General features: G+C 42.0%; 8 protein-coding genes, 2 long non-coding RNA genes and 2 other non-coding genes across 18 annotated transcripts in view; 7 read left to right on the top strand and 5 right to left on the bottom strand.

Moving 5' to 3' along the window:
* Window positions 1–11,847, top strand: part of FAM76A (family with sequence similarity 76 member A) — a 23,839-nt gene extending 11,992 nt beyond the window's left edge. Inside the window, exons 6-9 of the mRNA XM_037149573.2 lie at window positions 6,116–6,202; window positions 7,713–7,848; window positions 10,440–10,541; window positions 11,247–11,847. Coding sequence (XP_037005468.1) covers window positions 6,116–6,202; window positions 7,713–7,848; window positions 10,440–10,541; window positions 11,247–11,333 — 412 coding nt within the window. The 3' untranslated portion in view covers window positions 11,334–11,847. The remainder of the gene's footprint in view (window positions 1–6,115; window positions 6,203–7,712; window positions 7,849–10,439; window positions 10,542–11,246) is intronic.
* Window positions 6,396–18,462, bottom strand: LOC128626656 (uncharacterized). Its single transcript, XR_008390667.1, has 2 exons — window positions 18,353–18,462; window positions 6,396–6,614 (listed from the first exon to the last, which is right to left on the bottom strand). It is a non-coding gene; the product is annotated as an uncharacterized LOC128626656 (long non-coding RNA).
* Window positions 18,463–18,649: 187 nt separating this feature from the next.
* Window positions 18,650–55,679, top strand: STX12 (syntaxin 12). The gene is made up of 9 exons (XM_037149378.2): window positions 18,650–18,772; window positions 33,508–33,577; window positions 35,335–35,434; window positions 39,532–39,669; window positions 45,424–45,467; window positions 46,885–46,990; window positions 49,996–50,068; window positions 51,370–51,452; window positions 53,009–55,679. The coding sequence occupies exons 1-9, from the start codon at window positions 18,655–18,657 to the stop codon at window positions 53,102–53,104; spliced, it is 828 nt and encodes a 275-aa protein (XP_037005273.2). The 5' UTR covers window positions 18,650–18,654; the 3' UTR covers window positions 53,105–55,679.
* Window positions 55,680–60,284: 4,605 nt separating this feature from the next.
* On the top strand, window positions 60,285–76,871 carry PPP1R8 (protein phosphatase 1 regulatory subunit 8). 2 transcript variants are annotated; one of them, XM_037149332.2, is made up of 8 exons: window positions 60,300–60,393; window positions 60,833–60,918; window positions 62,236–62,296; window positions 66,516–66,669; window positions 67,965–68,185; window positions 69,676–69,820; window positions 72,897–72,961; window positions 75,431–76,871. In XM_037149332.2, exons 5-8 carry the CDS (start codon window positions 68,120–68,122, stop codon window positions 75,782–75,784), a joined length of 630 nt encoding a protein of 209 aa, XP_037005227.1. In that variant the 5' UTR covers window positions 60,300–60,393; window positions 60,833–60,918; window positions 62,236–62,296; window positions 66,516–66,669; window positions 67,965–68,119; the 3' UTR covers window positions 75,785–76,871. The 2 variants fall into 2 exon arrangements, with proteins under 2 accessions (XP_037005228.1, XP_037005227.1); XM_037149333.2 differs by lacking the exon at window positions 60,833–60,918 and having other exon boundaries at window positions 60,285–60,393.
* LOC119052570 (small Cajal body-specific RNA 1) lies at window positions 64,138–64,297 on the top strand. Its single transcript, XR_005083162.2, has one exon. It is a non-coding gene; the product is annotated as a small Cajal body-specific RNA 1 (non-coding RNA).
* Window positions 76,872–106,285: 29,414 nt separating the features above from the next.
* Window positions 106,286–122,224, top strand: THEMIS2 (thymocyte selection associated family member 2). Its single transcript, XM_037149331.2, has 6 exons — window positions 106,286–106,439; window positions 109,417–109,557; window positions 111,941–112,351; window positions 117,591–118,657; window positions 121,063–121,216; window positions 121,613–122,224. Exons 1-6 carry the CDS (start codon window positions 106,346–106,348, stop codon window positions 121,666–121,668), a joined length of 1,923 nt encoding a protein of 640 aa, XP_037005226.2. The 5' UTR covers window positions 106,286–106,345; the 3' UTR covers window positions 121,669–122,224.
* Window positions 122,225–125,389: 3,165 nt separating this feature from the next.
* RPA2 (replication protein A2) lies at window positions 125,390–141,207 on the bottom strand. The gene is made up of 9 exons (XM_037149631.2): window positions 141,057–141,207; window positions 140,690–140,796; window positions 137,015–137,116; window positions 136,811–136,924; window positions 133,068–133,142; window positions 132,201–132,317; window positions 127,746–127,853; window positions 127,467–127,561; window positions 125,390–126,099 (listed from the first exon to the last, which is right to left on the bottom strand). Exons 1-9 carry the CDS (start codon window positions 141,067–141,069, stop codon window positions 126,015–126,017), a joined length of 816 nt encoding a protein of 271 aa, XP_037005526.1. The 5' UTR covers window positions 141,070–141,207; the 3' UTR covers window positions 125,390–126,014.
* Window positions 126,169–126,291, bottom strand: LOC119052520 (small nucleolar RNA SNORA26). The gene has a single exon (XR_005083121.1). It is a non-coding gene; the product is annotated as a small nucleolar RNA SNORA26 (small nucleolar RNA).
* A 13,839-nt stretch (window positions 141,208–155,046) lies between the features above and the next one.
* On the top strand, window positions 155,047–177,316 carry SMPDL3B (sphingomyelin phosphodiesterase acid like 3B). The gene is given in 9 exon segments (XM_037149733.2): window positions 155,047–155,340; window positions 165,618–165,831; window positions 169,200–169,297; window positions 171,210–171,353; window positions 172,352–172,524; window positions 173,860–174,040; window positions 174,122–174,255; window positions 176,717–177,077; window positions 177,080–177,316. Coding segments are annotated over 9 exon segments (1,491 nt in total). The 5' UTR covers window positions 155,047–155,279; the 3' UTR covers window positions 177,205–177,316.
* A 545-nt stretch (window positions 177,317–177,861) lies between these two features.
* On the top strand, window positions 177,862–186,396 carry XKR8 (XK related 8). Of its 3 annotated transcripts, XM_037149684.2 has the most exons (5): window positions 178,186–178,273; window positions 178,454–178,482; window positions 179,124–179,256; window positions 180,084–180,280; window positions 182,432–186,396. In XM_037149684.2, the coding sequence occupies exons 3-5, from the start codon at window positions 179,165–179,167 to the stop codon at window positions 183,139–183,141; spliced, it is 999 nt and encodes a 332-aa protein (XP_037005579.2). In that variant the 5' UTR covers window positions 178,186–178,273; window positions 178,454–178,482; window positions 179,124–179,164; the 3' UTR covers window positions 183,142–186,396. The 3 variants fall into 3 exon arrangements, with proteins under 3 accessions (XP_037005577.2, XP_037005579.2, XP_037005578.2); XM_037149683.2 differs by lacking the exon at window positions 178,454–178,482 and having other exon boundaries at window positions 178,193–178,273; XM_037149682.2 differs by lacking the exons at window positions 178,454–178,482; window positions 179,124–179,256 and having other exon boundaries at window positions 177,862–178,273.
* A 244-nt stretch (window positions 186,397–186,640) lies between these two features.
* On the bottom strand, window positions 186,641–276,986 carry EYA3 (EYA transcriptional coactivator and phosphatase 3). 4 transcript variants are annotated; one of them, XM_053660208.1, is made up of 20 exons: window positions 276,869–276,986; window positions 249,779–249,844; window positions 245,766–245,901; window positions 244,606–244,706; window positions 237,996–238,039; window positions 235,622–235,701; window positions 234,087–234,153; window positions 230,724–230,860; window positions 224,132–224,269; window positions 219,265–219,350; window positions 216,588–216,771; window positions 212,466–212,605; window positions 208,413–208,496; window positions 206,880–206,969; window positions 204,529–204,587; window positions 202,500–202,660; window positions 200,931–201,045; window positions 200,207–200,328; window positions 196,983–197,083; window positions 186,641–190,263 (listed from the first exon to the last, which is right to left on the bottom strand). In XM_053660208.1, the coding sequence occupies exons 4-20, from the start codon at window positions 244,636–244,638 to the stop codon at window positions 190,183–190,185; spliced, it is 1,722 nt and encodes a 573-aa protein (XP_053516183.1). In that variant the 5' UTR covers window positions 244,639–244,706; window positions 245,766–245,901; window positions 249,779–249,844; window positions 276,869–276,986; the 3' UTR covers window positions 186,641–190,182. The 4 variants fall into 4 exon arrangements, with proteins under 4 accessions (XP_053516183.1, XP_037005122.1, XP_037005121.1 ...); XM_037149227.2 differs by lacking the exon at window positions 249,779–249,844; XM_037149226.2 differs by lacking the exons at window positions 245,766–245,901; window positions 249,779–249,844.
* Window positions 276,987–280,045: 3,059 nt separating this feature from the next.
* On the bottom strand, window positions 280,046–288,120 carry LOC128626668 (uncharacterized). The gene is made up of 3 exons (XR_008390695.1): window positions 287,823–288,120; window positions 283,824–283,936; window positions 280,046–281,876 (listed from the first exon to the last, which is right to left on the bottom strand). It is a non-coding gene; the product is annotated as an uncharacterized LOC128626668 (long non-coding RNA).
* Between the last annotated feature and the right edge of the window lie 238 nt (window positions 288,121–288,358).

The raw sequence follows: 288,358 nt of genomic DNA, 5'->3' as shown, positions 1-288,358 counted from the left end.
CTCTTATGTTACTGGAGCTTATGGTTGGGAGCTGGGAAATGGGAGAAAAAGGGATCCTGTAGATCTGGTAAGGAGCATGAAGTTGATCATGGGGTTAATAAAAAAAAATTAACCCTCATTATTGTGGAGAATACACTGGAGGAAAAAGAGCCTGGGGGCTAGTTAAGAAGCCTTCTTTTGTAAAGTCCAGATAAGAAATGTTAATACAAGAGCCTCACTGAGGCAATGGCACTGAAGATCAAAGAGGCAGATTCAGGAAGATGCTTCAGAGGGAGAAGGAACAGACAGATGGACAGGAGCTGGGTGAGTGAAGGATTATTCTCAGGTGTCTTACTTGGACACCTATAGCTAGACCCTTAACTTATAGAGAATATAGGAAGGGAAGAAGAGATTAGTTTTGAAAAGTTGAGTTTGAAGCATTAAAAAGAATTATTAAGTGGGAGTCGAGTCTAGAACTCAGAAAAGAAGTTTAGATATGAGCCATTGGTTATACTTAAGTGGGAATAGAGATTACTTAAAAATGTAGATTCCTGGGGCCCTACCTCAGAGTTTAACTTAGTAGGATCTAGGATAGAGTCTAGAAATCTGTATTGTTTTGTAAATATCCCAGATGATTCTGATGTAGTTGATCAGAGGAATACTGTTGCCAGCCACTGTGATGGATGGCTGTTGGTGTAACTCAGGCTGAGAACAGAACTCTGGAGGTATTCAAGAAGGATGGAATGAATACTTGTGAACCATATATGGGATAAATTAATATCCTAAATATATAAAGAATTCATACAGTTCAATAGCAGGAAAAAAAGTAAATACAGTTAAAAAAGGGCAAAGGATCCATTTTAGACATTTAAAAAATATATATTTTATTGATTATGCTATTACAGAGCTTCTATACTTCCCATACTCTTCTTGCCTTCCTCCTGTCTATTTTCTACCTACCATCTATGCTACTTATTCTCTGTACCTTTTCTCCTTCTCTCCTGCTCCCACTCCCCTGTTGCTAACCCTCCCTGTGATCTCCATTTTTGTGGTTCTGTTCCTGTTGTAGTTGTTTGCTAAGTTAGTTTTTGTTTTTATTTTAGGTGTGGTTGTTAAAAATTGTGAATTTGCTGTCATTTTACTATACATGTTTTTTACCTTCTTTTTCTTAGATAAGCCCCTTTAACATTTTATATAATAAGGGTTTGATGATGATGAACTCCTTGAACTTGACCTTATCTGAGAAGCACTTTATCTGCCCTTCCATTCTAAATGAAAGCTTTGCTGGATAGAGCAGTCTTGGATGTAGGTTCTTGCCTTTCATGGCTTGGAGTACTTCTTTCCAGCCCCTTCTTGCCTGTAAGGTCTCTTTTGAGAAATCAGCTGACAGTCTGATGGGAACTCCTTTGTAGGTTACTGTCCTTATCTCTTGCAGTTTCTAGGATTCTCTCCTTCATTTTAATATTGGGTAATGTACTTATGATGTGCCTTGGTGTGTTCTTCCTTAGGTCCAACTTCTTTGGGACTCTCTGAGTTTCCTGGAAGTCTATTTCCTTTGCCAGATTGGGCAAGTTTTCCTTTATTATTTGTTCAAATAAGTTTTCCAGTTGTTGCTCTTCCTCTTCCCCTTCTATAATTTGGATGTTGGAACGTTTAAAGATGTCCTGGAGGTTCCTAAGCCTTTCCTCATTTTTTTTAATTGTTTCCTCATTCTTTTCTGTTTGGTCGTTTTTTTCTTCCTTCTGGTGTACTTGATTGATTTGAGTCCCAGTTTCCTTCCCATCACTATGCATTTCCCTGTGCATTTCCCTTCATTTCACTTAGTGTAGCCTTCATTTTTCCTCTAATTTGTGACTAAAATCAACCAGTTCTGTGAGCATCCTGATCACCAGTGTTTTGAACTGTGCATCCGATAGGTTGGCTATCTCTTGGTTGCTTAGAAGTATTGGCTCTGGGGGTTTGAGTTTTTCTTGAGCCATAATGTTTTGGTCTGTTCGCGCTTGTTAAGTGTGAGGAGCGGAGCCTTAGGTGTTCACCAGGGCAGGGCCACCCAGTTGCTGGGTTGTGATGCTTTATGTGGCAGCGGGGTCAGAGAGGGAACACCAGCATTTGTTCTGCTCTCTCTCGGATTTCAGTCCCTTACACCACTTCCCCCAAGCAAACTGGGCCCTCTGGTGCTAGTTCCCAGCTGGGTGGGCTTGTGTGCGTTCTAGGACCCTGTGGGTTTCTCCAACGAACTTTCCTGTGAGGGTGGGAGTCTCTCCCTGCGCCTCAACCCCACAGGTGTTTTCAGTCGGTGTTTTGAGGCTTTATTTCTCTGCACTGGGGCCCTGGGTTGCATGATCTGTCTCACTCCCCAGTTTCGCCTGGTTTATCTGCTCGGGAATGTGGGACCACCTGGTTAGCCAGCTGCCTTGCCTTGCGCACCCTGCCCTGCTTCACAGTCACCACCTCTCTGGGGCTGCCTGTTGCCACCCTGCACCTGGGGTCTGCCCGTGGCCAACTGGCATGCCCAGGGTGCCACTGCTTTTTTTTTTTGCTGCGGCCCCTCTCTGCCCAGCCACTCAGCTCTGCCCCTCCTACTGGTCTGGATGAATGTGTCTATTTTAATCCCATACAGTTCCATTTTCTGTCAGTTCTGGTTGTTATTTTGTTTCTAAATTGTTGTTGTCCTCATTTTGGTTGTGCGAGGAGACACAGTGTGTCTACCTATGCCTCTATCTTGGCCAGAAGTCTAACATTTTTCTAAAGAAGACATACAAATGGCCAGTAGATACTTGAAAAGGTGCTGAATATCACTAATTTGTCAGGGAAGTGCAAATCAAAACCACACCTCCTCATACCTGTTAGGATGGTTATTATCAAAAATACAAGAGATAACAAATGTTGGCCTGGTTGAAGAGAAGAGGGAACTCTTATACACTGTTAGTGGGAATGTAAATCAGTACAGCCATTGTGGAAGAAAGTATGGTGGTTCCAAAAAAAATTAAAAATATGCCCACCATATGATCCACCAAGCACTTCTGTGCTTCTGTGTGTATATCCGAAGGAGTGAAGTCAGTATCTCAAAGAGATACTTCCACATTCATTGTAGCATTATGCACAATAGCCAAGACGTGCAAACAACTTAAATGTTCTTTGACAGATGAATGGATAAAGAAAATGTGGTATAGCACTATGGAATATTGTCCAGCCACAAAAGGAAGGATATTCCGCCATTTGTGGTAGCGTGGATGATCCTGGAGGGCATTGTGCTATGGGAAAAAAGGGAAAGACAAATACTGTGTGGTTTCACTTTTATGTGGAATCTTTTTTAAAAAACCAGTTTTATTGAAACAGAAGAGAATGATGTTTGCTAGGGCCTGGAGCAGGTCAAAAGTACCAACTTGTAGCTGTAAGAAGAGTTAAGTTCTGAGTATCTAATGTACAGAAGAGTGACTATAATTAATATGATTTTGTGTATTCGAAGGTTGTGGAGCGTAGGCCTTAAGCATTTTCTCCATTAAAAAAAAAGTTAACTAAAAAAAAAAAGCTAACTAGTGAAATTACAGATGTGTTGATTATCTTGATTTTGGTAATCATTCCATAATGTATATGTATTTCAAAACATCACATTGTACACTTTACATATATATGTTTATATTTGTCGACTATTTCTCAATAAAGTTAAAACAAAGTTGGGGGATAAAAGGATGGCATGGTCAGTGGTATCAAATATTGAAAAGACGTCAAGTAAGAAAGGGTCTGAAGCATCCTTTGAGCTTAGCAATTGGACATCCATTAAGGTGAATGGGCTGCAGACCGATTTTAGAGGATGAACTTATTAGGGCTAACACTGACTTTTAGCATTGTCGTGGGACCCAGATACCAGTAGATTCACAGAGACACAGTGAAGGAAAACCAGGCTAGGAGTTCAAATATGTCAACCTGGTGTCTAGTCCCAGCTTTACTCTTAACTAGTTGTATATCTCTGGGTAGGTCAATTAATATTAATGAGCCTCAGTTTCTGCAAAGTAGAAATAGTCTCTTGTATATGCCTCATAGGTTTAAAAGTGCATGTGAAACATTGAATGTGAAAGTACTTTTTAAACTGTAAGATACATTATACTTTTTAAAAAATATATTTTATTGATTACGCCATTACAGTTGTTCTATTTCCCCCCTTCATTCCCCTCCACCCTGCACACCCCCTCCCCCACCCCCCTTTAGTTTATGACCACGTCTCAAGTTCTTTAGATTCTTTATTTCCCATACTATTCTTGCCCTCCCCCTATCTATTTTCTATCTACTGTCTATGCTACTTATTTTCTGAACCTTCTCCCCCCTTCTCCTTCTCCCACTCCCCTGTAGCTAACCCTCCATGTGATCTTCATTTCTATGGTTTGCTCCTGATCTGTCCTCTTAGTTTGCTTTTGTTTTAGGTGTGGTTCTTAATAACTGTGAGTTTGCTGTCCTTTCACTGTTTATTTTTTTTTATCTTCTTTTTCTTAGATAAGTCCCTTTAACATTTCATATAATAAGGGCTTGGTGATGATGAACTCCTTGAATTTGATCTTATCTGAGAAGCACTTTATCTGTCCTTCCATTCTAAATGAAAGCTTTGCTGGATAGATCAATATTGGATGTAGGTCTTTGAATTTCATGACTTGGAATACTTCTTTCCAGCCCCTTCTTGCCTGTAAGGTCTCTTTTGAGGAATCCACTGACAGTCTGATGGGAACTCCTTTGTAGGTGACTGTCCCCTTATCTCTTGCTGCTTCTAGGATTCTCTCTTTCATTTTAATCTTGGCTAATGTAATGATGATGTGCCTTGGTGTGTTCCTTCTTGGATCCAAGTTCTTTGGGACTCTCTGAGCTTCCTGGATTTCCTGGAAGTCTATTTCCTTTGCCAGATTGGGGAAGTTCTCCTTTATTATTTGTTCAAATAAGTTTTCCACTCATGGCTATTCCTCTTCCCCTTCTGGTACCCCTATAATTCGGGATGTTGGAGCATTTAAAGATGTCCTGGAGGTTCCTAAGCCTCTTTTCCTTTTTTTGAATTCTTGTTTCTTCTTCCTTTTCTGTTTGGTCATTTTTTTCTTCCTTCTGGTCCACTCCCTTGATTTGAGTCCTAGTTTCCTTTCTGTTACTATTGGTTTCCTGTGCATTTCCATTCATTTCAATTAGTTTAGCCTTCATATGTACCTCTAATTTGTGACTAAAATCAATCAGTTCTGCGAGCATCCTGATCACCAGTGTTTTGAACTGTGCACCTGAAAGTCTGGCTATTTCTTCATCGCTTAGAGTTATGGGCTCTGGGGGTTTGAGTTCTTCTTGAGCCACAATGTTTTGGTCTGTTCGCGCCTGTGAAGTATGAGGAGCGGAGCCTTAGGTGTTCACTAGGGCGGGGCTGCCCAGTTGCTGGGTTGTGATGCTGTATGTGGGGGTGGGGTCAGAGAAGGACTATAGGGGTCTCCTCTGCTGCTTCCCACTGCTGGGGCCTGTGCAGTCCGTCTCACTGCTCGCTCCTTGGCCGGTTTATCTGCGCGCAAATGTGTGACCGTCATCAGTCCTCAGTGGGTCTGCCTGCTGTTACCCCACACCTGGGATCCACCCATGGCTGCTTGTGCGCTGGGTCATGTGCTCGGGTCCATTCAGTGGATCTTTCCTGCCTGACCCTGTTCTGCTGCTGGCTTCGCCCCTCTTACTGGTCTGGCTGAGTCTGGCTGAAAGGTTTGTTGTTGTCACACTTCTGTATAGTTCAATTTTCTGTAGTTTGGCTGCGTTTTTGTTGCTAAAACTTTGTTGTTTTTAAACTTGGTTGTACGAGAAGGCACAGGGTTTCCACCTACGCCTCCATCTTGGTGGAAGTCCTCTACGTTATACTGCTTATTGAAGTTTTGGTGACTGTTTCATAGTGTTAAAAAGTCAGGTGTAGTATGTAATTAAGTCTGAGAATTTGGGAGGCCTATGGAAACCAGCCACCCTTGCATCCAGAACCTACAAAATCAACACCTTGGTGGATTTTAATAATCGAGAATAAATAGCTCTTGCATAGAATAACTATAATATTTTATCGGTTCTATTTGGCACTTTTATTGTGATGTTTTATTAATCTTTGATTTCTAATGTGTGTCCCTATTTTTGCCATTAAAAGCCAGAAAACGCTTTCTACATCTTCAATTCAAAATGAAATCCCAAAGAAAAAATCCAAGTTTGAGTCAATCACAACCAATGGAGACAGGTGAGCCAACTGGAGTGTGTATGCACGCTTCCGTTTGAAATGCGTACACAGTTCCTGAAACAGGAATACGTGGCACCGTGTGCCTTAGTGATAGTGTGTGGTTGTCAGTCCCAGAGTCACTATGCTTGCCACTTGGTATCTTAGAAACTGGCAGTACTGATATTTGTTTATAAATTTAATCTTGTCATTAAAAGACAGGGACATATAACTGGATTTATTAGCAGTCAAATTCTGCAATCCACGAATAACCGCACCAAAGTAATTCTAAGAAGTCAACAGTAGGATGCTTTCCATTATGACCTGTGCGTGTAGCCTTCTCCCGGCAGGCCACGAGTCAGGCTCGAGAGGCTGAGCAGAGACAAGATGGAGTTGGGCCGTGTTCTGTCTGAGGGATGATCTGCGCTTCCTTGGCCTGCAGAAAGACAGCACAATGCAGATGCTAGATCAGGAGTCAATGAGATGCATTTAAATTTTTTGTTTCCTTTTAAGCCTGTCTAAATGTGTTTTTTTTATTCCTTTTCATCTCTCCTCAGTGGTGCTTCCTCTTATGAGTTGCATTGTCTTAACACCCAAATTGTCCCATCCGTGTTGGTACAGCAGATTGCTTCCTAGCAGAGTTGTGGGCCCAACCATTTTTTCCTTCCCCAGCATCCTGAAGTGATGCCACCTGACACACAGTTCCCTAAAATCCTTGGAATCATTTCCATTCTGAAGATCCCTTCCGATCAGTTCTCCCTTCTAGCTAGTGGTAGTTTGGGGAGCAGACTGGCATATAGGCTTAAATAAACAAGCACATAGGCTTGTTTATATGCAAGTTATCCTTGTAAAAACTAGCTTCATTGATTTTAAACTTCTTGAATTGAACCTTCTAACATGCTTAACTTAGATGATCAGGTCACATGGGGGAAGGAACCATAAAGCCCATCTTTATGGTCAGCCTTACTGTTCTCTGAACAACTAACTAATCTGGTCAACCTGAGGAAAGTAGGTATGGCACAGATTGTCCCATCAGCTCTGCCAGGTCCATGACCCTGCGAAAACCACTTCAAAGAGTGAACCATTCTGAATGCCCTGCTTTATAAAGGTCTAAGCCAACACCCACAGCCTTTAGAGTCATCATTTCTGTCTGGTGCTCACTTCTGACCCTGGCTGTGTTTGAAGACCTGGAAAAAGTTCATTTGTATCCTTTCATTTAACCAACCAGTTCTTTCTTTTATTTTTTAAAAGATTTTATTTATTTATTTATTTTTAGGGGAAGGGAAGGACAGAGAGAAGGACAGAAACATCGATGTGTGGTTGCCTCTGGCATGTCTCCATACTGGGGACATGGCCTGCAACCCAGGCATGTGCCCTGACAGGAATTGAACCAGTGACCCTTTGGTTTGCAGGCCAGCACTCAATCCACTAAGCCATGCTAGCGAGGGTTCAAATAGACTCTTATAAAAATTAAGGGAAAAAAGTTTATCCATCCAAGTTCTGATTTTTTTTTTGTCTCCATTTTTTCACTCAGCTTTTCCCCAGATCTGGCTCTGGATTCACCAGGCACTGATCACTTTGTCATTATTGCTCAACTGAAGGAAGAAGTGGCCACTCTGAAGAAGATGCTGCATCAAAAGGATCAAATGATTTTAGAGAAAGAGAAGAAGGTATGGCTTGGTTAATGCCTCTCAGGTCAAAATGATGCCAGGGTAAGCTATGTGGAGTAGGGCATGGTGCTAACTCTATTTAACCGATATTTGTTGGGTACTTATCATTGATACTTGAGAGAGATCCAGTGGCAAGGCTGGGGTATTCTGGGGATAGGCTTGCTGTCTGCTAAGAGGATGTATGGCATGGTATTACCGTAATGAATCCACCTCAGCCCAGTGGGTTTAGAAAGTTGATTTTCTCCGCTTTGGAGGGACCTTACCCTTCTCAGGGAGAATTTGTGTTAACCAAGCTTACAGAGATGTTGTATAAAACTCCAGTGTTCCCTCTTAATTCACAGTGGGGCGCATAACTGAGTACTATTTTTCTCAGCATGAGCTTCCTTAGAAGGTTGTAATCAGAAAGTGTAGATTGAGCATGGTGTTAGGGTAGAAGGAGGTAGTTATGTAATTGGAATTTTTAATGCTCTCAGGCTAAGAGAACCTGATGCCTCTATCATGTCTGTGGGACAGTAAAACTCAAAATATGTGGGCCAGGTCTCCCTTCTCCCCGGACAGTGTTCAGGTAGGCCTTCCGTTGTGGCTTTTGCGTCACTTTGCTTCTATTGCTATCAGTTGCCCTCCTGAGTGATTCACTCTTTAAACATGTTAATATCTTCAGTAAAATCTTACTGTTCTCAGTATTCCTCCCTCTTTAAGGTGACTTTTTATATCCTTGTTCTGATTCATGTCTGGCATTTCCTTTTTTCTTTTTTAAAGATTTTACTTATTTATTTTTAGAGAGAGGGGAAGGGAAGAAGAAAAAGAGGGAGAGAAACATTGATGTGTGAGAGAGAGAGCAATAGGTTGCCTCCCGCACGCCCACTACTGGGGACCAGGCCCGCAACCCACGCATCTGCCCTGACCAGGAATCGAACTGGTAGCCTTTCAGTTCACAGGCTGGCGCTCAATCCATTGAGCCACACCAGCCAGAGCTCATGTCTAGTATTTCTTATTTTCACATTCTTAGAGAGTATCTCATTTTTGCCTTAATACATATATTAATGATGATAATAATAATAATAGCTAATTTCTGATGGATGCTTACTATGGGCCTAACTCTATTCTGAGTGCTTCATGTGTATTAGCTCATCCTCATAATAGTTCCTTCGAGATAGGAATTATTATCATTACTTTATAGATAAAGAGTGCATCCAATTTTTTTTCTCTTAGGATTCCAATCCTAGCTGTTTTTCCCCTGGGCCTGTATGTTGCCATGTACCAAGTTTAGAGTGCTATTATTCATTCCAGTGGCTAACAAAGACATTTATGACATAAAACCTTCAGGTGCAGTCTTGCGATCTAATTTCCACCTCATTTTATAGAAGAGGAAGTAGACCTAAAGAAGTAAATAACATGTCCAATTCACACAATGGCAGAACAAAGGAATAAACTCAAATCTGTCCCACTGTACCATTCTTTCTACTGTTCTCTGCTTTCTTCTTCCAGTAAGGTGGCGATTCATGGAAAGAGACCAATAGTCTGATGGAGTGGGGGTGCGGCTTGGTGGAGGGAGGCAAAGGGGGGAAAATTGGGACAATTGTAATAGCATAAAAAATATAATTTAAATAAAGAGACCAGTATTCTTTACTACATGACTATCATATGAAAGTGGACCCAAGTATATTTTCTTCATAGACTAGATCAGAATGGCACATAAAAGGATTTTTGCAAAATAGAGACAAAACAAACACTTGTTTCTACTGCATTCCAAAGTTAAGGTTTTAAAAGGAGCAAACACAAATAGTAGATTTTTCCCTATAACTTTCAGGATCAAAGTCACACTTCTAGGCTCTTTCCTGTCCTGCCTGTCTCTGGTGTCATCTGCTGCCATTCCCCATGCTCATTGGTCATTAGAACAAGCTCTTGGTTATCTCACACCTGCCTGTGCCTTTGCTGTTCACTTTGCTTAGGTGCCCTTGTCCTTCCTTCATGTTTCAGTTGCTGCCTGTGCCTCAAAACTCAGCTCACACATTTCTAAAGTGTTTCTTCTTTTGCTCCTTGAATGGCATAGTTAACAGGAGAAGGCCTGGGGTTTGAGTTCTAGCTCTGCCACTTGCTAACATGTATGATCTTGGCCATGTTACTTAACCCTTTCTAAGCCTTGGCTTTTCCATGTATAAAATGGGAAGAATAATATTATCCCCCACAGGAGTACCATAATATTGAATGAAGTAATTGATCAGTTTGCTTGGAACAGGGTGAAAATTCAGTAAATGGAAGCAGCTCTTATTCTCATGGCCCCTCTGAAACCATCAGTCAAAGTGCATTATAATCACTGATTTATTTGGAGGTGGGTATTTAGAGGCATACATAAAATCTTTAAAACCTGCTAGTGGCTAAGTGGGAGAAATACTGCTTCAGGATCCTGTGTACCTTTCAGGAAATCTTTAGAAGAAATAGGATATGGAATTCCCTGGCTTTGATTTAGGTATGGATCTTCAGGAGAGCGCTGGACCTAATTCATTTGGGGGACCACTTAGCTCTCCGGTACCAAAACATTTTTCATTGTACAGAAATTTCTTCAGGTTACTCTGCTTTTTCCCCCTCAGATCACAGAGCTGAAGGCTGATTTTCAGTACCAGGAATCTCAGATGAGAGCCAAAATGAACCAAATGGAGAAAACCCACAAAGAAGTCACAGAACAATTGCAGGTGATGACTGCTTACTGTATGTGATAACTGGTGCATTTAGCTGATTATATTTTAAGTGGTTGTTTTATCTCAAAGTGTTGACAAATCACTTTAATATCCCCTTTATATGTCTTTTATTGTTTCACTCTTAGATGTGTTCTGATCTTTTCCCTTCAAAAACAGCAGAATTAATAAAAGGGTTCTTTGATTTTTGGATAAACCAGATGTGATTCCAGTTGTGTGAATCACAAATTCTGTTTATCCACCACATTAGGGGACTCCATGGTTTTTGATGGATAAAGCATCATTTTGTAGCAGTGGATCCCAGGAGACTGAAGTATACTGATTAACCTCCAGCAAATACTACCTTCTCTCCCCTGAATCTAGATGGCTTTCTTTTGTTTTCTCTAAAATTGTTTCGTCTCTACCCTGGTGGGACAGCCCAGTTGGTTAGAATGCCATGCCATTATGCCAAGGTTGCGGGGTTCAATCTCTGGTCAGGGCACATACAAGAATCAACCAATGAGTGCATAAATAAGTGGAACAACACATCAGTCTCTCTCTTTCTCTCTCTAAAAAAATAAAATAAAATAAAATTTAAAAAACTTTAAAAACAAAATAAAATAAAATTTGTTCATCTCTTCCTGATCCTCTACATCTGCCCTAGCATCTGCATGAAAAACATACTCTATCCTGTTGAAACATCCTTACGCTGATTTTTTTTAGGCCAAAAACAGAGAGCTCCTGAAGCAAGCAGCTGCCTTGTCCAAGAGCAAGAAGTCGGAGAAATCAGGAGCTATAACCTCTCCATGAGAGACCACAAGGAGCAGTAACAGTAGTAACAGCAAATGGATTTCTGGGTTAGGGTTGGAGCCTTGGGAACTGCAAACTTTCTTAAGAAATCTCTATTTTATTACTGTTATCCTTCGTGTGATTGCAGTGGGCTGGATGGAAACACCTGGTTTGTGCTGTGTTGTGACTGCATGCTTGAATGTTTGCAATTTCCAGCTCTTTTTATCTTACCCTTTCACGCTCCCAGTCTCTCTCTCTTCCCTCTTTCCCTACCTTCTCTCAGAACTATTAGCTCTCTCTTTCTCTGTCTCTTGGAACCACTCTTTCCTCCTTCTTTTTTGTGGTGGTTACTGCTCAGTGTTATGTGCAGAATGATGTTTTGTCCATCGTTGCATCCTGCCACACCCATGAGCAAATAGTTTGGCATTAATTTCATATCACTGCCACCCTCTGAACTTTGGAAAACTGCCACCTTAAGACTTGGTACAATGGACGAGGCTTTCTCTCTCCAATAAACCTTTTGCTTCAGGGTATACTCTTGGGTTTTTTTCCAGGTATATTATGTATGAACTTTGTACTATGTATAGCCAGAGTTTTATTTATTTTTTAAAAAAGAAACTTTCTTGATAAAGGAATAATGGTAGTCTAGCTTGTTCTTCTTGTAAAAGTGATGCCTCTTTAAAAAAAAAGTTCTACTCTAGCTTTTAGTAACAGAATCAAATCCTTTATTTCTTGTTACCTTGGAGTCTTAACAACTGATTGTTAAGGTGAAATTATTCAATGCATAAAAGTGTGGAGTTAAGTGCCTTTTGGAGGATGTCTTGGAAGAGCATTTGAGAAGATTCTTAGGGAGGTAGCAGTGGTTTGAACAGCCTGTCTTTATAAGTAAAGGCAGGAAGAAAGGTTGTCCAGGTTGTACTGGACACTTCCCTCTCGCACCCCTTTCTGATTGTTTCATGTGACAGCTTTTAAAGTCTCACACTGCCATGTCTTTAAAAAAAAACAAAACACCAAAACCCTTACTTGCTTTTGTCAGTTGTCATACTTGGCCATTGTGAGAGAACATTTTTTTTTTACATGAGCAGAGTCAAAATGGGATAATATTTGAACTACAAAGCATTTTCCAGGTCAGTACAAGCTACTCAAGTGTGGACTCGGAGTCTGACTGAAATGGTATCGCTGTACCTTCTCCCCGCTCCTCCTCCCCGACCCCAGCCTGTACACTCCCTTGGAACAGAAATGTATTGAAAACGGGTGCTTCTCAGAAGCAGCTTGGCTGTACCCATAATTGTTTATGTCCTGTTTTTCCTTCTTGACCTGATAAGCAGGCACGTGGATTTACTTTCCTAGGAGAGGGGCTAAGTCTTCATTTCTAGTCATGCTCTCAGGTCCTCTATGTGATGTTTGTGAAAGAAATTAGAGATGTTTAGTGCGCCATGAAACAGTAAAATCAGCTACCTTGGAGTCGGTCATTCATGCAAGGGGGTGCTTGAGTTAGAGGCAATTATGAGGGCAGATTACCTTTGTACCTCATCTCCCCAAACTGCAGCAGTAAGTTTAATTGCTAGGCATTTCCTAGAAGCAAACGCAGTGGTGACAGCGTTCTCACAAGTGGAACCATGCACGGAATGGAGCAGAGCCGTGGAAGTGGGCGGCTTCCTTCTGATAAGAGAAGCAACAGGCCGTGTTGTTTCTGAATCACTCTCGCAGGGGATGTCATTTTTCCTTTCAGGCAAGGGAGAAGGTAGTGCTAAATAGTTTTATAACTTTTTGAATGAGAAACTTTTAGGTAAAGACAAACTGTCAGATACTATTTTTCAGATGCCTATATGTTGACTGTGGGGAAAAGATAGTGAAAAAAGTCATTTTTTTGTTTTTTAAAGACTTTTGAGAAATTCTGTTACATGAAGTGACTATAAAAACATATTTAGTTTTATACTAAATCTTTTTTTAAGGTTTTGGCACTTAATATAAAGCAAATTCACACATTTTCTAACTTTCCACAAGTTCTCAAAAGGGAAAGAAGAAACCTCAGTCTTGCAATTTTGGTTTTTAAAAATCATGACAACGTTTTACCATAAAATTGAGTAGCTAACTTTTGGTAACACCTTTTGTTTATTTGTATGTTTGTAATAACAGACATTTTAAAACATAGGAATGTTTTGGTTTGTACAGACTTTGACAAATGTGTGTTAATAAAACTTCATATTGACTCAAGTATAATTTGAGGTGTTTTTTTCTCATTTACTTCCTGTTAGTTCACCAATAAATCCTATTATCCCCTTCAACTTAGAAAACAGTCAGTTTGTCTTGCTGGAGGACTTCAGAAATTAAAACCCTAACTCTGCTAATAGTTAGGGATTTTCATGTCCATCAGAGAATAAGCTCATTCTTTCTTCTGTGATTTTATTTATCCATTGTAAGTACTTGCTTCATTATAAGCACTATGCTAGGCAATGAAGATACAGCAGTGAGGAAAAGCAACAAAGTTACTGCCCTCATGGGGCTTCCATTTCACAGAATATTGGAAACCACCATTGTTTCTTGGTTTTATAGTCATCATGATTGTTTAAAAACATATATATATATGTATATATATATGTGTGTGTATATATATATATATATATATATAGGATGAAAATTTTTTTTTGGATGAATTATTTTTAAATTATTTTTACTTATTTTTAGGGAGAGGGGAAGGGAGGGAGAAAGAAAGGGAGAGAAACATCAATGTGTGAGGGAACCATCAATCATTTGCCTTCGCACGTCCCCAACTGGGGACCTGGCCTGCAGCCCAGGCATGTGCCCTGACCAGGAATCAAACCAGTGACCTTTCAGTTTGCAGGCTGGTGCTCAGTCCAGTGAGCCACACCAGCCAGCGCAGGATGAATTTTAATAAAGTACAAGTGAGAGGTTTTTGAGATGCCATATGAAGAAGGTGAAGAATGTATTAGTTTTAAACCTTGGTGCTAATAGTTTAATAACAGGTATTATCACTGTCACATCCTGATCATACTATTTTATAGACTCAGTGACAACTTATTTTCTCTAAATAATTGAAGATAGTTTTATTTTGTAGGGTTCTATGGTCTGAATGTTTGTGTTCTCCAAAAAATTCATATGTTGAAATCCTAATCCCCAAACATGGTAGTATTAGAAGGTGAGCCTGTGGGAGGTGCTTAGGCTCTGCCCTCATGAATGAAACTAGTGCTGTGGGAAGGACCCTCCACAGAGAACTTCCTACGCACCTCCCACCACATGAGGACACAGCTGGAAGGTGCTTGCTGTGAACTAGAAAGAGGGCCCTTATAAGACAATAAATACATGCTGGCACCTTGGTCTTAGACTTTCCAGCCTCCAGAACTGGGAGAAATTTCTGTTGTTTATAAGCCCCCCAGTTTGTGATATTTTGTTATAGCAGCCAAACAGAGTTAAGACAGGGGCTAGATTTATGACCACCATTATTGTGTGAATTATCTTTATGCATTTATTCAGTCTTACACATTTAGTAATAAAAAATACCAAACCACTTATATGTGCAACATTGTAAACCTAAAAAACATCATGTTAGTCCCGGCTGGTGTGGCTCAGTGGATTGAACGCCAGCCTGCAAACCGAAAGGTTACTGGATCTATTCCCAGTTAGGGCATGTATCTGGGTTGTGGGCCAGGTCCCCAGTTAGCACATGAGAGGCAACCACACATTGATGTTTCTCTGACTCCCTTTCTCCCTCCATTATCCTCTGTCTAAAATAAATTTAAAAATCTTTTAAAAACATGTTAATTGAAACAAGCCAAACACTGAAGAATACATAAAATATGATTTCATCACTATGAAGTCCAAAAATTGGCAAAACTAATGTGTAGTGATAGAAATCAGATAATGATTTCTGTGGATAAGTGGAATTGATTAGAAAGGTGCATAGCTCAAGGAAACTTTCTGGGGTGATGACAAAAATGTTCTATATCTTGGTTTGGGTGGTGGTAACATGGATATATATATATATATATAAAGTGTCAAAATTTGTTGAACAGTATCTGTGTATTCTATTGTATGTCAGTTATAACAGTTAATATAGAAAAGCACTTAATCCTAAAAATGCTACTATGAACATTTCTATACTTGGTTTCTGGAACACATATGTGTGCATATCTTTTGAGTATATAGTTAGGAGTGGAATTGCTGGGTCATAGAATGTGTATGAAACACAGCTCTGATACTTAATAGCTGTATGACTTTGGGCAAGTACCCAGAAACTCTAGAGAACATGGATTTCCTTATCTGTTACCAAGGAGTTAATCTTATTTTGATGGGTGCCAACTGGGAAAACTGTTTTTGTCAGTTAACAAGAGGACAAAAGCAGAGAAACCTTTCTCTCTAAAATCACAGATTTTAGAAAAGTTGCTAATTGAAATATCACTAAGAATGGAATATTCTGCTCTTGCTTGGAGGATCTGAGTTATTTTGACAGAGAGCAGCAGCCTCCATTTCCAAACCAGGTGCAAAGCTTCAGATAAGGGGTTTCCAGATACAACATTTCACATTTATCTTCACCTGTAGTTTCCAAGGAAACAGGACCTCCAGTCCTTTTATCATCTCAGGCCTGATGAGAATCCCTTTACAAATAGCCTGGGTGTGCTTTGAGGCTATATCAAAACACCATTTCCTTGAAATTTTACCTACACTCCATCTTTTCCCCAATCCTTGAATAAGTATCTCTATCTGTGCTTGGTGTGATGCTCCACGAGTCCTCTGGTGTGCAGTCTGCCTCAGCCTTCAGGTAATAAAGCTAAGTTTGTCGGACCACAGGTGGGCTTTACCACATGGGCTTTATGTTGGGGATTACAGATAAATGTTTGTAAAATTTGTTCACATTGGCTGGATAGGCATTTAAGAAATGGTAGTGATTTTTTTTATTATTCATGTATAAATTTGAGAAATGTTCATTTGACATCTAGTATTTGCAAGGCACAAACATTGTTATGAAGGAATAGGACAAGATAGCACAGGATAACAGATGGATAACCACTATTTACTTTAAATGAAAAAACCACCACTGTATCTTCAGTTGCTAGGAGAAAAATACCTTTGCTGAGCTTCACTTTACAGAGACAAATGTAAATGAAAACATTCTCAAGACTATTTTACAGTTAAAAAGAACAATTTACATGATTTGCTAGGACATAAAACCATGGATTCTAAGAAATGGTAGGGTTTTAACCAGAGTGAGAGCCCCCAAATGTTACCTGTTCCTTTCTATAGAGAAAGAAATGCTCTTATAAATGCTCCAGCAAAAAAAAAAGAGATAGCCCTAGCTGGTGTAGCTCGTGGATTGAGTGCAGGCCTGTGAATCAAAGGATTGCTGTTCGATTCCCAGTCAGGGCAAATGCCTGGGTTGCAGGCCAGTTCCCAGCAGGGGACGGATGAGAGGCAACCATACATTGATATTTCTCTCCCTCTCTCCCCATGTAAAGATAAATAAAATATTAAAAACCAGAAAAAATAGAGATAGATTAACTTACAAAAACTAAGGCTGAATGCAAGCTCATTCACTCACTGGGGGTCCGTCGTCCTCCCACCCATATAGGCACACAGCTTCCTCTTTGTCATTCCCCAGAGATCGGCAAGGCAGGCTAGACTGGGTTGGGGTGGAGAACACAGGAAGCAAACACTGCCAATTCCCCTTCACTTCTCCCTATGTTGATCTCCCAAACCAAAATCCTACCCTTGTCTTTCCATTTACCATAAGCTCACAAAATGCAGTCTTCTTTGGGAACATCGAGGACATACACTCCAAATGACTTAAAATGATTTAAAATCATCTGAGGGTATAGTTCTCTAAGAAATCTTGGTTTGGGATATAAATGAAGATGCCATTTGCCAGGGATTTTAGATGAAGAATGAATTTGGGAATATGTGAATGCATTTTAGGAAAGTAGCAAGATGACAATGAAGTTAGTTTAGCATTTGGGTTTTGTAGTCAAACCTCATGAAAGCAAATTGTGTTCTTCATTTTCTCAGTTGTAAAGGAAAAATAATAATGCTTACTTTGTTCAGTTACTTTACGTCATTTAAAAAATCGATAGCCATGCTGTGAAAGACAAATACTATGTGATCTCACCTTTAACAGGAATCAAATCAACAAAACAAACAAGCAAAATATAACCAAACACACTGAAATTGAGAACAGGCCGACAGTGACCAGAGGGGCGAGGGGAACGAATTTCAGGGGAAAAGGGGAAGGGGAACAAGTATCAAGGACACATGGACAATAATAAGGGGGAGGGGTGGAAACGGGGAGGAAGGTGGGGAGGGCTGGGATGGGGGTAAAAGGCAGAAAACTGTACTTGAACGACATTAAAATAAAAAGTTAAAAATTAAAAAAAAAAATCGCCCTGGCTGGTGTAGCTCAGTGGATTGAGTGCGGGCCTGCGAACCAGACAATCGTGGTTCGATTCCCAGTCAGGGCACATGCCTGGGTTGCAGGCCGGTTCCCTGCAGGCCAGTTCCCAGCAGGGGACGCACGAAGGGCAACCATATATTGATGTTTCTCTCCCTCTCTCCTTCCCTTCCCCTCCAAAGATAAATAAATAAAATCTTAAAAAAATCAATTGTTTACTATCCATCCTAAAGGTAAAAAGTTACAACATGGTCCCTTGCTGTGAAAGAGCCTGTGGACAACTGAACTGCAGTGACAATTCACACATAGTACATGCTTGATACATTTTATTATTATTATTATTATTATTATTATTATTATTATCGTATGGTTTTGATTAGAAAAGGGGTGGGAGGAGAAATGAAAGTGGTTTGTAAACCATAAAAGTACTCCACAAACACTAACAAAGCCAGAAGGTGGAAGTAGAGAGAGAGGAATTTCAGGAGTCTGGGTAAAGCTATGAGTTATAACATAGTCGAATACTCCCATATTTTAACCTGAATTCTCAGAATAGAACGTGTTAGGGCTGAGATCATCTAGCTAATCGAAAATTCCTGCCTTCTGTCACCGTGCCCTGGCGAGAAACAGTACCGCCAGTCACCTCAACTCGTCCAGTCCCAGCTCCAACAGTGTGACGCCACCATTCCGACACGCATTCTCCCAGCCCACTGCATCCAATCTCTCAGCTACAGGTCCCGGCACTAGTTCAAGCTGTGCAGGCGCACTGTATAGTAGGGCGGGGCGAACGCGTGCGCGCTGCGAGGGGGCGGGGCCAGTGCGCACGCAGCCTCAGTCCCTTCCCCGCCCTTTCTCTTCCAGGTTTCCCAGTCAGTCTGTGGTCCGGTTTGGTGGCTGCTTCCGGTGGGACCGCAGAACCGGGCGAGTCGGTTTCAGCTCCTCGTTATGTCCTACGGACCCTTAGACATGTACCGGAACCCGGGGCCCTCGGGGCCCCAGCTTCGGGACTTCAGCAGCATCATCCAGACATGCAGCGGCAATATACAGCGTATCAGCCAAGCCAGTAAGCCGGGGAACAGAGCTGGGGTGCGAGGGGCGACCCAGGAACAGGCCTGGGTGAAGCTTCCGAGACGCGGAGCCCGTCTCGGGCGCGGCCAAGGCCTCACCTGAAGACGTGTCGGGCTTTCCACTCTGGGGGCTGCGAGCTGTAATCTCCGAGTCTTGTCAGGCCCAGGCTCCCCGAGGGTCCCGTACCCCAGCTAGAAGGAAGCTTGAGTCTCTCCTTAAGAGTTATGCTCTTATGATGTTGGGGCCAAAACATCAGTTCTGACAGCCCCAGGGAGGGAAAGTGTGTGTGTGTGTCACCTGGAGATCCGTGAGTTGATTTGGTGCAGTGGTCAGCCGAGTATTTTCCTGTCATCGCCTCCCCCACGCTACCGCCCCCCCACCTCTTTCCTGTTTGGCCAGTTTGCATCGGTAGTTGTTTACTGATGTAGACATTATTAGGTTTACGTTCTGCTCAGCTCTGGCTCCTTGGAAATCAGCAGCTTTCAATTAAGGGAAGTGGAGAGGGCGTATGTTTGGGTGACTTAAAAACAGTTCTTCCTTTAATGAATTTGGAAATCAGATACAATGACTTGTATTTGAGGGGTGAGATCATTTCCGTTTTACCAAAGAGAATTCACCATAAACATTTCAATTCACATTATTCTGTCTTTTGTAGCAAAAGATTTGTACATATTTTTGTATTTCAAGCCGATGAAACTTTTGTTTTCCTTCACTGTTTACCGACTCTTGAACAAATCTGATACACGGAGAAACTCAGGGACTTGAGTAAGTTAGACTACCATGGCCCGGTGGTGGATTTCAGAAGGTCATTGTCTTAAAACTTCACCCCTATAAGTAATGTCTGAGTGAGACTAGCCGAATGAGTCAAATATAGGCTATTTCTTGTGCCTGGGAATCAGCTCAGCCTTATAAACAGGAGAGCAGCAGCAACTTTACTTTGAAAAATGGTGATCATCATCCTTGTTTATTATTGTGTGCTTTGTAAGCTTGGCAGTACTGTTAATAGGCGGAACTAGTTGGCCCTGAACACAGTTATTTTCAGTATTTTTAAAGAACAGAGTATCATTTTGCTTTTAAATTTAAGTACACCAAGTAGAATTTGAGAAGTGGGAAGTTTCTGATGGGAAGGGATCAAGAATGGGTGATTCAATAGTGGAAAGAAGAGTATGTGGTCTGTTTAATCCAGAAATTAAAAAAAAATTAATATGACCCCTGGCTAGGAAATGTAGCAGTACTTTATGTTCCGTTTTCTCTCTGTGAGGGAGCTGTAATACAAGTTAGATTTTAAAAAAAGTCTGGTTCAAAGCCAAAAGTTTTCTTTTGAGGCTAAATTTAATTTTAAGATCTATTCGTGAAATCGTTCTACATAATATTTGAGTATCAGTTAATGTGGTAAGTACTGTGGGAACTGGCATGGATTCCTTCAAAAGGGTTTCTGTGGAGGACATAATCGATATAGAAAGTCCAAAGGGATCAGTGCTATAAAAGAGATATAAATAACATTATTTAAGTATTCAGCAGAAAGTGAGATCATTTTCAGTAGGGAAGGGTCAAGGAAGGCATTATGGCATTTGAACTAGGTCTGGAAAGATGGTGAAAAGAGTTTGAACTTTGATGATAAATAACAGAAGGGCATTCCAGGAAGGGGTACAATGAACAAGGCATTGTAGTGGGAAAGCATAGGGTATATATAGAAAAGTAGAGTGATTTAATTTGGCCAGAGTGGTGGACTCCACAAAGTAGTGGAAAGTAGAGTTGGAAAGGTAAGTTGGTGCCCAAATAGGAAGAGCTCTAAGTGCTAAACTGGGGGGCGGGGGAAAGTTGGATTTAATTCTTTAGGAATATGTAGATGTTGTGGGTTGTAGATGTAGATGTTTAGGAATATGAGTATCTTGAACTGAAAAGGAGACACTGCAGTCAGAAACACCGGTTAGATACTGAAAATAAAAAGGAAGGAAATGATAGGAGAGGCTTCTTTGGTGATAAAATTGATAAGATTCAAGATTGGGAATTGGGCTCAAGGGACATTGGAGTCAGCCATTAATTACATTAATAACTAACATTTGGGTACATACTGTGTGCCAGGCAGTATGAAAAATCTTTAAAAAAATACAAACTTTATTATATTTTTCCATTACTATTTAGTTCCCTTATACCCCCTCCCCCTGAAAAATTCTTTACATGCATTATCTTAATTTTATAACAACCCTGTAATTACCAATATTATTTTAATTTTATAGATTAGGGAACATGCTGAGAAAGATAAATGATTACCCAGCTAACATAGCAATACCCGAATCTGAAACCAGGTCTTTTTTTTAATGATCATCAATTAGCCATTTTTAAATTTTTAATTAATATTACAGTTTTACAGCAGTTAACACTTCAAGTCACAAGTGACTTTTTAACTCTGCACAGGAAGCTATGGGGCTTACCTGAGGCTGTTGAACTTCTTTTTGTGATGTGCCTGTCTCTCTGCTAGACTGTTTGTGTCTTTGAAGCATGGGACGTGACTTCATTCATCTTTAAATTTCTAGTACTTTTCTCACTCCCAGGCATATGATAGATTCATTCATATACTGTTCAACAAATATTCTTTGAGCACCTGCTCCATGCTGGGGATGGAGTGATGAACAAGAAAGACAAAATCCCTTCACTGATAGTGTGTGTGTGTGTGTGTGTGCGCACACAAGTGCACATATATACACATATATAAATAATATTGAATAGTAAGTGCTATGAAGGAAAAGCAGCACAAGGGAATAGAGAATGAGGAGAGAAAGAGGGTGGGTGTGCCATTTGAGATAAGTTGGTCAAGAGGGCCTCTCTGAGGAGGTAACATTTGAGTAGACATCTGAATGAAGTGAGGGTGAGAGCCCTGTGAGTACTGGGGGAAGGCATACTAGGCAGAGGGAATAGCAAGAGCAAAGATCTTTGAGTGTCAAATAGCCAGGAGGCTGGCTTGATTGCAGTTAGAGAAGAGAGTATAAGGTCAGGGAGGTAGCCAGGGATCATATCATGTAGGGTCTTGATGCTTGATAAATTGTATGTAGTAGATTTGAATGAATGAGGTTTTCTACCATCTTGGAACTCTTGCTGCATTTTCCTTGTACTATGTGGTACCTACCACATCTTATTGACCCTGATAACCCTATTGAGTTGTTATCAGTTATGTGTTTGGTACAGAGGGAAACTGCTTGATTCTGTCTGTTGTGGAATGAAAGGTCTGAGCAGGTATTTGCTGAGGCAAATATAGGAAAAACCTAATAGCCTCCAAGTTATTTCTGAAGAAATTGAAGAACAGAATTTCTGTTTTTTGTTTTAATTTCAATTTTTGAGGATATGTTTATGAAGGCTGGGGACAGTGAAACAAAGAAAACCCTAGGTAATATGAATTAGAGTTCTTCCTTTGGGATTGTTTGGTGAGAAATTGGGAATTAGAAATTGGTATGGTGACATTTTGTCTACCCAGTTAGTACTGTCAGGCTAGTGCCTGTCCCCCAAACCTCTCTAAGCCATAGCTGTCATGTCTAAGTGTACATTCTGAACATGAGCCGAGATGTATACCCACATCCATTCAACCCTGCAAGAACCTGTACCCAGTGAAAATATGAGAAAATAGCTATTTTTTTCTTACCTGTTTAGTGACAGACATGGGTGTGCAGTAGCTGAGCATATCAGCCTGAAATATGGCAGGTCACTGAGTGGGTTGTTACAGGTACAGCTAAGGTTCACTGCTTGGTACAAAGAGTTGTTATCAGTTATGTGTTTGGTACAGAGGGAAACTGCTTGATTCTGTCTGTTGTGGAATGAAAGGTCTGAGCAGGTATTTGCTGAGGCAAATATAGGAAAAAACCTAATAGCCTCCAAGTTATTTCTGAAGAAATTGAAGAACAGAATTTCTGTTTTTTGTTTTAATTTTGATTTTTGAAGATATGTTTATGAAGGCTGGGGACAGTGAAACAAAGAAAACCCTAGGATAGAAGAAGCTACAGGAGAGAGCCTAGGAGGCTTTGATGCTTTGGCTCCCTACAGATAGATGTTCTAGGAAAGAAGGAGCCCAGGTCGGGCTGCTGTCCGTTCACTGGAAGGTCAGAGAAAAGGGGGATTCAGACGGTTAGCCAGGACAAGCTGTTGCTGCACTTTGCTCCCCTGGTTGCAAGTCTTGTGGGGGTTCTTAGAGTTTAGGAAAAAGAAAATTCACTCAAAAAGGAGATTCAAGTGGGCATGTCCCAAGGAGGTCATACAAAAACAGCATTTCTGTTAGTTAATTAATTAATGCTGCTAATTAATTGGTATTATTTTGTTTACTAAACAAATTAAAAGCAGTTGAACTTTTAAAACTGATTATCAAGAAATTCTGAGCCCTGGCTGGTGTAGCTCAGTGGGTTGAGTGCGGACCTGCGAACCAAAGGATCGCAGTTCGATTCCCAGTCAGGGCACATGCCTGGGTTGCAGGCCAGTTCCCAGCAGGGGATGCCCAAGAGGCAACTGTATATTGATATTTCTCTCCCTCCCTTCCCCTCTAAAGATAAATAAATAAAATGTTTTAAAAAGTCTATCTTTAAAAAAAATTTTGTATGTTTTTCTCTCGAAGTTATTTTCATAGTTTCCCTTTGCTTTTTATTTCATTGCCACCCTCATTAAGTTTTCATGATCTCAGCATCTGTATTCCAACAGCATACTCCCAGTGCCTCTGTTCCCATTCTGGTTCATCCTGATAATGCCATCAGCAGTATGTCTGAAATCCTGTTTTATTATCTACTCACCTCCTGAAGAGCCGACAGTGGTTCTCTGTTGTTTGCTATATCATATCGTAACATTCTACCTTGCTTTTATCCTCTCTGTCATCTTAACCCAAATTAACCATATTTTCTACTTCTCTCACTCCATGCTGTAGTCAGACTTGCTTTCTAACATCCCTAAACATTGGTGTTTGCTTGTTCGGTTCCTCCTTTCTGTAATATCTTTCCCTACCTCACTAGCTATCCAAATTATACAGTTCTTTGAGTTATACTTAAATCCTGCCACCTATGACTAAGCCTTTCTTTGCTTTTTAAAAAAGATTTTATTTATTTATTTATTTATTTTTAGAGGGAGGTGAGAGGAGGGAGAAAGAGAGGGAGAGAAACATCAATGTCTGGCTGTTTCTTTTGTGCCCTTTACTGGGGACCTGGCTCACGACCCAAACATGTGCCCTGACTGGGAATCAAACTGGCGACCCTTTGGTTCACAGGCCGACACTCAGTCCGCTGAGCCACACCAACCAGGGCCTTCCTTTGCTTTTGACAGTGAAGTCAGAAAGCATGGGCTTTAGGGGTCAGTAGATCTGTTACTGAGTCTCTGTTCCTCTGTGCACTGTTAATCTTCAACAGGTTATTTTCCCTTTTTCTCTGTTACCCCTTCTGTCAAATGGACAGTATTGTCAAAATGGGTTGTTTGAAAGTGCCTAGTATAGTGCCTGGCACATAGTAGCCACTCAGTAAATGGTAGTATTATTGGTTGAGTTCCCTGTCCTACTACAGTGTAGTAGTTAGGTGAGCAGGCTCAAGAGTCAGGCTACCTGAGTTTGAATCCTAGATCTGCTTCTTACTAGCTGGGTAACCTATTGCTTTACCCCCCTATTTCTCAATATTCTCAGCTATTAAATGGAGTTAATATTTATTTCTTAGGGTTGTGAGAATTAAATGAGGTGATTTATGTAGTGTGTTCAAAACAGTGCCTGCAACATAGTGTTTAGGAAATATTAACTATCATTTTTTTAAAATTACAGGCAATTTCTTTTCGTAGTTTAACACTTATATTCTGTATTCTCTAATTAATTTATGTTTTTTGACCTTGTCATTCCAACTAGAGACATCGCTGTTAGTTTTGTGAGAATAGAGAGACCATGCATTGTGTGTTTCTCTGTAGTTAGCTACACCCTGGCGCAGCAATGGATATGTAGTTGGCATTCAATATGTATTTAATTGATTTTATCATTGCTAAGTACATTTTACTTGGTCTCGCATTTGATAATGATAGCTATCCTTAATTGAGTCCTTTCTGCGCCACTGTCCTAAATTTAGATTCATATTATCTCTCATCCTCACAACCACCACATGAGACTTCTCTTGTTACTTTCATTTTTAAGGTGAGGAAACTGAGGCACAGAGGAATGGAGCATTTTGTTCAAGATCAAAAAGTTAAGAAGTAGTAGAACCAGGAATAACAACACATAGGCAGTTGTGATTCAGAATCTGTACTTAAAAAAAAAAGAGATTTTATTTATATATTTTTAGAGAGAGGGAAAAGGAGGGAGAAAGAGGAGGAAACGTGTGGTTGCCTCTCACATGCTTTCTACTGGGGACCTGGCCTGCAACCCAGGCACGAGCCCTGACTGGGAATCAAACTGGCGACCCTTTGGTTCAAAGACCAGCACTCAATCCACTGAGCCACACCATCCAGGGCCAGAATCTGTACTCTTAACCATTACATACTGTCATATGTTAGGTATAAACCTTTGATATTTAGTACATATGTTCAGTTTAGTTTGGAGCTTTACTGTTATAATACAGTGCTGAATTTGTATAAGTCAGGTCATTTTCATTGAAGCTATGTGAAAACAGTGTAAACCTAATTTTCAGAATAAGACACAAAATGATATTGTCATAATCACCTCAGGCTAACATTTTCTTTAATGTAAATAATGTGGGGTTTTTTGTTGTTGAATTTACTTTAAAAAAAAATACTGAATTAGAGTATTAGATGTCAAATGAAGAGAATTTTTTTTCCACCTGTGATGGCACTTGCTTCCACTATGACTAGACTTTGATTTGGATTAAGGTTCATTTGGAGATTCAGATTCTGCTTAAAGCTCAGCTAAAAGAACATAAAGAGTGTTCAATTTAGAGTAGTTCCCAGGTGGACATTAGCTGTGATGTAAAATAAATTGATTTGCTTTGTAGTCTTTTAAAAGTTTTAGCCAGGACATGCTTTTAAAAATGAAAAGTCACCCTGGCTGGTGTGGCGTAGTGGATTGAGCGCTGGCCTATAGACTGAGAGGTCTGTTCAGTTCCCGGTCAGGGCACATGACTGGGTTGTGGGACAGGTCCCTGGCCAGGGGGGGGGGGGATGCAGGAGGCAACTGATTGATGTTTCTCTCCCTCTCTAAAAATAAATAACTTAAGAAAATTATAGGAGAAATTGAAGCCCTGTTTGAAAAATAATAAAATTGGCCATCTTCTCAGATTGCCAGCCATCTGAATAAAGCTCCCGTAAAGATTAAAAAAAATTATTTGCATAGAACATTTGGCCTGGTCATCTGGGTTCCAGGATTGTGTAGCATTTCTTTTTTTTTTTTTTAATTTTATTGTTGTTAAGTACACTTGTCTGCCTTTTCCCTCCACCTCTCCCTCCCACCCCTCGTGTAGCGTTTCATAGAAGATACCTAATTATTTTCATCCAGAATGTTGTAAAAAACTTACTAGAATGCCTAGGAAAAAGTTTTCTCAGTAAACAAGTTGAACAGAAAACTCTATTTTAGACTCAATTCATTTTGATACAAATCTTTCCCAATAGTATCACTTTACTTTTTGACATTTTATTTTATTTTATTTTATTTTATTTTATTTTATTTTTAAGATTTTATTTATTTATCTTAAGAGGGGAAGGGAAGGAGAGAGGGAGAGAAACATCAATGTATGGTTGCCTTTCGTGCGTCCCCTGCTGGGAACTGGCCTGCAGGGAACCTGCCTGCAACCCTGGCACGTGCCCTGACTGGGAATCGAACCACGATTGTCTGGTTCGCAGGCCCGCGCTCAATCCACTGAGCTACACCAGCCAGGGCACTTTTTGACATTTTAAATCCATTCAAGTGAAAATTAAGTATATATGTACTCTATTTTTTATGTGTGCTTTAGGTTTATTAAGGGATACAATTCTTAGATGTAAAATAACTGGGTCATTGAGACACTATTTTTAATAAATCCCTGATGTTGGTAGTTATGGAGGGTAGTGTGCAAAAAATTCTGCTGCTTTGGGTTCCAATAAACTACTATTCTTATAATTTGAAATTTGAACTATTTAATACCTGGTCTTGATGGAAACTTTTAGGAAAGTATCTTGGAGGCCTAGATCGATTCTGGTGCTTAGATCGATTCTGGTACTTAGCTAGCAAACAATCCTGTGATGTCTTTCTACCCCACACCTCCCCGACTCTGTGCTCTCCTTGCTACACATACCACAAATTCAGTTAATCTCAATGAAAGAAGTAAAAAACAATCCAGATGAAAAAAAAGTTCTCAAATGAGAATATAGAAATAACAGCTGATTTTTCATGGATTTTCCCCATATTCTATAAAATCCCCATTGCTCTCTAGGATATTTAGTAAGTTTTGAGAGATGATTATTAACTTGATACTTTGATATATCTCCATAGTTTCTAAGGAGAATGTTCTATTTCATAAAGATAGTCAGTAAAATGAAATGTGTCCTTGAACTTTTGTAAGCTCTACCTTTTTGTGTCATGTAGTCAACCAGTGATTTTCTAGAGGGGTGTGTGTGTGCATGTGTGTGGTTATGCAAATACAAAAATGAGTAGAATGTGGTCCCTGCCCTCCAGAGGCGTATAGGCAGCCCAGTCCCATCTGTACACAGGCGGAGCCTCTCAGAGCCAAACTGTGGCTTGGTAAAACATTCCTTGGTTACACAGCATCATTCTGAGACTAGAGTGTCTTTGTTATTAGTGAAATTTATCATTCAGCAGCGGTGGGAGTACTTAGAGTTCATTTAGTCCTCACAGAGTTGTAAAGATTTAATAAGAAAAATCTACCCACACAAATAGGAAGTACTATGACAAATAGTAAGTATTCAGTATATGGTAGTTAAACCTGAATATTATATACAGTTCTTACATAGAGACCCAGCAACATGAAATGACTTGAGCTGTGCCACACACCTAGGTAGTGGTCAGGTCTGGTTTAGAGTTCTGATCTCATTGCCAGCTCGTGTTCATTCACATCTTCTTGAAAGCAAGTGTCATGATGTAAAAGGGAGGCTAACTCAGTTAATCAATAATTACTTATATACCCACTGAGTGCCTGGTGCACTGCTGGACTCTGGTGTGAACCCAGGAATATTGTCTAAAGTGGGAGAAAGTTGGGGAGGGAGCAAGTTAGAGCAAGGACTTCAGCCTATCTAGAGCAGAGAGCTATTAAGTTAAGGAGGCATCAGATAGGCAAGGTGGGGCTAAGAGGAATACTGGAGGTGGAGGCCTGCCCTCTGTCACTACAGTCCATTTCCTTCAAGCGTCAGCCTTTTGAGAGAACATAACGTGGCACAAAGAATATAATTGAAATTAGCCCTGGGTTTGAATTCTGCTTGGTATGACATTCTGCTCAAAACCCGTCAGTGGCTTCTGATTTCACTAAAATCTAAAGTCGCTGCACTAGTGTATAAGGACCTATACAGTCCGGCTCCCTTCTGCCTCTTTGGCTACTTCTGTTATCATGCTCTACTCTAGTCACACTGGCTTCTGCTCTGTTCCTCCACCACGCTAAGTGCTTTTGCCTTGGGGATTTTGTACTTAATTCTCTCTTTGCCAGAAGGCTTTCCCCCCAGATAGTTACATGGCTGGATCTTTCATTGCCTCTAAGATGCCTTTGCTCCATGTCACCTTGTCATAATTCTTCTCTGACCACCCTATAAAAAGTAGTACCCACTCCCCACCCCTTATCATTCCAACCCTTACCTGTGTTTATTTCTTTTTTTAAAGAGATTTTATTTATTTATTTTTAGAGGGGAAGGGAGGAAGAGAAGCATCACTGTGTGATTGTCTCTCATGCACCCCCCACCGAAGACCTGACCCACAACCCAGGCATGCGCCCTGACTGGGAATTGAACCGGTGACCCCTTGCTTCACAGGCCAGCACTCAACCACTGAGCCACACCAACCAGGGCTCTTTATTTCTTTATAGTACTTATCACTACCTGTTATATGCTATTATTTATCTCTTTTCCTTAAAATATAAGCTTATTGACAGCAAATGTCTCCTAGAGCATAGATAGAACAGGGTAGAGTAGGTACTCTGAATGAATAAATTCTGTAGCTCTTGTGAACCCCAAGAAGTAATTTGTGTGCTGAGGTGGACTCCTCATGGTCAAATTTTATTAAGAATTGCCTAATGGCCATTTGCTAACAGGAGCTCCTCATGTACTCTATACCCAGAAGAACCTCAGACTGAACTCTCAGCACTACGCCCTCCCACCCCCATCCTGCTTGTTTATGCTGTCTGAGTCAACCACTGCAGGGGAACCCTGGTTTCAGTCTTTCTCCAAGGGACTGGGACCTGCCTGTTCAGTCAAAATTATGCAAATAATAACCTCATTTGCATCCATACCAACCAATCATAATTGCATGATCAGAACTGTACAATTTGGGCCCTGACTGGTGTGGGTCAGTGGCTTGAGTACCAGCTTGTGAACCAAAGGGTCGCTTGTTGATTCCCAGTCAGGGGTTGCAGGCCAGGTCTCCCTCCCACCCCCAATTGGGAAAAGGAAGAGGCATTCCATCACTGTTTCTTTCACACATCAATGTTTTTCTCCCTCCTCTTCTTCCTTCCTTCCCCTCTTTCTAAAAATAAATAAAATCTTTTTTTTTAAGTGACTGTTGATTCAAATAAGATCATACTTATCAAGTGTAAAGGAAAAACACTCCTGTGTTTCCTCTACTCTCAATAATTTACTTCTCATATAGATATGTGGGTTTTCCACACTCCAAGTAATAATCAGCTTCTCCAGACACCAGTTGGGTATCCTGCAGTTTCACTTGATTCCAACACTGACTATTGGAGTTAGCATCAGATTCCATGGGTTTAGTAAGGGCTCATTCCCCCAAGACTTTACCCCATACCAATTGCAAATCAGAAATTGAGGTTCCCATAACCACCTCCTCAGGTTTCATTAACTTGCTGGAGAGGCTCACATAGCTCAGGAAAACATTTACTTACTAGGTTACCAGTTTATTATCAGAGGATATAATTCAGGAACAGCCAGATGGAAGAGATGCCAAGGACAGGTATGTAAGAAGGGGCTCTGAGCTACCTTGCCACCTCTGAGCTCAAGACGACGTCTCCACTAAAGGGAAGTTCATCAAATCTAGTTTAAGAGTTTTTGTAGAGCTTAATCTGCACCCTTCCCCCCACTGTTCCTCCTGTTTGAGGTCTGTGTGTCTGGCTGCAAGTTCCAACTTTCTAATCGATTGGTCACTCTGGTAACCAGCCACACCCAATCTAAGGTGGCCTATAGGCCCCACCCAAGTCACCTTGTTAGCATAAACTTGGTGTGTTCCACAGGGCCTCTCTTATCACTCTGGAAAATAAGAGACACTCTTGTCACTCTGGAAAACCCAAGGATCTTAGGTGGTTTGTGTCAGGAAATGGTGACAATGACCAAATAGGCCTTTTATTATACCATATCAAGTATATAGCCCAATGGCACATAGTAAATGCTCAGTAAATTCTAATGCCTGCCCTCTTTCATAAACAATTTGTATGGCCAGTCAGTTGATAGCTTTAGAGGTATCCTGATTCCCACTTGACTTAGATAATAAGGAAAATCCACATGTTAGTAGTGAAAAATGATTTACACCTTATATAATGCTGTACTAGCAGAATGCAGTAATTATAGTGGTTGCATCTTCCTGTAATCAGGTGAATCCTGTATCTCCATTATAAAGTTGGAGTCACATTTTTGCTAGAAAAGTGTGGTCTGATATAAGATAAAATCATTTTTGAAGTTCTATAAACCTGTATATTTTTGACTATAAATTTGAGGTTGAAACATCTAGATACAGTGATTATTTTGGCTAAGGAGAAATAACTGATGCCTACTGCTAGGGGTAGGCTGTTCAGTGTCCATTTAGGAGCAGAGTCACACAACGGTCATTTAGAAGATGTTGCCTAATCATTAGATGTTGTTTCTCATCACACTTAGAAGCTGTCCATGAAAGAAAGTTCATTCTAAGAAAAAGTCTTATAAGAAGTTTTTTGATAAAAAATGATATCAGTTGGTGGGAATAAAAATCTCAGTGGATTGGGCAAATGGTCAAGAGAATGGCAGTTTTAGAGCATATTTCACACTTCAGAATCACAGGAGGAGACTTCAGGGGGGTTATGTGACATCCACTGGTGGTAGATTAGAGATGTGGGAGAAAGCAAAGCAGGGATATCTCTGAGATTGGATGAAAAGTAAAGGGGGAGACACATACTTCTTTACAGGATAGTTATCATTACAACACAGAGATGTGTTGTTTCTGGACAAGATAACAAGAAGGGGTTCTGTGGTCTCACAATCTGGTGCAATGGCTATGTCCTGAGGGGTCTGGAAAAGATTACTTTGACATTCCAAAGGAATGTTATTGTAGGTGGATAAAGACAATAGGAAACTTCTGGTCAAGATGGTGGGGTAAGTAAATGTGGTACTTGTATCCTCTCACAACCACATCAGAATTGCAACTGAACTACACACATCAACCCTTATTCAGAACAGCTGATCCTCCACAGTGGTCACTGGTCATAGCCAGTCCTTACAGTCAGTAGGCCTGGGGGTAAATCCTTACCTCAACCAAGCAGCAGGGTGTGCACAGCCTATATGCAGGTATGCACTTAGAGTGCCCAGCTTGGGTGATCGGGAGGCTGTGCCGCTAGACCTTACAGAACACCTACTGCATTGGGCCACTCTGCCAAGCCCAGGACAGGAAGCAGCTCTACCTCATACATAGAGGAAAAAACAACAACACAGGGAGGCTGCCTGCCGCAACGAGGAGACCAAGAAACGTGTCCCAAGTGAAAGAACAGAACAAAACTCCAGAAAAAGAACTAAACCAAATGGAGATGAACAATCTACTTGATGCAGAGTTCAAAGTATAGTTATAAGATATTCAACAAACTTAATGAGAACTTCAACATCTTAAAAAAAGACATGTAAACTATAAAAATGAACCAGTCAGAACTGAAGGATACATTAATTGAAATGAAGAATAATTTAAAGGAATTGATAGTACAGTAGAATAGATGAAACCAAGAATCAGATTAGTGATTTGGAATGTAAAGAAGCAAAAAACACCTAGTCAGAACAGCAAAAAGAAAAAAGAGCCCTCCAAATGAGGATGGTATAAGCAGCTTCTGGGGCAACGTCAAGGGTACCAATATTTGCATCATGGCAGGTGGTGGTAGAAGGAGAAGAGAGAGAGGGAGAAATTGAAAATCTATTTGAAAAAATAATGACAGAAAACTTCCATAACTTGGTGAAGGAAATAGACATACAAGTCCAGGAAATGCAGAGAATCCCAAGCAAGATGAACCTAAAAAAGTCCACACCAAGACACATCATAATTAAAATGCAAAAGGTTAAAGACAAAGAGAACCTTAAAAGCAGAAAGAGAAAGCAGTTAGTTACCGACAGGGGAGATCCCTTACGATTCTCAGCTGGTATTTCAACAGAAACGTTGCAGGTCAGAAGGGATTGGCAAGAAATTATTCAAAGTGATGAAAAGCAAAATGATGATAGCTCTACCCAGCAAAGCTATCATTTAGAATCAAAAGACTTAAAGAGCTTCCCAGAGAAGAAAAAGGAGTTCATCACCACCAAACCAATATTATATGAAATAGTAAAGGTTCTTGAAGAAGCGGGGTGGTGGGGGGACACAAGGAGAAAAGGTAAAAAACGTGAACAATAAAATGGCAATATATACACATCTAGCAAAAATTGAATCTAAAAAACAAAATAAGGAAATAAGCAGAACAGAAACAGTCTCATAGATACAGAATTTTAAAAATAATTTTTAAAAGATTTTATTTTTTAGAGAGGGGAAGGGAGAAGGAAAGAGAGGGAGAGAAACATCGATGCGTGAGAGATACATAGATAGATGGCCTCTCACGCCCCCATCCGCAGACTTTGTCCACAATGTAGGCATGTACCCTGACTGGGAATTGAACCAGTTACCCTTTGGTTCTTAGGCTGGTGCTCAGCCCACTTAGCTACACCAACTGGGACATTGGTAACTTTTTATTAATAATAAATATACATGTTTTTCCAAAAATGTTTGCTGTAAAACATTATGTACTAGTGGATTGTAGTTTTTATTGTGATATTTGGTATTAAGGCCACTTTATTTTTATTTTAAAATTTGTTATTAATTTATATTTTTATTTTCACCCAAGGACATTTATTCATTACTTTTAGAGAGAGAGGGAAGGAGGAGGGAGAGAGAAAGCAAGAAAAAAACAACATCAGTGTGAGAGAGAAACAGTGTGGTTGTCTTTCATATGTGCCCTGACTAGGGATTGAACCTGAAACCCAGATATATGTTCTGACCAGGAATCAAATCTGCAACCTTTCAGTGTACAGGATGATGCTCCAACCAACTGAGCCACACTGGCCAGGGCCTATATTTAGTATTGAGGCCCTTTTAAATGTGATTAAATTTTTATTCAGTGCCTTGGGAAATCTGAAAAAATTTGGAAGTTCTTTGGGGGTGATGAATAAAACCACCATCTTCTACTTTAAAGACATACTCTACAGGACAAAGGTGAACTGCAGAATTTAAGGGAATGTATATGCCAAGGTTTTGATCATAGCATGCATTGTTATTTGCATGTACTTATTCAGGATGTAGAAAAAAACTGCTGATCTTAGGGTGCTCATGATGAATCTGTTTTTCTTTAACCTTTTTTTCCTTCCTCTCCTCAGCTGCCCAGATCAAGAATTTGATGAGCCAACTGGGAACTAAACAGGACTCCACCAAACTACAGGAAAATCTGTGAGTAGATTCCTGGCAAGGCTGGGTTTTGTGAGGGCCCTTCGAGGACTCAGTGCCATTGCTGCATGGACGCTTAGGTGCCAGGCCTGTGAAGCCAGGATGAGAGGTAGTGGGACATGAAGTGATAGGTGGATCTAGCAGGGGGGCAACAAAGTATATTAATGGGCTGTGGTCTTCGCTGCGTCTTAAAGTCCTTGATCCCTGCAGGTTCTTTCTTTCCTTGGGCCGTTTAGCAGAGCAGTTTAGGGAAATAGAGAAGGGAACCCCTAACTTTCTTAAACTGTATTTTGCCTAAAGTGACCTTTCTTGTTGGCAGAGGATTCCCAACAATCTGCAGAGGTCATCTTATCTAGTGGGATTTCCAACTGTACACATTATTAGAAAAAATTTATTCAGATGACCCCAGAGGAGCCTGAGAATAATAGACTGGTACTTCTTATCACATCCTTCTTGAGTACATTTCTCCTGTTAAAAGTTCTACTATTCATCTGTAAAATATATGGAACAATATTTTTGTTTCCTGTTTTAGATGTTGTGAAGCGAAGGAATGACTTATTACTTTGAGCTTTTTCCAGGGAGATGTGAAATACCTTTGGATATGTTAGTCCTCTCCGGGATGTGCAGGCCCCTGATTGACTCCCTCCTATTTTGGACTCCCTTGTTTTTTATCTCAGAGTCTCCTTTGCAGTGGGGAAAAAAAAAGAATAATTAATAGTGTGGTTTCTCTGTCCTCCCTTAACATCTTTGTAGAAATGGCCAGATAACAGAGGACACCGTGACTGACAGGAGCTCTTTTGTATTTCCACTACTTTTCAGGTCCACCTGGTATATTACATATTCTTTCCTCTTTAATGTCCTTTCCCCTCTACTCTTTATTTTATTTTATTTTTTAACTGTTTTTATTTTTATTTATTTTTTTAAGTGGTTTTTTTTTAAAATTTATTTCTTTAGAGGGGAAGGGAAGGAGAGAGGGAGAGAAACATCAATGTATGGTTGCCTTTCGTGCGTCCCCTGCTGGGAACTGGCCTGCAGGGAACCAGCCTGCAACCCAGACATGTGCCCTGACTGGGAATCGAACCGCGCTCAATCCACTGAGCTACACCAGCCAGGGCTTTCCCCTGTACTCTTTATATGTGTTTATACACTGTAGGACTTTTTTGTTTTTAGAGGGAAGAACCAGAAAGTAAAGTATAAAGAACCAGTAGGGACTTAAGGGTAAAGGTGAAAAAGCACCAGCTTTAAGCAAGAACTTGGGGACAGCTCTTTGGAGGTTGTTCTCTAGGGTAGGAGCTGTGCTTCAAGAGCACATTTTATCCAACCACCAGTGCCAAGGTTCTGTCTGTAGGTGGTGGGCTGTGACCGTAGCCTGGCAGAGCCCCTGGGCAACTCAGCATGAGAGTTTTGTGAGAGAGTTCGGTGTGTTAAAACTCTTAGATTTAGCTGTGGGGGCAGTCGCTCTTCTTATATTTCTATGAGAACTGCTGATATGCTTTTCTCTTCTTCCCAAAGAGTTAAAATACCTGATCAGCAGGTCTCACTGAGGCAGGTTCTTTCTACTCAGTAATGTGAAGAAGGCTTGAAGTGGGTTTGACTGGGTAGTAGTTCTGGAATTTTTTTGTGAACCGGGCATCTAGGAATCTATTTCTTCAGGTGTCCTTTCATTCCCTGCTTTGTGAGACACTCCAGAACAAGCCAATACTAATTATAACAGCTCTCAAGATGTGATAACATCCTGAAACATGTCTTTTGTCTCTTAGGCAGCAGTTACAGCACTCCACAAATCAGCTTGCCAAGGAAACAAATGAATTACTGAAGGAATTAGGGACCTTGCCCCTTCCCTTATCTACTTCGGAACAGGTAGGTATTGCTTTGTTTTTTAATAGGAAAGGACACTGTTTTAATGGGAAGATAGTGTGTAAAACACAAATAACTTCGCCTTTGGTACAGATAGACTTCTAAACCTCAACTTATCACTTATTCCCATTATCACTAAAATGGGAAAATGCAGCCACTGTGACAAGAGGAAGAATGCATGCACCAGATCTTGCAATGTACCTGGCACTTAGTAGGTACTCTGTATGTGGTAGCTACTGCTATTATTAGTAATAACGTATTAATATATTAATAAAATAGGTTTAACTGAAGGAGAATCTCAGTGTTTGAGCTTAGGTTTTGATTAGCAGCTTTACATTTTCAGGCTTGATGCTAGTTTGTTTTGTATCCAGTATCTATACTTCTGTTGTATGTCTTTTATATTTTGTAGTTACCTTCATGCCCCATCATGAGGCATTCATAGGTCTCAGCTTGAAGAACTGCTCAGAAAAAAAGATTTCTCTTTTTAAGTCATTTATTCAGTGGCCATTGAAATCCTTTAAAAATACACACTGGATTCAGTGGTGTTTTGGATTCATTGGTTTCCTTGGAATGCCATGCCTTTGTTCATACATTCCTAATGTCAGCTGTGCTTCCTGATGTGCTTCCTCCTTTGTGGCTTAATTCTTTTACCTGTCATTTGTGGTCTATCCCAAATCCTTTCTCTTTTAGGGAAAAAAGAAACCATCCTCTACCTAAACCTGTTGTGAGTCCATTTTGCTTTTAGCTTCTGTACCATTGATGGGGGACACTTAGCTTATATTGCTTTTTATTATTGAACTGTTTAAATGATGATGTCCCATCTCTGATGGCTCTAAAGATGAAGCCTACAACTTCCCTATCTAGGGGTTATCTGTGAGTTGTGGCTACTGGAGCATAAAATAGTATTAGTGTGTTGTGATCATCATCATTTTGACATATAATAGAAATGGAGTGTGTTATCGTTACATGAAACTTGTTTCATATATATTTATGTATATGGTACTGCATCAAGATGTTGCATTCTTACTGTGTGTCTCCATCAAAACAGTTTGAAGATCACTAGTTTAACCTATCCATGGTAAGCCATTTAATGAAGTATATATATTCTGTCTTTAGAGTTTGGGCGCTCCTTGCACAAAGGAAAAGATCCAAGACTAGATGCTTTCCCATCCTGCTACAAAGTAGTTAAGATAAAAAGTAATCTACATGTAATCACCCTTTGGTTATCCATCTGTGTGCTGTTTGTTTTAGTTGTAACTCATGCTGATATTTCAGTTATGGAGAGATTCCTCCTTGCCATCCAATATCTCTGAACTGTTCCAAAATTACCCCTCGCCTCCTCCCAGCTGTGCACTTAGGGAATACACACTTGCAGATAGTAGTAGTTGGAAAACAGGAGTCTAAGCATCTGATGCAAACAGAGTATTGAAAGTACTTAAGAGTTAAATAGTATCCTAAGCAAAATATAAATAGAAAGTTAAATGTGGTATAAAAAAAAGGATCTAATGTATTCCAAAATCAAACAGAAGTTATTTTCGGATTATGCATGCAGTTGTTCCCTTCCATTATCTTGGATCATTAAAAATATGAAATAGGTCTGCAAATACACTATCTCTGGTGAAATATAATTCCCTTCCTCCTATTGTGCTGAATTCTCTTTTCCTTTTCACATCTTTCTTCATCTAATTCACCTTAGCTGCATTAGCCATCTTTTGCTACTGTCCTATACATCAAACCATACATTCTATTTTCAGTATTTTTTTCATATGTATGTACTATCATCAGCAATCTTTTAGCTGCTAAGTCTGGGTCTTTTTGGTTCTTACTCCCTTTTCTTCTTTGATTCATTTGGTCCTCTTGTCCATCCTGTCTCCGCTGAAACTTTCTTTTTTCCGTGATTCCCTTCCATTTTGTGCCCCCACTCTGGTGATCTTTCTGGCCTCTTTTCTGTTACCCCAGGCTGAGTCTCACTCTCCTTCTCTGAGTCTGCAGCTCTGCCATTGATCCTGCAATTTTCTCACTCTATGCTTTCTCCCTCAGGAGTCCTATCTACTTTTATAAGCTTCCTGTCATCTTTATGAACATGACCCTCAGGTCTTTTTCCAGCTCCAGCCTCTAAGCCTCTACTGCCAGTTCCTGTTCTGAGCTCTCCTTTTAAATGTACTGCCTTCATCTGAAATTTAATGTGTTGTCTTATACCGAATTCCTCTTGTTTCACTCAAACCCCTTAACTAAGCTGACTGGCAATACATGTTGTCATAGAAAATTTGAGCCTTTCGACCTAATATCCACTCACCGAAGTTTGTCCTGAGGAAAAACAACAATAAAAAAACAACAACTATGTACTCTGGAGCCAAATTTCCTGGGTTTAAATTCTGCCTGTTCTACTTACTGTGTGACCCTGGGCAAATTATTTGACCAGTCTCTGGTCTCGGTTTTCTGATTTGTAAAATAGGGACTAAATAGTACCTAACTAATATAGGTTCTAGCATGGACTAAATGAATTATTATATTAAGTACTTACATCAGTACAAACACATGGTAAGCAGTGTGTAAATATTAGCTCTTATAGCAGGGCTCATTTTAGCTTTTACAATAGTTAAAAAGTGGGAACAATATAGAAGGAATATTTGCATAAAATTGACTATATCAGCTTGATGAAGTATCATGTAACAACGACCAAAATTGTGAAGAGTATGGTAACATGGAAAATGTTTATAATATACTTAAAAGATAGTATTCTTGGACAGTGAGATTGAGGAATGATGTTTTCCACTCTGACTGTTACAATGTTTATGAAAAAGTAAAAATCCCAGAAAAAGGAAAAAAAGTTTTTTATTTCTAAATTTGCTTTCACTGTTACTCTCGCCTTCTCAGGTGTGAAATCTGAGTCATTCTTGACTTTGCCCCCTTCCCCTATAACCACTCACTAAGTCATAACACTTCTTAAATTCATTCCTTTGTGTTCCCATCACTGACAGATACCACATCCTTCTATCCTTAAACCTAGACTATTGCAGTATTTTTTTACTCTTTCCTTATTCCATTTTCTACACCATCACAGACTCATTTGTCTAAGCTGTCATTTTGTACCCATCATGTTTCCTATTCTTTGTTCTTTAGAAGTTAAGTCTCAAACTCATTAGCTTGGCACTTTAAAACCTGCTGTAGTCAACCCCTTCCCTGCCTTTCCACACCATCTTTTAGCTATTCTTGTGGGGAAAAAACCCCTTTGGTTCCAGCCAAACTATTCTCTTTTTAGATCCTCTTCACCTTTCTACCGCCATGCCTTCACTCACACTGTTCTCCTGCCTGGATTTGCCCAGCCCTCTCTGCTTGTCCATTCCTTACTCTTTCTTCCAGTGCCCACCTCCTCTTGGGGCCTTTTTGACCCCTTGGGTTCTTACTGATTATACCTGCGTCTAAACTCCTACAGTACTGATTAGATAAGCAGTCGTTTATAATAATGACTTGTTATTTGTATGTCTGTATCCTTTATCTACAAATACATGGTGGAAGCTCTTTGAGGTGAGGGGTGAGTTTTTACTTCTCTGACCTCAGCACAGAGCAAGTGATGTCAGTATGTGCTTTTTTTGAGACATGGAATTAGTAAGCTTAACTTAAGGTAGCTTGTAACTATACAAGCTAGTTTTCAGGATCTCAAAGATTTAAAATATCACCATAGGAAAATGACTCTACGGTTTTCAGAGAAGCTGTGAACTCAGCATAGATAAATATAGTTTTAACATTTTAATTAAAAAACAATTTCTGTTTGGGTCCAGTTTGAGCCCACAGGTATTTGTTCTGCTTTTGATTTTTGCCAGGGAACCAAAATTCTGAATTACAGTTCCCTCTGAAATTACCTTACATTAAATGTCACCCAGTTCCCAGGTTTGTCAGAATGAAAATTCTGATGTGGCCTATAATATTAACCAGGAATTTGAGTTAGCGAAGAACAAAATGATTAATTTAAGGAAGAGCCTATTTCATAGTAATTTTGCTAGTAGGGAATCTTTAGGGGGTATAATATTGCTTTTAATGGGTATTAGAACCAAATGATTTGGACTTTGCAATTTCAAATTTTTGTTTAATTTTCTTAGCGCCAGCAGAGACTTCAGAAGGAACGCCTCATGAATGACTTCTCTGCAGCCTTAAACAATTTCCAGGCTGTGCAGAGAAGGGTGTCGGAAAAGGAAAAGGAGAGCATCGCCCGAGCAAGAGCTGGATCGCGACTCTCTGTAAGTTTATTCCCCAAAGAAGGCCTTTGCAAATTTCAGGATGTTCTTTCCTAAATCTTTTTTTTCTCTGACCATTGGTCTTTATTTACTATCTCCCCAAATAATAAATATAGGCATTACTTGCTGCGAAAATGTCAGATTGATATAACCTGTGTAAAAGAAATAATGTTTTACATGGTCAAAGACTAGAAAGGAAAGTGCACAAAGGTTTTGAAAAATCACAGGTAGAGTTATATGTGACTTCTTTTTATTATACTGGCCTTTCATTAAAAACTTAGAAAAGAAGAAAGAATTAATTAATTCTAAGAATTATATTTCTTAGAATATAGTAGGGTAGGTTATTTGGACTAGCCTTCTCTTTGAAAGGCATTAACAAACACTAGATTGTAATAACCCAACTTCTCAAAAGCTCCTATGAGCCACGAAAATCTTAAGGTCAAAATCTAAGGGGAGGTAAGAATCTATGGAGGTAAGCAGAGCACTGAAATTGTTTTTGCCTTGAGTACATTTACTAAGGACAAACTTGAACTTCAGTGTTGATGTTCTCATGGCATGAGGGTGAATATGCAAGGTGGAGAATCTAAAGGAAGATGCTCCTCAAATTAAACGGGGCCCTAAAAAACCATATTCCCCAGTGAATTGCAGAAAGATTGCATTAGCACTGAGCTGAGCAGGTAGAGGACAGCGGGAGGGAGGAGAAATCCAGACTGTAAGCTGTACCATAAAGTAACCTTTAGGCAAATTGACTGGACAAATTCATACCACTTGAATGGTGCAAAAGCCTTAAGCTTCAAGTAGTCCAGAACTGGTAGAGTACCTAGGTGTCAGGAAAAAGCAAATAGAAATCCTCTCTGGTTAGACACCTTTATCCCAACCCTGAAACAATGCCCTCAAGCATTTCTGATGTGTGAGCAAGCAGCATAGTATTAAAATAACCAAGTACACAAGGAAACAACCCTGAACAAGGACTAGTAGAAACCACAGTGTGGTGAAATAGACTTATGAAGACTTCCTTTTTTAAAAAACTATTGATTTGAGACAGATTGATAGACATCAATTTGTGGTTCCACTTACTTATCCATTCATTGGTTGCTCGTTGTATGTGCACTGACCAGAGATTGAAATGGAAACTTTGGGATATTGGAACAGTGCTCTAACCAGCTGAGCTACCCAGTCAGGGCTTACTAAGATCTCTTATTAGAATTTTAAAACAACTGTACTGTGTTTAAAGAAATAACAGAAAGATTTGAAAACATCTGTAAGAAGCAGGTAACTATACAAAGCTTTGGGAAAATGACAAAAGATTTCCTAGAATTGAAAAATATAATATGGAAGTTTAAACTTCATGGATGGGTGGTTTACATAAAAAATGGATTAGAAGGTATTATCCACCATGTGGGACAGGGGGTTAAGAAGGTAAATAGGGAAGAAAGATTGTGAGAAATAAAGAACGAAGTGAGAGGATCTAACAGTTTTAATTGGAGCCACAGAGGAAGAGTAGAACAAACATAGAACAGAGATATTTGAAGAGAAAATGGGTGGTAATATTTCCCAACTAATGAGAGACTAATCTGTAGTTTCAAGAAGCCGATGAATCCCAGGAGGGATAAATAAAAATTCTCATCTAGTACATAAAAGAGAAACTTCAGAACATCAAAGACAAAGAGAAAAATCATAAAAACAACCAGGGAAAAACAATAGAATACTCTAAAGATGCAATAGTTAAGTCGACAGTTGACTCTTCATCAGCAACAGTGGAAGCCAGTGGAGTGCCCCCTTTAATGTTCTGTAGGACAATACTGGCTACATAGAATTCTAAACCCATTGAAAGTAGATATCCAGAATGAGGGCCAAAGACATCTTCAGGCAAAGGAGAGTTTGCTGTCAGCAACTCTCTTTTGGAATTGCAGATTGAAACCCAAATGAAATACTATTTCATGTCCAAAAGAAGGGCAAAATTTGTAAATTCTGTGAACACCAAACATTTTTGTTATGGATACAGTGCAACAGGAACTTTTCTGCCTGGCTAGTGGTAGTATGAATTAAACAACCACTGGAAACCATTTTGGCTGTAACTTCAGAACACACATACACTTTATGACTTAGTAGTTCTACCCTAGAAAAAACTGTGTATGCTGGTATCAGGATATATGTACAGGAATGTTCATGGCAGCATTATTTGTAGTAGTCAAAAATTGGAAACATCCAAATGTCCATCAACTGTAGAATAGATAAATACATTGTGATATATTCATATACTGTAATATCATTCAGCAAAGAAAATAAACAAACCACAGTTACATTTTAGCATCAGGGACGGATATGGCACAGTCTGGTGTGATCCAATCAAAGCATGAAAAGAATACAAACCAGACAATATAATCCTGTTCATGTATTGTTCAAAATCAGGTAATACAATATTAGATAAAGATGCATATCATTATATATGTAAAATATAAGAAAATGATTATCACAAAGTCAGGATAACGGTTACTTTAAAGGAGAGGGAAGGTGTTGTAATTGGAGAAGGGAACTCAAGTCAGCTTTAGGACATTATTAGTGTTTTATTTCTTGACCTGGGAATAAACTAAAAATTAAAAACATAATCCACTTCCGGCCAAGATGGAGGCATAGGTGGAAACACTGTACCTCCTTGCACAACCAAATTTAAGGACAACAAAGATTTAGAAACAAAAACACAACCAGAACAGACAGAAAATTGAGCTGTACAGAAGTCCAACAACAACGAACCATTTATCCAGACTGGTAAGGGGGGGCCGAGTCCATGGCTGGAGGAGTGGGGTCCCCGAAGGAGAAGGCAGTGGTTAGTAGACCTGGGTGCAGAGAGAAAATGAGCAGACCCAGTGAGACGCGCAACCCAGGGCCCCAGCACAGGGAAATAAACCCTAAAAGCACTGATTGGAAAAACTTTTGAGGTGGTGGGAGAGGTTCCCAGCCTCACAGGAGAGTTTATTGGAGAAGTCCACAGGGTCCTAGAACATACACAAGCCCACCCACATGGGAACCAGAAGGGCCCAATTTGCTTGTGGGAAGTGGCAGAGGGGACCAAAATCTGACAGACAGTGGAACAAGTGCCATTGCTCCCTCTCTGACCCCGCCCCCACATACAGCATCACAACCCTCCCTAGGTTGACCAGGATTGACCTGCCCTGGGGAACATCTAAGGCTCCACCCCTCATATGTAACAGGGGTGACCAGAGCCAATACTTCTAAGCAACCAAGATATAGCCAACCTATCAGATGCACAGTTCAAAACACTGGTGATCACGATGCTCACAGAACTGGTTGATTTTGGTCGCAAATTAGATGAAAAAATGAAGGCTACACTAAGTGAAACAAAAGGAAATGCACAGGGAACCAATAGTGGTGAAAAGAAAACTGGGACTAAAATTAATCTAGTGGACCAGAAGGAAGAAAAAAATGCCAAACAGAAAAGAATGAAGAAACAAGAATTCAAAAAAAATGAGGAGAGGCTTAGGAACTCCCAGGAAATTTTTAAACGTTCCAACATCTGAATTATAGGGGTACCAGAAAGGGAAGAGGAACAGCCACAGTGGAAAACTTATTTAAACAAATAATAAAGGAGAACTTCCCCAATCTGGCAAAGGAAATAGACTTCCAGGAAATCCAGGAAGCTCAGAGAGTCCCAAAGAAGTTGTACCCAAGGAGGAACACACCAAGGTACATTATAGTTCCATCACCCAAGATTAAAATGAAGAAGAGAATTCTAGAAGCAGCAAGAGATAAGGGGACAGTCACCTACGAAGGAGTTCCCATCAGACTGTCAGCTGATTTCTCAAAAGAGACCTTGCAGGCAAAAAAGGGCTGGAAAAAAGTATTCCAAGTCATGAAAGGCAAGGACCTACATCCAAGATTGCTCTATCCAGCAAAACTTTCACTTAGAATAGAAGGGCAGATAAAGTGCTTCTCAGATAAGACCAAATTCAAGGAGTTCATCATCACCAAGCCCTTATTATATGAAATGTTAAAGGGACTTACCTAAGAAAAAGAAGATAAAAAAGATGAACAGTGAAAGAACAGCAAACTCTGTTATTAACAACCACACCTTAAACAAAAGCAAACTAAGAAGACAGCTAGATCAGGAGCAGAACCATAGAAATGAAGATCACATGGAGGGTTAGCAACAGGGGAGTGGGAGAAGGAGAAGGGGGGAGAAGGTACAGAAAATAAGTAGCATAGATAAGAGGTAGAAAATAGATAGGGGGGAGAGCAAGAATAGTTTGGGAAATATAGAATCTAAAGAACTTGAGACACGTGGTCATAAACTAAAGGGGGGAATGGTGGGTGAGGGGGTGTGCAGGGTGAAGGGGAATGAAGGGGGAAATAGAACAACTGTAATGGTATAATTAATAAAATATATTAAAAAATAAAACAAGTAAAACAAAAACAAACTAAGCAGACAGCTAGATCAGGAGAGTAGCCACAGAAATGGAGATCACATGGAGGGTTAGCAACAGGGGAGTGGGAGGAGAAAGGGGGAGAAGGTACAGAGAATAAGCAGCATAGACGATGAGGAGAAAATAGGGGGAAGGCAAGAGTAGTGTGGGAAATGTAGAAGCTAAAGAACTTATGACACATGGACATAAACTAAAGGGGGCGGATGTGAGGGGAAGGGGTGTGCAGGGTGGAGGGGAATGAAGGGGGCAAAATGGGACAACTTAAATGGCATAATCAATAAAATATTTCAAAAACAATCCCACAGTGTTCCTGTGCATGAGTAGAATTTTGAAAATTAAAAATTTTAACATCCTTTTAATTATTGATATATTACAACAGGAAAGCTTTTTTAAAACTGGGAATAGATTTCTCTTTTAACATTTTTCTCTTAGTTTCTTAATTACAAAATTGAACACATGCATTAGATTGATTTTTGAAGTGAGTTTGCTACTTAAGTACCTAATATGCTGTAAGTGTCCATTTTCTTTTCCTATTTTAAAGATGTTATTTACTTATTTTTTAGAGAGAAGGGAAGGAAGAGAGGGAGAGAAACCTCAATGTGTGGTTGCCTCTCATGTGCCCCTCCACCAGGGGCCTGGCTCACAACCCAGGCATGTGCCCTGACTGGAAATCAAACCAGCAGCCCTTTGGTTTGCAGATCACCACTCAATCCACTGAACCACACCATTTTTTAAAATCTTTATATGTTCTAAATATTTGTTTCAAGTTTTCAACTTCCCCATAGTCTACCTCACTCCAAATTTTAAAATAGGTTATTATTTATTATTACTTTTCTCTTTAGGGATTTCTTTAATCCTCTTCTGAAGACATGCTTATTGATTTTAGAGAGAGGGGAAAGGAAAGAAACATCGATTGATTGCCTTTTCGTATGTACCCCAACCTGGGACTGAACCCACTACCTAGGCATGTGCCCTGACTGGGAATTGAACCCAGAACTTTCAGTTTGTGGGACAACACTCAACCAACTGAGCCACACCAGCCAGGGTCATTATCATATTGAATCCTTTCTTTTGCCCATATTCTCTCCATCTTGTCTAGTGTAGTTTCTGTTCTGAGCCCAAACTGGAAGGCAGATTTGCTTTCTCACCCATTTCTTAGTCGAGACAGATTGCCAGAGTCCTGTGCCTTCCCTTATAGATCCGGTTGGAGCCAAAGGATATAGCTTCTTTACAGTCTAGCTAAAGGAAACTATTGTTTTGTGTGTTTCTGACATGTTTCTGGATATCAGCAGCAATAATGCCCTCTGCTTTCTAGGCGGAAGAGAGGCAAAGAGAGGAGCAGCTCGTCTCTTTTGACAGGTAATTATCAGACAACCTGCTGGCTAGTTGAGATAGGATTCTATTCTATTCCTATTCTATTCTATTCTATTCTATTCTATTCTATTCTATTCTATTCTATTCTGATCTATTCCATTCTATTCTAATCTATTCTAATCTATTCCTTTTAATTTTAAAAATCCATGAGAAAAAAAGGTGGAAAAAATAAGGGGAGACCTGGTGTGGGTAATTTATATTCCACCAAATAAAACAAAAACATCAAAACTGTGGGTTTTTCTGAGGTCTTTGAATTATGTAAGGAATACTTTCAAGGTGAATAAAAATTCCAGGAATCCCCTGATGCCTGTATTGGGGAGAGAGCTTGGCTCATTTAGGAATAAGTATCAAACCACAAATCTACAGTTTAGGAGTTCTAAAGCATTTTATCTCTAATTGATATTTATAATTTTATCTTTAATTTTTCAAAGTTATTGGGTCTCTGTTTACTCATCTCTAAAATGGAGACAATTCATTTTTCTAGGAGAAAGCAGTTTGTATCTGAAAAATGTCTCCATTAACTTCTTCAAATTGTATCAGCTATAGTAGGTCCTCAACACCATTTTGTTCAATGTCATTTCCTTATAACCTTGATTAGATGCCACAGGAACATAATTCTTGTTTATATCAACTAGCCTATATGTTTTGTTTTGCTTAAAGTCACAGAATCTTTTATGAACACTTCAAAGGGGTGCTCTATTAATTCAGCTTTCTATCTCTAGCACATGAAGGAAATTTTTTAAATAATGTCAAGATGACATGATTTATGCATACTGTTGGAAAAAAATGCTTAATGCTGGATTTTCAAAGTGTTTCATGTTTAGCATAATGTATCCCATGCCTGTCTCCTAAATAGGGTACCCGAAGACATAACATTTCACCAACTGTTTACTGTGGTTTTCTTTTAAGAGGTATTTAACCCAAAGCATAATCTTAAGATTTCTGGGAACCAGGAGATGTCTTTCTGTGGGACTGCCAGGTCGTTGAGCCTGCTCTTCTCCTATTTAGTGCCCCAGATAGCATGGCTTGCACTCTGAGAGTGCCCCGGAAGAGAACAGGCCAGGATGTGCTTCACTGGCCTCAAATCCCTGCCTGCTTTCCTGGTCTGACAAGCCCTAGCAAGACTGCAGAGTGTACCCCCAAATGGAAACAGCATGGAGTCCCATTCCTCATAATTCTGCCTCATCTCAGTCTTGCCCCTGAAAGCTGGGATTTTGTTTTCTTGGTGTTATCAGCCCCTTGAGGGTCTCTGGATATGAAGAATGCAGCCCCAAGGGACTTTGTGTTGATTGATACTGGAGGGTTTGTCCTTGGGTAGCCTCTTCTGGCAGTAGAGATGTTGTAGGTGTCTCATGCACACCTTTGAGAAGAGGAGTCAACTAGAGTGCTTGTTGCCCTGTAGCCACGAGGAATGGAACCAGATGCAGAGCCAGGAGGATGAAGTGGCCATCACCGAACAGGATCTGGAACTTATTAAAGAGAGGGAAACGGCGATTCGGCAGCTGGAGGTGAGAGGTCATGTTTTTTGTTTGACTCATGTATCTGCACTGTATAATCCACTTGAGTTTTTCTCTCAGTGATTATGAGAAAACATGAAATGAGTCACTGCGTGATCTGGATATTATGTTTCAGCGTAATCAGTGGTGAATTTGAACTACTCTTATAGTGGTAATTGGCCATGGTTTCGAAGAATACCCAATTCCTTTTCTCAATCACCATGTCTTCTATGTGTCCATGAGAATATGCATGGAGAACAGAGCAAGGCAAACAGGTACTGTCTTACTCATTAAGACTTTGCCCCCAAACCTCAATGCCAATCCCTAGGTTAGGTGGGGCTCTATAGGGAGCCCTTTGCTTAGTTTGAGTAGCTCAGAATAAAGGGAAGCCAAAAGTTTTGTTCCATTTTTCATGCATCCCAAAGTCTAATTCTAAATTATGGATAGCATTTCAGTGGGTTGGAGAAATTGGAACAGTTTTTAGGTGGGGGTTGAAAGAGAGATATTAGGGCCTTTCTTACCTGAGTTTCCAACTTTAATTTTGCACAGTGACCAGTAAAACATCCTTACACCAGCAGACTGCTGTCCCTGATGGGGCAGTAGGGAAAAGAAGGTTGAAGAGGAGAAACTTTGAGCTCCTCCTTGACCTTCACCTGTGGCTCTGAACCCTGACAGCACATTAGAATCACTTGGGCAATTTTTTTAATGCCTTAGCTCTCATCCTCCACATACCAATTATTAGTTTGGACTATGTGAACCTCCTGTCTTTTATAGATTAAAAATGGGCAAATCACAAGAGGCCCTGAGCATGGATTTTTTTTTCTTCTAATTTTCCAGATGATAATATGCAGTCAGGGTTGAGACCCACTGTGCCCTGGATCCCATCAGTATCTGGTCTTAAATGAGACTGTTCATCCTCAAGTTTGATTATTTAATTTCCTCCAAAGATATCGTATCTTTCTTGTTTCCACCTGCTGGTATTAATCATCAACTTGGCTCTCTAACATCAGAAATACTATTACAGTAGGGAGTGAGACATAATGAGCTAAGGTAAGCACTGTAACTTAGTGGGTGTCAGGGATGTAAGGAGCACTTCATATTTAACAGAATTAATTCCAAATTCTTTAACCAGGCTCAATTTTCATGTTCAGTTATTTCCTATGTCTGACATGCCAACCCTGTTCTAATGGAAAAACAACACAGTCTCGTGTGTCTCCCGCACTGTCCCACTACACTACTGACACTTCTGGCCACCAAAGGTGTGGGTTTTTTTTCCACATCAAGCAATGTTGCCACACCAGCTGGTTATCCTACAACTTAACTCAATTCTGGCCCTATCTCCGGGGATTTAGCGCCAGCTCCCACAGGTTCAGTTCACTCCCACACTTCACATGCCAGGGGCAAGTCCAAATTGTCACCTGTGCTTCTGACTGACAGGCTCTAACTTGGAGGGTCCCAAAACACCCTCCTTGGTTTTGATTAATTTGCTAGAGTGGCACACAGAACTCAGGAAAACAGCTTCCTTGCTAGGTTACTGGTTTATCATAGAAGAACGCAACTCCGAATGGACAAACAGAAGAGACACTAGGGCAGAGTGTGCGGGAAAGGAGGCAGGGCGCCCATGCCCTCTCCAGGTGTGCCGCTCTCCCAGGACCTCCGTGTGTTCAGCAGCCTGGGACTCTCAGAGCCCAATGTACAGGATTTATACGGAGGCTTTATTTCGTGGGCTTGGTTGATTAAGTTATTGGCCGCTGAAGATTGAGTCAACCTCCAGAACCCCTCCCCTCCTCTCCCCTCCCCATACTGAGGCTGAAAGTCCCAACCACCTAATCACAGGATTGTTTCCCCTGGTAACTTATCCCCTATCCTTAGGCTATCCAGAAGTCAAGTCTTTTTTTTTTTTTTTTTTTTTTTTTTATTTATTTTTAAAGAGAGGAAAAGAGAAGGAGAAAGAGAGGGAGAAACATTGGTGGGCAAAAGAAATATTGATTGGTTGCCTCTCCCACGCCCCCAACTAGGGACCTGGCCCACAACCCAGGCATGTGCCCTGATCGGGAACTGAACCTTGACCTTTTGGTTTGCTGGATGATGCCCAGCCCACTGAGTCATACCAGACAGGTCCTCAAAGTCAAGTCTTTAGAATAGACTCTGGTGTTGTTGAATGGGGCTTGTTATGAATAAATGACAGAAGATACCTTTCTCTTTGATCACTTAGGGAATTCCAAAGGTTTAAGGAGCTCTGTAAAGGGAATGGGCTGAAGACCAAATACATATCTATGTTACAGCCAAGCTGGGCATATTTGCTCTAATAATACAGTTACCTTTCTTTTTGTATGGCTTCTCTTTAGTGATAAGGCACAACTCAAGTCCTACTTCTTCTGCTAAGTCTGCTCTACATAATGTTCTATATACCATTTATTAGTCATTTCCTTTATAAAGCCCTTCTTATTTATGTTGTTGTGTGCTAATCCCCTCAAGTCCCAGCCAGCTATTAAGCTCTTTTGTATCCACAGCAACTAGGAGACTGTCCCAAGTATGACAAATGTCTTTAAAGTTAAGGAAAAAAAGAGCTTGGGCTTTAGAAATAGAATCCTAGCTGTGATGCTTTGTTACATAACCTCTTTGAGCCCCATTATCCTCAAAGATACTTACTTCATAGAGTTACTGAATGATTAATTTAAATATAAAGGAGGCATAGTAACATAATTAAAACATCATGAACTTTTAATTCTCAGTCTGGCCAGTTGCTAGCTGTGAGACCTTAGTATATAAGTCATTAAACCTCTCTGAGCCCCAATTTTCTCTTCTATAGTATGGAGATAATGCATGTCTCATTGGGTTGTCATGTGGACCAATTAAGTAATAGTTAATAGTAGCTAATACTTGTATACGATTTATAAGCCTTAAAAACACATGTGTTATGTTAATAGCTTTAGGTATGTTAGTAACTTTAGGTAAGCAGAGGAGCTGAATCTCTGACATGGTGCTTAATGTTAGTTGTTTTCTGTGTTCCTTAGGCTGACATTTTGGATGTCAATCAGATATTTAAAGATTTAGCTATGATGATCCATGATCAAGGTGACCTGATTGGTATGTATTATTAATACCTTTAACTCAAGGTGAGTCAGTAGTATTTGTGTGCAAAGAAGTCAGTAAAATGTGGCTTAGGAAAGCCATTTACAAATTAAGTTCAGTTTCTTAGCATTTTTCTTATGTCGTCAAATGTAGAAGTTAAAGTGAGGCCTCAATGGGTATTCAGCTCCATTCACTTGCCATAGCCTTGTGGTAAGTCTTTTACTGTTGAGGGAAATAGCCGTGAGCTTCCCAGCTTTATTTCTAGAAACTTTCGTAATTTTGGGATTAATAAGTCCCTTTTTAAGCTTTCTATTAGGAAATAATTTCAAGTTCATAAAAAGTTGCAAAAATAAAAATGCTACAAGGAACTCCTTTGTGATCTTTACCCAGACTTAACCTCTTGTTAAGAGGTTAACATTGTTAACATTATATCTCATTTGCTTTTTATTTGCTCTCACTCTTTCTCTCTATATAATGTGTTAAACAAAAAAAATTAATTTCCATGGCTGAAAGCCTTTTGAAAAGAAAAGGGTTTATTAGGCCACTGCTAGCAAAAAAAGACCAGCCTTGGGGCATGGAGTCTAAACCACCAGCCGCATGGCTAGATAGGAAAGACAACACATTTGTCATCCTGGAGTTCTGCCAGCGTTTCTGTATCTGATAGTGGGGAGAAAGACGGCAGCCCTTCTGAAAGGATGACATTAGCTGTAGACAAAGGGGATGGGAGAAGGTGAAGCAAGGTCAGTTCTGGGGTAGGTGCGGTACAGTCTGCAAATAAGAAGTGTCCACACTTGTGAACTAGCTGTGGGCAGCTGGTTGGAATGTTTGTATGTAAATAAGAAGCAGAGGCTTCTGGGGCTCTATGGCACCTGGCTATTCTCTCTTTTAGATCATTATAGAAATAGCCATCTGGAAATTAAAACTAAATTCCAACAGATATACATAAATGTGAGCAGTCTTTTGTCAGAGCTGGTCCGTGGCTATTAACAGGTTAACTGTCTCTTTCTCTTACTCTGTGGCTACTTATAGTTTTAATTTAGAAAACCTTAGAATTTTTTGTCTTGTCAAATGTATATACATAATTTTTTCTGAACCATTTGTGGGTAAGTTGCATACTTCATAACCGTTCCCTCTACACACTTCAGTGTTTATTCCCAAAGAATAGAGGTATTTCTTACGGGATTAGTAACGTTTGATCTCGTGGCTGGACAGTTGGAGTGGTGGTGGTGAAACCAGGACCCATCATAAGTTTGTTCAGTTTGCAGTCTTGAAACACCAGAGCTTGGTAAAACGTCCACTGCCCTCCTTTTTTGCAGATAGCATAGAAGCCAATGTGGAAAGCTCAGAGGTGCATGTGGAAAGAGCCACTGACCAGTTACAGCGAGCTGCTTACTATCAGGTAAAAGAAGGTACCAGAGAAAGTCACTCTGTGCCACAAACTTTATGGGCTATCAGAATATACTAGTGATTTTCAACCTTTTTTTCTTCTTGGCATACATAAACTAATCACTAAAATTTTGCGGCACACCAAAAAATATATTTGTTGCTGACCTGTCAAAAATACAAGTATAATTTCTATTCATTCACACTGGATGGCTGTTGTCATTTTGGTTCTCATGTTTTTTAATTTGACAAACTAAGGGGAAAGAGGTCAGTGCCTCTGACTAAATAGTCAGGTGTTGCATGTTTTACAAATTGTAGCACACTGGTTGGAAATCACTGGGATGAACTAACACCTTGAGAACAGTTGCAGCCCTTTGCTTAGGCTTCCGTCAGAAGCAAGAAGACATAATTGCAGTCCCAGTTCCATTTTTAGTATATCCTTCTGCAGAGAGATCAACAAAAAGATATCAAACCTTGAATAAACTTATATAAAAGCCTGTTAGCTACAGAACTAACCCCATAAGCTAGCAGGATACCTAAATGTGGTCGAAGGCTAATTTTATATCCTAAACAGTTGAACTTTGTTTCAGTTAAGATAACAATTGATACAAAGTAGGACTTTGCAGATACTTTCTGTTGACTTTGCCATAGAGGGTGGATGTAGGATCAGCTCTGAGGGCTATTTACCTGTGAGTAAGTAGGGGTTATCATTTTGGGGTTTTTTCATCTGCGAATAAACAGGGGTTGACTGTTTTACTTTCTGTAAAGTGACATTCTTTTATATACTAGTTGAAACTGGTTTTATGACTCATCTGGGTCTTTATCTGTGTACAAATACTGTGAATGAGGTTCATCTCATTTCTCAGTGTGGCATTGCATGGCTTTTTAGAAATAAATGGCATTTCAGTCATTTTTCATGTTCCTAGGATAGTCGTATTACCTTGGAATATTCTTAAATTTGTATTTAACAACAGTGTTTCCTTTTAAAAACTGAACGATGACTTTAGTATCCAACAGCAAAGGAATAATTAAGTAAATCATCTACATCTACTCAGTGTTATATGGGAATTAAAAGAGGTGTTTATGAAGGGTTTATAATAAAATTTTTATGTTAAAACGTTAAGTGAGAAAAACATCAAACATCATACAGTATGATCCCAATTATATGAAATAACAATTTGTATAGGTAAAAGGTCAGGAGGATATATAATCAAAATGTCAGCAGCTTTATCTGTGGGGGATTATCTTCTTTCTGCCTGTCTGTATTTTTTATAACAAACATAAAATTTTATAAAAGGTATAAAACCTTTATTAATATACACATGCACAAATAAGTTATTTTATTGCAAATAATGCCTAGCTAAATTGTATTTGGGAGCCTGGAATTAAAACTTGCACTACTGCCTAGCTCTGGTAACTGTTAAGATTTTGGGCAGGTCTCTGCATATTTATTTATTCATGGGTAGAGTTAATTTTGAATTACCAGGAGGCAGATTTATGAAGCACTCTTGGAATAAAAAAATCTTACTTACTTGTTTCATGAGTATCTTCTGCACACATTTCTCTTCTCAGAAAAAATCTCGCAAGAAGATCTGTATCCTGGTGCTTGTCCTGTCAGTGATTGTTGCTGTCTTCGCACTTATTATGTGGCTAGTTTATGGAAAGTGATTGCTTCGGAGCTTTCTCCTGCTGAACTGTTTTCAAGGGCAAGTGCTTGCTGGAGTCTGCCAGAACAAACTGATCACAAGAAGAAAGCATATATCAGAACGTCCTGTAATTATTTAGGTAGAAACAACTAACCAGTCCTTGGAATTAGTGACCTCTAGAGGCAGTATTTATCAGTTTATGTATACATTGTATTCATTTCTCAGATTACGAATTAATTTGTATTTTGCTTTCTCTTCTATTCTGATTGCCCTTTATCCCAAATCCCAAATGTTTACTGAAAATTTCATTCTAGATATTCTTGTTTTAACAGGTGACACTACAGTCTTGTAAATTTTCTTTTTATGTGTATACAAGATTTACCTTTTTATTAGCAACTGAGATATAATTACTTTCTGGCACCCAGCATATTGGAATTCGTCAGAAAAGTAAAATAAGCCAGCAGTTTTTATTATTTAACATTTTGAGTTGAATTTTTAAGAAGCCTGTTCTCTGTCTGCTTTGAAAGATTTTGGCAGTGTATTTAACTAGAAAGTAAAAACTTGCACATGTGGTCCAGATTAAATGAGAAGTATCTAGTTGTGCTTACCAGGTGTGGAGGTGCATGCTAGTCTGGGGTTCCAGTTTGCTGCATTGTCCGCTGGTGTCGGCCACAGCAGCCCACCCACACACACACTAAACCATCATGTTCACTGTCTGAAGAGACTAATTTAATTAACATTACCGAACTCCAAGGTGGCCCTCTCCCACCTGCCTGTATAGAAAGGGATAATTAGACAAAGCATGCTTTTGGAAAGCCACTAGGAGTTGTTTAGAATGATTTAATCCTTTTGGTGGTGTCGTTCAGTTGTGGTTCTGCATTTCTGGTGAATGATGAATGTTGCAGCCCAAACACCACCCTGCCCTGTAAGGGCTACTGGGTGCTTGATGGCAGGAAGATTTTAAAAGCTAAACTGAAGTTGGTTTAAAATTTAGTGCTGTGAACCTGGCGATAAGGCAAAGAAAAGGTTCGTTTTTGTAAATAATACTGGTTTGGAATAGTGATGTTAGACTTAATTTATAAACAAGGAATTAATCTCATAGTTTTAGACAAAAAAAAGTTTCAGTAAAAGATCGTTGTCTTGTAATATACATATTTGTTCACTTCCCTTTTTCACATGTCTAGAACAGTTAAAGGGAATGTGATTTCTTTAAGCTCTCACATAAATGTGAATTGGGCCAACAATTTTAGTTTGTCCTTAAGTGAATTAGAGAGGATTTGACTACCCTGGATATATTTATATTAATTTCTTCCATTCTTTTTAATGTTCCTTAACCTTCTTTTACTAAACTAATGTGAACAGTAGGGAAACAAGGGCCCAAATGCATAAGGTTTTTTTGCACTCTTGCACCATTCTACCCACTTAATACAAATAAACATTTAAAAAACTTTCGTGGTAAGTTTTTATGAGTTAACTTCCTAATGTGGTAGTTATTAGGTAATGTGTTGTCCTTTAGAAAAATTGAGACCTGCAAGAAGACTGGAGATCAGGGGAGGATTGGTGTGGGGATGGATTAGGTGCTGCTGCGGTCCCTTTCTTGAAAAACAGGATGGAGAACTGGGGAGTCACAGTGGCCCAGGCAGCAACTTCAGAGCTGATTTCTTGGTTCTGTGATTAATGCCTCTTCAGGTTCAAATTATAGTTGGACTTGGATACATCATTTGTAACATTCCAGGCAATAAAAAGTCTTGATTGTGAAAAACTATTTGTGTTTGGGTGAAATGAAGCCACTACACTTCTGTTCTATAATACTGTGTAATCCAGTGGTGGTGGTAATAGTGACCATAGGTAGCAAATATGACCTTGGCCTAGAATTTGAATGGCCTGGAATTTGTGGCAGTTGCAAAGGGCCAGATGATCCTAAAAACCTATTCATAGAATCTTTATCTGTGTTTTTTTTTCCGTCATTGTGGGCACCATGGTCCAGGACAATGTTTCTTGGCCATGGCTTCCCATTGAACACTAGAAAATTACTGATAACCCGGGTGCCCCTGACAAAAGATTCTAATTTAGTTAATTTGGAATATAGGTAGGCATGGGGGCTTTGAAAAGGTCCAGCTAATTCTCATGTACAGCCATGGTTAAGAACCACTGGAGTGGAGGTCAATGACTAGACTTGGGTACTGAAGGCCTAGAGAATCTTAGCTCTGCCATTAGCTCACTGTGCGTATTTGGAAAAGTCCTCTAACCCACAGGCCCCGAGTTTTATCAACAGCTCTCTTGTGGTTGTGAAATTCTCTGATTATAAGGACCACAGGAGTTTGGTCTGAACATGCAACTTCTGTTTGCTTCTGTATTCCTTTCCTTTTCCTCTTTTTTCTCTCTTTTATGGCATGTTCAAGAAGTACTGGACATATCTAGCATTCCCTCTTTAAGTCAATTAAAACTGTAGTACTGCATATGGTAAAGTAGAAATGCCAGGCTGGCTACTTTCTCTGGGAATGTTCCAGAACAAGAATTTGTTAGCTGCTAGACTGATGCTTCCAGGGTAGATTTGTCTTGTTTTGCTAAGGGGTGGTGATATGCTGCTTTACCATTGGGCAAAAATATCAAAATGAAATTATCATTCCGTCAGTGCAAAGTAAAACATGCTGAGCCTTCTCCTTGCCGTTTTGTTATTCTTCTGTTCAGAGGCTGTCCTCAGTCACGGGAATGAAGCTTTTGCTTCTGGTCACTAAATGTGGACCAGAACCCAGTTCAGTTTTCAGTCTGTCCTGTTTCCTAGTATCTCTAGATTTCAAAGGTTTTTTCAGTATTGCCTTCCAGTGCCATGAAACACAACTACTCTGAAATCTTCATTTAACCAGGAAATAGTTGGAAAGGTTTTTGAGTCCCAGCCTCTGATCCTACTTTTAAGGCGAGTGAATAGTTCATTTTAAATACTTATCCAAAATGAAATTTGATTGACAATGTAGCACTTAATCTTTAAAGATAAACTTGAAATAACAGAATTTTAATGTTGGACTATGATTAAGGACCAAGCTTTTACCAGTCCATAGAGACATGAGAAAAATGACATAATAGGCTTTTTAAAGTACTATCTTTGAGGCTAAGCTAATGACCTTTCAACTTTTTTAAAAAAATATTTTTTAAATTTATTTTTAGAGAGGGGAATGGAGGGAGAATGAGAGAGAGAGAGAGAGAAACATCAGTGTAAGGTTGCCTTTCCTGTGGCCCCTGCTGGGGACCCGGCTTGCAACCCAGGCATATGCCCTGACTGGGAATCAAACCTGAGACCCTTTGGTTTGCAACCCGCACTGAATGTACTGAGCTACGCCAGCCAGGGCACCTTTTGACTTTTTAAATATCCTTGTTTTAAAAACAAGATGAAGATGGTGATATTAGATGGCAGTTTTAATTTTTTTTATTTTTAAGGTTTTTTGAGGGTGTAGGGAGCATATGGTGAAGAAGGAAACTTTATTCAGTGCAACACAGCAGGGCTCTGAAAACAGTACTGCTGTGGAACAGCTCTGGGGCCAGCCCCTTCCCACCCAGCTCTGCTCTGCTCCGCTCCTCTCTCGCAAGACACTTGCATTCTGGTTCAGCCTGGAAAGCACAATCTTCAGTCTTTGGTGGAAAGGGAAAGTGCACTCCGGCGATCTTCATCTTTTAAATCTACTTAGTTGGCACAATAAAAATCAACATTCCTGTAATTTTTTTCCTGGTCCGTGACAACTCTAACATCTGAACCGCTCATTTAGACTTGCCCCATCACTTTACAGCTGAAGAAATTGAGGCCAGGAATGGCGGTCTACTACATGAATTGAAAGGCTTAAGGAATTGCTCTACATGTGAATGGTCATTTTAGGGTAATATCTGAGCTCTTGCTACCAGCAGTTTACTATGCTAAATGTTATATGTTTTATGCTTTTTTAAAAAAGATTTTATTTGTTTATTTTTAGAGAGAGGAAGGGAAGGAGAGAGGGAGAAAAACATCAATGTGTGTTTGCCTCTCACACACCCCACACCAGACTTGGCCTGCAACCCAGGCACATGCCCTGATTGGGAATTAAACTGGCAACGCTTTGGTTTGTAGGCTCACACCCAATCCATTGAGCTATCACCAGCTGGGGCAGATGTTTTATGTTTTGTATTTAATATTTCATACCTACAAAGTCATTTGGGACATATATTTTTCTTGTCCCCTTTTTATGGATTAGGAAAACGAGGCACAGGTAAGTGACCTGCCCATAGGCACACAGTTTAGGAATAATGGAGCCAAGATCGGATCTCAAGCACTCATACTTCAAAACCACACCTTTGAACACTAGACCCTGTCTCTACCCATCATTGATACAAAGTATCCTACTCACCACCTCTTCCATGAAGCTTCCTTTAAAAATCTGGAGTGGTGGCAGTTTCTACCCAATTTTTCACAAACATCTTTTTTTAGTACCTTGTGAACTTTTCATTAACCACCAAGATAAATGAAGCCTCCTGCTGGTACCATATATACACACAGTTGTTTTTTGTGTCTCCTTTTGATCATTTTGTGTTTAAGAAAGTTTTCTGGCCCTGACCTGTGTGGGAATTCAGTCTCCTGCTGGGGCACATACAGGAGGCAACCTATTGATGTTTCTCACATCTACTTGTCCCCTTTTCCCTCCCTTTCGCTCTCCCTAAAAACAAAATCTAAGAAAAAAGAGAAGGTTTTTTGGCATCAATATGCTCCTAATATCTTTGATTCTATTCTAAGGAAGTCTCAATGTCTAAGAAATTAATCTGTCTTTGTTCAAAATCCAAAAGCTACTAGCCAATCAGCCTTTCCATTTCAAAAGGTTAGGGGTCTAAGACCCTAGACTGATGCCCTCCAGTTTGCTCATCTAGACTGACATCATTGGTGCCCAAACAATGAGCCTTTTGCTTTATAAGGCCTAGGTAAGTGTAAGGTGCCCTCCCATCACAAGCCAGTGTAAAAATCAGCTGTGCTGAAAGCAGGAAACACGACCAAGGAGTAAAGAATTACAAGGGTAAGAATACAGCTTTAGGTTTCTTGGGTTGGATAGTCAGCAATAGAAGGGATTAAATAATGGACCACACAAGGAAGTTGAGAATTGAAAGCCAAAGTTGACATAGATGTTATCAGGTCACTCATAGCTAGAAATGGCTTTAATAGCACCTCATACCTAAAAGGGGCATAGAACCTCCAAGGCCTGTACAACCTCTATAAATAAAAGAAACTTGTCCTTTTACACTCAAAACACTTTTGAGACTATCCTCAAGAATCATGTCCCCATGCTCCAAAGGAGGGCTATAGTCTGTTTACTTGAAACCAGGTTTAGAATTTGTATTTCCCCATCAGCCTTTTTTTTTTTAATCACAAGCTGCAAAGGAGGATATTAACAGGTCATTTGATAAGTCATCTGATTGATTAATATCCTTGCTGGATTTTATTGTGCTTTTGAAGGCTAGAGGAAAAGTTGATTCTCCTACCTGCCTAGGAGTTGGTAATTTTAAAATCCAAGTTATTGTGTTGCAGTTAAATCTTGATCCCTGGAGATGTCATTAAGGGCAAAATCTTGAACAGGTTGATGTTCAGTTTAAAATCCAGAGGGCCAGTAGCGAGGAATCAAGAAATAACTCCTGATCCTGTGCAGTGACTCTGGGTGAACAATTTTCAATTAGTTTCTTTAAAAACAAACAAATGGCCCTGCCTGGTGTGGCTCAGGGGATTGAGTGCCAGCCTGAGAACCGAAGAGTTGCTAGTTCGATTCCCAGTCAGGGCACATGCCTGGGCTGTGGGCCAGGTCCCCAGTGGGTGGGGGGGGGGGTGGGAGAAATGATCACATATTCTCTGGATGGGAAGGAAGAAGTTCCTTTCCCCTCTCTAAAAATAAAATCTCAAAAATAAGACAGGTCAGGTAATCCATGAGTTCTACAAAAGTGAAAACTGGGCATCAGCATGTGATAATAAATATGATTGTATCAACATCTAATTGTGCAAGATAACTGTGATTCAAGAGCATGGCCTTTGCCATCATACAGATTTAGGTGCAAATCCCACTCACCCCTTGGTCTAGGATGAGGCTGGTCAATTCTATCTCTCTGAACCTCTGCTCAGCGATCATAATACCTGTCTCAAGAGTGTAGTGAAGATTAAATGAGATGATCCATATAAAATACATACTTGCCCAAAGAAGTAAGCACCCAACAGACAAAGCCATTATAACCAGAGGACCTGCTGATAGCCTCTCAACTAGCTGTTGACCCAGGGCAGGCCTGAATCGTGTTTCCTTTCATGATTTAATCACCGGTAACCAAAACTTAAAAATCCAAATCACCGGTAACCAAAACTTAAAAATCCAAAGGTACCACGGCTTGGTTACTACTGAGGATTTGGATGCCTACCTTCTGGACAAATTGTTCCTGGCTCCAGCTTGTCCAGAATTTATTTCATCAACAGACTGTATTTTTGCAGTGTATAAGGTGCACTTGTTTGCCCAAAATTTTGAGGGAAAAATAAGGATGCATATTATACATGGGTAGTACCTAAAATAGCTGCATATTCTTGTTTTGTAATTAGTTACATAAAATATGTTAAACAATGCTAAAATTTCTTTATAATGCAGCAAAACAAGTATCTAAATATAAATAACTAATTGAATTTTAAGATTAAAACAAAAGCTTTTTTCCTGAAAGTTTGGGCCCAAAACGTGGGTGCACGTCATACACGGGATCGCATTTACACGGCAAAATATCTGACCCCCTAAAGCGGATTCCCATATAATTTTCCGAAGCCCACGAGGCCCAGGTTTGGATTAGGAAGGGGAAGTGAATATGCAGCTCTGCAGAGAAGTGCCGGAAGAGAAACAGGAGTGATCAGTGAAATCTCTGAGCTCTGCGCTCAAGCTCCTCTAGAGTGCAAGCCTGTAACAAGGATGGAGTTGGAAGATTTAAGAGCTCAGAGCTATGGGGAGACCGACACCTCTCCTTAGAAGCACCTTTTCCTCAGACACCTCCCAGCTACGGAGACTCTTCGGAGACTCTTCCAGAGAAGACCAACTGGCTCAAACACTGAAAAACACCTCAAAATCACACACAATCCAGTCTCCACCGCCCCTAGAAGTACCCCGTACGTGCGTGCGTGCGTGTTCGCGTGCGTACGCACAGGATACTGGGATGCCGCCTCTCCCCTCTGAGTCTTCCAGTTTCCCGGCGTGCTTCGAGCCCGCCAAATGGGAGGGGGAGACGCAAGATGGCGGCAGCCGCGAACTCTGGCTCCAACCTCCCGCTGTTCGACTGCCCGACTTGGTGAGTGGCGGGGCGAGCAGGGGTGAAGTGGCCTGGCCTGGCTTGGCCAGAGCGGGCTGGGCGGCTCATTTCTCGCAGTGGGCCGAGCGGTTCAGACACCTTGGGACTGATGAGGCAGAACAGTTCGTCGGGCCGGGCGGCGTGTGGAGGAACCGGCAGCCCGGGCCCAGGCACTGAGAAACCCAGAGTTGGGGGGTTCTGAGGCGCTCGGTTACGCAGCCCCTCCGTCCACGAGCCGTTTGCCGGAGCGCGTCGGGGCCGTGGCCCTGAACTTACCTCAACTCCTGACTGCCTAGTGCTCTTGGGTAGCACCCCACCTGCCCTGCTGCTCTCTGTCCCGAACGCGCACGAGCTGGCTTCCCGGCCCTAGCGCGACCTCAGAGCCCCGCATCCCCTGCGGTGCGGCACGCCTGGCCCGGTACCTGTTTGTCTCCCGCAGACTGGGAGCGCCCTGAGGGCAGGACGGCTCCGACCTACCCCTGTATTCCCAGCGACCAGCGCGGAGCCGGGCACAAGTGGGCATCGGTAATTGTTGGAAGGAACCCTTTTCATCCTTTCTCAAGTTTGGGGGAATAATGGAATAATTTAATTTAGTCTTTGAGTAGAGTGCAAGATGAATAACTATGAATTGCCTGGCCAGAAGCCCCATCTGAGTTAGAGCTCTATCTCTGCTGCAACTCACCACAGTGTATATTGTTTATGTTAATCTTTTGCCTCCCGTTCTGTGGAGATTCTCAAGGGCAGGGGCTCTCTCATGCATCTTTATGTTCCCAGCTCTTAGGCCTCAGCCAGGCACCTAGTAGGAGTTCAGAAAGGATGTTTGGGATGTAACATTGCTTTTCCTGTTTCCCAGACAAAATGGGCCTTTGTCCAAGGCACTGTCCTTTCAGCAACTGCCATAGAGGAGTTAGCTCAGAATTGTGAGATGACTATGTTGCCTCTTCCATTAAATGAACAGATACACACTTTTTGGATGCAAATGTAAGGACGAACTTCAAAGGAGCAAACACAGGAAGCAAGTGAATGTGTGGCTGCTCTCTGGATATCTGCATTTTTCGCAACACCTAGTTACTTCAGTCTACAAATTTTGTGTCAATTTTGGTTCCCTGCTGCATCAATTTCAGAAGTTGGACCAGGATAGTAAACTTACAGTTAGAGTAGACAGGTGACCTACCATTTCCTCAGGTTGTTATGCACCAGGTACTTTGTTAGGTGCTTTGACCTGTGTGTCACCCTTGAATGCTGTGGTTATAGGAATTTAGAGGGAAAAGTTCCCTTAAAAAAGCCATTATAGCATGACCTGTTCAAGGGTAAGAACCATCTCTTGTATTTGTCGTCACCTGGTTTCATGGGCATGATATCGGGTTGCTTGGATTCCCTGATTATGCACCTCTGATTTGGTCTCAAGAGATCTGCTCATCCTGTGATGGGATTGATCTTGATCAGCTCAAAACACCAACAGATTTATTCAACCTTTATATGGTATTAGTGCTGGTGGCAAAGCTCAGATTCAGCTTCAAGTGATCAGACTACCCCAGCTATAGTACTTGGACTCTACGCTGCTTTCTTTCTGAGGTAGAAAGCCAGTGTTAAAATATAGGTTTCTTTGGTGCTGCTCTAAATACAGATCCACTAAAACCTGTTTTAGAGCAATTGAATCACTGGGGAAGTAAGTGTCAAACTTAGAAAGGAGCTGTAATAACAGTGAAGTAGATGACATTTCGGCTTGAAACATGAACTAATTATAGGCTGATAGGAGAGCTGCGGTGCTGAATGGGACAATAATTGTAAATGGCATTTATGAACTCATCCCGAAAATGCTTTTTCCCTCTTATTTTTCAGGGCAGGTAAACCCCCACCTGGATTACATCTGGATGTAGTCAAAGGAGACAAACTAATTGAGGTTTGGAAATACATGTCTTCCCTTTTTTCCTACCACACTAAAGATTTTTTGCCAGTGGCTTACTTTTCCACCCCCTCTCCTATGCTTTGTTTTCTAGCAGTGCTACTTTTGTTCATCCTGATTTTTTTCTATTAAAAGCACATGGTGATATAACACATTCATACCTCATATCTCTCACAGACACTCAGTTTTTTGTGACTTCTCTCACCTTCTAAATGAAAGATTTTTTAATAGATCTTGGGCCTATGGACCCTAATCATACTGGAGCCCTATAACTTAGTGAATTCCCTCTCTATAAGTACATGGAGTTGTATGGAAGGTACAAGATATGCAATTACTGGCCCTGGCTGGTGTGGCTCAGTGGGTTGAGCACCCACCTGGGAACTGAAAGGTCGCTGGTTTGATTCTCAGTACATGTTGGGGGTTTTGGGCCAGGTTCCCAGTAGGGGGCGCACTAGAAGCAACCACACATTAATGTTTCTCTACCTCTCTCCCTCTCTTCCCCTGTCTATACATAAATCAATCAATCAATCAATTAATTAATTAAAAATGTGAAATAACTGAAAAAAGTGAATGATATAGATTAAGTTTAACTTTTAAGTTGACTTTTGTGATATTCAGACTCAAGCCCTTGAATGAAGAGAATGGAATGCTGGTGAAATTTATTCATTTATTCAAAACATTGAGTGTTTACTCTGTTCCAGTTATTGTGCTCAGCATAGGGACCACAGCAGTGAATAAAATGTGGTTTCCTCCTTCAAAGAAATTATTTTGTGAGAAAGACGCATCGCAAAAAATTCCATGGTAATAATTGAAATAAGTAGTGTAAAGAAAAAGTTTAGCAGAATTCCAGATTTTTTTACAAGTCTCTGGAATGAACACCCCATAGAACTTAAAGAGAACATAAATTTTGATTAGCTAATAGGTCGTGTATAGTTTTGTTTTGTTTTTGTTTAATTCTTTGGCACCATTTATTTAACAAGAATGGAAATTAAGCCTTCTGTGACCGTGGAGGTGTGAGTCTCCATCTCTTAGACCACTTTTTTGTTTGCTTGCTCGAATAGAATTTAGGTTCCGGATCCCACTTCTGAGTGTATATAGTAAAAACATTGTTCCATGGTTGAAAAGCTATCTTTGAGATCTGAATGATGTTCCATAAATATATTGTTGTCACTTCAGAATATTGTAGAAATACCCTGGTATTTTGCAAAGTATTAAGGCATGAGTTGGGATGAAATTTTTTATTCATCATGCCCACAGCCAGTCACTTAAGCCCCTTTGTTGTGGGTTCTTCTGTCTTTTAATTTAATTTAATTTATTTATAATTTAATTTATCAGGGTGACATTGGTTAATGAAATAATATGTTTTGGGTTGTACAGTTCTATAATTCATCATCTGTATAGAGTTCTTCTGTTTTAAAAGTTACAAAACAACATTATTCAATGAAATAATTTTGCTAAAATATCTATAAAACCTTTTTTTAACTGTAGCCTGTTTCACAAATATAAAATACTGTTGCTAAATAGCGTGAAGCTTTGAAGACATAAGAATCCATTTCGTTACTAGAATTTAATAGTTTCAGTGTGCAACAGGAAGAAACAGAAAAGGAGGCCTAGCCTTAATATCATATTCCTTTGTGAAATAATTTATATTTTCAAAGTGCTATCAGTTGTCAAACATCCCTTTGATTACTGTTTCCATTAACTGATAGTGTTCTCTGTCTTTCATTGCTCTTAGGTGTGTTGAGTTGCCACACAATTGTCAAGTTACAATCCTTAGACATCACTGTGCTTTTCTGAGTGGAATAGATCTGAGATGTGCTTATTTTTAAGGATTTAGGCAGCACTTGATACTAACCAAATTATCTACATCCTAGCTTTGTGTCAAAGGCCTGTGATGTTTTATGATAGCTGGGTTTAAGAAGTGCAGTATTAAAAGTCATGAGTCTTTTAAGCTCAGTGTTAAAGATGCGTTCTGAGTTATAACTCAGTGGCATAACTCGATAAAGGTACTAGCCATAGTTAATCAAGAAGTTTTGGCTTTAGTGATTATTGAAAAAGACCAGTGCATTATTTCATTTACGTGGACAGAAGAAGCACAGTGTCCAGGAGTTAACAAATCTTAATTCTAAGACATACTGTTTTCCCGCTACATGTTCATGTTTTTATAATTGAGATGCCTTTAATCATGGATGTATTCATTTAATTTGACAGCCCTTTTGTGCTCTTTTCCCCCTCTAAACATCTAGATTTCTATTATGTCTTTGACACCTCAGAATCATAGCAATTTGGTCAGTGTTATATTAGAACCCAAGAGCTGGTGGTCTTATATACTGTTTCCTTGAGAGTAGCCAGTGGGGACTGTGGTTAGCAAATTTTAGCTTGTGAGGGCATAATCTGTGTGCATATAAACATGAATGAGAAATGCAGTGAGATTCAGCCTGCACAGATATTACCCAGAGAGAATATGATGTTGAAATTTCAGAGTTCTCTCAATTCTAAAGCAATGTCATATTTAACCCAAGTCTTAAAACTTGGTTCTAAGCAGACATTGGGATGATTGTCTTGTTGAGCTGTCAGGCTGTTAATTCCTGGTGCTGCCTAGCAGTATAGTTTGGACCTGGAACAAGCCTTGCCACCAGCAGATGGGCACTCTGCTGGACAGGGTGTCCCAGAGGTGACCCACTTACCTATACTAGCTTGAACTAATTGAGCCTTAAGGCAAAGCTTAAAAGAAATTGGGTAAGTGATTGTTTTTAAAAAATTAAGAGTGTGTCTATAGTATTTGTTCACTCATTAAAATGTTCCTTGCCATATGGTGCATTTTTTGATGCAGGTAGAGTGAAGAAAATATATAACATGATTAAAAGAGCTTAGACTCTGAAGTGGGGCAGTTTCCATCTGTATGAATTTCTAAAATATTTCAGCTTATAAATATCTAGCTGTGTGAACTTGAATGTGTTAATTTCTTTATAGTTCTATTTTTCCATTTATAAAAATAGGAATAAAAGTACCTACCTACCTCACAGAGTGGTTGTGAGGATGAAATGAGCATAAAACTCAGCACTGTGTGTGGCTCAAAGGTACTTGGCAGTTGTTACTGTTATCAGTGTGTACGGTATATTTCTGGTTTTGTGAGGAGAACACTCACTGAAAGTTCAGTGGCATAGCCAGGAATGAAACATAAGCCTCTTGATTCCTAGCCTGGTATTGTACTAACTTGACTATGCCTCGCTCCTCAGCTTTGTGCTATGTTATCTCAGAGATATTTAGGAGTATAATGTGAAATGTGAACTAGAACAGAATGAGACCTTCTAAGGTTTTCCTTTAAAGGAAAAACATCATATATCCAATAAGGGTTATTCTTTTAAATGGTCAAATGGTAGACTTAAAACTGGAGGAAGTCCTGACCAGTTGGTTACAACGTGGTCTCTATACGCCAAGATTGCAGGTCCAATTCCTGGTCAGGGCACACACAAAAATCAACCAATGTAGGAATTAAAACCAGTGAATGCATAAAGAAGTAGAACAACAAATTGATGCCTCTCTCTCCCTCTCCCCCCCCCTTTCTAAAATCAATCAGTTAAAAAAATTAAAACTGGAAGAAGTATGAGCAAAAATTTCTCTAGAGCTATCTACAACCAGGCTGTCAGGGTTTACTGATCCAGGATTAAAAGGAAAATAACAGTGTAGTGAGTTTTTCATAAAGCTAAATCAGCTCCAAGTATTCCAAAAGTACTTTGGGTCTATGACGACCAATTAGAATATAGGTAGATGTTTATACCCCCTTCCTTTCCTAACCAGTTGTTACTCTTCTTTTGGATGCATGTTTTCTGAAAAGCAGTCATTATTTTATAAATATGATCTGTATTCTTGTTTCCTGCTTGATCTAAAATTAAGATCCAATGAAATCTTAAGTTTCCAATGGACAAAAAACAACCCCTCTTGCAGGCTACTTTCATCTAATAATTAGGACTGGTTTTTTTATACAACACTAGACATTTGACCACTATATTTGGGAAGATTAATTGCATCTACCCCTCAAGATATAAGTAAATTATTGTGAGTTCTTTATCTTGAAGAATAACAGGAAATAATTTTTTTTTCACCTTGGCAAGGAATTTTATCTATTCATGATTCTCTGTTTATTTCATTGGAAGAGTGTTTGCTAAATCCTGTTGAAATGATTTGAGTAATATTTAATCTAATGTTTATTTAGAAACTGATTATTGATGAGAAGAAGTATTACTTATTTGGGAGAAACCCTGATTTATGTGACTTCACCATTGACCACCAGTCCTGCTCGCGGGTCCACGCTGCCTTGGTCTACCACAAGCATCTGAAGAGAGTTTTCCTAATAGATCTCAACAGTAGTAAGTAACCGACATCCCATCTATCCCCATCTCACACATTTCTCTTGGGCAATGTAAAAATGCTCTTTGGGTTCTTCAGTTTCAAAATCGAGTTTTATTACTGATCAAGGGAAAGTTTATGTTTGGTTTTTAAATCTGCTCTTTTCAACTCCTGTGATATCGCCTATTTTCCTAAAATAATTGGTGACTGGAGAGAAGGTTTCAGGGGAGGACTGTCCTGGAGAAGGCAGTGGGTATAGATAGAGAACAACAACAAAAATGCCCAGGAGCTAGGGACCATGGGAATCCAAGTCCATGGTCCAAGTGTTTATAGGACCATGATAAATTGTGGTCCAATTTTAGCAGAAGCCGTGATTAGCTCCGTTAATGTAATAGAATAGTGGTGCAGGACATTAAAAAAATGCTTTTGAACAGTTTAATTTTTTTGTAGTGGGTTATTTACTCCAGCTGCATTCTGCTTTGACTACTAATAATATCAGTTTTCATTTTATGAACATACTACAACTAATAAGATTTTCAACTTTGCCAAAGATAATCCCGGGAATGCAATTGAGACTTAACTACATGGTTCCCTGAAGTTTGTTCATTTTCCCGTATATAGATACAGTGTGAAATGTAAAGGATCCTGCTTCCTGGGCTGACCATGTCCTCCTCCCGCACTTCCCAACATGGAGCCCAGCCCAGTCTGCCTGTGTAATGGTTTTGGAGAGCCTTGTCTCACAAGTATTACTTGCAGATTTATCTCATCTTTTCTCTCCGTTTTATAACATGCAGAATGCAGACGTGGAAAAGTTTTCAGACTCTGCAGCAGGGTTTTGGCTTGCCTTGGCATTCATTATCACACTTGTTTCAGCCAACCTCATCTTGTCGTGGGGAAAACCCAAGGATAACTGTCATCAGGGCCTGTGTTCCTTAGGCTTGGGGCTGGAGAGGTCAGACCACAGCGATGCCTGTCTCCTACCATGGGGGGCGTGGTTATTGCTGGGTTGGAGCCATTCCTGCTGGGCCCAGAATGGAGCCAAGCCTGTCTGGCAGCAGAGAGCAAGTGGTGGTGTTTGTTATGTGGGGTGACAGCAGGTCTGAAGATGTGTAAGAATTCCACTGAGGAGATTCAAGACCCAGTGAAGGAGTTTTCCTTTTCATTGTGACCCAATACAAGGGATGCAGAGTGGACCCAGTGTCATTTTCATTTTAAAAAGCAGAATGGATATGCTGGGAGGAGCTGCTCTCCTTTCTACAACAAAAAAAGGTTGTTTTTTTTTTTTCTCTTACATTTTTGATTTGGTTATTCCCAGCACACGGCACTTTCTTGGGTCACATTCGATTGGAACCTCACAAGCCTCAGCAAATTCCCATCGATTCCACAGTCTCATTTGGTGCATCCACAAGGGCATACACTCTTCGAGAGAAGCCTCAGACATTGCCATCGGCGGTGAAAGGAGATGAGAAGATGGGTGGAGAGGATGATGAACTCAAGGGCTTACTGGGGCTTCCAGAGGAGGAAACCGAACTTGATGTAATTCCACGTCTTTGTCATTGTTTCGTCTTTTGGGACTCCGGTTTTGGCATTGTGAAAATGCCAATGACTTAGTGCCAGGAGATCTTGAGGTCGGTAATGGGCCTTTGTCACTTAGGTAGACTAGTGTGGTCAGCTGTGACACACATTGGAGAGCTGCATTGTGTGAATTTGGTTTTGTATGTCGGGGTGACGAGACTAGGTCTGTTGCCAGTAGACACTCCTGGTTTTCTTATGCACCTTCGCTGAACGTTAGAAGCCAAGGCTGGTAGTTAAATTTTTCCCAAAGTTGCACTGTCCACAGTGGTAGCTACTGGCTGCACATCAAGTACTTCGTAGTCACATATGACTAGTGACTTCCGTGTTGAATAGTACAGATAGACAACACTTTTATTATTCAGAAAGTTTGATTGGACAGCACTGATGTAGACTGAAGCTTTTTTGATACTGTCCAAATAACCCAGGAATCTTCTGAATAGAACTAGCCCGTTTTTGTTCTTATGGACCTGGCTGCCCCAAATGCTGTGATTTTTACAGTATTTTATTTTTAAAGTTTTCTAGAGGCTGACCCCAGTAGTTTGTGACGGGGCTGTCATCCTTTACATGTCTGTCCCTGCAGTGGTGTGACTGGTCTATTCAGGTAGAGCATGTGCGAGCGTGTCCTTAACTGCCCACTTGCACTTACTGTTCTAGTGCATTAAGGCAGTTTCCCAGCCCTTAGGGAGAAAAGCACTTACGGCAATATTACAATTTAGAAGTTATTTTGTTAAAAAGAAGTAGCCCCATAGCCAGAGGCCTTGAGGTAGTCACTCTTGCCCATTTTTCCACCAGGCTTCTTCCATGCTTTTCTGTCTTTTAAATTTAGTGTGTGAGGTCTGACTGGATCTTCATTCTTGAGACATTTTGAATATCACAAACTGCAGTGCAGATTGGAATAAGTCCAGAGGATTGGGAAGAGGCAGGCAGCAGTGCTGAGGCCAAGTTAATCGTTGAGATGGATGGATGGTTATGAATAGAAATGAGCCACACGCAGGAATGGGGAGTGACAACACATTAATGCCAAACATTAAGTGCACTGGCAGTGTCCCTATGAGTTCTAAAAGAAAGGAGCTGTCAATTGTCCTTTCTCATCTCTGTTTTGTTACTTTAAAAGAATTCTTAGAGTTCCTTCCAGTCATATTCCTTTAATTCTCAGTATAAAGATGTGATAGCCTTTCTTTAAAAGAAAAGAAAGCTCAAAACCTCAACTCAAAGATGTTCTCAGCTCAAGGCCTCCACTCCCTTTTGAATATCACTGCTCCACTAGTCAAAGAAGGTGTCTTGTTAATATTTAGCAATCTAGGGACAGTAATGAGTTTTTTCTGAATAGGGAAGAGACTCTTGTCTGCCTGGGGAAGTCAAAGTTAGCCCCTAATTCCTTTATGTAGGAATATGTTCTTCAAATCTTCTGTGTACTGACTCCTGTCTTTCCTGTGTGAACCTTGGCCTAGAACCTGACAGAGTTCAACACTGCCCACAACAAGCGGATCTCCACCCTCACCATTGAGGAGGGGAATCTGGATATTCAGAGACCAAAGAGGAAGAGGAAGAACTCACGGGTGACTTTCAGTGAGGATGATGAGATCATCAACCCAGGTGAGGTATCTTCCCAGTTTCTTCTGATGAAAAAAGTATGGTCTCAGAGAGTAGTGCACATAAGCCACAGGGAAGTTGCAGTGTTTCTCACAAGGTTTAGGATAATAGGTGCTACATTAAGGAGAGAGAGTTTTTGTAGTTCATTGGTGTAGTACTCTCAACACTCAAGCATTATCCACTTGCAATGTGAAAGAAATAGGTAAAGGCGGGGCCCAATGTAACTCGGTATACAGAGCAAAGCTGTAATTTTCCTCTGCTGATCAAGTGTGCCCAGGTCGTAGTGAAGTTTTAAGTTAAGCGTAGGTGTTTGCTCTATTTACCTCTAAGGAGGACATTATTTTCTTTTTGCGGTTCTGTGTGTGCTTGGTAACTCTTAAGATTGGAGAACCTTCTGCTGCTGCTATTAACCACATTGAAGACTTGCCTGTCTGTTGGAGTGTAATTTATAGAAAGTTTGTCTGAAAATGTCAGTAAGAACATCAGATTATGGGACAGCCACTATCTACCAGTTTGTTCTATTGTTTAGCATTTATTTATTGGCTCATGTTGTATCTTTTTTTAAAATTATTACTTTATTGTTCAATTACAGTTGTCTGCATTTTCTCCCCACCCCTCCCCCTGGGTTCATGTTATAGCTTAAGTACTCTGGTAGGTGAATGACATAAAACTGGGAGTTATAGTTTGTACAGTGAAGATGGAATTGGGATTCAGAAAACTGTGTTTGAACATAAATCTCAATGGATAGAAATAGTGATCCCAGACTAACAAGTCACTGTTAACACCCAAAATGAAATGCAGTGAGAATCACTTTCAAGCCCTGCATTTAGTTTCAAAATATCAATTATTTAAATGGAGGAGGAGACTGATAGGTATGGAGAGCAGTCCCTTAGTCCCCTGGATGCTGGAATGTAGGGAAGGGACCACGCATGAGGGAGGGGGTGTGGCCCTTGTGGTTAGACCTTGAAGCAGTGGGCAAAACCAGAGCCAGTGAGTAGTGTTTGGTTCAGTGTAAAAAAAGCACAAGGAGCCTGGCTGGGTGGTTCAGTTGGTTGGGGTATCGTCCCGTCCCTGAAAGGGTTGTGGGTTTGATCAGGGTGCATACAAGGAGGCAGCTGCTTGATGTTCCTCTCTGTCTCCCTCCCTCCCTCCCTCTCTCTCCCCCTCTTCCTTTCTCTCTAAAATTAATAAAGATATCCTTAGGATAAAAACAACAATAACAATACTGAGTCCTTATATTTAGAAGAGTTAAAAGGATTCCTGTGAAAGAGATTGGGGCATGCATTCTAGGGACCAATTTACTTTCCCCAGATGGTGTGTGAAGTGGAATGGTTCACTGCTAAAAGTCGTGAGTGCCTGAGGGAAATGTTTAGGCGGGGGTGGGATGACCGATCTCAGAAACTTATTCTGGGCCCAGAACCTGTGGAGTACGAGTTTCTAGAGGTGGGACCTGAAAGTTTCTAGTTTAAAACAAGCTCTTGTACAAACAAATAGCTGATAACTTGTGAATTACTGGACTAGACGATAAGCATCTGATCTGCTTTGTTTTTCTCCTGGGGAAGTATTGCCCAGAGCTTTATTAAGGCCATGTACTCGGGCAGAGTATAGTGTAGTGGCAGAGCATAGTGTAGTGGTTAAAGAGTGTGGACTCTGAAATCGGAGGGCCTGGGTTGGAAGTCCCCCTCTCTACTTAGTACCTGTATGACCTTGGTCAGGTAACTTAAAAAACTACTGTCCTCACAGGATTGGTGAGATTAAATGCATGCCATGTGAAAATACTTCAGATCGGTGCTCAGCATTCAGTAAGCTCTTGATAATTGTAGCCATTATCCCCACCATCACCTGTCAGAATGTTGGCCTTCTAGCCATGCAAGCTTTCCTATACCCTGAAGTCGACTTAGCAGGGAATTTTTTGGTAGATGTCCAGGAACAGGGGTCTCCGGGAACGGTTGTACCTCTGTCTAGGAGTAGAATGGCTGGAGAGTGAGGAGAGGATGCGAGGCTTGGCCACCATTCAGCCAGCACAGAACTGGGTCCCCCAGAGGGGATTAGCCCCTCCCTTCTGTAGGCCTGGTGCGCTCATGGGGTGCACCCCCAGTAGCTACCCCTGTCAGGCTCCCGTTGCTCATGTGCCTCATTCAGCTTTCCTTGCTGAAGGGATGATTGGAACAGGGGTCCTATGGGGATGAGAAAAGATAAGGGTACCTTTTCTAGAGACCTCATGTCCTTCCTCAATCTGGTTGTCTTTTCCTCATTTTTCATGCGGAAGCCATTCATTGAACAAAAGTTGGTTGTTCAATGAATATACCAGGATATATTCTTTAGCAGCATCCTAACATGTGAAAAGCCAGGCTTAAATCAACCAGGTATTAATTATTCCAATTAAGTAAGTAGTCTTTATTTTCCAAAGGAATTTATAGGAGTGGGTTTTTTTTAAGATTTTATTTATTTGCCGTTTGGTGTGGCTCAGTGGGTTGAGTGCTAGCCTGTGAACCAAAAGGTTGCTTGTTCAATTCCCAGTCAGGGCACATGCCTGGATTGCAGACCAGGTCCCCAGTTGGGGTATGTGAGAGGAAACCACACATTGATGTTTCTCTCCCTCTCTTTCTCTGTCTCTTCCTCTCTGTAAAAATAAACAATTTTTAAAAATTTATTTATTTATTTTTAGAGAGAGGCGAGGGAAAGGGAAGGAGACAGAGAGGGAGAGAAGCATCCATGTGTGAGGGGAACAGTTGCTTCTCACATGTCTCCAACTGGGAACCTGACTTATAACCCAGGCATGTGCCCTGCATAGGTATCAAACTGGTGGCCTTTTGGTTCTCAGGCTGGAGCTCAGTCCACTGAGCCTCACCAGTCAGGGCCTGAGTTGTTTTCTTGTCAATTAAATGTTTACTGTAGTGGTGTTTACCTCATAGGCTTGTGAGGATTTAACCAGTGCTCAGCATTGGTGCTAATACTCAAAGTATTAGCTGGATTTTACTGTTTTAATATGAGTAGTTGTGTTGCTTTGTTTGTAGTGAGCGCTATACCCTCAATCCTCCCAGTAGAGTATTAACCTCTCCCTCACGTCTTTTTGCAGAGGATGTGGATCCCTCAGTCGGACGCTTCCGGAACATGGTACAGACTGCAGTGGTCCCAGTGAAGGTAGGAAGCATATTGTAACAGTATTTGAAATGCCATTTCATATGGTCTGGCTTAAAAATTCACTCTTTAAAAAAAATCACTCTTAACCTGGCTGGTGTGGCTCAGTGAATTGAGTGCCAGCATGTGAACCTAAAGGTCACCGGTTCGATTCCCAGGCAGGGCACATGCCTGGGTTGCTGGGCCAGATCCCCCATAGGGGGTGTGTGAGAAGCAACCACACATTGACGGTTCTTTCCCTCTCCTTCTCCCTCTTTTCCCCTGCCTCTAAAAATAAACAAATAGTCTTTTTTTTAAGATTTTTAAAAATTATTATTATTTATTTATCTTTAGAGGGGAAGGGAAGGAGAGAGGGAGAGAAATATCAATGTATGGTTGCCTCTCGTGAGTCCCCTGCTGGGAAATAGCCCGCAACTCAGGCATGTGCCCTGACTGGGAATCAAACCTTGATCCTTTGGTTCGCAGGCCCGCACTCAATCCACTGAGCTACACCAGCCAGGAACAAATAAAATGTTTTAAAAAAAATTTACTCTTTCATGTGAATGAAAGGTAATTGTTAAATGTGTGCCTAATTTTAAAACACATTCTTTACTCTCCCATTTTTTACCCCTTGGAAATACTTTTACTCTATCTATGTCCAGGGGACCCTGGAGAGCCATAGAAATGCTGCAGGTGACCAGCCAGGTCAATGCTACATATAAATTATGGTGCGACAGGAGTCTAAATTTACCTCACAGCATGCCTCAGAGAGACTCACCTTTCTTTAGTCTTTCCCTTCTGGCTCAGTTTAAGTTCTTAGGTAAGGAAGAAGCATTGTTGCATTTCTGCATGGCACCTTCAGCTTTTGCTGTGCCTTTATTCTGTGCATAGGAATGGCACATACAGGAAAGCCAGCCCAGACCTGGATTAGGTTTGAAAACCAGGAATGTTGAAGAACCAGGAGGGGTTAGTTACAAAGGTGTTCTCATTACTCAACAAATGGAGGAACTACCTGACAGCTAGGAACAAGTAGCCCTTTAAGTACTGAGATCCCTGTCAATAGGGGTATTCAAATAAAAGCAGTTGGAAGATGCTGGTCAGAGATGATATAGAGATTTATTTTTAACAAGTCTTTAGAATAGCCCTGACAGGTGTGGCTCAGTTGGTTGGGTGTTGGCCTACAAAGCCAAAAGTCACCAGTTTGTTTCCCGGTCAGGGCACAGGCCTGGATTGCAGGTGTGGTCCCCAGTTAGGGCTCAAGAGGCAACTGATTGATGTTTGTCTCCCTCCTTTCTTCTCTTTTTAAAAATAAATAAATAAAATCTTAGAAATAAAAAGTCTTTAGAATATATTAGACTAAATTAGTATGTCAAATTCCTGGTTAGTCTTTGTTTAATCCAAAACAAGTAGAGAAGTGAGGGGAGTCTAGTGTGAAAAACTATTTAAGATGAAATTTTCTATGCAGCTCTAGTGTATTTATGTCACATTTCCCCTTAAGCCCATTTCTGTCTTTTTGGAATGTTCTTTTGTCATTAAAGTATAAAACCAGCAGATATTTTCACTTTTATGTTAGCTTTATTTTGGTATAATCCACATACAGTGAAATGAACACATGTCAAGGGTACAGTTTGGATTTTGACACTTGTGAACACCTGGGTCACCACCATACTCAAGATTTGGAAGATTTCCATCACCCCAAGGTGTTTCTTTATGTCCCTTTGCTACCAGTCCTCTACCACTCCCAGGCCCAGGCAATGAGTCAGTTCTTTCATTCACTACAGATCTGTTTTGCTCTGAGATTAATGTTTAAAAATTGGGCACCCGACATGAAAATAAAGACTAACTTCTTATGCACCCCCCAGCAAAAAGAATTTAAATTCCTGCTTCCACCCATTATCACCTCTTTCCTAAAAGGACATTTTAACACTGAACACCCCCCCCCCCCCCGAAGCCTGGCTGGTGTAGCTCAGTGGATTGAGCGTGGGAGTGTGAACCAAAGGGCCGCTGGTTTGATTCCCAGTTCAGGGCACATGCCTGGCTTGCAGGCCAGGTCCCCAGTGGGGGCCACGTGAGAGGCAACCACACATTGATGTTTCTCTCCCTCTCTTTTTCCCTCCCTTCCCCTCTCTTTCAAAAGTAAATAAAATATTTAATAAAATAAAATCTTTAAAAACAGAGAGGGAGGGGTATGACAGCCCAAGGGTAAAGAATGGTCACTTCAGCTGGATGGATGTGTTTTACTTCAGAAAGCTCACACTCTGTCCTCACTTTTTCGGTGTGACTCAGGTCGTGAAGACTTTTTGTGGACCTGGCATGTTAGACGGCCTCTGTAAACCCTGAGGTTTCAGGACAGTGAAATAGATTGGGAAATAAAACAACAATAAGACAAAAGGGGGCCTCCTCCAATTTTTTTTAGGACTAGAATAGAAAAAAAGCTAATTAGTACCACTCTGTGTCTCACCTCTTGTCTCCTCTGTTCCTTGTGAACCACAGAAGAAGCGAGTGGAGGGAGCTGGCTCCTTGGGCCTGGAAGAATCGGGGAGCAGGCGCATACAGAACTTTGCATTCAGTGGAGGACTCTACGGAGGTCTGCCCCCCACGCACAGTGAAGCCGGCTCCCAGCCGCATGGCATCCATGGGACAGCACTCATCGGTGGTTTGCCCATGCCATACCCGAACCTTGCCCCTGACGTGGACTTGACTCCTGTTGTGCCATCAGCAGTGACCATGAATCCTGCACCAAACCCTGTCGTCTATAACCCCGAAGCCGTCAATGAACCCAAGAAGAAGAAATATGCAAAAGAAGCTTGGCCGGGCAAGAAGCCCACTCCTTCCTTACTGATTTGATATTTTTGGTCATGGAGAAGGGTGGGATTGGGTGGGAGTTGGGTGGAAGGGCGATGGGGGAGCTAATGAACTAGGGAGAAAAATTTTCCATGTGTGCAGTATCGTCTTTCGGAATGTCTCCTGGGGTCCTAACCATGTAATATCAAAACTTGGGGTGGGGTTGAAATAGCCCGTAAAGACTAGTCTTCAGAACACTTTCAGTATAGAGAAATGTTTTATACATCCTTTTAAATAGACTGCCCTGGCTCTCTCCCAGGCCTCTCGTTACCTCCTCCTTTCTTCCCTCTTTTAGGATCACTTTTATTTAAAGTCGTGTACCCTAGGGAGAGACTCCAGGCCGTCAGGTTGAGTTCAGAGATGGGGAGGTGACTGTCACATCATCAGCCTTGTGGGTACTGCAGCCTAATTTATATTTACTATCCTTGTAAGTCCCATGTAGCAAAAGGGTTGCCACGGGTCTGAGGTTGATCAAAAAGGGTTTAGTACTCTTCAGTTAAGCTAAAGTTTATACTCAAAATGTTTTCCTGGTCAGTGGTTTTGAGGTCCAGTAGTTAGGCTTTTCTCTTGTGTTCTTTCTATTGGAATGAGAACATTTTGCTTGTGGCTGAGGCCAGTGCCAGAGACCCAGGTTGATAGTTTTACACTTACTACTTGTTTGAACTTGACCTGTTTTCTTGTCAAACTGGAGTACCCTACTTGCAGAAGTTTCTCATTTGATTCCAGAGTACTGTCCTCTACTCTGTAAAGGCTTTCCTTTTCAAGTGTGTTAATGAAGGCAACTTATAAAAGATATGACCAGTTAGAAGAATTCCAATTAAAAAGATTTAACTTTGCAAGTAACTGATGTCTCTAAGAGGACGTTTTCAGAAGTTGGTTCAGAGGCTCTTCCCCCCCTTCACTGAGAGCTCTCGTTACCCAGAGCGCTAAGGCTAGTCCTGGCTGCAGACGGAGGAGACGGAGGCAGGAAACAGTGATGTGAGCTTTGTACAGAGATTTGTACATTTGTGTAATAGGCCTTTTCACGCTTTAAGTGTAGCTTTTTACCTGTAACCTTTATTACATTGTAAATTAAATGTAACTTTTGTCATTCCCGTGCAGTTGTGATTCAGTCACCATACTGATTCCCACCGACACTAGGGAGGTTTGTCCGAGGTACAGCTTTTGGGCTTGGGAGGTGGTGCTCTGTCCCCATTTTATTACCACACGTGAAAATGCCCCCTGATGAATGTGAGACTTCTAATTAGAGCTTCTAGCCCCAGAGTGAAGCCTCATGGAGCCCAGTGGGTGAAGAGATGCCCGCTGCATCTTCATTGGGAGACTGGACTTTGGGGCATTTGTCCTGGAGTGGGCGTGGTTTAAACCTGGTCACCTGCTCTGGTTACGGCTGCAGCTCCGGTAGCACAGAAGCAAAAGGAAGCTAAAGTCGTATACAGTTAGAAGGGGTTCCAGCTGGAGTTTGGATTAAATGGAAGTGTCTTGCCTGCTGGAGCATCACTGCAGCAAGTGTACTTGGTGTGTGGCTGGGATTATGCACGTAGGTGGCTTTGTGATGGAGGTGCCAGCTCGGCTCCAGATCCCCTGGGTGAACAGTGGACTTGCAGCCAGCGTGGCCTGATAATGGGAAGGTCCATGAAGTCACAAGCATGCAGGAAGTTGACTTCTCCATTAGCTCCTATAAAAGTGAGGGTCCTTATCTTAGGAGAGCATTTTCCCCTCATTGTCAGGACACATCACTTTCCCACCCTGCCAACCCAGCAGTGGCCCCCAACTCTTTGGAACTAGGGACCAGATTCATGGAAGACAGTTTTTCCCCTGATGCGGGTGGGATTGTGGGGAGACAGGCGGAGCTTGAGCAGTAACACGAGTGGCATCCACAGGAGGAGAGGCTGAGGACCCCTGATTTATATACAGCATGTCACTGAGTTCACAGCCCCAAGACAAGTACTGTTTTATCCCCATTCTACAGATGAGAATAGAGGCTCAGAAAATAAACTTCCCTGTGACCCCACTGTAGTGAAGTCGGGGTTGAAACTAGTCTGGATCCAGGGTACAGGCTCACAGCCTCCAGCACAGGTTGGAGTGAAGGGTGAGTGAACATGGCCTGCAGCTGAGGCACTGTTGTGCACAGTGAGCTGTAGCTTTAGTGAGTGCTGGGCATTTGTTTTGAAGTTAATTGTTTTCCAAACAATGTACTGGAAGATATGCGAAAGGATTTAGATTTAGTTTGGATACTAAAAGACATGCTTCCTAGTGAGAGCTCAGGCCCTGCATTATTTGGTTCCAGCGTTTGCGTTGCAGAGTGAACTTGGCATTGGTGTCTCAAAGAAAGCTCAACAGAGGTTATCCAGGCCTGTGAAGCTATGTATATATTCCTTCAAGGGCCCCGCTGACTTTAGTGGAAGCAGGAGTACCTGAACTTGGTAGTGACGTGAGAAGGTGTGTCAGATCCTGGCCGGCAGGATCCGTGTATGTTGTGGTTGCTCATGAACAAATACACACAGACAACAGAAGTCCTGTGGAGAAAAAGGGATGGCATGGCCACTCTCTGAGAGAGAGAGAAAGAGAGAGAGAGAGAGGGCTAGAGGGCCAGAGAGCTCAGTCCCTGCCTGGCCAGGCTTTTATTGCTTCTCTGGGCACATTGCATGGAGGGTAGTCCTCATTTACTATGCACAGGTTTGCTGCAGGGGACTGCCTTTTACAGATAACAAAGGAAAGAATGTTGCTAATTACTTCAAAGAGAAGGATGTTGCAAACCAAAGGGAAAAGTGGTTAATTTGGTCACACTCCATACTTGGGCGGTTTAGCACAGACTTTAGGAAGTTACAGTAAGCACTCTCTGCCTCAATTCAGGGTCAGGGAGTTTTAGCAAAAGCAAGTCTCATAGCAGTCTAGGTACAATGCAGGCCTGATTCCCCACAGGAAAACCTCTCTGTGGGTGTGGTCCTGTGTGCCACTCACTCCCCACTGGTTTTCCGTGTGGAGGCTGAGCTACAATTCCACGCCATGCGAATGGTTCCCTACAAGAAGGGATGTATGTGTAGAAAGAAACCTGGCTTGCCTGGTGCCATATTTCTGATTTCTCCCAATCATGTCTTCATGCCCCTCAAAGATGAGCACTGCAGGAGGGGGCTCAGTTGCCTCTTTCCCTTAATGCAGCTTTAGACATTGACCTTCCTATTCACCACAGGTGTTGACAAATGATTATCACTCACATGAGCATGGTGCTGCCGAGAGACAGCCTCTCCCCCAGGACACAGTCCACCCTGAATGGGAAGTGACTGTGAGCTTCCCCGAAGTCCTGTGCCCACTATGGGGCCATCGGCTAAGGAGGGAGAGGAATACACGTTCCCCTTCCCCAGGGGGGAGAGGGGGGTGAATCCCATGAAGAAGGACATAAACCAGCCCATTTCCCAGGTGTTCCTGGCTCAGCATCTGCTGTTGGGTGACAGTTGCTTAAAATAAGGTAACTATTCTCTGCAAACCGTAGAATTTTAGAGTCTGAAGGATTTATGAGATTCTGTTTGGACCCTTCATTTTGCTTGTGAGCAAACCGTGGCAGTGAGGACTGACTTCTCTCAGCAGGGCTGAACACGTAGGCAGTGCCCTGCTCCTGCCTACAGGGGGCCTGCCTCCTTCAAGGGAGCACATGCAGGCTGTCGATGCTGAGAGCTTTAGTGGAGGGACGGACAGGTGAGGACAGCACGACCGTGGGAGTCAGGAAGGCTTCTAGGGAGATGACAGTTGGGCCAAGCATTGCAGGACCAAAGAGGACGGGTGGATTAAAACCCCCAGCATATGATGCGGGTGATGAGCAGGTTCTGGAGTGCTCACCTGCTGATTTATTTTTTAACAGCCATTAAACAAGTTGGTTTAATTCCAGATGGAACAGAATTCTGGAAGGAGCAAAGACTACAGAATGCACCTCGACAGGATTCTGGGCTGGGTTTACTCTGAACTCACAGCTAAGGTTGAAATGGCAGTGAGAAGAACTAAAGAGATAAGCCACTGCATGACCATTATTTTTTTAAATATATTTTATTGATTATGCCATTACAGTTCTATTTCTCCCCTACATTCCCCTCCACCCTGCACACCCCTCCCTCCATTCCCCCCTTTAGTTTATGACCATGTGTCTCAAGTTCTTTAGATTCTATATTTCCCATACTATTCTTGCCCTCCCCCCTATCTATTTTCTACCTACCACCTATGCTATTTTCTGTACCTTCTCCCCCCTTCTTCTTCTCCCACTCCCCTGTTGCTAACCCTCCATGTGATCTTCATTTCTATGGTTTTGCTCCTGATCTAACTGTCCTCTTTGTTTTTGTTTTAGGTGTGGATCTTAGTAACTGTGAGTTTGCTGTCCTTTCACTGTTCATCTTTTTTATCTTCTTTTTCTTAGGTAAGTCCCTTTAACATTTCATATAATAAGGGCTTGGTGATGATGAACTCCTTGAATTTGGTCTTATCTGAGAAGCACTTTATCTGCCCTTCCATTCTAAGTGAAAGTTTTGCTGGATAGAGCAATCTTGGATGTAGGTCCTTGCCTTTCATGACTTGGAATACTTTTTTCCAGCCCTTTTTTGCCTGCAAGGTCTCTTTTGAGAAATCAGCTGACAGTCTGATGGGAACTCCTTCGTAGGTGACTGTCCCCTTATCTCTTGCTGCTTCTAGAATTCTCTCCTTCATTTTAATCTTGGCTAATGTAATGATGATGTGCCTTGGTGTGTTCCTTCTTGGGTCCAAGTTCTTTGGGACTCTGAGCTTCCTGGATTTCCTGGAAGTCTATTTCCTTTGCCAGATTGGTGAAGTTCTCCTTTATTATTTGTTCAAATAAATTTTCCACTCATGACTGTTACTCTTTCCCTTCTGGTACCCCTATAATTCGGATGTTGGAATGTTTAAAGATGTCCTGGAGGTTCCTAAGCCTCTCCTCATTTTTTTGAATTCTTGTTTCTTCATCCTTTTCTGTCTGGTCATTTTTTTCTTCCTTCTGGTCCACTCCTTTGATTTGAGTCCCAGTTTCCTTTCCATTACTATTGGTTTCCTGTGTATTTTTCTTCATGTCAATTAGTTTAGCCTTCATATGTTCCTCTAATTTGTGACTGAAATCAACCAGTTCTGTGAGCATCCTGATCACCAGTGTTTTGAACTGTGCATCTGAAAGTTTGGCTATTTCTTGGTTGCTTAGATTTATCGGCTCTGGGGCTCTGAGTTGTTCTTGAGCCATGTTTTGATCTGTTCATGCCTGTTACGTACGAGGGGGTGTTCACCAGGGCGGGGCCACCCAGGTCACTGGTTTGTAATGCTGTATGTGGGGGCGGGTCAGAGAGGGACAATGGCAGTCCCCTCTGCCACTTTCCGCCACTGGGGCCTGCATGGTCTGTCTCACCGCTTCACTTCTTTACTGGTTTATCTGCGCTCGACTGTGTGACTTTGGTCAGCCCTCAGTGAGTCCACCGCCTTGCGCCCTCAGTGAGCCTGCCCGCTACTCCACACCTGGGATCGGCCTACGGCTGCTGGTGCACCTGGGTTGCGTGCCCGGGTCAGTCCGGTGGATCTTTCCTGCCCGACCCCACTCTGCTGCTGGCTCTGCCCCTCTTACCAGTTTGGCTTAAGGGTTTGTTGTTGTCAGACTTCCATGTAGTTCAATTTTCTGTGGTTTGGCTGCGTTTTTGATGCTAAAACTTTGTTGTTTTTAAACTCGGTTGTGTGAGAAGGTGCAGTGCTTCCATCTACGCCTCCATCTTGGCGGAAGTTCCCATTATTATTTTGTTTTTTACAAAAGTTTATTCTTAAATATACAACAGGCTCCAAGACAACACTTCAGTTCAGCTATCTGTGGCAAGAGATGTTGCAACAGGGAATCCAGATGTTGCAACGGGAATGGAATGAAGGGTCACCACTGCCCCAGACAGGAGAACAGCTCACTTTTTGCCAGATTTCTTAATTCCACCCATGGCCAGGGGGCCCTTCCCCAGGGCCTTCGCTTTAGTTCCTCAAGTTTATTCTCTTCTTTTTGCTTCTGCCTGAATGCCTTATGGTCTTTGTCCATCTCCTTGACCTGCTTCTTGGGCTGCTTTAGGGGCTTCTTCTTGCCACCTTTGTCGCCAGACATGTCTCTGCCACCTTGCCAAAACCCTGCCACCAGAAGCTCTCACCTACTGATTTTGGATGGCATCTGTTTCGGAATAAAATCATTGCCTGTTCTGCTAGGGAATTGGACTTGGACCGTCCACCTCTGAACAGAGGCAAAGGTGCAGTTCCAGAGTCAGCCAGCAGGGGGGCCCCTGCCACCACCCTTGGAATCTCTGTGTTGCCGGGTGTGAGCCCTGGAGTGGGTCTGTGAGGGGCAGACGAGGAGCACTGAAAAGAATATAGCGAGTTTTCTGTCCGGACATCTGTTTTACATGTGTTATCTCCCTAATTCTCCCAACAGCCCTGATAGGAGGTTGGTAGTGTCCCATTTTACAGGTGGGGAACCTGAGGCCCAGAGGAGTGCCAGGACTAAGGTCACATAGCTGGCAAGTGGTAAGCAGAGAGTCGTGTCCCCCCCCCACCCTCCCCCCCTCCACCCTGCGCACTGGTGGTTCGGACTATGCACAGCACAGGGGAGTTCCTGACTTGAGTCGATGTGTTGCCTGTGCCGTGGGCCTGTGAACATTCTGGATTTTGGTCTCTTTCTGATTTTTCTCCCTCTCTATTTCCTACTTCTCCTGTCACTATCTCTGGCCCCCTTTAGGAGGTCTGTGGAGCCTTAAGTGCTATCCCCACACCTAGGCCAGGTTGGGTGATGCTATTGCTTCATGGCCTGGGGGCGAGTTTACTATGGGAAAGTGCAGACAGACGTGGAAGGAGGCTCTGAGACGGGAACTTCTGGTGGCCAAGTCTCCCGGCAGGCCTGCCTCCACCCCCTGACCACCCTGCCCAGCCAAGCTGCCACCTGGGCACTGGTGCCTGTCTCCCTCGCCTGTGGTCATGCCCCCTCCTACTGACGCTGTCCAGACCGCCCTCTGCTGCTGTGAACCACCCCGAGCAGCAGTCAAACTCACTCTTACTGCTCTCACCTTAAAAGGAAACACAGCAAAAACTCTCTCTTGATTCAATTCCACTTCCCCACCAGCGACCTCAGCTTCCCCCCAGCCTTTTCTCTGCTCTGCTTTGCAAAACATCTCCTGAGACGAATGGCCTCATCTTGCTGTTTCCAGTTCCTCTCCTCCCCTTGCTCTTGAAACCACCCCAGTCCAGCAACAATCCATGGAAATGCCTGCTATTGACCCCAGTATATCGTTTTCACTGCTCTGATCAGGATGCTCCAGGGGCCCCTCGTTCACTCCAGAGGAAGAGCAGTTCTTCCACTGCAACGCTCCCCCTTTCCTCTCTCCCCTCCTACCTTTCTCCCTCTTGCTCACTGACCTGCAGCCACCCAGAGTCTGGTTGGTCCTTCAACCCTCAAGGCACACTCCCACCCTGCCCCTGAAGCTGGACTCCACCTCCCCCACCCTGTGTCAGCACAGCTCCCTCACTCACTGACTTCCAGTGAGAAAGAGAAAAGCAAGCCCTGGCCCCCAGGAGCTACTCTGGCACTTCAGGCTGGGCCTTGGTGTTCCCTGGCTGACTGTAAGCAATTTCTCCGAACATGACATCGCACAAGGACACTCTGTGACCCTGGTGGCTCAAAACAAGCAGGACCACTCCAGAATCATGTCTGAGCATAGAAGACACATGAAATTTGTCAAAACCACCAAAAGCACTAGTCTTCCCTGTAGTGGGCTGACTTATGGGCCCCAAAGATGCGTCTGCCTGAAACCTCAGAATGTGACCTTATTTGGAATATGAGTCTGCAAATATCCCCCAAGGATATTGAATAAGATCACCTTGGATTAGAGTGGGCCCTAAATCCAATTGTGAATGTCCTTAAAAGGGACAGAAAAGGAGAAAACACGGACACAGAGAAGACATGTGAAGACAGGGTAGAGTGATGCGTCTACAAGCCAAGGAATGTCAAGGAGTGCCAGCAGCCACCACAAGCTGGAGAGAGAGAAGGAACAGACTCTTTCTCAGAAGGAACCAACCTGTCAATGCCTTGATATCAAACTTCCAGCCCCCAAAACTGAGAGAAGGAATAGATTTCTGTTGTGAGAAGCCATCAAGTTTGTGGTGATTTGTTACAGCAAAGTGAGGATATTAATGCAGCTCTCCCCATATTGGCTAGTGTGAGAGCTGTTGATTCTTACTAATGGTAGCTGCAGCCTTGGTCTGGTCTTCTCTTCACAAACAACAGTTTGTGAAGATCCCCAGCCATAGAACTGCCCCTGCTTCTAGACAACATCCAATCCAGAGCAAAGCCCTGCTGCTTTAAACCCTCCCAAATCATGGAACCCAAGCCCAAACCCTATGAGTGCTTTCAGACACCCTCTTATTGAGTCACCGGGTTTGTTAGCTGCCCTGTGTTTCCGGTGGTCTTTGGCAGGAGGGCATTGACAAAGTCCCCACCCAAAGCCAGCATCTCCAGGTACAACCACAGCTTGCCCCACCTTCTTCATCCCTCACCCACCTGGAGGTGGAGATAGCAGCCTGGCCCTGGGCTCAGGCCCATTATTCTGGGAAAGCTCAGAACTGGCTGAAGTGGGTGGTCACCAGAGGAAGTCCAGTGACCACAGTACATCAGCACGACACAGCGGGACTAGGGGGAAAGGCTAGCACACTCCCTCCTTGTCCCAGTGGTCCCAACCACTGGGCCTCCAAAGACCTGCCCCAGCTGGGCACCTTAATCCAGACCCTTGGGCTCCATCCCTCACTTGCTATTCAGCCTCCTAAATGCTCCTCCCTTGTGCCCAGCATCCCAGGCGGGGCTTCCCTCCTCTCTCCTCTGGGCACTCCCTTGACCTCATAAGCGCTCCTCCCTTCCTGCCAAGTCCTTTTCCGAGCCTCCTCCAATGGAGCCTTGCTAAAAACTCATTTCACACCACATCCATCAGGGACTCATCCCCAAAACCTTTGAGTCAAAGGCCAACTCCTTACTGGGGCCTCCCAGGGACAGTTCTCACTCCTTGCTGGGCCTCCAAGGGGGCTCCCACTTGGAACTTCCTTCTGTTCCTCAATATGCTTTCTCCCTGCTGCCCTCCTGTCATCTCCAGCTCACTCTCAGTTAGCTCGTCACTTTCTCTGGCAGCCACACCTGGTGCCCAGGCTGCAGAAGGAAGGTCTGCTTGAGTAACTTTCACCCACCGGTTCTCCTGACCTGGGTGCCAGGAGAGCAGACTGTCGTGTTAGCCACAGTGGGCCAGAAATATGGATGACATTGAGCTGAAATGCATCACGTAGACTTTTCACTCTTTGCCCCCACAACGCCTGTTCCCCAGCCTTTTATCCTGACCCACCGGGTGCTGGGTGATGGGGTTGTTATCCTTTTTCCAAGTCAGGAGATGGAGGCTGTGCCTCAAACCCAGTGACACCACTGAGATGAAGTCATGGTCCTACAAGGCTCCCAGGCTGTTAGGGGAAGTAGGGCAGTGAGGAGAGAGCGGGGAGTTCTTGTGGGCTAGGCCAAGAGAGTCCTCCGAGAAAGGGAACTTGCCCTAGGGGCTTCCTGCTCTGTACAGCCCAGAGGGGTGGTTTGAACCAGGACCCTGGTTCAGTCTCTTCCCGGCTGCTGGGTTTTGGGTGCCCCACGTAACCTTTCAGGTGGCAATTTTCCCACCCGTAAAATGGAAAGAACAAGATAACCTACAACTTAGAGTACTACAAGCTTAATGGAATGTAAAGCACTTAGTGCAGTGCCTGGTGAGCCAAGTTTACTGCCTCAAACTCCCAGGCCTTCTCCACGTATGAAAATTCAACTTCCCATCTCCTCTCCGTGTATGAAAATTCAGCTTGTGCAATGCCCAGACCAGCAGAGGGAACAGAGGACATCAGGGCAGATGTGCTGTCTGCTGGCTGTGTGACAGGGCCTTTGGGATGGAGGAGGGAACTTTGACTTTGTATTCGATTCCTTTTCATTGCAGCTGGGGAAACTGAGGCTAGGAGGTGGTAGCGGCTGTTGTTGCTCAGAGCCAGGTCCTGCACCTCTCACATTGAACGCAAGTTTCGCAGTGCCTCAGGAAGCCAGGCCAGGGGACCTGGGTGGTGGGGGCGCAGGCCCTAGACTCAGACAATGACTTGACTCAAGATCGCAACAAAGAGGATGTGACTTAGACAAGCCAAAAACCCAGGGCTACAGATTCCCCATCCATGGAGGCCTATCATGGCAGGTGTGGGGCTGGGTGGGCAGGGGGCAGATGCCACATCCCAGAATTCTCCCATCATTATTCAACAAATGCCAGGCTCTGTGGAAATAAGCAAAAAAGAGACGTGGACCAGCCCTCATGGAGCATGTCACTCACTGGGGATGAGTTGTTAAGAATAAAGAATCAGCCAGGCGGTGAAAGACAAATACCATATGATCTCAGCTTTAACAGGAACCTAAACAACAAAACAAACAAGCAAGCAAAATATAACCAAAGACACTGAAATAGAGAACAGGCTGACAGGGACCAGAGGGGAGAGGGAAGGGAGTTTCAGGGAAAAAGGGGAAGAGGGTTTACTAGAACAAATAGAAAGGACACATGGACAAGAACTAAGGGGGTGGAAATGGGAGGGAGGGAGGGAGCATGGTGGGGGTGGGCTGGGATGGGAGTAAAAGACAGAAAACTGTACTTGAACAACAATTAAATAAATTTTTAAAAATAATAAAGAATCACAAACAGACGTAGTATTGTAAGTGTGAGGAGGGCTATGGAGAAGGGGTTCATGGTACATGTGTGCAAAGACATAGGAACCATACTTTGTCTGGGAAGGGGCGTCAGGAGGTCTTCTGGAGAATGTGATGTGTAAGCGGAGACTCAGAGTTAAAAAGATTTCTGGTGGTCCTGGCTGGTGTGGCTCCATGGACTAAGCACTGGCCTGTGGACCAAAAGGTCACTGGTTCAATTCCTGGTCAGCACACATGCCTGGGTTGCCGGTCCCCAGTTTGGGGCATGAGAGAGGCAACCTAATTCAAGTTTCTCTCCCTTTCTTTCTCCTTCCCTTGCTCCTCTCTCTAAAAAATAAATAAACAAAATGTTGTTTTAAAAGAAAATAAACAGGAACTAGTATAAATGACACATGGACAACAACTAAGGGGGGTGGAAATGGGAGGGAGGTGGGGAGCACTGGGGGTATGGGCTGGAAAGGGAGTAAACTGTACTTGAACAACAATTAAATTTTAAAAATAAAATAAATAAAAAATTACTGATATAAAAATTGGCCTCTGTTCCTGGTTCCTGGCACAGAACTTCTAAAATAGGCTAGTACTGGAGAGACTTCCACCAAGATGGAGGCATAGGTGGATATCCGTGCCTTCTCACACAACCAAGTTTAGAGACAACTAAATATTAGCAACAGAAAACACAGCCAGAACACAGAAAATTGAACTTTTCGGAAGTCTGTTAACAACAAATTCTTCAGTCTGACCGGTAAGGGGCGAAACCAGCAGCTGGTGGAGCGGGGTAGCACAGGAAAACTTGGTCAGACGGACTCAGGCGCGTGGAATCCAGGCACAGGGCTGGACCTAGTGAGCGACCCGGGGAAACAGCAAGGGAGCAGGGCTGTGGGTTGACTGTTGTCGCACATTTGTGCTCGGATAGACAAGCGAGTGGGCGATTGGACCGGGACCCAGCAGGTTCCCACGGCAAGCGGCAGGGAGGGCACCGCCATTTCCCTGCTCTGACCCCACCTCCACATACAGCGTCATAACCCAGCGACTCTGAGTGGCCCGGCCCTGGTGAACCACCTAAGGCTCTGTTCCTACCCAGCAGTGCAAAACAGCAGAGGGTGCCGCCATTTCCCCGCTCTGACCACGCCCCCACATACAGCATCACAACCCAGCAACCTGGGAGTCCAAGGCTCCATTCCTCACACTTAAAGGGAGCGAACAGACCAAAAATGGCTCAAGAAGATCTCAAAGCCCCAGAGCCTATAAATCTAAGCGATGAAGAAATAGCAAAACTCTCAGACGCACAGTTTAAAACACTGGTCATCAGGATCCTCACAGAACTGGTTGATTATAGCCACAAATTACACAAATATATGAAGGCGAAACTAATTGAAATGAAAGGAATTGCACAGGAAACCAATAGCAATGAAAAGGAAACTGGGACTCAAATTAATGGAGTGGACCAGAAGAAAGCAAATAATGGCCAAACAGAAAAGAGTCAAGAAGCAAGAATTCAAAGAAATGAGGAGAGTCTTAGGAACCTCCAGGACATCTTTAAATGCTCCAACATCCGAATTATAGGGGTACCAGAAGGGAAAGAGGAATAGCCACGAGTGGAAAATTTATTTGAACAAATAATTAAGGAGACTTCCCCAATCTGGCAAAGGAAATAGACTTCCAGGAAATCCAGGAAGCTCAGAGAGTCCCAATGAACTTGGACCCAAGAAGGAACACACCAAGGAACATCATCATTATATTAGCGAAAATTAAAATGAAGGAGAGAATCCTAGAAGCAGCAAGAGCTAAGGGGACAGTCACCTACAAAGGAGTCCCCATCAGACTGTCAGCAGATTTCTCAAAAGAGACCTTACAGGAAAGAAGGTGCTGGAAAGAAGTATTCCAAGTCATGAAATCCAAAGACCTACGTCCAAGATTGCTCTATCCAGCAAAACTTTCATTTAGAATGGAAGAATAGATAAAGTGCTTCTCAGATAAGATCAAATTCAAGGAGTTCATCATCACCAAGCCCTTATTATATGAAATGTTAAAGGGACTTATCTAAGAAAAAGAAGTTAAAGAAACATGAACAGTGAAAGGACAACAAACTCACAGTTATTAACAACCACACCTAAAACAAAAGCAAATTAAAAGGACAGCTAGATCAGGAGTGGAACCATAGAAATGAAGATCTCAAGGAGGGTTAGCAACAGGGGAGTGGGAGGAGGGGAAGGGGGGAGAAGGTACAGAAAATAAGTAGCATAGACAGTAGATAGAAAATAGATGGGGAGGCAAGAATAGTATGGGAAATATAGAATCTAAAGAACTTGAGACACATGGTCATAAACTAAAGGGGGGTAATGGTGGGGACAGGGGGGTAGGGTGGAGGGGAATGAAAGGCGGAATAGAACAACTGTAACAGCATAATCAATAAAAAAAATTTTAATTAAAATAAAATAAAATAGGCTAATACTTTTCTAAGTGATAAGAGCACTAGGAGGGAAGAAAAGGCACTAGAAACATCTTTTGTTTTATTGAGGTGACTCTGGGTAGGCTCCTGGATGGTGGCTCATGAAGCCATGATCAGAAGTTTGGGGACTTCTGGCCAAGATGGAGGTGTAGGTGGAAACACTGTGTCTCCTCGCACAACCAAGTTTAAAGACAACAAAGATTTAGTAACAAAAATGCAACCAAAACAGACAGAAAATTGAACTGTACCATAGTCCAACAGCAACGAACCATTCAGCCAGACCAGTAAGAGGGGCGCAGTCAGTGGCTGGTGGAGCGGGTTCAGGGCAGGGAAAGGTGGCTAGACCGACCCAGGCACACAGGCGACAGTTGGCGGATCCCAGGCATGGGGTGGCAATGGGCAGAACCAGTGAGGGCGCAAGGCGGCTGGCTGACCGCGGTCACACATTCACGCACAGATAAACCAGGCAAAGGAGCGAGCAGTGAGACAGACTGCACAAAACAGGGCCCCAGTGATGGGAATTGAAGCCTAAAAGCACCAATTGGAAAAGCTTTTGGGGGTCGAGGTGCTGGGAGAGGCTCCCAGGCTCACAGAGAGTTTGTTGGAGAGACGCATAGGGTCCTGGAGGATGTACAAGCCCGGGAACTAGCACCAGAAGGGCCCAGTTTGCTTGTGGGAAGCAGCAGAGGGGACCGAAATCTGAGAGAGAGCAGAACAAATGCCATTGCCCCTCTCCGACCCTGCCCCCACATACAGTGTCACAACCCAGCAACCTGGGTTGCCCCACCCTGGTGAACACTTAAGGCTCCGCCCCTCATACATAACAGGCACAAACAGAACAAAACATTATGGCTCAAGAAGAACAGCTCAAAGCCCCAGAGCCAATAACTCTAAGCAACCAAGAAATAGCCAACCTATCAGATGCACAGTTCAAAACACTGGTGATCAGGATGCTCACAGAACTGGTTGATTTCAGTCACAAATTAGAGGTACATATGAAGGCTAAACTAATTGAAATGAAGGGAAATACATAGGAAAGCAATAGTGATGGAAAGGAAACTGAGACTCAAATCAAAGGAGTGGATCAGAAGGAAGAAAAAAATGACCAAACAGAAAAGAATGAAGAAACAACAATTCAAAAAAAAAAAATGAGGAGAGACTTAGGAACCTTCAGGACATCTTTAAACATTCCAACATCTGAATTATAGGGGTACCAGAAGGGGAAGAGGAACAGCAACAAGTGGAAAACTTATTTGAACAAATAATAAAGGAGAAATTCCCCAATCGGGCAAAGGTAATAGACTTCCAGGAAATCCAGGAAGCTCAGAGAGCCCCAAAGAACTTGGACCCAAGAAGGAACACATCAAGGCACATCATCATTATATTAGCCAAGATTAAAATCAAGGAGAGAATCATAGAAGTAGCAAGAGCTAAGGGGACAGTCACCTACAAAGGAGTTCCCATCAGACTGTCAGCTGATTTTTCAAAAGAGATCTTACAGGCAAGAGGGGCTGGAAAGAAGTATTCCAAGTCATGAAATCCAAAGACCTACATCTAAGATTGATCTATCCAGCAAAGCTTTCATTTAGAATGGAAGGACAGATAAAGTGCTTCTCAGGTAAGGTCAAGTTCAAGGAGTTCATCATTGCCAAGCCCTTATTATATGAAATGTTAAAGGGACTTATCTAAGAAAAAAAGATAAAAAAGATGAACAGTGAAAGGACAGCAAACTCACATTTATTAACAACCACACCTAAAACAAAAGGAAACTAAGCAGACAGCTGGAACAGGAGCAGAACCATAGAAATGGAGATCACATGGAAAGTTAGCAACAAGGGAGTGGGAGGAGGAGAAGGGGGAAGAAGGTACAGAGAATAAGTAGCATAGACAGTGGGGAGAAAATAGGGGGAGGGCAAGAGTAGTGTGGGAAATATAGAATCTTAAGAACTTGTGACACATGGACATAAACTAAAGGGGGGGGAATGGTGGGGGTGTGCAGGGTGGAGGGGGGGAAATGGGACAACTGTAATGGCATAATCAATAAAATATATTTTTAAAAAGTTTGAAATTTTCAGCTCCTCCTGCCCCCTGCACTCCCACTTCATGAGAGGAGAAAGGGAAATTGAGTTCATTGCTCATGGCTGAGGGACTTCTGGTCAAGACAGCGGCATAGGTAAACATAGCTCACCTCCTCGCACAACCACATCAAAATTACACCTAAATTATAGAGCAACCATCAGAAATCGAGTTTAATGGAAGTCTCATAACGACACAACTACAGAATTAAAGAAACCACATCCATCTAGACTGGTAGGAGGAGCGGAGACACAGAACAGGCTGGTCTCACATCCATATGTGCTGGATAAAAATTCTGGAGGGATATCTTGGGAGCAAGGAGTGCTAGCTTCATACCAGGTCCCCCAGACCAGGATTCTAGTGAGGGGAAGATAAGTCCCCATAACTTCTGGCTGAAAAAACCAGCTGGGACTCAGTTGGTGCAAGAAACTGCTGGTATCTCAAGCAGTTCCTCTTAAGAACCCACATATGGACTCATCTACTCAGAATAACTCCCTCTGAGCTCTAGCACTAGGGCAGAAGTTTGAAAGGCACCAGCGGCATACAGGGAGGAAGTGAAGGGTGTGTCATCAAGGCGAGAGCTGGGGGACAGCTTTCTTCCAGATAGGCCATTATCCCTTTTCTGAACCCTCCTCCCCCAACTGAGCCACAGAGCTGGCAGACTGGAGCCACATCTGAGACTCCAGCAACCTGGCTAACACTTTTTGCCCTGCCCTGGAGATAACTGAAATTACGTCTCACCCAACTTATGGGCCCACCCAAACTATTAATGGATACTTTTCCACGTGAATAATTGATCTTGGCTCATGCTTTACAACTTGCTAAATTCTCTCAAACAAGCAACAGGCAACCTCAGTGGGCAGTCCCCAGCCCCCTATACCTCTTGCTAAGTGGCCCCAGGTGTGGTACTGGCAGCAGCCAGCTGAGATTCACAGGTTGGCTTCACCTGTGAATTTCCAAGCTCAGCACAAGTAGCAACCATCTCAGACTGCTTTATAGCCCAGGCAGGGTGGCTCCAGGCAAAATACAAGTTGGGGCTGACCTTGGCCTGCACCACCTGGGAAACTGTAGAGCCTGCACACCCCATGGACAGCTACAGACCACATCAGAGCACATCAGCCTGCCCTTGCACAGCTGATTCTCCATGGAAGTCAGAGGTTGGTGGTCAGTAGTTACAGCCAGTTCTTGCAGCTGACTGGCCTGGGTAAATCCCTCCCATTACCTGTCAACAACAATCAAGGCTGAAATTCAAGAGGGTATACCAGCCCACACAAGAACAGCACCCCAAGTACCTAGCTTGGATGATAGGGGAGGCTGTGCCACTGGACCCTACAGGACACCTACTATATTAGACCACACTACCAAGACACAGAGTCAAAGCAGCTCTACCTAATACATGTAGAGGAGAGGCAGCTAAAATGGAAGGAGACAAAGAAACACAGCCTAAATTAAAAAAAAAAAGATTAAAACTCCAGAAAAAGAAGTAAACAAAATGGAAATAAACAATATGTCAGATGCAGAGTTCAAAACACTGGTTATAAGGATGCTCGAGGAAGTTAGTGAGGACTTCAACAGCATAAAAAAGATCCAGTCAAAAATTAAGAATTCAGCCCAAGCTGGTGTCGGTCAGTGGACTGAGTGCAGGCCTGCAAACCAAAGGGTCATTGGTTCAATTCCCACTGTAGGTCCCACTCAGGCACATGCCTTAGTTACGTGCCAGGTCCCCATTAGGGGACGTGTGAGAGGTAACCATACATTGATGTTTCTCTCCCTCTCTTTCTCCCTCCCTTTCCCTCTCTCTAAAAATAAATAAATAAAATCTTTTAAAAGCCCTGAAGGATTCACAAATTGAAATAAAGAAAAATTTACAAGGAAACAACAGTAGAGTGGATGAAACCAAGAATCAAATCAATGATTTGGAACATAAGGAAGCAAAAACAACCATGTAGAACAAGAAGAAACAAAAGTGAAAAAAAAATGAGGACAGTGTAAGCAGCCTATGAGACAGTTTCAAGTAGTACAACACTAGCAACATAGGGATGCCAGAAGGAGAAGAGAAAGAGCAAGAAATTGAAAATCTATTTGAAAAAAATAATAAAAGAAAACTTTCCTAATTTGGTGAAGGAAATAGACATGCAAGTCCAGGAAGCACAGAGTCCCAAAAGATGGATGCAAAGAGGTTCACTCCATGACACATCATAATTAAAATGCCAAAGTTTAAAGAGAGAATCTTAAAAATAGCAAGACAAAAGCAGTTACCATACGGGGGGTTCCCATAAGACTGCCAGCTGGTTTCTCAAAAGAAACTTTACAGGCAGGAAAGGATTGGTAAGAAACATTCAAATTCATGAAAAGCAGGGACCTACAGCCAAGATTGCTCTACTCAACAAAGATATGATTTAGAATCAGAGGGCAGATAAAGAACTTCCCAGAGAAGAAAAAACTAAAGGAGTTCATCATTACCAAATCATTATTATATGAAATGTTAAAAGGACTTATTTAAGAAAAAGAAGATCAAAACTATGAACAGTAAAGTGGCAACAAATATATATCTATCAACAATTGAATCTAACAAACTAAGCAAATAACAAGAACAGAGACAGAATCATACATAAGGAGAGGATTTGGATGGTTGCCACATGGGAGGGAGGTGTGACAAAAAGGGGGAAGAGGTGAGGGGATTGAGAAGTACCAAATAGGTACTTCTGCCAAGATGGAGGCGTAGGTGGAAGCACTGCACCTTCTCACACAACCAACTTTAAAAACAACAAATTTTTAGCAACAAAAACACAGCCAAACCACAGAAAATTGAACTACATGGAAGTCTGACAACAATGAACCCTTCAGTCAAACTGGTAAGAGGGAAAAGCCAGCAGCAGAGTGGGGTTGGGCAGGAAAGATCCACCAGAATGATCCGGGTGCGCAACCCAGGCAAGCTGGCAGCCATGGGCGGATCCCAGGTGTGTAGTAGCAAGTGGACCCACTGAGGGCGCAAGGTGTTGGACCCACTGAGGACTGATCGTGGTCACACATTCGCGCACAGATAAACCAGTGAAGGAGCGAGTAGTGAGACAGACTGCACAGGCCCCAGTGGCAGGAAGCGGCAGAGGGAACTGCCATTGTCCCTGTCTGACCCCGCCCCCACATACAGCGTCACAAACCAGTAACATGGGTGGCTCCGCCCTGGTGAACAACTAAGGCTCCACTCCTCATATGTAACAGGCGCCAAGAGACCAAAACATGGCTCAAGAACAACTCAGAGCCCCAAAGTTGATAAATCTAAGCGATGAAGAAATAGCCAAACTTTCAGATGCACAGTTCAAAACACTGGTGATCAGGATACTCACAGAACTGGTTGATTTCAGTCACAAATTAGAGGAACATATGAAGGCTAAACTAATTGAAATGAAGGGAAACACACAGGAAACCAATAGTAATGGAAAGGAAACTGGGACTCAAATCAAGGGAGTGGACCAGAAGGAACAAAAAAGTGACCAGACAGAAAAGGATGAAGAAACAAGAATTCAAAAAAATGAGGAGAGGCTTAGGAACCTCCAGGACTTCTTTAAACGTTCCAACATCTGAATTATAGGGGTACTGGAAGGGGAAGAGGAACAGCTACAAGTGGAAAATTTATTTGAACAAATAATAAAGGAGAACTTCACCAATCTGGCAAAGGAAATAGACTTCCAGGAAATCCAGGAAGCTCAGAGAGTCCCAAAGAACTTGGACCCAAGAAGGAACACACCAAGGCACATCATCATTACATTACCCAAGATCAAAATGAAAGAGAGAATCCTAGAAGCAGCAAGAGATAAGGGGACAGTCACCTACAAAGGAGTCCCCATCAGACTGTCAGCAGATTTCTCAAAAGAGACCTTACAGGCAAGAAGGGGCTGGAAAGAAGTATTCCAAGTCATGAAATCCAAAGACCTACATCCAAGATTGATCTATCCAGCAAAGCTTTCATTTAGAATGGAAGGATAGATAAAGTGCTTCTCAGATAAGATCAAATTCAAGGAGTTCATCATCACCAAGCCCTTATTATATGAAATGTTAAAGGGACTTATCTAAGAAAAAGAAGTTAAAGAAACATGAACAGTGAAAGGACAACAAACTCACAGTTATTAACAACCACACCTAAAACAAAAGCAAACTAAAAGGACAGCTAGATCAGGAGTGGAACCATAGAAATGAAGATCACATGGAGGATTAGCAACAGGGGAGTGGGAGAAGGAGAAGGGGGGAGAAGGTACAGAAAATAAGTAGCATAGACAGTAGATAGAAAATAGATAGGGGGAGGGCAAGAATAGTAGGGGAAATATAGAATCTAAAGAACTTGAGACACGTGGTCATAAACTAAAGGGGGAGAATGGTGGGGGAGGGGTAGTGCAGGGTGGAGGGGAATGAAGGGGGGAATAGAACAACTGTAATGGCATAATTAATAAAATATATTTTAAACAAAGAAGTACAAATAGATAGTTACAGAATAGCCACGGGATGTAAATTATATTATAGGAAATGGAGTAGCCAAAGAACTTATATGCATGACCCATAGACATGAGCAGTGGTGGGAAGATTGCCTGAGGGAGTGTGGTGTGTTGGGTGGAGAGGGGCCAAGGGGGAAAATTAAAATGACTGTAATAGCATAATCAATAATATATAATTTTTAGCCCTGGTTGGTGTAGCTTGGTGGATTGGGCACGGGCCTGTGAACCAAACAACTGCGATTCAATTCTCAGTCAGGGCACATGCCTGGGTTGCAGGCCAGTTCCCAGCAGGGGATGCACAAGAGGGGACCATACATTGATATTTCTCTCCCTCTCTCCTTTCCTTCCCCTCTAAAGATAAATAAATAATTATATATATATATAATTTTTAAAAAGAGTAAAAAAATTGGTTATGCCCACGTGAGGAAACCTCCATAAAATCCCAACAGTACAGGGTTCGGAGACCTTCCAGGTAGGTTAACGTATTCCTGTACTGGGAGGGTGATGTGTCCGACTCCACGGGGACAAAAGCTCCCATACTTGAAACCCTCCTAGACCTCACCCTGGGCATCTCTCCATCTAGGTGTTCATCTGTATCCTTTATCATATCCCTTCATAAACTGATATTGGTAGTATTTTCCTGAGTTATGTGAGCCTCTCTAGCAAATTAATTGAACCAAAGGAGGGGGTCATTGGAACCTGCAAAGTATAGCTTGTTGGTCAGAAGCACAGGTAATAACTGGCATCTGAAGCGTGTGTATGGCATCTGAAGCATGTGTATGTGAGGCAGTCTTGTGAGACTGAGCTCTTAATCTGTGGAATCTGATGCTGTCTACAGGTAGATAGTATCAGAATTGAGCTGAGCTTTAGGACACCCACCTGGTGTTGCAGGGAATTACTTGGTGTGAGGGGAAATTCTCTGGGAGAGTGGGGTTTTCCCTTAGATGGTTACCCAGGCAAGAGAGTGGTGTGCATTCCAGGCAGAGGGACTGCCATGTGCAAAGGTCCTGTGGCGAGAAATGCAATACAATATGAAAAATACTTACCTTCTAAGAGGTGGAATAGAGTATCCTCTTTCCCATTTTTCTTTAAAAATGACCCTCCCCCAAACACGCATACCCTGAGAGGAAGAAACAGGAACTCTGCATCTTCAAGAAGAGATTTCTGACCTCAGACTATAATATTATTGAAAAGCATCAAGTGCTCTAAATCCCAGTATGGTTAAATAATGGAATTATTGAATAATTTAATCTTCTCTCTAGTTCTACACTAGAACTTGGCCTTCTCTGGCCTGTTCTTTCTTATAGGGTTAACTAATAAAATTCCAATGCCTGGCCCTGAGAATGAAAATCTTCCTAATTAACAATGGCTATGAAAACAAACCTCAAAAGATGAAAAGGAGCTGTCCTTTCTCCCCTGAAGCTGCAGAAACAAAAACGCTTGCTATGCTCCATCATGAACATGAATTTAAGAATCAGTCCTGGCTGGGTCAGTTGGCTAGAATGTCATCTTGATACACCAAGAGTGAGGGTTCGATCCCCGGTCAGGGCACAAAGAATCAACCAGTGAATGCATGAATAAGTGGAACAACAAATTGATGTCTCTCCCACCTTTCCTCTCTCTCTTAAAAAAAAATCAATGAAAAAAAAAAGAGAATCAGATGTGATGGGGTTAAAGTGAGAACTTTCATGAGAGCATCTGTCTTGTTTTCCTGTCCAGCATGGGGATTTGTGGGACTAGTCATTAAGAACATGTTAGGTCACCCTGGCTTGTGTGGCTCAGTGGAATGACGCCAGACTGTGAACCGAGAAATCACTGGTTTGTATCTGGTCATGGCACATGCCTGGGTTGTGGGCCAGGTTCCTGGTTGGGAGTGTATGAAAGGCAAACAACTGATGTTGTTTCTCCCCCTCTCTTTCTAAAAAAAAAAAAAAAAACTTAAAAAAAACATATTAGTTCTGTCAATAGAAATTCGTCCTCAAAAGGGTTGTTTGTGCAAGAGAGTCTTCTCGTGTTGTTAAAGTAGATTTTATTGATTATGCTATTACAGTTGTCCCATTTTTTCCTCCCTTTTATCCCCCTCTGCTCTGCACCCCCCCACCAGCATTTCCCCCATTTAGTTCATGTCCATGGGTCGTATGTATAAATTCTTTGGCTTCTCCATTTCCTATTCTTAACCCCCCCTGTCTATTTTATACCTACTATTTATGCTTCTTATTTCCTGTACCTTTTCCCCCATTCTCCCCCGTCCTCCTCCCCACTGATAACCCTCCATGTGATCTCCATTTCTGTGATTCTGTTCCTGTTCTAGTTGTTTTTAGGTTCAGTTGTTGATAGTTGTGTTTTTTGTGATTTTGCTGTTCATAGTTTTGATCTTCTTTTTTCTTAGAAAAATCCCTTTAGCATGTCATATAATAAGGGCTTGGTGCTGATGAACTCCTTTAACTTGATCTTATCTGGGAAGCACTTTAACTGACCTTCCATTTTAAATGGTAACTTTTCTGGATAGAATCATCTTGGATGTAGGTCTTTGCCTTTCATGACATTGAATACTTCTTTCCAGCTCCTTCTTGCTTGTAAAGTCTCTTTTCAGCTGAGAGTCTTATGGGAACTCCTTTGTAGATAAGTCTCTTCTTTTCTCTTGATGCTTTTAAGATTCTCTCTCCTTATTTTTAATCTTGGGTAATTTAATTATGATGTGTATTGGTGTGTGCTTCCTTGGGTCCAACTTTTCTGGACACTCTGAGCTTCATGGAAGTCTATTTCTTTTGCCAGACTGAAGAAGTTCTCCTTCATTATTTATTCAAATAAGTTTTCAATTTCTTGCTCTTCCTCTTCTCCTTCTGGCACCCCTATGATTCAGATGTTGGAAATTTTAAAGTCGTCCTGGAGGTTCCTAAGCCTCTCCTCATTTAAAAAAATATATTTTATTGATTATGCCATTACAGTTGCTCTGTTTCCCCCCTTCATTCCCCTCCACCCTGCACACTTCTCCCCCACCATTCCCCCCCTTTAGTTTATGACCACATGTCTCAAGTTCTTTAGATTCTATATTCCCCCTACTATTCTTGCCCTCCCCCCTATCTATTTTCTACCTACCATCTATGCTACTTATTTTCTGTACCTTCTCCCCCCTTCTCCTTCTCCCACTCCCCTGTTGCTAACCCTCCATGTGATCTTCATTTCTATGGTTCCACTCCTGATCTAGCTGTCCTCTTAGTTTGCTTTTTTTTTAAGGTGTGGTTGTTAATAACTGTGAGTTTGCTGTCCTTTCACTGTTCATCTTTTTTATCTTCTTTTTCTTAGATAAGTCCCTTTAACATTTCCTATAATAAGGGCTTGGTGATGATGAACTCCTTGAATTTGATCTTATCTGAGAAGCACTTTATCTGCCCTTCCATTCTAAATGAAAGCTTTGCTGGATAGATCAATCTTAGATGTAGGTCTTTGGATTTCATGACTTGGAATATTTCTTTCCAGCCCCTTCTTGCCTGTAAGGTCTCTTTTGAAAAATCTGCTGACAGTCTGATGGGGACTCCTTTGTAGGTGACTGTCCCCTTAGCTCTTGCTGCTTCTAGGATTCTCTCCTTCATTTTAATCTTGGCTAATGTAATGATGATGTGCCTTGATGTGTTCCTTCTTGGGTCCAAGTTCTTTGGGACTCTCTGAGATTCCTGGATTTCCTGGAAATCCTATTTCCTTTGCCAGATTGGTGAAGTTCTCCTTAATTATTTGTTCAAATAAATTTTCCACTTATAGCTGTTCCTCTTTCCCTTCTGGTACCCCTATAATTTGGATGTTGGAACGTTTAAAGAAGTCCTGGAGGTTCCTAAGCCTCTCCTCATTTTTTTGAATTCTTGTTTCTTCATCCTTTTCTGTTTGGTCATTTTTTTCTTCCTTCTGGTCCACTCCCTTGATTTGAGTCCCAGTTTCCTTTCCATCACTATTGGTTTCCTGCGTATTTCCCTTCATTTCAATTATTTTAGCCTTCATATGTTCCTCTAATTTGTGACTGAGATCAACCAGTTCTGTGAGCATCCTGATCACCAGTGTTTTGAACTGTGCATCTGAGAGTTTGGCTATTTCTTCATCGCTTAGAGTTATTGGCTCTGGGGCTTTGAGCTGTTCTTCTTGAACCATAATGTTTTGCTCTGTTCACACTTGTTAGGTATGAAGAGCAAAGCCTTAGGTGTTCACCAGGGCAGGTCAACCCAGGTCACTAGGTTGTGACACTGTATGTGAGGGTGGGGTCAGAGAGGGGCCACCCAGGCCGCTGGTTTGTGATGCTGCCTGTGGGGGCAGGGTCAGAGAGGGACAATAGCTGTCCCCTCTCTGCTGGGGCCTGAGCGATCTCTCTCAATCTCACTGCACACTCCTTCTCCAGTTATCTGTGCACAAATATGTGACCGCAGTCAGCCCTCAGTGGGTCTGCCCGCTGCTACTCCACACCTGGGATCCGCCCACTGCCCGCCCACCTGGGTCGCTCTCTGGTTGGTCCGGTGTATCTTTCTAGCCCAACCCCACTCTGCTGCTGGCTCAGCCCCTTTTACCGGTTTGACTGAAGGGTTTGTTGTTGTCAGACTTTCGTATAGTTCAATTTTCTGTGGTTTGACTGTGTTTTTATTGCTAAAACTTTGTTGTTTTTAAACTTGGTTGTGCGAAAAGACACAGTGCTTCCACCTACGCCTCCATCTTGGCGGAAGTCTCTGTTCCTCATTTTTTTGAATTCTCGTTTCTTCATTCTGTTCCAGTTGAATGTTTTTTTCTTCCATCTGCTCCAAATTGTTGATTTGAGTCCTGGCTTCCTTCCCTTCACTGTTGATTCTCTGTATATTTTTCTTTATTTCACTTTGCACAGCCCTCACTTTTTCCTCCATTTTGTGACCATACTCAACTATTTGTGTGAGCATCCTGATTAGTAGTGTTTTAAACTCTGCATTTGATAGATTGACTATCTCTTTGTGGCTTAATTCTTTTTCTGGAGCTTTAATCTGTTCTTTCACTTGGGCCATATTTCTTTGTCTTGGTGCACCTGTTACATTGTAAGGGATTTAAAATTTTTTTTTAAGAATTTTATTTATTTGTTTATTTTTAGAGAGAGAGGAAGGGAGGGAGAAGGAGAGGGAGATAAACATCAGGGTGTGGTTGCCTCTCAGGCACCCCTAAGTAGGGACCTGGGTCGCAACCTAGGCATGTGCCTTGACTGGGAATTGAACCAGCAACCTTTCAGTTTGCAGGCTGTTACTCAGTCTAGTGAGCCACATCAGCCAGGGCAACGTTTTTAAATATTTTATTTATTCATTTTTAGAGAGAGGGGAAGAGAAGGAGAGAGAGGGAGAGAACCATCAACGTGTGGTTGCCTCTCGTGCATTCCCTGCTGGGAACTGGCCTGCAACCCAGGCATGTGCCCTGACTGGGAATCGAACCACGGGTGTTTGGTTCTCAGACCTACCCTCAATCCACTGAGCAAACCAGCCAGGGCTCAATTCTTGTTGAATAGATATGTAGAAGTGGGATTGCTGGATCATATGGTAACTCCATTTTTCATATTTTCAGAAACAGATAACTTTTCACTAAACGTCTTCTGAAAAGGCCTAACTACTTCCCCAAACCCAGAAATTACAGAGTTTTTTGTAGTGTTGGAGCTCAAAGCCCCACCCTTACTCCCAGAACTGGTCCCACTTAGAAAGTGCAGGGGCAAACATCTCTGTGGGCTCAAAACCACTTCTTCAGGCCCATGGTCAAAAGTTTCACTTTCTTTCTGTGTCCCAGCTCTCCTCCTCCCTTAGCTTTGCTCTCGGGACCTGCCCTGTTCCCAGGCCTGAGCAGCTCCTGGCCAGCCCTCCGCAGCCCAGCAGCCTTGCCTATGATAGTGACCCCTCTCTGCCTTCCCAGAGCCCTGGGTCCAGACTGTGGGAGCTCCTCCAGGTAACCCCGCGTGCTCCCGAAGCTCCTCATGCACCGCCCTCCTCTCCCTCCCCTCTTCATTCTCTTCTTCCTCTTTTCCTCTTCTCTGCTTTCTTTTCCTTCCAGTTCCTCATTCCTCCCACCTCTCGTCACCTCCTGCCTCTCCTTATCTTCCTCCGCACACAAGGGTCCTCTGTCTGCCCCCCTCTCCTCAAGGTCAAGAATGCCAGAGAGCGGCGCACTGACTTTCCCATCTCACCAGAGCACAAGTCAGTCCTTCGACATTTTACAACCAGACGTGCTCAACTTCTTGAAGCTATTGAATATCTTTTTCCTTTCAGGGAAAATCTTTGAGGTGAGGGTGCCACCCCCTCCACCCCCCTACCCCAACTGTCTCCTCACGGTCTCAGGGATCCTTGGCAGGGATCTGTTCTGTTTAGAAACGAGAAATCTAGGAAACAGAAAGGACAACAGATCGCCTCTCAAGCGCCCATGGTTCCCAGGGGGGGAGGGTTTCTGGTCTCATCCTGTGAGTTTTCTGCACAGGTCTGTGCTGGAGGCTCTGGCACCAGGTGGGCTCTCGCTCCCCCAGGGAGAGGGCAACTCTGGAGAGGGGGAGGGAGCACAGCTTCGGGGCCCACGGGCAGGTGCGCACCCACTCCAGTGCGGCACCCTCTCACCCGAGTACCCTTGCACAATAGACTGCTGTGGGGCGTGTGAGGAGGCACATTTCTCAGGGCCACCTCAGAGCAGCCATCAGGGGAGACTGCGTGCAGGCCACGGGGAGGGACGTGCATGGGGGGACCACAAACAGAGGGCTTCAAGCCGCGGCCCATCTCACTCACCCCTGGAGCGGGGGCACTCTCCACATCTCTCCCACATCTTGGTCTTGACTTTTCTGACCACTGGTGTGTTTTTCACTGCATTGGACCAACGTGCCAAATTGGTGGACATGTAAGTGAACAGCAAGTCGCTGTAACAACCACCGTCCAGTGTTGTTTCAATGTTATGCCTCTTCCCCTCCTAGAAAAGGGGAGGTAACTACTGCAGGGCCACCCCACCCCCTGGTATGTTGTTGGAAAGTACCAGGCTACGTGATACTACGTATAAGAGTGTGTGGTGCCGACGCACTGCACCTGTCCCTGGTCACCATGAGTCATTCTGCTACTCTGACTAGTGGTGGCTGCCCACAGGAGGCCCCGAACCACTCACCTTCAGATTCCAAAAACTCTAATAGAGACTGGTGGGCGAAACGAGGACGCCAACTCTGGCTTGCTGCAGGCATCCTCTCGGGTCTCCTCTCCACCCTCCTCTTCCCACCTCTGTGTGAGCCGGAGCTTCCCTCCCCATACCTGGCTCAACTCTTAGGAAGCCATGGAGACCAGGCCAGGGCTCCCGGTCTGCGGAAGTGGAAAGGGCTTGGGCAATGGTAAATTCAAATTCCAGTTCCTTCATTTGCATGTTGTGCAACAGCGAGGAAGACGGTTTCCCACTCAGAATCTTATTTTCCTAAAGCAGAAAGCAGAGTAAAAGCACATGACATCTTAAATTTCAGACAAATGTCAGAGGCACAGGAGGCCCTTGGCAGTAATGATGAAACGACGTGAGGTCGAGCATCACCGTCATTGCCCATCGTACAGAGAGGAGCTGAGGCTCAGGGAAGTTAAGGGACTTGCCCAAGATCACACAGCTAAGAAGTGGAGGAGCCAGGATTTGAGCCCAGCTCTGTCTCCAAAGCCTGTCTTTTTATTCTTCATCCTCTGCCACAATTCTAGGCAAAGCTGGACTGAGCAGAAATCTGCCAGTTACATGGTCTGCTGAAATCTTGTACATGGAGAAGAGAGGGAGAATTGCCACTTTCTCCAGCCTGCAGGAAAAGCCCAGCAGAGCTGGGTTAAAATCCTAGCATCTGCATTGCTCAGTGCATGATCTCAGGCAAGTTCCTTCACTTTTCTGAGCCTCAGTTTCCACATCTGTAAAGTGGGAATAATAATATTTGTTTTGCCTGCTTGTAGGGAGAATTAAGTGAGCAAATGGTTGTGTGAGGTCTGTGTGGAGTACACGCTCAGAGAATCACATCTGTTGATGTTTCTGGAGACATGTAGAGACGCCCCCCTGTCCCAGCTCCTGCACTTAGCAGACCCTCCTCCTGGGCCTGGGGCCTCCAAAGCCTCTGTGTTCCGCTCATCTCAGCTCTTCCCTTATCTTACCAGGTTCATCGGAGGCTCAGGAGCCTTTCAGTACCAATCAAATACACCCTTAGAGGCTGTAAAACCATCCCACCACTTGACCCAGAACTTTCACTTCAGGAACTTATCCCCGGAAAATATTTTTCACCTGTTTATTCAGTGAGTCTCAATGCTAATTGATTGAGCATCTACTATGTGCCAGGCTCTGTGTGATACACTGGGGAGCAAAGCAGTCTGGCACCCAATCTCTGCCCCCCAGAAGCCAACTCTCTAATTGCTGAGGAGAGTTAGCCAATCATTAAGACAGCAAATGCATACATAAATATAGAACTGCAAATTGCAATGGCAAGGAAATGGTTTTGCTGTATCCCCCACCGTAGGCTTTTGCCTCCTAGTTCCAGTAGGTCTGCTTCTGTGCCCAGAAACCTGGCGGAAGTTCTCATGAGATACAGGCCCAGTGAGAGAAAGGAAGTTCCAATTTTCTGTGTTATTGCCCAAGAGTTTCTCCTCAAAGATGAGGGCCGGGCCCTGGGGTGCACAGTCGTGTCTCTGACTGTTTAAGAGAAGAAAAAGACAACAAAAATAAGAGGCTGCCCAGTGGCAAGAAGCCCTCTCAGTGACCCAATCGTGGTTCCTGAACATCATTCTCCACTGAAAGGAACAAGGACTTCTGGGAGAAATGTAGGGCTGGGGCAGGAAAAAAGACAAGATGAGCCTGGAGCCTCCTGTAGCACCTGACGGTAAGGACAGGCTCCTTAAAGGAAGGAAGGAAGGGCCCCCAGAAGGGGGACCCAGGAGCCAGCCGGGAGGGATTCCCAAAGCTGCAACAATTTGAGCAACAAATTAAATAATGTAGGATTAGATTGTAAGAGTATAAAAGAAATATAGATGAGTTCATGCTAGCATGAATTAATAGTTGAATAAATAAATAGGTGGGGAAAAGAGGAAATCCTTCTGACAAAGGAATTCCAGGTAATTTATTTGGTTGCTCTCCCCCCCAGAAGGTGCGGCTTAGCTCCCCCTCCCCCCTGTGATGGATGGTCTAGTGCCTTGTTTCCAAACAACAGGGTACACGGAGAGGGGGCACTAGCGACTCTCCAGTGGAGAAGCCTGGAAACCCCACCTTAACCAAGCGATCAAGGTTCATACCACAGTGAGAAGCCATGTGGTGTGCCGTGCGTGACCCTGGGAGCGTGTGGTGAGAGGGGCACACCCCCGAATCCAAGACTCCAGGGTGGTCATGAGGAAAACATCAGAAAAAACACACACAAAAAGATTAAGTGACATTCTTTTGCAAAACACCCGACCAGTGCTCCTCAACACTGTCAAGGTCCTGAGAAGAACACGGAAAAGTTGAGAGTGTGTTACAGATGACAAAGCGCCAGCTGGGATCCTGGGTAAGGTTCTGGAAAAGGAAAAGGTCATCAGCGGAAAAACAGATAAAAGCCAAGTAATGTCTCCAGTTTAGCTAACAGTCATTCAGCAAAGCTGGCCTCTTAGTTTCGACAAATGTGCTATGGTAGTGTGAGACCGTGACACTGGGGGGATTTGAAACCGGCTGAGGGTTGGATGGGAAATGTCTACTATTTTTGCAACTTTACTGTCAATCAAAAATTGGAAGAAAAAAAAACCCACAGGCAGAAGAGAGTGGAAAGAAATACAACAAAATTTAAGGAGTAAATAAATATATTTGGGTGGTAGAGAAAGAATGTCCTCTTTTTATTTGTCAAATATCTTTAGGGTTTATTCCTTTTCTTTTAAACATTCGTTATTTTAATTAGAAGTCTTCTATTACTTTTTAAAAATATTTTATTTATTTTTAGAGAAAGGGGAATGGAGAGACAAAGCGGGAAAGAAACATCAGGGTGTGGTTGCCTTTGGAGCGCCCCCTACTGGGGACCTGGTCTGCAACTCAGGCACTTGCCCTGACTGGGAATGGAACCAGAGACCCTTTGGTCCGCAGGCCAGCACTCAATGTACTGAGCCACACTAGCCAGGGGACTATACCATCTCTTTTAATCCTCACAACCAGCTAAGTGAGATAAGATAGGGAAAATAAAACTCGGAAAAACAAAGTGATTTGCCTTAAGTTATATTACAAGTAAGATGAGGAGCTTAGATTTGAACCTCTGTGGATCTGACTGACTCCTGAGGGACAGGGAAATATAAAAGCTTTATCTCTTCTTGTGGGGTCAGGACAAGAGGGTGGACTCTTTCTTAAGTAGATTCATCTTTAGCCCAAGAAGACCTTTCCACTAGAATGGTCCGGGGAATAGGAGCGTCCTGAGGTAACGAGTTCCCAGTCAGTGGCGGATTCGGGACCGCGACCCTCTATCCTCCTGCTCAGCCAAAGGGCCGGGCCGCGCGTCTCCCGTGAGACCAGAGCGGCAGCGGGCAGGCCGCGTTTCCTTGTAACCGGGAGGAGCGGGCGCAGGGGCCCCTGCACCACCGGGTCCATCACGGAGACTGCAGGCGCGGGGGCTGCTTTCATTCACGCAGAGCCTTCCGCCTCCAGACCCAAATCGTGCGGCCAAGGCGACAGGCAGGTACTGCCGCCCATTCTAGAGACGCGGAAACTGGGGCGGGAGAGGGAAACCGCCTCCCCGCCAGGCGGCGAGCGGCTCCTCCCCTCGGGGCGGGGCTCCGGCGGGAGCGCGGCCGCCCGGCCACTGCGTCCACGGCCGGCGAGCCTCGCGGACCATGGAGCCCGTGCCGCTGCAGGACTTTGTTTGCGCCCTGGATCCCGCCTCTCTCCCGCGAGTGCTGCGGGTCTGCTCGGGCGTCTACTTCCAGGGTGAGTGGGCGGCGGCGACCGCCGGACCCGCAGCGCCCCGGCGGCCAGGGCCTCCCCGGCGTGTGGGCAGGGGCGCTGCGGCGCGTGGGAAGCCCGGGAAAGTGCGCCCCAGCTCGGAATCCCCGCGCTGCCCCTGCTGTGCGAATCGGGGCTGCGCGCAACCTGGGACGTAATGGGCTCCGACTCCCAGGGGCGCGGAACCCGGCGGCGGCGGGGTCCGACCGCTGTGCGCGTCGATTGAGGCGCGGCTGTGCGCGGCTCCCGCGGTTGGGCGCGGAGGACTTGCAGCTGTTGCTTGATTCTTAAGTGCCGGGGCAGCCCTCTGCTCTGTGTAGCCTCCTGCTCCCCTCCACACCCATCTACGCCAGCTTCCTTCGGTCCCTCCATCGCACCTTTGTGCTCTGCTGGGCAGTGGACAGTACCTGATCTGATCAGCTCTTCAGTTCTCAGCTTAGTGGCCCCTCATCCTGGAAGCCTTCCCGGCTCTCTGCTCCGTACGTGCCCGCGCACATCTGCTCCCCTGGCCACAGCCTGCCTCGCACAGCAGGGGCTCGGTCACTAGTTACTACCCGAAGGAGCAAGAGACCAGGGATTGACCGGCAGTGGCAGGGAGAGGACAGAATAGCTGCTCAGCAGATGGGAAACGCAGGCTGCTGATGGTGAGGGATGGACTGAGGGAGACAGAACAGGGAAGGAGGAGGAGAGAGGGAACCAAGACGCTGGGTGGCTCTGGGAAGCTCCTTCCTTAGAGAGCAAATTAATGCGTGGCTGCCCTGGCCATCTAGTCCCCTCTCTCTGTTCCCTCACACTGCCACATCAGCTTCCAGAATTCCGAGGCCCCAAGTGTGTCCTAGATCGAGGTTGAGGCATATGGAGGGACATAGAAGGGACAGGACAAGCCACCACACACTGGGTCTGGCCAGGTCCATTTGGGAATCTGATGGATCTGGGTTCGAATTCTACTTTACCTCTGGGGGCTTCCGACAGGCACCTGTGCTCCGTTTGCTCTCTTCCCAACACCCGCTGCTTGCTGTGTGTCTTAATATCTGAGTTTCATCATTCTGCCTGAGCCGGCTGGTGGGAAGTGACGGAAGTTAGGGTAAGAGAAGGACCGTAGGGTGTGCAGTGTGCAGATGCGAGTGTGCAGGCAGGGGTGAGTGTAGAGGGCACAGACCGTGACACCGATGGCACAGGTGCCTGGTCTGGACACCTGGAAGGGGTTAGGAGTTGCAGCTCGGGAGGCAGGCACCTTGGACTCAAGTCTCAATTAGGTCTCTTATTACCTCTGGCCTTGGGCCACCCATTCAACCTCGCCCAGGCTCAGTTTCCTCATTTGGGAAAGCAAAATGTCTGTCCCTTTGAGGGCAGTCATGGGTCATAAATGCAATGACCCATATGCAATACTGACCACAGCATCTTTGCTGGTCTCACCAGCCCCGGGCCCCACCCCCAAAACTGTAGTCAGAATGTTTTATGAACCTGTGTATGTTTTCTGGGTGATAAGGGGAGGGGTTTTCACCACTTTCTCAGGGCTATTGAGAAGGGTTGTGGCAAGTGATACTCGAACCTTACGAGTGTCCACGCTACAGTCTTTCCTGTAAGCCAGACTCCAGCTTTTGTCACAGACTGGAGGGGCCAGGCCACCAATACTCCCACCAGCTGTGCAGGCAATACCAGCACACTGGAAAGCAACATAGTGACTACGCTATTCACTCAGCTTTTGTTAAGGCAGATTCAATCCAAATGCATACTAACCTAGTAACAGTAATAATCACCCAGAAGCAACCAGCAATAACATCACGCAAGAGCATTGGGAGATAATGAATGAGAGTCCCAAGAGTCCCTATCAAGTCTGGTCTGGGAGACAGCCGGTCAGTGCCTTACAAGGCAGAGTCTACGGCGGCCTCAGAGCCAGCCAGGGTAAGGTTGCTGGGAGCAATGGAGCTTCTGTCAGCCGTCTCAGCTGCCCGTTCACAGGCCTTTGCTTTCATACTCTTGTCTGACGCAGTGTTGCATCAGCCTCGTGTTAACTCACTCGTGTTGTTTTGTGCCACCTCCACAGGCGTGTTGATTATATCACTCCACCGTGCTGCTCTGGGAGGGTGGTGTTACCCTTCAGATAAGCGTGGGCTGTCGACCACATTGCAGGGCGCATGCCTGAGGGATTGCAACACCCCTACCCGTCATTGCTCCACTGCGCACATGCGAAACATGGCCCCCCCCTCGCCGTCTTAGTGGACAGGACTGACGCTGTCTCAGTTCAGTCCTCCTTGCCACAGGGCCCTGCTGGGGACGCCCTGGGTTGGGCTAGGGTGGGGTGGGTCAGGTGGCCTTGAGGCTCGGCCACCTGTGCTTTCCCGATGGTGGTCAGCAGGACACGGAGCCTGCACACTTGTGTGTGAGAGAGATCTCTACCAAGCACTTCCCTGTTTCCGACACTGCTTCGAGGGCCCAGAACCCGGCCTGCGGGCACAAGCTGTCAGTGGCCCTCCATTCTAGCCTGCGCATCCTTTAAAAACAATGCATCTAAAGAAGAAAGCACTGGGGCGGCTGTTAGGCTTTGTGTGAGCTGCGGTAGCCACTGACCCTCCCTGGGCCTGATTAAATAATAGCGATAGGGGGATGGGAGCCAGGCACCCACTCATGACTTGAACACATATGGAGAGGCCGGGCCTATGCTGGCCGCAGTGGTGCTGAGGTGGGTCAGCCCTGCCCCATGAGCTGAGTTCAGGAGGCACGGGGCTGTGAAGAGGGCCAGAGAGTGTACCACGGAAGGGTACATCCAGCACTAGAAGAAGCCAAAGGTGGCATTTATGCTGACAAAACACAGCTGAGCCAGCAGCTGTCAGGTAGGGAAAGACTGGGGAAGGAGTTCCTGGTGGCAGAAACACGTGTGCACAGGTGTGGCCGAGCAGGGCACGGGCCACCCGGTGCTTGGCCTTTGCCAAATGGGGAAACTGTATCCGTGTCTCTGCAGGCTCCATCTACGAGATCTCCGGGAATGAGTGCTGCCTGTCCACAGGGGACCTGATGAAGGTCACCCAGCTCCGCCTCCAGAAAGTTGTCTGTGAGAACCCAGGGACAGGTCAGACCATAGAGCTGGACCCCAACTTCAAGGGTAAGGTTGGCACCCCTGTCTCCCCAAGCGTCCTGGCGCCCTCCAGGCACCCCTGCGGACGCACTCGTGGGCTTGCCAACTCTTGCATGCACTCCTGCCCCTCCGGGTTAGCATGTGTGACTCTCACGTCCACTCGGCCTCCAGGCTCAGGATGTCCTCAGGGTGGCCTGACGATGCCCTGATCTTGGCGTGGCCGGGCCCCCTCCCTGTCTGTCTCTCTGATCACATTTTGCTGGGATGTTCTTTGTTCCAGGTCTTTGTCTACGTGCCCGTCTCTGTGTTCGCTCGTACCTTCACTTACCAAACATTCGCTGACACCCACTGTATGGCCGGCCCTGTGCTGGGGGGTTCGGGATGAACCCGGGCAGCTCTCTCCGGTGGGGAGCTCCCACAGTGGCAATGAGAGGAGGGCAACAGTAGAAGTCGGCACAAGTTAAGAGGGGGTTCTGGCAGGAGCAGCCTGCCTGGGAGGGGGGTGGTCTGTGCGGGCTTCCTGGAGGAGGTGGCACCTGAGTTGGAGGAAGGATCCCTCCCTAGTGGGAGCAGCTAGAGGGAGTAGTGTGTGCACAGTGGGGCTACAAAACCCCACGTCACTCAGTCATGGCAGGTGTGTGGTGAGGTGGACTGTGGGCAGATGCTGAAGCCGAAGCCTAGGTGGGGATCCTGCTCTGTCACTAACTGTGGCTTTGGCCACTTCCTGTGACATCTCTGGGGCTCAGCTTCCTCCTCTGTGATGGAGTTACTCAGGCTTGATGTGAGGTCAGAACGGTCGCCATACGTGGAGCACGCAGTGAGGCGCAGAGCGGGCGCCGTGTGAGGGCCGCTCTCAGCGAGAGCCACTGCGCCCACCCAGACAGGATGGGTGTGGCTGTGGGCACCAGGCGAGGCCCGGCGGGGGGGTGCCCTGTGTGGGGCTCAGACCATGTCGGTCTCAGCAGTGAATGTGCAAGTGAAGTGTGTTATTTTGTTTTTATTTTGAAAAGGTTTCAAATTTACAGAAGACTTGCTAGAACTACTGTACAACCTTATCCGGATTCACTAACTGTTAAACATTTGTTTCCTCTTTCTTCACACATACATACACCTACATATGAATGTGTGTTACTATATATGTATGCGTATATGTATATATTTGTCCTGAACTACTTGAGAGTAAATTACAGATGTGAGGCCCTTTACATCTAAATATTATTCCTAATATTTAGTGTGTCTCCTAAAAACAAGGACATTTGCCCACAGAATTGTAGTTTAATGATCAATTTCAGGAAATTTAGTATCGATGTAATACTAGTGTCTGACCGTGCAAACTTCATCAGGTGCCCTAATGATGTCTTTTTTTTTTTTTTGGTATAGTTTAAAAAAATGATTTATCAATTTTAGAGAGTGGAAGGGGCACAAAGAGAGAGAGATTGATTTGTCATTCCACTTATTTCCGCTCTCCTTGGTTGATCCTTGTATGTGCCCCGCCTGGGGGTCGAACCACAACCTTGGCCTATGGGAGCGGTGCTCCAGCCAGCTGAGCTACACGGCTGCCGACGTCTTTTCTAGCAGTTTTTTCCCTCGATCCAGGATCGAGCCCCAGATTCTGGCCACTGTCCTCTTCCTTTAGTCTCCCTCAAGCTAGGAGGGTTCCTCAGCCCGTCCTTGTCCTCGGACCCACGTTTGTGAGGCGTCCAGACGAGTGCTTTTGCAGAGTATCCCTCAGTCCGGGTTTGTGTGATGTTTCCTGGATTGGAAGTGTGATGCATGTTTGGGGCAGGAGAGTCTCTGAAGTGAAGTTATGTCCAGATGTGAGGTTAGTTTAGACAAGAGAAGAATGGATGGGGTCCGGGAAGGGCAGGGGGAGGAGAGCAGCCAGAAATGGCAGACGCTTAAGGGGTGGGGGTGGTCAGAGCTCATGCAGCCAGTGGCTCCTGGGCTTCCGGTTTGGGAGAGAGGGACAGTGGTGCTACCCCCAGGTGGGGTGACCGCTGTTGGGTGTGTGGCACTGGAGTAGCGATGAGGCATCTGGAGGCAAAGTTGGAGAGATCAGAGGCAGGGGGAACCCAGAGGTAGGAAAATACGGCTGCTGTTGGTGGCTCTGGTGGGGAGCACGTCCCTGTTCTGTCCTCTCTCCCTGGTGACAGTCCCTCCGTGTCTGTGCCCTTGCGTGAGAAGAAACTGTCTCCACTTCTGCTCCTTGCTGTCCATTCACACACAGTCCCTGGCTGCCTCCCACCTCTCAGCCCTGTGGCCCAGGGGTCCAGATGCTGACCTGTCCTTGGTGCCTTATCCTTGGGGGAATCTGGAAGGGTTCTCGTCAGCCAGCCCGGGGCCTGGTACATTTGGCCATGGACCCAGCCAAAGCCTGCTCCACCCTGACCCCCTCTGCTGTTCCCCACAGGCCACTTCAGCCCCCTCACTGGCCCTCAGAGCTATGGAACCCTGGAGGAACTTGTCTCTGCTCTGATCCGGAGCTCCAAGCAGCTGCCCATCTGGTTCATGTCCATCTACAGAATTAACACACAGACCAGGGTGGTGCCTGAGGAGCAGCCCCTCATGCTTGAGTCTGTGGAAATGCACCTCGGGACCTGCTCTGCCCGCTGTGTGCTAAGCGTGGGGACCCAGGTGGTGGTCCTGCACCTGCCCCTGTCCACAAAGGGGCCCTTCTGGGAACTGGAGACGGGTGCCCCTCGGACCCTGCTGCAGGCCCTGCAGGACCCAGCCCTGAAGGGCCTCCTCCTCACCTGCCCCTCCCTCCCCTGGCGCTCCTTGATCCTGAGGCCGCACTATGAGATCCAAGCCATCATGCAAAGTGAGTTGTTGGGACAGGTGGGTGGGGGTCGGTGGAGAAGGGAGAGAGGGCCCCTGGGCAGCTGCTCTGACGGAAGATCCCCGCCACAGTCTAGGGATTCCAGGTGGCTTACACAGTTTATACAGAGTAACAGAATAAAGATTCTGAAAGAGTGGGAAATTAGGTGTAACTGGAGATAGGCAAATAACCTAACTTGAGAGCAAGTAGTCCCAGATACTTTATAAAATTGGGCAAAGTGGGTTGTGAGCTTACTGGCAGCTAGGACACAGAGTTGCCACGTGAAACCGTGACCATTTGCTCAGGAGGAGCAACCTCTTCTCCCGCCTCTGGGGGGAGCAGGTGCTTCTGCAGGTCCTTGTGTGAGGACGGCAGAGGGCACGGACTGTATCCCCAGCTGTTTCACAGGGTACTTCCTGGGCCGGGCTGGGGGCAACATGCCGATGATGCAGAGGCAGAGGGCCTGTCTGGTCGGAGGCCAGAGTTCGAGCCCCCTGGCAGTTACTGAGACCAGTCGTTCAGGATGGCTGGCAGATGGCAGAGCCAAGTGGGGATTCTTTGCCCTGTTTTTGAAAAAGTTTTTAAAATTACTTTATTGTACAAAAATTCAAACCTGTATGAAAGCAAGGAGGAGGATAACAGACCCCCAGGACTCCATTACCCAGCGTCACAGTTGCTGGCTGTCCGGTTTCATCTCCTCAACTCCACCCTCCCCACCCTGCACCTGTTTCAAAGCAGACCGACCCCAGGTATTGCAGCATTTCTCCGTCAATACTCCAATATGTGTTTCTTTTTTTTTTTAAACTGTCTCTATTTTAAAATGCGACTGTTTTTTTTTTAAAGACACTGAAGTGTTTAAGAACACTGCCTGGCAGTCCAACACCCTTTGTACTGTCAGGCAGTCCTTCGCCTGTTCACAACCTGGCAGTGCTTCTGCCGGGATCACTTTCCCAGCGGGCATCACTCATCACATGTCGGCAAACAAGGACTGATGTTTGGCCGCAGCATTTATCAGTTAATATCTGACCACTCTTCATGGCAGACCCCCTGGCTGTGGACCACAAGCCTGTCCACCGGCCTGTTTTCAGCATTTCTCCAGCCCCACTTAGTCTGGTGGATGGTCCCAGCCAGCACTTCCAGAAGCTTGAGCTGCTCTTTTGCTTTGGGGACCATTAGCTCTTTGGGGTTCACGTAGATGTTCATGTCTTTGTACTTCTGTTGGACGAATCCTGTTTTCTGATTGGACCCATACTTTGGAATGGAGACTGGTCCACCTTTCTTGCTCTTTTTTTTTTTTATTATAGTGCTTGTGTAAAAGTCTTATTTTTAAAATATTGGTGAACCACCTGAGTTTGGCTTCATGCTTCTTTTCATCGTTGTAGTCATCCTCTTCAGTAATAGTCCTGTTCTCATTGAACCTGACATGGTCCATGACAGACGACTCAGGAAGGAAGAGGCCGCCGCCTTCATCCTCGCTCAGTTCCAAACGCAATAGCTCTCTATTTTTCTGCACACTGTCCAGCCACTGGGGCACAAGGTCACGATCTCGATGCGGCTTCTTCTTCATGCCCTTAGTTGTAGGACTTCTGCCCAGCTAATTTGAGGCGGTTCTGAATGATGGTTGTTCTGCAGTTGAGTTGTCATTTTGATGTGGTTGTGGGAGGATGTGAGTACTGCGTTTACCTACCCCGCCATCTTGACTGGAAGCTCGCTTTTATTTTTTATTTTTATTTTAAAAAAATTATCTGCCACCCTTTGGCTCATAGTCCTGCGCTCAATCCAAGCCATACCAGCCAGGGCTGACTTTTTTTAAACAGACACAATACCACCATCACACCAAATTCATGAACTATCAATCACTCCTATGGCCAGCATACTCTGGCAACACCTACCCGGTGTTTGAATTTTCTCCACTATCTCATAATTTTTTTTAATTTTATCCACTCAAGATCCCCATAAGGTCCACAACATTGCCATTGATTGATATGTCTCTTAAGTCCCTTTTAATCTATAGGTTCCCCCTTTTTAAATTTTCCTTGTAATTTCTGTCGAAGAGAGTAGGCTTTTTGTCCTGTGAGCTTCTTCACATTTTGGATTTTTGTCATCAGCATCCTTTGTGGAGTGTAAACTCCATCCCCTGCTCCCTGACTTTTCTGTTGGGTGGGCCCTGAGACACCCCCAGGTCTGCCAATTCCATACGGGGGTTCACGGGACTGGGCACACGGTTGTACTCACAGCTCTGATGGGTCACAGCGAAAGGACCCAAAGCACAGTCAGCAAAGGGAAAAAGTACATGCGGAGAAGCCCAGAGGAAACCAGGACTCACACAGGGAGTTAATTCCTCCAGCACTGAAGGGCTGCAAAACGTGTGAGGTGTTGTCTGTGAGGGAAGCTCACTGGAGTCTCAGTGCCCAGTTTTTACTGGGGACTGGTCACAGAGGCCCTTGCTGCCCGACCCCTACAAAGATTCCAGACCCCAGAGGGAAAGCAGGTGCTCAGCTTAAATCCATGGTTTGCACAGTTTAGGCAGTGACTCACTTTTTAAAAAATCCCCACCCAAGGATATGTTTGTTAATTTTAGGGAGAGAGGAAGTGGGGGAGAGAGATAGAGACAGAGAGAGAAACACGGATCGGTTGCCTCCTGTACATGCCCCGACCAGGAGTTGAACCTGCAACCTTTTGGTGCACCAGGTGAGGCTCCAACCAACTGAGCCACTTGGCTAGGGCCCATTTTTAACATTTTTAAAAATTTATTGATTTTAGAGAGAGGAAAAGGGGCAGAGAGGGGAGGACAGGGAAAGAAACATCAATTTGTTGTTCCACTTATTTATGCATTCATTGGTTGATTCTTGTATGTGACCTGACCAGGGATAGAACCTGCAACCTTGGTGTACTGGGATAATGCTCTAGCCAAATGAGCTACCCAGTGAGGGCACAGTGATCCATTCTTAACAGGGAATGGTGGGGACCCCTCCCCAAATCCACGATTCCTGCATGCCAGCCAAGGACTGACATTGTAGGCAGGTCTTTCTAGGGACAGCAGTCTCAGGCATACTGTGTTAGTTCCAGATTTGTACACACCTGGAAACAGGCACTTGGCTCCAGAGGCTTAACAGATGAAAGGGGCACAGTTTTTTATAGCTGTGTGAGGTATGGGGCAAGGAATCCCCACTTGACTCTGTGTCTGCCACCTACCTGACTAACTCGAGTATCAGCCTTGCCATGGGGTGTAGATCAAATAACACAGTGGATGGGCCAATGTGATGTGAGTGGCTGCCGCTGACCACTCCCTAGATCCATGATTTTGTTAGAAATTGCAATGGTGATATTTTAAGCTGGTCATTCCTTTATGGAGAAACTGCATAGAGAAAACTCCTCACTTACTCTGTTACACTCTGTACAGGACATAGAGGGCATTGTGTTTGTGTATGCAGAGGTCCCTGGACACCATTCTTCACCTCTGTTCAGGCTTGGTAACCAGCTGGTCAGACCTGACTAGGTTCTACCTGAGTCACCAACCCTGCCACCAGCCTGTGCTGAGGACTAAGAAATAACATTATTTTTTAAATAGATCTTATTTATTTTTAGACAGGGGAAGGAAAAAAGGGAGAAAGAAAGGAAGAGAAACATCAATGTGTGGTTGCCTCTTGAGCACCACCTACTGGGGATCTGGCCCCCAACCCAGGCATGTGCTCTGACTGGGAATCAAACCAGTAACTCTCTGGTTCCCAGGCCGGCACTCAATCCACTGAGCTATACCAGCCAGGGCCTTTTTTTTTTTTTTAAACTAGTTTTTAAAATACTGAGTTTGCTCCTTAGCATCCTTTAGTGGGTGGTTTAGGGTCTTTAAAAAAAAATCATTATGAATTCACAATTCCAATCCACTGAACTTGTTATTCTTATTTGAATAAATTATCTCAGCTTTGGCCAATGGGAGCCTTTTCAGATTGGCTCCTTAAGTTTTGACATACTTTCGTGGCCTTGAATAGGTTTTCTTGCTTTCTGGTAGAAGATGTTTGAGGCTCATCTTGAACATTTCTTCCCAGATATGGAGGTTAGCTCTTTCCCAGCAAGCCCTGGGCAGTAAGAGACCACAGTTTGGGGAGCCACGGGTTTTCATGGTGGGTGGATAATGAGGCAGCTCAGTTAATCCATGAGTATTTTGAAGAAAAAAAAAACAAACAGTATAATGAACCCCCACATCTCCCAGATTCAACCAATGATCAGTTCACCTGGCACAAGCAAAAACCCCAGCGGTGTGACCTGAGGGAAGTCACCTCCACCCCACTAAGCCTCAGTGTTCTAACCTGCAAAATGGAGATGTTGTGTCCTGCTCCATCTTCCGTGTGGTATGGGTCAACCTCAAGACATGCCAGTTTTCCTCATATACAAAATCACCCTTTGAGTTTATACACCAGGTACTAATCCAGAGAGGAAACAAGGTTATTTAGTCATTGTTTATCTTGACTTGATTTTCTCTCTTTATTTAAATCCAGGAAGGACTTAGAAAGGCAGCTTAAAAAATTACATTCAATTAAAATTTAAAAAGTGGTTCAACTGACTGGATGTTCTATATTAAGGAATGACCAGATAATCACTATTATTTCAGTGTAGTAATGATACTGTGGTTAGGTGGTTAAATTTTTAATCACCCACAGATCATGTGATATGATGGCTCTGATTTGAAATAATCTAGTGGAGGGAAATAGATGGAAGTAGAGATTAAAGATGAGCCTTGAGACCCCTGGCTGGTGTAGCTCAGTGGATTGAGTGCGGGCCTGCAAACCAGACAATTGTGGTTCGATTCCCAGTCAGGGCACATACCAGGGTTGCAGGCCGGTTCCTTGCAGGCCAGTTCCCAGCAGACCAGGGGACGCATGAAAGGCAACCATACATTGATGTTTCTCTCCCTCTCTCCTTCCCTTCCCCTCTAAAGATAAATAAATAAAATCTTAAAAAAAAAAGAAAGATGGGCCTTGAGTTCAGTGTTGTAGGTGGGTACATGGGAGTCACTACACTTGTCTTTTTACTTTTATAAATGTTTAAAACTTTCTAAAATAACTTTAAAAAGAAAGAGGTTGAAGGCAAGAGTTGGCCAAGGGATCTGGGACGGTAGGACAGTGCTGGCAGCAAAGACAAAGGGAGAGAGGTCAGCCGGCCCAGATCTCTTTGCTGGGGCTGGAGAGTGCGCTGCTGAGGTGGCGTGTGGCCACACCACTAAGCTGACCTCTGCCCTCCACAGTGCGCAGGACCATCGTCAGCATCCCTTCTACCCTGGAGGTCGACGTGGAGGATGTCACCACCTCCTCTGAACATATCCATTTCATCCAACCGCTGCTGCTGAGCGAGGTCCTGGCACGGGGAGGCCCCTTCCCCCTGAATGCACAGATCCTGGAAGTCCCGGAGGGGCCGCCCATCTTCCTCAGCCCGTGGGTGGGTTCCTTGCGGAAAGGCCAGGGGCTCTGCATCCATGGCCTGGCTTCACCACCCTGGCGGGTCCTGGCCTCAACCAAGGGCCGGAAGGTGCCCAGATACTTCATGGTCTCTGGAGCCTACCATGGGAAACTGCGGCGACGGCCAAGAGAGTTCTCCACAGCCTATGACCTCCTGGGTGCTCTGCAGCCCGGCCGGCCACTGCGGGTGGTGGCCATGAAGGACTGTGAGGGTGATGAGGAGGAGATCCCTGGGTTTGCCTCCCTGGCTATGGGAGACAGGCTGGAGGTGCTGGGGTCTGGTCAGGCCCATGGGTCTCACGGCAGGGACATGGACGTCTTGATGTGTCACCGGCTCAGTGACCAGGCTGGGGAGGAGGAGTGTGAAGAGGAGGCAGAGGATCAAGAACAGATTGTGCTGCCCCTCTACTTCTCTGGCAGCTTTGTGGAGGAGATGAGTGATGCCCGGCGATACAACCTGGCAGATCTGACTGCCCAGTTCTCACTGCCCTGTGAAGTCAAGGTGGTGACCAAGGACAGCAGCCACCCTGCTGACCCTCTGCCCCTCTTCCCTGGCCTGCGGCTCGAGGAGAAGATCATGGAACCCTTCTTGGTGGTCAGCCTGGACTCAGAGCCTGGGATGTACTTCGAGATTCCTCCCCAGTGGCTGGACCTGACTATTGTGGAGGAGGAGAGGCAGCCAGGCCAGGCAGCTGGGTCTCTCCCCGTAGCCACAGTGGAGGAGCTGACAGATGCTTTCTATTATCACCTTCGGAAGTTACCGGCCTCAAAGAGCCAAGGTCCCCCACCCAGGCCCCCGAAGCGTCAGAACCTCAGTGAGCAGAAGAAACAGAGCGGCCTGGAGGGAAGCATGAAGGTACCAGTATAACCAATGTTGGTGGGACGGGTTCACTTGTTAGGGTCCCTACAAAGTCCGGCCATTCTCCTTTGTCTAGCATCGCGTTTCTCTTATGATTGTATGGAACTTGCAGTTTGAAAATGCATACTTTGCACCTATTATTCTTATTCCATCCAGACAGCCATATTGGTGTGATAATCTGTATTTTACAGCTGAGAAAACGAGGACTCAGCGGCCCTGAGATGCACCAGTCACACTTAATTACCAGGAAGGCTGAAGTGGAGCATAAGCATTCTGATTCCAAGTTCATTGTGCTTTGCCTTTCTTTGCTACCCTTGATGTTACTCCCTAGTTCAAGATTAATTATTTTTGACCTAAACTATCTGGCAGCCTCTTCAACCCCTCCCTGCAGCTCTCAGAATGGTCTTCCAAATCCTCTCCTGGTCACCAATGGGTTTTGGCCTCATTTTCCGTAACTCCCAGTGGCTCTCCACTGCCAGAGGTAGTGCAGACCCCTTCACACAGCATCTGGGGTCTTTTATCAGCTGACTCCAGTGTCACCTTCCCAGGCCCGTCTTCGCCCACCAACTCTGAGGTTCGCAGTCCAGACTCAGAGAAGCTCCTGAAGCCCCTCACTGTGCTTAGGACTTCTGCCTCAGAGCAAAAGTAGTTACACACACCATCCCTTTCTTTCAGGCTCATGGGCAAGACTCAGCTTAGATTTCCTCCTAGGCAGGGTCCTCCCTCTCGTGTGTTCACACTTCATGTTGGACACAGCTGGGGGTGGGGTGGGGGACATGTAGTTTTCAGTTGGATTTACCCAAGTCTCTCTGGCTACAGTGAGAGTCCTATGGGGGCAGAGACCTCACCCACTCCAAAGGGGGCAGAGAAAGTGCCAGTGAGTGCTGAACTGAACCAAAATGGATCCCAGTAAGGGGGAAAGAACCAGGTAGACATAAAGGCTCAATCGCTGTCGCAGTTTACTCACTCCGTGGCCTGGACTCTGAGCATCTGCTTTCGTACCACAGTGGACCTGAGAGAACAGCATTCAGTGCTATTTCATTAGCTGCTGACTGTTGGGCACTTACTCTGTGGCAGGCACCTTGTATGCATTGCCTTACTTAGTTCCCACACTGTCTCTCTCCAGCCAGCACTGTTACCATCTCTTTGTACCATGGAGAGAATGAACACAGGCAGGTAAGGCAGTTTACCTGAGATCACGCGGCTCACAAATGGTGAGCTGGGGTTTGAAGTCAGGTGTGACCACGTGGCTTGAGCAGCTGACTACCACGCTCTACCTGTAGTTTGTATTGTGTGAGCAGTGGGACAACAGTGGAAGTTCAAAAGATTAATTCTGCATCTCAGGCCCAGAGTGGGTCATATCTGCAAAGGAAGGACAATTGTTTGCCGAGAGGACAAAGAATAGATGGAGACACCTATCAGTGCTGGAAAGAATACAGGACAGAGAATTCAGAGACCTCAGTCCCAGCCTTGTTTCCTGATGGAAGTGACTTTGGGCCCAGTCCCTGCTTCTTGTCCTTGATCCAGCAGCTTGTCCTCTCTGGGTATCAGTATTGGCTTGCTGACCAGGGAGCTGTACTGTTTGCTCTCTAAAGCATGGTGTGGTAGAAAGAACACTGGCTTCATTTATTTTCTTTTAGTTTTTATTTTTTGATTTTTAGAAATGAAGTGGGGGCAGGGAGAGAGAGAAAAAGAGACACAGACACACAGAGATGGAAACATCAATTTGTTGTTCTACTTATTTAGGAATTCTTTGGTTGATTCTTGTGTGTGCCCCAACTGGGGATCAACCTGCAACCTTGGTGTATTGGGATAACCCTCTAACCAACTGAACTACCTGGCCAGGGCAAAAAGCACTGGCTTTAGAGGTGACAGATGTGTTCTGGGCTAGAGCCTCGGCCCAGCTAGGGAGTCCCTGTGTAGGGTTTGACATGTCATACTCTCTGAGTCCTGTATAAATTTGGGACTGAACCAGCGACTCAGGATCACCCAAGGATTGAATGAGCACATAGGCACATAGCATCCAGCACAAGGCAGGAGCTCGGGACAAGCCCCCTTCCCCCTGCTACTCCTCTCGGCCCTAGCGCCCTGCCTTGAGGTGTCACTATGGCCCTTCCCCTTCAGCAGCAGATGCGAAGGACACTGACCAGAGGCCTATGTGGAGAAACTCGGGACACTGTCTCTAGCTGCCAACCACATTCTCTCTTACCCTGGCCCTTTCCTCCCCTGCCAAAGACCGTGTCATGTGCTTGTGGCAAAAACCGCAGGATCCTGAGAAGCCCTACCTTGAAAAGGAAGTAGTGAAGGGAGCAGAGGAAATGACATTTGAAGGAAGTTAGAGTTCACAGATTCTACTGCTATTTCTTGGGACCCTGCTGACTTCTGTTTTTTCCCCTACTTAGTCTTCTCCTGTCTCAGAACTGCAGCAATACCCTCTGCTGCCCAAATTCAAGATGACGACCCTGGCAAAGCCCACAGAAGTTGGATCAAATACCTACAGCAAGATTCCTGCCCGCCAAGGCCTCATGCCCACTAAGTGCAGCACACTGGATCCAGGTGAGTCCTGTCAGCCGTTCACCCTTATCCTTGCCCCTCCCGTCCCCTCTCCACTCCTTGGATACTGCTGGCGGAACATTCAGCAGGGCCCTGCCCCTGGGCAGACCTTTCTGCAACCCAGGCTGGATGGTCAAGCCTATACGGGGTGGACTTAGGCTGAAGGGTCCCTACTATTCCTCTCCTGGGGGCCCTGGAGTCCAGGCAAGGAAAATAAGCTCCTCTTTCAACATGCTCCCTGCTCATCCCAAGAGATACAGTTTCCCAGCTAGCAAAGACCTTAAACATTCAGACCAACCCCTTCCCTGACCAGACATGGAAGCGTGCCCTGAAATGAGAAAGTAGGGGAAGCAGTCTGCGTAAGGCCACAGACCCTCACTGCCTTGGACTTCTTTGCAGTTGGTGACAAACATGACTATGAAGAAGTAGTTGAGTGCTTTCGGAAAACCCTGTAGATGCTGGAGGAACCATGCATCCTAACTGCCTCTTCTCAGGGGGTCCAGGACACCAGCCTTGTCACCAGGCCTGTGACAAGCCTTTAGAAGACCTTGGACAGTTCCACAGAAACCAGACTGCGGACAGGGAATGGCTTTGTGGGACTGTCTAAAACAGGAAGGACACTGCACCGCCTTCTCTCAGGTTCCTGCCACTGGGGCTTGTTTGGGCCGAGCCCCTACACTGGACGTCCTGGGACTCAGAGCTTTGGTATCCAGAAGAGCCAATTGGTTGCTACTCAACCTTGCGATCCCAACACCAGCTATCCTACTGGTTGGCACAAAAGGAATCAAAGTCACCAACCTTGGTGATGGTGGCACAGTGACTCCTGCCTCTTGGTAACGAGGGACTCAATCCTGATCACCCTGAACTGACTCTTTTTTGTTTGCCACCCCCACCCTCCACCCCTGCGCTAAGGCTTTAATCTCCTGAGAGACCAGGACTCACTCTCTCATCTCTGCAGAACCTAGCACGGCAGCTGTAGGTGAATACCCAAGATTACTTCACTCAAAAACTGTAAACTAAAAATGATACTCGAGCTTCTGAAAAAATGCAAAATCACTTATTCTGTGTGCCAGACCCTTTACCATCCTATTTATATCCTCAACTTTCTGAGGCAGACAATAGCCTGATTTTAAAAAACAGGAAACAAGCTTGAGTGATCAAGTTTCAGGAGGCAGACTAGTCCCAAACCTGCGCTAGGCTCCCTGCCCACCACCTGTCAGCTGTGACTATGAGCAAGTTATTTTAACCTAAGATCTAGTTTCTTCACGTGTAAAATGAAACTAAGTCATCTGCCTCACAAGACTGTTTTAAGAACTGTAAAGTACTTAACACAATGCCTGCCTGGTACAGAATAAACATGTATCATCATTACTGACCAAGATCAGACCTCTGCTCCTAGTGTCTGCAATGTCTCCCAGTCGTGGTACTGTCTTGGTTTGACTCAGCTTCCAGGGCTGTTTTAGGCCTGTTCGGTGAGGGAAGTGAGACCATAGGACTCATTTCCTGAATTGGTGGGGCTATGGTTTCCTGAAACTGACCACCATGGTCAGCAGAGGACAGGAGGCCGATAAAAATTTGATCTGAGTCTCCAGCTGAGCTGAGAGCCGAAAGAGGGTAAAATTTCCAACCCCCAGACTCTAGGGGTCCCCTAGAATCTGTCATCTTTTTGCCTCCCATCCCTCTGGCCTGTCTGTACCCACTGGATTTCCCAGGCTTCCTGGTCCCCATATCACTGTATGGAGTTTTCCAGGTAAAATATTTAGCTCCCCATCCTCATCTTCCTCGAAATTCTCATGCCCTCCTCCAGGGAGGCAAACTGAACTGCACAGGAGGATCCCAAGGAAGAGACTATTCTGGAACAACCAGTAAGCAACAAAGTGAGAAAGTTCTTCCCTGGCACAGAGCCCAAGGGGCCAAGCCCACATGCAAAACATCAATGGTTTTCACTTCACGTTTAATTTTGGCATCAAACTGAGGAAGATCACCAAAAGTATGCAGAGAAGAGGGCTGGTAGTTCCTACAAAGGGACTAATGAGTGGCCAAATGAGAAAGGATGAAATTTCACAAGGAAAACTGGACTTAGGAGGAAAATGTGTGAAAATCTCAACTGCGCGTGTGCACTCTGAGCAATGAGGGTAGGCAGAGTGGACCAAAGGCAGATGTTAAATGCAGGGTGCTTTTGTCTTTACCTCTGGAATAAGCCACTGGGCATGGGAGGTGTTCTGATGGGGACTGAGATTCCCTCTGAGCAGTGGTCCTCAAAGTGAGCACAAGCCTGGGAGTACTTGAGATGGTCTACTGGAACACATGAGTTATTAGTACATCCCTTCATATCTTTAATATTCTTTTTTGCTTATATTTTGAATGTTTTATAATATATAACATACTAATACAGTAAATAAGTGAATATAAATTAAAGGCATATGCTCAAAAAATTTATTAATGAGTCTTGAATTTCTCTCACCTGCATTTTAAAAAACAAATCAACTGAACCACATCAGACACTACCTCTTACTGGCCTTTCTTTAGTTAAACCCAATAAAGCACTACTACTCCTCAAAGAGCCCAACTGCCCACACACACCTAGAGAAAGGCTCCAGAGAGCAGGCTGGACTCACTGCTTGGCTGTGATGTTGGGGGTGTTTCTAAGAAGTTGGGACCCACAGGAACTTGTTTCATGCTGTCCCAGCAACGTGCTAGCAGAACACTATGTATACATCCCAGGTGACCACAAACGCCTACAGTGCAGATGCCTCCTGCAGGAGCTTCATCAAGGCTGGAGTTTCAGTCTGCTGAGGAATGGGCTGCCTCACAGGCCTCCGCAGTGCTCAGAAACCACACAACTTCTGTAAGACCGTGTAAATGCCAAGGTGGCAGGGAATTCAGCGCCACTGAGCAGTTACCCTGTGCTCCTGGGAATGCTGAACTAGCAAGTCCTGTGACTCCAATCTCTTATTTTGCTTTAAATTCCTTATGCCTGACCAATGGGCTGACATAATAGGTACTCAACAAACACCTGACTTAGCAAGGAAGTAGTTTTTAACTACACAAATTAAAAAATCAAAGGAATCAAGACTTCTGCCCAGAACCACTGCTACTGCCTTGCCCACTGGAGAGCACTAGCCTGACAGCTAGAAAGAAGTCCACCAACCATTAAAGTGTCCTATCATGCATTCCAAATTCCAATGTATATGGTTTTTGTAACCTATTTTTAGCTCACCGCTTTTTATTGGAAACAATCAAGAAGCAAACATAGGCCTGGTTGGCTGGTGTAGCTCAGTGGATTGAGCCGGGTGATGCATGAAAGGCAACCATACATTGATGTTTCTCTCCCTCTCTCCTTCCCTTCTCCTTTAAAGATAAATAAAATCTAAAAACAACAACAACAAACCCACCAAACAGTGCCTGACTTTTAACATCTGCACTACTCCCAAGGTGGGAACTACTCTGCATGTATAGAAGGTAACAACCACTTTATTGTTCGAGATTAGAAACCAGGGCCGTGGAGCCTTCTCTGCACAGCTGCTAAGATCTCATTTAGAAATACAGTTAAAGCAATCATAGAACTTTTATTTGCATATTACACCTCATTAACTTACCTCAGAATTAAGTTCTTTCATACAAGAAGTAGCTTGCTTTCTGGAGTTGTCAGAAACATCTTTGAACTAGTTTTTTCTTCCTCAAGAAAAGGAGCTGATTAAGTTGTCCAAAAAATAGCTGAGGCTTTTAGTTTCACCTTGAGGTGACATGGCAGGTATCTGATTCAGTCACATGATTATATATTGCCAGTCAAAATGAAGGCCTGCCTTACAACCCTCATTAAAGGTAACACTAGATGCTTTACAAACTTTATTTCATTCAATTTTCATAACAAACCTATAAGGAAATGATGTTGTCTTTTTTTTTTAAATTAATGATGAGAGAGAGAATGATTTGACCAGGGGTCGAACGCAACCTTGGCTTACTGGAACAAGGCTCTAACCAACTGAGCTCTCTGGCCGGGCACCCCTGATGTCTTCCATAAATGGAGGCTCTCAGAGCGGACATTATCCTGCTCAAGATCCTGAGAAGGAGAGCCAATACATCAAACCCAAGTCCAGCCATGCTATACTGTCTCAGGTAAGGTAGTAATTACACTAATTTAACAAGAAAAATAAGGACATCTTCACAAGTTACTACAATAACATAACTATTTTATTAACCACACGGATGTACTCACTTTATACAAAACACAGTAACATTTCTTCCTCTCCTTTGACACATGAGGCCACCACTCCAGAACCTCATGTTTACAAAAATGCTTTTGGCATCAGCCATGACAAGTTGAGGGAAAGTGCAATTCTGAAAGTAACACCACATAACCAAAACGGGGAACGAAACCAGCAGAGGTTAGCACATTTCTTGGGTGGCTCTCTGCTGACAGGCCCTAGTTGTTGTACTCATCTTCTCTCAACAGAAAATATTTTAGGAATAGAAACTCCTGAGAATTATGTAAGTAATACTGCCCAACTCTCTTGGTAGCATCCTTCTTCCACTTCCATCTCTCCTGATGTTACTATAACTAGTTAATTTGTAACTTCTTTAAGAAATACCACTCTGGATCACCCCGTCAGCTGGCCATCTCCCTCTGAACGTCAAAAAAACAGAAGAGAATAAGTTTCATAAGGAGGTCAACTGAGACCTTTTACAGATGAAACTTACTTTCTAGAAGTCAACTGGTCAAACGTAGGCACAGCTGGACAAAACAGATCATGAAAATAGGTCCAGCTGGAAAACATGTTGGGTGCTCAATTAGGTCCAGTTATTCTGCGTCTGTGGATTTAAAATGATCGTCATCCACAGTAGAATAGATGTGTCCCTCGTTGCTTAGAAAATCCACAGCTTGCCTGGAAAGAAAGTGGGGGAAGAGGCTCATTTTCTTTTTTTTAAAAAAATTCTTATATTAAAATTTTTTTAGCTGCGACACCAGATAAGGCTCTCAAGAGGAGTTTTACCATCTTTTCTCTGGGTTTTATGGAGACTGACTTTACTCTTCTGTGTTAGCCTCTGAAGGCACTGGGTTGACCTTAAAAGGGCATAGGAAAGAGCAAAGGCCCATTTTCAAACTATACAGGAGAAAGGCAATTGCCTTTCTGATACTGCCAAAAATGTAAACCAATCAATCCCCACCCCCACTTTCTATCTTAGTTAAGAATTCACAGCCATTTGCTCACAAAAAGCTCTTGCAGGGAGAGATGCTGGTTAAAAAAAATCAGAAAACTTAAGTAATCCATGGAGACAATGGTCCCTGGGAGAAGGCTGCCTTGGATCCCTCTCCCAAACTGTGTAAAGGCAAAAAAATAGGGCCTCACTCCAGTACCAGTGTAAGCAAATCAAAACAAGGATCTAAAGCTATAGTCCAGCTTGCACATAAAAATCCCCTAGAATAAAGAGCTATTTTTAAAAGTTGTTCCTCTCCACGCACCCACTGAAACTCTACCACCCTCTCTGGGAAGTAAAGTTGCAGGAAGTAAAGGGAAGGTCATCCCAGAAATGGTAAGAGACCTTCAAACCCTTCAAGGCTCTCAGGGCCAGTGTCAGTAACATATTTAGTAACAGTAACAATTTCTAGAACACCTACTATGCGACAGCCATTCTGTATCTCATCATCATAGTAACTGAGACAGAAACTATTATCCTCATTTTATAGGACAGGAAGTAGAATTAGACCTGAGCATTTCTTTTCTATCTAGGCCTAGATTATAACCAATTTATGATAACTATAACAAGCACCATTAACACTCAGTTTGGTCTATTAGTTCACTGGAATCAGGAAGCTGCTTATCTGACATGTTGTCAGGACAGGAACAGTGGGGAAGCCATCTAATGGCTTCAGGTCCAGGAAGCCTGATGCACACATCTCCACGGTGGGGATGGTACCTCAAATGGGACCGTACTTCTGAGGACTAGGAGCTAAGGACCTTGCTCCTCCAGATTAAATCAACAAGAGGTATTAGGTCAATTTTTGCTGAAAATTACATCCCAGCACATAGTGGGATTCAGTATTTGCTGAATGAACAAATGAATAAGTGATGTGACAGCACCATCTTTGTGAGTTCTTCTACTTTTCCATGACTGAATAACTAATAACTTCCTTCTGTCACTAGGCTGCAACCAACACATATTTTAAACTCACCTCTCATTACCAGGAAACTCTGATGAGGTGAAATGGGTATACTTCTGGAGCACTAGCTCATAGAAACCAAATACTCACTTGATTGAGGCTATAGTCATGTGCTGAAGCTGGTTCTTGAGATCATGAAAGTTCAATCCTTCAGGTCTTGGGCAAGCCTTAATCAAATTCAGCACCTGAACATTCAAATCAGAAAGATTTTAGCAACTACTTTGAATGAGCTCCCTTATTAGACCTCAGTGTCTATAGGAAGGAAACAAGTTGGGTTCTTAGACAACCTTAGAACCATTAAGAAAGTAACAAAATTTAGGATTGTCTATGTTTTGCATTTCTGGAGTCACGTGGGTATGTATCATTTACCTGGTTTTGGGCCACAGTGAGACCATTTGCTGGTGTGAAGCTACTCCCACCAAAGTTCCCTGCTTCAGCCATTCCTGGATTGCTGATGGGTGCTCTCCCTGCTGAGGGCTAAATTAAAAAGTCCACAACATTAGAAAATTCATCAATTTAACCACAGTCCTTGCTATTTTAAAGAACTTTTAATGAGGAGCTTACAAAAAAACAATTTATGCAGAGTTTTCCCAATACCAAGTAATTACATTAGAAGAAAGAGCTACTATCTGGTATTTCAAAGGAAGGTGAAGTAATCCTTTGAAGCACACATCATACCAAACAGAAAAAAAAGTACCTCCTCACCCCTTCTATTCTCTGTGATGTGAGGGGAACCAGAGGAAAACTAGCACTGAAAAGAAAGTTATGCAGGTCTGCTATGATATTCTTGGTGATGAATCACTCAAGTATTCACTGAGTGGCAACTGGGCATGAAGCGTTACAAGGAAAAAATAGTTTCCACAATCTCTTTCTACAACAACCAAATTAAAAAAAATAGACTATAATCACTGTTTTCATTTCCCTTCTCCTTAGTCACTCACCCCTCAAACCATTACTATTTAGGGTTCTCAATACACCTTTGAAACAGTTCTCACCAAAGACTTTTCAACCAACAACAGCCAACAGTCTTTTTTTTAACACTTGACCTCTCAGAAGCAGAAACTGCAGCGCATACTCCTATTGTAATGTACCCCTCTTTAGGCTTCGTTTTTATTTCTAGAAAGATTTTCTTTATTTTTATAGAGAGGGGAAGGGGAGAGAATGAAAGGGAGAGAAACACTGATGTGAGAGAAACATCAGTTGCCTTTTGTTTGCAACCTGTGTGGGTACCAAAATCACAACCCAAGCACGTGCCCTATCTGGGAATCAAACCAGCAACCTTTAGCTTTGTAGGATGACGCCCAACCAACTGGGTCACACCACATTCTTTTTGTTTTCCACTTACCTCTCAAACTATACCTTCACCATACCCCTCATCAGCCTTGTCTACCACCTGTCTCCCAAAAGGCTGATGGTCCTCCCAGGATTTCATTGCAGACCTCCTCCTAGGCCACAAATTCTTCTTCCCAGCCATCTGTTGGATATCTCCACCTAGATATCTCATACTTCAAAATAAAATTCATTACCTTCCTCCCTAAAACTGTTTGCCCTGCTATATCTCATCTCATTAGTAAACCCAAATCTAATCACACAGATCGGCATCGTCCATTCACTTACCTTCCACAATCTGTCACCACAGCCTTTTAATACCATTTTCAGTGTTGCTCAAGTCAGTCCTCAACACCCCTGGTCTCCTGGTTGGTATATCAGCTGCTAGTCTCTCCTACCCCAATCAACCCTCTTTACCAAGTAGTAACTTCAAGTCATGCCACTCCTCTGCCTAAAAGCTTCCAGATGGCGCCCCCTGCCTGTGAAAAATATATAAAGCTTCTACATATTCAAGACCTACCACAACTAGACATCAAAATCTGTATTTTATTCTTGATAACTCCGTTTCAACACACTTTATTCCCCAGCTGCACTTGAACCTCTTTCCATCCACGAACATCCTTCTAACCCGAACATGCCATTTCCCAGCTGGAATGCTCCTCATGCCGTCTGCCTGCTAAACACGTCCTTGACATTCCCTAAGCCAAGTTCAGTCAGGGTCTTCCTCCTTAACTCACACGGCATTTGGCCCAGTCTTTCTCATGGAAGCCATCACACTGTTTCCATGCCGCTTTCCCCCACAAGCCCCTTCATGTTTTCACAGTGCCTAGTGAGCAGTTTGTGCTCAGTCATTGGTTAATCTACTGAACTGCATAAGTCAAGGACAACAGATCCAATGTCAAGTACTTATAACAGTACACAGGGGCACTGTGGCAGCTCCTCAGGAGAAAACCCATCCAGTCAGGAGTGTCACTCACCCAACAAATGTTTATCAGAAGTCTACTAAGGAAATGTCTATTAGATGACATTTGGGGAAAACAAAACAGAACAGAACAAAACAAAACACCAAGAGCCAGTCATGGTCCTTTGTTTTCAAGCTAGGTACCACCACACGGCCTGCTGGTGAAACAGGAATTAACTTACATTGTATGATCCAGGAGCACTGAACTGAACGCAATTTCCTACCTGGTCGTCTCTGCTGAAAGGACTTCATGTTCTGCTCCAAGTGGCCCCACCTCGTGCATCTTTTAAGATTTAGTTTAGGCAAAACCTCCTCTGGGGAATCTTTCTTAATGCCAAGTCAGGATAGGAAACCCTTCTCAGGTTCCAAGGTACCTTGCACTTGCCCCTTACCACTGCTTAAATGCTCTGAACCCCTAATGCTCAATGCAAACTCTTTGAGGGAAAGGACTGTTTACTCCTCAGTGTAACTGCTATACTCCCAGTTTCCAGTCCCTAACCACCAATTCTTGCTTTTGCCCTACGCTGTATGTTATGAAGTATAGGAATAAAATGGACACCCGAAACTTTCTACCCAATCTCAATCTCAAACCAACTTTCCCCCTCTCCTCTACTGAAGCCTCTCTTTTGAAGATCCATGTTTCCAAATTTGACAATAGACCTCTCTCATCATCTTATTTGACTTCTAGGTAGAGTTCTGCAATCATCTGTACTCCCTCCTTCTTAAAATAGTCTTTTCAGAATATTCTACAGAATAACATTTCCTGGTTTTCCTCCTCCCAAACTGGCAACTTCTTTAACTTTCCCTGGCTCCTATTCTGCTTCCTGACTTTTAAAGGTTAGTGTCCCACAGCTTAGGTCTCTGACCCCTTTACTCCCTGGCTGTGTTACTTCATACAAGGCTTTAAATATCACCTGTACAACAGTGATTCCCAAAGTTCTATCTCTATCCCTAACCTTTTCTTTGAGTCCCAACCTTATAAAACATTCAACCATCCATTCTGTTCTTCACTTACATATTTAATTGGCACCTCATACTGGGTTAAATCCAAAACAGAATTCTGGATTTTACCCTCCAAACTTGAAAGCTTCACCTAGGTTTGGGCAAGCTCAAGCCCAAACCTAGGAGTCATTTCTGAACCCTCCCTTTTCCTTACATCCTATATCCAATCCTCAAATAGATCCTGTCAGGTCCACCTTTAAATAACATCAAAATCTGACTACTAATTCCAACTGCTATTACCATTCTCCCAAACTACTTCTGTTGCTATTCTTGGTGCCTCATAGTCTACTTTCCGTACAGCAGCCTGAGTGAGATTTTAAATAGGTAAATCAGACCACCTCACTCCCTAGACAGATCCTTCTAAAGGCTTGGCATCAGTGAGAATAAAGTAATCCTCACCATGACCTACAAAGCCCTACATGATCTCCATCCTGCTTCCTAGCCTCCATCCAACTGTTTTCCCTCTCATTTGCTTCCCTCCAGATGTTTTGGCCTTCTTGGTGGTCTCAGAAATGCCAAGCATATTCCGGCTTCATGGATTCTAACCTTCCATTCCTTCTGCCTAGAATGTTCTTCTTCCATCTGAATTGTGCTTCCATCTGAATTCTTTTTCCTGCCATCACTCTCTTCTATCCTGCTTAATTTTAATTCAGCACACCTATAATTATCTAAAATTATGTCTTTTTCTTATTTATTTCCCATTTCTCTCAAGAACATCCTTAATGGCTCATCAGTCTCTCCTAGTGTAATCAATCTTCCATCTTGCCATTGGAACCAGAGGCATGGAAACAGGAAACAGACTGACAGCGACCAGAGGGGAGGAGGGAAGGGGATAAGGAGGGAGAGAAGGGGAAGGGTCTAGTCAAGGAATAGGCATAAATGACCTATGGACATGGACAATAGGGTGGTGACTGACTGCAGAAGTGGGGGGTGGGTGGGGCAGGGGAAAGCAAAGGGAGGACAACTGGGACAACTGTAACAGAACAGCAATTAAAAAAAGAGACAAAGAATCATCTAAGGACATTCTAACACTGGAATCAACAACTCCCTTATGTGGTCCCACATGGACTTGCCAAACTAAATTCATACAAAAGAAAATGTCAACAAATTTCAGTACAAAGCAAGAAATATAATTTCAGGGACAAAATAATGGTGTATACATTTTAACTAGACAGCCAATAGGCTGGAAGGAAAGCAGCAAAACGCTGTCCTAGTTGAGCTTTTCCTTTGACTGTGGACCGACAATCCTGGCACTAAGAGCCGAGTCTATAATTACGTGTCTACAATTGAAGGTTGTCTTAGGTCCCAGCCATCCATGCCAGTGGGGTCAGAGGAAGTTGTATTTTGAGAGGAACATGACTGCTTCACTGCTTCAATAAAATAACATGGCAAATCTCATGGAGAAAATGTTTTAAGGATTGAATAATACCTTTATTCTGGCTCAACCTTCAAAACATCAAGTTCATCAAAGCCAGAGCACAAAAGCTGACTATGCTCTTAGGGGAAGGAGAACTATGAGTGAGGCTGCTCACCTGGCTGTTAGCTCTGGCCAGCATCATATGTGCGTTCACCACTTCCAGGATGTGTGCGGTGAACTCATTCATATCATCCAGGGGCATGATCCTAAAGGCCACCAGGCTTTTTTTGTTCTATTGAAAAGTGAATAAAGGATAAACACATTCAAGAGAATTTCAGGTCAAAACATTAATCGCTCCTTTCTTGATTATAATATCTTGCTAATATGAATAAAATGTTACATACTTAAAAATTTTAACTCAAGGTTAATCCGAATATAGTCAATAAAATATAATAAAAAAACACACACCAAATCAGAGATGCTCGCTGACTTGATCAAGGTTACACTACCAAGCGAAGCCTAGTATCCTAACTCTAAATCCAGTGTCTGCCCACCCACACCTAATGGAGGTCACAGGTGGCAGCTGTAGGTGGGGATGCTGCTCTTTCTCTACCATTCTGTCAGTTTTATATTAAGGTAAAAACCCATTATTTCCTTTTTAAGAAGAGAACAATAAAATAGCTTCATTATAGCTTCCATTAAACATGGTACTTTAGTTTTTGTTTTTAAAATTTTTTTATTTATTTTTAGAGAGAGGGGAAGGGAGGGAGAAGGAGAGGGAGAGAAATATCAATGTGTGAGATATACTTCAATCAGCTGCCTCTCACACAACCCTAACTGAGCACCTGGCCTGCAACCCAGGCCCATGTCCTGACTGGGAATCGAATACGTGCCCTTTTGGTTTGCAAGACAGTGCCAATCCACTGAGCCACATTAGCAAGGGTGGAACCTTAATTAAGTTTTAAGTACCCTAAACACAGGCATGAATCCAGAAATTGTTCCATGCAAATACATTTTAACAGTCATTTCCCCCTGACTTTACCTGGAAAGATCTCAGATGACCAGCCACTTTCACGTATGTTTCCGGAGGAACCACAGTGTTTTCACCACTGGCATCCTAACATATAAAACACAAACATAACACTAAGGTTTTAGTGATGGTGGTCAAAGCCTCTTTAAAATCTCTAAATTATGTACAGAAACAGAAAGTTATGAAGTGAGAGAGAGACAGTATCCTAACATGGCACTACCTACCTAGTTTGCTCTACCTTTCAGAGTTTACTTTTTTGTAAAATCAGAAATTAGAATAAAAATCTCTAATGTCATTTCCAGTTCCAAAGCTCTGTGTTATGCACATCATAGAAAAGCAAACGGTGACTGCACTCTCACTCAGTGCTCTTAGGCACATGCCTCTCTGGCAGACAGTGGACATACTTAATGGCATAGCAGTTCTACTTTTAGGAATTAAAGCAATTAAGAACATGCATTAGTATTTAGCTTTAGAAATATTCATCATAGCACAGATTACAATACAAAAAATTTAAAACACCTTAAGTATACAAAAACACAGAATTCTATTAAACATCTGGGAAGACCAGTTGTGACATGTAGGAAAAAAGGCGATTTCCCATTTAGGGGAAAACACACACCAAAAAATGTTAATAATGGTTAACTGGGAAAATTGGAGTTTTCTAGAATATGTACACATTACTTATAAGAAAAATATATAAACCAAGTTTTAAGAGATTTTCCTGATTATAAAATACATAACTATAAAAAAATTAGACAATAAAATACGTCTTTAAAAATAAAACACTCCAATTCCCACCACATGAAGATCAACTATTTTTTTGCATTTCATTCTACCTATTATTTTACATAGCTGAATCTATTACCAGATAAAATACCCAAATTAACATTGAAGAGAGTAAAAAATTTTAATTCTCTAAAGCCAAAAAAATACAAGTAGAAAGAGGAAATTCTCCTTGATGAGACTGTATTTTAAAAAACTATCCAACAAAAACTTAAAGATTTATAAAACCCACTGTCAGAAAGGGTGTGGAGAGCTAACTGGGTACTTTTACACACTAGTGAAATAGATAAATTGGTACCTTTATGAAGGGGGGAAACCTGTAAAAATATAAAGTTAAGATTTTTTAAAAGGAAAACTATGTAAATGTATGTTTCTTTCAGAAAATCTAGTTTTAAGAATTCATCTTAAAGAGATCACCTCATAATTGTGAAAAGATGTACACAACAGAATTCTTTGGGGCACTGTCTATAATAGCAAATGATTGGAAACAAGTTAAATGTTCCCTGATTGGGTCTGCTGTTAAATAAGAGATGGAATAGGCAGTTGCCAAAAATGATGATGTAAATGTGTATTTATTCACATTAAGAAATCAGTCCACAACACAGTTTTGAATGAAAAGAGCAGATTACAGAGCAGTTGCATATCATACCCTTTATATGAAACTGTAGGGATACATCTAATATGCAAAGAGAAATATCTGAGGTATTTACCAAAATGTTATGACAGTAGTCATCTCTAAGATGTGGGCTTTTGGGGGCCTTTAATGTTTCATAAGCAAGCATGGTACATTTTGTGTGAGCCTGCAGTACTATGAATCCTTAGTATCTCCTGCCCCACTTGATGGCAGGGACTGTTTTTTTTTTCAATCTTTGTAAACCTGGAACCAAGCAGTTTGGTTTAGAATCTATATTCCTATAATAACTAGTGAATAAATCATCCTGTATTTTCCTGAGAAGCAAAAAATAAATAACTACCAAGTTATTTCTCCACAGATGACTTGTGGATTTTGAAGTGAAAATAGAATACAAAGTGTTTATTATCCAAATTTTCTACAAGGTATTTTAAAAACAATATAAAAAGCCAAGAGGACTTCTGCCTGATTAAAAAATAAAAAGGATAGCCCTAGCTGGGATAGCTCAGTGGACTGAGCATGGGCCTGTGAAGCAAAGGGTCGCCGGTTCGATTCCCAGTCATGGTACATGCCTGGGCTGCAGGCCAGGTCCCCAGTAGGGGACACATGAAAGGCAACCACACATTGATGTTTCTCTCCCACTCTTTCTCCTTCTCTCCCCCTCTCTCTAAAAATAAATAAATAAGTAAATAATAAAAAATTAAGAGGATAAACATGTGTTTTCTTTCCCTCTATTTTTTCCATACATGTTACTGCAAAAATGTAGTCATTTTATACACACTATCTTGTAATCCGCTCTTTTCCTGTTAACAATTTATGGTAAACACTTTTTTGTGATAATACATACATTTCTACATCACTTGGAATATTTTATAAACATAACATGGTTTAATTATTACCTATTGCTAGCATTTTGAGATTGACTTTAAGTTTTTATTATAAACAATGCTATAATTAACACTGTTAGAACTGAATCACTGCTCATGTATTTATTTCCTTAATGTATTGGGTTGGCCAAGAAGTTCGTTCATTTGATGGTTTCCCCTATGGGGACAACACATAAGTGCATTTGGTAGCACTTAGATGTCTTTAACTTCATACAAAACAATTTTGTTAGAATGTATTGTGATGGCTGTCATATCAGCATGCATTAAAAAAACTTACCAAAATTGGTGAATTTTTGTGTAGCCATTTTAATACTGAGGATGAAAGAAATTTTGTGACATTTTTGGCATATTATACTTTATTATTTCAAGAAAGGTAAAAATGCAACTAAAACACACACACACACGCGAAAACCCAAACCAAAACTCAAAGGTTTGTGCAGTATATGGAGAAGGTGCTAAGACTGATCAAACATGTCAAAGTAGTTCGCAAGTTTTGTGCTGGAGATTTCCCACTGGACAATTCCTCATAGTCAGGTAGACCAGTTGGAAGTTGATAGTGATCAAATTGAGACATTAACTGAAAACAATCAATGTTATACCATACCACACAGAAGACAGCTGACATACTCAAAATACCCAAATCAATAAAGTTATTGGTAAAAATGAAAAAATGTGTCTTTTAATTAAATGGACTTTTTGGCCAACTCAATAATCTAGTAGTGGAGAGAGAGGTCAACATTTTTATGATGATTGATTCTGATTATTAGCTGACTTTTGAGTAAAGTTGTATCAATTTATACTCATCATCAGAGTAGGATGGTAGCCACTTGCCCATAAAAAACAGTGACTTACTAAGTGCTAGAGGCACTATGCTAGGGATACTATGCTAGCTACTGCTCTCATCAGAAGTAGGCAATGCCATTCTATTTTTTCTTTGCCGACTTAATAAGTTAAAAATAGTATCTTAACATTTATTAAAACTGCTTTTGTTGTTGTTGCAACTGTATTTCATCTACAATGAATTATCTGTGCATCTTCTTTGCCTGTTTCTCTAAAATTCAGTTGGTTTTTCTGCCATGTAAGAATTTTTATTAAATAAAAAATTTAAGTGTTTGTAGTATGTTGCAGAACATTTTTCCATTCATTTAAACTTTTACTTAGGGCCCCCTATGCAACTTTGTTTTAGGTGTTGGGGATACAGTGACAATAAAACTCCTTGTTTTCAGAGTTTACATTCTAGTACCTCCCGTCACTTTAACTTTGTTTATAGTATTTTGCAAAGTTTATAAGGTTTTAAACTTTTATGAAATCAAATATATTGACCTTGCCTTTGATGTCTTACTCATGTATTATTTTTATAAGAACCTTTAAAAAGTAAGACTAAAAATAGTCCAACCTGGGACTATATCTCGAAAGTCCCAAAGTAACCCCAACCTGATTAAAAAACCACTTACATCCGTGTCAACCCACTGGCGAACATCCATAGGTGCAGCTGTCATGTCGTCTATTTTGTAAACAATGTTGGTTGGAGCCTTCTCTGCATGTCTGATTATCCCGATGATGACAACCTAGATCAGAAGAAAAAAAGTTTGGTTTTCAAAACCAAAGTAACAATTATATATTTTTAAATGAAGTAATTTTTATTTCATTCTTCATACCTGTGAAATCTCAACATTCCCAATTCTGAACACTTCATCGACCAGAGTGGCAGAAAGCAGCTGAGATATGGTACAGGGCACAACGTGCTGGGCTCGGGCTCTCTGAAAGAAAAAGTATGCATAAATTCATTTGAAATAGTAACTACCGCTCATTTAACACCTGCTTACGTGCCAAGAACTTTGCATACATTATAACATTCAATCTTCAAAACAAACCTCATTATCCTTGCTTCGCAGAAATGGAAACTAAGGTCATATAGCTAACAAATGCCAGGTTTAACTCCAAAGCTCCTGATGAATGGGTAAGTTTGTGCTGTACTGAAGATTCACCAAAATGAGTGGAGCAGAGTGGAGACAGCATAAGAAATGACCTAATTCCTGAATAAACCTTTAACAGGAAACCCCAGCTTTAGGCTGAAGACAAGCTGAAGCTAGCTATTTGCCCTGATGAGGTAAGATGGTTATTTGGAAAGGGTTTGAGAAAGGGCCAGTGGAGACAGAACTTTGGACTTGCTCTAAAATTTCTTAATATAAAAAGTTAGAGGTATGACTTCCTTTATGACAGATATTCTGACAATCAGATGGAAATCTTGGGGAAAATGGGATAAGAGCTTGGCCACAGTAGACATCTTCCAAGATCAGACGAGACCAGGTGCGTTCACGGTGGTATGACTGTAGACCCACACTAGATATCTTAAAGGGACAGGATGTGATAAGACAGAAGAGTGTCTAGAGTGTCTAGTAAGGACACTCAAGTCACACCCTGAAGCAGGCTAACAGCAGTGTTAACTTTCTTGCCTATGACTGGCCAGGGGTTGTCTGGGTGACATAAAGATGAGTACAGTTTGCCCTTAACACACTCCAAACCTAGGAGAGGTAAACACATAAGTAACAGACTTGATCTTGATACACTACAGAATGAATTGTGCTACATGAGATATGAGAAAAATTTATTGGCAATTTGGAGAAGAGGGAGGATTTTAGGCTGAACTTTGAAGTGAAAAAAATTTGACAGTGAAAATATAGTGGCTAAGGAGTAGTAAATATTCACAGGCTGAGGACAAATATGCACTCCCACACAGTAGACTCAGGTTCCACTGAATTAGTAGCTGCAACTTTGCCTCAAAGGTCCAAGATACCAGCAACGTTTTACTTTGCTGAAGCATAATTTTGAAAGGTAAGTATTGGCAGGATGGTAGAAAATAAAATAAGCCCAGCCAACCAACAGAACACATGCCACAAAAGGCAGCACTTGAGTGTTAAGATTATGGAATGGTGTGTTTTTGGTTACATCTCTCAACTCATCTGTATTTCAGTTTCCTCATCTATAAAACTAGGATAAAATCACTATGAAAATAAAATATATGGTCAAGTACTTAGAATACCACCTGGTACATCACAATACTCCATAAATATCAGCAACTGTTCCTCACTCTTTACGTTCGTGATAGCTTTTAATAAGGATGCGAAGGAATCAACTAAGTTTTTCAATTTTACTTTAAGGTATTTTATAGGTGAAGTTATATAGTGTGTTAGTGTGCACTGATTTAAAATTTGCTGATGTCCCAGATTTGGCTCTCACAATGTGTATTTTGTTTTCATCCACACAACTTACATTTTTATTGCATCTGCAGTATAAGAAAACTAAGAACCATCATGGTAACAGAAACAAGAACATGGGCTTCAGAGCCAGATGGTGCTATTGACCTGTGTTCAAACCCCAGCTCCATGGCCCTGGATATTCCACCAACTCTTCTATAAAATTAAGATATTTACTTTTCAAGTTGTAAATGAAACATACAATGTATATAAAAGTGATAATACCAATCTCTAATAGGTTTTCAACAAATGTGATTACTTTGCAGGTAAAAAAGTTATGTATGGTTAATTACTAGATGTTAGAAATACCTTCAAATTCATCGTGAATCAGTTATAGCTTGTTTTTTAACAAGCATCTATTATGTTCCAGGAACCAACTGCAAAGCATTCCCAGTTCATTCCAAAGAGATTTACAGAGTATGATAGCACAAGTGTGTTTGATTCTGAAAAAAATTATTTTCTGGCTGACTATCAGCCACAAGCTACTCGGAAATGAAGTACTGTACGAAATCATCATTTTTATAGGTAAAACATTGAAAATTTCACATGGGTCAATCAAATATAAGTTTATAGTCAACAGAAAACATTTAAATAGGGCACTGATGTAATTTACTGTGAAAAAGGCACTAGCTTTTAAACATAAAAAGAGAGATTTGAGCATCCAGATTATAACTATCATTATTCTCTGAAAAGTTGTCTTAATACAGAACCCAACCTCTAGATCCAAAGATAAAATTCTAACAACTAGAAGGAAGAAAAATAGCTCAACTTAGGGAAAAAAGACGAAAACCAACTATCTAACTTGTTTTCACTTTCATAGCCTCAAAGACGACAGAATTAAAAAACTGGAGTCCCTCTAGTCTTCCTGGGAAAAGAAAACTACAACAGAGAAAAAAAAACTGCTTAGCGAAATTTGAATTTGCTCAGCATCAGGTGTGCTCAGTCTGCTTCCATTTATTTACTGCATAAGCTTAGGGAGCCTCTTCATCTCCCTAAGCCTCTGCTACACAGTGCAGTTAAGCAATAAATACCTTACAGGATTATATGAAATCTCACACAAAAAATATAAAGCACTGTCCAGATGCATGAGAATTACCAATGAATTCTTTCCCACCAACACCCAGCCCTGAATTAACTGTTTAGGTGTAAAAGCTTATTAACCTGTGCACAAATTCAGACCTGCTAATACTGAATCTTAATACCACATCTGAATGACATCTAAAGAAGCCAAATTAACTGGGTATTTAAAGGATGAAATCCACAGCAGTTAAGTGCAATCTCTCTTCTGAAAGAGTAAACAACCAGCACCTGAACAGCTGTTTTCACAGCACTTTCTTACACTTTAGCTTATTTATTAATTCCCTGCGGTATGAGTAGTACTAGTGCCATTATCAGACGAAGTAAAACCAAGGGCCACTAAAACTACAGGTTCAAGTCGCTTCACTGGACTCACACTGCCAGTTAAAAGTATATTCTGGACACACTGTATTCTGGCTCCAATGCTCAGGTTCATTTAAGTAATATCCAGGGCCATTTATTGAAAGTGATTATGGTGCAGGCACTTCACATACTTCATAATATATTAAGTCTCACAACCACCTTGTAAGGCATGTATTATCAATCCCATTTAGTAGGTGCAAAAGACTCCCATGAAGGAAGAGAAACGTGTTCAATGATACTACGCTCTGCAAGTGGCGTTTAGAGAACAGATCTGCTTGACTTGAAAGACCCTGTTCTTCCCAACTCATTATATCGTATCACCTGTTTAATTTTAAAACGACTTTGAATACATTAAGAACGTAAAACGGGCTATTAATTCACGTTCAGTTTTCCCACAAGACGAGAAAATTCGTAAATTTCAAAATAAAGCCAAAGAAACAGCGGATGCAAAGTTAGAGGAGGTTCCTCTCTTCAGACTTACAGCACTTAATGTTGTAAGATTTAGTAAGATTGTAATTGGTCTTTACCGAATCAGTGCCTATTTACACCCTTTCTCCACCACATAAATTTTCTCACATGGATGAATTTCGAGGTTCAAGACAGATAAAATAAAAACGAAACACTCTTTCAACCTACTGATTTCCTTTCAGCCTGAGAAGGTGTCGGCGATCCAAAGCCGCCCGGAGACTGGGTGTAGCCACCGGCTCCCCCGAACGTGGAGCTGCCATAGCTTTCATATCCACCTGGTTTTAAATAACAACCGTATTAGTATCAGAGCGGCTTCCCAAGCTTCCGAAAATTCCACAGGCGTCCTCCGTCGTCACTGCCCCCACCCAGAGACACTCCTAGGATCTACCTCATCTTCTCCGCCACCTGCCCCCCGCCCCCAAACGCTCCATTTCCACTCCCGCCGCTCCCCAGTCCCGCCGCTGCACGCCTCTCCGATCCCCTCCCTCTTCGCTCAATTCCAGCGAACGTCACCCTCCGCCCCACTTGTCATTACTATTCCACATCATGGTCACGATGCTCTCAGGAAAGACGCGCTGGGAGTTCGAGGCGGTAGTGTTCGCTCAGCACTTAAGAACCTTGTTGCTGTCGCAGAGATCTGTGTACTTTTCGCTGGCGCCACAAACTCCTTCCCGCGGACGGCGGAGCCAATCAGTGTCCAGACCGCTTCTGGCTTCACCCAATCAATGCTCGCGAGTCCTACGCCTTTTCCGGTCTTTGCCGGCCAGGCACTTGAAGACTCTCGCGCTACCCCCAGTAGAGCCGGAAGCCTCCGCGGCCATCTTTCTAAGGGCAAAACACACTGCGCACGCGGAAACAAGGCACTTGGAGATGCTGTTTTTGTCTCGATTAAATAACCAATCCAATAATACTTCCTCATCTCAGGACCACAGAATCCCACCGCCGACAATGAGCGGCCTTTTACGTCACTTCCTTCGGCGTTTCTCTGTTCCCGCCAAATTTTCACTAATCATACGACACTTTGATCTAAAACGCCAGAGAATTCCCGCTTCTGAAGCTCCGCCCCGCAGTCGCCAGGGATACGCGCATTGAGTCGGTTTGCAGTACTAGATTCGCCGCAGGTCTCGCGTAATTGCTTAACCTTTAACATAAAAAGCCAAGTTCGGCTTTAGTACTATCACCCCTTGGTCCTGATTCTCCCCAGTGAAGCTGTAAGAAATCTGCACTTTTCCCCATGATGGCCTTCCTAAAAATCTGAGGATTACGCTCTCCCCGTTTATCTTAACCCCAGTCAAATCTAGCTCCGCATCTTCGGTTGCTTTAGCTACTCATAACGTGGTGTGTTCCTTCTACAGAGAGTGGAGCGCGTCTATCGGTTCTTTGCTCTAAACACTATTAGATTATTTAGACCCCCCCCCTCCCATTTACTTACTACAAATCTTTACTGTTTTCTCTTTTGTTCTAAACGCCATGTTGGCTACTGGGAGTCAATGGTAAAGAAGGTGGACACGTTTCCTGAGCTTCTGGGTCATTTTCTTTTCTTTTATTAAAACAGCAGGTGCTGTTTTAATAAAACAGCACGTTAATGTTAAGCATTAACATTTATTAACTAAATCCTGTGAAGTTGTTAAGGTACTGTTATTGTCCCTATTTTGCAGATGAGAAAACTGAGTCACAGAGAGGCTAAATTTTGGGAGTTTGCATTCAACCCAGAAAGTCTGATTCCATTAACCAGTGTAGTTACTATACCTTCTTGAACATCCTAGACAAACTCAAATGAATACTGGGTTTAGGCAGGAAAACTGTAAATGTAGGGGTTTGGATAACAGAGGGAAAATTTATTACACTTTTTTTTTTCTCTACAGTAAGGAGAACAATCACACAAGCATAATAGTAAATAGCAATTGACACAGAGAATATGCAGCCAGTATTGCCAGATCATTCTGTGTTTTAGCAGATGTCATAAATTTGGATTTTTGTGTAAAAAAAATTCTGAATTTTAACTTAAAAAATACAAATCAAACAATTTCAAAATACTATGTAGGCCAAAGAAAGATATCTGTGGGCCAGCTGTTACTTTGTACGTTCTGTGAGCCTCCAAATCATTGCTGAGGAATACCCGAGTACGGCCAAGGAAAAAAGTCGGAGGCATACCAAGATAACATTATTATATTAAGCCCAAGGTGACAGAAACTTACATAGTCTGCCAAGTAAGAGCAAATTTACGATATATAGGATAAAATGTTTGAAATCAAGATTATTCTGGGAAATTTAAGATGTGAGCTCACTTGGGTTACCGTATTTCCTTGTTTCCTATCCTTCAGCCATGCTGCCCTTTCAAGTACTTAAAAATGCAGAGAAAGTAAAATAGTAGTGGCCAGGGGCTGGAGAGAGGGAGGCATGGGGAGTTATTGTTTAATGGGCACAGAGCTTCCTCATGGGAAGAAAAAGTTCTGGAGACAGTGGTGATAATTGCACAACACTGTGAATGTAGTTACTGTCACTGAACTGTACACTTCAAAATGGTGAAAATGGTCCTGACCGGCACAGCTCAGCTGGTTAAGCATCGTTGTGCAAAGCTAAGTCCGGTTCTGGTGGGCATTTGCCTGGGTCACCACAGGCCCTGTCTGTAGTTGGGACGTGTGTGAGAGGCACCCAATTGATGTTTTGCACCCTCTCTTACTCCCTCCCTCTCCCTCTCTCTAAGAGTAGATAAATAATGACTCACACCCCAGCTTGTGGGGTCCAAGGCATTATGGATGAGACACAACAAATTCACACCGTCTACCAAGTCCTGTGGAGGAAAAGGGTCGGTGCAGCTTCTCTCTCAAGAGGAGAAAAGCTTCGGCCCTTGCCTTGACAAGCTTTTATTGCTTTTCTGGGCACATTCCATGATGGTCTTTATTTACTATGCACAGATTCACTTTAGGCGTTTACCTTTTACAGAAAACAAAGGAGAGGGTGCTGCTAATCACATCACAGAAGAAGGATATTTGCAAATGCAAAGGGAAAAGTGGTTGAACTGGTTACACTCATCCTTGGGAGGTTTAGCATAGATTTTAGGAAATTACTTTAAAGATATGCAGTAAATATATTCTGCCTCAATCCAGGGTGAGGGAGTTTTACCAAAAGCAAGCCTCATCCCAGCCTAGGTACAATGCAGGCCTGATTCCCCACAGGAAAACCGATCCATGGGCATGGGTCCTGTGTATCTCTGAGTGGGAACTGGGCCCGTGCCACGCAGAACATTCTCCTATAAAATAAAATTTTTTATAGTGAAAATGGTAAATGTTATGTTATTTGTATTTTATCATGATTTAAAATTTTTTAAATCCACTTTGGCATTTATTGAGTACATACTACATGCTACATACATATATTATCACTGCTAAATGCTTAATATGCATCATCTCCGAAAGTTTTTGATGGTCACTTTAATCTGCAAGGTCATTTTGCTTCAACTTTATGAACATGCATATTTTAATCAGAATTGTCCCAACATTTATGAAGTTTCATTTATACTCAATTCTCTGATCAATTTTTTCTACAATGAGATTTAGCTATTTGTAATTTTTCCCATTTTTAATTTTTCTGAAATCATTTTTTAAATGTGGATCAGTATTTTTTCTGGGAAAAATATACAATGAGGGTTTAATCCATCATCCAAATTTGATCCACAACAATTTTTACTGATATTTTTACATCTATCGCTATAGTTTTATGGGTGCTCATTATTTCTATTAAGTACAATTTGATTCAGAGGACTTTTTGCAGTTTTCAATGTTGTTTAAGAATTTTACTGGATGGAGTAGCCATTCAGTTTTATATTGTACTGATTTTTTTTACCAGTAATAATCATTATGAATTGGATAATATTGATATAATTATTTTAATACCAGAAAGGTTTTTATATGTGGCAAAACATTCACAACTATTTGTTTGATAATTAATTAAGCTCTTATACCAAGTAGAAGTTGAAACCAATCTTTTGGGAATTTAAACATTGTTTGTAAAATTAAATATTCTTTTTAAAATTTTATTTATTTTTATTGATTATGCCATTACAGTTGTTCTATTTCCCCCTGCATTCCCCTCCACCCTACCCCCCTTCCCCACCATTACCCTCCTTTAGTTTATGACCATGTGTCTCAAGTTCTTTAGATTCTATATTTCCCATACTATTCTTGCCCCCCCATCTATTTTCTATCTACTGTCTATGCTACTTATTTTCTGTACTTTCTCCCCCCTTCTCCTCCTCCCACTCCCCTGTTGCTAACCCTCCTTGAGATCTTCATTTCTATGTTTCCACTCCTGATGTAGCTATCCTTTTAGTTTGCTTTTATTTTAGGTGTGGTTGTTAATAACTGTGAGTTTGTTGTCCTTTCACTGTTCATGTTTCTTAAACTTCTTTTTCTTAGGTAAGTCCCTTTAACATTTCATATAATAAGGGCTTAGCAATGATGAACTCCTTGAATTTGATCTTATCTGAGAAGCACTTTATCTGTCCTTCCATTCTAAATGAAAGTTTTGCTGGATAGAACAATCTTGGATGTAGGTCTTTGGATTTCATGACTTGGAATACTTCTTTACAGCCCCTTCTTGCCTGTAAGCTCTCTTGAGAAATCCGCTGACAGTCTGATGGGGACTCCTTTGTAGGTGACTGTCTCCTTAGCTCTTGCTGCTTCTAGGATTCTCTCCTTCATTTTAATCTTGGCTAATGTAATGATGATGTGCCTTGGTGTGTTCCTTCTTGGATCCAACTTCTTTGGGACTCTCTGAGCTTCCTGGATTTTCTGGAAGTCAAGTTCCTTTGCCAGATTGAGGAAATTCTCCTTTATTACTTGTTCAAAAAAGTTTTCCACTTGTGGCTGTTCCTTTCCCCCTTCTGGTACCCCTATAATTCGAATTTTGGAGCGTTTAAAGATGTCCTGGAGGTTCCTAAGACTCTTCTCATTTATTTGAATTCTTGCTTCTTGACTCTTTTCTGTTTGGCCATTATTTGCTTTCTTCTGGTCCACTCCAGTAATTTGAGTCCCAGTTTCCTTTTCATCGCTATTGGTTTCCTGTGCAATTCCATTAATTTCAATTAGTTTTGCCTTCATATGTTTCTCTAATTCGTGGCTATAATCAAACAGTTCTGCGAGCATCCTGATCACCAGTGTTTTAAACTGTGCGTCTGAGAGTTTTGCTATTTCTTCATCGCTTAGATTTATAGGCTCCGGGGCTTTGAGATCTTCTTGAGCCATTTTTGGTCTGTTCGTGCCGGTTAAGTATGAGGAGCGGAGCCTTGGACTCCCAGGTCGCTGGGTTGTGATGCTGTATGTGGAGGCGGGGTCAGAGCAGGGAAATGGCAGCGCCCTCTGCTGCCACTTGCCGCTGGGGCCTGCTGGGTCCTGCCTAATCGCCCACTCCCTCACTTGTCTATCTGTGCACGAATGCACGACCACAGTCAACCCGCAGCCCTGCTCCCTCGCTGTTTCCCCACGGTCGTTTGCTGGGTCGCTCACTAGGTCCAACCCTGCGCCTGGGTTCCACGTGCCTGAGTCTGTCTGACCGAGTTTTCCTGTGCAACCCCGCTCCGCCAGCTGCTGGTTTCGCCCCTCTTACCGATCAGGCTGAAGAATTTGTTGTTATCAGACTTCCGAAAAGTTCAATTTTCTGTGTTCTGGCTTTGTTTTCTGTTGCTAATATTTAGTTGTCTCTAAACTTGGTTGTGTGAGAAAGCACGGCGTCTCCACCTATCCTCCATCTTGGCGGAAGTCCTTCGTAAAATTAAATATTCTTAACATTTTAAACTGGAACTAAAGTTTTGTTATGCCAATTCTTATGAATACTTCAACTATCTTAACAAGCAAACAGAACACAAAATAGATAGTTAATTGTGAAGCTAATGACTTTTAAGCGTCAGAGCACCTCACTTGCACAACATCTTCTAAAGCCCCTTCTTTTGTCTAGATACATATTTACTTTCATTCCTTACTTTGAATTTTTTTCTTTAAATAGAGCCACACAAATTATATAATCTTCAAGTCCCACAGAATCGAGCGTCCTACCCCTGCCTCCTTGGAGCATTGTTTTATTTTATTTTTTTATTGTTCTTAGGGTTCTGTAATATGACTTTGAGTCCTTCCTGGGCTTTCAAAAATCCAATCACACTGAAAAGAAAAAGGGATGTCATATCAGTCTACTTGACATTGAATCTGGGTCTTCAACAGATTTTTGGTCAGAACTCAAGACTTGCTTGTGTGGTCCGAAGGGATTTTCATCAGCCCACAGATGACCAGGCTGAGCTTCCTTTTTGTGATGTTTACAAGACTTTTAGAATCATATCTGTCTCATAGGTCTTAATTTTTGCAACCTAACATCTTTCCTCAAAGTCATGGGCTTTCAGTCTCACTTGTCAGCATTATATAACCTAATGTCCACTACATTGATGGGGACTTTTGCAAGTTTGAAAATTTATTTATTTCTATTAACACATTATTTTGTTATATTCATAGGGCCACATGAAGGCTTCACTTCCCAGAAGAGGAGGAATAGTCTGTGGAGTTAGCAAGACTCTAGGATGGTTGGCTAGTTAGTTCAAGGAGTGCACTGCTGTCCTCACCTTCTACTCAGTTTTTGTGTGAGAGAAGCCCCGCCCATCCACCCTTCCTGTTCTGCCCGTGGTTCCGTCAGCTGGGACTCTCTGACTTCTCATGGGTCTGTGAGTTGCTTCCATACCCAGGTGGAAACAAGTGTGTATGCACCCTTTGTAAACAGACATCTAATCAATAAAAGAAGCAAAGTACCTGAAGCTAATATGAAATAATATTGAATGTAAATGCTAATTGGAAAAAAATATATATAAAAAAGAAGCAAAGTACTTGTACATATTAATATTACTTATTAAAATAAAAAAGTTAAACATACTCTGTAACAGTCACTATTTTGGGGTGTTTCAACTACCTTTCTGTGCTCCTTTTCTATTTGGATTGTCATCACAATTTCATGGCCTTTCACAGATTCTATTTGTTCCACTAACTATAACAATGACAATAATATAATCATTGTTATGCTATTTTGATGCTGCATTCGTCACTTCTTGCCCAGGGAAAGGTTGGTTCCTTTGTCCTATCAATACTGCTGATGTTCTTTAAAGCCTTCTGGCTTTGGCCACCTGAGGATGCTTTCCTCCCATCCGGTGTGGTTCCTTCCTTTTCCCAAGATGTGAACTCGGTGCCCTTCCTTTGTGCGGAGAGCGGTCGATGGGCAGGGGGATGCTGCTCTGGGAGGCCACTTAGTAATCGCTCAGCAAAGAAAACACTTATTTTTTAAGGTTAGGAGTTTATATTTATTTTCCCAATTATGATGGCATGTTACTGTACATTTGTTACACTGACAAATACACTGTGGATAGTTTTTTAATATCCACAGGAGTAAAGGGCATAAGCTTGGCAAAGACGTAGGATTCTGGGTGTGCCTCTGGGTCAGGAGCGAACGATCGAAAGGTCCTGCTTTATTCACGTAATCTTCACTTAATTCATTTACACCCAAATGAGGTACACACTACTCTCATCCCCATTTTACCAATGAGGAAACTGGGCTTCCAGCCCTTAACCACGACACCTTGTCCTTCACCGTGTCTCCTTTTTGCCCACCCTTCCCCCCTGTCAGCACATCTTCACCTCCAAACACTCAGCACTTTGATGCTGTCGTCCCGTCATACTAACAGAGGTGAAAGGCCTTATACCCACTTTTCTAAACAATATTTGCAATTTTAAAGCGTGTCCCAGAAAGAAGAGAAAGTGTGCCCAGGAGGGCAGACGGTAAGAGAGGGACCCACAAGGGGTGACAGTGCCCAATCTGAGTGTCAGGTGAAGAACTTTGGACTTTTCCCCATAGCCATGGGGAGCCACTGAAGGTTTGGGAGCAGGGCAGTTACTTGGTCACTTCTGAGTTTGGGGATGATCTTGCTGGCAGAGTGAGGGAGTTCAGACAGGCCAGGGACCACCCAAGACTGGAGACTGGGTGGTCTGTTGGGAGGCTGGAGACGTAGTGAAGGTAGCAATGGTGTGGGCCTGAACCAAGGCAGAGGGAGCGGGAAAGGAGGGGGAGGTAAAGCAGAGGTCGCAGCAAAGGGGAAGGTTGAAGGTGTCTTCATTCATTTTTTTATTTATCCAGTCAGTCTTCTTTACTCTACCAAACATTTATTCCAAAAATATATTTAATGCCTATTAATTGCTAGGAGCTACACTAACCCTGAACCTACTCTAGCTTTGACTATGGGTGACAAGAAGAAAGAGGAGTGCCTGAATTTGAGAGCAGAAGCAGGCTTCTTCGGTTAATATTCGGCCATGATGAGTTTGCTGTTTAGGGCCAATTCAGAATTTCTCTCTGGGGTCTTTAAGGATCAACCATTAAAAACAGCTTCGCCCCAGCTGAAGTGGTTCAGTGGAGTGAGTGCCGACCTGCAAAACAAAAAGTCCCAGTCAGGGACTAGTTTGATTCCCAGTCAGGGCACATGCATGGGTTGCAGGCCCTGTTCCCCATAGGGGGCACGTGAGAGGCAAACACACATTGATGTTTCTCTCCCACTCTTCCTCCTTCCCTTCCCCTCTCTCTAAAAATAAATAAATAAAATCTTTAAAAAATAGAATAAAATAAGACAGCCCAGCTTTGAGAAGGCACACACATTATGTGGTATAATTTAAGGCCTCTCAGGTTTCATCACTGACATTTATTTTTTTGGATTGGTCACTGCTGCTGCAAACCAGGAGGGACTGGTTTGCAAATTCAAGCAATTATTCTGTGATCTTTTCACTCCTTTGCTCCAGAGCCTTTAGTGGTTCCCTGTGACCTATAGGAAAAAGTTCGAGATCCTTAGAATGGCTTCCAAACTGTGCACTAGCGTGGTTATGATTTTATATTTATCTGTGTGAGTCTTATTAAAGCTTATTTCTCTCACCAAACTATAAACTATTTTTGTTTATAATTGTATCTCTGGCACCTAGCACATAGAGGCTGCTTAATAAAAATCTGTTGAATGAACCAATAAATGAGTGAAAGCAAAAGGCCAATGTATCTTTACTTGAGAGTGACTGGACTAGATGTCGACATTCATGGGGTCTACTGTGGTCCCATTCTTGACTTTCTTGGACTAAGCCCTTTGTGGACTTGAACCCCAGGCCAACCTCAGCAGCAGCCTGGCTTCCCAGAGGCTCTGAGACTAGGAATGGACAAAGATCACAGCACTTAGGGGCTGCCCCCGACTCTCCCCAGGGCTTTGCGGCCAGGGTGTTTGTTTCATGTGGCTGCTGAGGTGACAGGCTGGAAGGGCTGAAGCAAAATCATGACGAATGCTCACTTCTCATAGCTTTCAGACAATGTGCTTTTCTCTCAGAGCAACAGGGATTTCCTGGCGATTACAGTTACCACGAGTCAAATAAGTGCAATCTGAAGGAGGGACTGGTTTGCACGTAAGGAGGCAAGCCACAACGATTTGGAGTTCTCTGTCTCACTTACGTCTTCCAGAAAACCCAGCACGGATGGGTTCAGTGGGTCAGGCTGGGCCCAGGAAGAAGCCACTGTCATGTAGGTAGCAAAATCCTGGCAGAGGGCTGAGTAGGGGCTGAAATGCCGCCTGGCTCCACTCTGAGCCCTGGCTGTGTCTGTCTGGGATGTGGAGGCACCTTTTCTAACTCACACAAAGGCCTAGAGAGGAGAGAGGCCGAGAGAGGAGCCTTTTTCTACTTGCACAGACATACCTCATGGGTCAACAGTGGCGATGGTGATGGGAGGGCCTTCTGGGGACACCGACCCAAAAGCCGGTGTATTTAAAAGAAATCTTTGCATTCAGACAAAAGCTGAGTGGCACTCCGTCAAAGGGTTTACAAGGTAAACTCCCTCAAGGGGTTTACCAGGAGCACCTAAGCCCCCTCGAAGCTCCTCCCCTTGTTCCAATTTCTAGCCTAATTGTTGCCAACTCCGTCTTCAGCCCTCAGGGAGTCACCTGCCTAGACTTCTTGCCTGTCCTCCTTCCCACCAGTCTCCTGGGTTACCTTCCAAGCCTACCTCTAGGTGCTGTACATATCTTGGAGTGGTTATGAATTAGGCCATAGGCTCAGGTGCCAGAACAGTCACACTGCCTTATTTTCGTTAAATCAGCAGCAGCTGGTCTCTGAGCCCTTTTGCTCTGAGCTGGCAGAACATCAGTCGTGGTGATTCTGACGCCCTCCCTGTCCTTGGGGTGACTCATCGCCCTGAACATGGACAGGGCTTTAGTCTTCGGTTGTCTGCGGGCCCTGCTGGTAGACTCCTCGAGGAAGCAGGTGCAGTTCCAAGGGGCTGGAGGTTCTGCTGCCGCTCAGACCCCCGGGGTGTGGCCATGTAGTGAGCTTCTCTCCTGCCGAATCTAAGCTCCATGAGAGCAGAGTTGTGGTTTGTTTGTTTTTTAAAGATTTTATTTATTTATTTTTAGAGAGATGGGGAAGAGAGGGAGTGAAACATTAATGTGTGGTTGCCTCTAGCACACCCCATACTGGGGATATGACCTGCAACCCAGGCATGTGCCCTGCCTGGGAGTCAAACTGGCGATGGTTTGGTTCACAGGCCTGTGCTCAATCCACTCAGCTACATCGGTCAGGGCCTGAGAGTTGTTTTAGTTCATCACTGTGTCCCCAGAGCCCAGAAGCTAATAGACATTTAATACTTATTGAGCACAAGTACATGTTCGAGGACTTCACGTCTGAACTGCAGATATGTTCCCTCCTGGAGACAGCCTGGATACGTCTGGAACCCCGTAAACCTCTGTCTGCCATCCTGGCTGGGCCAGTCTCCCCGCTCTTCCAGGTGCTTCCCTACCCCCACCCCACCACCATCTGCTCTAGGAGGTCAGGGTGAGGCAGGTTAGTAAGAAGCTAGAAAAAGTCCTGGGCAAGTGGAATGGGGAAACTGAGAGAAGACAAAAGAACAGGCCAAACAGTGAGTAACTCACAGCCAGCTGGTGAATGGTAAGAACTTATTCTCCCTAACCAAGGACACTTGAGAGTGAACGGTTTATACCCCTCCTCCTTAACCAAAGAATGCATAGCTTAAACCTCCCCAGTCTGGGAAATAGAGAACAGAGACACAATGTCATTTGTGCCACCTAAACCCAAGGACAGATAGTGTCAGGGGAACAAATAACAAAAACCCCATTAAAAGCCAGATAGACTCAAGAAGAATAATCCTGGCACCCTCTGCCAGACCAGCCTGATCCCAGGCTGTACCCAGAATTCCTTCCCATCCGAAATACCACCATCTGGGAAATGAAGGCAGCCACAGCGTGATCACCCAGGCATCCTTCAGGAAGAAAACCAGAGAGCCAGAGCCCCTGAGAGTCCTTCTTTTATTTCACATCATCTGGTCCATAATTCCATGTGGTTTAGAGGTATTCAGCTTCTCAGCCAATCCCATCCTAGATGGTTGCCTCTGGCAAACTCCTCCGCACCAGAGTTGCCCTCCTGTGGCCCCCCTTCAACCCCTCTCCAGGGATCCGATCAGATCTCTCTCTATCCAGCTGACAGCAGCCCCACTTTGGCTCACTCCTGTTACTTCGTCCACCCCCAGTCTTTCCCTTGTTTCACTGTCCCCAGCCTTAATGAATGTATTCTCAAAATCACTTGGACTCATACTGTGAAATCTTTCCTACACGAAGTCAAGAACCCACACACTACAGGCAGGCCTACTCCAGGCTGTCCAGTAACAAAAGGACAAAAGCCTGGAGGTGGCTTCTTCAAAGAGTTATAAACAAATAAAAAATAAAAAACAAAAATCCTTACCTGGCGTTGCTCAGTGGGTTGGGCTTTGTCCCGCAAACCGAAAGTGAAAGGCTAAATAAAGCCAGCGCTGTTAGCCATCCTGGCACCGTTTGCCAAGTAGGCCTATGACCTTATTAAATACGGCTGCCATTTTACTCTTCTGAGCTTCTGTCCCCAAGACTGGAAATTACTGGAAAGCCAGAACAGTCCGTGACTAAGCGACCCTACAGCCACCGGCAGAAGATAACATTTGCAGTTTATGCAAAACCAACAGCAACCTCCTGTGTTGCAAGGCCCCTAAAAGCCCAGGGCCACATAACAGTGACTTCCTCCCACCCTTTTATAATCCAATTACAGTCCAGTAAAAACTCAAAGCCTCTACATGTTGCTGCTGGTGCCCCTTTCCACTCTTGAAAAGTGAATAAAAACTTTGCTGTCTACCTTTTCTTCTCTTTGTGAGTTCTTTCACAATCCGTGTTGTTGACTACCCCAGCAGAATGGTAGACTGCTTCGTTCCTGGTCGGGACACGTGCCTGGGTTACAGACCAGGTCCCTGGTTGTGAAGGTGTGAGGGGCGACCAACTCCTGTATCTCTAGCACATCCATGTTTCCCTCCCTCTCTTTCTCTCTCCCTTCCCCTCTCTCTAAAAATAAATAAAAATAAAAAATCTTAAAAAGAACCTGTTGCCGATCTCCTGGCCACATCCTACTTGAGGGAAGGAATCTTTGCTACCTGCTTAGAGCAGGGTTTAAAAAATACAGAGAACACAAATGAACACTTCAGCCAATTCCCCAGGCACAGTCTGTTTGATTCCTCCCCAGTCCCAGTTACTAATTCCCTAGAGTAGACCCTAGACAAGGACTTCTCTGCCTGAGCTTCCTTTCTGGTATCCCCCAAACCCATCTCCCACAGCTTCAGTGCAGTCTTCCTAAGGTGGTTTGTGTCTCTCCCCGGGTTAAGATGCTTCCATGGCTCCCCAGAGGTCTCAGCTCAACAACTGAGCATGGCCTGGCTTCTGCCTGCTTCCCTGGCTCAGGACCCCATGCCCCGATACCACACAACAAAGCTCCTTGGGACGTTTCAGCATCTCTGTCTTACCAAAGCTGCCTCTTCTGCTTGGGACACCCACCTCCCCATATTCCCCTTCTTCTAGGTAACTCCAACTGTACATTAAGGCAAACCATGCAAGTACATGCCTGATGATATAAAATAACAGGAAGGACACAAGAGCACCTGAGAAGTCTTTCTTGAAAAAAAAAATCAAACCTAGATGTCATCAAACCTTTAGCTCTAACTACCAATTTATAGGAAATATGGGGGATGGAGGAACATGTTAAATGACACCACCAAAAAGCAATCAGCCAAATCCTCCAGAATGCGGGAAATTCCACAGGACAAATGACCTGGTTCCTTTGGCAAAGAGCAAAGAGAAAAGGGGGTGGGGGATAGGTCTACAAATTACAAGAGACTTAAGAGACACACCAGCAGAACGTAGTTCTAGTTTGGACCTAGTTTGGATCTTGATTGGAATAAAGCAGCTTTAAAAATATTATGAGATCATCAGAAAAATGTAAATACTGACCACATATTTACCAGTGATAGTTAGGAATTACTATTATTTCTTTAAATGCGATCAGGGTGTTATCATTGTATTGGGAAAAAGAGTCTTTACCGTTTAGAGATATATACTGAAGTGTTTACTGGCAAAATAATATGATCTCTGGAATTTGCTTTAAAAGAATCCAGTGGGGTTGGGTGTAGATAAAGTCAGGTTGGCTGTAAACTCATACTTGCTGTAGCTGAAAGATGGGTGCTCTGGGGTTTTTTACACTATTCCCTACTTCTATTTATTCCTGACACCTTTTTTTTAAAGATTTTATTTATTTATTTTCAGAGAGAGGGAAAGAGAGGGAGAAAGAGAGGGAGAGAAACATCAGTGTGTGGCTGCTTATCATGCACCCACCCCCCCTACTGGGGACCTGGCCCACAATCCAGGCATGTGCCCTGACTGGGAATTGAACCTGTGACCTGAAAGGTCACAGGCCAGTGCTCAATTCACAGAGCCACACCAGCCAGGGCCTATTTTTGATATTTTCTTTTTTTATTTAAATCATTTATTATTTTTCAATTAGAGTTCACATACAATGTTATATTAGTTACAGGTGTACATCCCAGTGATTAGATGTCATATAATTTACTAAGTGATCATCTCGATAAATCTAGTACCTCCCTATCTCGAGGGCAGAGGCTGCCCTGGGTCCCCCCATCTCCCTGGGACATGGTTCTCGGCACGAATGAATGAATGTCTCTTAGTCTTGGTTCATCTGTGGTTGAGCAGCTGTAGCCCCCACGAGCAGTTAAGTTCCTTTTATGGCAAAGATCTGTCACATTATACAGGCTTGTTCTGCGGGAGAGGCACCATAAAAACTCCAGGCGTTAACAACATTTGCCTCTCAGTGATGGGTTGGGTGAGTTTCCTGGGGAATCCAGTTGCTGGCTGGGCTGACACAGTCCGAGGAACCAGTGGGACACGTGCTAGTTTCTTTTTAAAAATATTTTATTTATTTTTAGAGAGAGGGGAAACACGATATGTGAGAGAAACACATACCACCAGTTGCCTCCCTCACGAGCTCCCAACTGGGGACCTGGCCCGCAGCCCTGGTATGTGCCCTGACTGTCAATCAACCCGGAAGCGCTTTGTTTCACTCCTCAGGGACAATGCCCAACCCACTGAGTCACACCAGTCAGGGAGAGGTGCTGTTTTCTAACTCAGAGTCCAAAGGCCCAGCTCACACCCTGCTGGACAACAGAAGAAAAGCCAGAGGCACCAGACGCCTTAGATGCCTGCGGACACCAGACAACCAGACTGAAAGCTCTCCTGAGGGAACTGGCCACCCAGCCCAAGTGGGGAAGCCCGCGGGGAGAACACAGCTCCTGGAGAACCTCACGTCTCCCAGAAGGCAAGTGAGCCCCTGGGATGAGGCTACTCAAGCTGCTGATTTTCCTGGCCCACTGGGGAGTGGCCAGAGCTGAACCAGGTAGGTGCTGAAAATGCCTTTGATGTCTTTGTTTTGTACCCTGAACTCAGGATCAAGGTTGCTGGAGGCTGCTCACAGAAAGCTGGTGGTGCTGCTAAAACAACAAGGCAGGGAGCAGCGCACTGAGGCCAGGCGGGAGGGTCAGTAGGCAGTACGGGTGCTGTCTGATCCTGAAGATTGTAAGCGGAGGTGACAGCTGGTCAGGGGAGGAACAATGACTCAGCTAGGGGTGTTGAGACATAAAAGCCAGCCAGTTGGTAGAGGGAGAAGGTGGCAGGAAGATTCGTGAATTCATTCAGCAAATATTGGTTGAGGGCTTTCAATGGGAAACCGAAAAAGCCGGTGTTCATGCTGCCTGTCACCCGCCAGACCCAATAAGCAGAGACAGGGACAGAATCTTTATGGGTGCTTTGTTCAGATGGCCAGCGACCTGCAAAGACGGTGGGTTTGTGCCCTAACAGGCCGTCTTCAATTCCATTTTAAAATCTCCCTTTTTAAAAGGAGAACAGAGTGTAGGTAACAATGAGTTTGGAATTCAGGGAAAAGTTCACTGGACTTAAAACCTGCAGCATTCGCACCCTGGGCCGTTGTCTTTTGCTGTGTCCTGGGCAGTGGGCGTCCCACCCTGGAGCTCAACCGCTCAGACACCACCTGGATGGCTGGCCGTCCTCCTGAGGCACAAAGGTGGAACTGCTTGTGGTCTCCTGGGGTCAGGGTGGGTCACACACTCAGTTCCCGGAACAAAGCTTTTACATGCGTTGATTACCAAGCTTATTAGCTACTACCTAAACTGAAATGGTCCAGCTTTCGAGTCCCCCATCATATGCACCACAAGCTATGCCAGAACCGGAAAGAAAACCAACAAAGCCCCTCCGGAAGCATTCCTTCATCTGGGAAGAAACAAACCAAAAGGCACAGGCACACAGTATTCCAGGAGACAGCAGTCTTACGGAAAACAATAAAGAAGAATAAAGGGAGGGGGAGAAGTGGCCAGGGAAGAGCTGTCTAGTAAAGTGACAGTTGAGCAAAGACCTGAGGCAGGGAGGGAAAGAGCGATGTGGACGTCTGGAGAAGAACGTAGTGGAGGATGGAGTGGGTTGGGGGGGGGGGGCGGGGGGTCAGGGACCCGGGGGGGGCGCGGCTGGCACCAGCTCGTGTAAAACTTGTAGACAATTTGAGTCAGAGAGAAATGGGACATCATCAGAAGGTTTTAGGCAGAGCTGTGATGTGATCTGATGAGCATATATTTAAAAGGAACCTCAGGCTGTTGTACTGAGAAGAGGCAGGGGGACTAACCCTTGTTGGTTTGCCTGAGACTTTCCTTATTTTGTTTTATTTTAAGATTTTATTTATTTATTTTTAGAGAGAGGGGGAGGGAGAGAGAAAGAGAGAAACATCGATCAGTTGCCTCTCACACGCCCCCAACCAGGGGACCTGGCCCGAAACCTAGGTGTGTGTCCTGACTGAGAATCAAACTGGTGACCTGTCAGTTCACAGGCTGGTGCTCAATCCACTGACCCACACCAGCCAGGGCACTTTCCTAATTTTAGCACTTCAGGTTTGGCATGTTGGATGCTCCTGAAGTCCTGGGCAAACTGAGACAGTTGGTCACCCTAGTAAAGGAGAAGCAGCCAAAGCAGGAGGAGACTGTTACCATCATGTGATGAGAGGACGGTGGCTCTGCCTGGGGTGGTAGGAGGTGGCGGGAGGTGTCCGATTCTGTTTTTTGTTAGTTTTTTTTCTTTTTTTGGTTCTGAACAAGATTTGTTGACAGGGGCTGGGAGTGAGAGAGGAGAGTTCCAGGGTGGTCCCAAAATTTAGTCTCAGCAACTGAAGGACGGGGTTGTCATTTGCTGAGATTCAGGAGGAGGAGAGCAGTTTGATTTGGGTACGTCCAGAACGAGATGCCTGTTGGAGGGTTAGGTTTCCGTGCGGTTAGAGGGGAGTCAGTAGGAGGGCTGCACCTGTAGTTTTCTTTAGGATTCTAGATTGCCCTGCTCTGGAGTTCTTTGAATGGAATCTTAGGGATGATTCAGCACCCTTTCCGCAAGTGCAGAAATTGAGGCCGACAGGGAAAGGGCTGGCTCGGGGTTCTGTTTCTTGCTTGTCCCTTTGGAGCTCAGTCCTGGTCAGTCCTCCGGTCACCCACTTTCTCAGACCCTTCCCAGGAGCAGCTGGGAGCCCTGGCAAAGCTCTCCGCCAATGTGGCCAGGCATCTCAGTGAGGAGGAGATGGGAGGTGGGCGCAGGAGACCAGAGCGAAATGCCTGGGAAGGACTCAGGTCCAAAAGCTGTGACTTAGAGGTGGAACCACCTCTGAGACAAGCCCTGATAGGATGTGTCCTCCTTTCACTGGGAGGCAGACACCCAGCTCCCCGCCAGTCTGACTGGAAGCTTCGGAATGATTGAACGACTCTTCTACTCCCTCACTCGTTCCCTCACTCTTTCACTTTTAAGATTTTATTTATTTTTGGAGAGAGGGGAAGGCAGGGCGAAAGAGCAGGAGAGAAATATCGATGTGTGAGATAAACATAGGTCGGTTGACTCTCACTCCCACCCCAACGGGGAACCTCGCCTGCGCCCCAGGCATGTGCCCTGACCGGGGATCAAACCGGCGACCTTTCGGTTTGCAGGAGGATGCCCAGCCAACTGAGCCACACCTGTCAGGGCACTCTCTCTCACTTTCCAATAAGTTTTCTTAGAAATCCAAATGCTGATGGGCAATCCCCCCAGCCCAGGATCTTAGTGATTAAAAAGAATTTCTCCTCCCTCCAAATGCACTAAGACGCCATTGCAGCATTTTCATAACACTCACAGAAAGTGCTAACGACAATAACAGACTAGCTAAATAGATTAGGGTAAAGTCTTCCGGTGGAAAAGACTCAAGACAACACAGCAGGGTTGAAAACAGTAAGTAACATTCATTCAATACTTACTACGTGCCTCACACTGCCGAAATTTTTACATAATAGCTCACAACAGCCTCATGAAGTAGGGATTATCAAGGAAACTGAGCCTCAGAGACAAGTTAAGCGACTAGCCAAGGTTACCCATCTAGTTAGTGTCTGAGTCTGGACCTGAACTGGGGCTGCACAGTTCCGGTCTGTTTTAAATAATGTGATGTCAGAGCAAACACACACTCAGGAAAATAGCCTCGAAGAGCTAACACTTGTTTACTGAGCAGTCATGATAGGCCACACTTGTGTTAGGTGCTTGGTATATGCTCTCTTTCTCAAGCCTGTTTGAAACATGAAATTAAAAGCTCATTTGATTTTTGTAGTCCCTGTGAAGTGGTTTCCATTACCAGGACATGCATCTTGAAAATGAGACTTGGGGCGACACAACAGTTGCCCAAGATTCCAACGCTTGGAAGTGGCAGGACCAAGACCGTACTACGGACCTTAAACAAACAGCCAGATATTTCTCCAGCAGCCTGGTTTTATTCAGGACGTGTGGTCTAATGGCAAACTACAGCACGTCTAGAGAACCAAGGCTGGGAACAGTTCTTTTACAGGGGAAAGGAGCATTTCCCAGGGGCTGCTGTAAACACGGAGTCCATTAAAGGAAACTGGTAGTAGAAGGGTAGTGGCTTTTCATTGGCTGAGTGGTTGCCAGGCAAGAAAAAGATCCTCCTTCTTCGGGCTGGAGTGGTGGAGTAGAAAAACATCTTCCTGTTGGAGATGGAAAGTAAGGAGGTAACTGGCTGAGTGTCAGGCCCTCCCAACTCCAGTTTACATGAGGTTTGTGTTTACCAGTCTTCACAGCACTCAGTTGCAGCATGTCCTTGACGTATTCTCTTGGGGTGATTTTAAAAAAGACTTTATTTATTTACTTTTAGAGAGAAGGGGAGGGAGAGAGAAAGGGGGAGAGAAACATGAATGTGTGAGAGAAACGTCCATTGGTTGCCTCCACACCCCCCCACCAGGGGACCTGGCTCTCAACCCAAGCATGTGCCCTGACTGGGAATCGAACTGGCAACCTTTGAGTTTGCAGGCCAGTGCTCAACCCACTGAGCCACACAAGCCAGGGCATGATGATGGATGTCATAGGAACTGTTTTATTCCCTCCAAACTTTCTGGTATACATTTATAATTTAAAAACAAAATTAAATTTAAAAAGCATTCCACAGCACCTCTAAGTTTTTACAGAATCTGAGGCTCTTTCAGAAGTGCCAGAGAACCCTGAGACACCCAATCAGATGGCAGTCAGCCTTGCTTTGCAAAAAACTGTAGGGTTTCTACTTCCATCTCCCTTAGCCAGGAGCTCGGGTGGGGCACCAACTTGCGGCTCTTTTTCTCCTCCCACACCCCCCCCATGCAACACTGCATTATCCTTCAGCTTCTAATTGCTCGAAAGAGACAAGATTTTTCAGTGTGGGGCAGTATGGTAGGAAAACATTTCCCTCCAGAATGGTAAGTCTACCTCACAGGGCTGTCCTGAGAAAAGGGCAATCCATGTAGCTCACGCAAGGGGCCAGCCAGTAAACGCTGGATTTTCGGAGTGAAACCCCAGTGTTTTGGCGGGCTTTTGTTTATGGAGGAGGAATAACAATGGAAGTGTTTGGGGTTATTGCCTAGCGTCAGAAACAAAGGACTGAAATGGGGATCAAGGTCGTTTGGTGGTGGGCATTATACACATAACAAAGTCATGGAATCACAGAGTGTTAGAACTGGCAGGGCCTTCAGATAACCCTTGTTATCCTCTTGTTTCACACTTGAGGGAGCGAAGGCACCAGAGAAGGAAACTGGAGGCCCAAGGGACGGAGTGGTCCCTGGGGAATGACCACTGCTGCTGGTTTGTCCGGCCTGCTGCCAGGTGCTCCGAATGGGATTTCTCCTTTCATCCTCACCTCCTCCCTTTGCTACTTACATTGTTATCCCCATTTTACAGAGAAGGGAACTGAGGCTCAACTGAGGAAACCTCTTGTTCAACCTGCCACTGTCGGTGTGGAGGAACCAGGATTGAAAACAAAATTTTCCTGATTCCAAATTTCATGGTTGCTCTTTCAAAAACAACCCCTCAAGCCAGAAAACCTAGGTCTGATCTTCTACCATCTATGTGACCTTGAGTCTCTATTTCACTACCTATAATATAGGGATACGAGTGGAGGAGAGATTAAATGTGATAAGTGAGGTCACACACATACAGGGTAAAGCTCTGTAAAAGTTTAAGGGACCGTTTTTTAATATCCAAGGTCACACTACTAGCTAGTGCAAGAATAGTGCATCATTATCATTTTTTTTACATTTTTTATTGCTGTTCAAGTACAGTTGTCTCCATTTTCTCTCCAACACTCCCCTCCACGATCATTTTTTAAATCATGATCAAAATGGTTACCATAATAGAATGCATTTCATTCTATTGTCCTGAGGTTTCATGGCTAGAGAGTTTGGCACAGCACCTGGCATTCAGTAGGTGCTAAATAAATGGCAGGTGTCTTCCTGACTTTCTTTTCTCTGACCATAAGCAAACTCACTTTTTTGGCCAGTTTAAGATCTTCTCGGGCTCTAGGAATGATTTTTGTGAGTCCCCCACCCCGCCACAAATAGCAGTAAAAAGATCTCACATTATATATGGATTTAATTAAATTTTTAACATTTAAAATTGCTTTTGAAATGATTTCTTGATTTTGATGGCTTTTTCTCCTGCTAAACTTTGGAGCCAAAAAGCATTTCTTCAGATCTCAGACATGTCATGGACCTTACAAACTACTGGGCCCTGGGCCCTGTGTCTGCCATCCCCACTGGACAAGGAGGCCCTGTGGCCCCTTTTGTGAGGGAGGAAGGGGGCCAGCAGATGGCTCTGCCTGCCCAGGAACAGGGAGCAGAGCCGAGCTGTCAAAATTAAAACTAGAGGGCGCACTGTGTCCACCAGCCCTGTACTGGACAAGAGCCATCTAGAAGGAGACTGGATCTCTCTTCGCATTGTTCTGTTGCAGATGTCCTGTCCCTGCACCTGCACCTTACCTGCAGAGGACAGCAGCTGAGGGGACAGTGAGACAAGTAGGGGAAGGGTGCAGTCACTCCCCCAGGTCTCATCTCCCTCCTGTGGTCAAAGGGGGACTTGCAGGATCTCCCAGGGACCAAATTCAGAGTAACCGCTGCTTTGTATTGCTGAGTGCTTTTGGGTTATCTCATATTGTCTCCTTTCAGCCTTCATAATGACCTGAAGAGGTGAGTGGGGGGTGGGGGTGGCGTGCTGTGGTCCCCATTTTACAGACAAGGAAAACCAAGGTACAGAATAAGTTGCTCATGTTCATATAGCTACTGGGTGCTGGAGCTGCAATTCCAACCCAGGTCTGTGCCCTCACGTACTCATTGTACTGGATGCCAAATTTATTCATATTCTCAATAATTAGTGAGTAATAATGACAGCTTAGCATACCTTTTCTTAAAACTCAAGAAATATGTGACTACTTCTTATTTTAAAAGATCCCAGCAGTACAAACATATATAGCCTCTTAACTTTTAAAAATAAGTTTAGTTATTTATTGTAGAGAGGGGAAAGGAAGAAGAGAGGGAGAGAAACATCAGTGTGTGGTTGCCTCTCACACACCCCCTACCGGGGACCTGGCCCGCTACCCAGGTATGTGCCCTGAATGGGAATCCAACTGGTAACCCCTTGGCTTGCAGGCCAGCACTCAATCAACTGAGCCACACGAGCCAGGGCTAAAGCCTCAACTTTAATGAGATCCCCAGGTGTGGGGTCTGCACAGTAAAATTTAAGAAGCTCTAGTCTAAAAGGTGAAGTGTGAAAGGGCCCCATTCCCCACACCCTCCCAGGCTCACTCCTGCCCCAGGGGGAACTGCCAAAGACAGGGGTGTGGTGAGATTCTTTTCTATAAGCCCTTTCACCTTCACTGTTTTATTTGATGCTCAGGCCAGATAGCAAACACCCTCAGGCTCAGCAAGGCCGACTGCTTGCCCAGAGTCCTCTGGCAACTCGTGGAAGAGCCTGGATTAGAAATCAGATCACCTGCCTCCCTCTCCAAGGTTCTCGTGCCCACCCTCTTTTCCATGGCGTGGCAGTTAAAGCTTAATTCCTCACAGCCCGTGACGATTTCCACAGGCACCTGTGGCTCCTTTTCCTTTATGGGTAACATAAGTGTATTATAAAAGCCACCTTCTGGGGGCTCTGAGTCAACACTGTGTCTCAGCTTTGGAGTCAGAGAGAGGTCTGGGTTTGAGCCTCGGCTTCCTCATCTGGTAAATGGGCGAGAATCCCAGCTCAGAGAATGGCTGCAAGGGTGAAATGAGACAAGCCAAACCTCTCTGAGTGCTAATCCTCCTCCTCACAGCCTTGCTTATTCATTGAATATATACGAGTATATTCGGGCGTCTTCCACATCCTAGGCACTATGTTAGGTGCTGAGGACATAGAGATCAACATATAGGCTTCATGTTCTTGTGGAGTTGACACTGTAGACAGGGAAGATGGATGATAAACAAGCCAACTAGATGATTTTGCCTGTGCGAGTGTCCTGAAGAAAATAAAACTAAGGGACCCCTGGCTGGTGTAGCTCAGTGGATTGAGCACAGGCTGTGAACCAAAGAGTTGCTGGTTCAATTCCCAGTGAGGCCACATGCCTGGGTTTCAGGCCAGATCTCCAGTAGGGGGCGCGAGAGAGGCAACCACACATTGATGTTTCTCTTCCTCTCTTTCTCCCTCCTTTCCCCTCTTTCTAAAAATAAGTAAAAGAAAAATAAAATAAAACTGAGGGAGGCAATAAACAGTAACCAGATGGTTGGGGGAAATGACACCTGAGAAAGGGTATTCGTGGAAGGCTTCTCTAAGGAGGTGACCTTCGGCCTGAATGAGGAGGGGAAAGCAGCCATGTGATGACTTGGGGAGGACTGAGGAAGGCAGTGGAGGAACCACAGAGGCCTAATGAGAATGATGGGGGTGAGCTGGCTGAGCAGAGGGTGAGGCCTCCGTGAGCCACTTCCACAGTGAGGAGACTGGAGCTCAAGGAGGTGGAGCCCCCTGCCTGGACCTCTGGCTCTCTCTGCCATTCTTTCCAGTATCCTGGCCTCCCCTGGAGTCAGGCCTCCAGACATACACACAGGTCACAAGACGCGCGGGGAGCCTGGGAGGAGTTTCAGCTCCACACACTGACTAGACTGGAGTTTACAGGAAAAAGGAACACTGACACTTGAGCCTCTGTCAGTGGACGAGGAGTTTCTGAAGTGGAGAAATGTTTGTTGAATATTTAGAGGGATGACGTCTAAGGGCAGAACTGCTCAATGTTTGTGGTTAGTTGGGAAAGAGCCAGCTTGAGGCAGGGGCATGGCCCCTGCCACAGTCTCCAGAGAGGAGGGCTCACTGTAGTCCACCTGGCCAGCCTGCTCTCAGGCTCAGGAGTGGCAGTGACCTACTCAGAGTCTCAGTGCAGGGGCTTGGGAAAGCTGTCAACCCTGTTCAATTACTAGTGGAAATGGGGCAGTCGGCTTCTTTCCTTGGGTTTAGGGTCTTGTCCCATAGGAGTAAAATAAATATATTAGTGATCACAATTTGTGTGAAAATTTTAAATTCTTCTCATTATAAGCAAGGGCTCTCAGTTTGGGTAAAAAATAAAAATGCAGGCATACACTGTTTACAAGACAATCTTTCTAAGCCCTGTCTGGGTAGCTCAGTTGGCTAGAGCATCGACCCAATATACCCAGGGTGAGGGTTCAATCCCTGGTGTGGGCACATAGAGGAATCAACCACGAATGCATAAATGAAACAATGAATTGATCTTTCTCTGTCTCTCTCCCTCTTCCCCCCTCTCTCTGTCTCCCTCTAAAGTCAATTTTTAAAAAGCCATATCTAAAATAAAAAGTTACTGGTCTTCTCCCCTTAGTAATTCCTTCCTGGGAGAGGATGGGCAGCCATGGAACCCCCCACCATTTCCCATGGGATCTTGGGCATGTTGACCTTTGACTTTAGTTTTCTTATCTGCAAAGTGGGGGTGATGATCCATGACACCTCCAGGGCTGTGGTGAGGATGACTACATAATGACCTTGGGAGGGGTCAGGATCTGCTTGGCCAGTCATTTGCAGCTTAATGTGAACAAATTTCTGCTTCTTTCTTGAGACCGGTTTTAGATCCAAAGATCTGGGCGAAAGCTCAGAAGCATCTGGGGGGAAGAGTCAAGAAGTGAGGAGCCAGGGCCAGGCTTTGCCTTCTGGCCTGTCCTGGAGCCACACCGAATGTCTGGGGGCTTGGGTGGTGCCCTGGTCACCCAACCCTGAAAACAGCAGAAGCCCAGACCCAGGCCTGGTTTCCTGAGGTTGGGCTGGCGTTGACTGCAGACTGTGAGTGACACAGGAAGTGGAGACGGAAGTGAGAGCATCGGTGGAGGGTGGGGAAATCCCAGGCCTCTCCCTTGTTGTAGCCGGAGACACAGGATTCAGGGCAGAGGCCGCTCAACCCTCTTCAGTTCACATCAGCGAAACGATGCACATCGGTGCTGGGTGCAGGTGATGAATCCACTCCACCTGGCCTGTTTCTTTGGGTCCCCCTCTCTATTACTCCAAGAGATTTTTGGCATTTCAGCCTCACTGGGTTGGGAGCTGAGGCCAGGTTTCGGTTGACACTTTAGCTACCAGGATGGCTGCCAGCTGCTTGAGCCGTCACCACCCTGCATCTGGAACCACCACGTACGCCCCCAGGAGAGCCTTGCAGAAGAGAGTCAGCCCAACCGGAACTTACGTGCCACCTTTTCTGGTCCAGCATTTTCAAACTCTACTTCCACACCAAACTCTATTCTCCAGGCTTTTGATGGTTTTACTTAGCACGACCTTCCATTTGGTGTAGAAGCCTTCTCCCAGGGCAGACTTTTTGTATTTCCCTTGAGCAGGATGAGATATGGCTCTCAGTACGAACTCCGAGAGGCGAGGCGACTTGCCCAGGGCCGCACAGCTGGCACGTTGCTCCACGTTGCTCTAGGGCCTGAGGGCTTAACCCTGACCCTCTCCCTCCTCTGCTTTAAGACAAGCACTTCTCTTAGAATTTCCCCAGGCTTCTTGAGGGTCACGCTTCAACCCAGTCCCTCATGCTGACACTATGGTGGGGAGATGGAGAGGACCTTGTCAAAGGCCCCAGGTAGGGACAGAGACAGCTAAGCCTGTGCTCTGCTCCACTCAGTGCCTCCCTGGGCAAATACCGTGGCCCATTTCCTCTGGACCCTCCACCTGTGCAACCTCCCCTGCTCCAGCCCAGTGTCCCCCCAGACTGCCTCCCTGTCCGGGCTCAGGGAGGGCCCAGCATTGAGGAGGGTCTTCTTTCCCCTGCAGGGAAGTTCTGGCACATCTCTGACCTGCACCTCGACCCCGATTACAAAGTATCTGAAGACCCCTTCCAGGTATGCCCATCAGCCGGCTCCCAGGCGGTGCCCAACTCAGGCCCCTGGGGTGACTACCTCTGTGATTCTCCCTGGGTCCTTATCAACTCCTCCATCTACGCCATGAAGGAGATCGAGCCAGAGCCAGACTTCATCCTCTGGACAGGGTGAGAGCCGTCATGACAGCTACGCTTCACCGGGTTTCTGCTGTGTGCCGCCTGTCGCCTGGCACCTTCCCGCACTGTCTCCCTTAGTCCTCGCTTGAAGCTCAAAGGGACCCTGGGTGTGGCTGATCCAGAGTTTGTGCCCTCAACCTCCTGGTCTCCTGGCCTCAGCGGAATGCAGGAGGACTCCCAAATTTTAAGTTGTAGGGTGAATATTGCAGCTACTCCCTCTAGGGTTTAAGCACCACAAGCCCTAGGGATCCAAATGCAGGGGTGGGAGAGGGTAGGAGGGCTGAGGTGGTCTGGCGTTGGGACCACGTGTCCTGGTCAGCTGCTGGCCAGCACTGGGCTGCCCTGGCCGAGGGTGCTCCCTCTGGTCAGAGCACTGCTCTGTGTGAAGAGAACTTGAGGGGTGATTCCCAATCAGCCACAGAGATGCTATTTCTGCTTCTCATCTGTGGAAGTGAGTCCTCCTGTTACAGAACAGACCTTGCGCGGGGGCGGTGGGGGGGCACAGTCAGGGAACGATATACTATTACCAAATGGACCCCCCTTTTTCTTCGGGGGTTCCACCCCTGTACTAGGTTCGCTTTGCCCGCCGCCAGAGGAAAGACGTCTCTCAATGCTAGAGAATGATGAAAAAGAAAGGAATTATTTATTTAAAAGTTATGCAGACTTAGAGTAAGGACTTAATGTCTTCATTAAAGTGCTGAAGTTCTTTAGACTACCCACAGATGCACACAGTCCTTCCTTCTTCCCTTTGCCCTGTCCTGGGTACCGTATCTCAGGAAGAAGAAGTAGAAGTCTGTGGTTCAGGCAGCCCCTCGGTCCAGCACCATCTGCTGTGTGGCCTCCATGATCTCCGCGTGGTCCCAACCTCTTCCCCAGCCGTGCGGTCAATTCTTTCCTGCCACAGCCACATGGTCCCAACTCCTCCAAAGCCTTGTAGTCCTGTCCAGGTGTAGCTGCCGCGCCTGGGTTTAAATCTCAGCACCAGTCCTCCTCTGAAGCCCCATTTCTGACTCCTCCCACACTCCTCACACCTGCCAGCACTCCCCTATCCTTCAAGTTTTACTGGGCTGCCGCAGTAAGTCCAGGCAGGCATGGCCCCATGGCGTGGAGCCAATCTCTCCAGGCTCTCACACGGGTGCTGTAACCGAGGGGAGTTACATTCCAGTTACATCCTGGGTTGAAGTCACTCCCATTCCTCTGATTCAAAGCACAGCCACAGCTATTTAACATATCTGTGAAACCAGTTAAAGGTTATAGATATGTTAAATGACCATGCCAGAGGTTAGCTGCAAAACTGTTGCTGTACAAAACAGCTCTCAATGGCCCTGCTCCATGTGTTCCATCCCCCAGCTCAGTCTGGTGGGGGTGAGGACATCATATATATATTTTTCTAATATTTCCTGAACACCCTGAGTTCTGGACCTCATTACAAATCCCCATTTTACGCGCCCCCCCAGCCTTGGCTGCACCGTTACACTCCGACTTCGCTCAGCACTCGCTGTCCTCATCTCTCGGCTCTTTCCCTCCTTCCCTTGGCCAGCCTGGGGTAGACAATGGGAACTGTGACAGTGTAGATCCCAAGTCGCCTTCAAGGAGCTCACAGCCTGTGGGTGACACAGACAAGCCCACTGACTAGTATATCCCAGAGATGAGAGCAGCTCCCTGGGGGAGGTGGGGACTTCAGAGGGCATGTGACTTCACCTGGGAGGACTGGGAAGGATTTCCTGCAAGAAGTGGGAACCCATGAGATGGTGAGGAAGGCTGGCAGGCGCTCTGCCTTCTTACTCCCTCTTCCAGCCTCAGTGGACACCTCAAAAGGCAGGATCCAACTGTGGTGCACCCTCAGTGTGACACGGGAGTAACTAGGAATGACTTCAGATGGACCCAGTGGGGAGGGGCAAAGCTGGACACTTAAGAAATGTGATAGCGTCTCAGGCCTCTCTGGGCTCAGACATCAACCTTTGACCTTTGGGCCATGAGTATGACCTTTGGGCCATGACCCCAGACTCCTGCTCCTGGGAGGGCTCTGCATGGGGGAGCCTCCGAATTCTCTGATAAGGGGCCTTAGGAGAGAGCTGTGACATTCTGAAAGGTGTGATCTTTCACAGAAGTGTGATTCTTCCGGGAAATCTCTGGGACCTTGCAGAGATGTATGGCATTGGATGAGATGACCTCTGGGACTTTAAATAATTCTTTAATCTACGAAATTTGACTTCCTAGGGAGAACCGTAACCTTTTGGGGGAACAGTATGTAGAGACTGGATGCATTTTCTATCAGACAGAATTAGATCCTCCAAACTAGAAAAAAAAGGAATTTTGTTCCAATGTCTGAACTTCTGGCTTGTCCCCAGGGAGGACTGGGCTACAAGGCTCCTCTGACTGCCCAGTGAGGGTTTCAGAGTCGCAGTGGATGGAATGGGTGTGAGCTCAGACTCTGAAGATGCCTGGGTTCAAACCCTCACTCCACCACTTTCTAGTAGCATACACTTAAGCAGAATTCCTCACCTTTCTGTACCTTGGTTTCTTATTCTACCAAACGGGAACAATAATCGAACCTGTGTTGTAGGCATATTATGAAGAACAAATTAGTGGCTATGGGTACACTGCACAGAAAGTAGCTGTCACAAAGTAGGCCAGGGTGAGCTGCTGGCAGCCGTCAGTGCTATTAAGTTAATTACCTTCCCCCCGGAGAGTGGGCGGGGCTGCCTTGCTCTGCGGGCCCAGCAATCCCCAAGGCTTTAGCTTGTTGATGCTCCTACTCCAAAGTCCACCTTCCCCCATCCTCCCACCTCACTGTGCATTTCTAAGGTGGATGGTCCTGAGTCGGGTCTAGATTCTGCCATAGAGTAGATCTGAACGCTGTGCTCTGACGCCAGCTCCAGACTTCTTCAAAACCTTGGAGAGAGGAGAACTCAGGTAGGTTCTCCGCGAGGAGTGCCCTGCGGGCTTGCAGATGGACTGGAACCCTAGAGCTTCCCTCTAAATAATAATATGAGTTACATCCTAGCAGCTGCTAGTCTACATTTCATATATAGATAATTTTCCCCTTTATTGAAGTCCACACATTCTCTGTAAGTAGGTACCATTATTACCCCTGTTTCACACATGAGCTAATGAGGGCTCAGAGAGGTTAAACAACCAGCCCAGGGACCCACAGCAGGTCAGTGGCACAGCCCCGGTTTGAACTCTGTCCTGTGTGACACCCAACTTGAGCCTGGCCATACATTTCAGCGGATGTCTGAGGCCCAGTTCCACGGCCTCTTTTCTCATAGCAGAACGTGCACCCCACCCACCCTCTTGCTTTTCTCATCCCCCATCCTGAGCTGCCAGCACCAAACTGGCCTGGTGGTGTTTTGTAGTGACGACACGCCTCACGTCCCCAATGAGAGGCTGGGAGAGGAGGCCGTGCTGGACATTGTGGAGCACCTGACCAAGCTCATCAGAGAGGTCTTTCCAGGTAAGACCCTGCCATCGGTCCCCCATCACATCTCCTGAACCCCAGTTGGCGCCTGGCACCAGGAGACAATAGCAGCAAGATGCAGAGGAATGGCCTTTGTTCGTTGACGGCGATGGCTGTGGTAAAGGTCCCATGCTAGGCACTTCCCAGCTATTGTTTCTCACCTTCCAACAACCCTGCAGGAACATGAGAGCTCATTGGCTACACACAGAAAATGGCCGGCATTTCATTGCTTCCGGCCCTGCCTGTCTAACACCAGACTCACTGCCCCTTCTCAATGCACCCACAGTTATACTTGGGCTTAAGCCCTGGGTAAGTCTCACATGGGCTCATGCGTAGCCCTGTGTCCTGCTGTGTCCCTGGAGTTGCCAGCCACAGTCCTCAAACCATCCTAGCTGCTAGGACTTCTGGGAGATGCTGATTTCTAGCCAAGGTGCTATTTCTTGGTGCTTCCCAGACCTTCCTTCAGAACTTAGGAGCCCTAGGGGACTGTGAGTGATTACAGCTGCAGCCCTAGCAGGTATGACAGGGAGAATGGGCTCTACGTGGATTCTGGCACCTGCCCAGAGGGTGGCTGTGAGGATTAAATAAGGAAATCCAATCACTCATTTAGTCAATCAGCAAATATTTATTTAGCATCTACTATGGGAGGCCCAAGTCCAGGGGTAGGGGACTTGGTGGTGAACAGGATGACATGTCATGATCTCATGGAGCTCATAAGGAGCTCCTAACATTGTCTGGCACACAGGAGCAGCAAAATGTGGGAGAGATTTTTGCCCTTCTCATCTGCCCTTGAGATTCCAGAAATTTGTGGAGTTTTTTTTTAATGGATCTTTCATCGCTGCTGGCATTTACTTTAGAGAGCTCAGGTTCTCCCTGGCAGCGGCCCTGATGGCTCCTGCTGTGTGAACAGCTCCTGTGGGAATTCCACAACCTGCTCCTTTGGCAGAGCTCTCGGCATTTCCAGACCTTGCAGGCTCTACAAGACAAAGGGTTTGTTGGAGACATTGCCCCAAGTGGGAACTGGAGGCTCCAGCCTTCCTTCTTCATTGGTTCAAGGTCACTCCCTGGGGTGAGCCAGGCTCATAAGGGCAAGTCCCTTCCTGAGGTCAGAGGAATTTTTTGTTTGTCCTCAAGTATTTATTGAGCAACTAGTACCTGCCAGGCACAGTGATAAAGTAAAATCAGGAATGAAGCTACTGACAAGGGGGAAATGAGTCTGAGGGGCTCCCCTTCCTTCTCCCTGTGGGGCCAATTCATAGGCCACTTCCTCAGGGAGGCCTCCCCTGACTCCGCCCCCATCCCTGATACGCACCTCCACAGCACGTGGCTTTTCCCAACAGCCCACACACCTCTCATTACTCAATACCCATCAACCCTACGGCACTGCAAGGCCTCCGGGACTGGGACTGGGTGCCTGCTTCCAGGTCTGCATCTTGGCACAAACTAGGTGCTCAGTAAATACTCTCAATTCCTGAGTGAGTGAAACTCCTAAGGCCTCACGGAGTGAACCAGACCTTTCCCCTAAGAGTAAGGTGGCTCTGCACTTGGCGAGAACAAGGGACACTAAATCACTAAGGGGCTGATAAGGGGTCTGAAGATTATTTAGATCTTCTAGCTTTCTCCTTCTCATCAGCCGATGCTTCCTCTCTGACTGGGAAAGTCTGCTGGGAATGGGGTTGGGGTCCAAGATCAGAGAACTCAGTGCTCTTCCTTCCCAGGTCTGGCCAAGTTCAGCCAGATTCTATTAAATGAGGTTTTCAGCTTATCTCTGTATTTTCTTCATCTGTGGCTTTTCCTTCTTTGCTCTTCCCCATTAGCTCTGATGACATTGCCAACTGAGAATGACTAACGACTCCACCAAGCGCTTTCATGCGCTTTTATATTTTTATGTTTCTCCTTTCCCTCCCAGATACTAAAGTATATGCTGCTTTGGGAAATCATGACTTTCACCCCAAAAACCAGTTGCCAGCAGGAAGCAACAATATCTACAATCGGGTAGCAGAACTGTGGAGACCCTGGCTCAGTAATGAATCCATCGCTCTCTTTAAAGAAGGTACTAATACATTTGCTACTACACACACTTATTACCTGCCGAGGTCTGATCTAATCCATCTGCACAACACCTCCATTTTATAGATGAGGAGACTGAGGCTTAAAGGTACCGAGTCACTTGGCCAAGGTCACCCAACCAAGAAGAGGCGGACTTGGGAGCAGAATCCAGGGCTGACTCCCATGCTCTTAACCCCTCGGCACTAATGAGGATCAGAAGTGAATATTTATTGAGCATTTACTGTGTTTCAGGCACTACCCTCAGTGAATTACTAGACTTCTAGCAAAAAACCTAGGAAAGGGCAGTTCAAGTTCAATTCAGTCCAAGCAGGGTTTCTCGACCTTGTCACTGCTGGCCTTCGGGCTGGTGAGTCTGTGGGAGCTACGCTGTGCACTGTGGGATGGATAGCGGCACCCCTGGCCTCTTCTCACAAGATGCCAGTAACACCCACAGTGGCAATAACCAAAGAATGTCTCTAGACATTGCTAAATGTTCTCTGGGGGACAAAATCACCTGGTTGGGGACAACTGACCCAAAGACACTGCCGGCCCGAGGTAACCCTGACCTACTCTCTTCCCTTTCCTCAGTCCCCTGCTGCCAGGGCTCCTCATTGGTCACACTAAACCAGAAGCCTGCGGCACAGAAGCCTGCTGATCTGGTTCACACAGATCAGCTCCTGGGGCACAGAGCTGAGTGGGGAAGGGTTGATGGTGCATCGGGAGGGGCAAACACACCTCAGTGTCATCACCATTATACAGATGAGGAAACTGAGACACAGAGAAGCAACTTTCCTAAGTTGCACAGCTAATAAGTGGTAGAGCCAGGACTTAAACCTGGGCAGCCTGCCTCCAGAGCCTTTGGCCTTAACCCCTGATGCTCTTTTAATGGGGAAGCTGGGAAGGGAGGATCAAGAAAGGGATGAGGTGGAGAGTGAAGGAAAGCGGGCAGAGTGTGTCAGAGGCAGGGGCCCCTTCACATTTTCCCTGGCTGTGATGTCCTAGGCGCGTTCTATACTGAGACGTTGCCAGGGCCAAGGCGGACTGGGCGAATTGTGGTCCTCAACACCAATCTGTACTACAGCAGCAATGAGCAGACGGCCAGCATGGCCGACCCTGGCCAGCAGTTCCAGTGGCTGGAAGATGTGCTGAGCAACGCGTCCAGAGCTGGGGAAATGGTAAGGGCTCCTACCTCTTCCTCTCCTGCTCCAGAATCACTTCCTGAGCGAGTTTCCCACCTCGGCACAAATTCACCCACTCTCTCCAGATGTGCACATAACAGAGGGTCTTCATCAGCCGGGCACCAGGAAGGGCTTCTCCCACCCTCAGAACAGCCTGTGAGGCTGGGACTCCAAAGCCCATTGCAGATGTGAGGCTCCTGAGGGGCAGTGATGATCCCAAGTCACACAACAAGTGGTGGAGCTGAGACCAGAAGCCCAGTCTCCAGACTGCAAGTCCAGTGCCCTTTCTTTTCTTTTTAAAAAGATTTTATTATTTATTTTTACAGAGGGGAAGGGAGAGAGGAAAACATCAGTGCGTGGCTGCCTCTTGAGCACCCCCTACTGGGGACCTGGCCCCTAACCTAGGCATGTGCCCTGACCGGGAATCGAACTAGCAAACCTTTTGTTTCCCAGGCCGGCACTCAATCCACTGAGCCACACCAGCCAAGGCCAGTGCCCTTTCCATTACTGCCAAACTTCACGCCCGCAGCCTCGCTGAGGGCTAGACCTCAAGGGGATGCCCTGCCCTTGAGGTGTGTCCACCGAGTCTGTGGGGCTGGCAGCTCCCTGAGAACCGGCCCTGTGTCTCCTCTGCTTGAGTCCCTGCACTAAACAACAGCACTTTTCAGCAGGATCTCGTGGCTGGTGCTTCTCTGCGCACTCACTGTGGATTATCTCATTTAATTCTCCAAGCTCTACCAGTTAGTTGCTATTCCTGGTGAAAAAACTGAAGCTCACAGAGGTAACACAATGCTGGTGTCCAAGCTGTAGTGTGACTCCAAGTTCACACTCCTCGCTGTCCTCTCCCTCACTCTGCCTCTCGCAGGGGTGGCCAAGGGCCCAGGTAATGTTAGCTGAGTGACTCAAGGAATGTAAGACACGGTCACACATTAACACACAGCATGTGCTACACAGTCATTCAAGGCAAGTCCAGTCACAGCGTCCGAGTTCTCCGAGAGGCCGGTCTGTGAGGATCGGCAAGGTTTCACAGGGAGGTGCCCTTTGAGCTGGGCCGTGAAGTCTCACTAGGACTTGCAGAAGAAGTGAAATGAGAAGTGTGCTCCAGGCGGTGAACACAGCATGGGCAAAGGCACAGAGGGCGGGGAGCACGTGTACACTTGTTACCGGGTACGGGGAGTACTGGAGCCTGCCCGGGAGGACAGCACGGGACTTCAGGAGAAGGGACATATGAGCCTGTCTGTGCGCCTTTGGGGAGGCGGGCACGTTCTGAGAGGTGGAAATGAAGGGCCGGGGAGGCCATCTCTGAGCCACTCCTGGCCCCCTTCCTCACAGGTGTACATTACTGGCCACGTGCCCCCCGGGTTCTTTGAGAAGACACGGAACAAGGCGTGGTTCCGGGAGGTCTTCAATGAGAAGTACCTGAAGGTGATCCAGAAGCACCATCGGGTCATCGCGGGGCAGTTCTTCGGGCATCACCACACCGACACCTTTCGGATGTTCTACGACGATGCAGGTACTCACCCTGGAGGGCGCCTGCTGGCAGCTGGCCCCCTCCTTTGGTCAGCCTGCCTCAGCCTGCTGTCTCTTCTGGAAGGTGCCCCCATCAGTGCCATGTTCCTGACACCTGGAGTCACCCCGTGGAAAACCACATTACCTGGAGTAGTCAACGGGGCCAACAACCCAGGCATCCGGGTGTTCGAATACGACCGAGCCACACTGAGCCTGCAGGTCAGAAGCCCTGGGTCTGCTGGGGCTGGAGGAGGAGGGAGGAGCGGGAACCTAACGCATCACCACATTTCCTCTTTCCCAGCTAATCCATACTCTAATGGCCACTGACCCTTGGGAAGGGCAAGGTCTTTCCACCCTTACGGAGCTCAGGGTCAGACCCCTGGAGGTATCTCCAAATCCTGCCACCTAATCAGGTCCTGTCATCTTCCTCATACACCCTTTGCCCTGGAGCATTGTCACTGCCTCCTCCCCGATTTCTCTGCCTCCAGCTCTGCCCTGCGGGAGCCCCTCTGCCACATACTACAGAAAGGACTAATCTTTCCAAAGCACCTCTCTCTCTCTCTGCTCATAAACCTTCAATGGCTCCCCAGTGTCTCCAAGGTGAAATGCATCTCCCCAGCCTGGTAGTTGAACGTGCGCTCAGGCCCACGTCTGTCTTCTCTGCATTGATTATGCTGCAGCTGAAGCAGGTCCCTGGCTCACCAAGCACCCTCTCACTTCCTGAGATGTGCTTGTGACTGTCAAAATGACAAAGAAATATTATTCCTTAATTTATTCAACAAAATGTATTAGCTGTCAGCCACACGCCAGGCCCTGGGCCAAGCTTAGATACGTAAGTGAACAAAAACAGCCACTGCTCTCCTGGAGCTGACATGCTTACAGGAGACAGCCAGCAAACAAATGAGTAGAGTAAGGCACGATAAGAGCTACGGAGAAAAGAGAACAATGAAGAAGAGCATGTGTGTGTGCACACGCGCGTGCTCATGTGATGTCAGATAGGTGTGGCAAGGAAGTGTCACTGATAGGATGATATTTCAATTCTGAGTAAATTGATGGAGCGAGCTTCTGGGGAAAGTGGAGGAAGAGCCGGTCAAAGGCCCTGTGGTGGAAATGTGCCTGGTGTGTTAGGAGAAGAGCAAGATGCCAGTGTGGCCGCAGAGGAAGGCCAGGAGAGGGTGGGACAAGGTTAGATCTCGTAGGCTGTGAGTAGGACTCTGGATCTGGAAGGTTTGGGGTGGAAGAATTAAATAGGCCGACTTAAGAAATGTACAAAATCATCACGTCTGCTGTGCAGAGAACAGGCTGTAGGGGCCAAGGGCGGAAACAGGAGGGTGAGTTAGGAGATGACTACAATAACCACTGAGAGGTGACGGTGATGTGGCCAGGGCGGCAGCCGTTGGGTGGTGAGAAGTGCCAGGTCCTGAAAGTAGTTTGAAGGCAGAGCAGACGGGATTTGCGGGTGGGTTGGATGAGCCGTGTGAGAGAAGGCAAGATCGAGGAGGACCCCCAGGCTTTTGTCTGAAAACCTGGAAGGATGAAGTTGCCGTTCCTGAAACCAGATCACTGCGGGAGAAGCAGGTTTTGGAGGGGAGATCAGAAATCTGGTTTTGGACCTGTTAATTTTGGGACGTCTAAATGACGTCCGGGTGAAAGTGCCGAGGGAGGAGGAAGCTGGGTGCTCCAGCTGGAGCTCCAGGAAGAGGTGGGTACTGAGATTTAACCTGAGAGTTGAGAAAGGCCACTGAAAACCACCAACTGGATGCGATAATCTAGGTCCCCGATTTGGGGATAAATGGGGATGAGAAGAGGTCTGAGAATTTTTAAGAGTATGGCCTCTTGTCTCCATGGGCACTCAGAGGGCCTTAGTCAGAGGATCACTCCTTCCTCCCTGCTGCACCGGGCCCCACAACATGCCTCACATCCTTCTCAGGGAGGGAGTGAGACCTGAGGGAGTGAGACCTGAATTCTCCCTCCACCACTCACCAGCTTTTTGACCTCCTTGGGCCTCCTTTACTTCATCTCTCAAATGGAAAGCAGGAAGTTACCATCCATACGTGGCAGTTCTTCTTCTCCCCTCCCCCCTAGTGACCTGAAGCATATCTACAAATTGAAGTGAAAAGTGTTGGACAGATAAATCCTTGAAGATAGATTCTAGTCCTGAAGATGCACCTGAGTCCTAGGGATCTTGGGTGCATCCCAAGCCTCCAGTCAACCACAATTCTATAACCTCTCTCAGCCAGGCACTCCATCCTACTTTTTTACGTTGCTTTTTATCCATTCATTCTGTAAACATTTACTGAGCATCTTATGTACCAGGGAACTTGTGGGACAAAAAATGCACTGGCCGTGGGACAAAAAATGCACGGGCCATGGGACAAACCACCTGGTTTCACTCCTGCCTTGGCCACTGAACACCTGTAGGCCCCTGGCCAAAGGAGTCAACCTCTTTAGGACTCAGTTTCCTCATCCGTGAAATGGGGATAATAAGTGCAGTTACCTGAGCGTATTCAATCAGATGTCTGCCACACACACACACAGACCTGGTAAGTATTCAGTGCTCATTAACTAATAGTAGTCATTTTTACGGACATATAGAATCTGGGGGCAAGGAGGAGGTCCGGGATTGAGGGCGGATGCAGGCAGTTGTTCACAGCCAACCAGTCTTGTGCCCCGTCTCCAGGACATGGTGACTTACTTCGTGAACTTGAGCCAGGCTAATGCGCAGGGGTCGGCGCGCTGGGAACTGGAGTATCGGCTGAGTGAGGCCTACGGAGTGCCCAACGCAAGCGTCAGCTCCATGCACGCAGCGCTAGGCCGCATCGCCAGAGACCAGGGCACGCTGCAGCGCTACTATGTCTACAATTCAGTCAGCTACGACAAGTGGGTCTGCAGCGAGGCCTGCCGAGACGAGCACGTGTGTGCGATGCGCGAGGTGGCATTTGACGCGTACTCCGCCTGCCTGCGCGCCCCCGGGAATGTTCCGACGTGCTGGCTCCCGCTCCTGCTGGCGGTGCAGTTCGGTCTGTGTGCGTTGCTCGCGCGGTGACCTGGGCGCCGCCTGCTGGATCTCTGGGCTCGCCTTTCTCCGGTAAATGGGAGCCCATGACACTCACTGAGGTCTGGACTTTTCCAGTTTCCCCGACGTCCGCAGAGTGGAGGGTGGGATAGCCAGACCACGAAATGCAGCCCAAAGACCCTACCACAAGCACATTTCTTCCAAGTTTCACGTTTTATGTAAAAAAAACAAACAAAAAAAACAAAAAAACCCACAATTCATTATGCATCTTATTTTGTGTATTATCCTTTCACTATGCAAATAATGTCTAAAGCCATCCCTTGCCATTATCGAACGTCCCTCCGCAGGTAATGGGAGTAAAATGAGCCGCCAGGAAGCTGCATCTCGTTGATCCTGTGCCCTCGGTCTCCCTGGAACACGGCCCGAAACCGAGGCACATTTAGTTCACGACGTCCCGCCATCTGGGACCAGAAGAGGCCTTTCTGTTTTATTTCGCAACAATGCAATGCGACAGTTCCCAGTTCTAACCTGGGCGCTAATCTCCAGACCTTTTCACCCCTGTGGAGCTCCAGGAACCTCAAGCGCAAAATAAGGCAATTAGAAGCCTGCTAAACTAAGGACAGTGCACCTCGGAGGGCCCGCCTTCGGCTTCGGACCTAGCGGTCCTTGGGACTCAGAGGGACTGGGTGGGGCATCCTTGGGCAGGCTGCAGAGGCGGAGCCCCAGCGGCCTTCCGGAAGCCAGGAGGCGTGGGCGGGGTCCTAGCGCCTCGCTCCTCCCCGGACAGGGCGGGACGTGGAAGTCCCGCCTAGGAGGCGCGGGCCCTAGGGGCCCAGAGGGCTGTGACCACCTCCTTCTTGAGGTAGGACCCAGGCTGGGTGGGCAAATCCTAGCCCAGAAGGGAAGGAGGGGGAGAGGGCGGCGGGCCATGCCCTGGTCACTCCGCACCACTCTCTTTTGGGACCTGATCCTGGGCGTATTGGGCATCTCTGCCTTCCTGATCCACCTGGGTTCGGACCTGTGGACCGTGAGCCAGTATGTGCTCAGCGGTCACTACCTGTGGGCCGCACTGGTGTTGACGCTGCTGGGCCTCTCCTCGATTGCACTGCAAGTCTTCAGCTGGGTCTGGCTGCGCACCGACCCCGCTGACCTGCACTCGTCGCAGCCCTCAGGCCGCTGCCTGGCGCTGCTGCACCTCCTGCAGCTGGGCTACCTGTACAGGTGAGCGCCCCGCCCTCGGGAAGGTGGAGGTGGAACGGAGCCCAGGGGTACCTCCTGCAGTACCGGAGAGCACCCTGACGAGGGAAGCGGGTGGGGAGGTCTCCCATGGGCAGAGGCGAGCTGCCCGCTCCTTAAAGGGTAACTCCGGCTCCTTTGCTCTATTTATTCTTCCTGGCACAGGTGAAGAAACTGAGGCCCAGAGAAGAAAGGTATGATTGGGAGTCAGACGTCTCTGGGATCCAGTCTTGGCTTTGCCACCTGTGTGATCTCATTCCCGTCTTTCTCTGAGCCTCGGTTTCCTCCAATGTTGAAGAGTAGTAATCTAGAGACAGGTTTGCAGGGAGGCCTGCTTTGAGAGGTGCAGGAAAGAACACAGTGCTTGGCTGCTGATGGACTCTATTGAAGTGTCCCCTTTAGCTGAGGATGGGGCCTCAGGCAGTCATCTTGACCCCTCTGGGTCTCAGTTAACTCTTTGTTCCAGTGGGGATGGTCTTGGTGCCTGCCTCTGTTCGATAAGGAATAAATGAAATGAGACCTGTGGATTGTGTGCGAATGTCAGCCAGCTTCATGCTTACCTGGGTCATCCTGAGAGTTTCAGCAGCCCTGAACCCCAGAGCAGGGCTTGTCCCCTCACCCCCGAGTGCCTCTCACCCTATCTTTCCCAGCGTATTCTCCCAAAGCATCTCCTCCCCCCGCCCCCGTGCATTCTGACCATGCAAGAGGGCAGAGAAGGGGTCTGATTTATCCATGTCCCTGGAGCCGACCAGGGCTGGGCATAGGCCCCATCCCGGAGCCAGGATCTGCTCTTGAGTCCATTTTTACAGATTCTCACCAACTCTTGCCTTGACAGGCCTGCACTGAGTATCCAGGAGTGGGCGAGAGGCGCTCTCAATGTGGCAGTTCCGCCGAGAGCCTGTACAGGCATCACTGAAACTCTGGGTGGGCACGAGGAGGCACACTAACTACCGTCCTGGCAGGCCTTGGTGAGCCCCAAGTCCACAACTACATCGTGTGTCTTCCCTTCTCGGATTTTTGCTGAGTGCGAGACAGACAATGTACTGAGCTTTGGTTTTGAAAACGGGGTCTCTGTGTCTCCCTGCAACTAGGCTGAGGCAGGGCCCTGCCCTGGTATTGGGGAAACAGAGGCAGAGGCTCCTGCTCAGGGGGAGCCCCAACCCGGGCCTGCCTGCCTACTCCCTTGCCGGGTTGTCAGGTTCGCCCAGGGGAGGTAACAGTACACCTCTGATGAATGAATTCGCGGTCAGTGACTGGGCTCACCCTGCAGGAGCCAAAGGAGACCAGTCGTGGGTAGGGGAAGCCTTGTGTGTTCCACTCCCCACTCATGCCAGTGGGTCACCCAGCCTTGTCTCTCCGACCTCTGGACTCTCTGAACTTTGCCACAGTATGACACCCCTTCCCCACGGGATTCTAAGAACTTCTTAGGCTTGCTAAAATTTGATAACTATCACTTTAAGCAATTTAATCTTATACTGTCGATATTCAAACATTACTGCTTATTAGCCCTTTGTTTTCCCATCTGTAAAGTGGGGATGTTGTAAGGCATGAATGAGACAGGGTTTGTAATAAACCTGGGACAGTGCCCGGCCAGCAGGAGCAGTGGTAGTTGTATTTATTCTCATTTTACAGATGAAGAGCCAAGGTCAGCAAGGTTGAGTGGCTTGTCCAGAGCCCCCCATCGCGTTAGTGATGAGCTGGGACTGGAGCCTGTTGGCATCGGCCTGATAAGTAGGGGGAGGAGGGAGGCCTCAGGACACTAACCTGGCCCCTTGGCTCATCTGTATGTGCCTAGGTGCATGCAAGGGCTGCGGCAAGGGCTGCTGGTGTGGCGGCAGGAGGTGCCCTCCGAGTTTGACTTGGCCTATGCCGACTTCCTCTCCCTGGACATCAGCATGCTGCGGCTCTTCGAGACCTTCCTGGAGAAGACGCCACAGCTCACGCTGGTGCTGGCCATCGTGCTGCAGAGCGGCCAGACCGAGTACTACCAGTGTGAGTCACACTTCCAGCGGCCAGTCCCACTCTCACTCGTGGGCAAGTTTCCCACAGATGCCAGAAATGTGTTCACTCTGTTATGAGGACTGCTTAGAAAATAGGGGCGCACGCTTCGGTCGGGCAGGTCCAGGTTCCAAGCCAGACACCAGCTGTATGAATTTGGACGCTGACTCAGCCTCTCTGGGTATCAGTCTGTTTTCATCTGTAAAGTGGACATAACAAATAGTCCCACCTCGTGGGACTGATGAAAGGATTGAGGGAGGTGACGCAGGTCGAGCCTAGCGCCTGGAGCATGACAAATCTTAATGATAGTTTTTACTATTTTGAAGAAAACAGATAAAGTATGTAGGGTGTTTGACACATAATAAGCAACTTATTGGTCAAGAAGCTGCGTACTGACCACCTTCCTACACCTTTTATTGAGCACCTTTGTGCCTGTTCCTGTACTAGGGACACAGCCCCTGCCGCCAGGGGAGCAGTCTGTACCCCGAGGAGCTTCGGGAAGCTTGTCCCCTGTGAAAGGGAAGTTAACACGCCCAAGGTCACAGACCAGCCAGTGGCCCAGCTAAGACTCCCAACTCGTGTCTGATTCAAGGTCTGGGGCTCCCCCTTCTCTGCCACACCCCTGCCAACCGCTGCTGTAAATGCCACAGCCTCCCAAGCAGCCAGTCCCCCCTCTGGCACCACTCACCACGTGACCTGCAGTCTTCCCCTCTGTGGCCTCGGTTTCTCCAACTGTACAAGGTGGAGTTGGACTTGATCTTCAACGACGCTTTCAGCTGGCACATTTGAGTCTGTAGTCTTAATTGAAAAGACAGCAGCCATCGTGATTGAGGCCCTGCTGTTCACCGGGCACTGCAGAGAGTGCTTTATTGCCTGTGTGCATGTTCACAGACTGGTGCTGTGTCTATCTCCACTTTGCACAAGAGGAAAGAGGTACAAAAGGGTGAAGCGATTTGCCCCGGGACACACAGCCCTCACTGGGCACACGTTTTTGTCTATTTGGGGCCCTGGGTGTCGAGGAGTAGGCACAAATGGATACAGTCTATGCTGTGTGTGTATGGGTGGGAGGAGAGGAGCGAGGGAAGAGACAGGCTCTCCCAACTTTTGATTTAGCAAACACTAATTCAGCTGCTCCTGTGCCAGGTGCTGGGCTACCTGGGGACCCCAGGGGAGCAGAATCTGTTTCCTGCCCTGAAGGAGTGCAGGGATAAGGAAACAGATCATTATTCCAGACAGAAGAGAGTGGGGTGGGGTCTGGATGGGTGGCTGTAGGGGATGCTGAGGTTGGAACTTGCAGGGTAAGGAGTAGGCCAGAAGGAACGGGGTACGTGCTCCCAGCCCACTGAACATCACGGGCAAAACTTGTCCAGGTCAGAGGACGCAGTGTGCTGGGCAGGCTGGGAGAATGCCAGTCCTGCTGAGACCTGGAGTGTGGAGGGGAGGATGGCTATAGATGTGACTCCAGGCTGGGCGTGGGTTCCTGGCCCGTAATAGGGCCCCAGTAAATAGCTGCTGAATGGATGCTATGGGAGGGGGGCAGGGAGGAAGCCTTCTAGAGACAGTTCAGTGCTGCTTCCCTCCGGCCCTGGAGGCCCTGGAGCTTCCAGTTCACGGCGGACAACGAGGAGGTGCGGCAGGATCACCACTGAAAACTTCGAGTCTCAGAAGATCAAGACCAGGGCCCAGTCCGAGCGTGGAGAAGAGGGGAGTGAGGACACTCCATCCGTACAGCCAGAGGCCTATTGCCACCTCTTGGGGTTTCCGGCTTCCCTTTCTGAAACTAAGGGGGAACTGGGACTGCTGATTTCAGATTCATGATAGGCTTGGGTTCTTCCGGGAAAAAGGTTACAGGGCTGTCTACGATGCAGACGTGTGGCCAAGACCCAGGGTGCAGATGAGGCTGTGTACGCCACACCCGCCTCGTCCCTGAAAAATATCACTGTGGTAGCACCTGAAAGTAAAGCTTTGTGGTGAAGGGCAGACCCCATATTTGAATCCCAGGTCTCTTTGGCTCCCAGCTGTAGTTTTCCCTCCAACAAACTGAGGGTTCTGGTGCCTGCCTCAGGCTGGTTATGAGGGCCCCCGGAACCTGGGAGCACCAGGTAGACTGCCCACAGAGGTCAGCTGTTTCCTCTTCCTCTCTAGGGGCCAGCATCTGCACGTCCTTCCTTGGCATCTCGTGGGCACTGCTTGACTACCACCGGGCCTTGCGCACCTGCCTCCCCTCCAAGCCGGTCCTGGGGCTGGGCTCCTCCGTGATCTACTTCCTGTGGAACTTGCTGTTGCTGTGGCCCCGAGTCCTGGCTGTGGCCCTGTTCTCAGCCCTCTTCCCCCACTACGTGACTCTGCACTTCTTGGGCTTATGGCTGGTACTGCTGTTCTGGGTCTGGGTTCAGGGTACCAACTTTATGCCGGATTCCTGGTCTGAGTGGCTGTACCGGGCAATGGTGGCCACCATTCTTTATTTTGCCTGGTTCAATGTGGCTGAGGGTCGCACTCGAGGCCGCAGCATCATCCACCTGGTGTTTCTCCTGAGTGACAGCATTCTCATGGTGGTCACCTGGGTAATGCAAAGTGCCTGGCTGCCCAGTGGGATCCTGCTGCACATATTGCTGCCTGTGGGTGGCATCAGCTTCCTTTTGGGTCTGGTTCTGCGGCTTGTCTACTACCGCTGGCTGCATCCTAGCTGCCGCTGGGAGCCTGCCGAGGTGGACGGGACCCGGAGCCTCTACTGCGTTGAGTTGTATCAGCTGCCTCAGAACAGGCGTATGGTCCATTTGGCCCAGAATTTCTTCCCTAAGGCTTGGGATGAGGCTGCTTCTCCAAGGGGGAGAGAGGTAAATGGGGTCCTTTGAAGCAGGGTCAGATCCAGCCAGGGGACAAAAGGATAGATGGAGTCAACTGGTAGAATGCAGAAGATAGTTATGCTGCTGTGGGCCTTGATTCATTCAACAAGCACTTGATGCCTGATCTTGCCAGGCACTGAAGACCAGAGTTGAGTGAGACAAAGCCCTCCCTCTAAGGATAAGAATAAGATGAGGAGGGCCAGGCCTTGGGGAGTCAAGGACCTCAACTATATATAAAGCACTTTGGGAGGAAAGAAGAGATCCCCTTTTCTGTTTCTCCCAGTCAGTGTGTCTGGTGCCCAAAGCATCCCAGTGTTGGTATTTCCACCTCTGATGTAATCGGCAGAGGTGCCCTCCCGCCCTTAATTCCCCTATCCTGGGTGAGAAGGTCCTAAGAACTCCAGGATGTGTTTTCCCAGAGTCCTTTCTCTCCTGCCCGACTTCGATTGTTCAGTTCACTCACCAGATGTTTACTGAGGGCATTTGATGTGCCAGGAGCACCCTTCCATCCTTGGAGCCTGGAGCAAGATCAGCTGCCGCTCTTACCATCTCTGCTGCTCCTGCTGGGGCTCTCCTGCCGGAAGCCAGGCATGCCCAGTAGCTGGCCCCTACCAACCCCTCCAAGGTGGGGGGAGGAGGGCAGCTATTTTAGTGCCACTGGCCCAGCCTCTGCCCCAGCTCTCATGGGGCTGCCTTTCAACCATGTGCCTTGTGGACCTGTGGTCTGGGCCGTGACTCAGCCGTTGAGTATTTTTTATGCTTTAGGCAATGTACTTTCTACCTCAGTCTGTTGTGAGAGAAGGGAAGGTGTGTGCCTGTCTGCAAGTGAGAGACGTACGTGTTTTTGTCGAACAGTATTACTAGGTTATTATTAAAAAGCTCATAAAATCCTCCAAACTAGTTGTGTCATTAAACTAAATCTGCAGAATCCAAAGCCGCCTGGAAAGAAGGGGTCAGGAACATAAAGTTCACTGCTCAAAATTGGGAAAGGCCCTGGCACAGAGAAGAGGGCTGGCTTAGGCAGGACTTCTCAACCTTGGTCTCTAAGTTTCAGGAGCTGGTGAACTGGTACGGGTTGATCGTTCAGGTGGGCATCAGAACCCAGATCTGGACGACTCGTGCTCTGCTGCTGGGCCTGGCAGGGGGAGCCACAAAAACCACTTTTGGTACCAGGAAGGGAACACGAGAGCCCAGCTGAAGGTCTTGAGGCTGGGAGCCAGGGAGGGTGTAAGTGATGAAGTGACTTAGGGTATGTGGAAGTAGGTAATGGTGCCAGGGAGGTGCAACCTCTTGCTGCTCAGAGCTCTGTGGTTTAGAGAAGCAGGAACAGGAAAAGGGTGCTGGGGACAGAAGAAAACAGTCGCCATGTGGTGGGACTCAGGATAGTTTTCAGTTCCACTATTCATTCATTCTAGTGGAGACATGTAAATAAACAGGGTAAGTAAAACAGATAGTGTTAAGTATTATAAGAAAAAGCAGGGAAGGGGACAGGGAGAGTGTGTGTATTTTCATGTGTTGTGTGGGAGTTACAATTTGATGTAGAATGGCCAGGAAAGGCCTCCCTGAGACACCCAGCCCTAAAGGACATGAGGGAGAAAACGATGCATGTGAATTTTTATCCCAGACACCAAATCAGCAGTGACTGCAGGAAGGAGGGTTTGCAGCGGCTATGCTGGCCCACTGCCAAGGATGACGGATGAGGGTTGGGAGCAGGGGAGGGAGGCTCTGAGGAGATGATGCTGGTGCTTTTTCACACACTTAGAAGCAGAAAGGATTTCCAGACTTTTGAATTTCATGGACCAGTAACATGGTCAACGTGGTCACTAAATTAATCAATGTACAAAAGGCAGTAAAAACTATCATTATTATCTTTATCATTTTTAAAAGAAAGTGTGTCATTAACTCAGGAAAAGGTCCATTCTTTGAAGCAAATACATTTAAACACACACATGCACACATACAACAGTGAAATCTATGATTTTTCTCAACTCATAAGGAATGTCAAGGGTTGAGACTCCAGACTGTGGGCTAAGTGCCCAACCTAGCCTTGGACAGAGGTCCTAATTTTCACTAAACCCAGGATTTGCTCCATTTACTTTTCCACATTTCTGCTTGTCATATGTGGAGACTGAGTCAGAAATGCCAAATATGTCAGTGGAAGATGCAAAGTTCTAGGCAATTCCCTATTTTCCCCTGAGAAAATCCAAAAAGATGTTTCTAATCTCTTGCCTAAGTTCTAATCTATCCTCTAGATGAAGTTGTCAAATGATAGTAGTATGTATGCAGTCAACTCCCAACAATGTATGCTCGACTGCCTGAAAAGCCAAAGAGCTCCATTTATATAGACACCTAAAAGTTTACAGGATCAAGAGTTCTGAAAAGACGAGTGATGCTACATCCCGCTAGAAATTTCCTTTGAAGCCCTGGCCGGTGTGGCTCAGTGGACTGCAGACGAACAGAAAAGTCGCCCATTTTGATTCCCAGTCAGGGCACATGTGTAGGTTGCCCGTGAGGTCGCTAGTTGGGGGCGCACAAGAGGGAACCAATAGATTTCTCTCCCTCGATTTCTCCCTTTCTCTCTAAAAATAAATAAAATTGAAAAAAAAAACATCCTTTGGAGATTCCCATCTTTTTTTTTTAATGTCAAGAAACTTGGTTTTGAAGAATAAAAATTTCTGAATTGCCAGCCACAAGTTTTTTTTGCGGAAAGTGCAGATGTTATACTCACTGTAGGGGAGATGGAGATGTTTACTCTTCGGGCTTGAGAAGCAACCGGTACTGTGATATTTCTACTTACGAGCCAGCAAGGCTACAGCAACTCACGAGTTTGCTCAGTTCCAGTCTGGTCCAAAATGCACACCTTCTGATGGAAAGATTTAATGCCTAGAATACATGCAACTCCCTCTTTTCTGGGGTAATTATTTTGGGAAAAAATACACCTTGTAGTCTGACATGGATGGTACGTGCAAGCTAGAACCGAATTCTGATTTCCTTCATTGAAATCAAAAGCAAAAGAATTATTTTTCCAGGCCAATAATGGACAGTCAGACCGAAATCTGAAGAAATGAAATGAGGAAGTCGTTGATGCGACATGAAATCTGGCCCAATCAAACAAGGTTTGATGTCAGTCTGTCAGTTTATTGCTTTTGCGTGTTAAGCTCAGCACAGCAAGTTACTGTCTCTGTAATCATTGAATGTCAGCACAGTTGACAGCACATGAAATCTGTTGCCATACCAGTCCTAAACGTTAAAAAGCAATGTATTTTAGATGCAATTAATAAACTTTCCCTTGTAAATAACTTTAAAATATTTTTTATTTCCCCATGTACACTTATTTATACCAAATGGTTAGTTTGTTTCTACTTTTTTAGTGAAATTAATGACTCAGTTATTAAAAGGATGCTAACTTGCTAACAAGCTCTTCAGAGTTTTATGAAGCCTTTCTTAGGACCCTACTCAGCTGGGCAACTAGGCTGATCCTATTCAGAAAAGACACAGGAGCAAACTGTATAGAAAATAAAAACTTTATTTTTTTTCAAGTTTACAAGATAGTTCCCATTACATATAGCATTATGGTCAAAGACTCTACAGCCACAAATGCCCGCAGTCACATAAATATATCCAATGCAATCAACGCCTTTTCCTGCTAAGTGAGGCATGAGTCATCCAGAGGGTCAGGTTGCGAGTGAAGTCGTCCTTAATGGGATGGCTCCGGTCAGTGCATTAGGAACTAGCCTGTGAACCTTGCTTGCTAGAGCTGACTCCAAGGAGATAGAAACTGAGGGCCTGCGGACTGGGGATGGGGTCAGAACTAGATTTTCTCTCGTGATTTAAGATACTTTAGAATCTCAGAATTCAGATTTGGCTTGTACAGTGTGAAATCTGGGGAGTTCTGACTTTTGGATGAAAAAGAAAACCAATTTAGCGGTAAGAAATACACGGCTGCTTAAGAGGGGCCCTACTTGCTGAAGGAGCAGAGAAAACGCCCCGAGCTCACCATCCCTTAGCTTCGACCCTCCCTATCCCAGGAAGAGAAAGAACAGCTGCCCCTCTCCTACACACCCCTCCCCCCCACTGCTTCAGTGACACTGACACCCATTCAAGGGAGAGAACATCCAGAAGCTCCATCTGCTGCAGCTGGAGTTTGCCGGTCAGATTCTACTTGAGCGCTTTAAAGTGGAGTTTGTAAACTGCGAACGAGCTGTGGCACAAGTCTCCTGGGACACTGACTTTGGCCCCCCTCCCAACTTGCAGAGCAGAAGACAGAACACCTCAAAACAAATAAAAGCATCTAAATCTGGAGCAGGAATCCATTCTCCTGGACACCACCAGCTGCCCCAGGGGGACTGGACAGGGTGATGCTAAGGCACAGTTTTACATTCGAAAGTCAAGCCACCTCTTAAATCCAGAACACATTGGGTAACTCCAGATCCCTCATTAGAGAAAGTCTTCACCACGAAATGTGCAGACCCATCTTACAGAATTCAGTCCCCAGCTGGGGGAAGGATTCATCATGTGGCTAATTTCACAGGGACTCTCTCTAGTAAAGAGGGCTTCCCCCTTGATGGACTGCCCGTGTCCTTGGACCCTAAGCTTCCAAAAGCTCTTGGTGCTACCCCTTATTTTCCTTTCCAGATCTTCATGCTGGGGAAGAGGAAAACAAGGGGTAAAAGAGCACTGTTTCCCGGACAATTCATTTTGGCAAACAGAAGCCAGGTCCCATTTTCTGCCCGCCCTCTGATTGAGGGTGGCAACAACCAGGAAGGAGCAGATGCTGCTCTGCTCAGAGCTTCCTCTCCTCTCTCGGTCATTTCACATTCCTTCTGCAAACACTTAGGTGGGGCAGTCAGGGCAGGAGGAAAAAGGCCACTGACAAAGGGGTCCAAGTCATAGTCTAGGAATAAAGAGCTCCTCCCAAAGGGCGGGGAGAGGGAGGGATCTGTGTGTGGACCTGTGTGCATAATGGCGGTACCACTCCACAGCCTCTCAAGCCTGAGGCGAAGCACCAACCAGGTGGCCTATGTGCAGGGCAGGAAACCAACAGTTACACTGCTGGCAGTGGGCTTGGGGCCTGGAGAAAAGACCATCCTAGAGCTTCCTAAGATCAATTATCAAGCAAGGCAGAGCAGCTTCTGGGCAACTGTGTCAAAATCAGACCAAGGCAAGGTTTGCCTCAGACTATATAACTGCCCCTCACCCCCACCTCATCAATGGAAACAAGTCCAAAGCAGCAGCTACATAATGAACATTGACTTCAACTCCTCTCCAGAAACCTCTTTCCTGAAATGGTGAGCCCTGAAGCAGTTTCTCAACCAGTTCTGAAGGAATGTGTACAAACAGCCTTTCTGTGCTGTATGAGTGACAAGGCCTGGGGAGGAGTTCGGCCTCTTTGTGCTGCAACATCTCTGGAAATGGGCATGAAGAACCTCTGGGGGTAAGCAAGCGTGATGGGCTGGTCAAGGATGCCTCCCCTACCGAGAACGCAGACTACATCCCTCTGAGGTGCTTACATCACCACTCCTCACTGCAGCCTGGGACGGGCTGAACTTCTTCAGCTGCAGGGAAGTTTATCCTCCCTGAGCAGATACCTGGGTTCGTCTTGGAGGGATGGGGCATACACAAACGCAGCTGGGCTAGGAGATGTTCCTGCATTTGGCCCAGGATGAAGTTTCTAGGCATGGAGTAAGAGGTCCAGCAACTTCCTTTAAAACAGAAACGTCTTCCTGGCTTCTAGTTTCCCATTTCAAAATGAGATTTGAGAAGTGGGAAGGGTGTACCATGAGAAAAATGGGGTTTGATCACAGCAACCTCCTGTTCAATTTCAGAGAGAGATCTGGGTAAATACATACCCAGAGTACCCTTCACAGGGCGTAAGGGCTTCAAAGGAAGTCAACTACATTGGTAGTTTTGCCCACAGTGTAGTTACAAGCCTGTTCTTTGACTCACTTTGACATCTTGGGCCCAAAGCCTAGTAACTGGCCAGAGCTGAATGGAGCCAGCTGTGAGGTGCTCAGAGCGGGAGAGGGACAAGAGCCCCTGCTGATGGCCAGGAAGGAAGAGGAGGCTGTAGGGTGAACATTTGTTGCGGGGAGAGTGCTTCTGGGCAGGGCGAAGGTGGAATATTCCTGTTTCAAGAACCTAAGTGGGAATTCACACGAAGCCTTAGTCCCTTCTTTCCAGTTTGGAGGTAAGCCCCCGGGGCCTTGTCTTCAAATAACCAAGTCAAGCTGAGGGCTTAGCATTTACTGTCTAAGAGGAGTTTCCAGGATTGTGTCATTTGGTTAAAGGGGAAGAGGGATTAGAAAGGGGACTAAGGCTTCTAGGATGGGAAATAACAAAGTCTCACGTTAATCACTGTCTAGTGCCCCACAGTTCAGCACACACGGAGATGGAAGAACGGGAGGGAAACCATCCCAGACAGCAAACCACTGGAGCCGCTGAAGAGGTGCTACTGTCACAGAGAGGTATTTTAGAGAGTTCAATTACTATTTTCCAAGGAAACTTGACACACCCCTTTCTTGCTAGAAAAAGGAAGGAGAACCTGCTTCAGAGACCAGACCCTTTCCTATAAAAATTACATATACATTCACTGGGGATATGTCCTACAGCTAAGGAGATTACAAAGACTGCAAGAGATGTTATTACAAAAGTCTGCACATTTTCCCTATCACCACAAGTTAACAGCAGTTCTCACTCAGGTCACGGACAAAGAGTGCAACTCTGCCCCCCAAATTTCCTTTTTTTCTTCATTTTTTGAAACAACATAAAAAACAAAACAAAAGGAAAAAACCCCAGAAGAATTAAAAGCACTGTAGCTGCAGCAAGTCTCTTGTTCTCCCAATCCAATTGTCTCCCGCTCCTGCACAAGGGTGAACGTGGGGCTGCAGGCTCACTCTTAGCCAAACTAAGCTTCGCCCCCTGCAGCTACTGGTTCTGATTGTGTTCTCGCCAGCATTCCATGGAGAAAGACAGAGTTCCGAGCTGGTTCCAGTCTCCAGCTCGCTTCAGGAGTGAAACAGAGCTCATGGGGAAGGCTCTTCATTCCAGTTCTTAGAGAAAATCAAGCTCCAAAGCCTGGTGGAGGGACACTAGGTCTCCGTGGTTTGTGATCCTCCAGAAAGGCATGTTGTGCTGGAAGAGAGTGGGCAGAGCTGCTTAACCCAACTACTTTTGGGAAGTCTTACCTACCCAAACCCCATTCTCCACAGACCTCTCCCCAAGGTGGTGGGAAGTCCTCTCTACCGCCGCCCAACTCATGGGGCTGCCGAAAGAGCAAAGAAGTCCTATGTATAAGGACTTTGCACACTATGGGGCACTACAAATGCGAGAGATTCCTATTAGGTTTCCGGGGTAACTGTGCTTTTATGAGCGATATACTTATTCTAGCTACTATATAGGATCTTTAGGATCAAATAAAATACCCACATCAGAAATTAGTGCTAATATTACTTTTTTTCATAGGCCCAAATCTTGTCCATGACCAAGATTCAGAACACACGGATCTGGGAAATAAGAATCCCATTATATAATACAGTCAGAATTATGCCCACAATCCTGCATGCCATTCTGAAAGCCTTTTAAAGGGCTTTTAAAAATGCAAGTGTTAGAAACCATGTTTTATGAAGCTGAAGATTAGCTTTAGTGATTGTCTTGTTCAGAGTGTTACAAATTACCCAGAATTTTTAAGTGTTAGAACAGTTCTTTTGGCATATAACTCAGTTTTTTTTCTAGCTTGCTGCTAACACACAATATTTAAAAGGTTTTTAATATAAGTAGAAGCAGACTCATTATGCTGTGCGCAGGTGTCCCAGACTAGGACCAAGATGTGAAAGGCAGAGAGATAAACTTAAGTGCAGTGGAAGGTGGAACATCCTAACAGTGTGGACAACCCCACAGTAGAACAAGACGTCTGGGAAGCAGCCTCCTTTAGGTTTGAGTGTGTTCAAACAAAAACTAGAAAGTCCGTCACAGAGGCTGCAGAAAGGATCCCTCCCAGGGTGGAGGCTGAACTGCAGAGGCTGTAGGGCATTCTCCAACAGGTACATTCCATGGTAGATGATTACAGGCATCATCTTGGACACCTACTCTGCTAACTACTTAAGTGTTTCTGTATCTCCCCTCACCCTTCTTCAAACAAAGAAGCACCGATACCTCCATCTACTAGTATCTTTCCCAGAGGGCAACAAGAACTTCAGAATAAAAACTCCAAAGATAACACAAACAAGTGGGAAACTAATAAAGGTCCTTGAATTGCTACATAAAGTGGCAAATGAAAACACAATGAGTTAACACTGCCAATCGATTACCACTCATCTCACAGTTCGTTAATAGTTGCCAACGGTTTGTATGTTACTGAATGAAGAAAATTCAGACAGCAGTCCTAGCTGACAACCCACTGCCTCCAAGTTTGAGACAGAGACCTGCTAGAAGAAAACTGGGGTAGAAAGACCTTCTGCAGATCCATTTAGCAGATGAGGAAACTCAAAGAGGATAAGCAACTTGCCCAAGTTCACACAATTAATGATTCAGATTTTAACCTGTGTGATTTTAGATTCCACCGCCAAGACTGTTTCCATCTATGTCCTGTGTTAAGAAGGAACAACTGGACTTCTGCCAAGATGGAGGCATAGGTGGAAATGCCGTGCTTTCTCACACAACCAAGGTTAGAGACAACAAAATATTAGCAACAGAAAACACAGCCAGAACACAGAAAATTGAACTTTTCGGAAGTCTGATAACAACAAATTCTTCAGCCTGACCGGTGAGAGGGGTGAGGCCAGAGGCTGGTGGAGCGTAGGTTGCACAGGAAAACTCGGTCAGACGGACTCAGGCGCGAGGATCCCAGGCATGGGGTTGTGACAGGTGGACCCAGTGAGCGACTGGCAACCCAGCGAGGGTGCAGGGTGGCAGGTTGACTGTGGTTGCGCATTCCTGTGCAGATAGACCAGCGAGGGAGTGGGCGGTGAGATGGGACCATGCAGGCCCCAGGAGCGAGAGGCAGCAGAGGAGGCTGCCATTTCCCCGCTCTGACCCCGCCCCCACATACAGCACCACAAACCAGCAACCTGGGCAGCCCCACCCTGGTGAACACCTAAGGCTCTGCTCCTCATACTTAACAGGCCCAAACAGACCAAAAATGGCTCAGGAAGATCTCAAAGCCCCAGAGCTCATAACTCTAAGCGATGAAGAAATAGCCAAACTTTGAGATGCACAGTTCGAAACACTGGTGATCAGGATGCTCACAGAACTGGTTGATTTTAGTCACAAATTAGAGGAACATATGAAGGCGAAACTAATTGAAATGAAGGGAATTGCACGGGACACCAATAGTGATGAAAAGGAAACTGGGACTCAAATCAAGGGAGTGAACCAGAAGGAAGGAAAAAATGACCAAACAGGAAAATATGAAGAAACAAGAATTCAAAAAAATGAGGAGAGATTTAGGAACCTCCAGGTCATCTTTAAATGCTCCAACATCTGAATTATAGGGGTACCAGAAGGGGGAAAGGAACAGCCACCAGTGGAAAACTTATTTGAACAAATAATAAAGGGGAACTTCCCCAATCTGGCAAAGGAAATAGACTTCCAGGAAATCCAGGAAGCTCAGAGAGTCCCAATGAACTTGGACCCAAGAAGGAACACACCAAGGCACATCATCATTACATTACCCAAGATTAAAATGAAGGAGAGAATCCTAGAAGCAGCAAGAGATAAGGGGACAGTCACCTACAAAGGAGTGCCCATCAGACTGTCAGCTGATTTCTCAAAAGAGACCTTACAGGCAAGAAGGGGCTGGAAAGAGGTATTCCAAGTCATGAAATCCAAAGACCTACAACCAAGATTACTCTATCCAGCAAAACTTTCATTTAGAATGGAAGGACAGATAAAGTGCTTCTCAGATAAGATCAAATTCAAGGAGTTCATCATCACCAAGCCCTTATTATATGAAATGTTAAAGGGACTTACCTAAGAAAAAGAAGATAAAAAATATGAACAGTGAAAGGACAGCAAACTCACAGATATTAACCACCACACCTAAAAGCAAACTAAAAGGACAGCTAGATCAGGAGTGGAAACATAGAAATGAGAATCTTATGGAGGGTTAGCAACAGGAGAGTGGGAGAAGGGGGGAGAAGGTACAGAAAATAAGTAGCATAGATGGTAGGTAGAAAATAGAGGGAGGGCAAGAATAGTATGGGAATTATAGAATCTAAAGAACTTGAGACACATGGTCATAAACTAAAGGGGGGGAATGGTGGGGGTGGGGGGTGCAGGGTGGAGGGGAATGAAGAGGGGGAATAGGACAACTGTAATGGCATAATCAATAAAATAAAAATTAAAAAAAAGAAGGGACAACTGAAGTTGAAGGGTTAACATCACAACAATCTCTTCAGGGCTCAGAAGCAGGAGGAACTTTCTCCAAACAATTCCCCATTGATTGTAATGATTTTTGAGAATCTGAAGCTTGGAAAAAGCCAATTCTATTTGCCTTTTTGTAGCCAAGTCTCATGCTCCTCAGAAGGCACTGCGGGAAGTTGAACTGTGATACAGCTGCCGGAGAGGTGCTGATCTATCCTGGAGAGAGCTCAGGAGTTGGATCACCCTTCTGCTGAAGGGTGAGAGGAGGAGACTGGAGCTGTGCCCCCACCCCACCACTAACTAGAAGCAAGCTCTCTCTGGGAACATGATGTAACCTTAGGTAAGGCAGCTTCTGCTGAGGGCAGTCCTGGGAGAGGGACTGTGGGCCATCAGCGGCTAAGAGCAGGGGGCTAAGGACATGAGTGGCTCAGTCCTGCTGGGGTCTGGGCGGCACACCACTGCATCCTCCAGAGAGCATAAGGCTCTGGTCAGTCTTCCCAAAACATTTCTTCTCTCAGCTACTCAGTAAACAATGAATTAATGTTTTATGATTCAGTATTTGAACTACAAAAAATTGAACTACAGATTTTTTTCTTGTCATTTAAACAGAGACTCAATGTGTGTTATCAGACAATTCAAAAGTCTAATGTCTTCCTTCTCAGTAAAAAATGAGAAGCCCAACAACAACAACAACAACTATGCTTCTGAATGAAGGCCACTGCCTCTCCAGGCAGATAGATGACTCAAGGAAGTACACTGAAGGTCAGGTTCAGATTCTCCTTAGAATTTTTTTCCATTCCAAAGCACATACAAATGAGTACACTTCAGCCCTGAAATCCCACTCTCTATAGCCTGGTAATATGGTTTCAAAAATTTCAGCCTGCAAAATGAGAAGGCATTCCTTGGATTCTAAGCTTCATTCAGTTTGAATAGCAGGTGGATACTAAAGACTTATAATCAGCAGTATACACAGAAGGGGACTAGAAAATTAACTGCACGGCTATTGTGAAGATTACAACTTGTTTTAAAATATACCACAAAGAGTCGTGAAGCTGTTGAAATGAAGTTTCATCATAGTTTTGTTCCAAATTTTTCCTATGGCTTTCAAATGGAATTGGACAAATCTGCTCTTTCTCCTGATGTTTTTTTCTTTAATAGGATCTATCATTTTCTTCTGAATTCCTAGAGCTCCTCTAAGATTTTCAAACAAAATTCCATTTATTGGATATCAGAATGCATATGACAAACTTTCAACTCTGTACTAACAGACCAAAGATGCTGCACTTGTGGTGCTTTCTCAACTTCTCCAGATAGGCTGGGATTACTATGTTAGTGAACCCTGGCTAACTGGATTAGAAGACTATATTTCACTTTTTCTTCACCTTAGAAATGAGTTATGTCATTTCAGTTTGCAAAAGATGATCTTTTTCACTGGTTGTAGCCATCACTACTTCCTCCAATTGTCACCTTTTCTCAGCACATTCCTGGCCCACCTTTTAATGTCCCTACTCACCTACTATGCTCCAACCAGGCTTCCTGCCTTCCTGCCCCTCCCTCTCATGTTCTCATTTCCATAAACCAGAGCACACAGTCATAGCTTCAAAATATACTCTAACCAGATTCAAGCCTAATTCTATAAGAGAGAAAAACCATTTCTCCAAAGAAGCAATGTACTTATGCCTAAAGCCTATCCTGATCATCTATATTACAAGTAATTTTTTTAATTTCACATTTTTTAAATTGTTTATGTATTGAACATTTTTCATGTTTTTCAGTCATTTATGTGTTTTCTTTTTGGCGAATTTCTGGCCATTGTGCTTGCCCATTTTTTTATTGGCAATGTGTTTTTTTTCTATTGATTTATACATGGTCTTTTTTTTTAATTTGCCTATTTTGATAAGTTTTTAAAAAAGATTTTATTCATTATCTTTAGAGGGGAAGGGAAGGGAAGGGAAGGAGAAAGGGAGAGAAATATCAATGTATGGTTGCCTCTCGTGTGTCCTCTGCAGGGAACTGGCCTGCAACCCAGGCATGTGCCCTGACTGGGAATCGAACTGCGGTTGTTTGGTTTGCAGGCCTACGCTCAATCCACTGAGCTACGCCAGCTAGGGCTTGATTTGTACATGACCTTTACCTATTTAATCTATTTTTCCCCAATCTGTGATTTATTTTTAGATAAAGTAGAAAAAATCACTCAATAAATATATCAAAATTACTACAAATTCAACTTTTGCAACCGAGCTCAACATTCTGCTATCACAAATTGGCATCTTTTCAATATATTCATAAATCTGCCCATAATATCACCCTTACCCTAATCCTGTATTTTTTCCTGAAAGGAAAAAATTTGGATACTGGCATCAGGCAGGAGACCATAAGCTGCCTCAATTCCAAAGAAATATAAGTTTTACATGTTTTTAAACATGTGAAAAAACCGCAATGATAGTATCATTAAAAAAAATGCAAACATACAAGGCAAAAAAAGCATCTCTAGCCATTGAATTATAAAATCAAAGAATTTTCAAGCAAGCTGAGCAAATTTTGTAATAAAACCAGTCATTTTACAGGTAAAAATACAGGAATACAGAGAGATTGAGAACTATGATCAAGGGTATATCTAATTACTATATATTTATGTACTTATAAACTATTATATATTATAAAATACAGGCAAGTATTTTATATAAATATGTAAAAATCATTTTATTAATGATACAAAACCCTTTTTGCTTTTACTATTATTAATAATATTTTTGAGAGTGCTAAGTGAATATTGCATTTTTATTTTTAAAAATCCCAGGTTATCACTTTTTGAGACAGCAATCCAAAAGTTGAGTTTTAAGTTCAGCTTATCTTGATACTTGGTTATTAAAAGAAAAAAGATAACTCAAACATCTGTAGATTCAATACTTTTCAATTCTATCCACTTATTCAAAAGTATTTTTTGAAAATCAGCTAATTTCTACCTTTTTTATTATCAGTTAACTGTTCTTGACAACTGAAAGGTATTATATTTTCAAATTTTAAAGAAGTGTTTGAATCCCAATGAAGTGCTTCATTTTAACGTGATGACTTTAAAACATGTTAGAAAAATGTCTTCAAATGTAGAGATATGAGAAGTTTTATAGATGATATATTTATATCTATTTCAAAAATAAAATTAAATGGTTATTTTTTAGAAAAGGTACTGCCCTCTAGGATGAAGGCGGAAGACAGGGCTCACGTCAGGTTTGATGTTGGGGTACCTGCAGCAGGGTTCAAAGAGTTTAAGATTTCTGAGTGGCAGTGAGGATGGGAAGGGGGAGATGGAACAACTTATAAAAAAAACTCCATTTGGGGAAAAAAGATGACTCTCCTTCTTAAAGAAAAATGGGAGAGGAAGAGGAAAAGGGGAACACTGTAAATGCACAACCGATTGCTAAGATTTCTGAGTTTCACCATTTTTCTAAGTGCTCAGTGCATTCCCACACTATTTTCTTTACCATGGTTACCTGCTTGGCTGCAATTTCTTCATCTCGTCCATCTCCAATCACTACATATGTGACTTTCTTTCCAAACCTTGACACAATTCTCTCAAAGCAGCTCTCTTTCCCTGATGAGAGAAAGCAATCTCCTATTAGGACATTCCACCCTACCTTTTTCCAACACCAAAGCAAAGGGATGCTTCTAGCTTTACCTGCTTGTACTCGGGAACATAAACAGCAGCCCCTGCAGTTTGCCTGGTGGGGCATAGTGGCGGCAGCTCAAGACCCACTGGCCCTCTGCATCTGTAACTGGGAGGCTAAGAGCCCCAGGCAGTGTGAGAACTGGGCACACCACCTCCCTTTCCCACATCTCCTGTACTTTATGGCTGACAAAGCAATTTTCAAGTTACTCCTTATTTAATTTTCAAAATAATCCAGCAAGATATGTATCATTTCCTATTTTAACAGGTGAAGTGGGACTAGTGACTTACTCCAGATCCAAATAAGCTTACAGCAAGAGTTTGGGCTCCTGACTTCGAGTTTAGGCTCTGGACATTGTGCCATGATGAATGGATATCTCTGAGGGGAAACTGTTTTAGTGCAGGAAAAAGAAGTGGGAGTACAAGGCCCTGATTTCTCTCTCTTTTTAAGATTTTACTTATTTTTGGAAAGGAAGAGGGAGAGAAACATTGATGTGTGGGATACATCAATCGGTTGCCTCTCGCTCTCCCTCTACTGGGGACCTGGCTTACAACTCAGGCATGTGCCCTGACTGGGAATCAAACCAGCAAACCTTTTGGTTCACAGGCTGGCACTCAATCTACTGAGCCACAACAGCCAGGACTGATTTCTTGTTAGTAATAGGAAAGAGACAAATAGTCATTTTCCTTCCAATTCTTCACTTTCCAGTAACAGTCCTAGGCATGGGCCTTACATCTTTCAGTGGGGGAGGAGCCCCAGAGTACCAACAAATATGGCAGCAGCATTTGTCATATCTGCAATTTCCTCACTATTATACTTTGTTAACTGCAACTGAGATACCGTACTACTTACTGAACATGACGACCTTGGGAAATGGGTGATTTCAATCCACTATAGACTGTTTTTAAATATATAGCAACATATCAAAATTCAAATCCCATCTGGAACCTATACCTAAAACATGTAGACGGTGCATGTTTATTTACATCTACTTTTTATTTGGAGAAATATATAAAAAGGTCCTGGCTGGTGTAGGTCAGTGGATTGAGTGCCAGCCTGTGAACCAAAGGGTCGCTAGTTTCATTCCCAGTCAGGGCACATGCCTGGGTTGTGGGCCAGGTCCCCAGGAGGGACATGTGAGAGGCAACCACACATGGATGTTTCTCTCCCTCCCTTCCCCTCTCTAAAAATAAATAAATATTTTTAAAAATAAAAATAAAAAATGCCTTGCATATAAAAGTGATCAATAAATATTTGGGGAATAGAGAAAAATAAATGTCAATTGGTGGGTTTATAACCTCCATAGATACTGGTATATTAATATAATTAAGCCTGGTGTTTTTTTGGTGGAGAAATCTGATCAATAGGCAAGAAGCAGATTAAAAAATAATTGACTACAGCTCATCTTTCAACTCCAGGCACCTCTCCTTTGCTACAATAAGAAGTAGGAACGGCAAGTACAGACTGAAGGGTCTGGAGGTAGGAAGATGGTTGTCATAATCCTCTTTCTTATACATAAGGATCCGAGTGAGGCCCTGTGCTGCCTTCTCGATGAAACAAGCTGGTTTTGTATAAATCTGGTGCCCATTTATTAACTAATTCGGCAAGTATTTATTGAGTACCTACTATTTCATATAGAGGTATACCTTGGGGACACTGCAGGTCGAGTCCAGACCACCACATTAAAGCAAGCACTGTAATAAAGCAAGCCGTAATCTCTCTATTGCTGGTGAAGGGTCTTGCCTTCAATTTATAAAAAATGTAACGTGTGAAACCCAATAAAACGAGGTACGGCAGTACCTGGTACTGAATACATTTTTAGGGGTTAAAAAGTACCTTCATAAATATAGTCTCATTTGCTTTTCACAACCTCTCTGTTATAGTTTCTCATTTTACACAAGAAAACTGAGGATCAGGAGCTAAAATAAGTTGCCTAAGGAAAAGAGCTAGTGAGCAGGGAAGCTAGTCCTTAGTAGTTTTTTGCCTTTTCAAAAAATTGTAAGAACATATAACCTAAAATTTACCATCTTAACCATGTTCAAGTGCACATTTCAGTGACACTAAGCACACTCACACTGTTGTGCAGCACATCTGCAGAACTTTTTCATCTTGTAAAACGGAAATTCTATCCCCGTTAAATTCCCTGTTTTCCCTTCTCTTGAGCCCCGTTAACCACCATTCTACTTTGTTTCTATGAATTTGACCACTTGGTACCTATATAAACGAAAACATGCAGTACTTGTCTTTTTGTGATGTGCTTTATTTGGCATAATGTCTTCAAGGTTCAAACATGTGGTAACGTGTGACAAGATTTCCTTCCCTTTTGAGGCTGAGTAATATCCCGCTGCATGTACATACGACATTTTGTTTATTTTTCATCTGCTGAGCATCTGAGTTACTTCTACCTCTTAGCCATTGTGGATAATGCCCTTATGAACAGCGTACAAATATTTGACATCCTGCTTAATTCTTTTGGATGTCCACCCAGAACTGGGATTGCTGGATCATATGGTAGTTCTATTTTTAATTTTTTGAGGAACCACCATACAGTTTTCCACAGCAGTGGACTTCACATCTTTCACTACACTTGTTGTTTTTCTGTTTTTTGATATCAGCCATCCTAAGGGATGTGAGGGGTTTAACCATTTTTAAATATACGGCTTAGTCTTTGATTTTTAAGCTAGTGACTTTTCTATTATACTATACTGCAGTGCTCTCCCTGTGAAAAAGAAATCTGAAATGAGGCAAAAATAGACTTCTAAACTACACATTATGTTCTCTAAAATATTATAAAGGAAAAGAGCATAGTAAGTTTGAAGTCCCACAGATCTCAAACTCAATCCTGTTTATGTAACTGACTATGTGTGACGTCTTGTGCAAGCTATATAACCGTTAAGCCTGAACTGCCTCATCGGTATTATCAGAAGACTGCTGTGAGGGTTACAGATATACAGAAAGTGTTTAAGAGAGAGAATGGTAAATTACAAGTGCATCCTAAGTAGGAAATATTATTGTAAGGCTAGTGACAAGCAGCAGAATAGAAACCATACCAATTTTGGTAGCACTATAGATGTTTTCAATAGGAAATATTTCTCCAAGCCCATAGAGGAGAACCTTGGCCAGAGCTGGAACCAGCTGTGTTGTAGTGATCAGAACATTCACACAATTCTTTCTAGAAGGGAGAAAGAAGGAAAAGAAAAGAAAAAGGTGAAACCAAACCAACCCAGGAGCAAGCACGCAAATGGATCTTCTCTTTAGGGTCTAATTATTAAAAACTAACCTTAAAGGGCACTGCATGATATTTGTTTAGTGCCAATGTTCATTTATTGCTCTAATCATTTCAGGTTTATTAACTTTCCATATAAAAGACAGAGATTCTACAGTGGGCACAGAGCAGACACACGATTCCTGCCTCATTTTCCTCTGACCAATCTCTCACTGCACTTGTTAGCAATTACCAACACCGATACCACCCTCATTCTTTGATGTCACCAGCCCCATCTCATGGGCTGAAGAGTATGAGTTATGGAGTTTTAATTCTGTGAGCAAAAAGTAAGGGGAAAGAAAAAGGCTTTCTTTCATATTCTCTTAAAATTCTAAGGTGTGTTGTTACTGTAAAATGACCGTGCCTCCGACCTACTCTAAATACATCCTTCCTTCATTTAAATTCTTCTCACCCCATCTGAAATCCTATTTTAGGAATGGCCTGTCCTGGACTAGCGTAGGAAAGGGTATGTCTGAGAGGATGAGAGACCCTAAAGAACTATTTCATACCTGGACTGGATGAGAAGTAAGGACTTTAATGCAGTTCCTAACCAGGAATCTGTTAAAACTTCAATCTCTGCTCTTAGTCTCTGCAGTGCTTCCTTCCTCTGGGGACTGAGAAGGCCTTTGGGAATAAAAACAGACATGTTTATCATAAGAAAAAATATCCGTGCTGACATTGAGGACTAAATTCAATTTAGAAATAGTGTGTCACTGAAATATTCTACTGAGCTAATAAAATAAAATCTTTTAAAAAAGACATTTCTATGAGGATTAGAACTGTGTATAATTTGTTTTCAGATCAATGGTTTCATAATGCAAGCATAGAATTAGATGACTCTCAGTGTTTCTAATAAAACAAAACCAATACCTCTATGTCATGCATGATATATACATAAGTATCTATGTGTCGTATGTTTAATGAATAGTATGATGTGGCACCTTTATAATTCAAAAGTTTTACTAAATACAGGTGGACAGTATTTTAGGCTCAGGGGATTCTCACAGAGAGTTGTACTACTTTCTTCAAGAAACTAGGACTAGGCACTCCTAGGCAGAGAAAGAATCAGACGCTTTAATTAGATTCCCAAAGCCCAGATGCCTGGGATTTTTGCCTGGTATTGGAGGGCTAGAATCAAACTGCCTTCAAAGTCCTATTTTTATTTCCTGTACCACAGAAAGTGGTAGCATGGTATGGCAGGAAGGTTCTCTTGACCTGGGGTAACATACCTCTAGGCAGTCTAGAGAACCCCTGAAACTTCACACAACATTTTGTGTGTATGTAGAAGTTTGAGGGTGATGGTTCATAGTTTTAAATATTTTCTCATAAGGGTATATCACTCAAAAAAGAACTGCATAAATGTCAAGTGGACCAAGAGTTAAGGGATGTGAATTCCAGCTATGATAGGTCATTAACTTGCTATGATAACTGCCCATGTTACTTTCACAATGGACATCAATTTTCTCAAATGCAAAATAAGAAATTTACATTAGCTAATATCTCTTCTAATTTGGGCAGTCTAACACTAATTAATTCATTCATTCCAAATAATAAAATTGTAGGCCTTGTGGCATCTAACATATGAGCTATTTCTAGGTAGAAAGAATTCGCTTGGTCCTACATATTAACACATGAACACCACCAACCTATACTCCTGGACCTGCTTTTCCATCTACCATAAACCTACTCATTAGTTCTATGTGACTTATCCTGATATATTATTGGTTAAAAAAAGCAGAAAGAAAAAGCAACCTATTACCCAATACTGACAGTAGTTTTTGACTCCAGAATAAAACACGTTATAAAGTATAATCAATGAAACACATTTCCTTTAAAAAGGACTTTGTCTAAAAAAGAATAGGAGAACTTTGCAAAGTTATGCCAAGAGAAGTCCATGAGAAATGCAGAGCTCCTCCCCAAAGCGTTTTACTCAAACCTTCATGTTTTTAAATACAGAATTAAAATGTTATTGTGACTCAAATTCATAAGCAGTTGCTGGGGAGTTCTAAGGAACCTCTGGAAAAGGAAGCAGGAAATAAGAAGGAAACAAAGTCAGACTGGCTGTAGGCCACACTTACCACCCACGTTGCTTTTATGCTTGTCATAGATTTCTCTCACTTTTCGGTAGCGGAAAGCCAGTTTTCTCATCCAATCCACACCTCCCTGTACACCCACAGAGGAACCATGGCTGCCACTGCCACCTGAGCCACTGAAACCATCTGTTGAGAAACTGTAGTTGCTGCAAGGAGAGAGGATAATGAAAATTAAAATTTATACCGCATGGGGTTTTTGGATGAGTGCCATCTGGGATTTTCTGCCCTATGCCTGGCACCTAACACCAAGGCTGATGGCAGAGTCTATCTTTCACTAGTCTTCTATCTCACCCCTATTACTTTATCAAAGAAAGGGCAAGAGACATACAAACAATTCAAGCACTGGTGGCATTCCTCAGAAGCTGGCTTAAAATACAGCATTCTTTCATTAATGACAGTATCTTACAGTGAAAAAAAACACCCCCAAAAAACAGAATATAAAATTTTTGTGTAGGGGGAGCATTTCAGATCTTGTTCCCTGGCATATGTCCTCAGTTTGGGTCAAATAAACTGTTACTTTAAAAAAAAAGTGTGTATGCACATACAAAACGATTGCATCTATGTAAGGGGATAATTCTCTTTGGGTGATCTGTTGGCTAGTTTACTAAGTGCATGGTCCAATGTGGTGGCTTTCAAACACATCCACAATTCTTGAACACTCTTCTCTTCCAATTCTGCTCTCTCTGGGGTATCCAGTGTATTTGATATAAACAGAATTTGGTGGAAGTGATGGTGTTGGACCTCGGAGACTAGGCTTCTCTCGTTCTCTCTTGGAGCATTTATCCTGAAAGAAGCCAGATGTCACATGAGAACGCTCAGCTACCCCATGCAGAGGCACGCAGGGAGGAAATTAGGCCTCCTGTGACCAGCCACAGAGGAGAGGATGAAAGCAGATGCTCCAGCTCCAAACAAACCTTTAGATGATTTTTAGCTCTGACCAATATCTTGATTTCAATCTTACAGACCCAGATTCAGAACTACCTAGCTCCTCACTTTCAAGTTTCTGACTTACAGAAACTATGAGATGATAAATGTTTATTATTTTAAGCTAATAACTTTTGGGATAATTTGTTATACATCAACAGCTGATACAGGCATACCTTGGAGATATTATTGGTTTGGTTCCAGACCACCCCAATAAAGGCAAATACTGCAATAAAACAAGGTTGGTGGAGGTTTTTGACTTCAGTTTGTTAAAAAATGTAACATTTGTGAAGCACAAGAAAATGAAGCACAATAAAAGGACATAGCCTAGACAGTTAAATAGGCTGGGTGGGACTAATACTTCCGAAACAAAGATTTTAAAATGATTGACAGAATTAGAGACAAGTTGTTTTAATCAAAAGCCAAAACATAGTTCAGTAGGTTATGTGATATTCTATATTTAAGAAAATAAAGCTGCCAAGACTACAATAGGTAATTACTGGTTAGCCACAGTAAAATGTCATAAGAATGGTGGCTTAGGCATTGCCTGGCAAACCTAAAGGTCATTGCCAGTTTGATTCCCAGTCAGGGCATGTGCCTGGACTGTGGGCCAGGTTCTTGGCTGACTCTCGAACATTGATGTTTCCCTCCCTTCCCCCCTCTCTCAAAGAGGAAATAAATAAAATCTTTTTAAAAATAAATATAACCAGTCTGGGAGCACAATTCTGACTAAAAGTCTGGCCAGAGGGAAACCAGTATATCCTTTACTATGGAATGCTTTTCCTTATCCCCTCACAGCTACCCATTCTTCAAGGTCACACTCAATTCACAGAAAAGTCCACTCTAATATTGGCAAATATCTGTCCCCTACACCCATCAGAAATGCTTTCCTTTCTGTGCTCCATCACATTTCCTATGTGATGTCACACACCTCATATGGTGTGACACTGATAACTATGTTCGTCTCCTTTAACAGACTGTGAGCTCTTTTAAGGCTGTGTCTTACTCATCTTTGTTTTACTCTAAATGCAAACAGTGTTTTGTTCATAACAGGTGCACTGATATTTACAGCATCATTGTTTTTTATCACCTTAAGTCTTGGCCATTGTCATCAGAAGCCACATCTTCCACATGCACCTGGTCACACTCCTGTTAAAAGACAAAACCATATACTACTTCAGTCCAGTGAGCAGAAGTGCCGCTACCACCGTGACATACTGTAAAATCAATGGTGGGGTGATGAGATACCTATGGCCTCTCTTATGGGTGGAAGATCACTCTTACTCCCCTTGCTGCCCAACTTCTTTTAAGACCTAATTCACATTCCACAGTCTTCATGAAATCTTCCTTGACCATCCCCACCCTCATTTACGCTGTTATCTCAATAGTTCATTTTTCCAACAGCTCATGGGTCCTTTACACTGTCAGCTGTGTGTCTATGTTCTATAGTAGACTAAAAGTTCAATTACACTTTAGGCCCTCATGGCACAACCCCATCTAACTTCTCCTTTATACCCCTCTCATCGAGTCCAGTGACCTTACATAGCATGTCCCCAATAAATTCTTGCAGACAAAACAGATATTAGTAGAGTGTGGTATGAAAACAAAGAGTGACTGAAACAGAAATTTATAAATTCAAGCTTGGTACTCAGAACAGGTTGTCTGAGTACCTCTGAGAGGTACTCAGAGGAGGTTGCTGATCTCCTCATGTTATAAAAGTGAGGTGAAATGATTTACCCAAGTGGTAGAGCCTAGGTCTTCTCATCAAATCCGAGGTTCTTTCCACTACGGCCACACTGCTCCTGACGCAAAATGCCACCCACTGCCTATCTGTAAGACGCACTCCTCGGACACCACCCAAGGCAGTGCTGTCATGTCCACAGGCATCAGAATCCTCTGGGGAAATCTTTAAAAGTGCATATTCTTGGGTTCACCCCAGACCTACTTGAATTAGAATTTCTGGGAGTGAAGTCCTAGAATCTTCCTTTTATTTAACAAGGTCCCCAGGTGATTCTTATGCCCCCTAAAGTTAAGAAGCACTGACCTGGGGGGCAGGAACACATTCAGGTCAAATTCTTCACAGAACTTTCAGTCCTGAGTGAGGACTATGTCTAGAAAATCATTACAAATACAATTTGGCAATAATTATTGGCACATAGTAGGTTTTCAGTAAATGTTTGCTGAATAAAAACTCTGATGTCCTAACTTATCAACATGTGAAGTTGAGGAAAGAGATTAAAGCGCCATAGAACTCAGACAAGAGTATTGGAGTTTAGAGCTCTATCAATTTAATTTGTTGGAGAACTGTCTGTTAAGTAGAACTAGGTTATTTTTTTTTTTAGTATTTTATTTTTTTATTTTTAGAGAGAAGGAAAGGGAAGGAGAAAGACTGGGAGAGAAACATCAATGTGTGATTGCTTCTCATGTGTCCCCCACTGGGAACCTGGCCTGCGACCCAGGCATGGGCCCTGACTGGGAATCGAACTGGCGATCCTTTGCTTCACAGGCCCATCCATGCTCAATGCACTGAGCTCCACCATCCAGGGCAGAACTAGGTTGTATTTTAAAAGGAATAGAATTATTTTGTATTTATAAAAAGCTATCTTATTTTACTTCAAAATTTTCACTATTTTTAAAACTAGGTGATATATGTGGTACACACTTTGAAATTCAAAAGGACATGAGGTGACACGTCTGCTCCTTCCTATGTCTGTGTCCCTGCAATGCAGTTCCCTCCCAAGACAGAACAACTGGTCCTACTTCCTTGTGTAGAATAACTGCTTAACTGAGGCCCAAAAATGGGCCGGTAACTTTCCTAACTTGGGACTCACATGCTGGTCTTCTGATTCCCAATTCTGTGTTCTTTCCAGCACACCATGTTTACCTCAAAGGTAAACCCAAATATCAAAGCCAAAAAGTTCCCCAGAAGCTCTGTGTTTCCTGGTTTTCCTGTACCTACCTATAAAATGATTGTGGATATCAAGGCTAACCTACACATTAGCATGTGTAGGCAAATCAGCATGTATAAAATATAATGAGTCACAGAAGTCATTTACAGATCTGACAAATCTAGAGACTCTTTTAAAGGAGGTAAAATCAAAGAACAGCAAAGCACAAATAATCACACCCACCTTATATATTATTTAATATACATGAATAAATTGGAATGGTTTATGTATCAAGTGTTTTGCCCAATGGGTTGAGATTTCCTCTAGAACAAGATCACTTCCACAACAAAAATCAAATTTGGAGCCAATGAAACTGAGAATCAAAACTGGTGGCCCAACCAAGGCATCATTCCTGCAATACTGTACAGATCCACGTGGCCAGCCGGCCTCTCCATACCCCCCAACCACGTTCCTTCTATGTACAATAAGCACAGGGTCAACAGTTATTGAACAAAGGTTTTACCCAAGTACAGAAACAATATTAAATGCTTACCTCTAAGTCATTGAAAAATAGGTGTGTATCAGCCACTTCAAAAATCATTTCTTCCATAGTTAAACCTGAGCCAATCACTACTGTTGGGTCCTGGAAGACAATAAGAGAAAAATTTGCCTGACTTGTTACTCACAGCACTGCTTCTGATCCTTAAATGTTCCAAAATTATTCTGGGTCAAGGCCAAACAACACAGACCCAAAACAGTGCCTCCAATTATTACTGATGCAATTTCATTCACAGTCATAAGAATCTGGAATTGCAAAAAGTTAAAAACCTCAGGACTTTAGTTTCTAGAAAACTAAACCCACTTTAAAAAACACCTTAATTTTTGGGGGAGGAGAAATTCTAACTATAGCTAAAATACTGATATTGTAACACCCATTATCTCCCATTTTCTTCTCTACACACACACACACACACACACACACACACACACACACGGTGTGATACCAGAAGTCAGTTATACAAAAATCTCAACAACCAGGAAATAAGTAAACAAAGGCTGAAGAGTCAAAATATTTGTAGGAAAAGCAATGCGCTTAGCTTTAAAATGAACAACAGAAGCTGTACGCTACTTATTTATTTAGATTAGAGAGAGGGGAAGGGAGGGAGAAAGAGAGAGATGCAGTGATGTCAGAGAGAAGAATCAATCGCTTGCCTCCCACACGTGCCCCAACTGGGGATCAAACCTGAGACCTAGGCATGTGCCTTGACTGGGAATCCAACATCAACCCTTTGATTTGCTAGACGACATCCAACCAACCAACTGAGCCACACCAGTCAGGGTTGTATGCTCTTATTTTATATACCTTATAAACAGCCTAGCTATGTAGCGTATGAGCTTGCCAGTCTATATACTAAAAGTCTGTGGAAATTCTCACAGAAATATTAGTGACAGTAATAACTGGGAATAATAAGAGAGCAAAGGAGAATGATGTTTTTATAAAATGTATTCACAGAAACAGAAAAATAAAAGCCAGAAGGTAATTTAGTGTAGAAATATACAGGCAATAGCTCAAAAATGGCTTATCCCTTTATTAAAACTGATGTTTATATTGGTGACTAAACAAGTTAAATTCTGCTTGATATATTTAAGAAGGTATGTAATCTATTTTACAAAGACAGTTTATATGTTACCTATATTTTGAATTTACATTATCTGGCATAGAAACAGCTAAATGAAGTGCTCAGTTGGGGCTGTTAAAAGTGATTTAAGGGATAACAGATTGGTCCTTGGAATACATAATCCTGAGACTCCACTCTGTTTTGAGAATCATTTCCATACTTCATTTATACAAAATACCACTCTCGAATAACGTCTGCTTTCAGCACTTGCCCCAGGTCTAGTCTCGAGCTTTATCATCAACTCTGCCTCATCGTGTAGCCTGCCTGGTCCAAGCCATTAGGTGAAATTAAAAATGGAAAGTATAAAAGGCCAACAAGGTAAGATGGAAGTAGCAGAGAAAATAATGCCGGTTACCTGCCCATATAGCAGGAAAGGGTGAGTCACAACAAAGAAAGATTCAAATTACCTTTCCATACTTCTGGGCATAGGATCCAGTAAGAAGGGAATGGAAGATGATGATGGTTTCATCCAAGTCCCACAGAAATACCCGCTGAGGGAGGAAAATATAAAAAATGAGTGAACATCTTTTCTAATCACAATGGAATAGAGCAAGAAATCACTAACGAAAAACTGAAAAATTCACGAATACGTAAAAATTAAATAACACAATCTTAAATAACCAAGGATCAAAAAAGAAATCACGAATGAAATTAGAAAATATGTTGAGATGAATGAAAATAAAAACACAGCAAAACAAAATTTATGGAATGCAGCAAAAGCAGTGTGAAGAGGGAAATTCATAGCTGTGAGCACATACCTTAACAAAGAAGTAAGATCTGAATCAATAACCTAACTGTATAACTGAAGGAACTAGAAAAGGCCAGAAGAAGGAAGGAAATAATAAAAGTTAGAATGGCAATAAATTAAGCACAGACTAGAAAAATAATAGAGAAAAATCAATAAACTAAAAGTTGGTTTTTTGAAAAGATCTATAAAATTGACAACTTGTAGCTAGACTGACTAAGGGAAGAAGATTGAAATTACTAAAATCAGAAATGAACGCTATGACTGATTTTACAGAAATAAAAAGGATTATAGGAGAATATTATAAACAGCTGTACCTCAACAAATAACCTGGATGAAATGAACAAATCTCTAGAAATACACAAAGTGAAAAACTGACTCAAGAAGTAAAATTCTGAATAGACTCTTAATTGATAAGGTGATTGGATCAGTAATCAAAAATATCCCAAGAAAGAAAAGCCTAGGACCAGATGGCTACAGTAGTAAATTATACCAAATATTTAAAGAGGCATTAACAGCAATCCTTCTTAAGCTCTTCCAAAAAGCTGAAGGAGGGAACACTTCTTGACCCACTCTATGAAACCAGCATTACCTTGATACCAGTCAGATAAAGACACTACAAAGGAAAAAAAAAAAAGAAACCTGTAAACCAACATACTTATGAGTATCAATGCAACCATCCTCAACAAAATATAGCAAATGAAATCTAGCAGCACTTGATTATATATCATGACCAAGTGGGATATGTTTCCAGGTTGTAAGGATGGATCAACATACAAAAGTGAATTAATGTAGTAACAGAGCACATTAATAGAACAGAGGGGGAAAATCCACATGATCTACTCACATGGAAAAAGCACCTGACAAACTTCAACGCACTTTTATGATAAAAAACCAATAAACTAGAAGTATAAGGGAACTTCTTCAACATAATAAAAGCCATATGTGAAAAACTCACAGCTAACATCATACTCAGTGGTCACAGACTTTACCTCTGTGATTAGGAGTAAGAAAAGCATGTCTGCTTACACCACTTCTACTCGACATAGTACTAAAAAGTCTAGTCAGAATAATTAGGCAAGAAAAAGAAAAAAGGTACCCCCCAATGGGAAAGGAAGAAGTAAAGTGATCTCTGTAGATGACATGATCTTCTGTATAGAAAATACTAAAGAATACACAATAAATTTGTTAGAGCTAATAAATGAATTCAGAAATATGTTATGTTTTGATACACTTGCAATGAATAATCCAAACAGGAATTAAAAAAAGATTCCATTTATAATAGCATCAAAAATAAAATACTTACTAATAAATCTGAGGAGATGAAAGACTTATACATGGAAAACTATAAAACATGCCAAAGGAAATGAAAGACAGACCTAAATAAATGACAAGACATCCCATGTTCATGAATGGAAGACTTAACACTGTTAGGATGATAATACTACCCAAAGCAATCTAAAATATCAATGCAACTTCTATCAAAATTCCAATACTGTTTTTTAAAGAAATAGAAAACCTCATTCTAAAATTCATATGGACTCTCAAGGGTTCCAAAATAGCCAAAATAACCTTGAAAACAAACCAAGTTCCAAGTCTCATACTTCCTGATTTCAAAGCTACAGTAACCAAAACAATGTGGTACTAGCATAAGAACAGACACATACACCAATGAAATAGAAGACAGAGACCAGAAATAAACCTTGACAAATACTGTTGATTTCTCTTTGACAAGGAAATGAAGGGGGAAATGGGGCAAAAATTCTTTCCAACAACAGGTGCTGGGAAATATTAGATATCCATGTGCAAAAGAATAAAATTAGAGCTTTAAAGTACATACAAAAATTAACTCAATATGGATCAATGACCTAAATGCAAGAGCCAAAACAATAAAACTCTTAGGAGAAAACATAGATATGTTCAGAATCTTGTATTCTTAGGTATGATACCAAAAGAACAAGAAATAAAATAAGAAAAAACTTCATCAAAACGTTAAACTTTTGTGCATCATATATCTGATAAGGGATTAATACCCAGAATATATAATGAATTCCTAAAACTCAATAAAAAACACCCCAAATAAAAAATGGGCAAGGGATCTGAACAGACATTTTTGTAAAGGAAATAAACAAATGGCTGATAAACACATGAAAAGACAGTTAATATCATTAATCATTAAGGAAATGCAAATCAAAACTACAATGAGATACCATTTCCCACCTGTTAGGATGCCTATTATCAAAAAAATATGGGAACTCAGTGTTGCTAAGGATGTGGAGAAACAGAAACCCTCATACACAGCTGATGGGGATTGAAAATGGTGTAGCCACCATGGAAAACATTTTGGTGGTTCCTCAAAAAGTTGACCATAGAATTACAATATGATCCAGCAATTCTACTCCTAGGTCTACCCCAAAAAATGGAAAAGAGGGGGTCAAAGAGATAACTGTATAGCAATGTTCATAGCAGCATTATTTACAATAGCTCAATGGTGAAAAAACCCAAAGTGTCCATCAACAGATGCATGGATAAGCAAAGTGTGGTATATACATAATACTACAATGAAATGTTATTCAGCCATAACAAGGAACAAAGTTCTTATGCTTGCTACAACATGGATGGACCTTAAAATCATGTTAAGTGAAATAAGCCTGGCATAAAAGAATAGAACTGCATGATCCCACTTTCATGAAACATCTAGAACAGGCCAATTCAAAGAGAAAAAAAGTAGAACAAAGATTATAGGGGTCAGTGGGGGAAAGAATAGGGAGTTTATTGCTTAACAGGTGCAAAGTTTTTAGGATCATGGAAATAGTGGTAACAATTAAAAAACATTGTGAAAATATTTAATGTCACTAACTTGCACTTAAAATAGTAAATACTATGTTATGTACATTTTACCACAATTTTCAAAATTGAAACTGAGTTCTCTCTGTTTTTCTAAAAAGATGTATTAGATTTTTTCCTTCTTCCCTTCCCCTCCCCTCCAAGAACTCAAAGGAAGAGTCTCTAAATTCAGCTTGAATTTACCTACACCTTCAGAATACCTATCAATGTACCTGTTTTTAAATACAGCTTTCCCCCTTATTAAATTATATTAAATTGGAAAAAAGCAAAAGGATTAACATCAAAACTTTACTATTATTAGTAGTTTATATGAGTTCCTACTCTTTTTAATAACAAAGCCAAATATATGCCCATAGTACATTCTTACAGTACTTAACCACAGAATAAATACATGTAAATCTCATTAATAAGTTACCAGATCTGGTTGCACATTCACAGAAACTTGACCTAAAGCACTCTTAGACTCTCATTTTACTCTGAGATTTTTAAATGGCGATTTTTGTATGACTTTACTTATGACACCCCCTGCTTTCTGATTATGATGCACTGTTCTTTCTGTTCTCCTCTCAATATAGAGACCAGTTTATTCTTTCCTTTATAGAGTTACTGGTTCCTTAAATTCAGAAAAGCTTTTTTGATGCTTTTGGTAAAAGTATCTGAAGTGAGATGGGAAGTTATGGGCATGGAGAAATGTGGTTTTTTTTACACTTCTCTTTTCACTTGGCCAACTCAATTTCTCTCACCCAGGAATGAAAGGGTACACAACGTAGAGCCACATTATCCCATGAGTTTCAGATATATGTTTGGTAAACTTAAGAAATGAGGAAAAAAACAAAGCCGATAACTTAAAATGAGGTTCTTCCCATACTTCCAATTCACTATCCTGGGAAGAGCTGGCATCAGCTTTCCTCTTGCCCCGGTTCTTTCCAGTCATGTTCTTCCTGGACTGGTCATCAGCATCTTTACTTGGTGTAGTCTGGGGCAAAGATGGGCTTGTAGAAGGGTCTCCTAGAAAGGAAAAACAAGACATTTATTGCCAAAAGTTGTAAGAACCAAAGCATGAAGGGGGTCAGCAGGTTTTCTGCCCTTCAGAATCATATTGCAAAGATAAAAAATGAAAAAAGTAAAGTAATCTAAGTAATTTGGGAATGGAAAAATGGGTATTGAGCATCAAAATCTCCTAACATTGCTAATAGAGTTATAACTAGAATTTATATGCCTGCCTCCCAATGAAAGAACTCATCTATGAAATTATTTTCAAAAAACAAAACAAAACAACAAAAAACACACAAAAAACTGACCCTGATCAAGCTTCTAGATCAGAGTTTCTCAACTTGGCACAATTAACATTTTTGAGCCTAATAATTTTTGTTGGGAGTGTGCTGTCCTGTCATTGTAGGATGTCTGGAGCATCCCTGGCCCCTACATTCTGTATCCCAGTAGCACTCCGTCCCAGTATGACAGCCAAAAATGTTTCATACATTGTCAAATGTCAAAGGAGGGGTGCACAGTACAATACTGCGTCTAATTAAAAAAGACTGCTCTAGATCCATTTACTTACAATAACATACAAAAGATGGCAGGATATGTTAAACTACTCTAGAAGAATATAATAAACAAGAGTTCCTGACAAGATCCAGGCACGGGTAGACAAGCTTCATCTCCTTACACAACTACAAAAATTACAACTAGATCTCAAAGCAAATAACTCAGAACTGTCAGAAAACTGAACTGTATGGAAGTTTGACAACCCAGGATTTAAAGAAACCACATTCATCAGACAAGTAGGAGGGGCAGAGACACGGAGATGGAGCAGAGAAGCAAGGAGACACGGTGTGGCGTGAAGAGGCGGTAGCACAGCATAGGCAGCCCCACATTCATGTGTGGTAGATAAAAATCAGGAGGGATACCTTAGGAGCATGTGATCCCAGCTCCAGACCACTCCACACAGCCCAGGGTTCCAGTGCTGGGAAGATAAATGCCCATAACTTCTGGTTATAAAAACCAGTGGGGGTTGGGGCAGCAGAGGGAACTGCTGGATCTTCAGGAAACTTCACTTAAAGGGCCTGCAGTCTTAAAATGTATGCAAACCCACCCATTCTGGGATTCACAACAAGTGGAAGGGTGCCAGCTGCATATAGGAAGTGGGTAAAGTGACTAGAAATGGGGTGAATGCTGGGCAAACCCCCAGAAGCAAGGCAGCAGTACAGTCCCCCCTCTGAGTCCCCCCTCACACAGAGCCACAAAGTGGTGAAGTGGGTTGCTCACCCTGAAGGTACCTAAGGCTCCACCCCACACAATTACAGGTACCTTTTACAGGGAGTCAAAGCTGCTCTACCTAATACACAGAAACAAACACAGGGAGGCTGCCAAATTGAAGACACAAAGAAATATAGCCTAAGTGAAAGAATAGAACAAAACCCCAGAAAAGGAACTAATAAACAAAATGGAGATAGCCAACGTATCGGATGCAGAGTTCACAAAATTGGTACTTGAGATGCTCAAAAAACTCACTGAGTACAGCAACAGCACAAAGGAAGAAATGAAGGTTACACTAAGTTGAAATAAAGGAAAATCTATAGGGAACCAACAGTGAAGGGAAAGAAGCCAGGATTCAAATCAATGGTTTGAAACATAAAGAAGAAATAAACATTCAGCCAGAACAGAACGAAGAAACAAGAATTCAAAAAAATTGAATTATTGAAAAAAATTGAAAGAGAGGCTTAGGAACCTCTGGGATAACTTTAAACGTTCCAACATCTGAATCATAGGGGTACCAGAAGAAGAAGAACAGCAAGAAACTGAAAACTTACTTGAAAAAATTAAGGAAAGAAAAATTCCATAATTTGGCAAAGGAAATAGACATACAAGTCCAGGAAGCACAGAAAGTCCCAAACAAGTTGGACCCGAAGAGAACCATACTAAAATACATTATAATTTAAATGCCAAAAGTTAAAAATAGAAAATCTTAAAAGCAGCAAGAGAAAATCAGAGAGTTGCCTACAAAGGAGTTCCCTTAAGACTATCACCAAATTTCTCAAAAGAAACTTTGCAGGCAAGAAGGGACTGTCAAGAGGTATTCAAAGTGATGAAAAGCAAGGACCGACATCCAAGATTACTCTATTTGGCAAAGCTTTCACTTAGAATGGAAGGACAGACAAAGTTTGACAATGTCGGACATCCATCTGACAATGGATGATGGATACAAAAGGATTCACTAGACTACTCTGACCACACAAGGTAAAACTAAAGTTCATCATCATCAAGCCATTATTACATGAACAGTTAAAGGGACTTATTTAAAAAAAAGATCAAAACTATGAATGTTAAAAAGGCAATAAATTCACATCAATGACTGAATTTAAAAACAAAACAAAACTAAGGAAACAACCAGGACAGAAGCAGAATCAGCTGGGAAGGGGAAGGGGGAAAACAGGAGAAAAGGTGCAGGGGATTAAAAAGCACAATGATAGGTACAAAAATAGTGAGGGGGATGTTAAGAATAGCATAGGAAATGGAAAAGCAAAAATAACTTATATGCACAGGCCATGGACATGAACTAAGGGAGCGGGGGGGGTGGGGTGGGAGGGTATTGCTGGAGGGAAGGAGGAGTACTGGGCAGAAGGGCGCAAAGGGGAAAAAAGTGGAACAACTATAATAACATAATCAATAAAATATGCTTAAAAATATAATGAACAAAAATCAGGGAAATGGTATGAGATTAAACAATATAGTTCCTTCAACAAATAAAGTACATAGATGAATAAAACAGAAATAGAAGAATTTATAGGTTAAAAGAGGTGAAATACATATCTGCCAATCACAGTGTATAGACCTGGCTTGGTTCCTAATTTAAACAAAGTGTAAAAAGAAAAACAAAACTCCTAATATTTATGAGAAAACTGGAAATATGAATAACTCTTGGTACTTTATAATATTAAGAAATTATTGTTGAATTATTTTAGGTGGGATAATGGAATTGTGATCATGTTGATTACTTATCTTTTATAAATACGATGCTTAGAATTTGGGAAAGGAACTGGATGAAGTACAGTTGAAACAAGAACTCCCTGAGAGTTAATTACTGACAATGGATGATGGATACATAAGGATTCACTAGACTACTCTGACAGCTTCTATGCTTGAAATTCTCCATTATTAAAAAGTTAAAAGTATTATGAAGAACAAAGATATTTAGAGATATGAATTCAAAACTAAAGCACAAGTATATATAGTTATTTCAAAGTAATTTAAGTTAGAAGTGACCATCCGTATGTCCATTGCCTAGAAGACTGGTAAAAAGCAAGATGCACAGAAAACTGCTTTAGCTGATGTCGAGCACTGCTTTGGAAAATGCATCAATTGTAGTAACAATATTCCTCTAGTCATATAATGTGATAGCAAACCATCAAATTTTCATGAAAAACAAATAAATAAAAATTATATCCATGTGTTTATTGAATGTGTACATAAAACCTTTAGGTCAGTTTTTTTTTTTTTAACCCGAGCATCATAATTCATCAATACATTTCAAAGCTAAATGTACAGGTCTAAATTTGTAGGTTAAATGTCATGTTCTTCTTTAGCTTTCCTGGAATCTCAAAGGGATCCATGACACAGAAAAAGTTAAGAACTACTATTCTGAGGCTGGGCAAAAGTCCAAAATATTGAGACTAAAACTGGAGTCCTCCAATTTTTATAAAATGTGCCATGATTCAGAAGTTCCTGGGGACAAACATGTTCAAGTCATTGGGAGGGCAGAGTAGGAGTCCTAAAAACAGTCTTTTCATGCTTGGTACTTTCCTGTTTTCTGAGGTATTACACTCAACCTGCCAACGACTCATCACGGTCTGGTTCCAACGTCTGAATACTCCTGAGGGGGAAAGCCAGTAGCTCAGGTACTGTAACTTAGATCAGAACAAAATAATCGTCTCCATCGCCTGTTAGATGAAGTGCATTAAGCCAAAGTTTTTAGGGCTGTGGTGCTTACCAGAGGCAAGTCTCTGTGCTGCAGGCGCAGGTACCATGACACTAGGCTTCTCTGTCTGGTATGTGGTCGCTGCTAACGTGGTATTCTCAGCATCACTGTTAGTCTGGCCTGTGACTCCAAAGCTGGAGCTGGGGTAGCAGGCCTGGTACTGACTCTGACCAAGGATAGTATAGGTGGGATAGTCCTATAGTCCAAAGAGGTTAAGGGAGAAAAACAAGTCTTTTAGAAAAAGCAAAGTATTAATTTCAATATGAGACTTTCATGTCCCTCTTATTCAGGATTATTTTCCTAAAACATTAATCTGATTTCTCATTTACCTATCCGTATCTTCCACCTAAACCACTGACTTTCAAAATGAGCTCTGATGGAAAGCTCAGAGTCCAGAGGAGATGCCTCGAGGCTGTCTGGGGTAAGGGCAAGGCTGAGAGGGAAAGGTCCCGCGGGCTGTACACAATGTCCATTTTCCTACTACAATAGCTTTTTTCTTTCATTCTACTTTTATGTACTAAATTTTTAGGCAAATATCTGCATGGAATTCTCAAGGGAGGATCTCTTTAAGTTTATAAAAACACCACACTAGATGGTTGTGCTTCTAAGGATAGGAGAACTTAAACCAAAAAAATAAAATCACATATCCTATATTAAAGTTTCCTAGTTTAAAAACTGAGTATCTTTCTTTCTAAAATAATTGAGTTTTCTTTAAAATATTCAAAGACGCCCTGCCCAGGTGGCTCAGTTGGTTGGAGCATTGTCCTATACACCAAAAGGGTGCAGGTTTAATTCCCAATCAGGGCACATACCTAGATTGTGGGTTCAATCCCCAGTGGGGGCGCATAAGAGAAGCAACATATCTATGTTTCTCTCTTTCTCTGAAAATCAGTAAACATATCCTTAGGTAAGGATTAAAACAAAACATTCACAAAGAATTTTTGGTGGTTTAACAAGCACATATGGGTCAAAACTTACCAAACTGTACAATTTAAATCTGTACAGTTTACTGAATGTCAGTTACACCTTAATAAGGCTGTTTTAAAAAGGGGTATAATGTAATGCACAGCTCAAAAACACACCTTAAAAAATTCCATTGACATTGATCTTAGTGATAAGTAGGAAGATGCTAACTGATCAAGACCAATTATTTATAGAGTATATAAGCATCTCCCATAAGTGTGTGTATGTCTGTACATGGGTGGGAAGAGAGAATATTAAAGAAAAAATAATCATACTAGCTATAGTTATTCAAGGGAGTTACAATTTTAGCAGGAGCTAAGACAAAAACATTTCCGACAAATTGGCAATAAATTGTATGTCAAATGAGTGAAATACAGAGGAAGACAACTATCACTGAAGACTGTGATAGGGAGCTTTCTGAGATAAATAGCAGAAGAGATAAACACAAGAATAGGCTCTGAAAAGGTTTTATTAAGGGGCCAGAGATGTTCAGTCTGACTAAAAGGATCTCTATATAATTTGGATTCTTTAGACAATGGGGGTTAGCCTATGTGGGGGCAGGAAATGGGGATTATCAAATTCAAACCAACAAATAAAAATACAAAAGGATAATGAGCAGGTGAGTATAGAATAAAATGTGGCATTTAGAGGGAATTAATCAGATGTTTTAGAAAATGAATAGACACAGCAAAAAAATAGGAGATGAGATAAATGTCTAGGTTTATTTAAAAATGGCCTCGATAAAAATTGAGACATGACAGAGAAAAGTGGTTTTATTGTTAAAGAACAAGGAAACAGAAGAAAGGGCTGAATGAAAGGTTGGGTTTAGATATGGTGAACTTAAGGAAATAGCAGGGCATTAAAGAAAATATGTCCACCAATCAGCAGGAAGCCTCAGATACCACAGGTTACGAACAGACTCTATTTCAGAGGTAGTAAATGGATATTGTGAATGTGGTTAAACATTGCTGAGGAGGAAAAGCATGTAGAAAACTAAATGGAAACTGTCTATGACAGAAGACAGGACCCCCCCCCCAAAAAAAAAGCCAAGAAAAGGGAGAGAGATATCCTGAAGAGTGCCAGGTACACAGCAGGAATTCAATAAATATTTCTGGACTAAAAGAGCACAAACGCAGGAACATAAAAAAAAAAAAGAACCAGAATAGCCGTATGTTAATAACAACCAGAAAAAAAAAGATCCATGGATATAATGGTTGATAATATTAATTGCTGCAGAGAAACAACAAATAAAAATATTATGACAAAAGCACTAAAACATTATCAGTGAGCTAAGCATAAAATGTTAATATAACAATGAACAAAACCACACCAGGAATGGGTGGCTAGATTTAAAAAAGTAGAAGCAATATTAATTCATTCCACAAGTATTTATTATGTGCCTTGAAAATGAGTGCCAGTCATTTTTATGAACTGTGGGAATATGTAAGTGAGCAAAATACAAACAAATTCTCTACCCTTGGAGCTTACATTCTTGAAGGGGTGGGGTAGGAGGTAGAGATACACAGTAGATAAAGGGAGCAGATAGAACTGTATCGTTGACAGCATGAGAGAAACTGGAAGGTAGCCTGAGAAACCATCTGGGGTGCTGGTTCTCAGAGCATTCAGAGAAGGGTCTCTCTAGCCCATGCAGATTGTTTTTTAGATCGGCAAACTGACCACGAAAAGAGGAGAGGAAGAGCTAGCTAGATGAACAAAAGCACCATACCTGGTTTGAAATGCTGGAAACTGCTGCTGCTGGAATATTGGCAATTGTAGATGAAGTGGATATCAGGCTGGCATTTGTGCTTGAAGCTACAGGATTGAGAGTGTTGAGATATTAAAGTAAAATATTACTGTACATAATATTGTACATATTATTTTACATAATATTGAGATATTATGTAAAATGCCAGAAGTAATAAAAAATATACTGTTTCTTAAACAAACAGATCTATGAGGATATAAAGACAATCAGCAAAGGAAACAAATACTGATTTTGCTCTTTAACATGCTTTACTGTGATTCAGAGTTGATTAGATAACTGCTCAAACATTTTTCCGTTTCGACTTGAGTCTCCGACTATTCCTACTCAAGTCCTAGAAGGATATAGACACCACACACAGGTTCATACTAATGTTGCCAATAAATCGGAATGCAGTTCCATCTTCTCCAGCAGTTGACAAATTGACTCACCTGCAATGTGGCCTAGTGACAATCAATAGAAGACACAAGAGCTCTGGTAAATCCATATGTAAATGCTACACTACAGTATTTATTGTCACTTGCCCCGAACTATGCCTTTCCTGAAGGGACATAATTACTTTGAGAAAGAGAGATGGTCCTCCAAATTCTAAAGTACCTGGAGTTGCATCTTTGACACTACTCAAGTAATGCACTATAATGAATTATTAATGTGGATCAACGAACACCATGATCTGGCATTTAATGATTTTACCAATGAGCCTGGAAAAACTCCAGAAATACTAAATATTATTCTGGCCAAGTAAAAATATACCCTGTAAGTTAATTAGGCTGCCTATCTTGAGATAAGGAATTTGGGTTAAGTTTCTCATGCCCTTCTAAGAACCACAGATTCCACTAGGGTTTTAATCAAATCCTAAGTGACAAGTATTTGCCACAGAGACCATTTTCCAGGTGAACAATAACCGAGATTGAGGTCTTAAATCCCTCCCACTCACTTATAAGCATATTTAGACATGGTTCCCACTGCAGCCACAAACACCACAGGGGTTCAGCATCGGGTAGACCTGACTATGTTAGTGCCTAGCCCATTAGCAACTAAGTCCTCTAGAGGGGACGTTAATAGGAAATCTTAACTAAGGTTTCCTAAGAAATAGGGCAGATGAACGATGCAGTAGAAACTTGGGAGAACTGGTCAAAATCAGAGGAAATTTTTTATCCCTTTCAAGAGAACTCTGCTTAGAAGAAAGTGTAGAAGAGATTAAGGTAAATCAGATATAAGGAACAGTTACTGCTGCAACACCAGTTTTCAGATGAAGAACCTGGGACAAAAAAGAGTTAATATATCCATAGTCATGGAGCTAATAACTCCTACTGATCTATATCTAAAGGCTATTATCTCTCTAAATGCCAATGGCATAGAAATTGTTTTTGGATAAGTCTCCACTCCTGCTTTAACAATGGAGCTGTGAAATCACAGAATGACAATTGATCTGAGACCCATGCCCCAGTAGAGGTTCACCTAACAGCCAACACATGGAGATCTCTGATCAATGACTATGGTTACAGAACTGTGAGAGGCACAGCTGAATTAAGTAACACTGCCCCAAAGCTGGAGGTTTGATGGTTCATAAAAGTTGTTGCAAGATTTAGCTTCTGCTCACCCCTTTGCCTGGATTGTTCTCCCTGGCCTGTCCCTCTCATCCTCCCCGCTCAGTGACGGCTCCTCCTTCTCAGAGACTCTCTCTGACCCCTCCATAAAAACTACCTCAGTTTACTGTTTTCCCAATAATAGAAATCTCTTCTTTATTCCTTTCAGAGTAATTTTCAAGATCTGTTTATTTATTTACTTGCTTATTTTCTATCTCCTCTATTAGTGTGTAAATTCCATGAAGGCTTAATCTTAATATCTCACTCATTATCTCTAATATCTAGCAAAAGCGCCTGGCCTACAGGTGAGGCTCAATAAATACTTATGAGATTCTTCTAGATCTTGTATACATGTATAACTTTGAAAATTCACATATGGCATTCAAGGTCATCAAAAACAAGGAAAGTCCGAAAAACTGCACAGTCAAGAGGAAAATAAGGAGGCATGACAACTGAATGAAATGTGGTATCATGGATGGGATTCTGGAAAGAAAAAGAACATGAGGTGAAAAACTAAGGAAATCTGAATAAACTATGGATTAGTTAATAATCATGTACCAATATTGGTTCATTAATTGTTTCAAATATTCCATTCTGATGTAAGATGTTAGTAATAGGGGAAACTGTGTGCAAAGTGGGGAGATATATATAACTCAATACCATGTGCTCAATTTTTAAAAGAAATCTAAAACTATTCTAAAAAATAAAGTCTATTAAAAAACAATCTGGTCATTGAAAGACTATTGTATATTACCAACAACATCAGAGCCCAAACACATTCATTAAAAGACTGAATTAAAATTAATTTTGAAATTTCTGTAATTAACTTTGCCATTTGAATATTAACTATTTAAACCATCTCAACTAAAGAAAATTACCAGAGATTGGGACACATACAGATGATATAGGAAAAGACTGATATGATGGGTAAGGGAATATTGCTGTTTTGACCACTTAAAAAAAATCAATACATGCTCCTTGTTTTTATTCTATGGAATGACTGGGTAGTTACACACATGGGGAGGAAGAAGCCCTGGACAGGTAACATTAATTTTCCATGCTAAAGAAAATAAAAAGTGGGGGTGAGGAAAGTGAGTGGAGAACCCAAGTAATTTAAATGTGCCGATAACACCCATATTTTATTTTAGCCAATCGTTTCAACTTGTTTTCTACCATTTTTTCCTTCAAACTAAGTGGCAAAAACAAAAACCAATTAACTAATGGTAAACTCCTTTTTTTATTAAAAAAATTTTTCAATTACAGTTGACATTCAATTTGGTGAACTTCTGCCTTAAAATCTCTGCCAATGTTCTAATGAACAATACAATGGGCCAACAGGTTAACCAGGAAAAGGGAAGAAAATGAATTCAGATATTTGTCAAAACAGGTTCTTAATTATGGGAGGGTTGATAGTGATATCATGAGTTTAATATTAAAAATCATAAATTTTCAATCACAAGTCACTCATACTTTGGGGTCAGACTGCCCAGATAACATCGTGACTTAATTATTAATTTTGACCTTAGACAAGTCACTTTATGTTTTATGTTCCCCTTCTTTAACTGAAATAAATAATAGTACTTCCCTCTTGGTGTGTTGTCAAGTACATAAGTAACACCTATGTATTGCTTATAACAATGCTAAGAACATAGTAAGCACTTAATAAACACCAGCAATAACCATTATTAGCAAAAGATGAGGAAACCAGGTTAATCTATCAAAAGGGAAAAATGTATTAACAACCAAGTCAGGATAGTGGTCAACAGAGTTTAAAATATATTTTCATGACTTTTTTAAAGCAATGAGTTCCAAAAGACCTTCAAAAGGTGGTTCCTCTTGTTTTACAAGGAGGGAGAAGTAAGCATAGATATTAAGTTCTTCAAATTCAAGATACAATGACAGAAAAGTGGTGGTTCTCCACCTTAGAAAAAGGTTATTAATCCAAAAAAAGAGAATCCACTGCTTTTCTCTCATGACCTAGATGTAGTCGACCCAGGTACAGACATGAGGGATGGATCTCCGTTAGAGGGACTTGGCAACCAGATTTGCCTGTAGTTGGACCCAAAAGGCCTACCAACCTAGAGAAATACTTTATAAAAATGAAACGGGGTAGAGGGCAAGACAGACAAGGTCATGCTCTTTGAGGTTTTTTCACTCCTGGGTTGTTCTCATTTTAGAAAGAAGGAAGGGTAAGGGGACAAACATGGAAAGAAAGGAAAATAAGTAAGAGGAGACTCGATAAACAACAGGAAGTAAAGGTGGCTCAGAGCAGTGTCTTAGAATGTGACCAGTTCTGTTCTCAATGGACCACGCAGAAGTAATTCGAAACCATTTAACTGAAAACAAATGAGAAGGGAGATAGATTTCAGTAGTTGAAAATCAAAATACTTTGTTTAATATAATCTATATTGAACACTTTTAATCGCCAAAGTTTGTATCTTAAGAGTACATCAGTCCAGGTTTTGCTGTCCAGCCCTCATCCCTTGGGCAACTGTTTTATAACTAATCAAACTTAACAGTTGGGATAATCAGGAGAAAGGAGGCAGATGAGAAGCCAGGTACATGGACATTAATTCCCAATCTGGATGGATGATAAACTGCACTGGATTTAGAAAGGTTGGGTATTAATTCCACGGTGCCTTTTGAGTTTCTTGGTCTTCACTCCTAATAGTCCTGTCATACTTCTAACCTTTTAGAGAAAGAACTTGGGAAGGCAGAGATGTTTAGAGTTCAAGCTTTAACGCTATGCTTTTCATCATGAAATAGAAACAAGACAACTTTGTGAGCAAAAAAACGCTCTCCCAAGAAGTGGGAAACAGAGGCAGAGGTATGACAAAACCACAGCAGAAAAGCAGCACAGGTCTTCCAGAGCAGCACTCGTCTCACACTCTACTCTATTTGGACTTCGTATAAAAGAAGTCAGTCAAGTTCTAACCCATGGGGTCTTCTGCTCCTTTATAGGACAAAATGCCACTGAGAACAGACAGGTTTTCTGAACACCAAACATGCAAAAGGAAAGGCTTCAATTCTACTAAGCAGTTCACATTCAAATGTTAAACTACTTACAAACCACACTCGCATGTTCTGGTTTGCCTATCACGAAAAGCATGCACAAATGCACATATCACCCCTTCTATTTTAGAAGACAAAGCTCCTATTACCCAATTTGTCAGGAGATACAGGAGGATTAAAAACAAAACCCAACAACAATAAAAAAAACATACACATCCATGCCTATTTACCTTGAATGGGGTAAGAATAATGTGCTGGGCTTGGCTGGCTTGTGGTTAACCCTGTAGTGCAGGTAAGAACACTGTGTTGACTTGGAGATGGAGTCTGAATTAAACCACTTTCAGGTTTCATACCTGGCCACAATGCACCTGAATCAGATAAATTGGACCAATTACAACAATACACTGGGACTGAGGAGCATGGTTATGCTTTCAAATATCAGCCAGTAGTTTAAAATCTAAATCTTAAAAGAAAAACAAATTTGCTTGTAAGAGAATATTATTGATTCTCTCACTTATGTTCCACAAGCAAATACAATTTCAAAGAGCTGGGGAGCGGGGCCACAGAAACAAAAATGTTGTCAAAACCCCAATAGTGAGAGAGAGAGAGAGAGGTATATATATATACTCATTTCAGTAGTTGGGGGAAATTGACCAGGGTTCAAAAAAGAGCTTCTGACACCCAACCAGAGTATCTGTTGTAAAGAGTGCCTATGTTCATGTACAGCAATAAATCACTTATCTGCACTGTCAAAGTGGTAGACATTCCACGTAAGTTTAAAATTCACTTACCCATGCAACAAGCACCAACTCTTTCTAAAATGTATTAAATACTTCTCTCCTTTCTTAAGCTGGTTATTTTGTTACCTTTATTTCTTCTGATTAAGAAAGACATACCTGCTTATTTATATAAATTGAAAACATTACAGAAATATGTAACTTAGAAAAAACAAAGTCATACATAATCCCATCATCCAGAGTTAACCACTATCAAGTTTCTGTAAGAATCACTCAGGTTTCTTCTATAGATTTACTACTGTTTTTTCTTATTTTTAATAAAAATTAAAAATATATTATACACACTTCACAATTGGCTTTTCCATATACCTCTAAGAGACATATTTCCATGTCAGAACATATAAATTTATTTCATACTGATAGACATCATAGTTGTTTATTTTTACTTTATTTTATCACAATGCTCCTGAGTGACAATCTTTCTAAAATATATTTATATTCTTTCCTGCCTTCTTAGCAGGAAAAAAACAGAGAGCATACCTTTAGACTTTCTCACAATTATTGCCAGAAGATCATATTCTGCTGTGCTATATGTATTACAGAAACAGAGGCTACTGTGATGTGTGAAGACATTTGCTTAGTACTAAATAGAACTCAATTACGTGCTATGATTTTTAGATTCTTGTACCACTGTGTCTTTTCTCTGTGATCTGTCACTTCTTGATCATCTCCCACCTCTGGTTGTATCTATCTCCCTTCTCATTTGTAGTAAACTAGGAAGTCATAGACAAAGCTTTGCTTCTACATGACAGCCTAAGGATGCCCTTATGAGTGAATAGCTTTTGTGATAATTTTGCCTACAGAAAATCTATTTATTTTAAAAAACACAAAACTTTACTAGCTGGTTGTTCACTGTGTTCTGAATAGCTACGGTTGCTGGATCAGTGTAGTTGAAACTGATCATTTGTTTCAAGAAGTGTGTCAATCACATTCCAGATAAGAAGTCAATACCAGCATCAGCGGCAGCTTCAAATTCAACATTATGTCATTTCGTTTACTTCTAATATGATAAGGAATTTATAGAAACATGATGCTTTAATAATAAGAACCTCTGCTTCACCAGGGCACTGAGATATCTTAATATAACTCAGACCTGTAAAATTTGTCAAAAAAGTAAATATAAGAATAGTAAAGGGAGACGTAAACATTTTTAAAAGCCTGACAATGGGACATGACTTATCCTAGTTATAAATTTTACTGTAAGAATCGTAAAGGGAGATGTGAAAATTTTTAAAAGGGTGACAATGGGACATGGTAACTGCCTTGATTCAAAATCAAAGCGTTAAAAGAAAAAAAGCCATATTCTTTTCTTACCTATTAAACACACAAAATGACCTATTTGAGACTGAGGAACATCAACATCTCTGGCATGAATAAGGAGGATTGCCCCGCCACCACTGGCCCCAGACACAATCACAGTTCATGATCATTTAAAAATCTCGCCCAGGTTAGACAGAGCCAAAGTTCTTACTATATCTGATTTTCGTCAATTAAAAGGTATTTGAGAATGTTATTCTTTAAATATTTACAATGTAAAATCTGAATATTAATGCCATCATTCAGGGTGGTATTACAACTTTTAGTAAACAAATTTATTTCAATGTCATAAAAACTTTCAGATTCAACTGTAATCAATGTGATTTTTTTCTGAATAGGTTCTGAACCAGAGGTGTTGGATTTGTGAACATGTTTATTACTACACTGTACTAAAATGCCACCTTAGTATTAAAAATATTAACTGAGACTAGTTTTGCTAGTCTATTTAGTATTGTTTTAAAGTTTCTAAATGTAAAGGGTCTATAAACTGGACCTTTATATACGGTCAAAAATTAAGGCAAAATGTCAAAGACAAGTAGGGAAATAGGTAGTTTTGAATGTGTTTGGCCAGAGACATGAAGTAAACATTTAACATATAATTATTTTATGAAGACTAGAGAAATAAAAGATAACATGGATACTGCCCCCAGTGTTACTGTAGCCCTGCTCTTTAATAAGCATCTTCTTTAAAACTATCTTTCCAAGAACCCCAAGTAATACATGGTATAATTTTTCTGTAGAGCATGACTTATTGCCCATAGCAAACGATGAAACCAAACCGTTTTCCTGACTACTACCAGTCCACTGCTCTATGTCTACAACTACAAAGCTTCTTAAGTAATTTCATGTACAGAAAGTCTTATATGGAGCAACACTTGGTCTAACTAACGATGGGTAAGAAAGTCTGTCTCTGAGTGCTTTCCTCCTGCTGCCCCACATGGGGGTCTTACTGTAAACTTTACCCACATCTCTGAGCACAAGTATGTTTCACTATGGGTTAGTCAACAACCAAACTAACCCGAACAGTTCAGTTTATAGTAACACATATCAGAGTAGTGGATCTTTAGAGATTAGTTTGGTTAGGGATTGAGGTACATGTTAATGCTAGAAAAAAAACACATGGAAGAACAGCTTGGTTCATTGATTTAATAGCTGACTGGTATGAACCAGTATAAATACTAAGTAATTTACTCTGATTACTTATCCTAGTTATAAAGTAAGTAGATGTATATTATAGAAAATTAGGAAAATATATGTGTAAGGAAAAAATTCAGTCTTACCACACAGAAAAAAATACAGGCAGTTCTGGCTTTGCATGGTTCTGAGATCAAACTGATTAGTACCTGTATTATTAACTTCACATTTTTTCTTCCAAATTAGTCTTTATATACATATTCTTTAAAAAAAAAACTGGGAAAAGGCAGAAAACTGTACTTCAACAATAAAAATTAAAACTGGAAATATTATATTGTATTTTAAGTTTTATATACTTGCTTTTTTTCAATTAAAAATCTCTTTTCCCAAGATGCTAAATATTCTTTAAGAATGTGATTTATAATGGCTACATGGTATAATTTTCCATAGAATGGAAAATCTAGTTTTCCATTCTATGGATTCACTGCAATAGAACATACCTTTCCACTGATTGTACACTGCATCCAATTTTTTGCTATTATAATGATACAGTGAATATAATAGGTAGTAAAATTTTATGCATGTCTCTAATTAGTTCCATAGGATAAATTCCTAGAAGTGAAATTACTGAGGGAAATGGTATGACCATCCTTAAGGCTCTTAATATATAGTCAGACCTCCATCTCACATAAAGTTCTTTTAAAAGAAATTGAACAGTGGCAGCTAAGGCAATCTTCTATGAACTCCGTAAAATAAATTACCCTTTCCTCACACATTCAGGTCTCACTGGAAGTTGAACAACTAATCCTCTTTCTACCATCCCACATTTCTAGATAGCTCTGAAAAAATAACAGGACCACTGTTCCTTTACTTTTAAAGATTACTCATAGACTTCCTAGATTTCCTCTAGTCTTTCTCTTGTCTTGAAGAGGAAGATTTTAAATTTCAAACAATTCTGAGACTACCTTTTCCATACAGACCTAAACCAGTGATTCTCAACCCTTTTCATCTCATGGCACACATAAACTAATTACTAAAATTCTGCGGCACACCAAAAAAACGTATTTTTGTCAATCTGACAAAAAAATAGGTATAATTTTGATTGAGTTATAAAAAATAAATAATACTAGTAATTACCTACCATTTTTGTTCCAAAGTGACTTTCTAAAAAATCAGGTGCCCATACTTATATATAAGGATTCTGGTACCAGGAATTAACCAATCAGATGCAACCTTATGCAATGTGACCAACAAGATGCAACTCTTTATTATATGACCTACATATTTACGGTTCAATATGGGGTATTCACACCAGATGGCTACTGTTGTGTTGGCTGTTGTTATTTATTTATTTGACAATCTAAGGGAAAAGAGGTCAGTGCCCTTGACTAAATAGGTACCACATGTTTTAAAAAGTCTTGTGGCACACCAGCTGAAAATCACTGATGTAAACTATGAGCACTTCTGGAGTTAAATGGACCTGGGTTTAATTCTAATCCTAGGCATTTTTACTAATTGTATGACATCAGGCTAGTCACGTAATCCTTTTAAATCTATTTCCTCATCTATAAAGAGGGATAACACTACTACTTACTTCTTATTCGAGAGGATTAGATAAGACAATAATGTAAAGTGTGAAGTACTTATTCTTAGCATATTGCTTAGTACAGTAAGTACTCAATACATATTAGACAATATTACAATTAGATTTTCTGAAGCCCTGTTTACATCTGAAATAACAGATTGGCTAATCTAGTTCTAGTGCTAACAGGAAGCATTAAGATGTCAAAATTTCCAAAATCTTCACAAGAAGAAATGAAGTGTTTTATATTTGGGTGAACACATTAAAAAAAGCCATGTAAACACATAAGAAAATGTTTTAAAAACAGTATTGCAAACATCTGTTTATAATGTCCTCTATAAATAATGAGAATATGCTATATATATCATTTGTATTACCCCAACCTAAATCTCTCTCCAGTGAGTCTCATATTTAAAGTTAAATTAAACTAATGATTACCTTCCTGAAATACACATAGATGATTTTATAAAACAAGTCTCCCTGGTGCCCAAATAGTAAACAAAAACAGATTAATAAAAGAGTCTGCTATAACCACTATTTCTTCACAACATAAACAGGTCCTTCAAGTTTTTAATGAGGACTGATCTATTTTACAGAATTTTCCTTTTTTCTTTAATACAAGGGAAACACAGTGATCACAAAAGATACCATCATATCTAGGACCTACACCCACATTGCTATAACAGGAGTTTTATTTAACAGTGAACAATAAGAATGATCAACAATATCATAAAGGGCTTTGGCTTGCTAATAATAAATTTAAATCAAAACAGAATTAAAAAAACAATGTGAAAATACTTTGTATCTGCTAGCCTATTGTTAGCCAGCTAATGAAAATTCCGCTTTAATATACACAAAAAGAAATAAATACAAACATAATCATAGAGAATTCTACTTCCAAAGGACTGCTCAGTCTTGGCCAGTTAAATATATCACAAATTTAAGACTTTAGTATACCAGCTGAAACTGACAGGCACGGAGGCATGGAGCACAAACGCAGAAATGAGCGCTTCCGTTTCTCTTGTGCAGTTACCAACAACCAGCATCATGAAACATAACCCCCATTTTTGTTTCTAGTAGTTATCAGGCGCCAAGGAATGCCTCAGAGTAAGAAAGGTGTCACTATCATAGAAGATTAGCGGGCCAGGAAAAGTAGCAATGTAGAAACCAAAAGCAGTCAACACTAATACATCCATAATCTGTGGTGATCTGTTCGGAAGATTATTCTAATTCCCAGATAGTTTCAGTAAAGACTACAGAGATACAATTTTATTAATACGTTGCATGCTTTAAAATAACACAGTATTCTCAATTTTCTGACACCACTTCTAGGAAAGCAGGGAAGAGGTAATAAAGCACATTAAATATATCTATCAATTTACATACACAAAGAAAAACAGTGCGTATATTAAGTGTCCAAAGAATCTCAAACTGTCTTTTAGTAAATCATTCTAATTTATAGTTCATGTCCAAGATACCTAAAACCAAAGAACAAAACTTTCTATGCACATAAGTTTGTACAAAGTTGGGGATTTCCTCCACCATTAGGCATATTCTATGTGGACATTTACATTACCCGGCTTTAGCAAAAAATTGGTCACCTCAAAACATATTTATTATGCTTACCTAACCAAGGTACCATGTTTTGTATAAAGTAAGCAAAATCAATAGCAATTTCTCAAAGCTTTTCCACAATTACTTAAAAGAGTCCAAGCCTTACACTCAAGACTTAGTACCTTGGAAATTTTAGTAGCTAACCTTGGTAGAGAAGTGAGTACAGAAAAATTATGATTTTATATTACACGCATCAAGTATACTGTTGGAAAGTTGCCTGCACAACTTCTACCACACCTGTAATTCAGTAGGTGCTCTGCAAAGAACAACTCATCTCTCTGCTTCCTAATCAGCTAGCTTGGTTTTTGGGGAAAGATCAAAGTTTCTGGGTGATAAAAATCAACATACTTAGAAACTGTTTATAATAGGATGCCTTACCAAAAGGAGGTAGTCCATACGTTTGGGTTGCCTGAGGGTAGACAGCATACGGTTGAGACTGCTGTAGTGTCTGGTACTGAGTCTGCCCAGGATAAGCAGTTTCCGAAGCAGGAACTGAGAGGATATGTGCATAAGGTCTAGAAAAGTTCAAGACAACAAAAACATGCACGGGTGATTTCAGTAATGAAAAACAGGAGAAATAACTAATACCATTAAATGCAAAAAATCAGCAATGAAGAAACTAACCTTCTACAAAATGTGTCTTACTGTGGTCAGAAAGTAAAGGTAGTATTTCCTTTCCAGGTTCTACTATAACCTACCTAAGAAATAATTTTATGAAAAATTCGTATTTTCAAATTTCCTCATAAGATCCAACTACTATGCTATCAACATCTGTGGTATGCTATGTGCATGGCCCTATGTGAGATACAAGGGTGGATTAAACTTGTTTATGCCCTTATTCTACATATAAAATAAAACCTAAAATAACAGAAAATTAGACAGAACAGGATTCACAACTGGCTCTCATTCCCCACTCAACCCTCTGGGCCAAACTAACAGTTTAAGAGGGAAAGCAGGGCTTGGGAAAGAGGGTGAGGCTGGTAGAGAAAAGGCAAGCAACTACATTAGAAAACAGGGAGTAGGAGTGGGCCCCAATATTGCCAGATCAAGTCTATAAAACAGGAGCCAGGTAACTAATAAAATCTGGGAAGTCCAGTTAAGACTCAGAATTCCTCCATGATATTTAAGCCAGAGTATAATTTTACTAGTTGCTGCCAATCACATCGGGTTTAACTAGGGATTTAAAGTCAGCAGTGAAACTTCTGGGAATTTAGACTAGCTAGATGACCTGGTCATTTCATTCATGTTATGCACTGAATTTTTAGATATAAGTTATATTATATGGTGAATTATGTTGTACTTATAATACAACAAAAAATGTTTTGTGTGCCATATAAGTAATAATTATTAAATAATGGAGGGAACGGGTGTTTCAGACGGCAAAAAGATTCCTTTCTAAAAGGTTTGGGGGGCAGGAAAATGGAGGAAGGCAATAAAGAAGTGATGTGTCAGCTGAGCATACAGGATGTACAGGAATAGGAGAGAAAGGGTATTCTAGGAAAACAAAAAAACTCTGGAAAAGGTACAGAGGGAGGAAAGCAAGGGCTTCGGCCTGCAAAAACTATAGATTATATTAAGGGAAGTACATAAAGGGAAGGGAAGTAGTGAGAGAGAAAAATGTAAGACCTTGAATATTAGACCAGCATAGTTCAGACAAATCAGGAACAAGTGGGAGTCACTGAAATTGCTGAGCAGACCAACAAGATCAGAGCTGCTCTTTAATACAGATTAGTCTGATGATGCTTTGTAAAATAGATTACGAGGGGAAAAACTGGAAATAGATGTCTAGGTAAAGCAGATCTGAATTAGGATACAAGGTACAGCTAATAAGGTATCCTGAACACGGCACATATGCAATTCTTTTCTGAATGAGTAAATGAATTTGCAATAGGCAAGATATTACCATCTCAGTGAATTCTGAGAGACTGAATTTGAAAACTCCTATTATTCTTAGCCAGATCTGAGACCAGGCAATAGCTCAGGTTGTAGTTGTTAATCAAATTGCAAGGGGAATTACTTAAAACTGTAGTGATTAATCTCCAAATATATCGACAATTGTATTCTTAATCATATAGTGTCTTTGTAGCTCAAAGTATTCTGTTATTGCCTTCATAATGATCTCAGAGAACAAGTTGAGCCATTTCACAAAAAAATCACATGAAAATAACTGGCCCAAGGATGCTATTAGTGTTAATGCCAGATTAGATTTTGGAAAACTCACTGAGTTAACTTCTTCATGAGGGTATTTTTTTTAAATTTATTTATTTATCTTTAGAAGGGAAGGGAAGGAGAGAAATATCAATGTATGGTTGCTTCTAGTGCATCCCCTGCTAGGAACTGGCCTGCAACGCAGGCATGTGCCCTGGCAGGGAATTGAACCTCGATCTTTTGGTTTGCAGGCCTGTGCTCAGTCCACTGAGCTACACCAGCCAGGGCATGAGGGTATTTTTTAATTGATGCAAAATCAAAGTACAAATGAGCACAAAAGGGGGAAGATGCCAATTTTCTCTCACAACAGCACCACAGGCATCACTCACCCCTATTACCAATTTCTAGTGTCCTGCATCACCCAGGCACATAAGAACGTATCCTAGTGTAATATGCAGACTTGTAGGTATTGGGTTGGCCCAAAAGTCTGCATGGTTTTTCTGTAAAATAAAGGACACATTTTTCATTTTCACCAATAACTTGATTTGGATATTTTGAGTATGTTGGCTATCTCCTGATATTGGCTTCTAGTGGGTAGAGGCCAGGGGTGCTGCTAAACATCTTCCAATGTGTAAGACAGCCTCACAGCAAAGAATTATTTGACTAAAATGTCAACAGTACCAAGAAACTTCACAAACTACTTTTGATATGTTCAGTCAGTCACAGCACCTTCTCCATACACTGCACAAATCTGTTTTTGCATTTCAGTTGCATTTTTACCTTCCTTGAAAAAACAAAGCACAAGATGCCGAAGATGATGTGTATTGTCTTACATATTCAATGTTAAAATAGCTGCACAGAAATTCACCAATTTTCATAAGTTTTTTGTAAATGCACACTGGTATGACAAGTGTCATAATACAATCTAACAAAATTGCTTTGAATGAAGTTAAAGACCATTAAGCACTACTAGAGCCATCAAATGGAAAAATGTAATAAAACGTTTTGACCAACCCAGGATTATGTACAGTATGTGTAGGCTCACTGTCATCAATGGTAGCTTGGCATATGCACCATTCTGCACCTATTCATCCTGGAGATGACAAACTTGGTCAATTTTAAATGCTGGTCTTAACCCCTCAATGGCTCAAAATGCCTCTTACTGACTTCAACTCACTAATAAACCTGACTAACCTCAAGTTTACTTCTACTTTGAGGACATTAAACAAGGAACTGAACAGAGATTAGGCTGAGAAGTCCTTCTTATTGATCTGTCAAGGTAAAGGAAGGAGAAAATGATCAGAGGTCAATCAGTAATATGCTCTGATTACTAAGAGCATCTTTCACTTTCAGTGCCTACTCAGTTAGAGCGGGTTTCTGGGTGACAGTGATCCATTCTGGGAAACCGTCTACTTTTTAAAAGGATCTTACAGACTCCATATTTGGAAGGAATAAAAAACTAAAGTGGGGACAGAGAGAACAAGAGAGGTGAAAATAAGTTAAATGTCAACTTAATAAATTAAATATCAAGTTAAATTTTGCAATGAACCTAGAGAAAAAGCATATGGATTTCGACACAATTATTCGACTTACTTTGCAGAATACATTTGTGAGGTATAGTCATTGGATGAGCGAGGGATGTAATCGGTGCACGTCATAACTGAAAAAGATATCACCAGGAGAAAAGTCAGAACATTTCAAAAATGAAATGAGAAAATTGCATATCTCACTGTACAGTCTTTCAAACTAAACTAGAGAATACAGCTTGGATAAAAATTTATAAAGACTATGTAATAGAAAATACCTCACTCTCCTAATAGCAGATTTGGAGACTTTTAGAAAGTAAAAGAAACTAGAATGTGAGGGGGATGGAAAAAAGCTGAAGGCTAATACCAGCCGATCTCTACCTTCACCCTTCACTGATTTAAAATCAAAGATGAAGCAACCTAAGTTCTCGGCTATGCTCATAGGCAAACTTAAGAAGCATGATCCGTATCTGGGAAACCACATTATACATCTTCAACTTACTCATTCTCTGGGTGCTTACTCTCTACTTTGGCCATGTGAATGACTTTCAGGAAGACAGATTTAGGGGGAAATATCTGATTTTATTAGAGAATTGTTGCTGCTGCTATGTACAATCAACAGCAGAAAGATATAAATATACTTCTGTACTATTTTTTTCAGTTCTGTGGTAAAAGCTTTAAGTTTGGCAAAGCAGAGACAGACCTGAGGAACTGATGAGATGCTCTGTTAAACTAGCAAGTAAAGAGACTTTCACAGCTCAACTATTTCTGGAATAGATGCTGTGAAGGCTTGACCCTCACTATTTCATCTCAGATAAATGCTGTAAATATTCAAGTCTGACAGACAGCAAAACCCTATTCATTAGGCACTGTTTCAGCCTATACTGTAGACTGAGTTATGTCACAGAGCTTATACCAGACTACTGAACTGCTGGAGAACTTCCTTCAACATCTAAAAAAGAACGCTCTATTATAAACAGGGACTAGGAGTGAACCATTTAAATTTATGTCTGGCTGGGTTCCCTCAGTATCTTACCCAAAAAGGGAACTCTGGTCAAGAGCAGATGAGGAGAATAATCATGCCCAACAGTGAGGCAAGTTTATCATATCAGATCTTATCCATTGCCATTTTTCAAGGTCTAACAATAAAGACTGGAAATTTGGAGGTCGTCTTCATCCATAATCATTTTAACAGAATTGAAATAAATCTCAATTAAATCTAAAGTCCTTACTGTCAATCACAAAGAATGTAAATCCATTTGAATTCTACATGATGATTCCTTCTCTGCCAACAAGCACTTTCAAAAACCCAAACCCTTTTTCTCCTCTGATTTAAGTTAATTCTAAAAGAGATTAATAAAATATCCTAGGAGACTTAGGCCAATTTTTACTTTTCTAGAAATGCATGAGTCTGGATCTTTGCACTACTTGGGTACTATAAAAGGATTATCGAGAGTCAAGGCCTAGCTGTGGCTGCTGTGGCTCAGTGGATTGAGTGCTGGCCTTTGAACCAAAAGATTGCCAGTTTGATTCCCTCACCTGAACAACCTCACCTGGTTTATAGAAATACTGCTTCTGTTATGCACAGAACATAGTACTTACTTTCCTCTGACATGGTAAGGTTTGAAGCAAGGCTTGAAGTTTCAGGTTTCTGATCATTGACTTCGGGGTTGCTTACTTGACTGGGAGAACCAGAATGAATAAATTAGCCCCTGATTGATGTGCTGCATTGCTAAAATTAAATTAAATTTAATAAATCAACCCACTTCTTCCAAGGCTATACAAGAAAAGAGCAAAGTAAGTCTTCATGATATCCTTATTCTTGGTTTTTAGCAACTACCTGAAGAGCTATGACCAGGGTTAGTACGCACAGCATTCTATACATCCTTCTCATATCCCCAGACCCCTACAGTTTTTGTATCAGAGAAATTCCAGCTAAGTCACAAGCAAGTCAGATTTTCTCTCAAGACAATGTGGTAAAAGAAAAATTCCACAATACCTAAAAATGCTTTAAGACAATGGTTCTCAAAATAACTTGAGATGTTTTTTCAAGTTATACATGCTTGCTGCCAGGGATTCTGAACCTTAAAATGGCTTTCTCTTCTCTCCCAATTAAAAATAAATAAATTTTAATTTGTTAGTATACCCACAAATGAGCAACATCTTTTGTTGTTGTTTAACTTATAAGGAAAAGTAAAATAAATTGCAAAAGACAAATCATGTAAACTGAGAGGACAAGTCATGGTGTTAGACACTTTGATGTCAAGGGGATTCTCACTGAAATTCGAAAGGAGATGGTACCAACTGTCATTACTTGCAATGTCCTTCCTCTTCCTTCTACCCTACTTTCCACTCTCCAATTATTCCCTCAACTACCAGTGTAGCATAATCTTTAGAAGTACAGATTCTAAGCCCGGACTGCTTGAGCTTATATTCTGTTCTGCGAAATCCAGCTTTGTGACTCTAGGCAAGTCACTGATCTTCTTTGTGACCTAGTTCTTCGACTGTCAAGGAGAGGTAATAATAGAATCTACCTCACAGAGTTGTTATAGAGATTAATGAGTTAATATATAAAAAGTACTTAGAGCAGAGAGGAAAACAGAATAAGTACAATATAACTATAGCTAGTATTGTTATATTACAACCTCTCCCCAGTCCAGGCACCCTTCCTATACTCATGTTCCCTAGAAAGAAATCTACTTTGCTGTTCTCCACTCTAGGGCGAAATGGAGGGCACTGTACCAGAGGCTCCATATGGCTGGAAAGATGACACGAAGACTAGTTTCTACATAGAGGATTTTTTTTTAAGAAATCTTATTTACATTTAAAAAATACACAGCACCAAAATGCTTAAAGCTCTCATATCTTTTCTGAACAAACTTCTAATATTGGAGCATAATATCAATAAAGTTTTTTCCTCTGGCATATTCTGAATGCTCAATTTTTCCTCAGTTGAGAGAAAGGGAAGAAGGGAAGAAAGACAATTTTAGAGATCTGGAAATAAAACATACCAGGAAAGGTGGATGGGCTACCAAGAATGTGTAAGTGCCTGCTTGAAATGTAACCGTGACTGAAAACGGAGACTGGTCAGCACGGTGCTGTTTCCTCTCAATGCTCAGTGATCAGAAATACAGACATAAGAGGTAGAGAGTTGCATTTAACAAAGGTTGTGGTTTTGCCAGGGAAGTATGACACGGAGGAAAAGGGGAGGCAGTTAAGGCTACCTGCAAGGTAGACCGAAGTAACAGATCTTATAATTTAAGCAGCATAAAAAAGATATTAAAGTCTTTGTTGAGAAAAGGGTCAATGGTTGATAGTGAAAATATGATATGTCGTTTAATTGCAAGTATACAGTAAAACATATGGGAAGTGTGGCAGTAGAATAAATGAGGCCGGATATAATGTATGGTAGTAAAAGAGTAGGATTCTTGAAACTGCACAGAGGTGATACAATTCCTGGTTCATGTGGTTGGTGAACAAACAACAGGAGATAAGAACCATGGGAAACTAAAACCCACAGTGTTGCTGAAGCCAGAGCATGAGGTGCACAGAAGCTGCCCCTTTTCTATAAGGGAAGTGGAGCTAATGACCGAGGCATCCCTTACCTATTTGGTAATTAATGTCTAGTCCCTTGCACTTCCCTTACTTCTGCTTATTCTTCCGTTTCGTACTCTCTACATCTGACTAAAGGACATTCACCCCTGTGTCTCCTCCATATATCACAGGCTCTGACAGATAACATGAGTTTGGTACATGCTGTGGAATAAATCATGAATACACAAAAATAAATAAATCAGCACTTATGTTTTGCAAGAACAAACTTTTGGAGGGAATTTTTATTTTAAACCAAATAATTTCAAAATGTAAAGATTGATGTTAAAAACCACAAAGAGGGTAGTCAACGTAAACCGTGCCATCATCAGCATGTGAAAAAAATTATAAGTAAATCATTAAAAGGAAATTCAACTTTATATACCTTAAAGTTTGCTCTCCCGATTCCTGCATCTTGGCTTTTTTAACCTGCAAAAATAAATACACAGAGAATAATGTAGTGATCTGTTTCTTACATCATCTAGCTACTCAATGTTGGGCTAACATTAACTAATAAATTTCAGGATAACTGTCTTGTCTTGCTTAGATTTATTTAATTAACCCTTATTATATTTTTGAGTTAGAGATAAACTGTTTATCAGATGGACATTTGTTTTAATTTTAAAGAAAAAATGTTTATCAGATTCAAGGTAAAATATTTATCAGGGTTGTTATAAGGATGAAATATCTAAACTTGAATACAAACTAATTTTACCAGACATACAATTTTAACAGATATACAATATAATTAAATCATCAAACAGCAAATATGGAACTCTTGATGTCATCCATTCAAAATTTATTTACCAGAAATGTCTTTATACTTAAATTTCCTACACATAAAAAAATGAAGATAAATTCATATTAGGTTACCATTAATTTAAAAATATTCTTCACACTATTCTGTTTTTCCCCCAAATTTTTATCTTTCCTAATTCCTTCTGAGGTCAAAACATTTACATTAAAACAATTTAATCCACAAATGAAGAAAAACAATGTTTAACACTGCTAATGGATTTCTCAGCTTTCATGTTACAAAATAATCTGATAGAGCTCTCTAGCTAGAATAACTAGTTATAATAAAGGCATGTTTAATATGCTTGGCCATACAAATTATGAATACATACAAGTATTTCAGGCTAACACTAGGCAACAATGCTGCTAAATTATTTAAATTTAACATTTCATATAGTATGCGCCTTAATATGGGCAATTGTAGGTCCCCCTGTAAGACAGGGATACAGAGCATGTGCTACCTTGGCATTAGAGGCAGGTAAATGAACTCAAAGGATACACACATACTCGTATTTCACTAGATTACAAACACATAGTCCAGAAACAGAGAGAATGTAAAACAGTGTGGCTACTAGTAGTTCCTCAAGACAATGTAAATACTAAAAGCAAAATAAATACAAGGCTCATAAAATTTTTCAAGGACATCTATTTCTCATAAGATAATACAATAATTACAACCAAACATTTTTGGTTCCTTGACTATGGTATCTCAACAGATGTTACATTTAATGTTGTTTTAAGCTTTTTAGGTACCAACAAATATAAAATAAAGAAAAAGAGGATTAAGAAACCCTCTAATTTTAAAAACAAAATTACAGAAGAAAAAAACAAAACCACTTGAGGTAAATAAATCTTTACTAAATATGATATTGAATTCAAAAGTCATAAAGGAGAAAATATACTGATTATATAAAAATTCCAAACTTCCATATGATAAAAAAATACCTTAAACCAACCAGGCAGTCAAGGGACCCCAGGCTGACACACAGACTGTGACAAAAGAATTTAACAAACATACAATGTGACTTCACTGAAAGGGGTAGGATAAAAATGAGCTGACTTTTAAAATATATATATTTTTTATTGGTTATGCTATTACAGTTGTCCCAATTTTTTTCTCTCCTTTATTTCCCTCCTCCTGGTATCCTCCCCTCCCACCAGCACTCTCCCCAACCTTAGTTCACGTCCATGGGTCGTACATATAGGTTCTTTGGCTTCTCCATTTCCCATACTATTCTTAACCGCCCCATCTATTTCGTACCTATAATTTATTGCCTTTTGTTCCCAATACCTTTTCCCCATCCTCCCCACCCCCTCCCCAACAGCCCTAAAAAAAAAAAAAAAAAAAAAAAGACTTTATTTATTTATTTATAGAGAAAGGGGAAAGGAGGGAGAGAGAGAAACATCAATGTGTGAGAGATACATGGATTGGTTGCCTCTTGTACAGCCCCAAATGGGGACCTGGCCCTCAACCAGGCATGTGCTCTGACTGGGAATCAAACCTACAACCTTTCAGTTCACAGGCTGGCACTCAATCCACTTAGTCACACCAGCCAGGGCTGAGCTGACTTAATAAGGTTGGAAAATGGAAACTGCAAGGCTAAAGAGAAGAAAAATTAAACTATCTGCCCTCCATAATTTCACAAATGAAAAAATGCAGGCTTGTGTTATAAAATGTGCTACCTTTCCCTCTTGAAGATGACAGTATTTACATGTCAGATAATAATGTAATTTTCCAATAATGGGGATGAATTTATGCTTGGCTCACCCAAAGACCCTCTTCATGATCAAAGAAATGTAATTTCTGAGCTGGTGGTTTAGTAACCAAAATAGTCTCTAGTCTTTAAACAGTAATCCACACAAAGAAAACTCGAGATTGAAGAATCTATTTTACGTTGGCCTGAATTTTAGGAGAACCACAGAGCACTCTAGCTAATCAACTAAAAAAAAAAAAGTCTCACCCTGGCTGGTGTAGCTCAGTGGATTGAGTGCGGGCCTGCGAACCAGACAATCGTGGTTCAATTCCCAGTCAGGGCACTTACCGGGTTGCAGGCCGGTTCCCTGCAGGCCAGTTCCTAGCCCTAGCAAGGGATGCACGAAGGCAACCATACATTGATGTTTCTCTCCCTCTCTCCTTCCCTTCCCCTCTACAGATAAATAAATAAAATCTTTAAAAAAAAAAAAAAGTCTCTCTTGGAGCAGAATTTTAAAACATACTATAAAGGCCTTTCAAGCAAAAACCATTCCTTTTCACTTCTTTATTACAGTGCCAACTCAGTATTATAAAAAATACCCAGAAACAGAAAAGAAGAAAATATACCTGAAGTCCTACCAAACAAAAAGAGTGGGAGAGGATAATGTTTTATCAGCTAATTTTTTACTTTTCTTTTTTTTTAAGATTTTATTTCTTTATTTTTAGAGAGAGGGAAAGGAAGGGAGAAAGAGAGGGAGAGAAACATCAATATGTGGTTGCCTCTCAAGCGCCCCCTACTGGGGACATGGCCTGCAACCCAGCATGTGCCCTGACTGGGAATTGAACTGGTAACCCTTTGGTTTGCAGGCTGGCACTCAATCCACTGAGCCACACCAGCCAGGGCTAATTTTTTACCTTTCATAGCCCCTTGCCTGTCTTGATTTGGGTAATCATGTCCCTGTGCAAATCAGGGATAGAAAGCATGTACTACCTTGGCACCAGAGGCAGTTAAACTAATTCAAAGGATACAGACACATTTCACTGGATTACAAAAGTACAGGTTCAAACAATATAATCCAGAAAATGACAGAATGTAAAATAGTACAGCTACTTTAGTACTAGTTCCTCAAAAGGTTAAACAGAGTTACCATATAATCCAGAAATTCCATTCCTAGCTCTATAACCAAGAGAAATGAAAACATATGCCCACACAAAAACATGAGTGCACGTGAATGTTTGTAAAAGCACTACTCAAAACAGCCAAAGAGTGAAAACAACCCCAGTATCTATGAACAGATGAATGGGTAAATAAAAATAATAATAAACAAAATGAGTTTTGAATATTGAGTCTGATATATATATTCTAAATTATTTTTCCTCTGCATATAATGTTCTTTCAAAACCTGAGTTTAGAGAGCACCCCTGATAGCCACAAAGGAGTTTTTTAAGTGCTTCCGGTTTGCTGGAAATAGTCTTGGATTATACCTCTTATCCCAAATTGAGTCTGGTCAGTGCCCCCTTTCACTCTTTGAAAGAGTTCCTGTTTGGACAATAATACGAGCTGCTTTAGAGTAGTTTAAAAAAAATGTGAAAACTGGGCGAAAAACACTGGCGCAGGTAAATAGTGAAGACAGAGAAAAAAACATATCTGCAGAAAATGGAGGACTGGCAATAAAGGAAAGTGAAAAATAAAACCTTTTGGCTAGGATTTATGTTGCATTATTTACAAGGACCTGAACAAATCTTAAATCTTAAAACAGAGCAAGTAAGAAATAGAGAAACAAAAGTGGGGTAATCCAGTAAGAAAAAGGCAAGAGATCCCCAACATCTCTCTCTACATACAGGTAAACAGTAGGGTTAAAAATCTTAGCTTTATTATCATCAACTTAGTATAGGAGCATTCTTTCCACTCAAATTTTCAACTCTCCTATTTATTTTTAACAGTATGTGTTCTTTGTTTTGGGGGAACAAAGAACTTATTTAGCATCCATTAATCAGAGAGCTAAAAATTGTTTGTATCTCCTCTGAGCCCATACTCTGAACTACACCTTCCTTATCTATAACTCATACACACCAGATCAGTATGTCCCTTGATCTAAATCAACTCAGAGCCAGATGGATACCAGATAATTCGAGACAGCCCCTATACACCAAAGTCCCTGGAATTATTCAAGCTAGCCAATCCTAAACTGTTTACCCTGCTTTGTCTTGCATCGCCATGCTTGCAGAAACCCCAATAAAAGTAGCCCAATCTATGTATTTCCCTATCTCCTTTCTGCCTCCTAATCAAAACTGGTGCTTCCCTCTCAGCCCAGTCTCCCCAGGGGCCCTGTGTGGCATGCCATGCCTCTAGTTTCTAAGAGAACTGTAACTAACATTAAATGTTTCCTTCAAATGGCACTGAACTCTCAGTGTAGTTCCTCAATCACCTCTATAAATTAAGACCCAGGCACAAATCAATAAGAAAATGATGCCCCAAGACAATCACCATTTACAGTCAGCAGAAAATTTGTTTTTAAAGTGCTTTAATTGCTTACCTTCTTCTGAAGTAAAATCAGGCTTTATAAGTTATGTTATAGAAAGTGAGTAAAAATGGCAAGGAAATGAAGCGGAGCAGAAAAGATGACCCACCAGCAGGCCAGCCTCACGATTCTCATTACCTTAAATAGGCAAGGAGTAACTAACAATAATACTCATTTCAACAACTTATGTAAGTCTTTTGAAACTACAATTAGACCTTTTACTACATTAAAAACTCAATAATGTAATTTTCCTTGGCACATTTAGTGCCTCTAATTCAGCTATTTGTCCGTATAGCATATAGCACTGCTGAGGATGATTTTCAACCCTACAATTCCCTGATTATTGTCTTACTAGGGCTAGGGAATGACATTTCAAATGTTTCAAAAGGTTGTTTTACCAATTGCTCATGTCTTCCTAGTTTTATGCTTAAGTGAGAGGCCTAAAAAAAATAATGGCAAAGTACCATATTTTGCCATGTATAATGTGCACTTCTTTGCCTAAATTTTTGAGGGAAAAATAAAGATGTGCATTATACATGGGTATAATGATTACTTGGGTATAACAATCTCGTGTATAATGTGCACAAAACCGTGGGTATGTGTTATACCGGGGAGCATGTTACATGCAGCAATATATGCTAATCATCAGTATACATTTCTCAATGTATGGAAAAATATTAAAAACTTACTAAAGGACTTTAATATAATATTTAAATGAAAGCTGGTATCTATGGAATGGAAGCTTCTATAATGTAAATAATACATCTAGTACATAAAAATCATACCCTAGCACCTGCTTTCAAAATTTAAATTTTTCTAAGTTGGATTTTCCTAAAGAAAGGTAAACATGTACTACTCTATTCTCTTCTACTATGAAATCCAAGAGGCTCACTCAGGATGCAAACTGAATCAGTATTTATCTGACTCCAAAAAAAGAAACTCAAGACAAAAAGGAAAAGATTCTTTAACATAAAAGTATCTTAAGCCCTGGCTGGTGTAGCTCCGTGGATTGAGCGCGGGCCTGCGAAGTAGACGAAGTAGACGATCGCAGTTTGGTTCCCAGTCAGGGCACATGCCTGGGTTGCAGGCCACTTCCCAGCAGGGGCCAGTCCCCAGCAGGGGATGAACCAAAAAAGCAACCATACATTGATGTTTCTCTCCTTCTCTCCCCCTCTAAAAACAAATGAATAAAATCTTAAGAAAAAAAGTATCTTAAGAGAATGATTATTATTGCTTTCCTTTTTAAATGCTAAGGTTCCAAAAATAGACCAAAAAAAAACCCAAGAAGTAATGCAAGGTAATAAATCCATATCACTTGTGGACATTTAAAATTATTTTATTTATTTATACTAAGTATTTAAAAAGAAATCAGGAATTTAATCTAGTCTCTAGGATGTTATCTTTTTAAGAATTAGCTAGTGGTCAGATTATACTGTCTTCAACTACTACAAGTTAGATTGGTAAGGGAAATTTAGGTCAAGATAAAACTAAATGTCCTGTCAGAAGTGGTATATACTATTTGGTAAATAGATGTCCTCTTTTATTTTCTAAAAACTTTAAGAATAGCCATTGGTTTTTTTGTTCTTTCTTTTTTTCCTGGTCTGTCCCACATTTGACTGATACCCACGGCACACTCTGCTGTCTCGCCCACAGCACCGGCCAGCTGCTCTGCCCTTCCCTGTGACCTCCCCAGGCCACAGATCAGACCCAGCAAATGCTCTAAAAGGAAATATCCACTGATTTTTTAATGACTTTTCCAAATACAATATTAACTTTGTAATGCTGAATTTTCAAAGCAGACTCTTTGGCATTGTTAGCAAAATGTGCATTTGAGAACAAAAAATTATTTTCTTAGAAGGAAAGTACTAAGGAGTCTTTACCTTATTTTTATTTCTCATTTAGAATCTGCAGTATAACTAATATTTAGAATCTCTTAAAATTAACTTTTCTACAATCAACTTTAAATTGTTAAAGGAAATACTTACTGGTTGTTCTGGTAAATCTTGCTCTTCCTCCATGAGGACTAATATTTCTTTATTACACTTATGTGACTGGATCCCAAGTGTCTCTCAGCAGTCTTCACAGTCTGCTTAAAAAAGAGGGGGGATTCAAAGTTTTATGTACCTTAAAGCATTATCATTCAGGCCATCAGCAAATTATTTTTTAAATATTTTGCTACCCTAAGCTTTCCACGTGAGTTCCAATCTCAAAATCTCAAACCTGCACGTGGCTTTTCAAAATTGACATGCTGCACTAAGTCAAAATAGGTGTACACAATGGTGTTCATAATACCCTGCAAAAGCCAACACGTGGAACCACCTCTGCTGTACTTAAAACATGGTTACTCTAGTGCTTATTACGTTAAATATTTTACAATGACAGCCACGTGCTGATAACTAGAACAATTTTTTGAAGAGTAGAGTTACATTTTTTAATGATAAAAACTAGCCTAGCAAGTCAGTAAGTTACGATAACATCTAACCTGCTTTACTGTGGAACATTTACATAACTGTTAACACAGACACACAGAATCACTTTAAACAAATTGGAATATCAATTAAATACTTTGTCTACAACTATCTATATATATAATGAATTTCGAGGAAAATTCAATTCTCTGGATCTACTTTAATAATGCAAATAAATAAGTAAAACTGAATTTTAGAATTAAGGAAAAATAATCATGTAAAGCTGGAGCCCAATTTTAGTCTGAAATAATGAGCTCCTCTAAATATATTGCCTACCCAATTATTTCAGGAAAATCTTTACCTTCTTAGATCCTGCTCTTCCTGTCTTGATTTTCAAACTAACAACAACAAAAAATAATAATAGGACTCTAAGTCCCACATTTACCAAGTGTTCTGGTAAGAACACCTTATTGTGTCTGACATTTTCTACAGACATTAGAAAACTTAAACACATTATAAAAAAAGAAAAACTTCATGACTATTTAACAAAATGAAACTAGCCCTTCTCCAAAACAGATGTGATCGCTTATGCTTTTAATCAAGGTCACACCTGTTTTCACTTCTACCAACCACTGTAACCAACTTAGTATATAAAGCTAAAGCAAGTAAAGACTCTTATTGCAGAAGTAATAAAAATAGATAAACATGAAAAGAAAAAGAAAAAACTTCAGTTATACCAAGATACCACCACTTCTATTGCTCTATCTTGGTGCAACACACTTTCAGCGCTGCACTCCAGATGGGAAAACATGTGTTAAGGGAGACAGATTCAGAAATGTCCAACTCTGACACAGCTTTACTCCCTGCTCTGATCTAGAATGTCAAAAGAAAAAGAAGTTTAAAGGTCAGAAGCAATGGATACTTAATGAACTCACGTGTAGCTCATACACGGAGCCTCAAATCTAAGTTGTCATTACTACCTGACGTAGGTAACTAGCGCTGCAGAATTACGCAGTTACTAAAGCTCACAGGCACTATCTTCCCTGCACTTGTTTTGCTCTACCCAGAACAGCATAATCAATGTGATATGAAACTGACTCACAATTATGGAAGATGAAACATTTTTGTTTCACCAACTTATATCTAACTTTTAAATTGAAATGTTTTTTCTTTACTTCATGGAATTTTAATACTGCCTAAATGAACATAATGTACACCTATAATTTCATCCTGTAAGAACGAGCAAAACCAGAGCCAAATCATCAAGAAATTGTAATGGCTTTAACACCTCATTTGTTCAATTTTTGTATAACCAGCTCTCATCTGAACAAAAAGTGATAATATCCCATGTTTTACTTAATTGAAGGCCATAACTATACAATAGCTGCAATCTTTCTTTGGTAGATTGTCGGCAAGGAAGGAGGAGGGGTATTCCTTCTCATAGGGAACGGGTTATAAAATCTACCTCTGGGCAAGAGGAAAGTTAGAAAAATTTTGTTCTTTAAAAAAGGATACTCAAAAACATGACTTTAATTTTGTTTTTAAGCACAGAAACTAACTTATTTTAAAAATATGAACATTAAAGGAGAACACATTTTAATTAATCAAAAGGGGTTATGGGTTTTACAAGGCAAGAACTACTTCTCTTCATAGTGGGGAAATAAATTTTTGAAGCTATATAAAATGAAATGTTAAAATCCTGAATTTTGCTTTTTAGAAATATGGTATATTATAGTAATTTTTATAATGGAAATGGACTAATTTTCTGTTTTTCTTGAGACAAATTCTATGGTTAAGTAGCAATAAAACCTTCTTTAAGAGAACAATTAGAAGATATTCCTTTCTACCTCTCCCATTGCTTCTATGCAAATAAGCCTCCTTTGTTGTTTCTGTCTTTAAAAATTACCTTTATTTTCTCACCTTTTAAATTTAGGGGAATAAGAAGGGCATAGATAATTTCTATAGTTAGTAAAAAACTTTTAAAAACAGCAACAAAAAAGCAATCTACAAGCAAAGCATATGATTTATTACAGAATCTTCTGGGATTCCACTTGCTATCTGTGGTATGTGTGAAGTATGCACACACACTCTGGTACATCTGTATATAAAATATAGTAATAATGACATAAAGCACGTAATTCCATCACAATATTCATCTAAGATACTTCCCATCAATATAATATTTGTCACTTCCAAAAAATTATGTTAAAAGACCTGAAACACAAGAACATACTAAATACAAAAGCACAAGTCTTTACCATATTTCTAGCATGTATCAATACATTACTTTTTTTTTTAAATAGGTATACAGGTGACCTTGCTATCATGAAAGTGTGAAGAGTGAAGAAATTCCACATTGAATTTAAAAAACAACTAAAATTTGGGGGAAGAGGGTACAGAAATTTGCCTAGTTACTTGAACATCAGATATTAAATATTTGTTGACTCAGGTGCTACAACTTTTAATATTAAGATCTCAAACCATTTTCTACAGTGACATGTGCTTACAATCAAAAGTCAGGTTTACGAGCCACCAGATGAAGTGTTATGTAACACAGGCACAGTGACAGAGTACTTGATAATAACAAAAAGTACGGAATTAAAATACAAACCTTAGTATTCTCATTTCCATGTATTAGCTTTACAGTTTAATCTAATTGTAGTTTTCAGTTTGTTTTTTTTTCCCCACCATTAAGGTAACCTGACATTATTCTACATTCAATGAGATTCACCTTTTAAATATCCAACATATAATGGTTTGACATAGATGTGGAAAGTGGATTCTTAACGTAAATTAGTATAATTACAACTTAGCCAACAGCCAATGAAATTACTAAAGTCTCTGAATTCATTTTTTGTTTTTAGCACATATAAAGCACTTGGATAAGTAATGTCTTTTAATAATTTTCTAGTTTCAGTTTTTACAACTGGTTTCTAAATACAGCTGTTTTATCCCCCTTCTTTGGTGTTTGTTAGTATATGTCCTCATAGACAGAAATCTGGAAAAAAATCTACAACTGAGAACAAAATAGTACTACCCTACCTGCAAATGCTGAGAATAAGAAAATGCAGAACGTTGGTTTGAGTCAAAGAGATTGCACACTTTTAAATACTGTGACTTCACATGCTCATAAATAAAAGACCTTTTTGTAATATGGCAGCCACAATTTTTTATCCTTACAAATTCGAAGGCAAATAATTAGTAACAAATATTTTATTTCAAATTTCTAACAATTCCAACTTCATAATTTGTTTTGTATCAAGTTCAACACATTATTTACCCTATAGTTGTAAATGCCAGAAGCAAGAACTTAGGTTACTTCAATATGTAATTATAGCTCTTAAATATTGAAAAGGAAATTTAAAATTATATATATAAATATTTAAAAGCACAGTACAAGGTCAGTTTTTTTTTCAGTGAAAACAAAGTGTATATCACTCTTAATTACAGCATCAAGAGAAATGTTTAAATAGAGCAAAACAGCCTGACGATAGGTACTAAAAGGGGAACTTGCATGCAGCTAAATGTGCGCAGAATTATTCAGGAGTTACTGAGTACCTTTGATAGAGTACTAAACAGAAAACAAGTAGCTCATAAAATTAAATGGAAGCTGGTATCTATGGAATGGAAGCTTCTATAATGTAAATAATGCATCTAGTACATAAAAATCATACTCTAGTACCTGCTTTCAAAATTTAAATTTTTCTAAGTTGGATTTTCCTAAAGAAAGGTAAACATGTATCACTCTATTCTCTTCTACTATGAAATCCAAGAGGCTCACTCAGGATGCAAACTGAATCAGTACTTACCTGACTCCAAAAAAAGAAACTCAAGACAAAAAGGAAAAGATTCTTTAACATAAAAGTATCTTAAGAGAATGATTATTAAATTAATTAACTACACTGTATTTTAGAAGTCTATTTACTACCCCTTTCAGAACCTGATATATAAATTTTCAGAGCACACCAAAGAAAATACTACAGAAGTTTCCCTGGAGAAAGTTAACAGCATCTTTCCCAAACGTAATTATATCTCATATAAGTTATAAATAATAATGACCTAAAGAACTACAAAAAAGTGGTCTATAACCACTTAAGGTTTTTATTAATATGTGGGTTACTTCCGTATTTAAAAGAAATAATTAGCAAATGTTTAGCAAGGTGGCTTCAAATATAATTATTTGTATGTCTTGAATGAAAACAAAAAGCAAAATTACCCTATTCAAATGGCGTTAAGACGACTGCCTCAAGTATTGTTATTCAACAATAACTCATCTATTCTAAAGGGAATCTACAAAGGAATTCAGAAACAAGTGTCTTAACACCCAAAATACCAAACACACAGCCTAAAGGCATCTCTTCAAAATAAATTCTAATTTATAAACTAGGAGGCTTTAAGGCAAAATCAGGAAAATGGTTTCAAAACTAATTTTTGTGGTCTCTTGCAAAACGGTGCTTATTAGCAGCATATGTTGGTGAAGATGATACTAATTAGTAATTTGGGCTTCGTAATCTACAGAACATACATATTAGCTTTCAAATAAGTACAAAAGTTTATTCTAATACCTACAAACTTCTTACTGAAAATTAGGCAAAAATAACAATATCCTGGAGGAGAGGAGAACAAATAGAGGCAATTGGGGATATCTTCCCTACGCCAGTCTTTAAAACCAATTACAATGGGAAGGATAGAGCGAGATCATTGATCAAGCATTTATAATACACCAAGTATTTTTACATTTGTTTCTTACCTAATTTTATCTCCACAACTCTCCTAAGACACAGGAAGCATCACCCTCATTCTATGGACAGGGCAACTGAGATTAAGAAATGAAAAAATTTGCCAGAGGACAACCGCAATCACATTCCAGGTTTAGTAGAAATGCATCAAGTAAAGAGACTACAGGCTACTGGTGACGGTTGCACAACCTTGTGAAAGTACTTAATGCCACTGAATACCATACTTGAAAAGTGGTTAAAATAATTTTTGTTAAGTATATTTTTCCACAATAAAAAAAAGACCTATGAAACTAGAAATACCGAACAATGATCAAATCTAAAAAGTACTTATAAGTGGAGAAAAATCAATATTTTAAAAGTATTGTCAAAAAAAACAAATATCAATGTGGAGAAAAACATATCCACATCATACACTATGGTTAATTTTAAATATATGAATAACTAGAAGTATTAAAAAATAGTGGAAGAAATGGAATAACATTTATCTCATCTGTGGAATGAGATAAATTTCTGAGCAATAAAAATGTAAGCAGCTCATCAACAGATCCAGTCACACACGTAAAATATTTTCATGCAATGAAAAAAATAACAAATCTAAAATTAAAAGAGTAAAATAAATGTAAGCAATACCTTCAATAATTACAATAGATAAATTTTAATGTCTACAACATAAACCCAACCAATTCAACATTTACCGAACATCTGTTATTTGGCAAACAATGGCTAACATTCATCCATCAAAGGATGCAAGCAGTTTAAGATCAAATCAGCATTTGGGAAAAAAGATTCTCACTATTAAGTAAATTTTAATATTTTTAAGGTACTACTCCATACCTATTAAACTATCAAAAATAAATCTAAACAACAAAACCTAGTTATCTTAACTCAGGGCAGACAGGAAACAGGCACAACTTTAAAATCAAACTGTTCTCCGGTTAAAGAGTATAAAAGAGGTCATAAAATTGCCCGTGATCTAAAGAATTTTTGTTTTTTTCCCCTAACGTTAAATGGAGGGGTAAGAAGCTAACTCTATTTTAAAGAGAAAGTCTGTTCACAGAAATGAAAATGAGAAACCAACAAGTGGAGAATGGTTTACCAATGCTGTGATTCTACAATTGAACAGTCTATATTAAAATGAAAAATATACAGTGGATTGAGCTCGGGCCTGCGAACCAGAGGATCGTGGTTCGATTCCAGTCAGGGCACATGCCTGGGTTGCAGGCCAGTTCCCTGCAGGCTATTTCCCAGCAGGGAAAGCACTAGAGGCAACCATACATTGATGTTTCTCTCCCTCACTCCTTCCCCTCTAAAGATAAATAAATAAAATCTTTTTTTTTATTTTAATTTTATTTAGTTATTTTTCAAGTACAGTTTTTTGTCTATTTTTCCCATCCCAGCCTCCCCCGCCCCTTGCTCCCCACCTCCCTCCCATTTCCACCCCCCCCTTAGTTCTCGTCCCTGTGTCCTTCCTATTTGTTCCTCCAAAAATAAATAAAATCTTTAAAAAATAAAAATAAATAAAATGAAAAAATATAACCTATTTCAGTACAGGCTCACTTAAAATGTGAAAAAATAAGATTTTACATTAATTGTAGAAAAATAATAGCTTAAATATAATTTGTTAAAAATCAAAAGCAGATACAAAGGAATATTATGCTGGATGCTTAAGGTTTGTACAATAAAATGTTTAGGTACATTACTTTAAATCTTAAGTTTACAACAATACTACAGGCAGAAAGATTCATTTAATTTTCTTGCTGTCATCTCTTTCACAAGAAGTCAAGTTAGGCCCTGCACACAAACCCAGGGTTGCTTCATTTTATGATTCTGAGCAAAAGTGTTCAACTTCTAATAGTTCAAGAATTTGATATCAGAAGACATTTCATATTTGGTTTTACCCTTCTGGACAGAAACTATTCATTCTGTGAATGCAAGAAAATTAATAACATATGATGCTACAAGGAATAGAGTATTAAATTGTTAGAGGAAACCCTTTTTCAGGGTAAACTAAAATTAAAGGTGTGAAGGCACTGCTTCATGAAGTCTATAAGCTGCAGAACCAGCAGCAGAATCCAAGATTCTGAACTCCCTTGTCTTTTTTTCCCTTCAGAACTGAACATGCAACCTTCTCTTTTAAAACTGCATTCCTAGTATTACGTTAGGCTATTTATTCCTTTTCCTTCATTAATTCTGCAACTATTCTGTTACATGACTTTGACTTCATAGTATAATAGCACGTTTTTAAAGTTTTAAACTGTTTGAAATGTATATACTTAAAACTTTTTTAATGTGTTTACCTGGCACTCCAAGGATCTCCTAAAACTCTCAAATGAGATTATTTTTATGCTGTTTTTTAACTTCTGTACAGTCTAGCAAAAATAACAATTTGTGTTCTCTTTACGACTTCTAAGTCTTTTATTTACAACATACAGACTTGGATCTACAGTTAGTGAAACAGGTTAATTTTAATTGCAAGGTATATGAAAATAAGTTTTTACCATTTCCAGTCAGAGATAAGCATCATTTTAGAAAACAAAGTATCTCCCAACCTCCTAAAACATTGAAGTTATTAGTGAGAGACTTCCCTACTTCATTAGTTAATCATTAAGAAATCTTCAAAAGTCCTCCTCTGACCTCTAATGTGGTCTGTATATCATACAGCTAATCCTATTAAAACTGTTAGTTTTCCCTTGGTTATAAGATTCCTGTGGATTCTTGATCCTAATTCCACAATGGCAGAGACCACCTTCTTCTTTTTAGTATCTGATAGCATACAGTGGGCATTCAATATTCATTCAATCAAACACAATTTCCAGGCTCTTGATTTCTCTAAATATTCACCTAAACCAGTTCATTAAGAACCTTCAATATATTTAGAGGCACAAAAATTTTTAATCTTCAATTTTCCCATTTCTCATCAGGGATGCCTAAATCAGAACTTTAATTCTTTACTAGGTTTTGTTAACTAATTTGAAAATTATCATTTTAAAGTTTGTGTTAACTAGAAAGTTTCCTTCCAAAAAAAAAAAAAAGCAAGGAATAACTTTATTTCCAATTTTAATATCATATCTTCAGCAAGGGATCATAGCACAGGTACTACTTTCTTAGAGGTCAGGAGCTATTATTAGGTTTCCCTCCCCCCTTAATAGGCCAAAGCCGTTTTTTTTTAATTTTTAATTTTTTCAAATATAATTTCTATTCAGTATTATTTTGGATTAGAGTCAAGTGTATAGCACAATGGTTAACCACATACTTTACACAGTGTTCCCCTTGATATTTCCAGTACCCAACTGGCACCATACATGTTTACTATAACATTATTGACTACATATATTTCTTACACTATACAGGCCCATAATTATTTTGTTACTACCAATATGGAAGGCTAAAGTTTTAAATTAAAAAGAAAGGGAAGGAATGAAGGAAGGGAGGGAGGGACAGAGGATCTACATCCTAATTCCTAGAACCAGTGAATATTAACTTTATTTGGAAGAGTCTTGGCAGATGTAATTAAATTAAGGACTTTAAGATGAAATTATCCTTGGCAGGCCGTAAACACCATCTCATGTCCTTACAAGAGAAAGGCAGAGGTAAATTAACTCACACACACTGAGAAGGCAATATAAAGATGGAGGCAGAAATTGGAATGATATGGCTAAAGACAGCCAGCAGCCACCAGAAGCTGGAAGAGGCAAGAAACAGATTTTCCCCTTAAAGCCTAAGGAAGAAGTGCATGCAGCCTTACCAACACCTCAATTTCAGACTTCTGGCCTCCAGAACTGTAAGAGAATAAATTTCTATTGTTTCAAGCCTCCAAATCTGTGATAATTTATTATGGCACTCACGGAAAATTAATACAAATAGCAAAGAAGTTTATTTTATTTTTCATTCACTTTTGCTATTACCGCTCTGCTTGAGTTTGTTGGCCTTTTGGCCACTGAACGAAATACACAAGCTGAAGACAAAGGTGGGAAATGAAATACAAAAATAAAATAGAACATCATTAAACACATAGCTGCAAAAATGCCTCCAAACATTAAGAATAGGGTGAACATAGAACACTAAAAAACCTTCCAAGTAATTGGACAATTTGCCTAATAGGACTGTCACATAATTACAAAGTTAGCATTCTCTTGCTCTCATTCTCGGCCAAGCCCTAAATTTATAGTGGAAGAAATTCCCAGCTAACCTAGTAGTAACACTGGCAGTCCCAGGTGTTTCATGGATCTTGAGAAGCCTTACTGATCTAATGACTTGAGAACAAACTCAAGTACTGACAGTCCCTGACTTAATGATGGTTTGATTTATAACTTTTCAACTGTATGATGGCGCGAAAGCAATACATGTTCAATAGAAACCGTATTTTGAATTTTTAATTTTGATCTTCTTCCAGGCTGGTGATATGTGGTATAAAACCCTCATGATGCTGCAGGAGCTCCCAGTCAGGCACATGATCACAAGTGTAAAGAACCAACACTCCACCGTGCAGGGTGTTGCCAGCATTTGTGTTCTCAACTCGTTTAAGGCAAGCGATGATGTTTGGTAGGTTAGGTATATTAAATGCATTTTTGACTTATGGTATTTTTAACTTATAATGGGTTGATTAGGATAGAACTACTATAAGTTGAGGAGCACATGTAACTATTTTGTAAAACAGCATTTAAAAATCAGGATATAATCACTATACTGTTTGATGTGTTTTGGCTAGAAAAAAAATTACTGCTCGAGTTAAACCTGAAAGATACACAAGTCCACCCTTCCAGTGGATCTTAACTAAGAATAGTAGGCAAACTATGCTTCAAAATTGAAGCTCCTATTTTGTTCCATTTTGATTCAAGTTCCTGAGTTTGTATTTCTCTCATATAGTCATTTTTATATTAAGTATTATACTTCTCCATAAAAGCATTTACTGAACATTTCATTTTTAATTTTGTATTATAACACTGAGCTAAACACTGTATCAAGAACATTTTAAACAGATCATAGAACGATAACAGACAATCAGAAATTTTTGTTATCAGAAAAATGTGACTTTTCTAACTCAGCAAATGACTTTTTTCTCTGTTTCTTTCTTTGGGGCCTTCTTTGTTGTGTATGTCTTAAACGGAGCCCTAAAATCCTTTCTAAACACTAAATAGTCACAAAATATCTCAAACCAGAATACTAAAATAGAATACAAGGTAGAATATGTCAGATATTAAAGACATATTTTGAAAGAAATCGTAATTACTTAATGTGTTTGACTGCTGTTGGTCAAAAATTAATGTCAGTGTTGAAAATGCCACTTAACACTAAAATGTATAGATTAAAAAGAATAAAAATATAAAGACTTGGCTAATTTAACCACTACAAGCTATTAACACTAACTTCAAGCAATAAAGTAAATGAGAAGAGTAAATTTTAAAAACTTACTCTTTTTTCCTAATAAAGACTCTTAATTGAAACAATTTCCCATTGGTTGGTCTAAAAGGAAGAGATCGAATGTACAGAGGCCAGCAGTCACGAACTTCGGAATCTCCTCTGAAACTTAAAAAGGACTATATGCAAATTAAACTCATTCACCAAAGGAGAGTATATGACATATATAGCATTTTGGAATAGATATGAACTAAAAAATATATTCTTGCAATAAACAGAACTAAGACTAGTAGTGGTTTTTTATAATTTGGTTATGACATGTTGTAGCCAGAAATAAAAATTAAAAGAAAGTTATATTAAACGTAATGTGGTATCCTGGATTGGATCCTAGAATAGCGAAAGGACGCTAGTGGAAAAAATAGTGAAGTCCAAGTTTGGGAAGCCTGGATTTAGCTAATAGTAACGTGCCGATGTTGGTTTCTTAGTTTTGACAAATGTACCATGTAAGACATTAATAAGTGAGGGAAAAAATAAGTGAGAAAACTAGGTAATGGGTATATGAAAATTCTCTCTACTATCTCTGAAGCATGGCTAGAAATCTATTCCAGAATATTATTTTATTATCCCCTACTTAAAATTATTCCAAAATAACATTCCATAATAAAAAGTTTACCTTTAAAAAATGAGGTGTCATTACATGCTTACTAGAATGGTTAAAATAAACAAAAGAAAACTGGCCATACCAAGTTGACAAAAGATGAAAAGCAACTAGAACCAACATACATTGCTGGTATGAAAACAAAAAGGTATAGCACACTTATTATAGAAAAGTCTGGCAGTTTCTTATAAAGCTGAACATCCTGTCCCGGCTGGTGTGGCTCAGTGGATTGAGTGCAGGCTGCAAACCAGGGAGTCACTGATTCGATTCCCAGTCAGGGCACATGCCTGGGTTGCAGGCCAGGTCCCCAGTGGGGGCCACATGAGAGGCAACCACACACTGATGTTTCCCCCTCTTTCTTCCTCCTTTCCCCTACCTCTAAAAATAAATAAATAAAAATCTAAAAAAAAAGATAAACATACTTATAATATGACCCAGCAATCCCACTCTGAAGTATCAACCAAATGAAAGGTAAACTTATGTTCACCCCAAAACCTATACATGAATGTGTACAGTGACTTTTTTCATAGATATACTCAAATGTCCCTCAAACTGGTGAATGGATAAACTGCTGTCCATCTAATACAATGGAATACTACATAGCAATTCATGGAACAACCTGGATGAGTCTCAAGTGCATTATGTTGAATGGAAAAAGTCAGGCTCTTTTTACTGTATTTCTTATTCTAGGCCGGGGTGGGGGGAGAAGACAAAAGAGAAAAGGCCAGGCTCAAAAGCCTACATATTATAAAATTCCATTTATATGACATTCTTTATATAAGAACAAAAAACACATTAGTTGTTGCCAGGTGCTGGAGACTGGGGAAGGGACTAGCTACAAAAAGGCACGAGGAGCCCTGCCTGGTGTGGCTCAGTGGACTGAATGCTCTGGCCTGAGAACCAAAGACTCGCTGGTTCCCAGTCAGGGCACATGCCTAAGTTGTGGGCCAGGTCCCAGTAGGGAGTGTGTGAGAGGCAGCCACACATTGATGCTTCTCTCCCTCCCTCCCCTGCTCTAAAAATAAGTAAATAAAATTAAAAAAAAAAAAAAAAAAAAAAGGTACGAGGGAACTTTATTGGGGCAATGGACATGTTCTGTACCTTGATTATATTGATAGTTTAAATGATTGTATGCATTTGTAAAACTCAGAATTGTACACTTAAAAGGATGAATTTGCTGTATGTAAATTATACCTCAAAATTATAATAGGATCTCTTTAGATTTTTAAAAAATTAATCACATGAAGTTGAATAAAATTCTACAACTAATATAAGAAAGCAAAATTATAAACATAGTTGGCTCAATAAACACTTTATTTATGAGTACAGAGATTTGAAATGTCAGCTATATTATTTGATATCATAACAGAAGAGTTTCCCATTAGTTAGATGACTTAAGGTCAAACTGTATAAACTATTTTTAAAATTTTAAATGCTACCACCTTCAGACACTCTCTCCCTACCAAAATAGTAGTGGTAGAAGAATTCTACCCATATGCTAATCCCCTAAAGGTAGAGCTATACACGATACAATTCAGAAGCAATGATACCTAAAATAGCTAACATTTATTGAAAGACAAAAACAGAAAAAGGATGGAAGAGAGAAAAAATGAAAGAACAAAAGAAAGAACCTGAGACAGGCAATGAATCAAGTAAAGAATCTCTCTGCAAAGCAAATATACACTTATCAAGCCAGAAGAATTATTCTATAGCAAAACACTTTGCAAACCCCATACCACCATGAAAACATGTATCTGACCAAAAGAAAAAAAAGTGTGTGTGTGGGGGGGGGGGGGGGGGATGAATTCCAAAGGGATTTCTACAGTTTTAAAAGAGGAAACTCACATAAGAGCCCACATCAGCCCTAACTGGTGTGGCTCACTTGGTTGGACTGTCATTCCATAAACCTAAGGATTGCAGGTTCAATTCCTATCAGGGCATATGCCTGGGCTGTGGGTTCCATCCTTAGTAGGGGTGGGGGGCGGCACATGTGAAAGTCAACTGATCAATGTCAACTGATCAATGTTTCTCTGCCTCTCTCCCCTTCTCCTCTCTCTAAAAATCAATAAACATGTCCTCAGGTCAGGATAAAAAAGCCCACACCATTGACTGAAGAATCATTATAATTGTCACTGTTTTCTTTTAAAAATAGTTAAAGAGCTCACAGGCATATAATACAATACCAAAAGGGTACAAAAACTTGTTAAAGAACCTAGCTTTATTAGACATGTTCCAAAGAAAATTGTGATCACATTCTTATAAAGGCAATCATTCCAAATGCACTACAGGAGCTTACTATTTAATTAGGCAAATTACTACAAGGAAAAGAGATGGGATTCGGGATCAAAAAGGTTCAGCTCTATTACCTACCAGCTATAAAACCCTGCGCAAGTCAGTTTCAGTTGCAAATTCAGTCAATGAATACTCAGGAAGAGTCTAGTACCATGCATAGTGTCTGTCACATAGTATAGGTACCTCAACAAAGGTCAGTCCCCTTTGCATTTCTAAGCATCTTGCTAGACACTGAGAGTGAAAGAATAAATCAGGATCATTTCCATAAGGCATTCACAATTCAGTGGATTTCTTAGTTTAAGACCACAGCAAATTCATAAAAAAGAAAAAAAAGATTAAACTTAACTTCATCAAAATTAAAAATCTTGACATTTTTCTACAGAAGCCATAACTGATTTTTCACTAACAGTCTGTCCTCAGTCCACATCTTATTTGCATTTTCTGCGGGATCTGATAATGCTGGCTTGAATGCCCCCTTTGTACCATACCTTTTGGAGGTACCTGAAAATTCCTTTTTCACCCACAGGCATAAGCCCTTTAGCATCATATAAATACACACAAACACACACATGTATGTGCTTTTTTTCCCTAGGTAATTCTACCCCTCTGATATACCCTGACCACCTACAGAAAAGACTGCAACAATTAGTGCACAATTCCTCGTGCTTTTTAACCAGTACCAAATAGCATCAACCTCTTAAAATTTCTGCCTAATGCAATAAAGAAAACATTATCCCAGACTGCATGATTTATATCTTTAATTACAAATAAAAACAAGTGTTTTCAGCTGTTTGACTTATTTCTGGTATACTGCCTAGTCATTATCTTCTTCCCAGTTTCTATGAGGGTCGCCGATCCACGCTGAAACTGGGAAGTTTAATATTTGGTATCAGCTCATTGTAAATCATGGAAATTAAGCCTTTTCACTTATATTATGCATTTTCTCACCGTGTCTTTGTTTATGGCATATTTTGTCAAAAATGAGTTATAATTTTTAGCAAATAAAATGTCAATCTTTGCCCTGGCTGGTGTGGCTCAGTGGATTGGGTGCGGGCTACAAACCAAAGGGTTGCCAGTTTGATTCCCAGTCAGAGCACATGCCTGGGTTGGAGGCCAGGTCCCGAGTGGGGGCCATGTGAGAGGCAACAATACATTGATATCTCTCCCTCCTTTCCCCTCTCTAAAAATAAATAAATAAAAATCATTTAAAAAAAACAAAATGTTTGTCTCCTCTTTCCCAAATATTAAACCTTATTCCTTCATCTTGCCTAAGAATATTAGCTTATACCTTCAGGATAATTTAAGTAACAGTGCTAATATTGGGCATCCTGCTCTTGTTCCTCACATTAATGAGACTGCTTCTAGCATCCCACTAAACATGAGAGTGGTTTTGAAGTTTTTTCCTAATTGTGTGAAATAAGAACTCATCGATTTTAATTATATGTAGAATGCTCATCAGGAACTGATATTAGGTTAAATGCTTTCTTGGCATCAAAAAGATGATCATGTGGTTTTTGTCTCATCTATTTTTTTTTTAAGATTGCTTATTTATTTTTAAAGGAAATGGAAGGGAGAAAAAAGAGAGGTAGAGAAATGACAATGATTTGCTTTCACATACCCCCAACAGGCACCTGGCCCAAGCTCTCTCAACTATTAATAAAGTATGTACATAGATTTTTAAATATTGAACCACGTAAGCATTTATTTCAGAGCTGAAACCCCACGGTTGTACATTATTTTAATGTACTGTTGAATTCTACTTTCCCATACTGAATTTAAGATACCTACATTAGTATTTGTAAAATTTTCCCATTTTGTGTTGTCCATGAAGTTTTGGAATCAACATTAAATTAACTTTCTTTAAAGAACTGTAAGCTTTTCTTCTTTACCCATGCTGCACAGCAGTGATTTTCAACCGGTGTGCCGCAAGAATTTTTAAAACATGCAATACCTAACTGACTAGTTGAGGGCATTGATCTCTTTTCCCTTAGATGTCAAATAAAAAAGAAAAAATGACAACAGCCAACACAATAGCCATCTGGTGTGAAGAAATCAAGATTATATCTGGTTGTGGGGTTTTTTTGTCATATAAGCAAAAAATGTATTTTTTGGTGTGCCAGAGAATTTTAATCATTAGTTTGTGCCATGAAATGAAAGAAGTTGAAAAATCACTGCTCTAGAGCAGACGTAGTTATCTATTACTTGGCTCTTAGAAATAACATACCTATGAAAATATCTGAGTCTAATAGTTTTTGTGGAGAGTCCTTAGACAACTTTATTATTTTCATTGTTATTGGTCTATTGAATTTCTTTCTTCTGGGGTGAAATTTGGTAACATTTTTCTAAAATAGCCACTTTATACATGAGAAAATAATTATAAAAGGGAGATACACCAGGTCACTGTAATTACAGCAGATCGCATTTAGTATAACCACATGTGCCTACAGAAACATAATCTACCAAATTAGACCAATCAAAGCATGTTTTTAAAATCTCACAGCAAATATAAAGATTGTCCACACATCCCCAAATAAAATTTTAGCAAATAATTTCTCCCTCTCTCCTGTGACTGGGCCTAAGTAATTCTTTAAATGTGTGGCTTAATTTTAATAAAATAGTGTCATGGGAATGAGATGGTGGTGAATAAAATCCAAAAATCTAGAAAAAATAAATTAAAAAAAATTTAAAATAGCCCTGGCTGGTGTGGCTCAGCAGACTGAGCACTACACTGTGAATCAGAGTGTCACCAGTTCAATTCCCCAGTTAGGGCACATGCCTGGGTTGCAGGTACCCAGTATGGGGTGTGTAAAAGGCAACCACACACTGATGTTTCTCTCCCTCCCTTTTTCCTTTTCTTGCCCTCTCTCTAAAAATAAATAAATAAAATTGTTCAAAAAATAAAAAGTTATAAATAATTAAATAATTAAATAAAATAGCCACTTTATCCAGATTATCAAGTTATTTGTATAGGGTTTTAAACATATGTAGGTGTGTGGTTATTTCACACTCTTCTTTAAAATACCAAATTCTACCACGTAACCTCCCAAACGTCATCCAAATCAGTTTACTCTCAATGAACTTCCCATTGATCAAAATCAGTAATTATAATATTCTGGTTCAAGAGAGCTGACAAAGCACACCCATTTGTATTCTCTCTCCAGAAATCCATCCCATAAATGTAACAGTGAGAAAATGAAATAGATAAAATACATGACAACAAAGAAAGTAAAAATAGTGTTTTCAGGAATTAAAAGACTCAACAAATTTTTAGAAGACAGAAAGTAGATAGAGAATTGATATCAGTGTCATTCATTTATTCATTATTTCAATAAATATTTTACGAGCCCTTACTGGCTCAGGGGGTTGAGTGTCATTCCCAAAGCAAAAGGTCACCCATTCAATTCCTGGTCAGGGCACATGCCTAGGCTATTGGCCAGGTAACTGGTTGTGGGTGTGGGAGAGGCAAAAGACCCACGTTTCTCTCCCTCTCCTTCTCCCTCTCTTCCCCTCTAAAAATAAAATAAAATAAAGAATAAATAAAATAAAATAGAATCTCTTTATCCTAAAAAAACAAAAAAGAAATATTTTATATACTAGGTGCTGTTCTAAGCATTGGAGATAAAGCTCTGTGCAAAAAAAGACAAAGTCCCTGCTCTCATTGCATTTATATTCTAACTGGAAGGAAGAGACAGATAAGAATAAATTAGTATTCTAGCAGTGGTAAGAAAAATAAAATCAGAAAAGGAAATAGAGAAACTAACTCTGTAGAGTCTGGACTCTCTGTCACATGTGGCCACTGAGGTGTCTATTAGTTTAATGGTCAGCTAATGATTAAACTAAGATTGCCTTAAGATGCCTGGAACCAAAATCTTCTATTCTATACCAATGGGCTCTGTATGTATATTAGGGCACGTGTTTAACACTGAGCCAGTCAGTTTATGACTCTACCTTAGCCTTCACTACCTGTTTGCACAGAGCATCATGATAAACCAGAACCGAGAGCTTAGGGCCTTCCTAAACATGCACACAGCCACACACATGTGTACAGTATTCTAGATTCCCAGAAATATATCAGAGCTTCACCAGTCCCCTTATGGACATCGCATTCCTCGACTTTTCTTTTTAGATTTTTGGTTAGCTTATTGTTTGTCCCAACTGTTATTCACTACCATAGGCAGCCAGTATGTTCTACAACTGTCTCTAATTGTTTTCAGTGAATACCCTGACGGGGAAAAGGCTATTTGTACAGGATGAGCACCAAGTCAGATCAAACACAGTCTTGGAGGTCTTTCAAGGAACCTCCCCTCAAGTCAAGTAATGACAATTCTCTGGGAATGGGGCTTTGAAGGAGCTCCAATCTTGTTCTGCCCCTTCCAGTGGCTTCCAGGCTGCTAGTTTTCACCAGGAGTGGGGGCAGTTGGTTTTTAAGGCTACCGAAGAGCTGGAGAAAGGGGATGGAAACAAATCAAGTTAAAAACTCTACAAAGTTTACTTTTTTGCTGAGATTCAGCCATTTTTCTTGAATAAATGTTCTAGACTGCTGCAAGCCTGTGGTTAATTTTCAGTTGTAAAAAAGTTGATTCTATTTTTGCCAGTGTTCTCATTGCTCTTAGAAGAAAATTTCAGAGGTTCTTACTTTACCATCATTGTTGACATGCTCTGCATTTGACTTCAGAAATTTTCAACTCAACATTTATACTTATTAATTTGCTAGTCTATTTTTTTAAAGATTTTATTTATTTATTTTTAGAGGGGAAGGGAAGGAGAGAGGGAGAGAAACATCAATGTATGGTTGCCTTTCGTGTGTCCCCTGCTGGGAATTGGCCTGCAGGGAACCGCCCTGCAACCCAGGCATGTGCCCTCACCAGGAATTGAACTGCGATTGTCTGGTTTACAGGCCCGTGCTCAATCCACTGAGCTACACCAGCCAGGGCTGCTAGTCTATTCTTTATTTTTTAAATATCAGTATTTACATTTTTTATTTCCTCTGATATTACTAATAATGCTCTTTTTTAAAATCTTCAGTTTATACTATTCATTATTTTCTTTAGTGTTGGTTGAATGTGGTACCTCTTATAGTATTAATTTTTCTCAAATGACTAATTAATCTAGGTTATTAGTTAATATTTATAGTCGGAAGTTTCAATTAAACAGCTTTTCCTCTGAGTGGATGAGAATCTCTGTATACCTGTTGTTAAATGCAGGTTCTAGTTATATACATCCACTTCTAGGGCCTATGAAAGAAGGGTGAAAAAAATATGCAGTTAGGCAGAATCTGCAGGTAACTTGCTATCTGGATATGAGTCCTCATCTCTTCTGAACATCATATACATTATCAGGGGTACATATGGTCTCTTATGCCAGGCCTTTGACTTCAGAGAGAGTAGCTATCAGAGTTTTATATCTTGGAAAGAAATAGTGGAGCTGGACACTCACTTTGCTTTTTGCTTTCTCTGCCTTTGTAATAGCAGTCTATAGCTGTTGCTTACAGAGTATTCTTGCTTCTTTTTCTAACCTCAAAATTCATTCGTTTATAAAATATTTACTTAGTGTCTACTATACGTCAGACACAAGTTTAGGTACTGGGAATTTAGTGACAAATGAAGCCCCAGCTTCAAGGGGGACTTAACTTATATATTTGTTTAAACTTATATAAACAAATATGTAAGTATTTGTTTATCTTCCTATTAGAATATGTTTCCTTAAGGCTGGGGACTTCATTTGTCACTAAATTCCCAGTACCTAAACTTGTGTCTGACAGATATGTAAGTATTTATCTATCTCATATTTCACAAGTAACAAGAACTATGAAAAATAAAACAAAGTAAAGAACAGAGAGTGACTACAAGGAAGCTATTTTAGATAAGGTGGTATTTCTGAGGTGGTAATATTTCATCAGAGATCTGAATAATGGAAAGGAAGAGCTATAAGAAGATGTGAAAGAGGCCTTTCAGAGGAAGTAACAAGTGTGAAGAAACTGAAAGGGTAACATCTAGGCATGTTTGAGAAACAGCAAAAAGGCCAAAGTTAGCAAGTGAATGAGGGGTAGAAAATGAGGCCTGAGAAGCAGGCAAAGGGTCAGATCACTAAGGGTCAGATCAGTTTAAGAAGCAATGGGCCCTTTAAAAAGCAAGAGAATGAAATGATTTGATTTATATGTACTAAACACTGTGGAGAAAAGACTATAAGGAAATATATGCCCTCTACAGGTAGATTATTCAATGCATTTGGAAAGCATTTCTCTGGACTTTATCCTGGGGACAAACACCAGATGATCAAAATTGAGAGCAAGGGCCAGGAAACTGATGAATGCTCCAGGCACCCTGGAGACCCTGGAGCAATTCTTCATATTTGCTTACTTAGAGTCTAGTACATTTTCAAAACTTCTACTTTCAGCTTTGACTTCTACTTTCTCCATTGATCCAATCTCACTGTTTCGGAAATTCACTAAAATCTTATCAGCTGATGGCAACTGTTTTTCATTTACTACATTTTAAAAAACATCTAACAAACCTACTAACATATTTACTTAAAAGTCCTTTGTACTCAAGAGTCTGCTAAAATAGACACACACACACCCAGCAGACCTATATTCAGCTGACCTCCCTTAAGGCTTTTTTAGAGTGACTTTAAGAGAACCTTTAGCTCTCATAATTCAGGCATCAGCACGAATCACATTTCTGTGGCCACAAAAATGCAACCAACTACATCTTCCCTGCTTGACTTTCTACAGATAGGCAAAAGCCTCACCATGCTGGTAAATTCCTTCCATAAATAAACAGCCCAGCCAACTGACTGTGGTAAAGTTGATGAATTTTTCCAGCTTCTTTATTTGGGAGGCATAACTGATAACATATCATGGTATTGTCAGCTGTAGGAATATTTATAGTAACTTTACACTTAACAGAACACTACAAGAACTTACTGAGAAAGAATATTTAAAAATACACTTAGGATGAACCAAATTCTTTTTTTTTACATTTATTTTATTTTTTAAAATATATTTTATTGATCATGCCATTTCCCCCCCTTCATTCCCCTCCACCCTGCACACCCTCTCACCCACATTACCCTTTAGTTCATGTTCATGTGTCTTAAGTTCTTTAGCTTCTACATTTTCCATACTATTTTTGCCCTCCCCCTGTCTATTTTCTACCTATCAAATATGCTACTTATTCTCTGTACCTTCTCCTCCTCTCTCCTCCTCCCACCCCCCTGTTGCTATCCCCCCATGTGATCTCCATTTCTGTGCTTCCGTTCCTATTCTAGTTGTTTGCTTAGTTTGTTTTTGTTTTAGGTGTGGTTGTTAATAATTGTGAGTTTGCTGCCATTTTACTATACATGTTTTTTATCCTCTTTTTCTTAGATAAGTCCTTTGAACATTTCATATAATAAGGGCTTGGTGATGATGAACTCCTTCAACTTGACCTTATCTGAGCATTTTATCTGCCCTTCCATTCTAAATGAAAGCTTTGCTGGATAGAACAATCTTGGATATAGGGCCTTGCCTTTCATGACTTGGAATACTTCTTTCCAGCCCCTTCTTGCCTGTAAGGTCTCTTTTGAGAAATCAGCTGACAGTCTGATGGGAACTCCTTTGTAGGGGATTGTCCTCTTATCTCTTGCTGCTTCTAGAATTCTCTCTTTCATTTTAATCTTGGCTAATGTAATTAAGGTGTGCCTTGGTGTGTTCCTCCTTGGCTCCAACTTCTTTGGGACTCTATGAGCTTCCTGGACTTTCTGAAAGTCTATTTCCCTTGTCAGATTGGGTAAGTTCTCCTTTATTATGTGTTCACATAACTTTTCCACTTGTTGCTCTTCCTCTTCCTCTTCTGGTACCCCTATAATTAGGATGTTGGAAGGTTTAAAGATGTCCTGGAGGTTCCTAAACCTCTCCTCATTGTTTTGAATTCTTGTTTCTTCCTTCTTTTCTGGTTGTTTCCTTCTTCCTTCTGGTCCACTCCATTGATTTGAGTCCCAGTTTCCTTTCCATCACTGTTGGTTCCCTGTGCATTTTCCTTCATTTCACCTAGCGTAGCCTTCATTTTTCCATCTAATTTGCAACCAAATTCAACCAATTCTGTGAGCATCCTGATCACCAGTACTTCGAACTGTGCATCTGATAGATTGGCCATCTCTTTGTTGCTTAGTTGTATTTACTGTGGAGCTTTGGTCTGTTCTTCCGTTTGGGCCATCTTTTTTTTATCTTGACGCACCTGTTATGTAGTGAGGTGTGGAGCCTTAGGTGTTAGCCCAGGCAGGACAACCCAGTTGCTGGGTTGTGACACTCTATGTGGGGGCAGGGTCCGAGAGGGAACAATGGCGCTTGCTCCACTCTCTGTCAGATTTCAGTCCCTTCCGCCGCTTCCCCCAAGCAAACTGGGCCTTTCTGGTGCTGGTTTCTGGATGGGTGGGCTTGTTAATGTTCTAGGACCCTGTGGGTGTCTTCAGCAAACTCTCCTATGAGGCTGGGAGTCTCTCCCTGCACCTCAACCCCCACAGGTATATTCAATCAGTGTTTTGAGGCTTTAATTCCCAGTGCTGAAACCCTGGATTGTGAGGTCTATGTTGCTCCCTAGTTTTGCCTAGTTTATCTGCATGAGAATGTGGGACCACCACCCAGTCAGCCAGCTGCCTTGCACACAGTGTTTTGCTTCACAATCGCCACCTTGCTGGGTCTGCCCATTGCCACCCCACGCCTGGGGTCTGCCAGCCGCCAACCTGCTCACCCAGTGCCAGTGCTTTTTGTGCTGCGACCCCTCTCTGCTTAGCCACCCAACTCCACCCTGCTTACCAGTCTGGATGAATGTGTCTATTTTAACTCCTTGGCTGTCCGACTTCCATACAGTTAAATTTTTCTGTCGGTTCTGGTTGTTATTTTGTTTCTAAATTGTGCCCTGGCTGGTGTAGCTCAGTGGATTGAGCGCGGGCCTGCGAACCAGACAATCGCAGTTCGATTCCCAGTCAGGGCACATGCCTGGGTTGCAGACCAGGTCCCTGCAGGCCAATTCCCCGCAGGGGACGCACGAAAGGCAACCACACATTGATGTTTCTCTCCCTCTCTCCTTCCCTTCCCCTATAAAGATAAATAAATAAAATATTTAAAAAAAAAAATGAAGAGAGGCTTAGGAACCTCTGAGATAACTTTAAACCTTCCAACATCTGAATCATAGGGGTACCAGAAAGAGAAGAGAAAGAGCAAGAAATGAAAAACTTATTTGAAAAAAATAATGAAAGAAAACTTCCCCAATTTGGCAAAGGAAATAGACATGCAAGTCCAGGAAGCTCAGAGAGTCCCAAAGAAGTTGGACCGAAGGAAGCACACATCAAGACACATCACAATTACATTACCCAAGATTAAAGATAAGGAGTGATTATCTTAAAGGCAACAAGAGAAAACGAGACAGTTACCTACAAAGGAATTCCCATAAGACTATTGAGTTGATTTCTCAAAAGAAACCTTGCAGGAAAGAAGGGGCTGGAAAGAAGTATTCAAAGTGATGAAAAGCAAGCACCTACATCCAAGATTACTCTATTCAGTAAAGCTGTCATTTAGAGTGGAAAGGCAGATAAAGTGTTTCCCAGAAAAGGTCAAGTTAAAGGAGTTCATCATCACCAAGCCCTTACTATATAAAATGTAGTAAAGAGACTTAGACATCTAAGAAAAAGAAGATCAAATCAAAGCTAGGAACAATAAAATGATAAACTCACAGCTATCAACAATTGAACCTAAAAAAACAAAAACAAACTAAGCAAACAACTAAAACAGAAACAGAACCACAGAAATGGAAGTCATATGGAGGGTTATCAGCGGGGAGAAGGGGGAGAATGGGGGAAAAGGTACAGGGAATAAGAAGCATAAATGGTAGGTACGAACAGAGGGGGAGGTTAAGAATAGTATAGGAAATGGAGAGGCCAAAGAACTTGTATTGTACAACCCATGGACATAAACTAAGGGTCGGGGTGAGTGCCAGAGGGAGAAGGGTGCAGGGTAGAGGGGGATAAAGGAGAGGAGAAAAATGGAACAACTATAGTAGCATAATCAATAAAATATACTTAAAAATCAATTCATTAACTAGTTCCTCTTAGTTTTTCAAAGGGCAAAATATTAAAATTAATAAGGGTAAGTTCCAAATAACGAGAAAGTCTTATGAGAGATTAAACCAGTTGGACCTGTAGCCCTGACACTCTTTTTCACTTGACATTTATTCCAAATACTCTATACAAGAACTTTCCCTATGAGTCCTCAAAGAAAGTTCTGACTTTCTGGACACTACAACCTTGACTGTCAATCACATCCTGTTTGCAAACATGCAGACCTCATCATGGTCACAAATACTTTCAGGAGATCCAACTGTGAGTTTTGAGCTATTAATAGCTAACATTTATGGAATGTTTTTTATGGGGCAGGCACTGACTAGTTTACTTATATCAACTGATATTATTCTCTCAATAAGCCTATAAGAGAGATAGTATTTATTATTATCACCATTTAACGGATAAGAAAACTAAAGCATGGGCAGTAACTTCTTCAAGGTTATACACCTAGTCCAGGGGTGTCAAACTCATTTTCACCAGGGGCCACATCAGCCTTGCAGTTGCCTTCAAAGGGCCAAAATAATTTTAAGACTGTGTAAATGTAACTACTCCTTAACTATTAAGGATTGAAATTTCATTCAGCCCTTTGAAGGCAACCACGAGGCTGATGTGGCCCCTGGTGAAAATGAGTTTGACACCCCTGATATAAGTCACCAACCTGGACCATAAGTCCAGGCAGCCAAGCTTCAAAGCCTGAAGTCTTAAACAACAGCTACGTTCATCAGTATGGAACATCACTGACAGGACTGATGACTTTAAAACACTGGTCAAGCTAAAATGTATGCCATGCCATGCTACAGTCACCAACAGCCAGAATTCACAAGCTGAGTAATATGATACAAGAAGGCAAGTTTTCTTCTTTATCCTTTCTCATTCTCATTCTTCTCCTGAGCCACCCAAGTAAATATGAGTTAATATAATTGAAATGCTTTAAGTAGTGCCTGGCACATAGTAAGTGCTCATTAAGTACTAAGAGGTAGTGGTAAAAACAGTAGAATATACCTACTAACCTGCCTCACTCTAATGGCTACCATATATAGGAACTGTTGATATCCCTACCATCTTTCCCCCTTTTGTCATTACAGGGAATCAGTTAATAAATGTATTTGGTTCATTGTAAAAAATCCAAATGACTCTTTAATCTGTTACTTTCACCTGACCATAATGCAGTCCTCGCTTCTCTTCCTGACTTCCGCAGACTGGATTGGGGCCCGAAGAAAGGAGAATAAAGCAGCTTTGTAACTTTTTGACTAGTTGCCAAAAGCAGAAGCAAAGTTTGTGAAAAGCAACTTAATCTACCAAAACTTTGACTGTTAGATGGAAACTAGCAAAGCATTCTAACGACAGCAGCTCTGCATATGACAGAGCATTTTCAACCACATAATTATGACTGCAGTTTTAAAAGTGATGTGACTAGACACAGTAAAGAACAGAGATGAAAGCAACGATAATCAGAGCAATAGGGTCTCCCCTCTCTCAACTGTTCTGCACAATTATGCAGGTTAAAAGCTCAACAAAATCAAGATACATTTCAGAGGAAGAAACTAGCAAACCTAAACATTTTCAATTCAAAAAGACAATACTGGAGAACAATCTAGCAGTCACTAGAATTTTTCAAACTGCAGGCACAATGCATTAATAGGTTATATCAGTTTAGTGGAGACCAACAGTTTGTTTTGAATGAAATACAAGAAAACAAAATTGAATAGAAAAATATTACAACGCATCCCTAGTAGTAAAATAATTATTTCACGAAACTTGTTTCAATTTGAAATACTAATATATACATATATGTGTATAAATACTGGGTAACAAGGAAAATGCATCTTACAGTGGGTTGTAATAAAAAAAATTTAAAAGCCACTGTACCAGAACATAAAAAACTGGCCAGTTGAAAAGGAGGAAAATATTTACTTCAAACTACATATGAGAAAACATTCACAGTTTTTGGTGGTTCTCTAAATTATAATTCTTTAAATGCAAGACTCTGAAAAAAAAAAACAAACAAACAAAAAGGAAACCATCTGGGTAAAAATCAAGTTTAACAGAATTATCCAAATAAATAATTTCACAAAATGTGAGGTTCTGAAACTAAAAAATATATACTAACAAGAGACAAACAGAAATGAGAAAAAGCTAAGACTTTCGGTTCACCTAGCTATTAAATGCCAAATCAATACAAGATGACTTATTCCCTTTGCAAAAGCTCTCCTTCTCAGTCCCAAGAACACTTATTCATCAGTGTTATCTAATCACTGCTTCCTAATCTATAGCAAAAACCTGGTAAAAAGGCAAGGCAGATTTGTAAAATTCCGTGATTACTAGGATATGTTTTATATGACACATTTACTATATTTTTAATCCTAAAATATTCTCTAAATTCTAAAATATTCCAAGAAAAAATCATACACACATTTTGAATTATGTGTCAGTAAAAATAGTGAGATGATGATCAATCTAACAGAAAAAAAATTAACACCATCATGCTAAATTAAAATTGCCTCTTATTTTGAAAAAATGGAGGAACAACAGGTGAATCTGACCTAAATCTTTTTCAACTACTATGGAAACTAAAGAATAAAGTTCAATTCCACCTAAGAGCTAATCATTTTAATTTATCCCCATAGTAACAGTGCTGATACTACCAACAAACTACTAATTTTCCTAAATTCAGTAAGTGCCACATTATTAAATTACGGGTGAAAGAAAACTACAGATATTTTAGGAGATAAACTGATTATCAAATCCACATATAAAAAGAGACGCTTTTGAAACAAAATAAGTGTTAAAATCAACCAAAGTACATTCTAAATACCAATAAGTAAATCATTATAGCAAAGTTTAATTTTGCAGCTCCATAAAATACTTTTCCCACCAAAGGCAGGGGAGCATGACAAAAACTATTATAAAAAAAACCTGTAATGAATGTCTGAATAAGGGAAGTTAATATATAAGAATTAAAATAAGCAGTATCCCTAACCAAGTGTCACTTCTTAACAAAAATAATTAGTTTCTTTCTGTTAACCAAAATCTGTAAGTCTCAATTGTTTGCAAAATACTTACAAAATAACATCTTACCATAGGTGAGTCCCAGACTCCTGCATTAAGTTGCACCTCAACTAATATAAAATCATCTCCTCCTTTAACAGTGCCAACAATTTTTTAAAATTTGAAAATAAAAGAATATTAATGTGATGAATAATATTCTAAATGACTGCTTTCATTTTTCAATTTAAAAAAGAATTGGGTTTGTGAAAGTTCTCTCCTTTCTAAAGGAAAAATAAAAACACCAATTTAAATATATTACTCTAAACATAATAGTCCTAAAGAGATTAATGTACTTAATTTTGCACAAATTTCCAAAGTTGGAAATGAGAATGGAAAGAAGTCAAATATTTCAGTTTTAGTCTTTTGATATTCCAAAGTTGTTAAATTCATATTTGAAACATTAAGATTTTAGAGTTTACAACTATTACATATTTATTTAATATTCTACAGCTCAAAGAAAGGAAAAAAACTAATGTCAAGGGTTTAGACAGTTTTAGTAATATAGAATATATTTTATTTATACTGCCTGTTGTCCAAATAATGCAAAAGTAATTAACTTCCATAAGATTTTTTTTTAAGAGGGAAGGATCTGGTCCTCTTTTGCTTTCTTAATATATGACTTTTGCTATCTAAGAAATACAAGTAGTAAAGGGTTTGTAATTTGCCCTAAGCACTAATAAAAAGACCAGGTCACCCTAAGATTCCCAACCAGAAGCAGTATTCTTTTGTGTTTCAGAGAAATTGGATTTCTTTCTTAACCTAAAAAAGAAGAATCACTAAATCAGTAGAACCAGGTACAAAAAGGTCATGAACTCTGGAGACAAAAAGACGAAGTTCAAAATCCAGCTCTCCTGATAACTAGGCTTTGTTAGTTTAGGCAAGTTATATAACTTCTGTCCCCTCATTTTCTCCTTTGCAAAATGAAGATAAGAACAGTATAGTTTTTAGGGTCCTAAGGATTAAAAAGTTAATATATGTAAACCACTTAGAACAGTTTCTGGCACAGACTAAGTGCTGTATAAAGTTGGCTTTTATTTTTACTGTTTACCATTATAGATTTTTACAGTTCAGGTGTGAAAGCTTCCTAAATGAAAATTATTTAATGGTACCTATAAAGAATATTTTATTTTAAGCTGTGATGCAGAGTAACACAAGAACCTTAAACTCAGATAATCATGAGAAACCACTGAGTGTTTTGAAAACAATAGAAAATCATAAAATCAAGGCTTAAAATATATCATATATCATATATCATTGTCACTCATGAGTAACACTTTTCTTAGAGTTAAACCTCTTTGAATTCTAATTATGTGTCTCTCTTTTTTTTTGCTACACCCTGAAGACGTAGGACTGACATTTACACTTAAATACTGAATTTGGTTTCATTTGTACATATCTAAATTAAACCATTTACGCTAATTTAGTAATTTACACTAATGTCACCTACTTCATGTGAATAGCCTATTTATGTATTTTAATTGTACATAGTAGGTATCTAAAGGAAATATGCTGAAAGAAATGTATTACAAAAATCACTGCTATTGTCTAGGGTGAATAAAAAGAAGCCTCACTCTTACAAGTATCAACCAAGCTAACAGGTTAGGGTGCATCCATCACGATCTGTAGTAACATCATTAAAATATTAAGTACTGACTGCCTTGGGTTGATCTGTTGACTTACAGTCAGCATTATTCACACTTTTTCTTTTCTCACTTAAAATACTACTAAATATTTAAAAGGGGAACACAGTAAAGATAAATTTTATGAAGCCCATATTTCAAATATCTATTCTTTAATGTAAATAATGGAGAAAATACCCCATCTCTACATTTAATAACTAGATATTCAAGGGCTTAGGTTTGTGGGACCAAATAAAAATATCAACACGACAATGTGGCGGCTGTTCCATTGTTTGCTATGTTCTCTGCCAATAAAACTATCAATAAGTCAGTTTATAGCTTAAGACACATATTCTGTACAAGAACGTGCATTGTATTTTTAAGTTAATCAGCAGATAGAAAGCCCGCCTCATTGTGACTTTACTATAAATATAATTATTATTTATAGTAAATTTATATTTATAAATTTATGTTTATATTTATACTATAAGTATATTTCTATTTTATACTATAAATATAAAAGCATATTTATTATACTATAAATATAATAATTCAATCTCTTGGTATAAACCAATTAAGTGAAAGTATAGGAAGAATAAACTATTCCTAATATCCTTAAATATATTTCAAAATATTTCTAGGTTGAACTAATTTGAAAAATTCTTCCTCCATTTAAATCACACATAAATTAAAATATCCTGTTTTCATATGCAGAACACAAAAATCTTTTAGACAATGTACCAAAAAAGAAGTTCCATGAGCCTTTATCTGTAAGCAAAACAAATAGCATGGAGCCATGAAGTGGCCTTGGCAGATCACAGAAACTCATACCACAAGATACAAATGGTAAGCAGATGAAGGAGATGTAATTTTTAAAACTGAATTTTCCTTAAAACATATCCTAAGCTCAAGGATAAAAATCAAAACATGTAAAACAAAGTACACAAGTAAAATGTCAAAAAGTAACAACAAAATATAAACCAAATCAAAACAAACTGGGAGACATAAAATGTGCAAAAATATATTTTAAACTCTCGGGATTATAAACAAAGATTTTGCCTAACTAAAGTAGAAATTTCTATAGAAAGCCGACAGTAAGTCCTCTCCTGAGCTTTAAAAATATATACAGCTGGTCCTCAAATAACATCATTTTGTTCTAACGTTGATGAGATGCACAGGAACTTAACTCTTGTTTGTATTAATTAGTCTATGGTAAAACTGGTTTTATTACATGTTGTTTCACTTAGAGTCACAGAACTTACCAATGACATTAAGTGAGGACTCACTGTACACACTAAACTGTCTCTAGTAATTTTTTTTGTTTTCGTTTGGCAGCTAGGTAAGAGGCGCAGGCTTTTCAGTAATTAGAAAGTAACAGTGTTCTGTGTGAAGACCAGGAACAGGAACACAACTGTTCCAATTAGAGTACAGGATGTTTGTTTCACGTAAGGGCTTTCGTGCAGAATTTATACCATAATAGGCAGAAGTGATTTTAGAAGAGGAAGAGACTCCCTAAAATTTGCAGCTTCTTCTGCATAACAGTTCCTTTCTAGAGTCCTTCTTTAAATTTAAAAGTCTGTCATAGATATATTACCCTAAAACTTTCATTCCAACATAAATGTATAGAAATAAACCACTAAATACTATATTGTGCTCACAAGCCTACAGCTTTGATAAAACTAAAACCCACTTCGCTATATGCATGTATAGGCCTTCTTTATTTGTGATTTTTTATATATATATGACTTTGGATAAATCATCACCAATCCTTTAAGCCCTGATTTCCTTATTTGTAAAATGAAGGAGTAAGTCTGAACTCTATGGTTTCCTCCATAAATTCTAGAAATCTATCTGGGTTTAGACTTAGAAATGCTCAAGAAATAAAAAAGGCTGAGCCCTGACTGGTGTGGCTCAGTGGCTTGGGTATCAACCTCCAAACTAAAAGGTCACCAGTTCAATTCCTGGGCATGTGCCTGGGTTGCAGGGCAGGGGGTACAGGAGAGGCAACTGATAGATGTTTGTCTCATAGATGGATGTTTCTTGCCCTCTCTTCTTCCCTCCCTTCCCCTCTCCCTAAATAAATAAATACATAAAGTCTTTCTTAAAAGAAAAAAGTTGGAAGAGGTCTTTGCATCAAACCAAATACAGACTATCTATGGAGTGCCCATGCTAAAAGAAAAAGGAAAAATGTCCACAAACCTGGAGGTAAAGAAGCAGTAAGACAGAGTCAGTCCATATTCATTGGGGTTAGTTTTTAAGGATGGGAAACGTTGAGGCCACGGTGAACAGAAGCTAGAGTTTCCAGTGTAGATGCTGGAGAAGAGTACTGCTCAGGAGGAGCTTTTAAAGGGGCTTCCCTCAGCAGTTAGGTCCTGAAAACCAACAAGAAGGGTCCTTTTCTGTGGCTTCTATGGCTACAGGGGGACTAATATGGCTAAGTTCCAAAGTCCTTTGCTAAAAATAGATGAAGGGACCAGCCCAATTTTGGAATAAGCAATGGTCTATGCTATGTTCACATATGTGTATGTATCATGTAATGAGGGAGACTGTTCTATCACTCATTAAAGAGAAGCACGTGCTAAAAGCTGTATTTATTCTGTTCACCAAAGTACTAAATTTCAGAACACAATTTATATAATTATAGAAACTGACCACACAAAAACATTTCGCAATCAAATGCTAGACACACACCATAAAGATCGGAAAAACAAAAATAAAAATTATCCAACCCTGTATCTCAAAATACACCTCAGATAACAAAATCTGGGAAACAGGACACTAACCATTATTAACACCAATCCCTTCATTTCAGAGAAATTTAAGAAATTAAAGTATCAAAATGAGAAAAATATGGTTTTAAGACTAAGGCGGAAAAAATAAAAAATAAAAGAATATTCTAAGAAATAAAGTACTGTAATGTCTGGCTTATGAAGAAACCAGAAGAAAAACAAAGTTGCCAATACAGTAAAAACGAAGAAAGAATGTGTAAGAGACAAGGATAAAGACACATGTGCCCACTGAGTTCAATTAAAGAAAACGTACTTTGAAATGACTCTAGTGAACTCTCCAGCAGAAAACGTTTCCGTTTTCTGCAAAGATTTTTTGGCAATAAACTTAAAAACCTAGGGGTTAATAATCTCTCTAGAAACTCTGTCCTCTGTCACAGCAACTGTTCGTAAGTAAAGCACAAGGAGAAAACGGCTGATCATCCCAGAACCTAGCATTTTTGCCTTAAGCGTGCACGTCTCCATTTTCGGGAAATCGAGAACACCAAAACAATAGGACTCCCTCAAGACCTGTCAATTACCAAGATCACTGAAGTCCAATTGCTCCTAGTTGCGGAGCCTACCACCTGCCATCCCGTTCTAGGGATAGCCCCCAGCACTGGGAACGCCTTTGTTGTTCCCTAGCTAGCGGAAGCTACCAGAGTTCAGTCTAACCCGGCGCCTCTAGGCAAAACCTCCCCCAGGCCGGGTAAATCTGCCCCGATCCGGGGTTTGGCACAGCCCTCTGCTAGCTAAGAAAAGGCGGGAGAACCCCAGGCGAAGCACAGGTGTCACCTACTAGTCCCGGGAGGGGTCAAAAGTGAGGAAAGTTGGAGGACAAGTCCCTGGGACCCTATTTCACAGTGGAGAATGACCACAATGAGGCGGCGGGCCGACCAGCTGGGTAAAAGAACAGCGAGATCCCGGGAGCAGGGGTCGGGGAGCAGAGGTGTTGAAGTGAGAAGAAGGAAGAAATCCAGAGGCAGTGGCGGACGGAAGTTCTGAGGCAGAAAGGCAAAAAGCCGGGGCTTGTATGAAGCGGGTAAGGCTAAGCAAAAACAGTCAGGCGAAAGGTGTGTGAAACGAAAAAGGCTAAGTTGAAGTGAACTAGGCGAGGCCAGCGTGAGGCAAAGGGCTGAAGTGAGGGAAGCAGAGCCAAGAGAACCCACACCCCACAGGGATCAGGACAGAATTCTTGACCCGTCTCTCAACCGACTGTACTTGTCCGGCCTCGCTCAAACCCTGTCGGCAGCAGAGACTCACCCGAAGGCTGCAGGGACCCCGCAGTCCGACATGGGGACCAGTCCAGACCCACAGAAGAACCAAGCGGGTGGAGGAAACCGCGGCGTTAGCTTGACCCGGATGCGCATCCCTAGGAACCGGAAGTTACAGTCCAGGGTCACCTCACAATCCACTCCTCATTCCACCAGAAGCCCCTGGGCGCATGTGTCAGGACAAACAGGGCGGGGCCCAGTCCATTTCTTTAATCCGGCGAGCCCCGCCCCTGGTTACACCTCTCTGGGCGTCCCTTCTCATTTTTCTAGGTCCTTTCAATCCGTGCTTCTCTATAACAAACATAAGGAGAAATGCCTTTGTTGGATTTAAAAAAACAGTGGGAGAACGAGTGGGAAGTTTTGGAAGATACATGTGGGGGAAGGGAAGTCCAAGGTGATGTTTCTATCCCTAATATTAGCTTATAACTAATTGTATTTAGCTTACAATTAACTTATGTTTCATGCACATTATTTTATGTAATTATTTTGTCATAAACAAAAATTTTTAATTATTCTTAACTTTACCCCAATATGGGTTGAAGTCAGGGTTTGTGGAGGCCTGAAATTTATTCAATTTGGGGGCCCTCTTTAAGAAAATTCTAAATTAATTTTTTTAATATTTCATTAACACAAGGTCCAGAAAAATTACACAGTACTAGTTAACTGCTTGATATGCTTCTAAGATACTTTTTTGGTAAAGTTTTTGGCTGTAGTCTTGGACCACCTCTTCCTATGACAATTGACTAAGTGATACCATTTACGTACTAAGATCTTTGACTCCTCACTCTCACCCCCACATTCATCAGCAAGTTCACAGATCTGCCTTCAAAATCTATCTAGAGTCAGAACGCTTACAGCCTCAGTAAATGTGTAACTGTTTGCCCTTTCCTACCCCTGCTCTCCCACAATAAATGAACACATCAGCGGGCTTCAATTAAAACCTTGATCAGATCATGTTGCTCCTCCAGTGGGTCCCTATTTCAAAGTGGAAACCAAAATTCTTACATTGGCCTTCAGCACCCTCAAGATTTGACACCACCCCTCCTCAGCACAACTAACCTCATCTCCTACTCTCTCCATTATCCCTCTACTCAAGGAACATTGGTCTGTTTGCTGTTCCTCAAACCTCAACATAGACTCAGGGCCTTTGTGTTTGCTGGTCCTTCCGCCTAGAATGTTGTTCCCCCAGATAATAGCAGTATTATCAGTTACTATCAGTAGCAATACTACAATGGGAAAATAGCAATAGAATGCTGTTCCCCCATTCCCTGTCACCTCTTTTACCTCTTTGTTCAAATGTCACCCTCTTAACGAGACCTTCCCTGACACTCTATTTCAGGGGTGTCAAACTCATTTTCACCGGGGAACACGTCAGCCTCAAGGTTGCCTTCAAAGGGCTGAAATAATTTTAGGAGTGTATAAATGTGACAACTCCTTAACTGTTAAGGAGTTGAAATTACATTTGCCCTTTGAAGGCAACTGTGAAGCCAGTGTGACCCCCCAGTGAAAATAAATTTGACACCCCTGCTACGTGTTTTTCCTTGATATTATGTTTGAAATTGAAGCACCATCCTCCCTACACATCTTAATTCAGTCCCCCTCTTAATTTTTGTTATATACTCCATTTGTTTAATGTCTCTGTCCCCACACCCACACATACCAGAATGTAAGCTCCATGAGAGCACATGTTTGTTTTGTTCATGGATATATGTCAGCACTAGAACAAAGCCTGACACCCTGTAGGCATCCAATAAATATTTGTTAAATAAAAGAATAAATTGCTCATGAATTTTGTTACTGGTGATCTGAAACCACACAAGCTGAGCCTCCAGCTCCACCAGGGGGTGCCCACGTGTAACCAATGTGGTATCCCCAGAAGTTACTCCCACAGCATAGACAAATAGTTAATCCTAAAACGGAGCTACAGGAAGGCGTGCAAATTCCTCCCCAGAGCACAGTGTTGTATTTATTAGAGATAAAAACCCTCCAGTGTCCTCACAGTCCCTTGAGAATAAAGTTCAAACTTTCTGCTGTGCTCCACAAATCCGTTATTAAGCCTGCCTTCCTAACTCTGACGACATGCCCACTTTCCTTCTTCTCAGGCTCTGAGCTCTAGCCATTCTCTTTCTTCCTGTACAAACCAAGCTTTCTTGCTTCAGACCTAAGCACGTACTATTCCCTCTCTCTCAAACATTTCCCAAACTTCTAAATGACTGGTTCCTTCTGCTATTCTCAGTTAAATTTCACTTCTGCAGGCTTCATTCAGGCCTCTCACTATCCTGTCTCCTACCTAAAGGGCCTCCTGCACCCCCTTCCCTTCCACACCTTATCTTTTCTTTACAGTCCCCACCACTATCTGAAATTGCTTTGCTCATTTGTCACTAGAAAGTAAGCTCCATAGGGGTCTTTGTCTCTCTTGTTCATTGCTGAATTCTCAGGCAGCACTAGAATGGTTGCTATATAGCTGATGCTCAATAAACAAAGTAAATAATTACCAATATTTATTGCAGCGTTGCTACGTGTCACTGGCTGTATAAGAACTCCTTTTTCTTTGAACTCTTAAACACCTTGGGAAGATAATCTTATATCCATTTTACAGAGCAGGAAACTGAGATAGGGATAGATTAAGAACTTGCTTGAGGACACAAAACTAGCAAGAAGCAGACCTAGGACTTGATCAAGTCTTATGACTTCAGAGCCCATGATTTTAACTATTGGGCTATGTTCCTCTAAAATTATAGGGAGAGCAAATAGGTAACCAAATATGAATTCATTTACTTCCTAATTTTTTTCTCCGATGTCATGCATTTATGATTACTGTCATGGTCAGGAGGAGTGGAAATGTTTGTTGTTGTTTTCCTACACTACTGTTGACAGATATAAAGAAAAAGGACAAAAATATGGTTTTATTTAATCCGGGTTATAGGTACTCGTACTTAGATTATTTGCTGTAGATCTGAAATGCTTCATTAAAAATTTAAGACAAAGAAAAGGCTATTAAAATGCTCCAAAAATATTATAGCAAGATCTTTCTGTTTAAAAAGCCAAAATATAGATCAAAAGTCTAGTTACACTGAAATATCTAAAAATAAGGTCTGTGAATGATGTGTTTCCACTTTTTTCAAAAGATTTTATTTATTTATTTTTAGAGAGAGGGAAAGGGAGGGAGAAAGAGAAGGAGAGAAACATGGATTGCCTCTCACACTCTGACCAGGTCCAAACCTGCAACCCAGGCGTGTGCCCTGACAGGGGAATCAATCCGGCAACCTTTTGCTTTTCGCAATGACATCCACCCCACTGAGCCACACCAGTCAGGGCTACATGTTTCCATTGCAAAAATAATAATAATGAAAGTATGATCAATGTTTTTTAACAGTTACATTTTAAACTCTCCTAATCGACATATCTGAAGTACATTGGTCTGGGCTTTATTTCTGTCGATGTTCTCTATTGTACCTAACACAATCTTATTATATACATGACTGCTGAAACTCTAAAAGCAATCTGTAGTTCGTAGGATTATAAAAGGTTTCCACCACTATGGAAAACATTATAGAAAAACTATGGAAAACAGTTCCTCAAAAAAAAAATTCAAAGTAGACCTAATGCTATGCAGCCTTTATTCTGTCATCAGGCATGACATACACACAGGTCAAGGGTCATTATTAACAAGAATGAATATAAATTCTATCTCATGTAATCTTAATTTCAAATCTGGAGAGTCTTTTTTTCTTAGAGATTTGCTTATAGTCTTGTTTTTCCATACAGTCACGTTTTTGTTCATTAGACTTTTTTGCAGGCATCTTTAAAGCCCCACGTCTGACAAGTAGGAGTTGTATTAACTTGAACCAGGTGATAGCATCCCCGTAAATGCAGGGCAGTCACTGAGACGTGTAATGAGCACTTGAAGGAGTGAAAGCACCTCTGTCAGCTCCTTCCTATTGTCTGGCTCCAACTGTTTGCTTCTGGATAATTAACTTTTTAATCAGTCACAGCACCTTCTCCATACACTATGCAAATCTTTTTATGCATTTCAGTTGCGTTTTTACCTTTCTTGAAATAATAAAGCATAATGTGCTGAAAATGTTGCCCATTTCCTCCCATCTTCAATATTAAAATGGGTACACAAAAATTCACCAATTTTGATATAAGTTTTTTGAAATGCATGCTGATATGGCAGCTGTCATAATACAGTCTGACAAAACTGTTTCAAATTAAGGTAAAGACAACTAAGTGCTACTAGTAAAGCCATCTTATGGAAAAAAACAAATGAACTTTTTGTCCAACCCAATATAAATGGGACAGTTTCTGCATCCTTACACAGCCAACTTTGTATTCACTAAGACCTCACTTGAGGACATATTTTGGTTATGTGTTGCTATGTAACAAACTACCCCAAAATTTGGTGGCTTAAAACAACCACTGTAGTATATCTCACAACTTTTCAGTCAGTGATTTGGCCAGGACTCAGCTGGGTGATTTTTCTCTTCCATATGCAATCAACCAGGGTCAGTCGGTAGAATTCTAACTGGCAGCCAAGCTAGTCTGCAGGGTCCAGCACAGCCTTCTCATGTGCCTGGCACTTGATGGGAACGGTAGGGAAGACTGGGTTCAGCCGCTCCTCTCCCCCTGTCATCTCAGAGCCTTTCCTCATGGTCTCTCCATCAAGGTAGTTGAACATTTTACGTGGCAGCTCAGGCTCCACAGACAGGTCTTGGAAGCTGCCATTCTCTTAAGGCAAGCCTGCAAACTGAAACAACATCATTTCCATCCAAGTCAACGGATCAAAGGCATCATGGAGCTTACCTAGATTCCAGGGAGGCAGCACAGACCCTGGCCATTGTCAGAGCTACTGCCACCACTGTTACCTGTCTGATGTTCACCAAGGAGTTCCTGAGGAAACATTCATTTTGATGTAGATCAACCTATTTATTTAGCAGCTGAAATAAGCCAAACATAAAAGGACAAATATTGTATGTTTCCACTTGATGAGGTACCTAAAATGGGCAAATTCAGAGAGACAGAAAGGAGAAGAGATGTTACCAGGAAGCGGGAGAAAAATATGGACTTGTTTATTGGTACAGAGTTACTGTTTGGGGTGATGAAGAAAGTTCTAGCAACAGATAATAGTGATGGTTGTACAACATACCAAAGTACTGAACGCCAATGTACTGAACAATATACTTCAAGAATGGTTAAAATGGCAAATTTTATGTTATGTATATTTTGCCACAATAAAACATCTAAAACAAAGCCATGCAATGGAAGTAATGTAAAATTTTCTACAAAACAACTAGCCTGAATCTTCAAAATGTCAATGTCGTTAAAAAACTTAAAATTTTAGGGGAACTAAAAGAGAATAAAGACACCCAACAACCAAGTGCAATGAATGACCTTTGATTCAATCTTGATTTGACAAAAAGAAAATCTATAAAACAAATTCTTTTTTTGTATAAAGGTCAAATTTTATTTTCAATTACAATTTATAAAATAAATTTTATTTTGAAACAAAATTACAATTAACATGCCCTTGACAAAATATTACTTTACATTGGTAGTGAAAATTACTTTCACCAGATATATACTGGATACATAAATCATGGAAATTCAATATTGGAAAATATTATTCCAAACATTTAATGCACAGTACTTATATGATAGTATAAATGTTAGTTTTGTTTGTGTATTTTTTATTTGATAAATCAGTATTAATGGAGTATAGAAATACAAATTTTGGAATTCTCTATGTAATTGTGGTAGCCATAATAAAATTGTATATATTAAAAAACTCATTAAATTAACTACATACTTGAATAATAGTGGTGGGCTGAATTGCATACAACTTACATCTTAATTAAGCTGTTTTTAAAAACCTTATATGATTCTTATGAAGGGTTTAATGGTAATTTATTCATACCGACACATACTAGATGTCATGTATATGAAAATCTTTTGAATGAAATAGAAATTTACCAAGTACCACTTAGTTTTCTTTATATGATAAAGAAAATAGTTGTCGAACCTACTAAACCTATGGGAAAGTTCAAGTGTGATTGTGCCTATTCTAATGGCTTGTTATTGTGAATATTTCATAGTATTTTTTTGTAAAACAAACTAAGTTGATTTAAGGTTAATGATGAGACTATCAGCTGTGAATATCTTTACTTCATTATTTTTCATATTCTTTGTGACAGCAATCTCCGTTTGTATTATAGCATTCAACTGAACTTTGTCCATTGAGCTGCCTTTATTTATCTTGAAAACTTTTTTATTTGCTCCACTGTATACCCACAGGAAGGCTTTGTCTCAGGTTTGTTAGGATGTCTAAAATACATTCTTGTCTCAATTGAGGAAATTTGAACATAAACTCACTGTTAGGAGATATTATGGCATATTTATGAACTTTCCTAGATGTGGTAATGGTATTGCAGTTATGTAGGAAAGTATTGTTATCCTCGGAAAATTCCTAAAATATTTGAAGGGTAAAAGCCATAATGTCTATAGTTGTCAAATAGTTCATCAAATTTAAAAATGCACAGAGAAATTAAAGCACATGTAGCAGCATATTAGCAATTGTTGAATTTAGTCCTGGCTGGCAGGGCTCAGTGGATTGAGTGCTGGCCTGCGAACCAAAAGCTCGCTGATTCGATTCCCAGTCAGGACACGTGCCTGGGTTGTGGGCCAGGTCCCCAGCTGGGGGTGCCTGCGGGGCAACCACACGCTGTTTCTCTGCCTCTCTCCCTCCCTTCTGCTCTATCTAAAAATAAATAAATAAAATATTTTTTAGAAAAAAGCAATTGTTGAATTTAAATGAAGGGTATATATGTAATCATTGTTTTATTGTTTTGACCATTCTGCATATTTGAGAACACTTGAAAATTTCAGAATCTTGATATTTCAACACAGAACAGTATTCATAGAGGACACCTGCTGTTTGTGCTCACCCAGCATACGTATGTGTCGTATGGTAACAGACTTCCATTTATCTTCTGGGCATTACTCTCCCCCAGCGTATGCTCCCTTATGATGAATTTCAATCAAGGTACCCTCTCTTTCCCTGAAAAAGATGGATAGATGCACAACCCAAGTCAGGTCAGTCAAAGCTCCCTTGGAAGAATTTCACCTTGGGTAAATTAGCACAAGGTATATCTGATAGTGATTGGACTGCTCAACACTTCCTGCTACCTAGATCCCTGGTGCTACTCTGTGAGCTTTTTCTAAGTCTTTTTTAAAAATATACTTTATTGATCATGCTATTACAGTTGTCCCATTCTGCCCCCTTCATTCCCCTTCACCTGCACACCCTCTCCCACCCACATTCCCCCCCCTTTAGTTATGTCCATGTGTCATAAGTTCTTTAGCTTCTACATTTCCCATACTATTCTTGCCTTCCCCCCATCTACTTTCTACCTACCACCTATGCTACTTATTCTCTGAACCTTTTTCCCCCTCTACTTTTCCCACTCCCCTATTGCTAATCCTCTATGTGATCTTAATTTCTGTGGCTCCGCTTCTCATCTAGCTGTCTGCTTAGTTTGCTTTTGTTTTAGGTGTGGTTGTTAATAATTGTGTATTTGCTGTCCTTTCACTGTTCATGTTTTTATCTTCTTTTTCTTAGATAAGTCCCTGTAACATTTCATATAATAAGGGCTTGGTGATGATGAACTCTTTCAACTTGGCCTTATCTGAGAAGCACTTTATCTGCCCTTCCATTCTAAATTAAAGCTTTGCTGGATAGAGCAATCTTGGATGTAGGTCCTTGCATTTCATGACTTGGAATGCTTCTTTTCAACCCCTTCTTGCCTGTAAGGTCTCTTTTGAGAAATCCGCTGACAGTCTGATGGGAACTCCTTTGTAGGTGACTGTCCCCTTAGCTCTTGCTGCTTCTAGGATTCTCTCCTTCATTTCAATCTTGGCTAATATAATTGTAGTGTGCCTTAGTGTGTTCCTCCTTGGCTCCAACTTCTTTGGGACTCTATGAGATTCCTGGACTTCCTGGAAGTCTGTTTTCTTCACCAGATTGGGGGAGTTCTTCTTAATTATTTGTTCAGATAACTTTTCCACTTTTTGCTCTTTCTCTTCTCCTTCCGGTACCCCCTATACTTTGGATGTTGGAATGTTTAAGGATGTCCTGAAGGTTCCTAAGCCTCTCCTCATTGTTTTGAATTCTTGTTTCTTCCTTCTTTTCTGGTTGATGGTTTTTTTCCTCCTTCTGGTCCACTCCATTGATTTGAGTCCCAGTTTTCTTCCCATCACTATTGGTTCCCTGTGCATTTTCCTTCATTTCACTTAGCATAGCCTTCCTTTCTTCATCTAATTTGCGACCAAATTCAACCAGTTCTGTGAGCATCCTGATCACCAGTGCTTTGAATTGTGCATCTGATAGGTTGGCTATCTCTTTGTCACTTAGTTGTATTTGCTGTGGAGCTTTGACCTGTTCTTCCGTTTGGGCCTTTTATTTTTTGTCTTGACACACCTGTTATCTAGTGAGAAGTGGAGCCTTAGGTATTTAGCCCGGGTGGGGCAACCCAGTTGCTGAGTTGTAACACAGTTTGTGGGGGTGGGGTCCAAGAGAGAACAATGGTGCTTGCTCCACTCTCTGTTGAATTTCAGTCCCTTCCGCTGCTTCCCCCAAGCAAACTGGGACTTTCTGATGCTGGTTCCCATGTGGGTGGGCTTATGTATGTTCTAGGACCCCGTGGGTCTCCCCAACAAACTCTTTTGTGAGTCTGGGTGTCTCTCTCTGCACCTCAACCCCCACAGGTATTTTCAATTGGTGTTTTAAGGCTTTATTTCCCAGTGCTGGACCCGCAAGTTGTGTGGTCTGTCTCACTCCTCAATTTCCCCTGGTTTATCTGTGCACATGAATGTGGGACCACTGCCCGGTCAGCCAGCCACCTTGCACACAGTGCCTTGCTTCACAATCACCGCCTTGCTGGGTCTGCCAGCCACCACCTGTGCACCCGGGGTCCACCCACTGCTGTCTTGAGTGCCCTGGGTTTGTCAGCTGTTGCCTCGCACATCCAGTGCCACTGCTTTTTTCACCTCAACCCCCCTCTGCCCAGCTGCCCGACTCCACTGCTCCTACCAGTCTGGATGAATGTGTCTATTTTAACTCCTTAGTTGTTGAACTTCCATTCAATTTTCTGTCAGTTTTGGTTGTTATTTTGTTTCTAAATTGTTGTTGTCCTTATTTTGGTTGTGCGTGGAAGCACAGTGTGTCTACCTACGCCCCTATCTTGGCCAGAAGTTCTGTTTTCTTTCCCAAGCCTTGGTGTTCAGCTTTTTGTTCAGTGAGCTCTGTCATCTCTCCAATCACTTATCTTTGCTGTTGTCATTAACACCATAGCTAGTTGCTGATGTTTTTAACCAATGAACCATAGGTAATACAATGTTTTGTCTACAAAAGACACAGAAAAATGGCATAGGCAAAATTTCTAGCATGGAAAATCTACTGCTTTTATATGACAGTTTAATATCTTCCAGGCAAGAGACAAATTACAATGTGAGATGAGCTGTGACCAACAATAACAACAAAAACCCAGAAACAAACAAACAAACAAAACAATAAAAAGCATTCAGAGTTTGAATAAATGAACAGCGAGAGAAGCACTAAATTGACTCATTCCCTGGAATACAGCCTCACTTTCCTACCAAAGCAGGCAGTGGAAGTGAAAATAAGTGGAAAGTAGAAGGAGCTTCATCTGCCCCGCTGAGGAGGGAATCTCACAATCATATGGCTGCTGTTTACCAGGCAACCATTGTCCCAGGCACTGTGTTTGTCCTTCACAACCATCAACTCACTGAATTTTCTCAACAGCACCATTATTATCTATTATTTAGCTATATATACTACTCGGATTATCCCTACTTTACAGAAAACTGGGGCTCAAGGGTTGTTAAATCACTGAGCCGGAGTCCCAGAAGGAAGAGGCAGGATTCAAACACAAGTGTGTGACTCCAGCACTGTAGCACCCAGACTCCCAGCTCCCTGGGCCGGCCTCAAATTAGCATCCCTGAGGCAAAAGCCCCTCCCCCTCAAGTTTCTGAGCCAATTCGGAGAGAGATCAATGGATAATTGAGCCCCTCTGCTTATCTCCATCCACTCTGGATCCTTGAGCTTCCTTTGCAGACACCTCCCACAGTGCTCAACTGCTAGCTGGAGGGTCCCCTGAGTTACTCCTGCTGCCCACAAGAACTGGATCTGACAAGCCCTTACCTCCCGTATGCCACACCCTCCCAATTGGTAGCACTTGTTAACCCCTGTTTCTCCGTGTTAACATCACCCACCAGAATTAGTTTTCTCCCACTCCCATCTCCTTGAGTTACTAAAGCCTAATGGTTAAAAGCAATGACTTTGAAGCCAGAAGCACCTAGACCCAAGTCCCTGCATCGCCACTGCCTACCTGTGTGTAAGTTTCTTCATCTTCAGGCTTCCAATTTAAAAATAGGAATGCTAACCTTACCTTTTAGTAGGGTTATTGTGAGGACAAAATGCACTAAGTTATAGCAAACATCTGGCACAGTGCCTGGCACTTTGTAAAAGCGCAGTAAACAGTAGTTATTATTTTCATTACTTTCATTGTTATCCCCTTGCTGTAGTCTGTCAAGCCTCTTAACCTTTTCCTGGCTTGGGGCCCAGATTGCCTGCCTTCTTTTTTGTCAAGTTTTGTTTGTTTGTTTGTTTGCTTGTTTGTTTCTTCCTGGAAATGAATTCCAACCCTGGGAGGGCTCCCCGCTCACTGGTGAGTCTTCTTCATTTAGACAGATCTTCCAGAAACAAAATTTAGTCTGCCTGACTTTTTCATTAAACTTATTTCCAGGGGGAGTTTTGCTGCATGCCCAACCATTTTCATCTAGAACTTGAATGTCAGTGATAATGCCCCTGAGAGAACAAATAAAGGAAAGGGGGTTGTGAGGTAAGGGCAGGATCCTGTACTTACTGTGGGTCGTGCACACAACTTCTCCCCTCTGAACCTCAGTTTCCTCAGCGATAAAATGAAGAGTCTTGCTCTTAACTGTCAGAGATGTACAAAGAATTCCACGAGATAATGGCTAAAAAGTCCTTGTGCCTAGCACAGAGTAGGCACGCATAATGTCAGTTTCCTTCTCTCTGGCAGACCATCACCATCTTGAAATTCTGCCACCAGTGTCCTAAAAGAGAGGTCCCACCCTTAAGAAAATAGCAGGGCTCCTCCTTTCCTATTACCTCTTCTACCTCTCCCTAGTCCCTCCTTTCACTTCTCTGAATTGTTGTCATTCTGAAATTGGGTGTGGGGTGACACAGGACAAAGAGACTTTCCCTGGGGACTCTGCCAGGCCCAAAGTGGCCTTGCTCAGATGCCATTTGGCCAGAAGTCAGACTTGCTGTTTAGAAAAACACATTCATTCTGGGCACCACTACCCAAGGGAAAACTATGAGAGGCTTCAAAAATAGCAGTAAAAATGATTAATGAGTTAGAAAATAGGACCTGTGAGG

The sequence above is a fragment of the Artibeus jamaicensis genome, unplaced genomic scaffold, assembly GCF_021234435.1.
Source record: "Artibeus jamaicensis isolate MK-2021 breed Jamaican fruit bat unplaced genomic scaffold, CSHL_Jam_final scaffold_847, whole genome shotgun sequence".
NCBI lineage: Eukaryota > Metazoa > Chordata > Mammalia > Chiroptera > Phyllostomidae > Artibeus > Artibeus jamaicensis.
Note: the sequence above shows the minus strand (reverse complement) of the source record. Positions and strands in the feature narration are given on the sequence as shown.

Bases quoted from the DNA above. Each gene is read 5' to 3' on its own strand.
- THEMIS2 (XM_037149331.2), top strand. From the start codon at position 106,346: ATGGAGCCCGTGCCGCTGCAGGACTTTGTTTGCGCCCTGGATCCCGCC. The intron at 109,558-111,940 runs GTAAGGTTGGCA...TGTTCCCCACAG, and splicing joins GCTGGACCCCAACTTCAAGG to GCCACTTCAGCCCCCTCACT. The intron at 121,217-121,612 runs GTGAGTCCTGTC...ACTTCTTTGCAG, and splicing joins GTGCAGCACACTGGATCCAG to TTGGTGACAAACATGACTAT.
- RPA2 (XM_037149631.2), bottom strand. The intron at 137,117-140,689 runs GTAGGTTGAAAG...TTTTTCTTTCAG, and splicing joins CTCAGGCTGAAAGGAAATCA to AGAGCCCGAGCCCAGCACGT. The intron at 133,143-136,810 runs GTAAGTGGTTTT...TTTATATGTTAG, and splicing joins GCCAGTGGGTTGACACGGAT to GATGCCAGTGGTGAAAACAC.
- XKR8 (XM_037149682.2), top strand. From the start codon at position 177,981: ATGCCCTGGTCACTCCGCACCACTCTCTTTTGGGACCTGATCCTGGGC. The intron at 178,274-180,083 runs GTGAGCGCCCCG...GTATGTGCCTAG, and splicing joins CAGCTGGGCTACCTGTACAG to GTGCATGCAAGGGCTGCGGC. The intron at 180,281-182,431 runs GTGAGTCACACT...CTTCCTCTCTAG, and splicing joins CCAGACCGAGTACTACCAGT to GGGCCAGCATCTGCACGTCC.
- EYA3 (XM_053660208.1), bottom strand. From the start codon at position 244,638: ATGGAGGAAGAGCAAGATTTACCAGAACAACCA. The intron at 230,861-234,086 runs GTAAGTCGAATA...GAACTTTTCTAG, and splicing joins TCACAAATGTATTCTGCAAA to ACCTTATGCACATATCCTCT. The intron at 216,772-219,264 runs GTATGGTGCTTT...TTTGGACTATAG, and splicing joins TTTCCAGCATTTCAAACCAG to GACTATCCCACCTATACTAT.
- STX12 (XM_037149378.2), top strand. From the start codon at position 18,655: ATGTCCTACGGACCCTTAGACATGTACCGGAACCCGGGGCCCTCGGGG. The intron at 18,773-33,507 runs GTAAGCCGGGGA...TCCTCTCCTCAG, and splicing joins ACAGCGTATCAGCCAAGCCA to CTGCCCAGATCAAGAATTTG. The intron at 51,453-53,008 runs GTAAAAGAAGGT...TTCTCTTCTCAG, and splicing joins AGCGAGCTGCTTACTATCAG to AAAAAATCTCGCAAGAAGAT.
- PPP1R8 (XM_037149333.2), top strand. From the start codon at position 60,338: ATGGCGGCAGCCGCGAACTCTGGCTCCAACCTCCCGCTGTTCGACTGC. The intron at 69,821-72,896 runs GTGAGGTATCTT...GTCTTTTTGCAG, and splicing joins TGATGAGATCATCAACCCAG to AGGATGTGGATCCCTCAGTC. The intron at 72,962-75,430 runs GTAGGAAGCATA...TGTGAACCACAG, and splicing joins CTGCAGTGGTCCCAGTGAAG to AAGAAGCGAGTGGAGGGAGC.